Source organism: Bubalus bubalis, chromosome 3, assembly GCF_019923935.1.
Source record: "Bubalus bubalis isolate 160015118507 breed Murrah chromosome 3, NDDB_SH_1, whole genome shotgun sequence".
Classification (NCBI taxonomy): Eukaryota; Metazoa; Chordata; class Mammalia; order Artiodactyla; family Bovidae; genus Bubalus; species Bubalus bubalis.
Window position 1 is genome coordinate 8622773 of NC_059159.1, and position 282739 is coordinate 8905511.

Sequence of the window (282739 nt, forward strand, 5' to 3'; positions counted from 1 at the left end):
GATGTTTATGTATCCTGTGCTGAATTTTGTGTTCGAACAATTTTGGTGGGAATTTCTGGCAGTCCAGTGGTTAGGAGTCAGTACTTTCATTGCCGGGGCCCAGGTTCCATCCCTGGTCAGGAAATTAAGATCCCGAAAACTGTGGGATTTCCAGCTGATTCTTTTTCATGATCACCTATATTTGTTTCATTTAAGCCCGTTTGGGTTTCATAATTTTAAAACTTTGATAGTCCTACATATCATTTTCAGATTCTTCTATTATTTGCATTTCTTATGGAAATCATAATTTTCACGTTCCTGCATTGGAGAAGGAAATGGCAACCCACTCCAGTGTTCTTGCCTGGAGAATCCCAGGGACGGGGGAGCCCGGTGGGCTGCCGTCTATGGGGTCGCACAGAGTCGGACACGACTGAAGTGACTTAGCATAGCATAGCATAGCATAGCTTGGAAATCATGGTGTGGTTTCACATCTCCATGGTTCATTTTTCTTGAGTGTCTCTATTAGCATTAGCTGTGCCTGCGTTTTGGGGCTCAGGTTTTCAGACGTCTTACTTATATTATGTATTTTATTTGGCTGCACGGGTCTCAGTTGTGTCACGTGGGATCTTTTGTCATGGCACAGAGGCTCTAGAGTGTACAGGCTCCATAGTCGTGGCTCATGGGCTGAGTTACTCTGCAACATGTGGAATCTTAGTTCCCTGACTGGGGATTGAACCCATATCTCCTGCATTGCAAGGTGGATTCTTTTTTTTGTGTGTGTGGAAAATTCACTTTTTATTTTTAACTGCAGTAGATTTACAATATTATACTAGTTTCAGGTGTACAGCACAGTGATTCAGTATTTTACAGATTATACTCTACCAAATGTTATTATACAACGATGGCTATGTCTTTATCTGATACAATATAAATTTGTTGCTGTTTTATAAATAGGAGTTTTTAATTTCTTAATCCCATACACATAATTTGTCCCATCACACTTCTGTCTCTCCTTTGATAACTATTAGTTTGTTTTCTGTATCTGTGTAGTTGCTAAGTCATGTCCAGCTCTTTGGGACCCCATGGACTGTAGCCTGCCAGGCTCCCCTGTCCATGGGATTCTCCAGGCAAGAATACTGGAGAGGGTTGCCATTTCCTCCTCCAATGCAAGGTGGATTCTTAACCACTAGACCACTGGGTAAGTCCCTAAACTCATCTTGAGTAGATGTTTCTTTCTCTTCAATCCTCCCCCATTCCACCACCTTCCCCGGTTTTCCAGCTGTTTCCACTTGGCCTCCTGGTGGTCCCACTCCAGAACAATGAAGGCGTTTCCTGTTGGCTCAGAGAACCCATCTCCTGGAGGGATGTTGGGCATATTGGGGACCCAGTTGCTCAGTCCCTGGGTGTCATGGCTTGGAAGCGATGGTTGCTTCCTACTACTTGCCCACATGCAGAGCTGAGAGCCCTGCCTGAGTGTGGCTCCAGACCGTCCCTCACTTACTGTTACATGGGGATGGGCATTTTGGTTTTTTTTATGGTTATGTCTTTTAAGTTTCTCTTTACATGGTTTATGTGTCTTTCTCTGCCTTTTATGTCTATTTGGGATGACTTGAAAAATGAACTTAAAGTGCCATCTATTTTATTTCGAGCTGTAAATATTTCCTTTTATTGTAAGCCCATTAAAAATGGAAAACTAGTGTAAATTTTTAGTTTCCTGGAATGTAATGGGTTTGAAGGTTAATTTTGAAGAATAAGACCTCATTAAACTGCCCTAAGTGTGAGCTTAGCTGAAGATCTTTTTATTCCTTAGTGGTGGGTTCTGCCAGCTGCATGCAGGCAACAAATAATAAATTACTGTTCCCTTTTAAAAGTTGGAGGTAATGACAACAACAAATAACAACGTTTCCAAGCAAGATAAAGCGTGTCAGCTTTTCTTGATTGGGAAGCCTCTTTGCTAATGGGGCCTTAACTTAGCTGTTAATTTTTAATAAACGGTTTTATTGAATTGTAGCATTGCCACTTGGAGAAGGAAATGGCAACCCACTCCAGTGTTCTTGCCTGGAGAATCCCAGGGACAGGGGAGCCTGGTGGGCTGCCGTCTATGGGGTTGCTCTGAGTCGGACACGACTGAAGCGACTTAGCAGCAGCAGCAGCAGCATTGACACTAGAAAACTGCACAGATTCTAAGTGTGTAACAAGAAGAACATGGCACGTGAACACACCCGTGAAGCCTCCTGAGCACTGGGGTCATGGTCTCCATCCCAAGGGCATGAAAACACAAGAGCAGAGAGGTTAGGGCTTTTCCTGAGGATCCCAGCTAGGAAGAAGCACAGCAGGGAGGTCACAGCCAGGCCACAAGGTCCCTCGGTTGGAGAGCAGCTCTGAGAGGCAGGTGTGGGGCAGCGAACAGGTGTTGCCAGAAGGCTGGCTGGGAACAGGGAAAGGAGGGGCTGGACAGGGACTCACGGAGGGGCGCAGAGTGGGAGGTTGTAAGGCTGGAGCCTGGGGCCCTGGCACATACCCCCTTGAATCTGGTGTGCGGACAATCATTTTACCTCCCCTGGCTTTGAGATTTCACAATCCAGTTTTGTTTGCTTTTCAAATTGGACATTAAAAAAATGTTTACTTATTTATTTACATGGCTGTGCTGGGTCTTAGTTGCATCATGTGGGATGTTTTCTAGTTGAGGCATGCGGGATCTTTAGTTGCAGAGTGAGAACTCTTCATTACAGCATTCGGAATCTACTTCCCTGACCAGGGATCGAACCCGGGCCCCTGCATTTGGGAGCACGAGGTCTTAGCCACTGGACCACCAGGGAAGTCCTGTTAATTGGAGATTTTAAGATGGAGTGACTACGTTTTAATTTTGACAAAAAGACATATCTAAAAAAAGACACATGCTACTTCTTATTACCATCGTTTATTTTTTTAAAGGACTTTTTCTCATGTAGGACATCTGTACACATAGGAAGGGAAATTTTCAGGATAAAGAACAGCCCTCTGCGACTTCCCTGGCACTCCAGTGGTGGGGAGTCCACCTGCCAATGCAAGGGACACGGTTTCGATCCCTGGTCCGGGCACTAAGATCCCACGTGCCGTGGGACAACTGAGCCCATGTGTCACAACTACAGAGCCCGAGTGCCTAGAGCCCATCCTCTGCCACGAAGAACAACTCCCGAGAGCCACAACCAGAGGAAGCCTGTGTGCAAGAACGAAGACCCAGCGCGGCCAAAAATAAATGAATAAATAAAAAATAAATCTTAAAAAAAAAAAAGAGACCACTCCTTTGAACATCTCAGCTTTGCTTAAAAAAAAAAAAAAAAAGCTCCAAACAAACCCCCAGAACCTCACCTCTTTGCGTTGTGCTCACTGGTTTCATTTCGCCTCTGACGGGTGAGGGCTTGTCACAGGCTGGCCCCAGGCCCCAGCCTGGTGTTTGGGAACCCCAAGTGGGGGATGGTCAAACCTTCCTTCCAGGACTACAAATCTAGGTCTGGGGACCGAGAACACGGGGTTTCCAGATTTAGCAAGTAAAATGACAGGATGTGCAGTTAAATCCTAATTTCAGACAAATAATCATTTTTTAGCACTAGTATATCCCAAATACTACATGAGACATACTTATACTACAAAAAAATTATATTTTGCTTATTTGAAGCTCAAACCTAACTGAGCAGCTTGTATTTTATCTGGCAACTTCTCAAAAGACACTTTTAATTTTTTGGCCACACCATGTGGCTTGCAGGATTTTAGTTCCCTGCTAGGCTCGAACCCACACCCCCTGCAGAGGAAGCGCAGAGTCTTAACTAGTGCACGGCCAGTGAAGTCCCCGTGAGGGGTACTTTTATAACATGAGGACTCCCCAAGGCGATCCAGAGCATGGGGTGGGGAGCCGTGTGTCTCCCGGACTCCCCTCTGTGACCTCGCCCACCTGCAGCCCCTGAGGGCTGCCAGCCCTTTGCCAACACTCCCACTGGCCCTGTCTGGCAGGCCCTGTATTTATTTATGTTTTAAATGAAAGCCAATGAACACTCACTTACTCTGGAGAACTGTACCGAGAACTGTACACTGGAGACTCTTATGATAAGTGGAGACACCTGGCCTTCCTCTCTGGCTGGGTCCCGGTTCCCACCGGCTGCCCTTCTTCCCTTCTGCACGTAGCACCGAGGAAGCTGTGGCTCCTGCCCTCTGGCTCACCATCCACTTGGGGATGCAGGGGCACCACCCAACCCCAGGCCAGCCCAGGACAGGCATCTTTATCCCCTCGAAGCCGACAAGGAAGCTGAGGCACACAAGTTTGGGCTCGCGCAGGAAGGCATCGTGCTGAGAGCCTGTGGCACAGGGACCTCAGCCCGGACCTCTGGCTTCCCGCCAGCAGACAGGCGGGCTCAGCCCAGGGAGCCCGTAGAAAGCTCCGCCCCACAGATTCCGAGTGAATGGGCCGGGGGCGGAGCCTGAGTGGGGGTGGCTGTTCGCTCCCTGTGAGATTCCAACGGACCCAGACAACTCCAGCTTCACCCGGCTACGGAGATAAGGGCAGAGGAAACAGCTCAGTGGGAGGAGAAGCCCCACCGAGAAGGAGGAGGGGGAGGGGTGGGGAAGGGGAGGAGGGGCGGGGTGGGGGAGGGGAGGAGGGGCGGGGTGGGGGAGGGAAGGAGGGGCGGGGTGGGGGAGGGGAGGAGGGGGAGGGGTGAGGGAGGGGAGGACGGGGAGGAGAAACTCCGTCCGGTTCCAAAGACCCAATTTGAGTGCCTGGAAAAGGTGTTCCAAGGGGAGCAGGCAGCAGGAGCAAAGACAGCGGGGTGGGCTGGGGGAGGCGGCGGGGGGAGGGGCGTTGAGGGGTGGGGGTCGGGGGCCGGTTGTAAATGGGCTTGCAGTGGAGTGAACAAGAAAGGCCATGATGAAGACAAGACCCAAGACACAAGGTGGCCTGCGATTTCCTACGGATGCTTCCCAGAGATTCCCAGTTTCCCCTTGAGCTGAAGTCACTGGTGAAATGTCACCGAGGATGCCAGCCCCTCCCGTCCCTCATTCCTGGGCTGCAGTTTTCCCATCAGAAAACTCACCCTGGCTCCTCCTCCCGCAGGGCAGCAGAGGGATAGAGGAGAAGGAGGAGGCAAGGCGAGCTTGAGGGGACAAGGGCCAAAGTTCAGAGGCGCCTTCTAAGGTGTGTCCTTCAAAGGTGCAGCCCTGGCTGATGAATGCCCTCCCTGGCCCCATCTGATGACTGCCGTGTTGCTGTTCAGTCGCTAAGTCCTTTTTGCAGTCCTGTGGACTGCAGCACGCCAGGCTCCAGTCAGCTACGATCTCCCAGAGTTTGCCCAAATTTATGTCCATTGAGTCAGTGATGCCATTCAACCGTCTCATCCTCTGTTGCCCCCTTCTCCTTCTGCCTTCAGTCTTTCCCAGCATCAGTGTCTTTTCCAATGAGTTGGTCCTTTGCATCAGGTGGCCAAAGTATTGGAGTTTTCAGCTTCATCACTGCTTCCAATGAACATTCAGGACTGATTTCCTTGAGAAGTGACTGGTTTGATCTCCTTGTAGTCCAGGGGACTCTCAAGAGTCTTCTCTGGCACCATAAATCCAACGCACCAATTCTTCAATTCTCAGCTTTCTTTATGGTTCAACTCTCACATCTGTACATGACTACTGAAAAAAGCATAGCTTTGATTATATGGACCTTTGTCGGTAAAGGTCTCTGCTTTTTAATAAGCTGTCTAGGTTTGTCATAGCTCTCCTTTGAAGGAGCAAGTGTCTTTTAATTTCATGGCTGCAGTCACCATTCGCAGTGATTCTGGAGCCCAAGAAAATAAAAGATGTCACTGCTTCTGCTTTTTCCCCTTCTATTTGCCATGAAGTCATGGGACTAGATGCCATGATCTTAGTTTTTTGAATATTCAGTTTTAAGCCAGCTTTTTCACTCTGCCCTTTCACCCTCATCAAGAGGCTCTTTAGTTCCTCTTCTCTTTCTGCTATTAGAGTGGTTATCATCTTCATATCTGAGTTCCTTATATGGACCATATTTCTTCCCACCACAAGCCTTTGCAAGGCTGTTCTCTGCCTGCAGACTCTTTCCCCTTTGTTTTTCCTGGTTAACGCTTGTTCATCTTTCTGATCTCAGCCCAATCTCCCCTTCTACAAAGAAGCTCCCCCAGACCCTTAGACCCCAGATGTGAACCTTTTAGTGTACACCCTCACTGTACCTTCTTCTTTTTCATAAAACTTAAGCTGCATACAACATATTTTATTTATATTTTTATTTTTTGGCTGAGCTGTGGCATGTGGTATCATAGTTCCCTGACCAGGGATCGAACCCGTATGCCCTGCCTCAGAGGTAATGGGGTCTTATCCACTGGATCACCAGGGAAGTCCTCGCTGTACCTTCTTATTTGGTTCCTTGGTTAATGTTTGTTTCCCCTACTAAAGTATAAGCTTCAGAGGGCAGGGACCATCATGAGTCATCAAGAAATATATATTGAATCAACCAACGAGAAAAAACAGTATAATCACTGGGATAAAGCACCTGGGCGCTTTTTAAAGTCATTTAAATTTCATTGCCAAGCGCTTTCTGGAAAGCTGGGGGCAGATTCACTCCCACATTGCACAGGAGAATGTTGTTAGAGCCACACCTTTACCGTAAATCATACATACACAGTAAGGCCCCAGTCATCTGACAAGTTCAAGCTCGGGGACAGCCACAAGTCAGAGAAGAGTCTGACTCAGCAAAGACGCTGAGCCAAGCAGAGGACAGAGCTGCTGGGCTGAACTGAGGCCAGGCAAAGGTGGCCATACCGCCCAGCGTGAGCCAGCCCCTCTGGGGTCGGGAGACAAAAGCAATGACCGCCAGGTGGCCTGCCAAAGCCAAGTCTGACCATTCGGGCCTGGAATCCTGAGGGGATTGGTCAGGGAAAGGACCAGAAAGAAATTGACAGGAGAGAGAAGAAAAAAGTGAGCAGAAGCCACAGAGCTCAGAAATGGAGGCAGACAGCAGAGGTCGTGGTTGGGGCAGGAAGATGGGAGAAGGTACAGTAAGGGGACCCCAGGAAGGCCCTGTGCTCACGTTTCTGCACCTGGGCTGGGAAGACTTAAAGTCCAGGACTGCCCACCTGAGCGGCTGCTGTGACCGTCCCAGATGGCTTCTGAGATGGTTCCAGGGAACTCTACCTCCTGGTATTCACGAGCGGCTGCTTTCACGAACAGATCACGAGATTGTAATGCCCATTTTGCCAGCCGACCATCTTTCTTGCGAAGAGGAGACTCCTTGGAAGAGACCCCGATGCTGGGAAAGATTGAGGGCAGAAGGAGGGCAGAAGGAGAAGGGGGCGGCAGAGGATGAGACAGTTGGATGGCATCACCGATTCCACGGACATGAGTTTGAACAAACTCAGGGAGATGGTGAAGGACAGGGAACCCTGGTGTGCTGCAGTCCATGGGGTCGAAAAGCATTGGACACGACTGAGCGACCCATCTTTCTTACTGGCTTTGATGGACAAGTTGCTAAGTTGGGAGTCCCCTGTGGCAAGAAACTCAGATTTAGTCAGCTAAAACCTGAGGTTTTCCATCTAAGAGGCTTTGAGGAGCTGAGTCTGCCCACAGCTGTGTGAGCTTGGACGTGGACACATCCCCGGCTGAGCCTTCAGATGAGACTCAGCCTCTGCCAATAACCCCGGCTGCAGTCCGGGAGGTGCTCTGAAGCTGATAACCCAGCTAAGTGGTGGCCGGGTTCCTGACCACAGAAACTGGGCCATGATGAGCGTGTGTCATTTTAGCCACTAAGTTTGTGCTAACTTGTTATGTGGCAACAGGTATCTCATACACCCCCAGTGCTCTGGGCTTCCTTGCATACAGAGGTCTCTGTATGCAACAGACCCTTACTGAGTGGCTCACGGCTCCAAGGTCAAGGGTTACAATCAAACAACAAGCCTTCCCAGCTGCAAAGGGAGGGGACACAGGGGGACACAATGCCAAGCTCACAGGTGAGGGAGCAGGAAGGGCTGGGAGATGCCGTTGTGATGGTTTTGGGAAAACACAGTCTGATACAGCTGCCCATGGCCACAGCTCACATCCCTCCCACATGGAAAATATCCTCACCCGACCCCAAGATCCTGAAAGTCTCAGCCATCGTGGTGTGGGCTCAGACTCCGGGTGCAGGCTCTAACCCTGTAAATCAGTGCAGACGGGTCCTCACAAGTGTTCTTCAAGGACTTCGCCCTGGGGGGTTGTTCTTCCAGCCTTGGCGCAGTCCTCTGAGTCAGACTTCCTTTTTCTTTGGAAAACTGAGTTTGCAACTAAATAACTTTCTCAGCCTGGGTCCTCCTTCTAAAAGACTGAGTCCAAAAGCCTCTTTTTCATTTTGTCCTGCTTTTATCCCTCTGAGTCCAAGAACCTAATTTAATTCCTTAAAAGCTTACATGTTAATTTAAAATCCACTCCATGAGATAAAAACCTTACCCACAAACTTTTTTATTTTTTTAAAATAGACTTTTTTTTTCCCCCCCAAAAAGCAGTTTTAGGGAACTCCATGATGGTCCAAAGGTTAGGACTCATCACTTTCACTGCAGGGCGCAGGTTCCCCTGCTTGGGGAACTAAAATTCTGTGTATATCACAGTGCAGCCAAAAAAAAAAAAACCAAAACAGTTTTAGATTACGGAAAAATTTAATGAGTCAGAGAGTTCCCATATGCACCACCCCCTCGGGGGTCTCCCTGCTTATGATACACATTGCATTAGAGTGGTACATTTGTTACAACTGATAAGCCAATATTGATATTTGATTATCAATTATTCAGTCGTGTCCAACTCTTTGTGACCCCATGGACTATACAGTCCATGGAATTCTCCAGGCCAGAACACTGGAGTGGGTAGCCTTTCCCTTCTCCAGCGGATCTTCCTCATCCAGGAAGCGAACTGGGGCCTCTTGCATTGCAAGAGGATTCTTTACCAACTGAGCTATCAGGGAAGCCCAATTATTATTAATGAATTATTATTAAGTCCATAGTTTGCATCAGAGTTACATAGGTGTCACACATCGTATGGGTTTGGATCAATGTTTCCTGCCACATATCCACCCCTACAGTGTCGGACAGCCTTAAAAATTCCTGTGGTCCACCTCTTCACCCTCCCTACCTCTTGGCAACCACTGATTACTGTCTCTGTAGTTTTGCCTCTTCCAGCATGTCGTATAGTTGGAGTCATACATTCTGCAGCCTTTTCAGATTGGCTTCTTTCATTCAGCACCACAAAGCTTCTTGAGTTAAGCCCTCTCTACCCTCATGTGAGGACGCAGTGGGCAGATTCCCCTTGAGAAGTATAATACCTACTGCAAGGCATCCTCTGAAGATCCTCAAAAAGTGTCTGAAAGCATTTATGTTGAAGGAGCAAGATGTGAGTCTGTAACAGTTAAATATGTCATTTATGATGACCTTGAGCCACGAGAAAATGATTAAGGTTTGCTATACTCTACTCATGAATTTGAACAAACTCCGGGAGATAGTGGAGGACAGAGGAGCCTGACATCCTGCATTCATGGGGTCGCAAAGAGTTGGACTTGGCTTTAGTGACTGAAAAACAAGTCATGAAGGCAAGTGATTACATCATACATTTTAAAGAGAATTGTCCATAAAATTAGAATTTCATGCTTAAACTATTAACCTTCATGCATCCTGAAAATGCTTTCATTCCTCCTCCTCCTCTCTCTTCATTCCTCCTCCTGTCTTTCCTTCAGATTTTTGGTATTTTTTTGTATGTGCAGTATCACTAATTCCCCATCCGTGGCTCAGTGGTAAAGAATACGCCTGCCAATGCAGGAGATGCCAGAGATGTGGGTTTGATCCCTGAGTTGGGAAGATCTGCTGGAGTAGGAAATGGCAACCCACACCAGTATTCTTGCCTGGAGAATCCAACAGACAGAGGAGACTGGTGGGCTACAGTCCATAGGGTCACACAGAATCGGACATGACTGAGTGACTGAGTGCTCACACAGAAACACATATGCACACAGACACACACACACACACACACACACACACACACACACGGTATCAGTACAGCACATGGGTCTTCATTCCTAGGTGCCCAGGTGTCTGTGAATTATAACCCAGGCAGAAATGCTAGCATGAAGGGGCCAACCGCACACAGAGAACACCCAAGGGTCCTCCACGACTCCAGGATCTATCTGCTCAGAGGATGCATGTGCACCAGAGCACCTCTGACTTGAGCTAAGTGAAGCGACCAACCCCTAATGTGCCCATTAGACAAATTCCTGATAGGCAGTTTGGCCTTGGGAAGGTCAGGCATCAGGATAGGGGTGCAATCATCATGACTGCTGGCCAGAATCAGGACAGAGCTCAGCCTTCTGCCTTGGCTGGAGCAAAATTTGCAGGAACCTGTCCAAGTGACCCTTGGGGGAATATGTGTGGCTATCCCAGAACCCAAAGACAGATGTTAACAATTCATCTCCAGTTTCCAGGCCTGTGGCTTCTTCCCTCCCTTGCCTCCTCCCCAGGTCCCCAGATAAGGAGACGGAGGTTGACCCAGGTGGAGTCCAACGTCCACTCTGGTTCAATCAGTCTAGCCAGAGGGTGTGGGACGGTCATGTGGCCAGACTTGCAGGCCTGTGGCTGGACAGATTTCTTAAGAAGGGGAGCAGGTGGAACAATCTGGTGGAATCAAGTGTGCCTCAAATCTTACTTAGGCAGGTTTTCTACTCTCTAGCAGGCAATGGAATTGCTTTTGGATCTTTGAGAAGAGGGAAAAGGGAAGAGGGTGTTTTGGTGATGTTAATTTTCCGAACAGGCTTTGGATTGTCGGGCAGAAGGCAGCGTTGCGCCCCAGCTGAGAGCTTGGGGGCGCTTCCGGGATCGCTTCCTCCGCTCCCTTTTTCATCCCTGGACCGCGCGGCCCTTGCGTTATCAGTTTCCGCAGGTTCTGGGATGCCGAGCGCCTCCCCCTCCGCCACGCCCTTCCCTCTTCCAGGAACACCTTGGCTGCCTGGCAAATTCCTGCTCATTCTTTAAAACCTTGTTTTGGAATTACCTCAGTAAAATTCTGACAACACCCGCTTGACAAAATTCATCACTTTTCCCTCTGTATTAAAAAATCATTTTCTTATGGAAACTTCTTTAGGGATACAAAAGCAGAGAGAATTCTGCACAATTTTTGCTCAGTAGCTCACATTCTCCTTACTGCGTTACCCAGGTTATAAAGATGCGTGCCCTCGTATTTGCGCTCCGACGTCGAGGCCCTGACCGCGCGCAGTACCTGATGCCGGGAAGGTGTTCGATATTTCTCCGATGCAACATAAGTTATCATCTGGTCCAACGTACCCATTGTACAGATGAGGTAACTGAGGCCCCAGTTCATAAAGCAGTCAAGGCAGTCTGCCCTCTGGATTACCAAGAAAGTAGAGGGGCACATACGGTAGGGACTTCGCCTGCCGGGTCCTGCCCGGTCCGCTTAGCCGGCTTGCGGACTCCGATCCCCGCAGGGCGGTGCATAAGGACCACCACCCGGCCCCAGGCCGCTCCCTGCGCCGCTCCTCCCGCTGCCACCTGGCAAGGCCACGCCCCGCCCAGACTCTGGACGGGAAAAGTGCCGGCGACGCCCCGGAAGGAACCGTTCATGCCTGGGGCGGGGGGGGGGGGGGCTGCTGGGGACGGTCGCCACCTTGGCGACCCCCACCCTCGGACAGCTTGCATCGGGGCTGCAGTGCAGGGGCCGCGCCCGGGCCGAACCGGGGCGAGCTCAGGACCCGGCGCGGGGCTGGCGCTCCAGGCCGGGGGTCGGGATGCGCGGGGCGCGCGGCTCCGCCAGGTGTGAGTGCGCGGGGCGGGGCTCGGCGCACACCTCCGCTGGGCGGGCCGGGCCGGGGCGGGGCCGGGCCCGACCCCTCCTCCCGGCCCTCACCCCTCCCACTCCCGGCCCGGGATTAGCGACCTGGGAGCCCGAGCCCCGCGGCCTCCCCGCCACACTCTGCTGGGAGCGGCGGCCGCGACGGCACCATGAAGAAGTCCTACACAGGTGGGCGCCGCGCCCGGAGTGGGGAGGGGGAGGTCGGGGTCCCGGGGCAAGCTCTGAGGTGTGGGGCGTCCCACCGGCCAGCTGACGCAGCTGCACCCCGGATCGGGATCGCTGACCAGACGCTGGGCCCCCCCCACCACACTTTTCTCCTCTGCTTCTACGTCGCCGCTCCAGGGTCTCGGCCCGCGCGCTAGTTCGAGACCACTGGTGCCCTGGGGAGTCCGGGTGCTCGAACTCTCTGACCCCCAAGACGGTTGGGCCCCGATTCTGACCTTGGCGGAGAGTCTCCTGCCCCCGTCTGTCGGCCACTACTCGCTCAGGCGTCTGGAGGGGCCACTGTGGGAGCCGCTGCCCTGGGCTGGCCATCCTTCCTGCTCCCCCTCCTTCCCCCTTGTACCTTCTCCAGAATCGCTGACTTGACAGGGGCCGAGAGTCCGGGCGTTCTGGGTCCCCCTCCGTGCGTATGAGTGCGTGGGAGGGGGCTGTGTGGACGATTTCCTTGGGGTCAGCTTCTAGGACTGGTGGTCCAAGTCTTAGCATCCTTTCTTCAGGTGAATTCCTGTTATTCCTCTACCCAGTGGAGCACCGGAAATTCCCAAATGGGACTATCCAGCTACACCTGCAGCCCACTCGGGTTCACCTTTAGGGTGTCAGGATGCCTTTTGGTTTGCTGGCATCCCAGCTTCACTAGCAGGCTTGACAGGTGAAGGGGCCTGGCCAGTTCCCACCATGCACTCAGGATCCTTCATAAGCATTTTCCCCTTGGGTACTCTGAAGTTCCATTTTGAGGATGGGTAAACTGAGGTCACAAGCCTTGAAGGTCTTGTTAAGGGAAATCTAGATCTGTTCTTTTTTCCCTTCCTTTTTTTAATTTGTGATTTTCCCCAAAGGATCCAGGCCGGATCCTTTGTCTTCCTTAGTGGTCAAGTTATAAATGGCATCTCTTCTTCTGCTAACCCTGCAAAATTTCTCCTCATGTTCTTCCCCTTAATCTACTTGGACATGAAGTTTTCTGCCAAGGACTCATGAATTAATTTTTCTTGATAAGAGGACAGAGTCACGGTACTTAGTTGGAGCTGAAGAGGTCTTTTGGGCCATCCCTCCGCCTTTGGGACATTTTCCCAGTCTTCTCCTGCTTTCCATGTTTTTCAGAAACAAAACAAGTAATAAAGAATAACTCGTCTCAAAGAGATTTACTCAGAACTTCCCCTAAAATGGCCTTCCGGGTCAGTGGCTTAGAATTTCAACTTTCACCTCCAGTTGCAAACAGCATGGCCCTCACCCATCCTGAACACAGCTCCCTCCCTGGAGTGTGGGGGCGTTGATGTAATGGTGGGGGCGTTGATGTAAATTGTGGGGGAGGAGGGGGCTTCCAGGTGGCATAGGCGAGGGTTTGGCGCTCGGCCTTTCTCCCCAACGAGTTCCACATACTTGAGATGGTTGTGGGCATCGCCCTTCCACTGAGTTCGACAGCCCGGTGTGGCCCAGGGACACCAGCTGGCTCTTGCCCTTGGCTCCTCACACTTTGCCTTTTGCTGATCAGTCTGGCCACCAGAGTCCCCCTGGTGAGCTGGCCTTTTCCTAGGGGGACTTTGAGACCCTCCTACACAGATGCCAGAGGGCCTCTGAGGCAGGCTGGATGTGTCTTCTCCATGCCTGCTCCCTCCTGCCCTGGCAAATTAAAAAAAAGAAAAAAAAAAAAGAGGAAGGTTTCAAAGTAGTGTTCACAGGTGGGTAGGAACCAGCTCTTGTAAAGGCGGCCTCCCTGTCTCTGGTGTTTACCTGAAGGGGCAGGGCCCTCGAGGACGGGCCTGGGAGAGCTTGGACCTCTTCCAGCTTCTCCTCCTGGCGGTGGTCCAAGGCGAGCTGGGTCACTCTGTTGCATGGGGTTGGGCTGGAGGGGGCTGGCCCAGGGGCAGGGTGGCTGCTTGATCCCCTCCTGAGGGGGGTCCAGTTCTGTTGGTGCCCTCTCTCTCATTGCAAAGTCAGACTGACTCCTATGTAGCATTAGTGCCCTGAAATTAGGAAAAGCATCAAACTGTGAGGGATCCCCAGTGTCAAAAAATTCAAGGACAGCCAACCAGGAGCGCTTTTATTTTTCACCTGGATTGAGTGGGATTATTCCTTTGGGACCTATTTGTGGGCTCAGAAATAAATTGAGAGACTTCCCTGGTGGTCCAGTGGCTAAGACTCTGTGTTCCCAGAGCAGGGGATCTGCCTGGGTTCGATCCCTGGTCGGGGAACTAGATCTCACATGCTGCAGCTAAGACCCATCAAAGCCAAGTAAATAATAAATGTTGTTGTTTAAACGCTAAAAAAGAAAGAAAAAAATCAAATATGTTCTCAGTAGAGCTGGCTTGAGCGCTCACGAGTCTCTGAAAAGGGAGGAGTTTTAAAAATATGTTTGAAGGGATCCTGAGTACCTTAGATAAACACTCACTGGACCCACATTATGCACGGGGCCTGTGCAGCCAGGGCCTTGAGGGTACAAAGATGATGGAAAGACGGTGGCATTGTTTGCAAGCAAGCTGCATTCTCATGGGAGGCAGGATGCGGAGTGTTAACCTGGCTAGTTAACACCCCCCCACCCCAAGCGGTACAGTCTCCAAAAGCTACCGGATTGCCCTGGGTAGGGGAGGTTTCTGGGGGAGCCGGGATTGAGTGGGCCTTGGAGAATGAGCAGCTTTGAGAAGGTGGAGACTAAAGAGGGTCCTTCTAGGTGGGGAATAGAGTGAGTGCCCACTGAGGCTGCAGGATGCCAGGGGCTTGCGTGGGAACAGCTCTGTATCTGGCAGTTCCAGTTCTGCTCCAGGCACTTCCTGGATGCACCTCGCTCGGTGTTCCAGCCAGGCAGAGCTGCAGGCAGTGTGGCTCAGTGGTTCACAGCACGGGCTCCCGGAATTAAATCCTAGGCTGCCACCTCCTCCACCTTGTCATGTGTCTCGTTTGTCTCATCTGGTAGACAGGGGCAATGCTGATTTGTTGTAACGATGAAGTGAGCTCATGCGTGAAAGGCTTGAATGCCTGCGCCATTCGTAACTTGCTTCATTATCCTTACCACTCGCAGGGAGCACACACGAGGAGGCTGTGTGTCTCTGGCTTTGCCAGGATGCCCGAGGGGGCTGCTGGCACCCTCCCTGGGCCTCTGTTGGTTTGGAGACCAGAATTGTGGCCCAGGCCTCCCCCTCAGCCCCTTGGCATCAGAGCGGGCTGCTGTCGAAACCTTTCCAGTGTCCTGAATTTGGGACTTCTGGTTGCATACTGTGCCACTGTGCCTTCAGTGGCCCCGGATCCCCTGGGAATTCTCAGTGCTGAGAGTGCTTAGCTGAGGTCCGCGAGCCACAGAAATGCGGAATAAAATCCAGCCGGTGTGCACTTGGGGAGTCATTCAGAGATGCTTCGTGACTTTCAGGAGATCTCCGAAGTAGTACCTGGCCTACCAAAGGTTGAAAAGCTCTTGCACTTGCTACGCAGAGCCCTGGGCAGGGCGGGAGGCTGCAGTTGGAGAGATTAGCCGGTAGAGCAGTCTTCCCCACGCCCAGCGCTTGGGGAGCTGAGTTCTGGGAAGCGGAGAGGAGAGGAGCAAGTCCTGGAGCGGGAGCCAGGGGTGAGGGCGCCAGGGGTGAGGGCGAGGAGCGCGGGTGGAAGGCCGGTTCCTTCCTCTTTTGGCCCTGCCCCTCCGCCCCACTCGCTGCCGCACCTCTGTCTCCTCAGGTCCCAGCCTGCTCACTCCCTCGGGCTCCTGCAGGGACCTGGGCGGAGAGAAATAGCCACCTCAGGCAGTCTGTCCATGCCTCCCTTGGACTGGTGCCCAGGGTCCCAGACGCTTATGGACCCAGAGGCCCTCCCAGTCCTTGGGGAGCTGGCGGAGCCTGATCCTGCAGCCCGTCCCCTCCCCAGCCTGTTGGCAGTTATCTGCTCACCCCTTGGGCTCACCCCTTCCCCCACTGTCCCCCCCCACCCCCCGCCAAAGCCACCTGCCTGTCAGCATCTCCCCAGCCTGCCCAGAGGGGTTCCAAACGCGGAGTGCCACGCATCTGGCAATGCACCTGAGTTTGAGACAACCCACCCTCCTCCTGAAAACCCCTGGGTGAGCCCCGGTGCAGAAAGGGCACGAGATGGCCCCTCAAGGGCAGCGGTCTGGAGTGTACGTCCAGGTGGAAGGATGGGCCGGCCATGTGCCCGGAGCTCCTGTGTGTGTGTCAACAGAGGGCATCTCACCAGGGACCCCCAACAGCCGGAAAAGTCACCCCCCATCATCCTCCGCCCAGCTTCTTGGGCCACCGTCCTCTGAGACTCCCTGCCCATCCCAGGCCCCACGGGATGGGACCTGGGGGTGGGACCTTGTTTCTGCACGCACTGCTGTTTGTCCATGAGCAGCATTGTGTGGGCTCTGCAGTTTGCTTAAGATGTACTTGATAAGAAGGGTTCAGCACACTGCGGCACAGGGCCCGGCCCCCGGGGCCTTGAGCGCCAGTTCCTGGGCGGATCCCGCTGGTGGCCTTGCCCGGGGTGGAGAGAGAGGTCCCAGGCCTTGGGGGGCAGAGGGGCAGGTGGGGGCGGTAAGTGGTGGGTGGGGAGGGAGGTGACATGCTGGGTTTCTGCACCCCTACAGGAGCTATTGCTTTGTTTTTTTATAATTTTTTTTTTTTTTTTTTTGACTGTGCTGGGTCTTCTGTGTGGCATGCGGGCTTTCTCTAGTTGTGGCTTGCCGGCTTACTTGCTCTGCGGCACGCGGGATCTTAGCTCCCCCACCACGGCTCAGACCTGCATACCCTGATTGCAAGGTGAATTCTTAACCACTAGATCACCGGGGAAGTCCCTGGAGCTGTAACTTTGGAACACTCCAGCCATAGGCACCGTCAGGGGACTTATGGGGGATCGGTGGGTATGAGTGGCTGGGGATGCCCCCTGGGGTCCCGAAGAGGAGCACGCAAGGTTACAGCCCCCACAGTGCTCCAGCAGAGATCTTGGCCAGTGAGTCCCCGTGGCAGCTACAAGAGATTGCCTGTCCAGAAGCACTGATGGAAGGGAGCCTGTCCTGCTGGTCACAGGCCTCTGGGGCTGGGGTTCCTGAGGTCAGGCCTGGGGCCATAGGTCCCTGAGTTTGACAGGAGAACTGAAGGATCCCTGAGGCCGGTAGCTGGTCAGCCTGCCCCTTCCCTGTTGGGCAGCTGTAACTGGGCCCAGAAACTTTGTCGAGAGGCGAAGTACCCATGGTTTTGCTGGAGCAGCTGGGCTGAGCTGGGGGTGCCCATTTTGCAAGTTCTTGGCCTGTTTCGAGCCTCCCTGTAGGTTCAGTTATTCTTTCTAGAAGAGTCTGCTGGGCGTCGCTGAGGGCTGGCTCCTTCCTGCAGGCTGGTGGCTTTCAGCAACGCTCTGGAAGGGTGTCCTGGCCTCGGGTCTCCTGGGTTGACTGTGGCCTTCTGCTCCCAGCCCAGTTTCTCCCTGCCTTATCTCCCTGTCCCCACCCTGGGGGCCGGGTCCATTTGCAGCCCACGTGAAGGTGGGGCATTGAGGCGCTGCCCGGGGGAGGGGGAGGCGGCTCCGGGTGCCCTGCCGTCCGTGGCCTCTTGGAAGCCTTGCAACAACCGAGCTTTGTTCCGGGCCTAATCTGACCTGGTTCTGCGAAGCGTGACTGCTGGCAGCCTGCAAGCCTCTGGGATAGGAAGGGGGAGAGGAAGATGATCCTAGCGCACAGGGCAGCCGGCTGCCTGCCCTCTCTGGACGGAGCTCGAGTCCTAGTCATCCTCTGAGCAATGCTGGCTTTGTGACGGGGGAGAGGAACCCTGGATGGCCGCTCCGGCCTGCATGTGTGGCCCCCAGCTTCCCAAGGGCCCCTGGAAGTGCTGGGTGGGGTGAGAAGGGCCAGATCACCCCCTCCCCAGGAAGGAGTGCCCTCCCTGGCCCAGGGTTTCAGAGGCCGGACCGAGGCAAGAGGGATCCCTATGAGAGATGCGGGTGACCTTGCCTTCTTTCTGGTTCCTGGGGAGGCCTTGCTCCCTCCAGAACTCTTAAAGGGTAGGTGTACTGTGAAGCCTGGGCTGTGGCTGGGCCCTGCGGGGTCTCTCAAGGCTGTACCTGGGAACCAGGGGCTGGCCGCGTCCACCCTAGACCTCCCTGAGAGTGTGCCTGGGCCCCTTGTCTCGGCTGGGCCAGGCGTGTTGGGGCAGCCTGGCCGGGGATCACTCCCACAAACATGGTTACCAGGAGGGGCTGGGCAGACCTGGGCAGAGGCGAGCTGGCAGGCCGCCTTGGGCTTGTCCTGCCGATCAATCTGATCCACATCCTGGGGCTTTCACAGCCCTCCCTTGGACTGTGCCTCCTGTTTCCACCAGGATCGGGGCTCAGCCGGAGAGTAAGGCTCTGTAACCCAAAGCCACTTGGAAGTGGGTTATTAAATACAACCCCTGTCGTCTTCCAGCCGAAGGACTGGGCTAATTAACCCAGAGGGCTGTTGGGGGGTGGTCTGCAAACCTCACTAATGAACAGGTGACTTGGACTCTAGATGCAGGGCCTAGATGCAGGGCCCAGGCGCAGGTGTTGGGTTTTCGTGCAGAGGTTACCCAGTGTAGACGTCGTGGGGACAACGCCAGGTGGTGGAATGACAGCCGCGTACACATAGGTGGCCAGAGCGGGGTAGGTAGACTTCCGGTCCATGTCAGGGGCCCCGAGGGGTGGTGAACAAACTCTGAGCCGTGGGGAGCGGATCTTCCTGGCGGCAGCGTTTTCCTGGTCCCTGGGGCCTGACGCTCTAGCTGCCAAGCCTGTGCCTTACTGTACTTTTAAAAAGGAAAACTTTATAAAAGACACTGTTTATCTCTTTTTTCAATCTTGCCTTTTTTCCTTTAGTTGTTCGTTTTGTTCATGGTGGTGAAGCTCAGTCACTCAGTCTTGTCCAAGTCTTTGCGACCCCATGGTCTGTAGCCCGCCAGGCTCCTCTGTCCACAGGATTTTCCAGGCAAGAACACTGGAGTGGGTTGCCATTTCCTACTCCGGGGGAATCTGCCAGACCCAGGGATGGAACCCACGTCTCTGACATCTCTTGCATTGGTAGGCGGATTCTTTACCACTGAGCCACCTGGGAAGCCCCAGGTAATCTTGTTCGTTACTTGTTACCAAACAATGAACAGGAAATTAAAAGGACAGATTCTCCAAGCCTGTTGGTCACAACGTTGTTTTTTGGGTTTCTTCTGGACTTGTTTCCACATGCACTGGTCGTATTGTTTGATTTAATTATCAAAGGGATATAATGTTTTTTCAGAGAGTTGCATATTCTCTGTACAGATCATCTTTAATTCTGCTCTTTTCACATGAAAATCAGATCCCATGCATGGATCCCCTAATTACAGTTTGAATGGCTCTTCAGAGTGGGTGTTGCCGAATTTACTTAGCCATCCTCTCGCCATAGCGCTTGAACGGTCTGCGGATGCTGGTGCTCTTCCTTGGTGGTGGGCGTCTGTGACCCTCAACGGAGAATGCTGTGCTGAGCTGGAGATGTTAACAGTAGCCGTGCTTACAGCTGTGAGACACGGACTGGCTGGATACTGGAAATTTTTGGAGGCAATTAATTTAATAAAATACTGCCCAAGATGATTCCCAGCATTCCTGGGATGGCTCCAGAAACCAAACAAGTGTTCTTTTCTTTATACAATGTTATTTATTTATTTTTGGCTGTGCTGGATTTTCGTTGCTGCCCGGGCTTTTCTCTAGTTGTGGGGAGCGTGGTGTGCAGGCTTCTCAATGCGGTGGCTTCTCTTGTTGCGAAGCACGGGCTCTAGGGCGCTGGGGCTTCAGTGGTTGGGGCACGTGGGCTCAGTAGTCGCAACTCCCCGGCTCTAAGAGCACAGGCTCAGTAGCTGTGGTGCACGAGCTTAGTTGCTCTGAGGCATGTGGGATCTTCCCAGTTCAGGGATCGCGCCTGCATTGGCAGGTGAATTCTTTACCATTGAGCTGCCAGAGAAGTTCCAAGCAAGTGTTCTCAACCCAGCAGTTATTAAGAGTTTTAATGAACAGAAAATGCCATTTGCGCCAACTATCAGCCTGCTTATAGCCGCTGAGAAGTCCCAGGGTTTACTTGTCCTTTAAAAGATCTGCCTAGTTGCCTACAGTCTGCGGTTCCTCTCTCTGGCTGGCATATGATGCCAGCTGCTCCCCCCGGCCCCCACCTCTCCTCTCCCTCTCTTCTTTGGCCCCTACAAGATGCAGGAGGGGGTTTCCTTGCTTCCTTGGGCATGCCCTAGTCTTAGAGATGGGCCACCTGCCCCCAGGTAAGCAGCCACATCTCCTGGAGATCCTTCATTCTGCTGCCGGGTTACTTGGGCCGCAGTTTCTTCTGGAACCTTCAGGCTCCCCAGGCCAGGCCACAGTGCTGCCTGTCCGGCCGACCTTCCGTGGCTGCTCTTTGGTTTCTCTCCCCTCCCAGCTCCCCTCCCAGGGCGTCTGCCCCTCAGTCCCCGATCACACCTCCCTGTGAGTATCCTTGGATTTAATCTCATGAGCATTGACAGGTTGAGTGAGACACATCCGCCTCTTTGGTGACCTGCTGCCCATTAAGCAGGAGGACTCAAAGGATGGTTCAGCCTTTCTCATATTCCGGGGTGTCCCCTTGCTGCCCCTTTTGTTGTTGTCATTGGTTTCTGATCGCTAACCATCCTCCACCTTATCCACGATTTCCCCCTTGGTCCGTTGGCCCTACTGTGTTAGTCTACTCATCTTTCTCACATGAACAGTTTGCTCATGGCATGCGAACTGGGGTCTAAACAGGAAACAAAAACCACTCCAGGATTTAGAACAGAAGGACTTACATGTACAGAAGATGGAGAAGCCATAGGGCACAAAGAGGCAGCCAGGTTTGTGTGTGGGGTTTATAACAGCTCTCTAACAATACACATGGAATTATTTGTTGAGGTAATTGGGGCTTCCCAGGTGGCTCAGAGGTTAAAGCATCTGCCTGCAATGCGGGAGACCTGGGTTCGATCCTTGGGTCAGGAAGATCCCCTGGAGAAGGAAATGGCAACCCACTCCAGTATTCTTGCCTGGAGAATCCCATGGACGGAGGAGCATGGTGGGCTACAGTCCATGGGGTCGCAAAGAGTCGGACACGACTGAGCAACTTCACTTTCACTTATTTGTTGAGAATGAGAAAAGACATTTGAGATTATAAATTTTAAACAGTGGGCAAATTTCATAAGCATCCCCCCAATTCAGAAAGCTAACATTATTTTTTTTTATTAATCAACTACTTGTCCTGTCTCCAAAGTAATTTATTTCCCTATATTTTTTGGCTGAATACTGCTTGATCACTTCTTTATATGATGACTGTGTAATATGGTTTTTTATTGAGAGAATAGAAAGATAATTCATCTCTTAGTTAATCAAAATTTAGGAACTTCCCTGGTTGAGTGGGGAGGGTCCAGTAATTAAGACTCTGCCCTGCCATTACAGGGGACACAGGTTTGATCCCTGGTTGGGGAACTAAGATCCTGCATACTGTGCAGCATGGCCAAATAATTTTTTTTTTGTTTAATTTTTACTTTTGGTTCTTGGGATGTGTGAAAAAGGGTACCTTAACTCAGAGCTTCTGGCACCTGCTGCAATTTTTCATCCTATAAACACAAGAATTCTGATAAATTCCATTTTCATGTGATTCCCATCCAGAAAGAAAGAGACAAGTACGGGGCATTTGTAACCGTACGTGGTTTGCACGCGTGCTAAGTTGCTTCAGTCGTCTCTGTTTACGACCCCACGGACTGTAGCCCACCAGGCTCCTCTGTCCATGGGGATACTCCATGCAAGAATACTAGAGTGGGTTGCCATGCCCTCCTCCAGGGGATCTTCCCTACCCAGGGATCGAACCTGAGTCTCTTATGTCTCCCACATTGGCAGGCAGGTTCTTCCCACTTGGGAAGCCACGACTTTATGTGGTACATTATTGCATTTTTTTCTAACCAGAGATACTTTCTGTTTTGAGTTGAAGAGAATTGGATTCTCTGCTTACAACGTTATATTTGGTGACTGGAATAATTTCCCACAGATCAGCCTCTGGCTAGGTCTTCCCTGGTGGCGCCATCATTAAGAATCTGCCTGCAATGCAGGAGACCAGGGTTCAATCCCTGGATCGGAAAGATCCTCTAGAGAAGGAAATGGCAACCCACTCCAGTATTCTTGTCTGGGAAATCCCAAGGACAGGGGAGCCTGGCGAACGATAGTTCATGAGGTCACAAGAGTCAAACACGACTTAGCGACCAAACCACCTCTGGCTCCATATGCTTCAAGTCTTGCTCTCCTACACTGCCCACATTTTTCTGGCAACAGGTACTGCAGAACACAATCATATCTTTTTTTCCATTTATTTTATTATAATTTTTTTAACTTTTAATTTTGTATTGGGGTATAGCCGATTAACAATGTTGTAACAGTTTTAGATGAACAGTGAAGGGACTCAGCCATATACCTGTATCCATTCTTCCCCAAACTCCCCTCCCATCCAGACTGCCACATAACACTGAGGAGAGTTCTACGTGCTCTACAGTAGGTCCCTGTTAGTTATCCATTTTAAATACAGCAGACACATTCCTATCTTATTCCTTCAGATTTTGCACAGTAGATTTGGGAAACTAAGTAGGAGTATTCCTGGCCTTAACATGGGGGTGACGAGCAGTCAGGTAACTATGCATGGAAATAACTGTAAACCTTGTAAATAAAGCCCACTGAACGCCAAACTGTTCTCCCAATTCAGCTTTTCATTAGCATGAGCCCCCAAAGGCCAGCCACCCCTCCACTGGAGAAAGGACAGTGGGCAGGAACTCAGAGCAGAAGGAGAAAGCAATCGTAACTGACTGGGGTTAAAATTTATTCCATTTTGCAAATTTTGCAAAAACACTTGACTATGTGAACGTATTTCTATGGCCCTTGTCAAGTACCTTGAAATGGGATGTACCTGAACTAAGGACCCTGGTGTTTGATGTTTCTTAGCTTCTTGGAGACAATCAGAGATCAGCAGGGGAGAAGTCATTACTCCCCGTCCACCCCCCATCAAAGGATCAGAGGGAGGAAGGCGTGTTATCAGAGTCCAGGGATCAGGGTTACCTGATGGAAGGCTGGACGAAGGTGAACCTGCCCGAAGGTGAACCTGCCCGGCTGGAGCTGCAGCTGCAGAGCAGACAAAATCTGCTGTTGGAGAAACCTTCCAAGGGAAAGATCTACCCTGGTTCTCCCTGACTCTCACCTTCCAGTCTCCTCCTATAGGTGGAATCCTGCCGAAAGGCTGTAGACCTGGGGACCTAGAGACCTCAGCCTGCAGAGGTCAACTCCTCTGCCACTGAAGAGAGCCTGGGAAGGGAGAAGGATGAGGGGTACATTTCTGCTTTAAATTATCTGTTGTTTAGCTGAAATTCAGACTTAGCTGTCATGCTTTTGTGTTGTTTTGTTTTGGCCGTGCCCCTCAGCTTGCGGGATCTTAGTTTCTGACCAGGGATTGAACCCATATCCTTGGCAGCAAAAGCATGGAGTTCTAACTACTGGACCACCAGGAAGTCCCAAGTATCGTGTGTTTTGGATGGCAGGGTCTTTTATGTGAATGGGACCCAGAGTGCAGACACCCAGGGCTGGTGAACCCTCAGGGGAAGGGCCCTGTGCGTGCTTGGTCAGCACTGACGTCACGTGATGAACTTGGCCTCTAGTGGTGATGACCCAGGCCCTCCGCGGGCACTTCTCGGCCTGTGGTATTGGTGTCGCCTCCCCGCTGGGCCGGGAGCGCCACCAAGAGAGTGGCCAGCTCACTGTTGGTCACTGCTGTGTCCCCATCTCCTCACGCAGTGCCCGGTACAGAGGAGATGCTCACTAATATTTTCATGAGTCTACATTTTGTAGGTGTGGAAACTGAGGCTTAGAAAGACTAAAAGCTTACCTGAAGACGCAGTGAGAGCTGGAGGCGGATTTGCACCCTGGTGTCGCTTACTCTGCCCTGGGTGTGGCTCTGCCTGGCCCCACCCTAGCTGTCAGCATCAAGGGCTAGGCCCCCTTTGGGCTGGGGCTTTGCAGCTGGGTGGGCTGTGGGCCAGGAGCACTCCCTCCACTTGAAAAGGGGAATGGCAGGGCAGGGCAGAAGTCAGAGAAGGGACTAGAACCTGTGGCTTTGAGACCCCAAGCTTTGCTGAAAACGGAACTTTCTGCAGTTTTTTAGTCTTATGCCAGAGTAGGTCAGCAAGGCAGAAGGATTCCTCACCTTGTGGATGAATCCTTGAGGTTCCTTTTAATCCGCAGCCCCAGCTGCCAGCCTGGAGGGAGGAGGAAGGCTGCCCTGCTCACCTGTTGAGTGCACACCTCAGTGGGCAGCAAAGGCGAAGGGCAGAAGAGGGAGAAGAGGAAGGAGGCTTATCTCCTTATCTCAGGTTCCTCTGAAGATAAGCCTGGAATGGGACTCTTCACTGCCAGCTGAAGCCCTTGGCTTTGATCCAGACAGCTCTTCACAGCCTCTGTGAGCACAGGAACCTCAGGGGGAGGGGAAGATGGTGGTGCTGGGGGCAGCCGGAGTGGCAGGAGGCTCCTGGCCAAGGTCCAAATTTGTCCTTTCCGGAGGGACTTGTGTGATTCTTAAGAAAAAATTGAGTATTGATTCCTTTCTGCAGATAATCTCCTGTCGTTATTGAAAATGGGTGTTTGTGCTCGAGTTTGCACAGTGCTCCTTGCTGCAAAGCTCCCTTTGGAGAAAATGGTGACTTTCTGGCTGGGAAGGGCTGCCCGGTCCCATGCGTTGTTGGCAGTAGAGCAAAGGATATGTGTGTTCGTGTGTGCATGTGGCCGCGTCACCCTCCCCTGGGGACAGCCTGATTCCTGCTCTGCCCCTCCTTGGCTTAAGATGTCTGGGGTGTGTGAGACCCCAGAGGGGTTGAGGACGGCCACCCCGATCATGGGTGGGACGGTGACTCTGCGACCCCAATAGGAGATGATGGTGCATGAAGTCCCCTGTCACTAATATAATAATAATGCACTGGGCTTCCCTGATGGCTCAGTGGGTAAAGAACCCATCTGCCAATGCAGAAGACGTGAGTTCGATCCCTGGGTCAGCAGGATCCCCTGGAGGAGGAAATGACAACCCACTCCAGTATTCTTGCCTGGAAAATTCCGTGGACAGAAGAGCCTGGTGGGCTACAGTCCATGGGGTTGCAAAAGACTCAGATACGACTCAGCAACTAAACAATAATACACTAGCTCCAGAGTCTGTTTAGATTCTCAGTGCCCATTTAATCTAGTATTTTGCCAGATTCTATCATAAAAATTTGGCTGAAAGGAAAAAATATAAGAGGTCTTCACAGTAACTGTGTCCTTCTCTCTCTTTTCCAGACTCCCCAAATTATATGCACAGGGAACACCCATGAGATAGGCATCCAGGCCCCTAGACTCGGGGGCCAGCACTGGTCTGCCCAGTTGAGGGGCACCTGGCTGATCTATGGTGAAGGGTCAGGGAGAACGCAGGGCTGTTTACCTGGGCGTGGGCTCTGCCATCAGGCTGCAGTAATGGGTCTCCACCCCATGGTAGTTTTACAAGGCAAGGCTCCCCAGAGCACCCCAGCTATCCTCCCCCTGCCCCTGGCCACCTCGATCATGGGTGGGACAGTGGCTCACCCCCTTTCTCTCGAGGACCAAGGAGCCCCATCTCCGTGTCTGGCCACCTTTCCTGATTGAAATGCTGCGTTTTCATTCACTCTGGGACATGGACCAGCAGTGAGTCCTGTCCCTACTCACTGCTTCCTCCTATCTTTTGCTTCATCTGATCTGAAGTGTTTCTTTTTTTTAAAATTGATTTATTTTTTGTCTGTGCTGTGTGGCATGTGGGATCCTAGGTTCCCTGTCAGCAACTGAACCCACACTCCCTGCAATGGAAGCACAGATTCTTAACCAGTAGACCACCAGGAAGTCCCAGAAGTGTATTTTAATCTTGTGGCCTCCACGTGTGAAACCTGACTAGTGTTCGTCACTGGCCTATAGCTCGTGAACACTTGGGAAATGGCCTTGGCCCTGCCTAGGTGAGCACAGATGCCAGATGGGGAGTTTCTGGGGGCGGAGGGGCAAGTATGGGATCTCACTGGGATTCACAGCCCCCAAATCATCACTGTTTTCTCTGGATCACAGACCCTGTCCTGGCTTCCTCTAATGAGCGGTCCATCCCAGAGGCTGGGAGGGCTGTCAGCTTCCCTTAGTTGGCAGGGAATCAAATAGGACTCCTGGTAGCTCTTCTTGGGGTAGCAGCACCCTGGCTGCAACGTGCAAGGTGCGTGGGTTATAACTTGAAAGTGAAAGTCGCTCAGTCGTGTTCGACTCTTTTTGACCCGATGGACTATACAGTCCGTGCAATTCTCCAGGCCAGAATACTGGAGTGGGTAGCCGTTCCCTTCTCCATGGTTATAACTTACATTTTGTTTAAATGCATAAGCACAGGGCAGCCAGCGGTTGTGAATGTCCGACTGTAAATCCCTGGGTCCAGGCTGGTGTATGTATGTGGCTGTCGTATAATATGGTGGTTTAGTCCCTAAGTTGTGTCTGACTCTTTGTGACCCTGTGGACCATAGCCCTCTAGGCTGCTCTGTGCATGGGATTCTCCAGGCAAGAATACTGGAGTGGGTTGCCATTTCCTTCTCTAGTCATATTATATATATATATATATATTTAAACAGGGCTGCAGCCAAGCCTTTTTTCTTTTTTAAAAAATATTTGTTTGGCTGCTTTGTGTCTTAGTTGCAGCACGCGAGATCTTCGGTCTTTGTTGAGACGAATGGGATCTAGCTCCTTGACCAGGGATCGAACTTGTGTCCCCTGTATTGGGAGGTGGATTTTTAACCACTGGACCACCAGAAGGGTCCCAATAATTATTATAATAATAATTTATATTAATATATCATTGATATCCTAAAAATGATATTATCTGTTGAGTGTTTATTTTGTGGCAGGCACTGTGCTAAGTGCCTGCAACGTGTGGCCTCATTTAATCTTAGTCGCCTGTGAGTAATCCCCATTTCTGTCCCCATTCTGCAGATGGGAAAGCTGAGGCTTGGAAAGGGGAGGTCATTTCTGGGATCCGCAGTGAGTGCCTGGCGAGGTCTGGATTCAAGCCCTGTTCGTCTGGCTGCAGGCTTTCCTGCCTCCCTGGCCTCTGAGAACTCAAATAATTTGGTTTGGGATGATGCCAGAGAGCTGAACTTCAAATGATCTCCCCTCTTTCCGAGTATGTTTTATTTTAAAATCGCATAAAAAGCACCCTGTTCTCCCCTGGAGGGAGCCATTTGATGTCTTGGAGGCTTCTCCGGCTACCTGTTCGCTGGTCTCGGACACAGACCTGAGGAGTTAGGTCCGAGGAACTGAATTTCAGCTGCTGTAGGTTTGGGGTTTCTTCCAGGGCTCTGGTGGAGGTGACCCCGGGCTCGGGAACCTTGGGTGGCTGCCTCCCCTTCTTTTTTAAGGGAGCAGGCCTGGCATCTTCTCTGTGCCAGGGGCTGCCTGGCACCAGCCGTACATTTCGGGAAATCTGAAAAATAAACTGTAAATAAAACCATAACTCCACCCAAGAAATCTGAGACATGGGCTGTCTTCCTTATTAACATGGCTGTATCCCCACCGTGGGTTTGGTTCTTGGGGGTCAGATGCCTGGGGTTGGGGTTTAACCTGAATGGACCCTTTTGTCTCTCTCTCTTTTTTTTAAATCTTTGTCTGGGAGAGTGGGCATCCAGCTGGCATAGGGGGAGGTGCAACCGGAAGTGACTCGATCCACAGGAATGTGGGGTCTGGTCTTTCTCCATTCCGCACCACGCTGTCTCCATATCGAGGATTCACTGGGTTCGTGGGCTCAGCTGTCGCTCACTGGTGCCACTTTCAGCCCAGACAGCTGACTTCTAAGCAGCTCATTGTATGTGTGTGTGTATGTTGGGGGTGGTGGTGGGACAGATGTTGAGAATTCTCCTGTGTCACTGAATGCAGCGCAGCTCCCCGTTAGGGTGTGGGGGGAGGTCGCCGCCATCACGGAGACGAGGCTGGAGCTGGCACCAGGGGTGCCCATGCTCACTCTTCTGTCCTCTCAGCAGCCTTGGGGGCAGCGCCTGCCTCCACCTCCCTCTCCCCCCAGCTCTTAAATCAGAGCCACTCCAGGTTTGCCCTCTCCTCCCTGCATTCTGGGAGCCGGATGCCGACACCTCATGCCCCCACAGGTCAGAGCCTGTGCTCCATCCAGCCTGTGTGGCGGGGCCAGCCTGGAATCACCATTCGCCTTTATCACTCAGCAGGGTGATTCGCCTTTATCACTTTTCATCAGTGTCACATGGGTGCCCATGGAAGGATGCTCCCATCTCTGCTGTGTGAGGCCAGCGATAGTCAAAGTTCCTCAGAACAACAGTTCTAGTAGGAGAGAGGGAGGGAGTGATGAGGAATTGGCTCATGCAGTTACCATCTGCCTTCTGCAAGTTGGACACCCAGGGAGGCCACTGGTGGATTCAGTCCAAGTCTGAGGACTGAGAACCCAGGGGAGGCGATGCTAGTCCTGGGGCAGGAGGAGACCAGGGCTGCAGCTCAGGCAGTCGGGCAAAGAGAGAATTCTCCTTCCCTCTGCCTTTTGTTCTGTTCAGGCTCTCTCGGGACTGGAGGATGCCCGCCTGCACTGGGAGATGATCTGCTTCTCCCAGACCACCAGGCACATGTTCATCTCATCCAGAAACACCCTCACAGACAAGGCCAGAAATAGTGTTTAGCCAAGTATCTGGGCACCCTGGGATCCGGTTAAAAATGACACATACAACCAACCATCGTGGTCTCTGCATGGCTGGGGTGGGGCCAGGGGCTTTGTAGGAGTTTTGACAGCTTCAGGGCTTCTGACCCTCACTTCCCTCATCTATGAAATGGGGTGATGGCACCTGCCTCATGGGCCTGTCACACTGAGTAGGAGAATGGACCTAAAGCCCGTGGTTGTCATGGAGCCTTGGCGCTGGAAGTGGCTGTGGGAGCCCAGTGTCCACCTGGCCCTCCTTCAAGGACCCTCCAGTCCTCGTCTCCTCAAAGCCTTACCAGTCACCCCAGCTCCCAGTGCTCACCGCTCTCGGGAACTGCAAGTCAAGTGCGTCTCTTGCAGTGTTGTTTACATGGGGAGTGTGTGTGTGTGTGTGTGTGTGTGTGTGTCTGTCTTAGTCATTCAGTTGTGTCTGACTCTTCGCGATCTCATGGACTGCCTGCCAGGCTCCTCCGTCCATGGGATTCTTCAGACAAGAATACTGGAGTGGGTTGCCATTCCTTTCTCCAGGGGATCTTCCCAACCCAGGGATTAAACCCAGGTCTCCCACATTGCGGGCAGATTCTTTACCATTTGAGCCACCAGGGAAGCCCATTTACATGGTAGGTGAGTTCAGCTCAACCTGGGGCCGTCTTGGGGTCTTCCCCAGCCTGGAAAGAGGCCAGGGCTTAGTGGCAGGTATTTGCCAACACCAGGCCCTGAAGGACAGCCCTCTTCCCATCTTGTTGTCAGCTGTTGAGTCATCCTGCAGACGTGACGACTGTCTGCGTCCCTGGGGCTGGACAGGAAGACCAAGCCTGCAGGCTGCCCTGCTCAGGGCTCTGGAAACTTTCAAAACAAAGCTGACTGCATTCACTCCTGGTCGGTCATAGTTTAGAAGTGGGCTTGTGGAGTAAGTGATGAATGAATGAATGAGTCTCTCTGGCGAACTGCAGGGGAGGAGCTGGCATGTCTGACTCTAGCAATCTGGGTGCGTGTCAGACGGTGGAGGCTGCAGGCAGGTGTCCGGGTCCAGCCTGGGCCCGTCCTGGGCTTCTCCAGCGTGTGTTGTTGTCCGCGGGGAAGGCTTCTGCTGGGCTTGCCCTGGTCGCCCAGACAGCAGACCCCAGAGCACCATGACCTTGGCAGAAGTGGGACAGCCACCTGCCTCCCCCTCTTAGAGACCTCTCGAGTTTGGTCGGCTTAGCACCTCAGCAAATCTGCTCGAGTTGGGACTTGCCTGCCTTGAGCCTCCCCAGGGATCAAGCGCTGGGCTGAGGGGCATGTGCAGGGAGGCAGGAGGCCGACTTCCTCCGGAGCTCTGTTCTGGCTCCCTCCTGGGGGGCAGGGAGGGAGGAGAACAGCTCGCCCCCGACTCTGCCCAGTCCAGCCCGGCTTACCTCGTGTTGCAGACCCAGGACAGGGAAACCCCACTTCCCAACAAGGTAGACGCGGGTTGTACTGGAGCCGGCCTGTGCCTGACCCGTGCCAGCACCTGTCCATCCTGCAGACAGTCCTGGCAGCCGGCACCCTGGAGCCCAGCCCAGGTTTTGGAGTTCGATGGACTTCACTTTGTTCTGGGCTCAATTCCTCATAGCTGTGTAGCCTCAGACAAGTGACGCAACCCCACTGAGACTTGGTTATCTCATCTGCAAAATGGAGTAATAAGGGTCGGGTGGGAAAATGTGCATAAAGGGTTTGACCCAGTGCCTGGTCCGCATCCAGACGGTGGTAGCTGTTCCTGCAGGTGGCCGCTGGGGCCAGGTGTTACCTGCGAGGACCTCTGGCCCCACAAGGAGTGGGTTTCTGGTTCTGAAACCCCTGACAGGAGCCAAGGTGAGGATATGCCCAGTGTTAACCTTCCTCTGGTGGCCTTGGGTGACCTTTGCCCTCTGCCCCTGTCTTTAGGAGTCACACGGACCTCCAGCGGCCGTCTCCGGAAGCTTGGTGACCCAACTGGCCCAGGTAAGTGGCTAGTTCAGCCTTGGCCCACTTGGTTAATCTGGGGTCAGGGGTTACTGCTCACGGGCTCTGAAGAGACTCTGCCAACCATGACCTGGCCTGGGCCAAGGAGTGGGGATGGAGGGGGTGGAGGGGGTACGGGGCTCCACCTCTCAACCTTGGTGCCCCCGCTGGGTCTGTGTGACTTCTCCCCTCTGGGTGTCTCCGGCCTCCCAGACCTGAGCCCTGGTGTGGTCATCACAGGAACTGACCATGCATCTTTGTGGTCACATCCAGTGGCCGGGCCCAGGGGCTGAGCTCCATTCATGGCCTCTTGTCAGAGGACACTGGGGCCCAGGGGTGAAGGGACTTGCCCCCCTTGGAGATGACAGGGGTGTGCTGGGAACCTGCTGGGTGCCAGATCCAGGTTGGACGGGCAGAGGGACATCATGGTGACATAGCAGTTGTTTTAGAAGGAGGGGTTGTCCCACCGAAGCCCACGCCCCCCGAGCCCACGCCCCCGCCTTCTTGATCACAGAATTTTCTGTGTTGGTGGAAATATTCTATATCTGCATCGTCCAGGACCGTGGCCACTGGCCACACGTGACCGTGGAGCACCTGAACTGTACGTTGTCTGTTTTATTTATTCATCTGCATAGAATTTAACTAATTTTATTTTGTATTAATTCCCACTTCGTATCGTCATGTGGCTGGTGGCTATGAAATTAGACAATTCCAGACCAGGCCGGCTCTCTGGGACCCCAGAATTCTGAACCCAGATGTTCCTGGGCCCACTTCAGGGGCTAGCCCAACCTCTCCCCAAGTCCGCCCTCTGGAGGTGACCCCTGCCAGTCGGCTGGGTACCGCTAGGCTTGAGCGGTGCCGAGGATGGAGTGGGGTCAGGGGTGGGACTTGAGGTGCCAAGGGACGTGCAGGCTGGACGTCCACACGAGTGTGTGGGAGGGACAGGAAGGGTGACGCAGGCAGGAGGCCTCTGGTCGGGGAATGAATCACGTCCGCAGTTAAGGGGAAGCTCCGCCCCTCTGCAGACATGGGCCGCTAACCCATGGGCTGCCCAGCTGCTGCTCTGTTCCTGGGAGCCTTTCTCAGAGCTCTTCGCCTCTGCCTCCGTCTGCCTCTCCATCTCCCTTCGTCTCAGTGCTGGGGGAGGCCCATGCGCTCCAGGAGTGAGGTCTCCGCAGGCTGGCTCCCTGGGCTGCGTGGACACAGTCTGCTCCTGGCTCTTACTTCCCTGTGCCCAAGGCGGCCAATTCTGTGCCATCAGCACTTGGCAGCCATGACCGCAGCTCCACTTGGAAGCCTAAGGCATAATTTGCCCAAGCCCGAAGCTGCAAGCCGTGATCTGGGTTTCACACGGAGCCGCCTGCTGACACGCGGAATCCTGTCTCTGGGGGCCTCTGCGGGCTCCGGCCCAGACACCCTTCCCTCATCTTCCCGGCTCTCGGCTCCAGTCCCAGCCTCCCTGCGGCTAAGACCTGGGTCCAGGCAGGGTTCTCTCTCGGACCCCCAGCCTCTCAACACCCCAGTCCAGCTGACCTCACAAGAACCCCCATTTGGAGCTTGCCACCCCCTCCTCTCCTCTGTCCCTCCCTCTGCCTGATCCCCTGTGTCTGGACCCCACACCCATCTCCTCCCCAGAAGGCCAAGGGCCTTCTTTGTGATGCCCCTTTATTTCAGGTTTTCACCAGACGGGTAGGGATGGCTGTTTCTGGCAAGAGCCACATAGCCCATCAGCTTAGACTACCCATGGGTAACTGTATGGCCAGCTCACTCACTTTATGTCCTTTTGGTAAAAAAAAAAAAAAAAAAAAAAAATAGAATAGTTGGACATATTAAAAAATGTGAAGGGGACTTCCTTCATGGTCCAGTGTTTAAGACTCCATACTTCCTACGCGGGGGGCCTGGGTTTGATCCCTGGTCAGGGAACTAGACCCCACATGCCATAGTATGTGCCAGAGACACAGACCTGGCACAGCCAAATAAATAAATATGTGATAAATATGGTTTTTAAAATGTGAAGAATATAATGACACCTGTACACCCAGCATCCCGCTTAAGAAATAAGTTGTTACAGGTGCAGCCCCAGCGCTTGGGTGACCCTCGTCCCCACTGAGGTGAGCACCCATCTGAATTCAGAATGGCTTGCTGCCGGGTGTGTCTGTACCGTGTGCTGCGTCTGCAGCCAACGCACCGTCTGCTCCTGACACTGGCAGCGTCGAATCATGTGTGCGAGGGGAGCTGGCTGCTGCCTTTTGCTTTTTCACGAGATGGGACGACCTTGAGATTTACCCACTTACCCATATAGCTCTCTGTAGCTCTTGTGCTGTGCTGTGCTTAGTTGCTCAGTCGTGTCCGACTCTTTGTGACCCCACGGACTATAGCCCGCCAGGCTCCTCTGTCCATGGCGATTGTCCAGGCAAGAATACTGGAGTCGGCTGCCATGTCCTCCTTCAGGGAATCTTCCCAACCCAGGGATCGGACCCAGGTCTCCCGCATTGCGGGCAGATTCTTTACTGTTTGAACCACCATGGAAGCCCAAGAACACTGGAGCTGGTGGCCTATCCCTTCTCCAGGGGATCTTCCCGACCTAGGAATCAAACCGGGGTCTCCTGCATTACAGGTGGGTTCTTTACCAGCTGAGCTACCAGTGTATCTCTTAAGTTTGTTTATTTGACTGTGGGTGGGTAGGGTGCCCCCGAGTGGGGAGGGCGAGTTTTCTACCCCTTGGCCAGATAATAGGGGTCCATGGAAGGTTTCTTCTGTTGCAGACACCGCTGGACACATTCTCCTGGGTCCCACGCATGTGTGTGTTCCCCTGGGCAAGTCACCTGGGCTCTGGGGATGCTTGCCCTAGGCCCTTGCAAGTGGCTTCCACTCTGCTCTTCCTTTCTGTGCCCTGAGTAGCCACCCTGAGCGGCCACCTCCCAGACCTGCTGAACTTTGCCCCGATTCCCACGGTACCCACGGCATTTCCCCTCTGTCTGTTTCCTCACCTCCATTGCCCTGCCCACGCTGGTCTGTCCCCTGACTGGGATCCCTGGGGCCTTCTCCTTCTGCCCTGACATCTGGTGTGTGGCTGGGTCCTGCTTTTCCTCCTTCAAGTGCTGCTGGGGGTGGTGGCCTCGTCCCCTGACCCACCCTCGTCCCTTCTGTCGTGGGTTCAACAGTGCCAGCCACTCCCGATTCATATTCACTTAGAACCTCAGAAAGTGACTTTATTTGGACATAGGGCTTTTAGAGGTTCAGGGCTTAGAGATGGGGTCATAGAGGAGTAGGGTGGCCCTAAATCCAATGACTGGGCTCCTTATAAGAAGAGAGACACAGACACACAGGAAGGAGCCCACGTGAAGACGGAGGCAGAGATGGGAGTCACATGCCACGGGATGCCTGGGGCCACGGGAAGACGGAAGAGGGAAGAATTTTTTCCCAGCGCCCCTGGAGGGATCACGGCCCTGCTGACACCTTGTTTGGCTGTCTGTCTCTAGAATTGTGAGAGAATTAATTTCTGCTATTTTTAAGCCACCCAGTTTGTGGTGATTTGTTAAAGCGGCTGCAGGAAGCTAGCGCCCCTTCCCTCCGAGATCGAAAGTGGTCTCCACCCACCCACGCAAGGCACTCTCTAAAATGCCACTGTCTGGGCTGTGTCTCTGTCCTTACAGGGGGTGCCCAGCGTGAGCCCCTGGCTGGTGTCCCTGCGGCCCCCTCCTCGCCCCGGCTCACACACCCCTTCCTGCGGGGAAGGGCCCCGCCCCTGTCACTCAGCTGCACTGACTGCCTGCCATCGCCCCCACTCCACCCCCACCGTGGACAGCATGGGGGCGTATGGCTCGTTGCCCACCCTTTCTCCGGGGCAGTACAGAAGGCCCCCCTCCCCGTCACCAAGGGAGGGGGGCATGTCCTTTGTAGGCGGCGGGGGGAGGTGGGGGGGCTGGTCCAGGAAGAGACCTGGCCAGAGTCTTGGCCACTTTTCACCTGACACCTGGGCCCCCACAGGGATCCCCAGCTGCTATCCCCCACCCCCTTCGCTGACACCCTCTCCTTCATTTCTCATGTCTCAGCCTCACCATCCACCTGGGCACTCGAGCAAAAGTCTCAGTGTCGTCCTTGACCTCCGTGTCTCAGTTAGGCCTCCATGTCTCCCCTTATCCCCACCCTTTCTCCCCACCAGAGGCTCCTCCCTGTCTGGTCCGCATCCGGGGGGGCTTTACTAAGTCCCACCTGTGTGCCTGGGCTTGCGCAATGGGCTCCACACATGGGATTCTTTAAAACAGATCTGGGCCTGGTCCTCTGACTGAGAGAACCCTCGCTTCCCTTCTCCCCACAGAGTAAAGGTGCGTGTGTGCTAAGTCGCTTCAGTCGTATCTGATTCTTTGTGACCCCATGGACTGTAGCCCGACAGGTTCCTCTGTCCATGGGATTCTTCAGGCACGAATCCTGGAGTGGGTTGCCATGCCCTCCTGCAGGGGATCTTTCCGACCCAGGGATCGAACCCGCGTCTCTCACATCTCCAGGGTTGGCAAGGAGGTTCTCTACCACTAGCACCGCCTGGTAAACCCAGCCTAATGCCCCCAGTCCTGCTGGCCTCCCCTCTGTCCAGCCTCCCCCTCCCTACCCCGAGGGGTCACAGCTCTGGAAGCTATCTCTTTCTAGGGTGATTTGGTCATTTGACCCAGCCTGTCGATCCTGTTAGCAGGTGGGCAGTGGGCATTGCTCTGTCCTCCCATCCCCTAGGGCTGGGTGCTCTTACGGCACTTGGCAGGCAGGCAGTAAATGTTGCTGAATTGAACTTGATAGGAGAAGCTGGGTGGGGGGTGGGGGAGTGTGATTGGCCAAAAAAACATATTTAAAATAGAAACATCAGGCTTCTTTTACCTTGGCTGAGAAGTAGCTTTTCTCTTTGTTTGCTTATGGGGGAGAGGCTTATGGAAAATGCCAGGTCTCCAGAGAGGCGACGGAGGAGAGGCAGACCCTGCCCGACAGGGCAGCCTGTAGGCACAGTAGCTATTTTCATTTAAAGCATTTATTTAACACAAATTAAAAACTCAGTTCCTCAGTAGCATGGGCCACGCTGTAGGCCCTCGTCAGCCACACGTGGCTGCCATATTGAACACAACAGAGACCGTGGCATCTACATCAGCACAGAAAGTTCTCTGGGGTAGGGCTGGTCTGGATTAATCTACACACCCGATCCTCAAATCCCTTGTTCCTCCTGGAGGCCTTTATTGGGTGCCATGAGCAGGCAGAATGTTGGGATTTCCAGCGGGAAGTGAAAGACACCAGGCCTTTGGCAGAGTTTTGGTGTGTTCTGGAGACGTAGGGGCCTTGGGACAGACCCTCCCGAGGACTCTAGTCCCCACGCTCCTGGATTCCCCCTTGCTCTGCACAGGGAGCTGGGGGCCTTGAGGAACACAGCGCCAGCTCCCGGCTCCAGCAGGATGGGATGGATGGCTGAGCGCGAGGGCTGTTAGTGGTGGAATTTGGCCCCGTCTGCGCCGTCTCTCTCCCTTGTCTAGATTTCCTTCCACGCTGACCTGGAAGAACTCCCAAAGCAACAGGCCGGCCCAGGCTGTTTGCACCAGTAAACCCTGCAGCAGTCCCCAGGGCAGAGAGTAGCTGGATCGTATTTATTTAGGAACGGCCGAAACTTGAGGCACCATAAAAAGTGGAGAGAAGATTCCGGAGAGGAATGCGGCCGGCCCCAGGCCCGGAATTCATCGTTTTGCTCTGGGAGGCTGCAGGCGGCCAGACTGGGGCCGGCCCTGGAGGGTCTCGGCCGGCTGCCCACTCTGCTGGCAGGTACAGTAGCCATGACTGCAGGACGGTCAGTGGGAGGGGGTCGGAGGGATGGAGCTTCTTTATTTTTAACTAAGGAAAGCGCACTTCAGTGGTTTAGTCGGAGGATGAGCAGGAAATGAAGGGAAAAGTCTGTTTTTAAAGTGAGCGGTTGGTATCCCCCACATTGTTGTTGTTTAATCGCTCAGTCGTGTCCAACCCTTTTGCAACCCCATGGATTGCAGCCCACCAGGATCCTCTGTCCCTGGGATCTCCCAGGTAAGAATACTAGAGTGGGTTGCCATTTCCTTCTCTAGGGCACTTCCCGACCCAGGGATCGAACCCGCGTCTCCTGCACTGGCAGGCCGTTTCTTTGCCACTGAGCCAGCAGGGAAGCCCTGCGTCTCCCATAGGTAGGAGGCAACTATGGAGGATTCTCGAAGAAGGTACCTGCTTGAGGGGTGGGGGAGGTGAGAGGTGGCAGGAAATCTGAGCCCAGAGCCTCAGAGAATGTCCTTTCAGCTAGAATCCTCTCCTCCCACCTCCTCACAGGCCCCTCCCCAGAATGGGCCCCAGGAACAAGAATGTGCCCCTCTTGTGGACCCCCTTCCTGAGGCCCCTGCTGCCCGTGTCAGAGTTACCTGGAGCGCCTGCCCCCTTTTCACGGCTGGGTCAGCCCAGGCCTCCTGGACTGTGTTGGGAGTTCAGGGCTCGTTGGGATCGCCTCTTACTCCTGTGTCCCCTCCAGCTGGGTGCGGGGGCTTCGTGGAAGGGGACTTAGTGCTGTCTTCACAGATAAAGCAGGTCTCACTCTTCCTCTTTACCTGCCCTGGGCCCCTCTCTGATGATGGTGACATCAAAAAGAAGGTTGCAGGGAGTATGCAGGTCACAGGGACAGGTCTGCGGAGGTCAAGGGTAGAGATACTGCCTTTAGAACTGTCTGGAAGGGGCTGCTGGGCAACCCCATCTGAGCAGGCTCAGGTGGCTGGGAGCAGGGACTCGTTGATTGGCATAAGGGGACGTCCCCAAAGTTGTGGCCTGGGGTTGGGGGGGAGCGCCCTCCCTCCCCGGGACAGCAGGCGTCGGTTGATTTGGAGAAGTGCTGGTTTCAAACGCTGACCCCCTCACTGGGACTGCTCACTGGTTTACTGCGCTCATGTGCTTGGTGAATCTAAGACCAGGACAAAGTTTTTCAGAACCACCGAGCTCCCTCCGTGTTCTGCTGGAGGGAGGAGTCATTTGGGGAGCCCTGACCTGGCCAGTTGCTCTGAGTGGCCGATACTGGGGACGAGGCCAGGAATCAGTAAACAGTGGGGGTCGGCTGCCCCTTCTCCCCTGCCTGGCCTCACCCTGCCTCTGCACCCGGCCTCTGCACGGCTCGTAACTAACACAGCCCTGTCGGAGCCAATCAGTGCGGCCAGGTTTTCGGTTTCAAATTATCCCCTGCTTGGGCCAGCATGCTTGGAGTTTTAGGCATGACTGGGGACTGGACGTTGAGCCAGACTATGCCGGGGCGGGGAGTGGGGCGGGAAGCGAGGGTCAAAGCTGTGCTCAGCAGCTGCACCGACCGCAGCAGCAAAATCTACGGCGTGTGCAACTGACGCCTGCAGGAAGTGGCCAGGTTACCCGACGCCATGCCTGCGCTCCTCGTCCTGGCCCAGCCATCTGCCCGCCACCCCCGCCAGCTGGCAAACTCGGGGAGATAGTGAAGGACAGAGGAGACCCCATGGACTGGTCTGCCGCCTCGTGGGGGCTTCCTGGCCCTGCTCGCTGCAGTGGGGATTGGAGTCACACAGCTCCCTGTCCTAAAGGGGTTTCTTTTTAAATCCATTTTCTGTAGTTCCTAAGTGTAATGAGCATATAGTACATGTATAATCAGAAAAAAACAAAAACAGTTTTTTTCAAAATCGGAAAAGAGGTGAAGTAAGCGCATCAAAAAACCGTGCATGATTCCCATTGTTCTAGCTCGGTTGTCGGTGGTTGGTTTATTGTAATGCGTTAGAATGAAATACACTCACCAGAGAGCATTGCCCAGGGAGCTGTGGCTCTTTTGTCCGTCTGTGGTACTTGTTTGAGTCTCCTGTGGCTGCTGTAAATAACAAATTACCAGTGACTTGGGGGGCTGAAACTGGCAGAAATGTCTTCTCTCACAGTTCTGGAAGCCGGAAGCCTGAAACCCAGGTCTCAGCAAGGCCCAGGTCCCTCCAAAGACTCCAGGGGAGAAGCTGTTTTTGTCTCTTCCAGCTTCTGGGGCTGCCGGCCTTTCTTGGCTTGTGGCTGCATCCCTCTGGTTTTCAAGGCCACCATCTTTGCATCTCTGATTGCTCTGTTTGAGCATCCCCTTCTGTATGTGTGTGAGATCTCCCTCTGTCCCCTTCTTGAATACACATGATGGCATTTAGTGGCCCTTCCCTCCCCATCAGTGATTCAGAATAGTCTCCCATCTCAAGTTTAGTTCAGTTCAGTCGCTCAGTCATGTCTGACTCTTTGCAACCCCATGAATCGCAGCACACCAGACCTCCCTGTCCATCACCAACTCCCGGAGTTCACTCAGACTCACGTCCATCAAGTCAGTGATGCCATCCAGCCATCTCATCCTCTGTCGTTCCCTTCTCCTCCTGCCCCCAATCCCTCCCAGCATCAGAGTCTTTTCCAATGAGTCAACTCTTCACATGAGGTGGCCAAAGTACTGGAGTTACCTCATTCCTTCCAAAGAAATTCCAGGGCTGATCTCCTTCAGAATGGACTGATTGGATCTCCTTGCAGTCCAAGAGACTCTCAATAGTCTTCTCCAACACCACAGTTCAAAAGCATCAATTCTTCGGCGCTCAGCTTTCTTCACAGTCCATACATGACCACTCTCACATCCATACATGACCACTGGAAAAAACCATAGCCTTGACTAGACGGACCTTTGTTGGCAAAGTAATGTCTCCGCCCATCTCAAGATCCTTCACTTAACTGGACCTGCAGTGACTCTCTGCTAACAAGTTCCCATGTACAGGTTCAGGGGATTAGGTTATGAGATCTTGGGGGGGCGCATTATTCAGCCTACAGGGTGCCCCAAAGCTGCCCGAAACACCTCTCCTCACTGTGCAGGTGGCCGGCTTTGGAGCTGTCCTCCAGACTCTGCTGGAGTTGCGATTTGGTGTCTCCCAGAAGGTGTCAGCCCCCACTCCCACCCCCAAGAAAACGCCCTCGTCACTTTGTTGTTCTTGCTGTTAGACTCTTTGTGACCCCGTGGACTGCAGCACACCAGGCTCCTCTGTTCTTCACTGTCTCCCCGAGTTTGCTCAAATTCATGTCCATTGAGTCGGTGATGCCATCGTACTGTCTTCATCTTCTGTTGCCCTCTTCTCCTTCCCTCTATACTTTGGAAACTGCATTTGGAGTCCTGCCCTGGGCAGAGGGAGCCATCTGACAGAGAATGGTGTGTGGCCCTCTTCCGGTGACACGTTGCCCAAGTGGCCGTGGGGCAGAGACCTCAAGCTGAGAGACCACCTGGGGAGGCGCCGGCAGATAATCAGACTGAGTGTATCTTTTTGCTGTGGGGACCACAGCAAGCCAAAAAAAGGCAGTTTCATCTAAAGAGGGAAGCACTCTTCAAACCCGCCCCATGAGGGCTCATTCCGTGTGGCTGTATGCCCTCCCTTTTCCAAGAGAAGAGGAAAATCTGCAGTTCTTGGTGAAATTGCCCAAGTGTTCAACATTGGCACAGATACAACAATTTCTTTAGGCAGAGTCAGGCAGGCAAACAGAGCCTGTTTCTGTGTTCCTTGAGCCGAGGGCTGCTAGTTTGAACCCTTGAAGTGAATGAAACTTAAAGAGCAGAGGAGATGCCACCAGCCCCAGCGCCCCCACCCCACCAACCCCCAGCCCTCACTCTGACCGCGTGCTGCCCTTCCCCCCACTGCCCCTGAGTTGCCAGGTGAGCAGCCCCCCGAGAGGAGACCCGAGCAACAGCTGAGCCCCCAGCCAGGCCAGGCCCCTGTCCCCTCCTCCCAGAGAGGCGCTGAGTCTGGGGAATCTGTGGTGAGGAACTGCGCGCCCTCCCAGGGGACGGCTGGAGACTCACTGACTCACGAGCGAGGGGTAGGAATCTTCCAGGAAGTCTCCTTCCCGCGCTCCCCTCTCCGCCGGGGCGGGCCGGCCAGCTCCTCTGTCGCCTCCTCTGTCCCAGCAAGCTGACAGGACACCCGGGCATCTGCAGGGGGGCACTTCTCCGGCTCATCCCTGGCAGGTGTTCCTGAACCTTCCCCGTGGCAGCCGGCCTGGGACGCGACCACCCCTCCTTCCGGCCAGGCCGGGGTGGGGGCGCAGGGCCGGCGGAGGTGGAGGGGAGCCCAGGCGGGCAGGCAGGCAGGAACCAGGCTTTGCAAAGGCTCAAACCAGAGGAAATCGCAGCATCGCGGGCCGGGGGGCGGAATGAAAGACTCTGCGAGTCGCCAGGAATTTGACTCTGTGAGCTGGTTTCCAAGAGGCTAAGTTAAGCTTCTCCAAGTGGATATTAAAAAGGAGCAGCCAGACGAGAAGCCCCGGGCGGAGGGGCTGGAGGGGGTGGAGAGAAGGCGCCGGAAGCCACTCGCCGCCGCACCTCGGGGAGCCACCGCACAAAGCCCCCGCCGGCCGGTCCTCGGCCGCAGGACCCCGGGGACCGCGGGAGCCTTTCAAGGCCCACGTCCGGCCCGCGCTCCCGCCTCTTCTTTTTATTTCTCTCCTTCGCTCCCTTTCCCCTCCCGGTTCCAAGAGACAATGCTACTTCAGTTTGGAGCACAAACATATGATCAGCACATGGAAATGTGGTAATTTGGAGGCATTCGTGATTGCAACAGATTGAAGAAATTAGACCAGACAAAGAGTGTTTTTGGAGGAGGAGGAGGAGGAGGAGGAGGCAGAAAGAGGGAGGGCGACGGGGTGAGAAAGGGGAGGACGTCTCTGGAAAGGGGGACGCTGGGACTCCCGCCTGCTGCTAAATATATCCGTAATGATGGAGAGAGACCGGATCACAGGTAGGCAAGGGGCCCTCCTCCCTGCCCCGTGCTGCCCCTTCCCCTTAACTCGAAACTTTCTTTATGCTTCGGGACATAAGCACCCAGGGGTCACCTCGGCTCATTTTTCCGGGCATATTTCTTTTCCTCTCTACTGTTCTGAGGTCCTGGGACATAATGTTCCATAATGTTCCAAAAGCGGAGCTTCGCTAAGTCTGGCTTTTATTTAAACTCGCCGCTCCCTTCCCTCACTATTTCTCTTTCATTTCCCAGCGTGCCACTTTTGCATCTGAAGGCGGTTGTGAATGCTGAGACAGTGGGCGCTGAAGTCCAGGAAACAGTCTGGTGGGGGGGGGGACCCAATTCTGGCGCTGGGGTCCGGTCCGGCGGCACCGGGGCGCCGCTTTGGTTTGTCTGTCCACCGTGTGGTTTGTTTGTCCGCTGCTCGCCAAAGTCTTCAAGGCCGCCTTGGTCTCCTCCCTGAAATAGCATTTTGGTGCCTTCCTGGGAGTTGATTACAGGGCTGGGAGCTCCCAGTGCCCAGACAAGATGTGCCGATGCGTGTGTGTGTGTGTGTATGCACACACACAGTGGACAGAACTCCTCCTATTCTGCCGGAAGCTTGGGGGAGTTGACCAAGGTGACCCCCACTTGCGGGGTTGGCGTCGTCCGGGTCCTGTCCTCACCTGGGCACAGAGAACAGGGAGGAGGGTAGCGATGAGCATCCCTGTCTGGATGGGACGTTTCAGGACAGAGAGAACAGATCTGTGGGCTCTGTTCAGATTCAGGGGTAGAATCACTGATTAGAACATCTGAATGTCACGGCGGGGCAAGGCGTGAGGGCAGATGCCTGGTCCTTGGGTTGGAGAGGGCTTCCAGGTCCCTGGATTGGTATCCACACCGCACACAGCATGCGTTTTGAGTTACGTTTGGAGTTAAGGTAGCCCCGCACCGAGTGGGCTCAGCCCCATCAGGACTGGGCAAGAACCGACAAGCGGAGAGAAAAGAGGCTGCCCCTCCTAAGTCACCCCGGTTAGAAGCCCCCTGTTTCCCAGGTGGACCTCCTGAGATCCTTCTCCCAGGCGTGTGTCCTGGGTCAGCATCTGATGTCATCAGGAGTAGTTCCCATTCATTCCCCAGCCTGCTGCTTGCGTCGCACCCCTCGAGCCAGGTGCTGGGGTACACGGTGCAGGCTGAGACATCTTGGGCATCAGCGTCCAGGCTTCAGGTGCTCTGACCTGGCCCCTGGGTGTCTTCACAGGTGTCATCACGCTGGTCTGTGGTTGGTCACTGCATGTGTTGTGGGGGGGATGGTGGACTCCCCAAGAAGCCATAGGGGAGGAAGGCACGTCTCCATGGCTCCTCTGAAGGTGGCCCCTTGCCTGCTGCTCCAGGGGCTGATCAGATCCCAGTGTGGTGTCAGGGCGGATGGGGCACCCACAGGCAGGGGAGCTGCTGATGGGCGGTGGGTGTACGTGCATATCCATGCCACTGGGCCCGCACCAATGGGCACCACGACCAACCACGGGAGCTGGGGCGGCCCCAGAGACCGCCAGAAAGCACGACTGGTGAAACCGCACCTCACGTGTGTTTGAGCTCAGTGACGTGGGCTGGCCGGGGTGGACTGGGCGGGAGCTGGGTTCCCTGCTCTCAGCCTCGGCCGGGGCTGCCGGGTGCAGGACTTGGGAAGATGATCACTCTGCTGGCCTGGTGGTCAAGGGCTTCCCACCCAGCCTTCAGTTTCATGGATGACCAAGCCAAGGCCCAGCTGGGTGACAGACAGGCGACCAGAGAGCCAGAGCACAAGGGCTGGGAAGGGGTCTCTGGGGAGTCAGAAGTGGTGGCAACGTCCTGGAACCTCCCAGGCTGAGCAAACTCCAGGAGCTTTTTCAGGAACTGAATAAACAGTCAGCTCTGTGCCTTTATAGCCTCGCCGAGCACCACGCCCTCGTGATGAGAAGTGGAGCGGGTGCCTTCCCCCGGGCTACGCCTGAGGAAAAGTTGGGATTTCCTATGAAATCCTCATTTAAATGCATTTTCATCCAAAGATACTTATTTCTTTCAAAGCTTGGGTTAGAAACCTGGTTCCAGAAAATGCAGGTCCTCAAGCTGTCCCTCCACGTTCCTCAAACCTGGTCGATCGAACCTTGACCTTGGTCTTTAATTGTAACTCAGAGTTTCAGCGGCCCCTGGGGAAGCTATCTCTACCCTGTTCCTGCTGGGACCTCGAGCAAGTTGCTCTGCGGCCCTAGGCTCCATTTCCTAATCTGTAAAGTGGGGGAGACGGAGCAGCAGGGCCCCCCAGGCCTTGCCCCCCCCCGCCACCAGTGGGCTCTGAGTTGATTCTGGGGGTCCCTGTCTCCTGCGGGGCTGCCGCTCACAGTCCCTGCCCCTCTGGGACCCCATTAGGCAGTTGAGGTAGCTGCCTCCCTCCCCAGCGGGCACACCGAGTAGGGGTGAGGCTGGAGTCACGGTGCCCAGCGTGTGTGGATGGTGGCCTGTCTGGCCAGACGCCCCACCCGCCAATTTCCAGAATCGGCTGTTCCTGCTCATGGCCCGCTGGGCTGGCATTTAAGGAGGGTCTGGCTGGCTCTTGGCCACTGCCCAGCAGCTGTCCAGGAGGGGTTGGTGGGGAAGGGGCTTGGGACAGTTGGGGGCTATCTCAGGAGACCTCAGGTGTCCCTGCTCCATCTCCCGGGAGCACCAACTCCTGCCTGGTTTGGGCCCCGGGTCCTCTGCGGCAGCCACGCCGCCTCCAGCTCCCTTGAGGCTGAGGCTGTGCCCTGGGAAGATGCCGGAGGGCTTGTCAGCAGGCCGGGATGAGTCACCGAGCAGTGACTGGCCGCTGAGACACCGGCCGCTCCTTCCAGCCAAGGGTCGGCATTTTTTTCCTTGTTCTGGACTGGCTTTGTGGCTTTTACAAATCAAGCAGTTTTATCTCGTTCCAAGGGCTTGTGTTTCAGCAGGGAGAATCTCCAGGAAGGGAACTTTCCACTGGGGCGGGGTGAGGGTGGGGGGGCAGTGACTTAGCTCAGCTGGGCCTCGGGGAGGCTGGGAATGGCCGCGTGGTGAGCTGTCGGCCGAGAATGTAGATGTTTCTCTGCTTGGTCATGGAGGCTGGTCTGGGGGGTGGGGAGGGCCAGGTCACGTTGTCATTGGATGTCTGTCCCAGGCTCACCAGGGAGGAGAGAGCTGGTTCTCTGACTTGCTCAGGGGGTCCTGTGTCGTGGCCGTGGGGCGGGCTGGGGGCTGGACAGCCCCCCATCATGGGAAGCATGCTTTGGGCCTCACTCTGATGGCCCCTCTTCACTCTGGGTCCCTGGGCAGTTCATACCCTTGACTCGCTGTGGTCATCAGTGTCCTGGACCCGCGTTGCCAGAGCTTGATTTTCCTGTCTCCAGGATGAGAAGCTTGGCCCGAGGCCCACCTGGTCCTCTTCCTCTTGCAGCTCTGATTGACCCGGGCCTTGGTTTCCTAGGGCTTCCCTGATAGCTCAGTTGGTAAAGAATCCACCTGCAATGCAGGATACCCCAGTTCAATTCCTAGATCGGAAAGATCTGCTGGAGAAGGGATAAGCTACCCACTCCAGTATTCTTGGGCTTCACTGGTGGCTCAGCTGGTAAAGAATCTGCCTGCAATGCGGGAGACCTGGGTTCAATCCCTGGGTTGGGAAGATGCCCCGGAGAAGGGAAAGGCTACCCATTCCAATATCCAGTAGCGGTATCCAGTACCACTTAGGTTCCTAGGGCTGATGTAACCACGTACCACTGTCTGGGGAGCTTACAGCAACAGCAATGGATCCTCTCCCAGCCCTGGAGGCCGGAAGTCTGAAGTCGATGTGTTGGAGGGTTGGCTCCTTCAGGATGCCCTGCGACAGCATCCTCTCCGTGAGTCTCCTGGCCTCTGGCGGTGGATGGTGCACCTTGGCATCCTTGGCTGCTGGATGCTCACTCCAGTCTTTGCCTCTGTTGTCACAGGACCTTCTTCTGTGTCTCAGGTCTCCCTCTGCTTCTCTCTTATAGGGACACACATTCCTGGATTTAGGGCCCACTCCAGTAATCCACTGGGACTTCCAGTGGCTTCCAGATGGCTCAGTGGTAAAGAATCTGGCTGCCAGTGCAGGAGATGAAAGAGATGCGGGGTTGATCCCTGGGAAAAGGTCATTTCCTTTCTGGAGGAGGAAATGACAACCCATTCCAGCGTTCTTGCTGGGAAATCCTGTGAGCAGAGGAGCCTGGCGGACTATACTCCGTGGGGTCGCAAAGAGTCTGACAGGACTGAGGCACTGAGCACACATATAACCCAGCATGACCAAAACTCCAGATCCTTATCCTAATGACATTAGCAAGACCCTTTTCTCCAAATAGGACCATGTCCACAGATTCCAGGTGAAGATGAGTTTTGAGGAGGCCGCCATTCAACCCACTCCAGTTCTCATGAGTCCTCGATGCACAGGATAATTCCATATCCTAAGATGCCTCGAAGTCCCCGAGTCTGGCTGCAAGCCTTTGCCATTGGGTCCCCTACTCCTGGTATGGTGTGGGAAGCCCAGCCCCATGAGAATTCCAGAAGCCTGCCTGCCCCGCTTCCAGGCATCTTCCTGCTGGGAGCTGCTTGTGTCCCCTGCCAGTGGGGTGACGCCTGGGACAGGCTCTGGGGACAGAAGGGACCTAGGACAGAGTGGATCCCTGGGTCAGCCTGCCTGATAAGGTCACCTTCGCCTGGTGCTTTGTAATTTTTTGTATTTGTGCCCCAAATAGGTCTGTCCAAAACCCTTCCTGATTAGAGGATTTATTTCAATGTAAAGTCCTACTAAGGAATGGCATGACCATCACATTGTTATACAATAAAGAACGGCCTTCAATAACAGTATAGCATGAGATTGGGACTAACCCCTTGTGTGTTCTCTGTAAGGACCTCGGGTGCCCAGGGCTCTGGACTCATTTAAAACAAATTGTGGTAAAATATACATAACATAAAATGTACCTTTTTAAAAAAGATTTATTATAGTTGGTTTACAATGTTGTATTAGTTTCTGGTGTACAGCAAGGTGAATCAGTTATACACATAATCTACTCTTTTTTAGATTCTTTTCCCAAGTAGGTCATTACAGAGTAATTTTTAAAATAATATTTATTTTAGTTAACTTGGCTGCTCTAAGTCTTAGTTGCAGCATGTGGGATCTTTTGTCTTCATTGCGACATGCGGGATTTTTCGTTACATCGTGTGGAATCTAGCTCCATGACCAGAGATTGAACCTGGGCCCCTGCATTGGAAGCATGGAGCCTTAGCCACTGGACCACCAGGGAAATCCCATTACAGAGTATCGAGTAGAGGTCTGGGTGCTAAGTTCCCGGTCCTTATTAGTTATCTATTACATGTATATGTGTATACTCAACCCAATCTCCCAGTTTATACGTCCCCACCTTTATTCCCCAGTAACCATAGTTTGTTTTCTACATCTGTGACTCTACTTATGTTTTGTATGTAAGTGCATTTGCACCCTTTTTTAGGACTTCCCTGGTGGCTCAGCATCTGGTGGCAAAGAATCTGCTTGCCAATGCAGGAGATGCGAGTTTGACCCTTGGGTTGGGAAGATGCCCTGGAAGAGGAAATGACAACCCACTCCAGTATTCTTGCCTGGGGAATGCCATGGACAGAGGAGCCTGGCAGGCTACAGTCCATGGGGTCACGAAGAGTCAGACATGATTTAGTGACTAAACAACAACCCTTTTTAAAGATTGCACATGTAAGAGATTTCGTATGATATGAAGTGTGCCTTTTCAGTGATTTTTAGGTGTATAATTCAGGGGCATTAAGTGCTCTCGCATAGTTGTGCAATCGTCCATCTCCAGAGCTTTTTCCATCTTCTCAAAGTGAAGTGAAAGTGAAAGTTGCTCAGTCGTGTCCGACTGTTTGCAACCCCACGAACTATACAGTCCATGGAATTCTCCAGGCCAAAATACTGGAGTGGGTAGCCATTCCCTTCTGCAGGGGATCTTCCCGACCCAGGAATTGAACCGGGGTTTCCTGCATTGCAGGTGGATTCTTTACCAACTGAGCTATCAGGGAAGCCCCTATCTTCTCAAAGTGAAGCCCTGTTAAACACTACTTCCTCATTCCCCCGTCCTCCCTGACCCTGCCCAACACCCTTCTGCTTTCTGTCTATGTGAATTTGACTATTTCAGGTTCCTTATGTAAATGGAATCATTCAGTATTTGTCTTTTTGTGACTGGCTTATTTCATTTAATAATTTCAAAGTTCCTGTATGTTGTAGCCGGTGTCAGAGTCCCCTCCTGTTTAAGGCAGAATAGTATTCCATTGTAGACTGTATTTTGTTTATCCATGGTCTATCAGGAATCACCTTTTGGCTCTTATGAAAAGTGCTGCCATAAATCTGGGTGTGTAGGTATTTGCTTAAGTCCTTGCTTTCAGATTTTTCTGGGTACACTCCCAGAAGGAGAATTACTGGATTGCATGGAGAAAGTGAAAGTGTTAGTCGCTCAGTCATGTCTTTGCATTTCCATGGACTGCGGTGCACAAGGCTCCTCTGTCCATGGGATTCTCCAGGTGTGAATACTGGAGTGGGTTGCCATGCCTTCCTCCAGGGGATCTTCCCAACCCAGGGAGCAAACCCATGTCTTCTGCATTACAGGTGGATTCTTTACTATCTGAGCCACCAATCACATGGTAATTCTATGTTTAATTTTGGGAGGAACTGCCATACTGCTTTTTACCACAGCTGTACCATTCTGCATTCCCACAGACAGGGTACATGGGTTCCAGTGTCTCCACATTCTCCCCAGCACATGTTATTTTCTGTTATGTTTCTAAACAACAGCCAGTCTATTAAGTGGGAGAGGTGCCTCATTGCAGTTTTGATTTGCCTTTCTCTAATGATTAGTGATGTGGAGCATCTTCCCATGTACCTGTTGGCATCCGTATGTCTTCTTCAGAGAAATGCCTATTGAGGCCCTTTGTCAATTTTTTAATTGGGTGGTTTTTTGTGTGTGTGTGATTGAGTTCTAGAAGTGTTTTTTTTTTTTTTTTTTTTTTCCCCTGGCCTCACTGTGTGTCATGTGGGATCCCAGTTCCTTCCTCCCCACCAGGGATCGAACCTGAGCCCCCTGCAGTGTAAACCCAGAGTTTTAACCACTGGACCGATAAGAAAGTCCTAGTGTTTTTTTTTTTAATATTCTGGATATGAATTCCTCATCAGACATAAGATTCTGTGTGTTGCCTTTTCATTCTGTTGATCAGCTCCTTTGGAGCTTAAAAAGTTTTACATTTTGTGTGTTTGTTTTTGGCTGCACTGGGTCTTGGCTGCTGCCCACAGGCTCTCTCTGGTTCCGGCCAGTGGGGGCTACTCTCTGTAGTGGTGTGGGGCTTCTCATTGCAGTGACTTCTCCTGTTGTGGATGGAGCATGGGCTTAGGTGTTCCGAGGCGTGGGGAATCTTAGTTTCCAGACCAGGGATGGAACCTGTGTCTCCTGCATTGGCAGGTGGATTCTTAATCACTGGACCACCAGGGAAGTCCCCCCAGATTTTTAATTTTGATGCAGCTCAATTTATTAACTTTTTCCTTTTAATGTCCAGGCTTTTGGTGTCATACTCAATGTCACAAAGCTTTCCCCCTGTGTTTCTTTCTGAGAGTTTTATAGTTTTAGCGCTTGTATTTAGGCCTTTGCTCTATTTTGAGTTCATTTTTGTACATGTTGTGAGGTAAGGCTCCAAGTTCACATCCTGGGTTCTTGATTCACTACTTTTGTTTTTTTTCCCCTCTCAGACCCAAATTGACTGCATTGGGTGGCAAGAAGTGGGGGAGATTCTGGGTTGGGTCTGGCCTTGACCATCCCCTCTCAGGCCAGCCAGGGGACCTCCGCTGTGGTGCAGAGCGTGGCTGCACAGGGGCTCTGCCCCACTGTCAGGCGGGCCTCTGTTCTCGGCAGTCTCACGGCTCAGCTTGCATGTGAGACTGGCTGTGGCTGTGTCTGTTCTGTCCCCATGCTTGGTCTCAGAAGCCTCCTCCAGCCCTGTTCCTCTTTGCTTCTGCCATCCTGGCCTCACGTCTCTGATGACCATCTGCTCAGAGCTGGTCATCCCTTGTCTCCCTTCCCATCTGGGCACAAATCTCTGAATAGAAGCCACCACCTAAAGCGCTTTGCCCAAAGTCCCTCGGACCACAGTCCTGCCTCCACCGCTCTCATGTGGATTCTGCAGTGTGGATCCCGCTCCCCTTGGGCTGGGCGTGGGGTGGGGGTGGGACACAATGGAGAAACTAGGGAGGTTTCCTCTAACCAGTGGCCTTGCTGGAACTCAGGACAGTTAGCAATGCAGGTCTCAGCTCCTGGAGACCCCTCACTGCCTTCGGGCTTGGGACCTGCCTTAGGCCTTCCGATGTGCCCTCCTTTTTTTCTTTCTTTCTTCTCTCTCTTTTTTTAACAAACGAGGAAACTCTGACTTCAGCAAGCTGAATAAACAAAGCAACACACCCCTTGGAAATAGCAAAGAAGCGCCGGCTCTGAAAGTTTACTATGAAAACTTGAAAATGCTTTTGGAGGGCTTCACTGGTGGCTCAGACAGTAAAGAAAATGCTTTGGGGCTGGGCTGTCTGCCGGTGTGAAGAGCCGCCCGGCTCCGGATGGCAGCAACCTGCACCCCAGCACCTGTTCCTCCCCACGGTCCTGGTTCTCTCTCCTACCAGCACGAGTGACCAATCAGTGACCTCTGTCTGTTCATTTCAGGTCATGACCTTTGAGTTCATCTCAGGTCATGACATCTCCAAATTCCTGTTTGCAGGATAACTATTGACAGCAGTCGTCCCAGTTAGCCAGCAAATCTTTCTGGAGGTCCTGCTAGATTCAGGCATCCCCTAGGTACTTGGCCTAAAGTAAGAGGTAAGGGACAGCCAGTCCCTTGCTCCTTTGGGACTGGTCATCTGAAATCGCTGTCAGGCAGCTAACCAATAAACATACCAATTTCTGACTTGAGATGGAAAAGCAAAGAACAGGCTATGTGATGTGATTGTTGCCAGGTGATGTGATTGTTGTCGGGTGTGTGTGTGTGTATGTGTGTATTTATGTGTATTAACGGACACCTTCCTTGAGAGGGTGACACTGAGCTGAAATATACGTGTCCAGAAGGACCTGACCAGGCCAGGATCCTGAGGAAGGACATTCAAGCAAAGGAAATAGCAGATGCAAAGGCCCTGAGGTCAGAACATCGTGGAGGTGCCAGTGGCTGGGCTGTGTTTTTGGAAGAGACAGGCAAGTCTGAGTCCAGCAAAACAGACTCAGGTCAGGCCCGGCCTCGGAGGCCCTGGTGATGGTGTGTTTTTTTTCTGTGGTGTGATTGGTGCCACGTGGAGGAAGCGACAGGACCCGAGTGCCCTGTGCCTGCCAGGCAGGGAGGAGAAGCCGGGGAGCTCCGAGGGGTGGCCGTGACCGTTGCTCTAGCAGTTGCAGAGGGGGGCCTCTGATTGCTGGGTGGACCCTGGTGGTTGGAGAGGCCACTGGACGCGCTGACGTGGTAGCCAGCCCTGCCCCGCCCTGCCCCGCCACTGCCTGTCTTTAGGATGGAGTGCTTTCGGTCTCTGAGCGCAGAGGCTGTGGTTTGCTGGATGCTTGGCTGGGGGGCAGGGGTGGCCTGAGGCCTGAGTTCTGAGCCTCCGTGCCTGCCCATGCCCCCCGTGTGGGGTGGTGGCCCTGTGTGCCCAGAGTGTCTGAGGACACCATCCCGTCTCACCGGCCCCCTTGAACCTCTGAGCTTTCTCCCAGCTCTGGGCTCCTAACTCCAGGGGAGGCACAGGAATACAGAATGTTCTCCACTGGCCCTCAGAGCTGGGGTGAGTCAGAGCCTCCTTCTGTGATGGAGCAGTAGCCAAGGCCCCGGGGATCTGGCTTGGTCCCTGGGGGAGGAGGGCAGGAGAGCAGAGGTGGCCTGGCAGGTGGAGTTGGGCGGGCACCGAGGAGCCGGTGTGACCTTGGGCTGCGGCCTGGCCCCCTCCTACTCTGTCCCAGCCACTGGTCCTGCCGGGAACCCCTCGTGTCACCTCCCTTCACCGCCTCTGCATCCCTTCTCTCCCCTCTGAGGCTGACCCTCTTCTCTGGTCCAGAGTGGGTCTCCCAGCTACTCTCCCAGCCCCCTGCTTCTTCTCCTTCAGACCCTCCACCGCTCCCCCAGGGTCCACTGTGTCCCCTCTGTGTCCCGTGTCACCCAGAGAGGCAGGTGCTGGGAACCTGGGGTTGCTGGCACTGTATATGCACCGAGCACCTTCCTCTCCTGCTCCGGGCGCCCCTCGAGCCAGCACAGAGCTCCTCCGCACAGAGCTGGCTGCGTCCTGCACCCAGAGCTAGTGTGGCAGGAAGGAGCCACCCGGGGAGCCCAGGCACCCAGCCTGCTCTGCTGGCCACGGCCCCCAGGGCTTGTGTGTCAGGGAGGAGGTGGTTCCGGGGAGGTGTGACCGTGATGCGGCTCATGGGTCAGGGCACCAACCCCCCCTCCTGCTGGTGTGGCCTGAGTTGCTGCTCCCCCAGCTTCTGTTTCCGGGGCATCTTGGAGTTGACCTTCCTGCAGCCTGTCCTGGGTTTTCCCTCTGTCCTTTCCTGACACTGTTGCTGCTTACTTGGAGAGAGCCAGGTGGGGACAAAGGAGATCAAAGAGCCCCTCTGATAGGATACCCTGCTCCCCTCGAGAGCTAGCAAGACTCCTGACCACCCCCAGGCACCTATGGGGGGTGGCATGGTGTGACCATCGAGCACAGGGCTCAGTGCACGACCCGTGGCCTCCCTTCCCGTGGCTTTGCTCAGGCTCATGTCTCTCTCTGGTCCTCTTGCCCCTGATGCACCTCAGTCTGGACTTTGCCCGCCTCCCATCCACCCAGCCCGGCCCTAGCTGGCTTGTCCCTCCACCGGGCTCAGGTGCCTTCTCCAGGTGGCTTATTCCATCCAAGGATGCAGGGCACTCAGGCATGTCCACCGTGGGAGATGTCAATGTATTGTTATATGATAATAACTAAAGAACTACATCTTTAAAAATAGTGTTCGTTGCTCAGTCGTGTCCTGCTCCTTGCAACCCCATGGACTGTAGCCTGCCAGGCTCCTCTGTGCATGGGATTCTCCAGGCAAGAAAACTGGAGTGGGTTGCCATGCCCTTCTCCAGGGGATCTTCCCAATCCAGGGATCGAACACGCATCTCTTGCATCTCCTGCATTGGCAGAGTCTTAGCCACTGGACCACCAGGCAAGTCCCAAGAACTATATCTTTAGAATGACTGTTTTCAGTGTTTTTCCAACGTCAACGGTCTTTAGAGTGTCCTAATCCTGAGCCTGGTGGGTTACAGTCCACGGGGTCCCAAAGAGTCAGCAGGACCGAGTACGCATGCACGCATCTTTGACTTAATGGGGCTGCAGTGTGTTATTGTGCAAAAAGCATAAGGTCTGGCTGAGACGAAGAGTCCTCTCACATTACACCTTACTTGTGTGATCTTTGAAAATGACTCCACTCTCAGTGCCTCAGGTTCTTTTTTGGAAACTGCCTGCAATACAGGAGACCACCTGCAATGGAGGAGACCCAGGCTTGATCCCTGGGTTAGGAGGAACTCCTGGAGAAGGAAATGGCAACCTACTCCAGTTTTCTTCCCTGGGAAATCCTATGAACAGAGGAGCCTTGTGGGCTATAGTCCATGGGGTCACAAGAGTTGGACCCAATGCAGCAACTAAACCACCATCGATCCTGATGTGGCCTGTGTCCAAGGCAGAGGGAAGGGGTTGGGGTTGATAGCAGGCTGGGAACTTGTTCATCACCTTGAGAGGGTGGTCTTGGCCTGTGCCTTTGTGACGTGTGTTTGGGGGGGCATGCCTCCGGGACCTCCCTGTAGCACCCGCCTCCCCCCAGCCTGTAGAGAGCAGCTAGGAGGGGAAGGGGAACGCACACCTCCTCAGGAGCTGTGGACCAAGGGGCCCAGGTTCTGGAGGAATGCATCGTCCATGCATCTCACCCCCAGATTTACCGCAGTGAGGGCCTGGCCGAGCCCTGGGAGGAAGCGAGGGGACCGCTGTGAAGCCAGCCCCAAAAAGGGGCAGGAATTCAGGTGCAGGCAGCCTTTCCTCCAGGAGGTGGCGATGCAGGCTCTCAAGAGCCCAGCTCCTGCTGGGTTTTCATTTTCATGAAATTAGTGGGAAAAGGCTGCCCTAGTGGGGCTTCCCAGGTGGCGCTAGTGCCAAGGTAGGAGACCTAAGAGATGCGGGTTCCATCCCTGGGTCGGGAAGATCCCTTGGAGGAAGGCATGGCAACCCACTCCAGAATTCTTACCTGGAGAATCCCATGGACAGAGGAGCCTGTAGTCCAAGGGGTTGCAGAGTCGGACACGACTGAAGCGACTTGACACGTACAGACGCACGCACACTGCCTTGGTGTTATTTCCACTCACTTGGGAAGTACTGTGAGGCTGGCACTTACCCTGGCACCGGGGCTGGAGCACTGCAGATCTCGCAGAAGGTGGTCCTAACCCTCACCAGACAAGGGATGTCTGAGAGCTCAGGGCTTCAGGGAGGAGTCTCCTACTATGTCTTCTTGCTTTTCTATTTTTGGCTGATATATCTCAGTCTCTTTAAAAATTTTCCAACTTTTTACTATGAAAAATTTCAGACACGCAGGAAAGATCAAAGAATTACAGTGCAAACACCTCCACGCCCACCACCTAGATTCCTCAGGGCTCATTCTGCTCCTGGCTTCATCACACACCCATCCCTCCCTCCATCAACAGCCCGTGTGGTTTTTTGGATGCGTTTCAAAATCACTTGTTGATAACGGTTCACGTGACCCTGCAAAAACTCCAGTTTGCCTCTCACTAATCAGAGTCCCTGTCTGCCGTTGGAAAGATTGAGGGCAGAAAGAAAAGAGGGTGTCAGAGGATGAGATGGCTGGACGGCATCGCTGATGCAATGGACATGAACTTACGCAAACTTCAGGAGATGGTGAGAGACAGGGAGGCCTGGCGTGCTGCATTCCATGGGGTCGCAAAGAGATAGGACTGGGCGACTGAACAATAATAACAACAACAGCAACCAGAGTCCAGTATTTGTTTGTGGTTCCTTTTCTTTCTTTGAGGTAAAACTGATGTACCATGAAATGCACAGGTCATAACAGCACTCTGTATCCCAGCTCCTATCAGCACATAGAGCATCACCATCACCCCTGCATGAATCCCTCTCCTGGCTAATTTCTGCCTCCACCTCCCTAACTTCTGATTTTTTTTTTCCCACGGTAGATTAATTTTGCCAGTTTGCATATGTGTGTGTTTTTCAGGCACACCCATGTTGCTGCAGGTAACACTAGTTGTTCTAGGATTGCTGCGTGGCGTTCATTGTGTGAACATTTAGCCGTTCTGTTCATGGGCCCCTTGCCGTTTCCATTTTGGAGGGCTCACGAATAAAGATGCTTGGGTAGGTTTCTTGTGGACATACGCTTCCATGTCTCTTGTGTAAATACCAGGGAGTAGAATTGTGCTGGGCTGGAGGAGAGGAATGTGGTTAGATTTATAAGAAACTGCCACATTCTGTACCCCAAGCGGCTGCTGTGTTTTCACACGCCCACCAGCACCGTTTGAGCATTCCGGAGGCTCCACATCCTTGCCGGCGTTCGTTGCTCTCTGGTTCACAGTGTAGTCCTTCTGGTGGGTGTGTGGTGGTATCTCATTCTGGCTTCAATTTGCATTTGTCTGATGACTCAGGCTGTGGTGCACATTTCCATGTGCTTATTGGCTTTTTGTATATTTTCCTCTGTGAAACGTCTTTTCAAATCTGTTGCCCATTTTAAAATTGGGTTATTACATTCTTTCTGGATACTGGTCTTTTGTTAGATACATGAGTTGCAAATATTTTTTTTTCTCACTCCGTGGCTTGCCTACTCCTTTGTTCTTAAAAAATATTTATTTAATTGGCTACACAGGAGTCTTACTTGTGGCGTGCAGGAGCTTTTGTTGCAGCGTGTGGAATCTAGTCCTTGACCAGGGATTTGGACCCTGGTCCCCTGTATTGGGAGCACGGAGTCTTTAGCCACTTGACCACCGGGAAAGTCCCTACTCATTTGTTTATGATATAACTTTTGGTGAGCTGCTGCTGCTACTGCTGCTAAGTCGCTTCAGTCGTGTCCGACTCTGTGCGACCCCATAGACGGCAGCCCACCAGGCTTCCCCGTCCCTGGGATTCTCCAGGCAAGAACACTGGAGTGGGTTGCCATTTCCTTCTCCAATGCATGAAAGTGAAAAGGGAAAGTGAAGTCGCTCAGTCGTGTCCGACTGCAGTGAGCCCATGGACTGCAGCCTACCAGGCTCCTCCGTCCATGGGATTTCCTAGGCAAAAGTACTGGAGTGGGGTGCCATTCCAGACGTTTTTAATTTTAATTTTGCTGAAGTTTAATTTCAGTTCAGTTCAGTTCAGTTGCTCAGTCATGTCCGACTCTTTGTGACCCCATGGAATGCAGCATGCCAGACTTCCCTGTCCAGCACTAACTCCCAGAGATTGCTCAAACTCATGTCCATCGAGTCGGTGATGCCATCCAACCATCTCATCCTCTGTCGTCCCCTTCTCTTCCTGCCTCAATCTTTCCCAGCATCAGGGTCTTTTCCAGTGAGTCAGTTCTTCACATCAGGTGGCCAAAGTACTGGAGTTTCAACTTTAGCATCAGTCCTTCCAATGAATATTCAGGACTGATTTCCTTGAGGATTGACTGGTTTGATCTCTTGCTGTCCAAGGGACTCTCAAGAGTCTTCTCCAACACTACAGTTCAAAAGCATCAATTCTTCAGCACTTAGCTTTCTTTATAGCTCAAATCTCACATCTGTACCTGACTACTGGAAAAACCAAAGCTTTGACTAGACAGACCTCTGTTGGCAAAGTAATGGCTCTGCTTTTAAATACGCTATCTAGCTTGGTCATAGTTTTTCTTCCCAGGAGCAAGGGTCTTTTAATTTCATGGCTGCAGTCACCATCTGCAGTGATTTTGGAGCCCCCAAAAATAAAGTCTCTCACTGTTTCCATTGTTTCCCTATCTATTTGCCATGAAGAGATGGGACTAGATGCCATGATCTTAGTTTTCTGAATGTTGAGTTTTAAGCCAACTTTTTTACTCTCCTCTTTCACTTTCATCAAGAGGCTCTTTAGTTCCTCTTCACTTTCTGCCATAAGGGTGGTGTCATCTGCATATCTGAGGTTATTGATATTTCTCCTGACAATCTTGATTCCAGCTTGTACTTCTTCCAGCCCAGCGTTTCTCATGATGTACTCTGCATATAATTTAAATAAGCAGGGTGACAATATACAGCCTTGACGTACTCCTTTTCCTATTTGGAACCAGTCTGTTGCTACATGTCAGGATCTAACTGTTGCTTCTTGACCTGCATTCAGATTTCTCAGGAGGCAGATCAGGTGGTCTGGTATTCCCATCTCTTTAAGAATTTCCCACATTTTGTTGTGATCCACACAGTCAAAGGCTTTGGCATAGTCAGTAAAACAGAAGTAGATGTTTTTTCTGGAACTCTCTTGCTTTTTCTGTAATCCAACGGATGTTGACAATTTGATCTCTGGTTCCTCTGCCTTTTCTAAATCCAGCTTGAACATCTGGAAGTTCATGGTTCATGCACTGTTGAAGCCTGGCTTGGAGGATTTTGAGCATTGCTTTGCTAGCATGTGCAATGAGTGCAATTGTGGGGTAGTTTGAACATTCTTTGGCATTGCCCTTCTTTGGGATTGGAATGAAAACTGACCTTTTCCGGTCCTGTGGCCACTGCTAGATTTAATTTAACAGAGTTACTTCTCTGTGGTTACTACTCCATGTTCTTTCTAAGAAAGCTTTGCTGACCCCCAAGTGGTGAAGGTATTTTCAGTGTTTTCTTCTAGAAGCTTTATAGTTAGAACTTTTATGTGGTTCAGCAACCATCTTGAATTAATTTTTCTGTATGGTAAGACAGAGGGAGTTAAGGTCCATTTTGTTATCTTTTCTGTGTGGACATTCAGTTGTTCTAGAACCATTTGTTGAAAAGACATTCTTACCCCATTAAATTTCCTGGCACTCTTGCTGAAAATCAATTAATTTTATATATGTGGCTCTATTTCATTTTTCCTGTTTTATTGGTATTTTGTCCTTTTTTTTTTTCTTTGCCAGTACTGCACTATCTTGATTAATGTGACTGAAAAATAAGCCTTGAAATAAGATCTCACAATTTATTCAAAACATTGTTTTGGGCCAAGAATACTTGGTTCTTTGAGTTTCCTTATGAATTTTAGAAATAAAATGTCAGCTTCTACAAAACACTGTGCAAATTTCGGCTGAGATTGCATTGAATCTGTAGTTCAACTTAGGGAGAACTGATGTTTTAATAACATTGAGTCTTCTAATTTTAAAAAAATTTTGATTATTTACATCTCCATTTTTAAAGGGCTTTTTATATATATCTCTAATCTCTACAGAATTATGTTGTTCTGTCATTTTCAATGAAAAGTTCTTCATGTCAAAAGTTTAATTTATTCTAACTTCTTTTTCGTGCTATTATAACTTGAATATATACATTTTAAATTTCATTTTCTAGCAGCAGTTGTTTGCTGCTAATATATAAAGATTATATAAAGTTCAGTGGATTTTTATATATAAATCTTATATCCTGTGAGCTTATCAAAGTCATTTATTATTCTAATACTTGTTTTATTGATGTTTCATGATTTTCTAAGTAAACAATGATGTTATTAGAAAATAGTCAGTTTTACTTCTTTCTTTCTGATCTTGATGACTTTATTTTTCATGCCTTATTGCAGTAGCTGAAACTGCAAGTACAGTGTTGAATAGAAGTGGTACATGGACATCCTGGCTTTGTGTCAGAACATATCATATTAAATATAGATTTTCCATATATGCTTTTTGTCAGACTGGGGAGATTTCTTTCTATCCCTAATTTTCCAGAGTTTTGAACAAGAATGGGTGTTGACTTTAGTAAATACTTTTCCTGTATCTGTTGAAATGATTCTCCTTTATTCTTATTGAAGATATGTTACAGTGATTGACTTGGTGTTTTTGGCTGCATCCTGCAGTATAAGGGATCCTAGTTCCCCCACCAGAGATGGAATCCACCCCCCTGAAGTGGAAGCATCGGGTCTTAACTGCCAGACAGCCAAGGAAGTCCCACAGTGATTGAGTTTTGAATAGTAAACCAAGTTTGCCTTCCTGGAGTAAGTCTAGGATGCTCAACTGATAAATTAGTTATTTATGTATTGCTGGGTTTGATTTGCTTCGTTTTTTGTTTTTTTTAAGGATGTGTGTGTGTGTGTGTGTGTGTGTGTGTGTGTTTGTAGATTCATGAAGGATACTGATGTGGTATTTTCTGTTAGTTTGTTTTGGTGATGTTTTGGTTAGGATTATTTTGGCCTCATAAAATGAGTTCAGAGTGTTCCCTCTTCTCTATTTTCTGTAAAAATTTGTATAAGATTGGTGTTGTTTCCTTCCTTAAATGTTTGATAGAGGTCACCAAGGAAGCCATCTTTCACTATAGAGTTCTTTTTGGAAAGTTTTTTTTTTTTTTTTAATTACAACATTAATTTAAAAATGTATATTAGGGACTTCCCTGGTGGTCCAGTGGTTAGGACTCCACTGCCGAGGGCCTGTGTTCCATCCCTGGTACTAAGGGAACTAAGATCCTGCAGGCAACATCGTGAAGCTAAAAAAAGTATTAAATATATTAAATAAAGATTTAATTATATATTAAATATTATTTAAATATGCATTTGATATATAAAGAGAACTATTCAGGTTTTTTACTTCCTCATATAAGTTTTGGTAAGTTTTATTTTGAAGGAATTTGTTTCATGAAAACTATTGAATTTATTCATATAAAGTTGTTCATAGTATTCCTTTATTGTAATTTGTATACCTATAGGATCTTAGGGATAACTCTTCATTCCTAATATTGAAAATTTATGGTCTTCATTTCTTTCTCTCACTCTTATCAGTCCAGCTCTGAGTTTATTGATCTGTAGATCTTTTAAAGAATCAACTTTTGGCTGTATTTTGTTTCTATTTTCCATTTCCTTGATTTCTGCTCTTATCTTCATTACTTCCTTCCTTCTACTTACTTGGTGTATCAGTTGGGGCCCAGGCAGGAAACAGAAACCACACCAGTTAATTTGAACAGCAAAGTGAAAAGTAAAGAATTATTAACTGGTAAAAGGTGGTTAACTATTGCAAGGTTGAAAGAGGACTCTGAAGAACGTAGAAACAGCAAAGACAAGAAATAACTACTGTAGAAGAAAATGTAGGGGAAAAAATGATTTCTTGTATTTGATACTGAAAGGCACAGGCAACAAAAGAAAGAATAGGTAAACTGAGCTTCATCAAGATTAAAAACTTCTGTGAATCAAAGATGGTTATCAACCGAATGCAAAGGCAATCCATAGAATGTTTTTTTTTTTCAAATCATATAGCGGATAAGGATTTCATATCCAGACTATATTAAAAACTTCTACAACTCAATCACACACACACACAAAAAACAACCCAATTAAAAAATTGTCCAAGGGCCTCAATAGACGCTTATCTAATGGAGACATGCAGATGCCAACAGGCACATGGGAAGATGCTCAAAATCTCTAATCATGAAAGTGAAAGAAAGAAAGTGAAGTCGCTCAGTCGTGTCTGACTCTTTGCAACACCATGGACTGTAGCCTACCAGGCTCCTCCATCCATGGGATTTTCCAGGCAAGAATACTGGAGTGGGTTGCCATTTCCTTCTCCAGGAGATCTTTCCAACCCAGAGATTGAACCCAGGTCTACCCGCATTATAGGCAGACGCTTTACTGTCTGAGCCACCAGGGAAGTCTTATCATAAGGGTAACGCAAATCAATTCTGCAATGAGATACCACCTCACATTCATTAGAAAGGCCATTATAATAAAACAAAAAACAGAAAATAACACATATTGGGAAGGATGAGAGGAAATAGGAATCCATGGGCGCTGCTGATGGGAATGTCAAGTGGTGCAGCTTCGAGGGAAAACAGTTTGGGAGTTCCTCAGAAAACTAAACAAAGAATGACCCCTGTGCTTCGTGCTTATTCACTCAGTCGTGCCCGACTCTTTGCGACCCTTTGGACTGCAGTCCTACAAGCTCCTCTGTCCATGGGATTTTTGAGGCAAAAATACTGGAGTGGGTTGCCATTTTCCTCCTCCGGGGGTCTTCCCAACACAGGGATTGAACCCACAGTCTCCTGTGTCTCCTGCATTGCAGGCAAGTTCTTTACCCGCTGAGCCATAGAATGACCACGCGCATGTGCAGTTGCTTCAGTCATGCCCGACTCCTTGTGACCTGGTGGGTAGCCCTGTAGCCCGCCAGGCTCCTCTGTCCATGGGATTCTCCAGGCAAGAACACTGGAGTGGGTTGCCATTTGCTTCTCCAGGGGATCTTCCTGACCCAGGGATTGAACCCACGTCTGTTGCATCTCCCGCACTGGCAGACAGATTCTTTACCAGTGCGCCACCTGGGAAGCCGGAGCTGGTCTGTAGCAGCAGCTTATTGGGTGGCTGAGAAACTTCCGGGGGGTGTGAGCAGGTTGGATGGAGCTGGTGCAGAGGACGTGCATTCCAGTGTCCTAGTGTTGGCTGGGGGGCTGGGGGGCTGGGGGGCGGGGCTAGAGCTGGTCCACGGGAAGGGGCCTGCTGGCTGCTGACTTAGTACAGCCGTGCCAGAGGGGGGCCAAGGCCCAGGCGACCAGGAAGAGCAGCCCATTCTGCTCTGCAGAAGGACGCCTCTCCCTGCCTCCGCTCCCCACCCGCCCTGTACCTCCGCACCGTGTGTGTGTGCACGTGCCCGCAGAGGAAATGGTTCACACCCAAGTGCAAAGGTGGGGGTTGGAGCATGCAGCTGAGGGATTAAAGGAGCCCGGAGGAGGAAATGAGATGGGGGTGAGACTAGGAGCGCAGCGGACACTGGTAGAAATGCCTTCCACGCCTGACAGGGGCTGATGGATGGACGGCGGAGACACTCAAGGCAGACCGTCCCCTGCATGTCCTGTGGCACTGAGCGAATAGGCACGAAGAACAATGGTCATGCTCCATTTGATTTTCTGCTTTCAATTTTCTGAGGCACCCCCAAACTGTTTTCGGTCGAAGTGGCACCATTTGACATTCCCACCAGCAGCGCCCACTAGTTCCAATTTCTCCACATCCTCTGCAACTCGTATTATTTTCTATTTTATCCAGTCTTGTTTCCCAAGCCCAGAGATCCTTCCAGGTGAAGGAAAGTAAGACCTTCCCTCTGGGCTGTGTGCGTGTGTGCGCGCGCGCGCGCATGCGCACAGTCTCATTTCCCATTTTTCTATCTTCCTGACACCAGAAAGAATTTCCATGAGCTTCTCCACCCTTCCCCAGGCTGCATGTGGCGGGACACTCTCACACACATACACACACATGCACGCGTGTGCACTCAGACACACACACACACATACACACAAAGCACTCTTGTGGGTTATACGTAGGCCTGACAGGAAACTGGACTCTGGGAAACTTCCGGCCCCACCTTTGGCACAAAGTCATGTTTTTTCATTGCTGTTCATTCAGTGGAGGTGGGTGGGAACAGTTCACGTTCAGAAGAGCAGATTTTGCCAGAAGTGTCCAGCGCAGTTGAGGACCTGTCCTGGCGTTGCATGTCCCAGCTCTGAAGGGCTCAGGAGACCCGCCTGTGCCCTAGGGAGTCTCTCGAGGTCGGGAGGGGTCACACTTCAGGTTGGCCCTTGTCCTGGAGTCTTGGGCTAAGGTTATCTGGCCCAGAGCCCCTCAACTTGGCTGATGAAGTCACCTGGGAAACCTGCTAAAATGCAGGTTCTGGGCTGGTTCTGAGACCACAGGATCAGATGGGGTGCAGGAAGGTTACTGGGGCCCCCAGAGTGAGTCAGATTTGGGGGAGCCAGGACGGCGGGGGACCCTGGACAGCAGGTGCTCGAGTGGTGGGGCTGCCCTTACCGGAGATGTGGAAAGATCCACAGATGCTTGCTGACCGGGACTCAGGGTGACCCACCCCTTCATCTTGCCAATGAGACAAGATAACAGATGGAGACTGGCTGCAGTGTTGGAGGAGTGGGGCAGGGAAACACCGTGCCAGCTGGGCCACCCTTGCTTAGGCCCTGGGTTGATACTATGGCTGCCATAACAGTGACCACAGTCCAGGGGGTCTGAAAGCAGAAATCAGCATTGATTCCTCCTGGAGGCTCAAGAATCGTTTCCATACCTCTCCCCAGCTCCTGGTGGCTGTCAGTACTCCTGGACCCAGGACCGCGTCACTGCAGGCCCTCCCTCTGTCCCCACCGGGCTGTGTCCCCGGGGTGTGTCTGGGTCCAATCACCTGCTCCTTTCTTAGAACGAGAGCAGTGACTGGGTGTAGGGCCCCACTCTAAGTCAGGATGCCCTCATCTTGATTATATCTGCGTAAACCTCATTTCTAAATGAGGTCATGTTGACAGGTTCTGGGCAGGATGGTTTCAGCATGTTTTGGGGGGGCACAGTTCAATTTGCAGTGGGGTCTGGCTACAGAGGGGCCTCTCCAGGACTCAGTGCTGAAGGAGGCTGTGGATGGACAGTGAGGACCGTAGGAGACCGTTTGAGATGGGTCAGAGAAGGTCAGGGTGATTATCTGGACAGGAAATGCAGAGAGGAGGAGAGCTATGGTCACTGTCTCCAACTATTTGAAGAGCTATCATGTAGAAGAAGCAGAGCGTTTGTTTTCCTTGATATTTATTTATTTGGCTGCACCAGTCCTTGGTTGCATCATGTGCGCTCTCACTGGTGGCACACAGGATCTTGTTCCCTGACCAGGGATTGAATCCCAGGCCCCCTGCATTGGGAGCCTGGAGTGTCAGCCACTAGACCCCCAGGGAAGTCCCGCAGAGGGCTTATTTTGAGTTCCTCTAAAATAGAAAACCAGAACCAGATACTTGGAAGATAACAGAAAGTGGCATTTTTCTCACAGTTTTCACTTTTTAACAGTGGAGTGAGCTCTTTTGCAAAGTAGTGAGTCCCCCACGCCGAGAAGTATTCAATCAGGGACTGTGCGAAGATTGTTCAGGATTGCTGTAGAAGGGACCTCAGGGTCTTGCCAATATTGGGCATCTATTATTTTAAGAGAACTTGAACTTCAACGTGTAATATTGTTGGAAATATCCGCACACTCTGCTTTGTCTTTAGGGCAGGGCGTCAGGCTGGGCTTGATCCTACCACCTGCCCTTTCTCTTTGGCTGTCTGTTCTGACCAAAAGCTTGCTTCGCCTGGTTCCTAGGGAATCGGAGCCTCAGCCCCATGGCCCACTCACTAGGCTCTGACACCATAATTCAGAGCTGTGTCAGATGGGTTCTGGGTAAGCACGTGCAGAGGGTCCTGTCTATATATGAACACATGCCTGTGCCTTGCACATGTTCATGCACACGCATGCATACATGCACGCACATGCACCCGAGGGCTTGTTAGAGCTGCTTCAAGCAGCTCTAATCATAGAGACAGATCCCTCTAGTCAGAGACCCTCTTGCTCCAGGGTCCCTAGAACAAGGCTCAGCACTCGAGGCTGTGTTGGTTCTAATGGGAGGATTCAAGACCACTAGCTATCAATGCCATGATATGCAAGCTCTGTTGTTAAGCACATGATAACGTGCCTTTGTTTTTTTTGGCATTTTGGCCATGCCTCTCGGCATGCAGGATCTTAGTCCCCCGACCAGGGATTGAACTGGTGTCCCACTCGAACCCGTGTGCTCTGCAGTGGAAGCGTGGAGCCTTAACCAGTGCACCATCAGGGAAGTCCCCCATGTGTCTTATTTTTACTTATTTAGCAAACCTAGAGTGGTGGTTTTGTGCCAGGCCCTGTTTTAAGCCTGTAATAAATATTAATAATTTTTGTGTCATGACAGCTCTTGGAAGGTAGATAGTGTTTTTCCACTTTATAGATGGGGAAACAGAGGCATAGAAGCGTCAGGGACTTACTCCTGTCTCCCTTACCCACACCCTCGCCCTGTTCATACACACTCACGCACTCCTACGCTCTCCCCTTGTTGCTCTTTCTTCTCTGATGTGAAGCAGTGTCCCACCAGCCAGGGCCCCTGTCAGGGAGACCTTTTGGCCCCATCTTGCTTCAGGCACTGAGGGACCTCCTTGTAGCCTGGTCCCTCCAGTGTGGCCCCGCTCCCAGGAAGTAGATTTCTCCAGTGTCCCAGCCCAGCCTGGACCCTCCTTCCCAGCTGGAGGGGAGGGCCGAATGACCCCCTCCTCCCTGGAGGTCACTGGTCAAGTTCAAACCCACCCTCACAAGCCCCTCCTGCCATCGTGGAGCCGGCCACCTGGCCAGCGGGCTTGCTCAGGGATCCAGGCAGCTGTCCGGGGAGGAAAAGGCGCTTGAGGTGTTAATTTCCCCTCTCTGGGCAAACTTCAGGAGAAGCAGCTGGAGGGGCCTGGCCTGCCTCCTGCTGCGACCTCCCCACGCCTTCAGATGAGCCCGGATGGATCATCACTTGAGTATTTCCCACAGGGAGCAGAGCGCAGTGCAAAGCCTGCCGCCTGCTTGCCACACTTTCTTCAACGAGGGATCCATCTAGTCTTGGGACTCAGCCCAGTGCTGGGTGCCTGCTGGCATCATCTTGCTGAGACTGGGTGCAGCAGGCACAGGTACCGTGTTACGAGGAAACAGGCTCAGAGAGGTTGAGTAACTTGTCTGGACTCCTCCAGCAGTTTAGCCGAGCTAAGAGTTCTTTTTAGGTCCGTGTGATACCCAAAGCCCAGTTCTTTCTAGGACATCAGGCCCAGGAAAGGATCAAGATGTTTCCCAGGAGCTGGGTTACCCGGATGCTCTAAGCTGCTAGGCCCTTGGTAGTTGCTCAATAAAAGTGCTGAACGAATGGGTCTGTGCTTGCCCATTGACCCACATGACCGAGAGCTGATGGCTTTGGCCCAAATGCCTGTCTCTGTCCTCTGGTTCCATGTCCCCCTCTGGGTGTGTGACCTTGAAAACAGTCACTCTCTCCTTTCCGCCTTGGACAGCGTCTCTGAGTGGCGTCAGGGAAGCAGCTGGGGATTACCAGCACCCTGTTGCCTGCAGGCTCTGGGCCAGATTCCTGGGCCTGGGTGTGGGGGTGATTGTCAGCTACACGTGTGCGAGAGCTTGTGCAAACGCACGCCCCCCGCCCCGTAGATGGCTGCCAGGATTCCCCCGCCCTCCCCCCAGCCCCGTAGATGGCTGCCAGGATTCCGCTCTGCAGCAGTGGCCACTGAGGGGTCTTGTCCTGTGTCCTGGCTGCTGTGCCCGTTCGTGTGTGTCACACAGCTGTGTGTAGAGAGCCTGACAGTGGCTCCGGGGTCACGTGCCCATCCCATGCTCCTGCCTGGTGGGTGGAGACCCGCATCCCACCCATGGTGGCCGCAGCATTTGAAAAGACTCCACAACAAGGGACGTGATGGGATCCGTGCAAAATCTGTGGAGGCTTTAGAAGCACGTGTTGAGGTTTGGCGTTTCCATCCTCAGGAGAAAACCAGCATCTGAATCTTTGAATAATGCACGGTGTGGTCGTCGCTGCTTGCTGGGAGGGTCTTCCCAGACCCAGAGGTACTGCTGCCAACAAGGACTCCCATCCCCCAGGACCGGGTGCAGGCTGCCCGCCTAGCTTCGTTTGGGGGAAGCTATGCTGCCTCTTGTCACCCTGCTTATTTAACTTCTATGCAGAGTATATCATGCGAAATGCGGGCTGGGTGAAGCACAAGATGGAATTAAGATTGCCTAGAGATGGCACCCCACTCCAGTACTCTTGCCTGGAAAATCCCATGGATGGAGGAGCCTGGTAGGCTGCAGTCCATGGGGTCGCTCAGAGTCAGACAGGACTGAGTGACTTCACTTTCACTTTTCACCTTCATGCATTGGAGAAGGAAATGGCAACCCACTCCAGTGTTCTTGCCTGGAGAATCCCAGGGACAGGGGAGCCTGGTGGGCTGCCGTCTATGGGGTTGCACAGAGTCGGACACGACTAAAGCGACTTAGCAGCAGCAGAGAAATATTAATAACCTCAGATATGCAGATGACACCACCCCTGTGGCGGAAAGTGAAGAGGAACTAAAGAGCCTCTTGATAAAAGTGAAAGAGGAGAGTGAAAAAATTGGCTTAAAACTCAACATTCAAAAAACCAAGATCATGGCATCCTATCACTTCATGGCAAATAGATGGGGAAACAGTGAGAAACTTTATTTTTTTGGGCTTCAGAATCACTGCAGCTGGTGACTGCAGCCATGCAATGAAAAGACGCCTGCTCCTTGGAAGAAAAACTATGACCAACCTGGACAGCATGTTAAAAACCAGAGACATTACTTTGCCAACAAAGGTCTAGTCAGAGCTGTGGTTTTTCCATTAGTCATGTATGGATATGAGAGTTGGACTATGAAGAAATCTGAGCCCCGAAGAATTGATGATTTTGAACTGTGGTGTTGGAGAAGACTCTTGAGAGTCCCTTGGACTGCAAGAAGATCAAACCAGTCAGTCCTCAATGAATTCAGTCCTGAATATTCATTGGAAGGACTGATGTTGAAGCTGAAACTCCAATATTTTGGCCACCTGATGTGAAGAACTGACTCACTGGAGAAGACCCTGATGCTGGGAAAGATTGAAGGCAGGAGAAGAAGGGGCTGACAGAGGATGAGATGGTTGGATGGCATCACCGACTTGATGGACATGAGTTTGAGTAAACTCTGCGAGTTGGTGATGGACAGGGAAGCCTGGCGTGCTGCAGTCCATGGGGTCGAAAAGAGTCAGACACGACTGAGCAACTGAACTGAACTGATGCTGCCTCTGGCTCTGTTAACCCTCCGCTGCATGGATACTGTGAGCACCCTCCATGATCCGCCCCCTCCGCAGCTTCTCCCAAGCATCATTGCAGGGACCGCACCTGGCCTGGCCTCTAGTCCAGTCTCCCTGTCCTTTAGACCCTCTTGTGGAGACTCAAAGCCGAGTCCCCTGCTGCCCTGGAGGCTTTTAAGGTTCAGGCCAGTGGATGCAGGGGTTGGACAGGTGGAGCCCACGTCCCAGCAGCGCCTCTGGCACCTGGCCACCTGGGCAGGCCCCCTGTCCTTCTCGCACCTCCACTCCTGTGCAGAAATGGGGGTATGGAGAGCTTGCATCCTGGGGGTTCATGAGAATAAAGAAGGTGATTTATAATGAATCTATAATGAATGATTTCTAATGAATTTATAATGAAAGGAGATAATGAATGTAGAAGAGAGTGGCTTTCTGGAAAGCGCCTCCTCTTGTCTTTCCTCTGGTTCTTACTCCTCCTCCATCTTTTTCTCCCCCTCCTCCCTCTCCCTGCACAACCTCCAGCCCTAGAGCTGATGCCCCCCCAGTGGTGCCCTCCACTCCTCTCCTCTCTTGGGTTCTCTAAGTGGGAACTCCAGCACAGGGTGGGGCTCTGGCAGCCAGAGCTTGAGCGGGTCTGCTGGCAGTGCTTGCTGCGGGAGGGGGCCAGCCTCAGGGGCCATATCCCCAGGGTCAGCACTGAATGCCGTGGGAGAGGAGGCTAGGACACCTTCACTCGTGGCTTTATGCATTTAGGATGTTTGCGGGGCCAGAGCATAGCTGAAGAAGCTGCTGGCCAGACGTACACAAGGGTCGGTTGGGTGCCCAGACCGGGCTGCTGGGGGCATCTCTTCAGGCAGGCAGATGGGCATCAGGGGAGGAGCTGACAGTCCCTCAGAATCTGTCATATGCCCAGAAAGGGCAGGAGGGAGAGTGGGCGCCTGGGCTGGCCCACACTCGCTGTCGGATCCTCCAGGTCCTGGCACAAAGAGGGCGGGCCGGAGGAAGAAGCAGGGCGGCCTTTGACCTTTAGAGCACATGTGCTCAATAAGCACCTTCTTGCAATCTTATTTTTTAATTTAAAAAGTTGTGATTGTCCTGATTCCATACTCAATCACTGCCAAATATTCCAGTCTCACTTTCAAGAGCTCTCCGTGATTACCTAGTCCTTATACTCATCCAGGACAAGTTCTTACACTCCAGGGCACTGCAGGAGGAGTAGGGACCCAGTGTTCTAATCCTGGTTCTGTCAGTAACAGCCGTGTGACCCTCGGCAAACCATTCTGCCTCTCTAGGTCTAGTATTTTTTTTTTGGAAATGTATTTATTTATTTGTTTGGCTGTGCTGGGTCTTAGCTGCTGCGCGCAGGATGTTTGACCTTCATTGCAGCATGTGAGCTCTCTTAGTTGTGGCATAAAGGATCTAATTCTTGGACCAGGGGTTGAACCTGGGGTCCCTGCATTGGGAGCGCAGAGTCTTACCCACTGGACCACCAGGGAAGTCCCTAGGTCCAGTTTTCATACCCGTAAAACAAAGGGATTAAACTGTATATTATAGATAATAAAAGCTACCATTTAGCAAGCTCTTGTTTTATGCCAGACACTTTCCACTTACTAATCCTTACAACCTAGGTATTGTTCTTAACATAGTCACCGAGAGCTTGGAGAGGTGCAGTAACTTGCCCTCAATCTCAGCCTGGTGAATGACTGCCCTGGGTCTGCACCCACCGTCTGACCAGAGGCTCAGCACCTCCTCATGTTCTGGGCATGTGCTTTGTTCCTGATGTTCCTGCCAGTTCCATTGTTTCTGACATAGCACACATCTGACTGTGTTTGTGACTTTCACAATCTATCCCAACACGTCACTCTCCAGAGCAGTCCCAGCCTATGCTGGGCGTGTATTTATTTGCTGCCTTCTCTGTTTTACGTTTGTTAGCATATATCCTCTATCAATAGGGTTGCAAAGAGCCGGACGTGATTGAGCGACTGAACTGAACGGATCCTCTATCAGGCGCAGGTCTTTCTGTTCCAGTTTCAAACATCAAAACAAACAAAACAAACCTTGGGCGAACTCGTCTGCTCATTTTGCTTTAACCACACCTATGGTATCAGACAGACTCTGCCAGGGGCTCAGTGCATAAAGCTGGGAGCCCTGCCCTGCCCTCTCCTGCCCAGACTAGCAGGATGATGGGCACGCGTGATATCAGTCGGAGTGCCATCTGGCTGCATAACAAAGACTAACACAATAGAGGCTTAAGCAGGAGAGAAGTTCCTTTTTCTTCTGCTTCCTAGTCTAAGTATAAGCAGTCATGGTGGCCCCCGAGCAGCCAGGACTCAGTTCCTCCTTTGTGACTCTGCCATCTTCAATATGCAGCCTCCACCTCATGAAATAAGATGGCTGCTTCAGCTCCTGCCATCCATCATGTCCACATTCCAGCCATGGCGGGGAGGAAGGGGAAGAGTGTCCTAGAAGTTAGACATTTCAAATTCCCTCCTGATAGCCAGACCCTAATTACATGACCACTCCTAGCAGCAGAGGTGGCTGGGAAATGTATTCTTTATCTGGGCAGACATATGCCCAACTGAAACCTTTGTTACCATAGAAGAAAGGGAGGTCAGATATTGGGGGAGCAATTAGGGTCTGTGCCACACACACTGATAACTCTCTTGGTATGTACAGAATGGTAGTAAATTCTGTGGCAGGAATTACTCAGGGGAAAGGTGAGATTGGGAAAGAATTCACCAAGGAGGTGACCTTTGCACTGAACTTCAGGGGCAAGAGAAATGTCTTAGGTCGAGAAAGGCAAATGGCAAATCCGTGCAATAATCTCCCATCCTGAGGTTAGGGCAGACATCACTAGTCGATTATCACCACTGTCTTTCTCCCTGATCTCTGAGGCAGCCTCAGAAATCTGCCCCACATCATGATGGTGGGCCATTGATTGGATTAGCCTGCTGATTGAACCCTATTTGGGTTTGCTGTTTTGCCCAGCAAAGAACTTCATAGACTTGCCACTCTCTGAAGATGAAAGAATCAGCTGTAGTGATCTGAGAGTTTCAGCCAGTGGTTTGCACATCTTTTGCCAAATCTGTGTACAGTTAGGTCACGTTGGAAGGTTGAACTCGGCCATGGTGGGAGTACTGACATCACGGCAATTGATAAACATCATAAATCACTCTTTCCCTTGTCCACTGGAGCACTTTGTTAAACATTTACCAGCATGCCACTGTTTCAGCCTGGCCGTTCAGCCTTTCTTTTATATATATATATATATATATATATATATTTATTTTTATTTATTTACTTAGCTGCATCTGGTCTTAGGTGTGTCATGTGGGATCTAGTTCTCCAACCAGGGATTGAACCCAGACCCCCTGCATTGGGAGCGGGCAGTCTTAGCCATTGGACCGCCAAGGAGGTCCTGTTCATCCTTTCTTAACAAAAATCTTGCTGAAAGTTTGAGGACTGATTTCTGTTTCTATGGGGGGTTCCGACAGAATAGAGCTCACCCTCCTTGGAAGACCTTGCTCTGTTTTGAACTGAATGTCAGCTCCTGCTGAGAACCAGCGGTGCAGTCATGAATGAGGGAGATTTGGGAGACCCGTAGGATTAACGGTGGTGGTGGTTGTGTTGTGTTCTGGACAACTGAGGCTTGCAGACGGGGTGAGAGGGCGGAGCTAGGAAAGTGACATGGTTCTGCAGAAAGGGGATGTGTGTTGAGATTTGGACAATGCTGGACCTTTTCCTGGATAAACATTCTAGATTATTCATTAGCAAGTGGTCAAACCTCTCAGCCTCTGGGTTGCATACCCTGTTGGCCCAGAAGGCCCTACGCACCATATGTAAGCTGTGTTAAATTCCTTCTCTCCAGTGGTGGGGGGATGGGCCTGTGGCCTGTCTAGATGTGTGAGCACTTGGTGATTCACTGACCTAGAATGTCCTCGTTCACCTCCTTGGAAGTGACTCCCCCAAAGCCTCGGCGTGCATCTGTGTGCAGGTCTGCTCTCCATTTGTGTAGCAGCTTCAGCTAAAGGCAGGCTCCCTGCCCCGCCCTGCCCTTCGTACCACCAAGCTCCAGATGTATGCTCACTCGGCCAGAGATGGCAGGCTCATGTCTGTGGCCACGTGGATGAAAGAGCCGTGGAGATCCAGACTCCACGGGCCCTGTGACCAGGCTAGATGAGGCCCCATCTGGAATGTCCCCACCCTGTTCTCGAAGGTGAGAAATTTCTCTCTGCTGAAGCACAGCTGTGCTGAGAAGGTGGCCCATCTGGTTGGCAGGATTACTGGGGCATGGGAGGGGGAGGGATGACACTCATAACTTCCTTTCTCCTCAGACTTGGGGTGCCCTGTCTCACTTTCTAACCTGCAGCAGGAGAACACGGTCACGCCTCTGTGCTGATTCTCTGCTCCGAGAAGCCCACCTACGGATTCCCCGCTGCCTGGTGTCCCCCTCCAGTGAATGGTCTGGGTTAGAGGCTGCCCCGGCCACTGGGAAAACCCATGGGGGTGCCCAGAAGAGAGCTGCCCCACCCAGGGGCTCAGGGAGGCACCTGCAGAAGGATTGAGAGTGACCTAGGCCAAGGAGGGTGGGAAGGGCTTGCCGGGTGGAGGGAATAGAGTAGGACAGGCATGGAGCTGTGACACCCGGCTTGTGCAGGAGCCCAGGAGTGGCCAGGGAGCGGCCAGGCTTGAGCAGAGGGCGAGGAGAAGCACCGGGAGAGGGGAAGGAGTGGCTGGCAGCAGACTGAGGCCTGGTTGTCAGCCCTGCTGGGCTCCCATTGCATCTGGAGAGTGACCGGTCACATTTGCCTTTATTTATTCTTTCTTATCTATTCATCTGGCTGCCTTGGGTCTCAGCTGCGGTATGTAGACTCTCTAGTTGTGGAGCGTGGACCCAGTGCTTGTTGCACACGCGCTTAGTTGCCACGTGGCACGTGGGATCTTCGTTCCCAGACCAGAGATCGAACCCATGTCCCCTGCGTTGCACGGTGGATTCTTAACCACTGGACCACCACGGAAGTCCACATTTGCCTTTAGAAAGGATTCAGTTTGGGGGCAGCCAAGACCCCAGGCAGGGAAGCCAGCTTGGAGCTCCCCTCCCCAGAGCCTAGGGCTGAGTGGCTGAGAAAACCTGAGCATTTAGTATTAATGAAAAGGAAGCCAACAAACCCCCCAATCCTCCTACTCCGAGATGGGAAGGCTGGTAATTGGTCCTTAGCAGCCTTGGGGCCAGTTTCCATGAAGAGTTCACCCTCTTGGCTCCCTGCCTATGAGGGTCTGCTGGAGGACTGTTGGTACCCAGATGGGTAAAGGCATGGCTGCCCAGAGCCCCAGGAACCAGGGAGACACAGAGGGACCTACCCCTGCCTCGGGGGCTGGGGGTATAGACAGTCCCAGGGAAGCCGTGTGGGCCCTAGGCTGGTGGCCTCCAGCTGGATTGCCTCTGCCCTCTGTGTTGGTCTCTCCCCTCACACAGGCCCAACCGGAGCTGGCAACCCCCTGGCAAGGGCCCTGCCGGGCAGAGTCATCTGGGCGAATGACTCACGCTGGGGGGAGGGGAAGAGCGGGGGACGGGGTGAGTTAATAGCAAACCCATTACGTCCCGAAGTCACTTCACACGGGGGACAAATGGTCTATTGAGGTTGATTTGGCTGCTGGCTGGCTCCAGCAGCACCCGGGGTGGGGAGATTTCATGATCCAGGAAAGCAGCACCAGATTGCTGGGAGGCCCCCCCACCTCCTCCCTGCCCCACCAACACGCCGGCTCTTCCTGTCTCTCTCCCTCCCACGTGGGGCTTTCTGTTCCCAGGGCTGCGGCCCAGCATCGGGAGCCTGCATCTCAGGTACCCTCTCCTCCCGTGGGGGTCATGGAGGGCGAAGGGGCACGTCCAGGGGCACACAACATCCTCTCACATTCATGGTGGACTGGGAACGGGGTGGAAAAAAAAAGATACCGCCCAACAGGAAGCCCCCCCCCCACACACACACATTTTGGCTGTGGAGAGGGCGGAAACCCCTAATCGCAGGCCCCCAGAAAGATCTGGTAGTGAAACTATAGTCCACATCTCTGCATCACCTTTCACTTTTGTATTCTGGATGAGGGTACAGTGCTGTCTCTTCCATGGGCAAAAGCTACTGTTAGGCAGGCTTTAATTCATCCCCTTTTCCCACCCCCACACCCCGTGCCATCTCTTTTATTTTTAAACTTTTATTTATTTATTTGTAAAATACTTATTTTGCTGCACCAGGTCTTAGTTTTGGCATGCGGGGTCTTTAGCTGCGGTATGCGAACTCTTGGTTGCGGCATGTGAGATCTTGTTCCCTGACCAGGGATTGAACCCCAGGGCCCCCTGCGTTGGGAGCATAGAGTCTTAACCACTGGACCACCAGGGAAGTCCCCCCATCTCTTTAAAATAGCCCAAACTGGCTAAAGATAGAGTGAACAGCGCAATAAGTACTGATCTCCCCATCACTGGAGGTGTGCAAAGGTAGGGCGGATAAGATTATTAGGGAGCAGGCATTGAAGGAGATTCCAGCAGGGTTTGTGGATGCAGGGTAAGCTTGAAGAACCTTCCGAGAGGGTGCAGAAGACAGGGGAGGGAGCTTGCTTCCCTGCCCTTCCTGTGCTGACTGGCCACCACTCTGGGCATTGGGCTGGGGTATTGTCAGGGCAGGTGGCCACCGTCCAAGGAGCCAGGCTGGCTGGCAGCTCCCCAGGGACAGTGTTGCCTTGATCACTGCGGTGACTTCAAAATAAGTGTGGCCGCAGAGGCCCCGTTGCCCCTTCTTCTCTGCTCGGATCCCGTTGTTCTTGCTGTTCCTGCTGACGTGGAACTAGGGTGACTCAGCCTGTCCCCACACTGCAGCAGTGGCAAGCCGATTCCAAGCCTCCGAGCCCTCAGCGCAGGGCGCCTACTAGAGAAAAGTGGCAAGGAGGCCAGGACAACGCTGGCCCCTGTGGACAGCCTGTCCCCTCCTGGGATGTGGCCTGGCCAAGTCTCCTGGCTGCCCTGGTGGGGGTGGGGAGTCTGCAGGCTGACACAGTGACTGGCTGTTTCAAGGCTGGGTTGGTCCCAGGCCAGCCACTCCTCTGAGGCCCCTTGTGTGACTTTGCTGAGCTATCAGAAGGGCCCAAGGGAGTTTCCCATCAGCTGGGGGATGTGGGATGCTGTGTCCCCCAGTTCATCTCTGTATGTCCAGCCTCAATTGGTGGCTAGAAAGCTGGGGACTCGAATCCATTCCAAAGCCCGATCCAAGGGGCTTGGGGTAGGAGCAGAGGTTCGTGGGGCTGTGCAGAGAGGGAAGAATCAAGAATAAAATGTGAGTCCTCAAAAGAAGAGACTTCCTCCTCCCCATCATATCTGGGTGATAGCTCACCACGCCAGCATCCCAGACAGCTGAATGTGCCCATCCAAAGCCCGTTGGACGCATGGATAAACAAATGACTCTCCAGAGCCACAGTCTGGGTTCAGCTGGTGGGGAGTCATCTTGCAGGGTCATAACTTCCCCCTGGTCCTTCTGCCCCCTGTGTTAGCAGCCGCCTCCCTCTGCCCTGGCTCCCAGCGTCCCACGGGGTTTAATATCACTGCAGGGAAATGTGCCGTGAATCTGAAAGATGGGAGGGGCGGGCCATGCTGCCGTCTCGGTCACATTGTCAGAGCCGGGAGGCAGGGGGAACCTCAGCTGATTCAGCCCTGAGTTGGGGGGGCTGTCAACTGGAGTTGGAGGGCTCTGGGCTCACAGAGGGATGGGGAGCCCTGTGTGCCTGGAGCCCAAAGGCCAGGAGCTTCCTTCGGTGGCTTGACAGCATGATTTAGAAGAGTAAGATTTTTGTTTAAAAAGTCCCCCTGCCTCCAAGATAAGGTCCAGGCTGCAGTGGTCAGGGTTTGCTCTAAGCGTTCCAAGCAAAGGAGGCCGGAGTGAGAACTGGGAAGTTTGGGGAACAGATTGATCATGTGCTAAGGGAACGGCATTCCCCTTTGAAGTGAAACCTTCTGGTTGCATTTAAGCCGCCAGGCAGAATGGCGTAAGGGGGTTTTGGAGCCTACACACCGGTTAAATGTCAGCTATACCCTCAGACGGGCTTCACGGGAAGATTCAGAATCGGGCTGCCTGAGAGACTTTGTGGTCAGAAGCATGGCTGCTGCTGATGTCTCGGGGTGATAAAGGGCCACGGGGCCTGGGGGCCTGGCCCAGGGCACACGGCATCCTCCCTGTCACCCTGAACGCGGGGGCTGGTCTGTGTGGTGCTGGCAGGGACGCACAGAGTCTGGGCAGTGTCCCCAAGGGCCCTTCTGCCCCGATAGGGCAGTTCCCTGTCAGGGGTCCCCGTGACCCTGCCCCCCCACAAAGGGAACTGAACACTGTCATTCCACAGGGTCTAACAGGGTCTCTGGGGAGTCTCAGGGGGTCTCTGTTGCAGGCCTGGAGGCGAAGGAGCAACTGGCTCAAGGTGTCTCCTGGGGGACCCTGGGGTGGTCGCTCTCATGTTTGAAAGGAAATGACAGACAGGGAGCCAGCAGGGGAAGACCTGGGGGAGGCCGTCCAGGTGGAGAGGACAGCTAAGGCGGGTGTCCGGCAGTGGGAGGCAGAGGGGAGACGGAGGCGGGTTGGGGGGCCGGTGAGTGAATAGGTGAGGCTGCAGCGGTGGGTAGAGGCCAGGGCACCCGGGACCTCGGCAGCCTCGGCGAGGACTCTGCAGCCCGTTCACTCTAAGTATGGACCGGGCTGTGGGGGGTCACATCGTCTGACCTCACTTTGAAAGCCCCGCCATGAGTTCTGGGGCAAAGGGAAGAGAGAGGCAGAGCAAGCAGCTCCATCGGGAGGCTTTGCCGGAAGCTGGGGAGAGGGAACAGCTGTAGGACAAGAGCCAGCTGTTGACTTTTGAGACATTTTGTGAGCCGGTTGTTAAACACAGTTGTCATTAAAATTCTATGTTATAAAATATGGGATTTCCATTTCATACAACGTACGTTTTGGGAAATGTTCAGTTGCTAAGTTATGCCCGACTCTTTGCGACTCCATGGAGTGCAGCATGCCAGGCTTCCCCGTCCTTCACTATCTCCTGGAGTTATCTCAAGCTCTTGTCCATTGAGTCAGTGATGCTATTTAACCAACTCATCCATCCTCTGTATATAAATTATTATTTTAAATTAAATTCTGTGGAATTGTCATACAATCTGCTTCCCAGGTGGTGCAGAAGCCCTTCCCTTCTCCAGGGGATCTTCCTGACCCAGGGATGGAATCCGCCTGCTAATGCAGGGCACGCAAGAGGCGTGGATTTGATCCTTGGGAAGATCCCCTGGAGGAGGAAATGGTAACTCCCCAGTATTCTTGCCTGGAAAAATTCCGGGGACAGAGGAGCCAGGTGGGGCTTCAGTCCATGGGGTCACAAAGAGCTGGACATAACTAAGCACACAAACACACACACACGCACACGCACATGCACACATATCACACAATCCAGTCATTCTACTCCTGAGTTTATACCCAAAAGAATTAAATGCAGAAACTCAAAGAAATGTTTGTACACCCATGTCTGTAGCAGTGTTATTCACAATAGCCAAAAGGTGGATGTATCCAAGTGTCCTTCAGTTGATGAATGGATAAACAAAATTTGGTATATATGTACAGTGGAATATGATTCAGCCGGTAAAAATAAGGAAATTGACACATGGTAAAACATGCACACCTTGAATAATGAATCTTGAAGACATTATGCTAAATGAAATAAGCCAGACATGGAAGGGCAAGTATTACAATTGCATTTTACCTGAAGTAGTCAGATTCGTAGAGGACAGCAAGAAGTGTGGTGGTTGCCAGAGCTTGGGATGAGGAAGGGGGGAAAGTGGGGAGTTATTGTGTAATGAGAATAGAGGATCAGTTTGGGATTGTGAACAGTTTTGGAAATGGATGGTTGTACAGCAGTGTGAATGTACTTAGTGCCAGTGAGCTGTGCACTTACAGATGGTGAAAATGGTAAATTTTATATTATGTATATTCTACCACAATAAAAATGCATCGATTAGAGAAAATTATAAAATTAAATCAGAGATGTATATGGTATGAATTAAATTACTTACAGGTAATTATATTAAGAATGAAGATAATAAATATACATAAATATAAATTCTCTGCTTTCTAAGGATCTTATTACATTTAACCATCATCTTTGTTTTTGAATACTGGAATTCTCCAGGGAAGAATACTGGAGTGGGTAGCCATTCTCTTCTCTAGGGGATCTTCCTGACCCAGGGATCAAACCCAGGTCTCCTGCATTGCAGGCGGATTCTTTACCTTCTGAGCCACCAGGGAAGCCCTTGGCAGCCTCCAAATTGTCCAAGATGGGACTGTTTATAACACAGAAACAGGCAAATGCTATATATCGGGTACAGTTGTATTTGCTGGTTGTTAAACCGTAAACAACCTATCTCTGGTGGAGGGGGAGGGCTGGAGGAGGGACGCTCGAGTAGAGCAGATACAAACTGATATTTCTGAGGTAGACACTTTCGATGGCTTGGATGTGACAGGGGCAGGGGAGGGAAAGGGAGACTTCGAGGGCGATGCCCCATGTCTGGCTTGAGCGGTTAGGTGGATGGTGGCGCTGTTTACTGATGATGGCCTGAAGGGGCTTGGGGACTGGGGAAGGCCCAGCAACTGATGGACTGGAGGCTCCAGGGCTCAGGGAGGCCATATGGGGCTCCAGGTGCACGCAGAGCTGAGACCATATGGCCCCTGCCCCAGAGGAGACAGATGGTCCACTCATAGGGTCCAAAGGCCCGGTTTGCCGGGCACACAGCCACCGTCCTCCCGCCGGTCCCCACGCCCCCTCCAGAGCCGGGTGAGCCAGAGTGCTGTTTCCGCCCATCCATTTCCTCCTCCCGCTCTTCCCGTGCTTTGCAAGGGCCACTCCACCTGGGCTGGACCTGTGGGTTTTCCCTTCAGGCTTGCTCCTTCCATCTCCAGAAGGGCTTCACACTACACCTTTCTCACCAGCCCTGGCCTCCAGCTTTCCTTATGAAAACTTGCTGTCTGAGTGCCCCGTGCCCCCAGTTTCCTCTGGCTGCCACCTGCCGGCCAGCGTTCATTACCAGCTGTGGATTTTGTGGCTCCTGAGACGTCCTTGGGGAGAGGCAGCTTTGGCCTAAAGGGATGATTCGGATGGGGATTTAAGATCCATAGGAGTGTCCTGGGGCTGCCGTAACAAAGAACCACAAATCAGGGAGCTTAAAACAACAAAAAAAATAAAATAAAATAAAAAAAAAAAAAAACAAAAATTTATTCTCTCACAATTGGAGATGAGAAGTCTGAAATCAAGGTGTCAGCATAGCAAGCGTTCTTTTTTTTTAAAATATATATATTTATTTATTAGCTCACTGGATGTTTGTTGCTGACACTGGCTCTCTCTAGCTGCGGTGAGTGGGGGCTGCTCTCTAGTTGCCGTGCGCAGGCTTCTCATTGCAGTGGCTTCTAGGCACAGGCTCTAGGGCATGTGGGCTTCAGTGGCTGCAGCTCTCAGCTCTAGGGCGAGGGCTCAGTAGTTACGGTACAGGGGCTTAGCTGGCCCGTGTTAGGTGGGATCTTCCCGGACCAGGAATTGAACTGGTGTCCCCTGCATTGGCAGGCAGATTCTTAGCTGCTGGACCAGCAAGGAGGCCCCAGAGCAAGCTCTCTCTGAAGGCTCTGGGGAAGTCTTACCTTGTGGCTTCCAGCTTCCAGGGTCCCAACTGTTACTTGCTTTGTGGCTGCATCACTCCCATCCCTGCCTCTGACTTCATGTGGGCCTTTTCTCTGGGCCTCCGCATCTTCTTTTTGGACACTGGCTGTTGCGTTCAGGGCCCACTCTAACTCAGGGTGATTTTATCTCAAGGCCCTTGTGTGTGTGCATGCTAAGTTGCTTCAGGTATATCTGACTCTTTGTGACCCATGGATTGTATGTAGTCCATCAGGCTCCTCTGTCCATGGGATCTCCCAGGCAAGAATACTGGAGTGGGTTGCCATGTCTTCCTCCAGGGGATCTTCCCCACCCAGGGATCAAACCCGCACCTCTTCTGTCTCCTGTATTGGCACGAGGGTTCTTTACCATGAAGCTGAAGACCTTCAGCTTCATTACATCTGCAGAGATCCTTACACCAAGCCAGTTCTCATTCCAAGGTTTGGAATGGACTTATCTTTTGAGGGCTCACCATTCACTCCATTACATGTCTCATGGTGGACCTGCGAGGTAGGTGGCCCCTCTGATGTTCCCCAAATTATACCTTCCCCTTAGGCCAGGCCTACAAACGGTCTCGCCCTCGCCCATGGCCTTGGGAGAGCGTTACCATCACAGAATTTGGAGGCTTCGCGGTTCTTTTTCTCTCACCAAATTTAAGCTCATTTTCTTCTCTATGCTGCTGCTGCTGTTTTATCTGCCCAGAGCCCCAGCCAGGATTGTCTGTCCAGACCCCACCCCTGACTGCTCATGCCCTGGGAAAGGGGGTTGGGGGGGAGACCTCCCCCATCCAATTGGGATCAGGCCTTGTTAAAGTCCCGGGGCCCCAATCTGGACACAGTCATCAGAAGTGATCAAAGGATCAGGGATGATTAAAGGGCTGGGATGGATGATTTAAGCCGAGAAAGAGAAGGCCAAGGAGCAACTGGATTGTCTTCGAGTTCCGAGAAGGTAATTATTACTTGAAGGGTGGTGCCCAGCTGTTTCCCATCTCCTCTGAGGACAGGAAAAAAAGAGGAAATAAATGATGTACAATTAGAGCGGTTGGTTAGATACAAGGGTGAACTTCCTGGCTGGGAGTGTGGCCAAGTGCCGCATTGGGTTTCCTGAGGGAACGTGGGGGTATCTCCTTACCTGGAGGTGTCTAGGCCTGGCATCGGCGGCCAGAGGCAGAGGGATGCACTCATTGGACTCTGAAGCACAGTCGTGCCAACATTCTGGCCTTGGAGATCTGCTCCCTCCTGCCATTGTCCTTTGGGTTCCCATAGGCGAGCATTTTGGTGAGGTGTGGACCCTGGCAGGCCTCCCTGAGGAGATAAGCATAAGTATGTTTAGCTCCACTGTGAATGGAAATGAATAATACACTATAAGCTGACCCTGTGCGAATCTGGTAGAACTCCAAGCCAGCTCCCTGGGAGAACAATCACATGGGTGTGTCTACACTCACCAGTGCTTTTTATAAAAACACTGAAGAATAATGCTATGGCCCAGGCTGGACGCTGCCCTATCTCTGGGACCCAGCATCTTCCCAGGGGGTTATGGCGTAAAGCTGTTTCTTAGAGGGAGTGGACCACCACACTCCCAAATACGGGGCGGTCAGGTGGCCAGAGCACTGGACAACCAAGCAGGCCCAGGTGCTGGTTTCAGACAAGTAGTGCCGTGGGCTGGTGTGGAAGCCGTCAGGGTGGTTTTAATGACAGAGGCGACTCCATTTCTGAAACCCCTGCTCCCAGGCAGAGGGTGTGCACGCATCTGAAATGTCTGTGGTTTTGCAGTTCCCTGTCCACAAACTCACTTGGTTGAAAATAGTTCAAAATATCCAAGGCATGAGGGAGGGAGAGACTGCTTTTCTTAAAAAGGAAGGACTCGATTTTGTCAACTTAAAAAAAGCTCCTCAAACCTAGCGCATTCTCCGTGAGAGGGCCCGAATAACCAGGATGGCACTCAGGGCTCAGCAGCACTAGAGCATTTGGGATCTTTTAGAACTAGCGGGGTGGGGGGCTGGGAGGGGGGTAGCGCTGACCAGCCTGAGACCCAGGACAAGCCCTCGGGCACTCACAGGCCACACTGAGGGCACCATATTGCCCCAGTTGCCCATCAGCTCAGGGAGCATCTTTCCCTGCTATAAATTATCACACTGGCCCCTGACTCAGGGCAGAGGCCCTGGGTTTAAGGAAATGGAGTGGGGCGGGAGAAAGGCAGGAGTGCCTAACTGGCTGGGGGGATTGGAAGAGACCCCTTCCCCCACTGTTGGTGCCAGACCTCGGGGCCCTCCCCGGTTGCTTCTCAAGTTCCAGCCCATCCTTTTGTCCCCAGTCCCGGGGACCTGCCTGCCTTGTAGGTAATAGGGTTTAATCAGAGTTTGTCGAACGGATGGAGAAGGGTAGAAATTAACTTACCCTGGAGGGCAAGGCCAGATGGGGCGGAGCCTCACCCGCAGGCTTCTGGCTCCCCGTCCCCTCCCCCAACTCCTGCCTTCAGATACTTTGAAATAATCTGCTTCTTACTAGGGGAGAACCCGGGGTCTACGCGCAGCCTTCGGAAAGCCCCTTGTGCAGCGTGGGGGTGGCACGTGTCCCTGGCCGCTCTGATCAGGGTGTTCCGTCCTCGCTGGGCCAGCGCCTTTTTTGACACCAACCTCCGAGGGTACAGCAGGGATCTCGGGGATGGAGGGTTGGGGGAGGGTAGGGAGCAGCTGGAGGGGTGCCCCGAGCGGGTGGGATTCGGCGCCCCCTTCCCACCGCCCCCCCCCCCCGAGTCATGTGACTCGCGATTCCCCCCCACCCCCCTCGGCTCTAGGCCTACAGGCCGAGATCCTGCAGGCCGCCGGCCCGAACGCTTAACCCTTGCGGGCGCTGAGCGCGCGAAGGCGGCGGCGAACTTTGTTTGGCTTCGTAAATAAAACCTCCCGCAGAAGGATCCCTGCACCCCAGGGAAGGGGAGGAATCTCTTCCCCCCCAACCCCGGCGCCGCCCCCGCGCCGCCGCCCGGCCTCCACATCCGCCCACATCTGGCCACCGCGGGGCCTCCGAGGGGGTGGAGAGGGCGCCGGGGCCGCGTCCGTCGCCGTCCCCTGGGCGCGGGCCAGGCGGCGAGAAGAGGGGGGCTCTCGGGTCGGGCGCCCAGGACTCGGCCGATCCCCGCGGCCGCTGCTCGGGCCCCAACTCCCCCGCCACCTCCACCCCGCCACCCCATCCCCCGCCCAGGCCCGGCCTTGACAGGCGGGCGGAGCAGCCAGTGCGAGACGGGGAGGCCGGGCCCCGGGTGCGGGGAACCTGATCCGCCCGGGAGGCGGGGGCGGGGCGGGGCGGGGGCGCGGGGAGCCGGGAGCGACGGCGCTCGCCTGCCTCCCCCATTCATTCAGCGGAGCCCGGGGGCCGAGGGGCTCCGGCGGCCAACTCTGCACGGCGGGAGCGCGGGCGGCCCGCCCCCCCAGCCAACGCGCAGGGCCGGGGCCGGCCCGGGGCGCCTTCTCGCTGCCGCCCTCAGCGCGCCGCGCCGCGCCAGAGCCACCATGTCCGACCCCGCGGTCAATGCGCAGCTGGACGGGATTATTTCGGACTTCGAAGGTGGGTGCTGGCCGCCCACCGCACGCCAGGGGGCTCCTCGGGGAGGACCCCTGCGCGAGACGGGGGCACGGACGGGGAGGCAGGACCCCGATGGGGCGCCCTCTCGCCGCGGCTCCCCCCACCCCGCCCCGCGCCCGCGTCGCCTTCAAGGTGGACCCCGTTAGGGGGACGCGGGGACCGCGCGCCCTTGCTGGCCTCCGCGCTCGCCCTGCGCGCTGCCGCCGGGTTTCCTTCCTTTTATTGTTGTTTGTGTTTGTCGAGCGACGAGTCTCCTCGAGGGCTCGTCCTCGAAGGACCCGGGCGCGCAGTTTCCCTCCCGGCTTGTCCTTCAATCCTCTCCGTTGCGCTCTCCCCGTCGGCCTCGGGGGCCTGGTCCTTGGGGCGGGTTGGGGGAGTTAGTTACCCGTCCCCCGCGTCCCGCCCGCAGGACAGCCGCCTCCCACCCCTTCGCCTACATCAGTTTCGGGGCCGGGGCTGAGCAGAGAATCCGGGCTGGGGAGGCACCCGAGGGGACACGGTCCAGGCCGCGGCGAGTCTAGAAGGCGGGGGCGGAGGCGCGTCCCATTGCCCCCATCCGGGCCTGGGGACGTCGTCAGCTGCCTCCCAGATTCCGGCGGTAGCGGGGAGGGGGCCCTGCTTGCCGGTAGGGAGCGCGTGTTGATCTCCTCCTCCCTCCGGGGTTTAGAAAAGTGTGAGGGGACGTGGAGAGCTTCTCCCGCCGGATGCGGTAGGACGTCCAGCTCCTGGGCTCGTGTATGTGCGTAGCTTTCGTGCGCCCTCCTGCCTGCCGGTGGCTCTGCGTCCTGCCTCCCGGGGAGTGAATAAAGCAGTCGGAAGGGAAGCTCACACAATAGTCTCCAGCACTTCGGGGCCAGATTTCGGAGGGGCGGGTCTGTCTCTGCTGAGATCTGGAGCCCCCGCCCCTCAGAGGGGCTCCCAGGCAGCCTTTGGGCAGACCCTTCTGGTGGGCCCCGACCTGGGAAGGCTGGGTTGAAAGGAGTGAACAAAAGTCCAGGTGCCAGGCTGGTCCTCAGGGCAGAGTCAAGGCTGGGGTCTGGGGCCCCAGAGCCCAGCTGGGCACTTGGCCCACTTGGGGTCAGCTCCGTTTGCAGGGGCACTTCTGGGGACCAGAGCCTGGCTGGACCCCAGGCAGAGCCCCAACAGCTATAATTCTGGGCCGGGCCTGGACTGGCTTAGCAGGGGGTGGAGAGACAGGAGGGGGTGGGGTCCAGCTCTGGCTTGCCTTGTGCAAGGGACGTGCCTGCTGGGGGCTGGCTCTCTGGTTGGAGCACTTTTCTGACTGTGACGCTGAGCACTAAGAGGAGTTCTGGTCTACAGAGCTGTGATGGCTTGTCCCGACCTTTTGGGATGTGTGCTCATAATCGAGGTCTCCCTGAGTCTGTTTTGCCTTCAGCTTGTCCCCAGCCACTGCTGGAGGAGGAAAGCACTTCTAGATGTTTCATGCCCAAGAGTCTGAGTGGGAGAACTGGTCGACCTGGACATGGCTGCCTGCTTCAGGTCCTGTGCTGTGTACTTTTCTCCTGAGGCCTGTGCGAGTTAGGTTGGCTTGCGGTCCCGGACATGAAAGCAGGAGGTCAGGAGCCCCGAGGCAGCCGGAGGAGGAGGAGGTTTAGGGGTCCGCGCTCTGTCACAGTACATGCCCCGGAGGTTGTTGGCGCCTCTGACTTGGGGCCCGCGTGCAACTCCATCCTCTCCCGAAGTGCCCCATCTGGAGATGCCAGCAGCCTCGGCAGCTGCTTCTCAGGCAGCTTCTCAACCCTCTCATCTGGTGGAGACAATGGCCTCATTGAGACCATCCTGGTGTGGTGGTTGGCAGCCCCGTGCTTGCGCTTTCAGGGGGGAATTTCTCACTGAGGGAGCGGAGCCTGGACCCTCTGGTTCCTGGTGTGTGGCAGCCTCCCCACTGTGTACCCCGCAGACTCATGCACTGAAGGCAGGCGAGTTAGAGCCTCTCGCGTGCACGTTGGTTGTGTGTATGTGTACGTGTGTGCGCTCTGTACACATGGCCAGCTTGGAGACCAGAAAGGCAGCCTCCCCAGGAGCCCCTGAAACTTGGAGTGGAGTTGGGTGTTGAGAGTGACAGCCTTGGACAGACAGACGTGGGAAGGAGAGATCAGGGCAGGAGGAGGGTATCTGACCCGGAGCAACTGTGGGTGATACTGGCTGGCAGAGCCAGGACAGAGAAACGTCGTGGTGGTGGAGGAGGCGGAAATCTGGTTGCAGGCAGGAGGAGGAGCCCGCTCGGGCCAGGGACAGTGAGCTGAGTAGGGGAGGCCGGAATGAGCTGGCCTATTAGGGCTGGGGCATGAGAGAGGCCAGCTCGTGACAGTCAGACGAGCAAGGTCACGGAGGACCAGGTGTGCCTGCCCACCGGGAGCCCAGACCATCCTGGGGAGGCGGCTGGAGTGGCCGAGACTGGAGCCGGAGGAGCGCTGGTCTGTTTCCGTGGGGCTGGTGGGGGGCCTCTGCCTGGGCTGCCCGCTTGATATCTCAGTTTCTGCAAGGTAGGGTCAGAGGGGTGGGAGGAAATCCTGGCTCCTCGACAGCTGCATATGTTGGTGGCTAAAGATTGAGGCCCCAGGGGCCACCACCAAAGGCTGGAGAGTTCTGAGCCACGGCGGTTGCTGGGGGTGACTTTCAACCAGAGCAGACTGGAGTCCTACAACTGGGTCCCATTGGCTCTGTTGGGGTGTTCCCTGGAGGTTTGGGGCAATGGCAGTATCCAGGCCAAAGTAGCAGGCCCTGAAGGGCAGTCAGAAAGCTGTCCCAGTGGAGGTGTGTGTGTGTTGGGGGGGTTGTGGAGTGGATACCCCTAGTTAAATTCTGCTGACACCCTATATCCTGGGCACATGCCTCTCCCTTCCCTGGGGAACACTCTTCTCTTTTCACCCTCCTGTTTCTGCTCATCCCCTTACCTACCCTGGAGGACTGAGGGTGAGGTTGTTAAGCTTCACAGCCATCACCGAGGTGGCGTGGAGATGCAGCCTGTCTCCTATTTTGGAAGTGTCTGTGGATTCAGGTCTCCCCTGGGGACTGCTGGGTGGGGGGGCAGTGTCCTCCGTGGGTGTGAACCTCTCACATGATGGCCCCTGCCCTCCCTCTGAGGAGGATCTCAGGGTTCCGTGGAGACCCCATGAAGGGGCAGGAAGAACATCTTGTGTTTTACTGGATTGACTTTTTTTTAAGTTTCATTTCCCCTGTTGGAAGATGGGCTGCAGGTGGCTTCAGCACCCGTCACTCCCCGTGTGATGGGGTGGCTGGAAGGGCGACCCCATCTGCTATCTGGCTCCTGGCTGGTGGAGTTCAGGGCAGTCGGACGGCGTGTTCTCTAATGAAGGCAGGCCAAATCTGTTATCGCAAACGCTATTACAACTCGGGTCTTTGTGTAACAAAAGCCCTTCCAAGTGCCAGCTGTTGGCCTACTTTCCCAGCAGGGTTGGCTGTAACCGGATTTGCATGGGCTGAAAAAATCCTGAAAGTCCTTGATGTTGGTTGAGATGCAATCTGGCCCAGGACCCAGGAGTTCCTGTCCCAGAGCCGTCTCTCCCACCTGGAGGAGGTGTCTGCCCTTCTGAACCTCTGACGTCTGTCCTCTGACGTCTCATTATGGGACCCTGCCAGCTGGGTCCTGGAGCCTGAGCAGGCCCTGGTCCCAGAGCATGGAGCAGGCAGCGGGCAGGGAGAGGGTCTCCTGGGGAGACGAGACCCTGCAGTTGCACCTGCTCGTCTGGGAGCCCAGACGCCTCCTGGACGAGGGCTCCCTCGACGGCTGCGTCCAGGTGCCCCTCTCCTCCCAGGAGGACAAGGCCTAGCTTGCTGATGGGTGTGAATCTGCCCCTAATTAATACCGCTGGGCTTCTTGAGTGATGAGTCCTGCTTTTCAGCGAGACTTGAGGCCTCTTGAGAATACAGCGTCCCCACAGTTCTCCCCTGGTGGCAAGAGACAGGCGCCGTGGTGGTGTGAGATCACTCGCTGGATGGAAGGAACCAGCCTTCCTGGGACTCCACTGATACCTGCTCGTGGCTACGAGGGGTGGCTCTCTGATGGGTCTGACCACCACCAGCTGCATTGGCCTGGTGCTGTTGGGTCCAGGGTCCAGGGCTAGACTCACCCTCTGTCTTGATTTCGAGGAAGTGCCAGGTGGTAGAAGGGTCCCCATCATCAGTGGGGCTGAGGTTTAGATGTGGGCCAGAGAGGTGGGTTGGGCAGGGACATCCCGTGCTGTGGGGTGTCCATCTGGAAAGGCTTCCTGGAGGACACAGATCCTTCCAGGAAGTCTTTTTTTTTGGTGGGGGTGGGGGGGGTGCTGTACCGCATAGCCTGTGGGCTGTTAGTTTCTGAGCAGGGATTGAACCCGGGCCTTTGGCAGTGGACGCATGGAATCCTACCCACTGTAGGAAGGTTTGAAAGGGACAAGTGGGTGGAGTTTGTATGCCGAAGGAGAGGGAGGGCCTTTGGAGGGAAGTGATGGGTAGGGCAGCTGGGTGGTGAAGGAGTCTTGGCCTGTGAGCCTCGGTTTCCCCTTCTGTTGAGTGGGGTTATAAACAGCCTCTGTCCAAGGATCATCTTGGGGAGATAGCCAACAGCCTGAGCCTGGTTCCTGTTCCTGGGAGTATGGTGGGTGCTGCTGCTGTTGGGGCTTGAGGTGGGAGTCAGGTATTTGCCGAATCAGGTGGGTGTGGATACCTAAATGCAGGAATCTGGGTGATGGAAGGGAAGGGGTGCAAGGGTCTGTTGGGTCCCCGAGTGGTTTGGGGGAGTGGTGGTGAGTGAGGCTGTATACCATGGTCAGCACAGAAGATGCAGAGCAGATACTTGTGCTACTGGCCAGCACAGGAGCCCTTGCCCGGGCCTGGGAGGTGTCACGCTGTCTCCCAGGCAGAACTTGGAGACTCGGGTCAGGTGGGCTTCTGCAGGGTTCCTTCACTGGGGAGGTCATCCCAGTCTCCCCCCACCCCGGAGCATCCCAGATGGGTGGACTATGGGCCCCCCTGCAGACGACGACACAGGCATATGCTGTACGACCTGGCTTTGAAGACAGTGGGGTCGGGCTGCTTGCCCATGCCTCTGCTGGCTGCCAGCCTTCCTGAAAGAGAGTCGGAACCGGGAGCTGGTGTCAGGGATGGGGGTTGCTGACCGCGACATCCTCCTTGACCAGCAGCCCTATGCTACTCCCGATTGTGTTGCAAATCTGGAACTTGGTGCATCGTCCCCTCTGGGCCCAGTGTGGAGAAGCCGGGGCTTGGAGGCCAGAGCTGGGTGCCTCGAGCTCACCCCCTGGGGCTGGTTAGCCCTGCACCCTTGGGCCAATGTGGGAAGCAGATGGGCATGGGCTGGAGCCTCCATGTCTGGAGAAAGGAGCCCCCTGGAGCTCGAGCCCCCAGGCTCAGTGGCAGCCATGGACATCCCTGGGCCCGAAACATGGTGGGTGGACACACAGTGGGTGTACTTGCTCAGGCCATGTTTGTGAGCGAGACTGTCCAGCCGGTGGAAGCAGGTGGCCTTGTGGCCTGTTTGTGACGTGACGTTGCCAAAGGCAGATGGCACGCTCACCCTGCAGGGCTGGAGACCTCTCAGCCTGGTGACCGTGGCCTTGGCATGGCCTTGGCAGGTCCCTAAGGGAGTGCTACAGCCCTCATCCTGGTGCTGGCCGAGCAGAATGGGGCCTTGCCTTCTTTTTCTCCTTGAATGTCCGGCAGTCAGGGTAATGTCACATTCAGAGATGGAGTCCCCTACCACAGTTCAGTTCAGGCGTCACCATTATCCTCCCCCCGCCACTGCCTGTTTACCAGCTGAATGCCCCTCACTCATTGTGCTGGGGGTGGGCTGGGTGCTAATAGAAGGCTCCTTGGGGTACAGACAGGACCATAGGTCAACAACAAGGACCTGGGGGCCAGGCTCAAGGGATCCGTGGTGGCCCCCAAACCCAGGAGTCCCACCTTCCTGCCAGGCCAGACCAGGTGCTTCTGATGGACTTGGAGTCCCCAAGGGCAGGTAGCAGTGGGTCATGGTGTAGACCTTCAAAGGTCTGGTGGTGTGTTTAGAATGGAGGGCTAGGGTAGAGGGTAAGGGGTGCTGGACAAGCTAGGGGGCTCTCGGGAGAGATTTATCAGAAGTCAAGGCCCCCCGGAGGATGTCATTTCCTGGGTTCATCCCAGAAGCCCAGCCGGGAAGCAAGTTCCTTTGCTTTCTCTTGGCGGCACCACCGAGGAAACGTGGTCAAACAGCAGCTGTCTTTCCAACCTCCTCTTGGTTTTTCCCAAATTTGGAGGCTGAGTTGCTTATGAGATGAAACGGGCTGGAAGTCTGTGGAACCCGGTCCCAGAAGACTGAGGATTTGTAATTTTTCTGGCCAAACAGACTCAGCGGTTGGTCCCTAGACACCCCCCGGTTCTGGGGGCATCTCTGGGCTCCGGCTGTTTAATTTGGTCTGGACAGAGCCCGAAGGCTCCGTTCAGCCTAGACCAGGAGACGGTCTGGACACTTCAAGTTTGTTGTCAGTTTTTAAAGTGCTGCCAATGCCCTGAAATTTAGGCAGAGGGACAAGAGAATGGCCTCCATGCGATTGGAGAATATACACAGCGAGTGCCTCCCCCCCGTAGCACAGAGTGGGGTTGCAGGGGAGGTGAGGAGCCCGGGAATGAGGCGCAACCTGCCTCTTTCTTTTTTAAAAAAGTTATTTTTAATTGGAAGACAGTTGCTCTACAGTGTTGTGTTGGCTTCTGCCTTACATCAGCGTGAATCAGCCGTAGGCAAGCGCATGTCCCCTTCCCCTTGAACCTCCCCTCCGCCTCCCAGCCCAGCCCAGCCCACCCCTCGAGGTTGTCACGGCACCAGGTTGAGCTCCCTGTGTTGTACAGCAAGTTCCATTAGCTACCCATGGTAATGTACATGTTTCAATGCTCTTCTCTCAATCCATCCCCCCCTTTCCTTCCCCCCTCTGTGGCCACAAGTCTGCTCTCTCTGTTTGCATTTCTATTATTGCCATACTAATAGGCTCATCAGTACTATTTTTCTAGATCCCATCATCTATGTGTTAATAGACAATATTTGTTTTTCTCTTCCTGACTTATTTCACTCTGTATAACAGGCTCTAGTTTCATCCACCTCACTAGAACTGACTCAAATTCATCCCTTTTATGGCTATGTAATATTCCACTGTATATCTCAAATATATAGACAACTTCTTTATCCATTCACCTGTCGATGGACATCTAGGTTGCTTCTGGGTCCTGGCTATTGTAAACAGTGCTACAGTGAACACTGGGATACATGTGTCTTTTCGTGTTGTGGTTTTCTAAGGGTATATGCCCAGTAGTGGGATTGCAGGGTCATATGATAGTTCATTTGAAAAGACCCTGATACTGGGAAGGATTGAGGACATGCAGAGAGGGGGACGACAGAGGATGAGATGGCTGGATGGCATCACTGACTCGATGGACATGGGTTTGGGTGGATTCCGGGAGTTGGTGATGGACAGGGAGGCCTGGCGTGCTGCGGTTCATGGGGTCGCAGAGAGTCGGACACGACTGAGCGACTAAACTGAATGATGGTAGTTCTTGTCCTGGTTTTTAAAGAAACCTCTTTACTATTCTCCATAGTGGCTGTATCAGTTTACATTCCCATCTATAGTGCAACAGGGTTCCCTTTTCTCCACATCCTCTCCAGTATTTATTGTTTGTAGGTTTTTTTGTTGTTGTTGATAATGTCCATTCTGACTAGAATAAGGTGATACTTCATTGTGTTAATAATTTTGATGTGCATTTCTCTAACAATAATGACATTGAGCATTTTTTCACATGTTTATTAGACATCTGTATGTCTTCTTTGGAGAAATGTCTGTTCAGATCTTCTGCCCATTTTATTGATTGGGTTGTTTATTTTTCTGATATTGAGCTGCTGAGTTGCTTGTGTGTTTTGGAAATTAATCCTTTGTCAGTTGTTTCATTTGCAGTTATTTCTCCCATTCTGGGCAACCTGCCTCTTTCTTTTTTGTGTCGTGTGCTTTTTCTCTGTTGACCCTCTCTCTCAGATTTCTGAGTCTGACAGTCCCTCCTGGAATACTGAGCCCCGCAGTCTCCAGCCTTTTCTGCTCCCAGTCTCCGGGCCATCTGGGGAACCCATCTCTACCCCGAGATGCAAAATTAAGAAAATCGAGGGACCTGGCCTTGTACACATTAGCGTGCCCTCCCCATGCATGGCTTAGAGCTTGCCGTGTCTCTGTCCCCAAGACCAGGAGCCCTGCCTTCAAACACCTCCAGGGGGGTCCAGGTGGGATGGGGGAAGGGAGGCAGGAGAGGTGACTGGCTCCTTACCCCCAGCCCCCCACACGTCTGCTGGTTACTGCAGCCTCTGAGGGACTATATGGCTAGGGGTTTGATGGAGGTCCCCCTGGGTACAAATAGGGGAAGCAGGGGCACCCCCTGGGGGGCCCTTACGTGGCTATTTCTGGGGATGGGGCAGGGATAGGGAGTTGAGTTTGTCTTGCCACCTGGGTCTTAGCAAGTCTGAGTTGGGAGTTTCTGGGGCTGGTTTTTCCCTCACTTGTACAAGGAGGGGTTGGAACTGTGAGCTCTTTGCAGCCGGTGTCTGGTCTTTTATGACCAGTCAAAGGACTTCCTCTGAGTTTCTAGTACAGCTTTCTAGTTGTCAAACCCACAGCCCTCCCCTGCCTTTTGAGAAGTGCAGGCTGATGGCTCCTCTGGCCGTGGGCTTTGACTGTCCCCTGGGGCAAGGCCTGGGGGTCCCAGGCACCTCCGTGTGGGAGGCTGTGGCTGAGGATCCCGTGGGAATGGGAAGGGAGACACTGGAACACCGACCACCCCCTCTCTGCCTGCGGGAAGTTCACCTATGGAATGTTCTCTCTTTTATTTTTTTTTTTTTAATTTTGGCGGGAAGAAGGAGTGGTGTCCCAGGCAGAGTGGCCCAGATTCTGGCCACCTCACCTTCTTCCCTCCCCCGTCTTCGGTGAGATGGAGAAGTTTCTGGTTCTGACCGTCGGTGGCCAGCAGCCTGACGGTTCTCCAGACTCTCCTAGGCAGGACCTCAGCCTGGAGCCTGGCTGGCCCCTCCCTGGGTGCAGAAAGCCAGCCCCCAGCAGGGCTCTCGGGCCCTCCTTTCCACGTGGGTGGGCAGTTTCCCTCTGAGGGGCAGGCCAGGCCCCTGCCCTGAGTCCCTGGAGGCCGATATCATCTACAGTAAAAGCATACAAGTTTTCCTGGCTCCATCCCAGGCCCGGAGGGGCGGCCTTTTCCGCTGTCCCCTGCCTTCTGTCCCCCATCACAAGTCAGGGGAGGAGTGCTCTGTAAAGAAACTGTGTTTGGGGTTTTTTTTTTTTTTTTTTTTAGCCTTCAGTTCAAAAATGAAGTAAGTGCTAGAATCTTTCTGTGTCTGGTGGGCTGGGAGGAGGATGGCCGGGATGGGAGAGGCAGCCAGCTCATTCGTTTGTTTACTCAACAGTAAACTGTGGGCGCCAGCTAAGTACTAGTTCTGTTCTCCATTCTGGGGCTCCAGGCATGAGCCCAGGAGAGGGGTAGGTTCAGGAAGGCTTCCTGGAGGAAGGGACACCAAGCAGAGTCCTGGGTAGGAGTTTACCAGGCAGGGTCTCCAGACAGATGGTGCTGGCTGCCTCCTGTTGCAATTTCTGCCTGCGTGTAGTTGGTTTGGAAGACCGTGTTATGCCCACATCTGGCACAAGTACCCTTGGCATTCAGGCGGAGGGTATGGGAGGGGGCTGTTCCTGCAGACATAGGTCGGGGTGTGGAGGAGCTCCAGGCTCCAGCTTTTCTCCTGGTCAGATTGCGGGGAAAGACTTGGGTGGTGCATATAGTCCATGTGGAAGAGGGGCACGTGATGTGTTTCTGTAGTGAGGGTGGTGGGTCTGGAGTGGCGAGCTTTTCCCTCCGGGATTCCATCAGAAAGACCTCTGGAGGGGCTGCTCTACTTTCCTGCTAAACTACAAAAGAAGCAATGAGGAGGGGGAGAGATGGGGAAGGCACTCATTCATTCACCCCTTTCCAGGCCCTGTGCAGAGGAGAGGTGGCAGATGGGGCTGTGTCCCCTCCCTCCTGGTGGCTGTCCCCACCCCAGCTCCTGCCCAGGTAGAGGAGTTTGGGGGCAGCTGGGGGAGGGGTGGGGACACTGGTGAGGGGGGAAACCTTGCCCCTGCCCTGGCTGCAGCCTCCCCATGAAGCTGGGCTGGAAGGGGTGCTCAGATATTTGCATCTCTCTGAATATTTACGTGATGGAGCCAGGCTCCTGCAAGCAGCTGCCCCGGAGTCAGCTGTTGGACTCCAGCCTCCCTCCTGAATTTTTTGTTCTCTGATCCAAGTCCTGGCTCTTCTAGCTGTTCCCCTTTCACTCACAGGCACTTCCTCTGATAGCGTTGGTTCTTGTTCTTCGTAACCATCTCTGTCTTGAGCACCTTCGACACGCCAGGCCCCAGGCTGGGCACTCTGTATTCAAGGGCTCTTGGTCCTCCTGGAACCCAGCAAGGTGGGCAAGTCATGAAGGTCACAGGTAGCCCGAGGCCACACTGGAAGGGAGATTCTGGTGCACTACACCCCGGTTCTCGCCTGGGCCGCCTCCCTGGGCTGACCCTGCCGGGCCGGAATGGAAATCGCAGTCTACCTAGCAGTGGGGGGCCAGAGCTTGGGGTCTGGCAGAGGCTGCCTGTGTTCATATCCTGGCCTCATCTCTTTCCAGCTTGGTGACCACGTTAGTGACGCTGGAATCACAGGGTTCATCCTGCAGGTGTGAGTCTGAGGCTTAGCACAATACAGGTGCCATGCTGATGTGGCATGTAGCGGGTGCTGTACTGTTACTGAGAGTCTGGCTTTTAGGGGGCGGGGTGGGGTGTGGAGGTAGCATGGTGTGATGGTTTAGCATGCTGGCTCAGTCTGACTTCACTTCACGTGTGCTGGGATGTTGGGCTGGTTGTTCGCCTCTCTGTGCCTCGGTTTCCCATCTGTAAAATGGGGATGAGAGGGAAATAGCTCATCTGAAGGTCTTGGGAGGTGAATGAGCCCTTAGGGTTGTGCCTGGTGTGTGGTGAGCACCAGTAAACGATGAGTTAAAGATTTAAGGCAACAAGCATTTCTTAGAGGCTCATAAGTCACACGAGGCTTGTTCCCAGGCCCTCGTCTTAGTAACAAAAAGACCACAGACCGGGGGGCTTGCATAGCATACATTTAGTTCTCTCAGTTCTGGAGGCTGGACATCCAAGGTCAAGACACCGGCAGATTCATTATCTGGCGGTGGCTTCCTGGTTCACAGACAGCATATTCTCACCGTGCTGATACAGGGCAAAAGGGGAGAGAGAGCTCTCTGGGGTCTCTTTTAGAAGAGTGCTAATCCCATCACAAGGGCTCCACCCTCAAGACCTCATCACCCCCAAAAGCTCTACCTCTAAGGCCCCATCACCTTGAGGGATAGCATTCAACCTGTGAATTTAGGGGAATACACTCTGCAGCAGGGCCCAATGTGGACGGATGAGCTTGGCTCCTGCCTGCAGGATGGTGACGGTCTTTTGGGAGGAACATGATGGCTGTTCTGGGAGTCGAGGGGAAGGGAGGCTGGCTGGGACCCTGGACGCCAGCACTGGGCCTCTCTCTGCCTGGTTCCTGGAGCAGATGAGTTAGTATGGAGGCCCTGGGCGGCTTCGACCTTCTCTCTCTCTTTGTTTTTTTTTTTGATCTGGACCATTTTTAAAGTCTTTATTGAGTTTGTTACAATATTGCTTCTGTTTTATGGTTTTATTTTTTGGCCGGGAGGTATGTGGGATCTTAGCCCCCTGACCAGGGGTTGAACTTGCACCTCCTGTATTGGAAGGCAAAGTCTTAACCACTGGACCGCCAGGGAGGTCCCTCTTAATCTTCTCTAAGGGGATACTGCTAGGGGCCCTGGGCAGATCTGGGGGCCTTGACTGACACGCTCCCTCATCCCATGGGGCTCTGCCTTAGCAGTGCCCAAGTGTTTCCTTTGGTTTGTGACCGGCTTAGGGGCTGAGTGGTGGCTACTGAAGCTGAACAGAGATCTTGGGTGCCTTCGGGGGACAGTGGGGCGGGCGGAGCCGCGGGCTGGGGCTGCCTCCGGGAGGGTTGGATGCCGGGAGGGTTGGATGCCGAGATGTCATTCTTGTAGGATTCCCAGGAGGGGGATGGAGAGGAGGCTTGTGAGCCCACCGGAGGGCAGAGGTCTTTGCTCACTTTCTCCTCAGACAGTCTCGGGGTGCCAGGCCCACCCAGCCCTCCTGACAGGAGCTGTAGGAAGCGAGGACCAGTAATCTGTCTTCTAACAAGCTCTGGAAATGATTCTGATTGTCAGCTAGAGCTGAGAGTGATCTGGAACCAGAACTTTAGAACCACAAAGGAATTGGAGAACGAATGCAAGAATATACGGCGATGCAGGCTACCTGATGCTGCAGGAGAAAGACCCAAGGCTGTGTCTCTCCGTGAGCCTGCTTTACAAATATGCGTGCAGTGAAAAGATTGGAAAGATGTTTGCCAGAATATTGATAGTGCTTATGTTTTGCAGATTTTCTGCATTGCACATACACTTTCTGTATTGCTTTTAGAGTAAGGAAAAGAGCAATAGATATTATTTTTTTAAGGTTCATTGTCAAAAAGAAAACTCACCCAATGCAACTTCCCACCCCAGTTTGAGAGACTCAAAGTGCCCATTCCTTTGGCTGATGGTGGCCGAGCCAGGACCCCTGGGTCCCGCTGATTCTTTCCGGCTGTAGGTTGGAGTGCTGAGTGGAATGAAGCCCAAACACGCAGGCTATGGGCCAGTTCTACAGACAGCACCGGCAGCTGCATGTTCGGCTGCAGAGGACTGTGGCCGCAGCCTCAGTCCTCGACCTTAGACTAGGAGGGGAGGTGGCCTCTCCCGGCCTCTCCAGCTCTGCTAAGTGTTCGGAATCACTGAGCCTGTGGTTGCAGGAGTGATGAGAGAAACTTGGAGCTGGTGGCAGCCCCCAAGGTCGCCCTTATGGGGTCATTGGGTGTCCCAGCTGGAAGAGACCAGCGTGCTGAGGCTAGAGGGGTCAGCTGCCTAGCTCAGTTGGTGTGTAGAGGTGACTTGTGACAACTCCATGCATCGTCCGGCAGCCCCCAGCTCTGGGTCATCTGCACAGATCCCCCTACCCTCCCAGACTCTCCTACACCCAGCAGTTCTGCTGAGGACAACTTGGCTGAAATTCTCCATTTTTAGTTAAGAAAGGAATTACTCCTGCCTGCAGCTCTGTTTCCTGGAGGTGCTTTCTCTCTGCTGCTCTGGACCTCCCCCAACCGAGGGGCTTTCAGGCTGGGTAGGTTGTGTCTCTGGTGATGTAGGGGACCTGGGAAGTTTCTTGGTGTGTGTATGAGAGGGCCCTCTCCCTCTCCTTGCCGCTTGGTCCCCGCCGCTGGTGGCTGGAAGGGCCTGGCTTTCTGGGGGCTTCTTAGGGTGGGAATCAGGGAGGTACGATTGGCAGCCTGGGCCCTGCATGGCCGGCAGGCAGGTCAGAGGTTATCAGGCTGAGCCAGTGGAGGTGGTGGTGCTGGGTGGTGGGGGTGGGGTAGGTCTCCCAGAGCGGTCTCTGGCACGGAGGGTTTGGAGTTCACTGTACAGCTCTCATTTTTTACCTCTCCCGCAGGCCAGAAGCAGACTTGAGAAGTTGTCTATTTTGAGGGTGCGGCTTTGTGAAGGGCTGAGGGTACTTGATCTGCCCACCTGCAACTGTGGGCTGGCTCTTTTGAGAAGAAAGTGCAGGGGACAGGAGGATGCCTTAGGGGTCACATTTAAGGCTGGTCACCTCCAAGGATGCCCAGGGTACAGTGTCCACCCTGCTCAGAAGACAGGTCCGTTCGGTCCTTAGGGAGGCTTTTCCCTAAGCGTGTATCGGCCAGAAAACACTTAGAGGCTCAAAGAACAAATGTAAAGAGAAAAGAATAAGCAGGTGCTTGCCTGATAACCTGGGCTGGGCGGCCCCCGGACAGAGCCACAGAAGAACAGAACAGCTGCATGGTTAGCTCAGGGAGGCGGGGTGCAAAGACCAGCAAGAGACTGGGAGTCAGAGGGAACGTGTAGGTGTCCCGTGGCCACAGTAGAGACCGCAGGCTGGGGGCTTAACACAGGGTTCTGAGCCCAGAAAGTCCAAATTCATGGTGTGGGCCGGGCTGGTTCCTTCTGCTCAGCCTTTCCTCCAGATTCTGTGGGGTCCCGCCGACCTTGGTGCCCTGGCTGGTGGAAGCATCCGTCCAGTCTGCTCCCTGTCTCTCTGTCTCTGCTCTTAGGCGGGACCCTCACTCAGATTTTGCGCGCTCAATCATATCCAACTCTTGGAGACCTTATGGACTGTAGCCTGCCAGGCTCCTCTATCCATGGGATTCTCCAGGCAAGGATACTGGAGTGGGTTACCATTTCCTCTTCCAGGGGATCTTCCTGATCCACGGCTCGAACCCACATCTCTTGCGTCTCCTGCATTGGCAGGCAGATTCCTCCCTAAATCCAGGGTGATCTCATCTCGAGGCTCTTATTTATATATATATATATTTATTTATTTAATACTTATTTATTTATTTAGTTGCAGCTCATAGGATATTTAGCTGTGACATGTGGGATCTAGTTCCCTGCCAGGGATTGAATTTGGGCCCCTTGGCATTGGGACCATGGAGTCTTAGCCACTGGGCCACCAGGGAAGTCCCTCTCAAGGCTCTTAATTACATCTTCAAAGACCCTCTTTCCAAACAAGGGAACGTGCACAGCTTCTGGGAGTTAGAACACCCACCGATCTTGCCCCATGCAGTGGCCGACCTTAGGGGCAGCAGAGTGTCTGGGTGTGGATCTAGAGACCAGGCTTAGATGGGCTTAATGGCATGACTTTGAGTGATCGAAGGCCTCCCTGGGTCTCAGACTCCTCATCTGTGTCCCCAGAGGGTGATGGCATCCCATTCCTGATCCTCTGCCCAACAGTGTAGCCCAGCCTGGAGGCTGTGCCCGGCTTGCTTTAGGTCTTCAGTGAAAGTGAAAAGTGTTAGTTGCGCAGTCGTGTCTGACTCTTTGCAGCCCCACCAGGCTCCTCTGTCCATGGATTTTTCCAGGCAAGAATACTGGAGTGGGTTGTCATTTCCTCCTCCAGGGGATATTCCCGACTCAGGGGTCGAATCTGGGCCTCCCAGAACTGCACACAGATTCTTTACCACTGAGCCACAAGGTTCTCTCCAAGTTCCAGATTATTGTGTGGCATTAGCCAGGAGCTTGCTGTCTCTGGTGAGTGCCCAGTAAGGCCTTCAGAGGGGAGTCCTGGAGGCGGCCTCACTCAGCCCCCACCAGGGCTCTTTGGAACAGCTGGGCAGCCCCTGGGAGCCCCTTCCAGAATCTTCTCCGGGTCCAGCTGTGTCCTGTCTCACTCTACAAACCCACTTCCTCCTTCTGGTTTTCCGGACTCCTCCTTCTCTGCCAACCGTACCCCCGGCCTGCTCACCCCGTCCTTGAGTGTAGAGACCAGGTTGTCCTGAACCCGCGAATCAGCGTTGGAGCCTGTAGGGCTTTGCGATCACTGAGACACTTTCCTCTTGCCCAGCCCAGCTCAGCCAGTCTGGGGTCATGTGCTGTGACCCACTCCATTCCTTGGGAGGCCTGGGGGAGCAGCTGGACTCCTGGGTGCTGCCCTGACCGGGGCCTGAACTCTGCTCCTCAGGTCACTGTCCCCTGTAATTAGGCCGGAGCTCATATGGGCCTGGGCAGCACCCAGCTGCCGCCCCCAGGCCACAGCCCAGAGACGTGCAGAGCTCCATCTGTCCCTCTGGTGTGATTAATGGAGGCTCCACCTGGGCCCAGCAGACCCTGGTATTAGGATTTTGTTGTTGTTGTTGCATTTTTTAAGCGTTTCTACCATTTCCTGCTGTAGTCAGCGGGTGATTCCTCTGCCCGCTGGTTGGGGAACAGCTGACCCCCTCTGGGCTGAGAACAGAGAAGGGAACTTGGAGCTTCGCCAGGAGGAGCCATCACAGCGACCACCGCCTTGACAGCCCGGTGCCACGGAGCTGAGACTGACCAGGGGTCTCCGGGTCCTGCTCTGCCCCCCGCCCAGTCGCGGGGAAGAATCGGCGCGGTCACAGACGGCTGTGAGCAAGCCAGCTTGTTCGCGGGCTCTTTGTGGACGGGGTGATTCTTGCTCCATGGTCAGGGGTGGGGCTGGGGGAGCACCCAGGGAACAGCCCTGCATGGGACCCTCTGGTGGGCGGAGGGGCGGTGCTCCAACCTGGAAGCAGCTCCTCAGTCCTCTGTGCAGGACAGGACCCCCTTGGGGCATCTGGGGCAGCGGGGGAGGGGTGTGTGCATTAAAGGGCCCTCGGAGCTGCAGCCTGGTGATTCAGGTTTTGAACTCAGTTTCCTCTCAGGGGCTGCCTCCTGCCCTCCTCGGCTGCCATTCGTCAGGGAACCTTTGACCCACGGAGGCCAGAAAGGTCCTCTGTCCCCTCTGGTCCCCTGCAGGCAGGGCTGCACCTTGGCCCTCTTCTTCGGCCTTTCGGGAAGCCTGGGTTCACCGCCCCCCTCCCAAGTCGCCACCCCAGTCAGGCTGTTCTTCGCCTGTCTGCCCACATCTCCGTGCGTGTAGCTTCGGCCGCGTTCTGTCTCTCCTCTTTCTGCAGAGTAGAGCTCACAGTTGGTCTCAGAGGGGGAGGACAGATGGGTCTGAATGCACTCACGTTCCCCTAACTTTTAATTTTACTATGGAAAGAAGGAAGTGCAGTGTCTTAGGGTGATTGTTAGAGTTGGCCTGGAATGACCCCAGTGTCGCCAGAGCCGGGGGAACCAACTGGGAGATGGCCGGAGTGGGAAGAGGCCCCAAGTTAAGAAGTGGCTCCTTGTAACATTTGCTGTGGTTTTGCTCTGTAGAGAGGAGTTTCTTGAAGCAGAAGTTGCTACGTGGCTGTCCCACGATGCCTACCAGGGTCTCTTCTCTCAGGCAGCTCCTTGACCCTGAGAGCCGTCACCCAGGACCCTTCTCTGTTGGCAGGGGGGTGGGGGGGAACACGGGTAATGAACCCACCTTAGCCAATTGAACTCATTGACTTGATGGGAACTCTGTTGGGAGTGAACAGGGTGCCCTGACTGAGGACAGTGAAGCAACAGGTGCGAGTGGGGAAGTCCCGGGATGCTGGACGTCCCAGGTGGCCCTGCCCCAGGAAGATGGGGTGGGGAGGCTCAGCGGCTGGGTGGGGGTGGCAGCCAGCAGCAGGAACCGGTCACTGGGCCAAGGCATTGGCAGCTGTGAAGGGCCGGAGTTGAGCTGGCGGCTGGCGCAGGCCGAGAGGGGAAAGGGCCTTCCCGCCAGCCTGTCCAATTCCAGGGCGCCCGTGTGCCCTGCCAGAGCTGGTGAGCCCCTGCGGGATGTGGCTTCCGCATCAACAGAGGCTGAGGAGGCTGAATGGAGAGGCCGTGGGAGCTGAAAGACCTGTTCTGGGTCCTCCTTCTGCGGCTGCCAAGTGCCCCGGACCAGGGGGCGCTTCAGGCGATAGAAATGTGCTCTCTTCCGGGTCTAGAGGCCGGAAGTCAGGTGTGGGCGGCACTGGTTCCTTCTGGAGACTCCGAGGAAAGGTCTCATCCAGGCCCCTCTCCCAGCTCCAGCGACGAGAATCCTCGGCGTCCTTGGCTCGTGGGTGCACCCTTCCATCTTCACATGGCTTCTCTGTCATCTCCTTTTTTGTGTCTTATGAGGACACATGTCTGGGTTCAGGGCCCGCCCTCATCGAGGATGGTGTCACCTTGAGAGTCTACTCTGAGTCCATCTGTGTGCTAAGCATGCATGCTAAGTCACTTCAGTCATGTCCACCAGGCTCCTCTGTCCATGGGATTCTCCAGGCAAGAATACTAGAGTGGGTTGCCATGCCCTCCTCCAGGGGATCTTTCCAGGGATCAAACCCTCGTGTCTTATGTCTCCTGCATTGGCAGATGGGTTCTTTACCACTAGTGCCGCCTGGGAAGCCCAGGGACCCTTTTTCCACATCGCTTTCACAGGTACCAGAGTTAAGACTCAGACATACCATCTTGGGGCCATTGTGGGACCAATGTCCTCTGTAGACAGCTTAAGATTTGGATGCCCTTGTACAGGCATCAGGCAGGATCCATTCTAGGTGGATTAGACTGTGTAGCTGGGCTGGGGAGGGCAGCTTCTGCCTGTGTCCTCGCTTGCCAGCATGCTGGAGAGAGCCTTTTCCAGGGAGAAATGAATGTGATGAATTGGGGATTAAGAAAGGGTCTGGAGTCCGAGGGCTGGCTGTTGACCACAGCTACCACTGGGCTCCCTGCCCGTCGTGGGTGGGTTCCTGTTCATGTCTTGAGTTGAGGGGCCAGGGTCACCTTTGCACTCTTTTCGGTGCCTGGAGGCATCATGGGTGGGAAGGGCTTTGTGGAGGGTGTCCCTGTGGTGAGTGGCAGCCTGGCAGCGGAGGAGGAGGGGGCCTGCTGTTTCTCTTGGCCCAACTAGGCAACCCAGCTGGCGGGCACAGCCGACCTCCTTCACACGTCGCTGTTCCAGGGCAGGCGGTGGGCCAGGCCTCCCCAGGGGGAGACCGTGAGGAGCAAGAACGCACCCCAGAGTGCCCATGTCCTAACAGCAGAAGGAAAAGACAGTCCTCAGATTGTTGGGGGAGGATCCTCCAGGCGGTCCAGTGGTTAAGACTTCACATTCCAGTGCAGGGTATGTGGGTTCAATCCCTGGTTGGGGAGCTAAGACCCCACATACCTCTAGACCAAATGCCAAAATATAAGACAGAAACAATATTGTAACAAATTCAATACAGACTTTAAAAATAGTCCACATTAAAAAAAAAAGTCTTAATTGAGAGGAGTGGAGAGGTTGGGGGCTTTCCAGGTGGCCCTCCTGGTGGTAAAAAAAAAAACTCTCCTGCCGATGCAGGAGACATAGAAGACACAAGTTTGATCCCTGGGTCAGGAAGATCCCCTGGAGGAGGGCATGGCAACCCCTCCAGTTTTCTTGCCTAGAGAATCCAATGGACAGAGGAGCCTGGCGGGCTACAGTTCATGGGGTCACAAAGAGCTGGACATGACTTAGCACGCACACACTGAGAAGCTGACCTCACACTCTTTTGCCTGGGTTGCTAGAGTGCCTGGTGAACCCACAGTCCTCAGGGGCACTGGACTCGCCCCACATGGCCCCTCAGGGCTCAGTGGAAGTGGCTCAGCTGGGTCCTCCAGCCCAGAGGGTGCAGGCCACCAGTGTGGAACAGTGCGGGGTGTGGAGGTGCAGGCCCGTGTGTGGTCAGGGCTGGGAGCAGGGGCCGTGTGCTGCCCTCAGCCACGTGTGCGGCTAAGCCCAGGGTGGCCAGCGTCCTCAGCCACCACGCCGGGCCCCCAGGACCCTGAGCTGGAGTGGGAGGCAGGATGGGGCTGGCGCCAGACGAGGTTCTTAGGCCACGTCTGGACCCACAGCCCGGCCAGGCCTGCTCAGGGAGGGGAGGGGAGAGGCCTCAAGGGAGGATCCAGAGCTGTGGGTGCCAGTGGTGGGCCTCCTCTCTTCCTTTATTTGGACTTTGTCTTTGGCTGGGTCGTTGTTAAACAAACGTGTTTCTCAGTGGGAAACCCAGGGCCACCCGCTGCCATTGCTGTTTACTGATGTCCCTGTCCCGGGCTCTGCTGGGCCACAGGGTCTATTTTAAGCGCTTCCTTTTGAACTGTTTCACTTCCAGAGGACACCCCCTCCCACTGAGACTCCACTGGGGGTGCTGGGGGACCCCAGAGTGCTTACCCATCAGTTACTGCCCCAAGGCTGTTTCCTGGGGAAGAGTGCTAACCCCTTCCTGCTTTCCCCGTGTGGGATTCTAGGTGGGCACCAGGGGCAGATACTGGCCGTGGGTGTGATGGACTCAGGGGAAGGAAGGCTCATGCAGCCTTGTCCACCCCCGAGGTGCACAGACAGATGGTAATTATACCAACAGCTGTGATTGCTGCCCGGGCATCACCATGTCCGCCTGCAGCTGACACGGCTCATGGAGAAGCGGAGGCCCAGAGGTGACAGTGGTCACGTCACCTTGTTCGAGCCTCTGCGTTTATTTGGTCCCGAGGCAGGAGCCCACTGTGTGTCCAGGCTGCAAGGCCCCCACACCCGGCCAGCTCTCAGCTCATCCGAGGCACGCAGGGCCACTGTCCTGCCCTGTCCTCTGCCTGGAACCGTCCCCCCGGCCCCGCCCAGCCCCCCTTTCCCCAGTGAATTTGTTCTTTCGCCGATCATATCTTGCTTTTGTGGCCTTGGGTTCCTTTCCTTTGCAGGCGTGTTATTTCAGGGACCGGTCCATTGGCCTGTTGATTCTTCTTCCGTCTTCTCTGCAGCCCTGGAGGGAGCTTGTCCACCCAGCTGCAGTGCCAGCTTCTGGTCCCCATGGGAGACTGGAACCAGGGGAACTGAGTTCACCCCAGGGGTCACACATGCCCCAGACTCGCTCTGATGGGTTTTTCTGTGCTCTTTCTCTGCAGCCTCAGGCCAGGGAGCAGGGAGGTGCCCTCCACCTGGCACCCTGGGTTCCCTGGGTGTCTGACCCTGGCTCCCACATGGCCACTGGACCTCAGGACAGAACTTGCTTTGCTGTCTCCCGGAAGAGACTCACATTGACCAGGGCCGCTGCTTCTGGAGCCTGAGCCTGGGATCAGAACCTCCCTGAGCTGTGGCAGTGGCCATGATGCTCCTCCCACGGGAGCTGACCTTGGTTTTGACCTTGTTCTTTGCATGACGTTGGTCCCAGCCTGGAGCAGGGCTGTAGGGATCGCCCCACGTCCCCTACCCAGACTGAGGTGTGCTCCAGGAAGTGCTCCCGAGCGAGGAGAGGTTTGCTCACAGCTGCGCCCTCACAATGGCCTCTTGTCTGCAGCGCATTCCTCCTTAAACAGGCCCAGATCCAGGCTGCTCTCGCCCCGACCCCCACGGGCACGATGCCGGGAGGTTTGCATTTGGACAGGCGGCCGGGCCTGTGTGGCAGGCAGCCGAGACTGTAGGTGTTTGATGGACCAGGAGAGACTGGGCCGGAGGCACGGTGATCCACACCCTCCCCTTCTTCTTAGCAGGGTTTGTTTTTTAAGAGCAGTGTTGATGGTTTTATCCCCTGAAAATATGAAGTGACCTGCGTTAGCGTAGGCACCTTGGGAAAAGGCAGGAAAGTGTAATGAATTAAACAGCCACCTTAATTCCATCCAGAGATGGCTGTTTTCCTCGAGTGTGCGGGCACATGTGTGTGTGTGCACGCGTGCGTGCGTGTGTGAGAGATGACGTCAGGCCCGTGCATGCATCTTGGGTTGTTCTGCTATTTTTACTCAGTATACTCAGCATTTCTCATCTTCAGAACCATGATTTTGATGACTTTGCAGGACTCCGGCACATGGATTCAGAAAATCTCCGTAAACTCGAATTGTTTCCAGCGTTTGCTGTTTTAATGCTGATGCAAACGTCTCATACATAAATCTTTCTGCAGATCCGATCATTTCCTGGGGGGTGAATTCCCAGCAGTGGGCCAAAGGTCTTCAGGCTCTTGTGCACCTGGGGTGGGCATGTGGGGGCCAAGGACAGCTTTTGAGAGCAAGGGAGGTTCAAACCTGGTTTTGTGGGCGGGGGTCTTACATTCACCAGAGGAAGGAAGGGGGCGTACTCACTTGGGAATGGTGTGAGCAGGGGTGGGCCCCTGTGCTCTGTGGGCGATGGCAGTCCTTTCCCCTCCCAGTGGCAGTGTGGGGACCCTCCCAGTACAGCCTGGCCCCATATTTGTCAGGTGCCCTGCAACGGTGCATTCATCCTGTCCAGCTGGGCACCTCTAGCCTGCCTACTGGGGGCATTAACATCCTGCAGGCAAGAGAGGAAGCAGCCTCATGTCCTTCCCCACTGGCCTGGTCCATTGGAAGGCCACTTTCTGCCCATCAGTCCCTCAGCCAGCCGGTCATCAGATGTGGTCACCTGGGGGCGTCCATTCTGCAAAATGACCAGCTCCTGAACACTCTTGTCGGCTTTCACGGCCACATGTGGACACCCTGGGCTGCCTGCCTCTCCACCGGGAGCAGGGAGAAGAGTAAAGTGAAAAAAATACTCGCTGCCATGGTGGGTTATACCCATTCTCCAAGGAGGAAATGGAGGGTGTTGGCAGGGAGAGTTTGACCCTGGGAAGGGAGAGGTGGCTGTGTGTGTGTGGGCAGGACTGGAGCATGTTTCTAGGAGGCCCACGGGGGACGGGATACTAGAGGACCCTGTCCTGCCAGCTTCGTGACAAGCCGCCTCCTAATTTTTCCCAGCTGGGTGCTCATCGTGTCACGACATCCTCTGTGTAGAGACAGCTGCTCCCGGGGCGTCCCTTGCAGAGTCTGCCTTAAAAAAAAATGATCTTTGGTTTCATCACCGAATATTTTGGGGCAAATCTAGAGCGATGTTATTCCGTGATGACTTCTACCGGCTGGGGTTTCGTGTGATTCTGGGAAAGGAAGAAGGAGGCTGCTTTTCCTCTCCTGGGTCCCTGATGCAGCAGTTTTCTGGAGCTCGGCCATGCTTCCATCCATCTGGCTGTCGGGCGTTTGTTGAGTGTGGTTGGGGCTGGATTGGGGCTGGGTGCAGAGTTGGGTGACAGCACCCGCAGGAAGGGCCCCAGACAACCTTGTAGCCCAGAGGTTTCATCCATCTGATGGTCCCTGTGTTAACTTCCTGTGACTGCTGTAACAAATGACAGCAAACCGCGTGGCTGACGCAGAAATTGACTCTCATGGTTCTGGAGACCGGAAGTTCGAAATCAAGGTGTCAGCAGGGCTAGCTTTAGGAAAGAATCCTTCCTGGCCTCTTCCAGCTTCTGGTGGCTCAGGCATCGTTGGCTTTGGACTGTGCCACTTCAGTCTCTGCCTCTGGGATCACATTACCTTCTCCTCTGTGTGTCTCAGCTCCCCCTCTTCTTTCTCTGATAAAGACACTTTTAGGACTTAGCGTGTGTGCATGCTAAGTCGCTCAGTTGTATCCGACTCTCTGTGACTCCATGGACTGTAGCCTGCCAGGCTCCTCTATCCATAGAATTTCCTAGGCAAAAATGCTGGAGTGGGTTGCCATTTCCCCCTCCAGGGGTATCTTCCTGACCCAGGGATTGAACTCGCGTCTCCTGAAGCTCCTGCATTGCGGGTGAATTCTTTACCACTGAACCATCCGGGAATTATGCAACTTACAGCCCATCCTAAATCCAGGACAATCTCATCTTGAGTCCTTACCTTAGTGACATCTGCAAAGACTTTTTTTTTTCAAAGGAGGTCACTCTCTCAGTTCTAGGGTAGGGACTGGGACATAATCTTTGGGGGGACGCTGTTCAAAGTGCAACTTCTCAGTGTGAGATGGGGGTTGAAGTCCTGGTGCCTGCCTTCCCTGGGCCCACAGTTACAAACCTGTGGTCCAGTCTGGCCTCTGAGTTGTGAAGAGAACGCACTTGAGGCCTAGGAAGGGATGGAGAGCTGGCTCATGTAACGGAGGAGAGGACCCCGGCTCTCTTCCCAGTCCTAGCGGATTGGGGTGACCAGGATGACACAGGAGAGAGTGCTGTGAACTGCATGGGGCCTGGGCAGACTCTGGGAGGAGGCAAGAGTGAGCCTGGCTTTGGGGTGACTTGGAATCCTCGAAGGAGGGGGGAAGAGGAGTGCTCGTCTGTGGGCATGGTATAAGCCATCAAGGATACCCCATCAGCCCTGGAGGTTTGCTGAGCAGTGACCGTCTTGATGGTGGAAACAGCCCGTCTTCTCAGAGAGAACTAGACTAACCAGGGTGGCTGGCGGTGCCGGGCAGTGAATGTCTGGCTGGATAATATAGCCGAATGCTAAGCATGCTGATAGCGTGGGGCCAGGGAGTGGCGTGAGCGAGGAAGAAACACCAAAGCCAGGAAGAGCAGCTGAGAAAGGAGAGGATGGTGGTGGGGCTAGGCGTGTGCTTTTGGTGGAGATTTTGTGTTCTGGAGAGCAGTGATCTGTGCACATGCTGGTTTGGTTCCAACTCATTGCCAAAGTGGGACTGTGGATGGTTGGGGCAGAGAGGTTTTTGATTTGGTGCAGGGTCTTAATTTTTGTGAGTCACAGTGGAGGGGCTTTCAGATGGGCTCTGCAGGGAAGGGGCTCTTTCAAACAGGGGCAAAGGCCTCGCTGGGACTCACAGGTCGTTTCATTCCTGCGGGCAAACCTGGCAAAGAGCCCTCACCCCACCTAGTTCCTGTTCTTCCCAACTCAGGCCCAAGGAGTTAACACCAAGGAGTCCTGGACATGCATGTGCTGAGGTGGGTGGGGCATGGATCCCTCCTTCAGGGAGCTCACAGACAGACAGGAGCCACTATCGAGGAGAATTTGGACAGTGCTCTCGGGGTGGGGGTAGACCAGATGTCACGGGAGGCCCTGGGAACCACTAGAGATCACAGTTCCAGGCACTCGGCCCTGGACTTTCTGGCCAGTTTAGCAACTACTTGACCTCTTTCTCCGGCACTTCAGGCTTCTTTGGATGCGCGGTTTGCACCCGGCAGTATCTTGCTGGACAGCCCCTGGTGAGAGGCGGAGCTGTGCGGAGGTTGGGGTCCCTGCACGGGCTTTCCCTGCCGCCCTTGGCCATGAAACTGATCAATCCGGAAGTGAAGTCAAGTCACAGTGGGGCCCACTAACTGATTGCAGCCCACGGACATGATTTTGTTCAGCTGCACAGCTTTTTTAAAGAGGTTGTTTTGCTTCGTTTGTGCCAGCATTTAAAAATCAAGAGATTACATATTAAAAAATAAAAGATCCAGATTTCTCCCCGAATCTGCACCGTTCCCTCTCCAGTCGTCCCTACAGGGCCTCAGGGAGGGTTGAGCTTTGCAAGCCAGGATTTTGTGCCCTCTGTCCACCGAGAAGGAGGTGTGCCCAGGGCTTAGAGAGGGTCCCCCGAGGGGTGCTGCGTTTGAGGAACTGATAGTACTGGTGGTCGGGTGTCAGAGTCTGGGGTCCCCTTGGCTTCCTCTTACATCCAGCGCTTCAGAACACACACTCCCCTGGCCACCCACCCACTTAGCCACCCATCACACCCTGGTCTTCTGAAGGAGGTTCTATCTATAGAGAAGAGGTGAGGGCTCTTTGGGAATTTGGAGGAACAAAGACTGACAGGAGGGGATGCTCAGATGCCCTGAGAATTAGGGGAGGAAATGGGGGCGGGGCTGGTCCCTGTGACCCTGGGCTACTGGTGCTGCGAGGTGGGGAGGTGGTGGGAGAGACCCTGTGCGTCGCTGAGGGCCCAGGCTGGAAGGAGCTGGTGAGTGTTCCTGCCACGTGGGCCCCTTCCTGCTCTGGTCTTTATAACCGGGAGCAGCTGGTTCTCGTTTGCAGTGAGGCTGCAGGGACCATGGGGCTGGCCGCTTCTCAGGCACTGTCCCCAGTACGTTGGAGAGAGCAGACGGACCCTGGTGGAGATGGCGGGGGGCCAGGCAGAAGCGCCAGGCTGTGCGTGGGGTGGGAGTTGGGTGGTCAGCGTCCCACATGGGCCTGGGTCCGGCTGGGGCAAGTAGTACAGGATGGAGGCAGATGCCGCCGGGGCCGAGGACTGAGAAATCCACAGTGGTGTGGACTTCGCCAGGATCTCTGTGGACAGCCATGTGGTTAGAACCCTGGGCCTCGGAGGTAGATGAATCTTCCGGCTCTGCTGCTCACTCCACGCTGCCGGGCACGTTACTTAAGTGCCCAGGCCTCAGTTTTCCCATCCGTATCAGGGGATTGTAGTGTTATTTACACTATGGGGTTAGGGTAGGGAGCAAATGTGGCTGTGCATGGTAAGCCCAGTGCCTTGCCTGTTGTTAAACGACCCAGTGTTGGCTGTTCCTGCTGACATTGATATGATGGCGTCATTCCCATCGCGATTCTTACTGGCTGTTGTTATTCGGGGCATCTCCCATCTGATGGGCTTCCTTGGTGGCTCAGACAGTAAAGAATTTGCATGCAATGCGGGAGACCTGTGTTCGATCCTGCGGTTGGGAAGACCCTCTGAAGTAGGAAGTGGCAAGCCACTCCAGTATCCTTGCCTGGAGAATTCCACGGACAAATCTTTGGTGGGCTGTGGTCCATGGGGTCACAAAGAGTCAGACATGACTAGGCAAGCAACACTTTCACTTTCCCACCTGTTGGTGGTGGTGGTGTTTGCTGATGCTGTCTGTGTCGGGTGGAGGTGATGAAGGGTAATTGTGGCCATGACAGGAAAGAAATCAAAATCCGCTCTTGAGCTGGAGCATCCTTATAGAAAATGTAGCTGGTGGGGCCACTGCCACATCAGGACAGAGAAGTCCTCCAAGCTTCAGTCTTTTCTGTCTCTCTCAGAACATATGGCTGCTCGTGCCTCAGCCCCTAGTAGAATGGGACTGTCACCTTTTCTTCCTGAGAGGTGAAAGGGCACAGGAGTCTTCCCTCTTGCACCCTTGTCCCATCTTCTTCTGTGAAACAGAGCCCTCGCTGTAGCCTCCCCGCCGGCTGCCTTCTGATGCTCACCGCTAGCAGGATGTTTCCAGATGTTCCCCAGCCATCTGCTCATCACCTTCTCCTCGCTTTATCTTCCAGCCTTGAAAAGATCTTTTGAGGTCGAGGAGGTCGAGACGCCCAACTCCACCCCACCCCGGAGGGTCCAGACACCCCTGCTCCGGTCCTCTGTGGCCAGCTCCACACAGAAATTCCAGGACCTGGGTGTGAAGAACTCAGAGCCTGCAGCCCGCCATGTAGACTCCCTGAGCCAGCGATCCCCCAAGGCCGCCCTGCGGAGGGTCGAGCTCTCCGGGCCCAAGGCTGAGCCCGTGTCTCGGCGCACCGAGATCTCCATCGACATCTCGTCCAAGCAGGTAGAGAACGCCGGCACCACCGGGCCGTCCCGGTTCGGGCTAAAGCGGGCCGAGGCGCTGGGCCACAAGACGCCGGAGCCTGCCCCCCGGAGGACGGAGATCACCATAGTCAAGCCCCAGGAGTCAGCCCACCGGAGGATGGAGACCCCCGCCTCTAAGATGCCCGAGGTGCCCGCTGCCCCTGCCGCTGACGCAGCCCCCAAGAGGGTCGAGATCCAGGTGCCCAAGCCAGCCGAGGGGCCCGCCTCCCCCATCCCACCCCAGACCCTGGAGAATTCAGAACTCGCCCCGATGTCTCAGCTGCAGAGCAGGCTGGAGCCCAAGCCCCAGCCCCCCGTGGCCGAGATCCCACCCAAGAGCCAGGAGGGTGAGTAGCAAGGTGCCAGTCACCTGTGCTGTGATGACTTGGGGAGTGGGGAGCTGTCTTTGCGTTGGAATGTTGGAGAAAGAAGCTGAATATTGAGTTGAGGGGTGGCTTATACTTCTGAAATCTCAGGGGCAGGGACTGGGGGGCTCTTTCTGTCCCATAGTGGGCCACAGTGCAGCAAGTTGGATTTCAGTTAGACTCTGCAAAGAATCTCTGGGTTGTGAGGGTCCCCTTTTAATTGGTCAACAGGGTCGTGGTGTAACCATGGCTGTGACCCCAGGATGTGGGGGCAGGAACCAGGACAGGCTCGTGTTGGGGTGGGATGGCTGTGAGACCCCAGGACAGGCTCTCACGGTCCTGGTGGTCGGTGGTCCCTGGGCCTTGGAGAGGCAGGCTCGGTTTCTAGAAGGGTGAAAAGTGCCCTGCAGGTGCCCCCAGGGCAGAGGCTGCGGGAGGTGGGAGGGGGCGGTTTCTGCACTGGAGGATCTTTCTCCCAAAGGAGGGAGGGTTGTGCCCAGACGGGAGGGGAAGACGACAGCACCTCATCTCTGCACGCTAGGGTTTTCAGGGCTGCCAGGAGGGGTCCCAGGCCAGGGAGCCCAGTGATTCCTGCCCACGACTCTCTTCAGGGCTCTTCTGCTGGCTGGGGGGCGATTGAGGGCGTGGCTACTGTCCTTGGAGGGTCCAGACCCAGACTTGTGCTCACGGGGAGCTCACAGGGGACATGATGCTGTCCCGTGAAACACCATTGCTGCCCCCTGCCCCACAACGAGGGTCTTGGCCCCACAGGCTGTGTTAAGGTGCCGGCTGAGCTGTGAGCCTGATGAAAGCTGGGTCCAGTTGTAATTCTGGGACTCGGAGCTCAGGAAATGTTCAGTAAGTGTCCCTTGGGTTGGACAGGCAGAACATTCTGGGTTTTTGATTAACCTTTTAAAAATTATTTTTCATGGTGGTAAAACACACATAATGTTGACCATTGTAGCCGTTTTTAAGTGTACCGTTCATGCCTATTAAACACACTGTGTGCTGTGCAACCGTCACCATCCATCTCCACAACTTTCCATCTTCCAACCGAATCTCTGGCCCCATTACCTTCCCCCAGTCCCCGGCACTTGGCGCCCACCTTCCCACTTTCTGTCTCTATGAGTTTGACTACTCTGGGTCCTTCCTGTAGGTGGAATCCTGAATATTTGTCCTTTTGTGTCTGGTTTATTTCACTTTGCACGTCTTCAGAGTTCATCCATGTTGCAGCAGGTATCAGAATTTCCTTCCCTTTCCAAGGCTGGATAATATTCCATTGTATGCATAGACCACACTGTGTATCCACCCATTTTTTTTTTTTTGGTAGGTACTCAATACATATTTATTGTTTTGAAAATTCCTCTGAAAGCCGATTTCTTATTTTTTCCTTTTTAAATTCTTTTAATTGAAGTATAATTGCTTTACAGAATTTTGTTGTTTTCTGTCAAACCTCAACATGAATCAGCCATAGGTATACATATATCCCCTCCCTTTTGAACCTCCCTCCCAGCTTCCTCCCCATCCCACCCCTCTAGGTTGATACAGAGCCCCTGTTTGAGTTTCCTGAGCCATACAGCAAATTCCCGTTGGCTATCTATTTTACATATGGGAATGCAAGTTTCCATGTTACTCTTTCCATACATCTCACCCTCCCCTCCCCTCTCCCCATGTCCATTCTCTATGTCTGTTTCTCCATTGCTGCCCTGTAAATAAATTCTTCAGTACCATTGTTCTAGATTCTGTGTATGTGCGTTAGAATACGATATTTATCTTTCTCTTTCTGACTCACTTCACTCTGTATAGTAGGTTCTAGCTTCATCCACCTCATCAGAACTGACTCAAATGAGTTCCTTTTTGTTGCTAAATAATATTCCATTGTGTATATGTACCAAACTTCTTGATCCATTCATCTGTCTGTGGGCATCTAGGTTGCCTCCGTGTTCTAGCTATTTTAAACACTGTTGCAGTGAACAGTGGGATACATGTGTCTTTTTCAGCTTTGGTTTCCTCAGGGTTTACGCCTAGGAGTGGGATTGCTGGGTCACATGGTGGTTTTATTCCTAGTTTTTTAAGGAATCTCCATAATACCATCTTCCATATTGCCTATATCAGTTTACATTCCCACCAACAGTGCAAGAGCATTCCCTTTTCTCCACACCCTCTCCAGCATTTATTGTTTGTAGACTTTTTGATGATGGCCATTCTGATCAGTATGAGGTGATATCTCATTGTGGTTTTGATTTGCATTTCTCTGATAATGAGCGATGTTGAGCATCTTTTCGTGTGTTTGTTAGCCATCTGTATGTCTTCTTTGGAGAAATATCTGTTTAGGTCTTTTTCCCACTTTTTGATTGAGTTGTTTGTTTTTCTGGCATTGAGTTGTATGGGCTGCTTGTGTATTTTGGAAATTAATCCTCTGTTAGTTGTTTCATTCGCTATTATTTTCTCGCTTTCTGAGGGTTGTCTTTTCACCTTGCTTAGTTTTCTTTGCTGTGCAAAAGCTTTTAAGTTTAATCAGGTCCTATTTATTTACTTTTGTTTTTATTTCCGTTACTCTAGGAGGTGAGTCATAGAGGATCTTGCTTTGATTTATGTCATTGAGTGTTCTGCCTATATTTTTCTCTAAGAGTTTTACAGTTTCTGGCCTTACATTTAGATCTTTAATCCATTTTGAGTTTATCTGTGTGTATGGTATTAGGAAGTGGTCTGATTTCATTCTTTTACACATAACTGTCCAGTTTTCCTAGCACCATTTATTGAAGAGGCTGTCTTTGCCCCATTGTATATTCTTGCCTCTTTTGTCAAAAATAAGGTGCCCATAGGTGCAGGGGTTTATTTCTGGGCTCTCTCTCTTGCTCCATTGGTCTGTATTTCTGTCTTTGTGCCAGTACTGCACTGTCTTGATGACGGTAGCTTTGTAGTGTAATCTGAAGTCAGGAAGGTTGATTCCTCCAGCTCCATTCTTCTTTCTCAAGACTGCTTTGGCTATTCTGGGTCTTTTGTGTTTCCATATGAGTTGTGAAATTTTTTGTTCTAGTTCTGTGGAAAATGCCATTGGTCTTTGATGATCCATCCATTGTTGATGGACAGCTGTGTCCTTCTACTGCTTGGCTGTCGTGAGTAAAGCTGCTGTGAACTTGGGTGTACAGATATCTCTAGTTCCTGCTCTAAGTTCTTTCTTTAAAAAAAAAAAAAAAATTATATATTTATTTGGCCGCCCCAGGTGTTAGTTGCAGCATGTGGGATCTAGTTCCTTGACCAGGGATCGAACCCAGGCCCCTGCATTGGGAGCAGGGAGTATTAGCCACTGGACCACCAGGGAAGTCCCTAACTTTCCTTTTTAAATGAGAATTTTCACATGGTGATGGGGGCTCGTGATAGGGTGAGGGTAGGGGTGTTGGTGGAGCAGCCGCCTTCTTCTCAAGGCGCGCATTTGACCGAGCGGGTCGGGTGGGGCGAAGGGCCGACTGTGAATTTCCCGTGACGCTGGGCGACAGTCTGGCGGCAGGGACCAGAGGTCCCTTCCAGCCCTGCTGTGTGAGTCTGTGTCTCCCCAGACGTGACCCTGCAGAGCCACCCCACCCCCCAGGCACCGTGTCAGGACACATGGCCTGTGTTTGGGGAGTGGCCGGGAGGCCGTTTCCTCCTGCTCTTCTGTTGGTCTAGGGCCTTTGCTGCCGGATGCGGCTCACTCCTGGGGGTGAGGTGTTCACGCTCAGTTGAGTCAAACAGGATGTGACTATGGAGACGGTCGTCAACCATCCAGCTGTTGATGAGACTTGGCCCTGGATACCTGAGGAGATGGTCCACTCTGGGCGGGGGGGGAACAGGCAGGGGGTGTCCCCTCAGGGTTGCACTGGCCTGGGTCGTCAGGGTGGGCAGGGTAGGGCCTCAGACACATCCAGGAACGTCTTCCTCCAGCAGCAGACACTGCTGGGATTTAACCAGGAAAAGAGGGGTGGGGAGGAGCCTTCCTGGCTGAGGCCCCAGTCCAGAGGTGCTGGGGAGCCTAGTGTCGGGGCCGGGGCTGTGTGGCTTTTCCAGGGGAAAGAATTTCAGTGTCTGAGCGGGGTACTGGAGCCCTGGACCCACAGCTTCTCTGTGCAGATGGGCGTCAGGCTCTGCATGGAGAGGTCCATGGGCCAGGGCGGCTGTCCCCTGCCCTGGGGGGTCGGTGTACGTGCCCGTTGAGTGTGTACCTGTGTGTGAATTCACATGTGTGCTGAGCCCGCTCCTCCACATCTTACAGGCTGGGTGGGGAGGCAGCTCCCTGAGGGCAGTGCTCACAGGCTGAGAACTCTTAGATGTATTTGAAGCAGGCGGGGGTTGGACAGATGCTATTGAGGAACGATGCTTGGGTTTGGAGGAGGTGAGGGCTTGGATGAGTCTGTTTGGGAGAATGCTTTCCATTTAAAACAGCACTTCAGAAGTCACTGTGTGGTGAGCCTGGAGGTAACACAGGGTGAGACGTGGACTGGGAGGAGGGAGCAAGGCCTGCCGGGGGCTGGGGGATTCGACCTTCACCTGCTCGGCCTTGTACGTCCAGTCCTGAGGTCCTGGACAAGTGCGGGTGAAGGTCAGGGCCTGATGGAGGGGTATTCCCGGCATTTATTGTTGGGGCTTCTGGGGGACCCCGGGTCTGAACCCCCCCACTCCTAGTCCCTGTTCTTAGGCTTCATCAGTTTTTCCTTCCTTCCCCTCCCCTGGTTTTGGTCTGTCCAGCCTCTCCAGGCACCTTAGCTTCACTTCCTGTCCATCTGTCCTGCAGACCTGGCACTCCCATCTCCTTCCACCCTTCCATGGGTGGGGGGTGGGGAATTGGGTTGGCAGCTCCCAGAAGCCCCCCACCCAGCAGGCCCTGCTCTGACTGCTCTCCATGTGCTCACTACCTACCCCCCCGGGGCGGGGGAGCAGCTGGTGCTGCAGGGGCAAAGGATCAGGGAGACTGGGAGCTCTGTGCCCTCTGATCAGACAGCCCTCTGCCTCCACCTCCAGGAAGCCTTCCAGACTGTGACATGGTTGCAGGACAGGGTCTCCTGGGACCTCAGCTGAGTTGCTGTTAGATTGACCTCCCTAAAGTACGGCACTAGTAAAATCTTTGTCCACTCTGAGTCTTCACTGTTCATTTGTTGGGGTGGCCCCAAGTGGATTCACCGTCTTGTGTAGCTCACACCTCTCTGCTTCCCAGCTCTTCCTGCTCTCGTCCTTTCATGGTCTCCCATGCAGGGACTTTCAGGGACCCCATGGGACCTCCCCAAGGACCAAGCAGATACTTTTTGGGTCAACCAAGAACCCACAGGTCTGATCCACTCTGGCGTGCTGAGTTCTTGGTTTCTGAGATTGATGATGCCTGTCCGTGGGCTTGGTATCTCCATTCTTGCTTCTCTCTTGGGCTCTGGGTGGGAGTGGCCTTGCCTCCTCTCCCAGGTCCCTGCTCTGCCCCCCTGCCCCTGCCTGGGTGGCTCTGGGTGGGGCTGGGCCCCAGGACCCAGACCCATGTCTGCCTGGCGGGCTCCTGGCTCTGCCTCCCCTGGGAGCCACCCCCCTGGCTCCACCAGCCAAGTTTCCCCAAGGCTGCCTTATAAGGCGGGCACTGGCCGCTCACTCGTGGGTCTGGTTCTTTGCCGTCTCTGGATGCTCACTGGGGGCTGTGGGAGAGGCCGGGGTGACTGGACAGAGTGACGAGTGGAGTGTCCCCAGACTGGCGCCCTGCTGAGTACTTGGGTGTGTCCTGGCTCCAGTCCACGGGCCTACTGGTTCTGAGCCACCGCTTCGCGTCACCCCTACCCCACTACTTCCCAGTCTCAATTTCTTGATCTGTCAAATGAGAGAGGAGTGGGCCCTGCTGGCCCAAGTAGCAGGGACAGGGGTGGTCATGGTCTGAGCGCTCCGGGTGCAGCTGCACCTGCCCAGCCCCCAACGGCCAAGCCAGGTGTGGTGCCAGGGGTCCCTTGTGATGTGGCCATGACCTTGGGGTGGGGCAGATGCAGCAAGAGTCTTGGTAGGGTCTTCCTCCGACTTAAAACCTCTGGAATATCCTTGGTCATGCGTAGAGCCTTGAGGAAGGTGGACATCAGACCCCTCCCATGCCTCTGGTGGTGGGTATGGCTTTTTGGCAGACCAGGTGAGTCTGCCGCTTTCCAGGTGTACCTGGGTGCCTGTGTTGGGAACTGGGGCAGAGCAGGGAAGAACCTGTTTGCTCCACACGGGGAACCAAGGGGGCTACAAGCACAGGACCCAGGAGAAAGCAACCCACCTCCCTTGCTGGCCTTCCCAGCTGTCTGCCAAGCCCAGCCCGGTGGTGAGGGGTAGGAGCGAGGGTGCATCCAGGGAATGCAGCCGAGCAGCTGCGGAATGCCTTAAATAGAGCCGGGCACAGCTGCGGGCGCGGGCTGGGCAGGCAGGCAGGCAGGCGCTGGCTGCAGGCGGGCCCCCGTTCTGCCTCCCTGCAGCTTGCAGGCTATGGCCCTGACCACCCAGCCTGGGATGGGCCCCGGGATGGAGCTGGGCGAGGCCTCCCGGGTGCCCGTCCTGAGAAGCTGAGCAGCTGCCAGGAGAGGGGCTGAGTCCGTAGCCGCGGCCTCTCAGGCCCAACAGCTGCTGGGAGCCAGTGTCTGCACAATGGGGCTGCTGTCCGGGGGACGCGCTCGCTCCAGACAGCCACGCTCTGTGGACAGAGGACGCATTCAGCGTCCTGGGGGCGGGGGCAGCTGGGACCCCTGCCCGGCGCCCCTCAGGGTGGGCGGCCCTGCCCCGACCCCAGGTTCTGACAGGAGGCCTGAAGGATGGTGCCACGTGGTTCCCAGTGACCCAACGTGGTCAAGTGTGGACCCAGGGCTGCGGGTCCGAGAGCTGATGGGGGGTGGGGGGGGGGACCCTTCTCTGGTCTAGGCGTGACTTCCTTTCCGTGTTTTATCCGATTTGGCTTTCCCTGCCCCAGGCCTTTCTGTCGTGTCACAGGAGCCCCCTGGGATTCCAGGGGTTCCCAGACTACTGGTTGTAGTTAATGAGCAGAGACAGCTCGTGCCCAGGACTGAGCATCCAGTTCTCTGAGCAGGGGGACCTCCCCTCCCTGTTCCCAGGCTGCCACTGGGCACACCCCCTCTGGAACCCCGGGGTTTTAGGGAACCTGATTTGAGAACCCCTGGTCTGTCCAGTGCAATTCAGAGAAACCCGCGCTGGCCCCAGCAAGGAGTTGGGAAGCAGAAGTGGCCTTGGATATCACCTATTCCATCTTCCTTCTTCTAAAACAAAATGTTCGAGCAGGAAGCCATCCGGGAGGCCTTGTCCACTTGTCCGTGGGAGAAATGGCCCTCAGGCTGCCTGTCCTGCCCTGGTCTGATGACCTGTGCTCTCTGAGTCCTTTTCCTTGTTGCAATGGGCCTAATTCCTCCTGCACAGTGTCGTTAGAACAAAAGTGCTAACATGTGAGGACCGCCAGTGTGGCCCCAGCCCCCCGGGAGGTTTGGTTAAACAAGCTCACAAACGAAAACCAAATGCAGCCTTATTTAACGAACGGGTGCGGTTTGGCCTTGCACGCTGCCCCTTTATCCCTGAGCTTGTGGTTCACGTGCCGCTCTGTATTCCTGGTCCCCTTTGCCCTCTCTGCCCCGTTGCCTTTTCCTCTTCCAATTCTTAAAAGCAGTGCATGGCTGTTGGTAAAAGAGAAGACAGGGTCACATGAAATGTGAAAACGAACCCTTTCCCCAGGAGAGCCCGTGTGGTCAGCGGGGCATGCTCTATGTCCTGGATTTTGCTCGTGTGTGTTTTTCCCATTTAATGACACTGTGGGTTTGGTGCATTCCTTTTAATAGCTGTGTCCTCGGCCCTTACGCAGTCCTGCCCTTCTTGTCCGGCTTCATCTGTGATCAACAAGGCTTTATGAACATTCTCATGCTTATATGTGTGTGCATGTGACTTTCGGATAGATCTCTAGGGGTGGAATTTCTGCACCAAAGAATGTATGTATTGAAAATGTTGATCTTGTTGCCACGTTGGCATCTAAAGTAGCTCCATCAGTGTTTCATGGTGACAGTAGAGAGGTTGACCCTTACTGTGGGTGGGGAGGCAGAAGGCTGTCTGATGGGTGTTTTATTCTGTGCATCTCTTATTAGGTGAGGGGCCTAGTAGCTTTCCTCTCTTTACAGGTCAAGGGCCCATAGTTCCCTGTGAACTGCTTGTTCCTGTCCTTGGTTTATTTTTTCCCCAGCTGGGTGGTTAGTCCTTTTCTTGTTGACTTTTCTTTTAAAGAGTTCCTAGACACCTTTGTTGTAGCTGTTACCCGTGTTTTTCCCAGTTGTTGACTTTTAATTCTAGTGTGCTTTTCTAAACAGAGATTTTTGATCCCTTAGGTTGTCAAGTTTTTTCTTTTTCTTTTCTCTTGCAAGGGTTTATGTCCTGCTTAGAGGCCGCCTGCATTCCCAAATCATAGGGAAAAAATTCACTCAGGTTTTCTTCTGGTACTTGTATGGTTTCACTTTTATGTACTGAAATCGTTAATCCATTGGAATGTATTTGGGTTTGAGGTGAGAGGTAGGGACACACGGTTCTTCCACAGATGATACACGCGTGAGCTTGGTCCACAGCGGGCGGGCATGTGCGCGCCTGCTCTTTTTATCAGTTTTCGTGTCAGTGTCTTGCTGGCTTAGCAAAAATAATTTGGATGCGTTTCTTTCCCCCTCCCTCTGTATTCTGGAACGTTTTAAGCAGCTACAAAATCATCTCTGTGTTAAAACTTTTAAAGAATTCACCAGTGAAACCATCTGAGCCGGATACTTTTGTGGGAGACTTGTCCTTTAAAAATTCTTTTTTTCCATAGGTTCGCTTGAATTTGGCGGGGCGGGGGTTCTTCTCCTATTTTGTATCTTTTTTTCTTTCTAGAAAGTCATTCTTTAAGCTGTGTAAAATCCCTCAGGGGCTTCCCTGGTGGCTCAGTGGTAAGGAATCCGCCTTCCAGTGCAAGACTCGCAGGTGTGATCCCTGATCTGGGAAGATGGCACATGCCGAGGAGCAACTGAGCCCGCGCACCACAACTACTGAGCCCGTGCTCTTGAGCCTGCGAGCCGCAATGACTGAGGCCCACGCACCCTAGAGCCTGTGCTCTGCAACAAGAGAAGCCACCGCAGTGAACAGCCCCTGCACCACACCTAGAGAGTAGCCCCCCGCCCCCGCTGCAACTCAAGAAAAGAGCTCTTGCAGCAACGAAGACAGTGCAGCCATGAATAAATAAATAAACCAGAAATTTAAAAAAAACCCTCAGATTGTTCAGGGGCAGTGACGTGGAGGTGGGGACTGGGGTCAGGCCCCCATAATTGCTGCCATCAATCTGTGCCCCTGAGCTGCTGCCCCAGGCCTGGCATTGTCTGCAGAGGAAAGTGTGCATAGGTGCCCAGGACATGGCCCATGGCCTGGGGACACTCCCCCTGAAATACACGGACAGTGCAATGTGACATGTGTTCTGAGAAGGACGAGTCCAGAGGCTTGTGGCACCCTGAGCAGGAAGCCCCCCAATCCCGCCAACAGAGACTCTTGAAGGCAGTGAGTGGGGCAGGTTAGGGAACCTTGGTCTTGAAGAGGGCAGAGTGGTCCAGGCAGGTGAAGGGCCATTGGCATGCTGGAATCCCAAGTTTGATGTTGCCCGGAGAGTGGCTTTCAAACTTATTTTGAACTGTAGCCCCCAGTAAGAAGTACGTTTTACACCACAGACCAGGACACACATGTGTGTAGATGTGTGTGTGTGTGTGGTATGTATACAAATGAAACAGTATTTCCATGGAGTAATTCTTCAGGGGTGCGCCTGCTGTGTCCCGATACTTGCTGTGCTTCTTGGGTTAGGTGGGGGAGCTTTACTTATTTTCTAAAAACAGCTCTATTGAGATCCAGTTCACATACCATTCGGTTCTTCCATTTAAAGCATACAATCCGATGGTTTTTAGTTATTTACGGGATTGTGCAACCGTTGCCACATCCAATTTTAGGCCGTTTTCATCACCTCAAAAAGAATCTCTGTACCATCAAGCTGTCACCTCCTCTTCCCCACCCCGTTTTTCCCAGGTCTAATCAGTGGCCACCTTTCTGTCTGCAGGTTTAAACATTTCTTAGAGATGGGGTCATACGACCTGTGGTCCTCTGTGACTTACCTCCTTCCCTTTGCGGAGCGTTGCAAAGTTCCTGCATGCTGAACTCCCAACCGCATCCCTTTTCCTAGCTGAGTAATATTCCATTTATGGACGGAACACATTGTGTTCATCTGTTTGTCAGTTGAGGGACATTTGGGTTGTTTCTACCTTTTGCCTGTTATGAATGTGTTATTTTTAAACATTAAAAAAAATGGCTGGTTATGACCCACTAAATAGTTTTCAGGACCCAGAGTTTGGGCTAACGCACGTTAGCCGTGGTGAGGGCTAAAGAAGCCAGTGACGCAGGCGAGGGTGCTCCGGAATTACTCATGGCACCAGGAGGCTGTGACTCTATGCTGGCTTAGATGGTGGGCTGAAGGAGGGCCAGCTCAGAGATGGGGCCAGATGCTGTGTTGTGGGGCCCATCCATCAGAAGTGTTTCGCCAGGGCCTGGTCAGATTTCCTAGAGATTATCATGCCAGGAGTGTTTGTTTATTCAAGAAAGGCTGAGAGATGACATGTGCCAGGCGCTGTTTGCAGCACTAAGGAATGTGCGGATGCTGTACGTACACATGAAAATCCCGTCCTCCTGGGGTGATGTGCTCGGGGGGGAAGCAGAGGATGAACAGAGCAAACAGTGACATAACGCACGTTAGCCGTGGCGAGGGCCAAAGAGGCCAGTGACGCAGGCGAGGCTGCTCCGGAATTACTCGTGGCACCAGGAGGCTGTGACTATAACCAGGGTGGTCCTGGGTTGGAGGTCATGGGTGTGGAGACCTGGGGGTCGGTGGGGGAAAGCAAAAAGAGCAGGGTGGAGATTGGGGCAAGTGACGCACTCACCCGGGGCCACAGAGTTTATGGGGGAGGGGGCACCCAAAAAACTTAGGAATCAAGAAAAATGGTATTTTCATGCAATGCTTTTCAGAATCACAATCATGCAAGAAAATCCTAGATGAATAAATGTCAATATTTTCTTGTTTATTTATTTGTGGTTGCGCTGGGCCTTTGTTTCTTCATGGGTGAGTGGGGGCTCCTCTCGTTGCGGTGCACGGGCTTCTCATCTCGGGGGCTTCTCTTGTTGCAGAGCGCAGGCTCAGTGCCGTGGGCTTTGTAGTTGTGGCACCGGGGCTCATTGGTGTGAGCCTAGGGTGTGCGGGCTTCCGTAGTTGTGGCCTCGGGCTGGTCGCCTCTCTGTGCCTCAGTTTCCCCACTCACGGAGCAATCCCATGGAGTTGTAGGGAGAATGGATGTGAGGGCCTGGAGCGTCATGACTATGCCCTGAAGGCTGCTGTTTTTATTTTTTAAATTATTATTATTTTTGAGCTGGGTGTGCAGGAAGTGCTTATTAATAAATGCTATGTGGTTATTACTGCCTTCTGTGTCCCTGGCTGTCGCCCGGTGCAGCCACGCTCCGGGTGGTGGGGTGGGGCGGTGATGGGGGGAAGGCCCTTGATGATTTGCAGAAGGTAAATAGAGGCTGCTTGAGCCTTGAGGAGCGGGGAGGAGGCAGGTGTGTGTGGGGCTGCGGATGCGGCTGCAGGACAGAGAGGAGATCGAGGGGGCCCAGGTAGGCTCTCGGAACTGGGCCCTGGGGTGGGGCAGTGATTCTGACAGCCGGATCAGTTTCCCCCACGTTCGCTGTGCTCTGGGACAGAGGCGGCGGGAATAGAGTCCAAGTCATGAAATCAGAAAGGGGCTGAACCTTGGTGTGGAGTCAGCTATGGAAACAGTGTATCCTAGCGTATCTAGAATTTCCCATGGAGTGGGAGGAAGGTGGGGATTTCTAATTGAAACTGTTAGGGAACTCCTGATGACTTTAGACCAGACAGGGGATGTCAAATGGAAATTAATTATACAGAAGCCATTAATGTTATACACAAATGGTTACTATCTTAAAAGTAACATATACATACGCATGTATATATTCTTGTTCCTTTGGGGGTTTTCTTAGGTATACCCCCATACTTTATTCCCTAACTGCAAGTATCTGAATATTCCTCAGCCCCAAATCTTGGGGTTCCAGGAACCAGCCTTCCTGGTGGGTTTGGGGTGATTCCACCCCACCAGCAGAGTGCCTCCTGCAGGGGGCTTCGAGTGTTGGCCGGGAAGGTTGAAGAAGATAGTCCGCTGTGACCGCTGTGGTTTGGCCAGCTGGGTTTGTCCTGTGTCACAAGGCACCAGGTGGGCGCTCAGGTGACCTCCCATCGGTGGGACCCGGTGGGTAGGGGCTGCTCTTTGGTCCTCTGTTTCCTGGTGGGGAGGTGGCACCTGAGATCACCCATGTTGGAGCCCCCAGCTCTGAGGTCGGGCCGCCCCCACGACGCCTTTGTGGCCTCTTGTCTGCCGTGGGTGGCCTTGCCCTGGTGTGGACGTGGGTGGTGACGGAGCAGCCCTGCCTCACTGGGAGTCCCGCTGCAGGGCACCCTCTCGTGGATCCTGGGCTACTGATTGTGGGAAGGCAGTCCTGGCAGGCTTCGGTTGCCCCCCTGGTCTCCAGGTCTGCTTGTTCTGCCTTCTGAGACCCTGAGGATGCAACAGGGTCTCCTCCCTTCCTGCCTGTCCCTTGAGGTTTTCATATGCTCCCCCCAAAGCTCCCTCCTCCTGGGGGCTCCCCGAGCCGGCAGAACAGCAGGTTCAGTTCCAGATGGCCTCTGCATGGTCAGGCACTGGCGGGGGAGCCCTGCCCTTCATCTGAGCCCTGTGGATCCTGCCTTCCATGCAGGGCCGTGGGACTGGCTGCGAGGGGCGTGTCTGGTCTGAGATGAGGCCCTTGTGGGTCAGGAGGAGCTGGAAATCATTAAATGTGGTGTCCACAGCCCAGAGTTGGGGAAGGCTACCTGTCACGTTCCAGGGAGCCGCCTGCCTGCCTCTGAGCTCCCCACCCTCCCACCCCCCAGTCTCCTGGTCCCTGGACTGCAAAGTCCGGCCCGAGAAAGTCCGCTCTCCTCAGTGTCTCCAGGCCCACTTCCTCTCATCTGGCCCTGTCCAGACTTCACGCCTCGCCTTACTTTAGGCAGAGCAGAATCCAGAGACCCTGGGAGATCCCCGAATTGGGCAGGGAGGCTGCTGTGTGAACAGCGGGGCTCTGGCCCCTCCCTGGGCAGGTCACCCTTGCAGACGCAGCCTCAGGCACAACTCAGCGAGTCCTTTCTCTCCTCTGCCTGGGGACAAGGAGCCCAGCTGGGGCGGGGGGTAACACCCACGGTCATCATTGTCATTGGTGACCCCAGGGCTCGCCTGAGTCATGACGTAACCGCTGTGTGCTCCCTCGGAGTCAGCTTCTCTGCACAGTCTAGTAGCCCAGCCCGGAAGGGGGCTGTGTTTTCACCCCCAGGCTGAGCCTCGCTCCTTAGTTCTGGCCTGCGGCCGGCTTTCCTGAGGTCTGTGGCTCCCTGCCCATTTATTTACCTGCTGAGTAATGCCTGTCTAGTGCCTGATGGGTGAGGCACCCAGGGCTCAAGTTACAGAGAGTTGGGGCACCTCCCGAAACATGGCCCTGCAGCCACGGCCTTCCACCGCCTGCCTGGGTTTCAGGCACCCCCACCTCCTACCAGGTAAGTTCAGACTGGCGCCCCAGGACGTGGGGGCCCTGGTTTTCTGGTGTGGGGCAGGGCTGGGAGGCCGCGATGGAGGACGGTGAGTGGGTAGGCACGTCCCCACTTCTTTCTGTGGCTGTTGGGGGCGGGTGGGGGCAGACCTGGCCACTCTTGTGTCTATATGGAGGGTGACAGGCGGTGGGCAGGCTGCAGGGCCGCTGTGTGGAAGAGCTGGTGCAGGAATGGGGCAGACCTTGAACCCCCATCCCAGCTTTTAGGGAGGTGGGTGATTTATTTAGTGGCTCTATCAATGGACTTTCTGTTCAGCCGAGAAAACCTCGGTCAGTGAATTGGAAGTGGCATTTCTTGATACTGAATTTAGCAGCAAGGCTGCCTCCGCCCATGTCCTTGCTTATTATGCATGCTTGCTCAGGGCAGATATTTATGCTCTGTGGCTGGCGTGGGTCCTCAGGCCTCAGTGCCTGTCCCCATGACACCTGGGCCGTCCCACCTGTACTGGCCCCACCTGGGCCTTCAAGCCAGCGAGACTTCTGGCTCCAGGGGTGGGTGATTCTGTTATAGGACCCAGAAGGTCCAGTGTGCTGATGAGGCTTGGTTGGGGCTGGGGGACTGTTCTGAGCCACCTTTCTGCTGCGTGGGTGGTGGGGCCCTGGGTGGGTCCTCCCTGTCGCCTGTTCCTTCCTCACGCACGCTCGGCTCCTCCCTTGGCTTTCTCCTTCTCCCCTTGTGGCAGGCCAGCTGGCAGAGGCACCTTCCGGATGGGGCTTGACACTAAAAGACTTTGCAGGTCCAGATCCCGGTAGCGACAGTTAGGGATATCCTGATCTCAGCCAGGGAAGCAGACCAAGCAGTTGATAATAACGACTGGCCTGACCACTCCGGCAACATAAGGCTAGCATCTGGGTGCCCCGTTGCTCCCATTTTCCAGATTAGGAAACCAAGGCACAGGGAGCTCCGGCCACTTGCCTAAGGCCCCACAGTTGTTAATAATCTGAATGTGAACCTTGGGAGAGGCTCTCTGCCAGCCCTGGCCACCCCAGGGCTGGGGATCAGGGCTGACCCATGAAGCTGGGTCCCTGCCCCAGAGCTTGGGCTGAGATGTGGAAGAACCCAGACTGGGACCCTCCTCTGGCCTCCTTCTTTCAGAAGGCAGAACGAGATGATGGAGTGAAAGAAAACTCCAGTTAGAAGAAATGAAGGATTCTGGGACTCCCCCGTTTCCTCTAGCCCCCTACCTGTCCTGGAGTTTAAAATAATTTGTCGGGGAAAGCGGGAACAGATCAGAAGTCCCGTTTCTCCCCGCTGATCACAGCTGCAGGGAGCTTGCTGTGGCTTGCAGCCCAGCCCAGCCCAGCTCCGCCCAGCCTTGCCTTCCTCATCTTCCCTCCTCCTCGTCCTCCCTGTAAGACCAGCTTGAGTTCTGCTGAAGAGCCGACGGGAGACGTTCAGGCTGGGCTGGGGGAGGGGGAGGAGGGGAGCTGGCGTGGTGTGCCTCCTTGTTGGAGAGGGGCTGACGTGAGACCCCCGGTTGTAGTCTCCTGGTGGGCCCTGGAAGAGGACGAAGACTCTAGTCCCTGCCTGCCGGGTTTGCTCCCTGGCTCTGGGGGGTCCCTGTGGGTCCCAGAGCAGCTGTTTTTGTATACAGCAGGGCCTCTACAGGCACTCCAGGGCCATTGATCTTTCTGGAGCTCGGAGTGGTTCCGCCTGCTTGAGCTGAGCAAGGCGCTGAGATGGGTGGAGGAGGGATGCGTGAATGCGGGCGCCTCTCCCTGGGGGCTTCTAACTGCACTAGGGCCCGGGAATGAAGTGGACGAGTCTTATTCCCGGGGTTGGCTCGGGTCTTGATGGCCATTACCTTGGACAGCCCAGGGTAATGTCCCTTTTTGCTGGACACCGTGGGTGGAGCCCTCAGGACAGAAGAGAGTCAAGTGGAGAAGCAGCGAGAAACACAGCATCTCCACTCTTGTCAACACTGCCTCGGGGCTGGGCAGGGCGGCCAGGACAGTAGCGGCCACAGCGTGGCTTTCTGGGAGGTCAGCCCATCAGCATGGCCCAGGGGACTGGGAGGGGTGCTTCTGTCTCCTCTTCCCCTCATTTCTTGTCTGGGCCTCGGGAGCAGGCCCCCACATTTCTGCCTGGGAGCTCAAGGTGGGAGCAACCAGAGAGAAAGCAGGGGCTTAGAGGAGCCAGGGGACCCTGGAAAGGCATCTCCCCAACCCCTGCATACCCCTGCAGCCCTCCCTTCCCCAGGATTGTTTGGGGCTGGTCCGAGGAAGCGAGCCTCCTGGCTTCATGGACCTGGGGACCCTGATACCCATGGGCTGAGACCCCGTGGCAGAGCTCTTACTACCTGTTGGGTCTGAGTTTTACTCTCCAGGTCTGTGTTTCCAAAGCGGGGCGGTTACCTCTGAATCTGAATGCAGCTTCCTGGGCCCAAATCCAGTCTTCAGGGACCAGCGTCTGTGTGGGAGGCATGGAGGCAGCAACTCTGCAAAGAAAGTTACTAACCCGGCTCTGACCCCTCCTCTATGCCTTTTAACGCTTTCCCCTCCTCCCACTGGGACCCTTGTCAGGGCTCAGCTCCACGGCAGGCACTAGGGAGACTCGTGGGCTCTGAGGTCACATCTGCCTCCTGGCCATGCCGTGGGTAGAAGATGAGAAACTTCAGTCCCCTTGAAAGTTTTGTGTACAGGTTGCTTGGGAACCCATCAGGTCAACCCTCATCCCACCCCCAAAGATGGTGAACTTGATGACCATATGACCGTGTGTGTACGTGCGTGGATGCACGCAGTCTGCCCAGGAGGCTTTAGCCACATGGCCCTAGGCCAGGTCTTGATGGGCGGGTGGGGGTCCTGGTGACCCCCCTCACTGTGCCCTTCCACCCCGAGATCGAGGCTTTGCAGTGAGGACCCCTCCCAGCACCACGTCCCCCACCGCGTAACTGCCACCTGGTCATGCTGCAGGGAAGCTTTTCCAGGGAGCCAGCTGTCACATTTGGCCTCTGTTTTTTGTTTTTGAACAGGAATGAAAGGAGAGAGTGACTAAGAAAGTGTGTGGGGGTGAGAGAGTCGGGGAAGGTCAGAGAGAGGGGAGGAAAGATCTGGAAAGTCCGGCCATGTGCTTGGGAAGCAGGTGCCAGCTATGAGATCATCTGGAGGTGGCGTCCTGCCCCGGGCCCAGCTTGCAACCAGGAGCCAGCGTTCTGCAGGGGAATCGCCCGGCGGGGCTGGAAGCAAGGCCTGGGAGCCTGCCCTTGGCTCGAGCTCTGCGGCTCTTGAGAGCTGCGCAGATTTGTTTCCATTTTAGGGACACTGTGGGGAGGCTGTCACTCCCTTCCTAGCCTTTATTAATATTTCACTAATCACAGTGACCGCTCACTGCGTGCTTACACGCTCCAGTGCGGCCTGGAGGCAGCTTATGCGCTTCAGGGGATGTATCTGCCCAGCAGCCTTAGAAACTGTCCCTGTTGTGATTTGTAAAGAAGGTACCAAGGCCCAGAGAGGCTAAGTCGCTTGCCCCCGGCCGCACAGCTGGGAGTGGCTGACCCAGCTCTGGATGTGAATGTGGGGGCTGTTTGACTTCAGAGCCAGGGCTGGTTTGGAACTAGGTGTGTGGTTTCTGTGCAACTCTGGTAGCCTCTGGTCGGCCACCTCGACTGAGGCCCCTTCTGTGTGCAGGCAATTCCAGGACAGTGTCCCCACGGCTGAAACGGACCAGGAGAGGTGGTGACTGTAGGCAGAGTCACTGTCTGGGGGGGTGGCCACCCCGGGGACACAGCCACATCCCGTCTCCTGGATCTATGGAGCCCGCAGGTGTGGGTCAAGGGCTCCCCGGCCGCAGGAGAGGGCCCCACAGCAACAGACCCTGGGAGTCTAGCCTGTAAAACCCAGAGGCTTCCGGAGGCCTGTGGCCCAGCTTCCTGTGCAGCTGGGTCCTCCTGCACACTCAGTCCTCAGGCGGCACGACCTCCCACAGCCGGGTCCATCTTCCCAGGCCCGGCGCACATGGTGCGGGGTCAGCGCTGCTTTGGGAGAGGGAGGGCAGGGCGCCAGGAACAGCCCGGGCGGGGGTGGGGTTGGGGTCACACTTCCCGGGAATGGAGGGAGAAGTCACTCCAGGCAGAGCATCCACTCTGCACACTGGACGTCCATAGGCCGGCAAGCCACCTACCTCCCCAGCTCTGCACACGGTCTGCCAATTACTCGGCCATCCACCGGTCCTCCCGGCCAGCAGACGCAGGCACCGTGCTCAGGGTCTGTGCGTGGAGCACAGCCCTCTGTCTAGCTTGGAGCTGTAAAATTGTAGGGTTTGCCCAGCTCTGCCGGGCTCCAGCCTGTGTGTCCTAAGGTATGAGGTGTAATGCGAGGGGAGGTGTTCCCTCTGAGAAGTTAAGGTCTGTGAGCGCCCGCGGGCGGGCGTGGCAGAGAACCACGTATCCGGATGAGCCAGGGTTCTGGGGGGACAGGGGAGGGAGGGGAGGTCCTCAGTCACCTCCTCAGCCCCAGCCCTCTCTAAGCTGCCCTGGGTGCCTTCCACCCCTCTAAGCACAGCCGTTTCCTCCTGAGTCCACACCCCAGGCCTCCTGATCGGGGAAACAGCACCCTATCTGCCCACTACATTGCTTGGGCCTCAGAAATTTGGGACTCATCTGCCAGGCACAGCCCCCTCCAAAACAGACCCAAATCTGTATGCTCCTTGTCCCCCGCCTGCTGCAGCCCCAGGCCTTGCCTGGACAGATGGTCCCCCCCAAACTTCCCCTTGTAGCTTGCTCCCCACAGTGGCCCACAAGGCCCTCCCACCTTCCCCACAAGCACCCACACCTGTAATGTCTGCGAAGGGCACCTCCTGGACGTGTGCAGCGGCTGGACGCAGTGGGTCTGGCATTGGTTCAAACCACTCCTCAGCTTAAACCTCCCAGTGGGTGCCTACTCCCTGCTCGTGGGTTTGCAGCCCCCTGGCCTGGCTGCTCCTGGAGACACAGAGGTTTGTCCCCCGTGAGCCTGTTCCTTCCTGGGATGTCATTCCCCAGATCTTTTCCTGGGTCCCTGCTTAAATGCTTGTATGCCTGCTTATGTGCTATCCCTAGACTCTTAGTGCTGATTTGTTCCCATGGAGTGTGAGCTCCACGAGGTCAGGGGAAGCTGGCTCTGTCCCCAGGCCCTGGCATGTTGGTGGTGCCCAGGTCATGCCTGTTGAACACTTAGCGGGAGAGGACTCTAAGGGTAGGGTCTGTCCAGCTGGAACAATCAGGGCAGACTTCCTGGAAGAAGTGGCATCTGGTGAGCCCTGGAAAGTGATGAGTTTTTCTGGTGCCAAATTAAGACAGAGGGTGGAGGGGCATTGTCATAACTCGGCGGACAGGCTTGAGCAGCGATGGCTGCTGGTACACGGCTTGCTGGTGGCCGACAGAAGCAGGAGGCAGAGAGAGAAGTACTGTGAGCCGGAGGCCCCAGGGAGGCTGAGTTCCCGGGTGAGCAAAGGCTGGAGGTGGGAAGGACACCCGTGGGTGCAGCCCAGTGTGGGGTGGGCCTGGAGCCTGATCAGATGAAGGACAGCCCTCAGACCAACCAGCTGAGGCTCCTCAGGGGTGATGAGTGGCTGTGTTCCTGAGGAACTAACCCAGCATGGGTGGAACAGTCAAACAGAACGGCAGGGACAGGAGTGGCCCCAAAGCCGGTCCCGCCCAAGGCTCTGGGAGACTGAGTGAGGGTCGAACCCCGGGAACCGAAGGGGCAGGGTGCGTTCTGGAAGCCCCTGGAGGGAAGAGGAGGACCGGGCTTTCCACTCCCCCAGCCGGCCCAGCTCAGTGGATGCGTTTCAAGTGCGGGGCTGGCTGCCATCCCTGGTTGTGGCTGCCTGCCGCACTGTGCTAAGAAGGATTCTGAAACCAGGAGGAAAACCTGCTCTGTTTGGCAGTGTCCACCTCGGGTGAAGAGGGGACCGTGGGTGCCCCGAGGGATTCCCATGTGTAGAATATGAGGAGACCAGTGGGTGGGGGTGGGGAGAGGGGCCCCTGGACAGCACCCAGGCCTCGCCACCCCGGGCCCTGTCTCGGTTGCTCTGCTTGACATGTCGGAGAGTCCCTGTCAGCTCTGCTTTGTTTCATCGGCCTCACTCCCCGGGCTCAGCTGCCTTTTCGGTTTGACCCATCTGATCACTGCCATCCCTACCCCGCAGCTGCCACGTGTCCAGACTTTCCAGGGTGTGGCCACGGGGCTCAGCGTTCTCCCTAAGTCTCTTGTAGCTCTCACAGCTACTCAGGAGGCCCAGAGAGGCTGAGTCACTGGCCCGTAGTCACACAGCAGGCACCGGGACTCAAGCGGGACCTCTGGCCTCAGGACCTTTTCGGGGCCCCAGGGGGACCCTGGTGAGGAAGCGAGGTATGAGGACTGGCCCCCCGCTGAGCATAGGCAAGGTGGCCAGCAGGTTCAGCTGATACCCTGACTGCAGCAGGCTGGTCCACCCACAGACAGGATCGTGGGCTCTGGGCTCTGTGTACCCACTTGCAAACTGGCTGACCCTGGGAGCCTTCCAGAAGCTTTCAGCTTTCTTATCTAGGGAAAGAAGAACTAAGGGTCTCTATCCCCCAGGGTGGGGCAGGGGGGGAACACACTGGGTTTGGAGAAAGCTGGGCTCCCCCAGTGACCTTTTGAAGTAGTCTGGTGTGGCTGTGTCCTCATTTTCAAGAGGCCCAGAGAGGTTGGGGCCCTGACCCCGGTCACAGAGCGAGAGCCTGGGCTGCAGATGGCAGTGCTGGAAGGGAAAATGCTGGAAGCCTGGGGGTGAGGGCGGGGTGTCAGTGGAGGGAGGGAGTGCTTCCTAGCTGGGGAGTGTTCAGCAGTTCACGAATATTTAAGAAGCACGGACTTTAGCCTGCGGCCCCCTGGTAGTCTCGAGGAAAGCAGAGGGAGGGAGGCTGGAGCCGGGCCCGTGTTCAGATTCTGGTTCCACCACTTACTCTTCCAGATTGGCTGTTTAACTACTCTGAACTCATCTCATTGTAGATGGGGAACAAACGCGAGGATTTAATGGGGCAGTGTAAGGGACGGACATGGCGCAGCCCTGGGATTCAGTCAGTGTATAATAAATGCTAAGGCTGCTACTATTGACAACATCAGCCCTGTTTCACGGGGGTGTCAGGCAGGCTCCTGCTCTAAGCACCTGCTTCCCCAGGCTGAGCATGTGGGTTGGTGGCTGTTAGCTGTGTCCACCCGGGGCCTGGACAGGCCAGTGGGCACATGTGCCTCACTGTCTTTGCCGCTGTTGCCGGCACCCATGGGCCTCCTGCCCGGGCTGCCCGCTGGCTCCTGCAGCCGCCTGGCGGAGTCCTGGGCTGGCACCGGTGCAGACTGTGTGATGGGAAGTTACCGGAAGCCTCGGCTGCGGTTGCTCCATTGCTGGAGGGGCTGCAGGAGGATGGAGCCGTGGGGGTGGTCAGAGAACCAGAGGGGACCTCAGAGAAGGCTGTGGCTTCTTGGTGTGGATGCTGAGCTCTAAACATCGGGCGTCCAGGTGATGTCCGTCCTCCCGAAGGGGTCAGGAAGGCCAGAAGCTGCGTTCCAGTTTTCTGTGATCGGAAAGGGATGGCCCTTCTAAGGATATGTCTGGGGACCATCTCCTTCCTGGAGGAGGAAGGGTTGGAGGAATAAAAGGCTGGGGATGGAGCTGGTGAGGAAGGCATCATCAAGGTTTGCTTTCAAGCTGACTTTCTAAGCAGTAAGGCCAGAAGCCAGGCAGAGACCTGAGACCTGATGGGACTCAAGTCCAGAGAGGGGAAAGGGGTGCGATTCCCACATAGCAGGCAAGGGCAGACCTGGGGGCAGGCTTCTGGTACCCACTCTATGCTGTCATTTCGGCATTCACGTCTGCAACTGTGGGTGCTCTCGGTGTGTGGGCAGCTGGTGGTGCCAGGACCACTCACCTGTGAGCTGGGTTCGTCCGTGACATGAATACTGTTCATGCTTTCATTCTGCAGGAGACAGTGAGGCTGAGATATCATGCCTGCCCAGGGCTCTCTCTGCAGCTGACCGCCCTGTGCAGGGGAAATAGAGGGTCTGAATGTGCGAATAGAGGTTCTGAAGGAGGGCCAAGCAGCCTGCCCTCTTTCCCATGGAGGCTCATGGCTTGTACGTACCTCGCAGCGGGCTGGCCCATCAGGGGTGGTCCCAGACCAGCCTGGAGCTGTGAGGGTCACTAGGGGACCGTGGACGAGAGCTCTCTTTGCCTGCTTTCTCTCCTGCTGCAGAACTGTGAGCACCACCCCCTGCCCACCACTCTCAGTTGTCAGAGCCTTTCCCGGGGAGTGGGCTTGAGCCTGGGCATGTCCAGGTTCTGTCGGTGCCCTCCAGCCTCTTCCTTGTGGCAACAGCGGACCCCGGGAGCCTGCTCCTGGGGGATTGACCGTGGGGTGCACGGCCCAGGCAGAGCCTGGCTTTCTCACCTGGGAAGTTTGTGCACGGCCCTTGGCACTGCCCCATTCTGTGGCCGGAGAAAGAGGGACATGACTTTTTTTTGGAGACAAGAGATGGCTTAGGGAAGAGGCTGCTGTTTCAGTGCCACGGGCCCCCAGCTCCCCACCTTGCCCCCATGGTGCCCACTGTCCCCTCAGCTGTGGCCTCACGGGCCACTCCACCCCCGGCTTCCTCTCTGAGCCTCGGCTGGTCAATAGGGGGCAGTGGAGGCCTCAAGTCCCCCAAGACAACTGGGCACAGTGTTGAGTGTTTACAGATCTGGTCTGGGGAAGTCTCTCCCATCACACCCTGCTAACATTTTCCCTGGGATCGTCACGCTGGGTGGGGCGGGGGGCCTCCCAGGATGTGGACGAAGCAGAGCTCTGTTGACACAGTCTCCGATTGAACCCACATCCTCCCTGCAGCCCAGCGGGAAGTGGCCTCGTGGCAGAGCCGGTGGAGCCGGGACCCAGGTCCACAAGTGGAGGAGAAGGGTCCTGGCCCCCAGAGCCGCCCGGGGAAGACCCCAGCCCAGTGCCTGGCTGACAGCTCCTTGGAATGCTTCATCCACTTGGCCAGATGAGGCAGTGGGCAGGTGTTAGGAGAGCTGACGGGCTAAGAAGCATCTATCTTCCTGGCTGAAAAACAATCTTACTGCAATTTTAAAAATTATGCCTACTTACGACAAAAATAATTTACTTAGAGAGCTATAAAGAAGATGATCGATGTTAATTACGTACTGTAGAAATCAGCGCTGTTCACATTTTGGTGTTTTCTTCCAGTCTTTTCTCTACATGCATACTTAACACAAAGAATTAAAAAACCAAAACTGGGATCTGACACCTCCCTGCCACTAACAAGGGTGCCCCTCCACCCCCAGTAGAGTTTCCCTACTCGTGACCCGAGCCGAGCCTCGAAAGGTGATCGGGATAATTTGCTCTAGGAGGGGACTGGCAGTTAGAGAACCATCTCATGGCTGGTGGAACTTGGAAAGTGGCTGGAGAGCTTCAGCAAAGGGTAGATCCCGGCCAGGAGTGGTGGGCAGGGAGGGGGCCCTTGGACGCTTTCTCATGTTATTCTGTGGGGTTATCTCTGAGACGGTGTGAATGAGAGCACGGTCACAGTGCCCTGACCCCGACCCTGGGCCACGGCCCTTCCTGTGGCAGCATGACCTTGGCTGAGGTGCTTTGTTCCCCTCTGTAGAATGGGGTCATAGAGAGGCCCACGTGAGAAGCTAGCCCACTCATCCACGCAGAGGGCCCAGGGCCGGCCTGGCGTGACCACTGCCATCACGGGACATGGTTCTTCTCCCTGTGTCCTCTCCTCGTCCCCGTGGCCCTCGTCTGTGGCCAGGCCGTCATTCACTTGTTCATTCATTCATTCACCTATTGAGGCCTTCTCTGTGCCAGGACTGGAGCTGAGGATGATGCCCTGCTCCCGGGCCCCCGGGGGTTTCTGAGAGGAGTGTGAGGACCTTGGAGACTGGCCCGCCAGGCTGCCCCATCGCCCCCTCCTCACGGGGGCCACTGGAAAGCTAGCAGGGAGGGAGCCTGCTCTATCGCTTCTTGCTGTGTGACCTGGGGCAAGTTGCCTAACTCCTCTACGCGACTTCCCAAATCTGCTGAAAGAGGGGCGCCAGAGGGACGCCAGAGGGGGGCCCGGACGGGGCTGTTGTGAGGACCTCACTCAGCGTGCGCTTTGCTTGTGGTGGCCATTCTGAGAATATCCTTGGATCCCAGGATACCGAGGCCTGTGGGTGGCATGCTGTCCCTGGCAGCCATCAAAGGGGGGACTCAGCGGCTGCAGGAACAGTTACTGACTTGGGAGCCACGGCCCAGAGCAGTCAACCGTTCTTAGGAGGGAGGCCGGCTCCCTTGAAGTCCCCTGTCCCAGGACCTCTGTCCTTCTCGGCTTGAAGAGGGAGCAGTGGGGGCCGGAGGGGGTGTGTCTGGACAGCCCTCGGCAGGAGTCTGGTCAGCTCTTGCTCTGCTGTGCAGCACCTTCCCTCCCTGCCTGCCTGGGCCTGCTGTGCTCTTGGATGCTCTGACAGGAGGCTTTGGCTTCGAGTAATAGAAAACCCGGGGCTTCCCCGGTGGCACTGCGGTAAAGAATCTGCCTGCAGCTCAGGAGCCGCTGGAGATGCAGATTTGATATCCTGGGTTGGGAAGATCCCCTGGGTGGGGGGCATGGCAACCCACTCCAGGATTCATGCTTGGTGAATCCCCATGGACAGAGGAGCCCTGGTGGGCTACATCCACAGGGTTGCAAAGAGTCGAACACGACAAAAGCGACTTAGCACGCAGGCGAGCAGTAGAAACCTCAGCTCAGAATGGCCTGAGCTCCACGGAGGATTTGCTGCTGCACACAGTGAGAAGTCTGGAGCCTGGGCAGCTCAAGGGTGCCGTGGAGGAGCCTGGGTTCGGCCATCCTCCGTGTGGCTTCGTTTCCAGCTGTCCGCAGGGTCAGAGATGCTGCAGCATTTGCTGACACAGCAGCATTCAGAGGGAGGGAAGCCCCCTCCCCTTGGGCCTCGTCCATGAACCAGGAAACCTTTCCCCCAAGCTCCTGGGGGGTGCTCACCCTCCCTCAGCCCCCTACTGTCAGCTGACCCCCCTCCCCAACCTGGGGGTTCCTGTCCTGAAGTACGTGGCATTTCCCAGCAGCACAGGGAGGAGAATGAAGCCCTGAACCAAAAGGCTTGGCTGGGCAAGGTGGGGCAGCCTGGGGGTCCACTTTGGCCACCCTCCCTTGGCAGAGAGAGCAGGGAGGGATGAGGGGGCCCCTTGATTCAGCTGGGGTCCAAGGAAAGACGGTGCCCACACGGCCAATCCTTTCTGACCAGGCCTGCAGCAGCCACCTCGAGCCAATGAGCCGGGCGCCATCTGCACCCCCAGATGAAATGTGGGCGGCCGTCCACACCGGAGGTAGTGCTGTGCCCATGGCACCGGCTGGGGGGGTGGTGAGGGTTGATGCGGGCTGCAGCCTGACCTCTGAGGGGAATCCAGCTGTTCCAGGGACAACCGGTAGCTATTGAAACGCTGGAGGAGGAAATGGGTGGGCTGTCCCTCCACACCCTCTTTCCTGCGAGGTGGCCGGGTGGGCACCCTGCTCTTTCCTGGCCCCTGCCCTGCCTTCGCGGGCTGCTTCGTGCGCCTGTGGGCTTCCTTCCCCACCCCCTCTCTCCTCTCCCCCCAATTAGTGCCTTCTGCCCCCTGCTCCTAGGACAGCCAGAGCGAGCTGGTGTTGGGCCTCCCCTACCAGCGGGGTGGGGTTCCCCAGCACAGAGCCCTCACCTCCTGGGTTTAAAAAGCAGATTGCACATGTGTGTGCGTGCATGTGTGTGTTACAGGAGGAATACCAAGCTGCAGCCCTCCTGTGTGTGTGTTTCTCTCCCTTCTCCCACAAGGGGAAGGGCCCTTGGCTTGGTGTTTGCAAGCCTAGCTCCCTGTGCTCATGGGAGAGGCATGGGGCCCGTCCCCCTCGATCTAGGCTGTTCCTCTCCAGCCCCCGCTTTCTACAGAAGCTTCCCTAGAACAGAGCTGCTCAGAGTGGGGGCAGGGCCAGCTCGGGCTCTGGGCCCCTGACCCTGTTACTCGTTGGCCATGTGGCTGGGCCCTGGCGTCCTTCACCCACCGGGGCCACATTCTCCCTGTCCTCCTTGCAGGGCTGTAGGGAGCATCCCTGAGGGTGGGGCAGAAGAGGGCAGAGGACACGGCACTGAAGGGAGCGGCGTGGCGGGCCTGGCCGGCAGGGCCCCCTCTGCCTGCCAAGAGGCCCTCCCCAGCTGCAGGCAACTCCTTGCATCCTGGCTTACTCCCACAGCCTCAAGTCCGAGGCCTCACTGGGTCTCTGCCTGCCTCCCCTCACCCCACATGTCCGCTGCACATAAAGACTCATGGGAGAATGGCATATAAGGCGTGGGTTTGATGAAGACGAGGAGGGATGGTTTGATCCTCTCACATCTGGACTTGGAGCCTCTGTGACTGCTGATGCAGGAGGGTGCTGGGTCACTGGGAACCACGGCTAGACTCCAGCTGTGGCCGCCATCGGCAGAGGGACCGGAGGATGGGGGGCGGCAGAGGACCAAGGATGCGCCCCCTCCATTCTCCCAGGCCTCAGGCTGCTGGGGCCAGACAGGGTCCCCGATGACTCTGGCAGTGGTGGCGGCGTCCCCAGCCACCAGGGCTTCCTGGGGTAACTTGCATGGTCCCAGGGCTCTTGACCTCATTGAGTCCTCCTGACAGACCTGTGAATTCGATTCTGTCACTGTCCCCATTTAACAGATGAGGGACTCGGCACAGACAGGTTAAACAACCAGCCCGAGGCCATGCAGCTAGATGGTTTGGATTCAGGAAGCCTGACTCCAGAGCCCCTAAACCTCCTCCGATTTCTGGTTTTGCTCCCTCTTGTCTCTGAGGCTCAGAGAAGGTTTCTGACTCTGCCAGGGACACACAGCGGTTTAGTGGCAGAGGTGGAGTCACGTCTCCCAGGCTTTGGTGCTGATGTCTTTCCTTGAGCCAGTGCCTGTTTGGAGGCGGAATGGCCCACTCATCCTTGGGGTGGGGCCGGAAGTGCCAGGGGTGGCTGGTCTGCACTGCCCAGGATGGGGCAGCTGGGGGAGACAGGACGCCTCTGGGCTAATGAACCGTTACTGTTCCGCGGGTACCTTTGCGTCTCCCAGCTCCTCACCGCCTGCATTTGTCTGAGGAGCACAAATTTTTGTGAGCAGCACAAATTTGAAAGCAGCGCTGTGGGTGTCTGAGCCCTGCCTTTGTGTAATCCGTGAGATGCTGACCTCTCGGGGCTTCCCTGCTTCCACCTGCAAAATCCGTGCCCTGTGGACCTCCTTCAAGGCGAGAGCTGGGAACTGGTGCAGAAAAGCCTTTTCCCAGCAGAGCGTGTGTTCTCTGGGCCTTGACCTTGTGCGCTTTCGTGCCTGGGAGTGGGGGTGGGGGCTCTGGGAAGGGCGGGGGCCTCTGCTGTCCACGCTCAGGAAGCCGTGGAGTCCATCCTTGCCAGGAGGATGGATGCCGGCAGGAAGTGAAAGAGTTAACGGTGGATCCAGCGTCCCTGGCTCCCTCCCCAGCTTTCCCAGGGAAAGGGCAGGAACTAGCAGCCTCCTCTTCAGAGGAAGGGGTGGGCGGGGACGCAAAGGGAGCTGTTCCTCTGCAGTCACCTCCTGCACATTCAGTTCCACCGACTTCTGCAGACCAGCTGTTCAGAGCGAACCCAGAAGGCAGAGGGAGGCTTTCCAATAGGCGCAGAGGACGGAATGAATGTGGGATTCATTACAGGAATCTGGCAACACACAGAGCCTCACTTTCTCCCCTGAGATAGGAGGGGGGCAGGGTCCGAGGAGGAGGCCCTGGGCTGGAGCCAGAGGGTGGGGGTGTGAGGCCAGAGTCCCTTCCCTTCCCCCACAGCTGAGCCCCTGGGTGGGGCGGGGTGGGGGGGCCCTGCTTCCCTTTGCCTGGGGCTCGCCCTTCCCCTGAGAACCGCAGGCTGGAATCACGTGCCTGCTTCCCTCCACTTCCCTCCCGCCGCCCCTGCCCTGCCTGGAGAGAATGGTTTGGCCCCTTTGGCCCCTGCCACCTACGGCCTCCTGTTTGGTTGCACTGGCCTCTCTCCATGGAGTCTGGGCCAGGCGTGGGCAAAAGCCACTTCCTGGCAGCCGGGCTGGGTCCTGGGGAGCCCCTGAAGGCCACCGGCACCCCTGTCCTGGCGTTGGGAGGACACTGGGGGAAAGGCCAGGGGCCACTATGTGGGACACGGCATAAAGAATGCTCCCGAGTGTTTCTCAGGCTGGGGGTGCCCCTGGGCTCCGGAAGCTTTGTCTGGGGTTGGTGAGCTGTTTACCGGGGATGCAGAAGTCGGGGTGTCCACTTAGGATTAGCCTGACCCTGATCCTGCAGTTTCTGGAGGAGCAAACGAGAGGCAGAGTGACGTCCCCAAAGCCACACAGCCCGCATTCCCTCTGTGCCTCCCCATGTGGCAGCTGCTGCCATTCTGTGATTTAGACGCCTGATGCTGAAGTGTTTGGAAAGCAAGACGCCTGGGAGAGAAGTGAGGCCTGTGGTTTGGGGTGTCAGGAACCAGGCCTGGTTCCCGGGGGGTAGAACACTGACCCCTCACCCACATCCTCCACCCCAAACGCCTGGGACCTCTCTGCCACGAAGCTGGAGTGACCTGGGCTCGGGGATCCTAAATTGGTCTCTCTGCACACAAGACTGCCTTCATGTGACCAGCTCTTCCCTGTGAGGAGAGGGGGCTCTCTGTGCTCGCGAGGGTCCCACAGTGAGGTGGGAGGAGGCTGGCACGCTGGGAGCTGGCGGCCGACTGCACTGGCCTCCTCTGCCCTGGTAAGGGAGGGGGCCATGGCGAGCCGGCTGCGCTGTCACCGTGGCCCCGGCCTGTCACCCTTCCGGGGCAGCCTAGTGCCGTGCTGGGAGAGCCCAGATGAGCCCCAGTGTTGTCCTGGAAGAATCACTGTTCAAGAGCTGAGGATGGAATTTCTGGGGAGGGCCTTCTGTTGCCTGCCCCACCCCCAACCCCCGGTCCCTCTTAGGCAGCCATCTCCAACCTTTTTGGCACCACGAACCAGTTTCGTGGAAGACAGTCTTCCCATGGTCTCGGGTTGGGGGATGGTTTGGGTCTCACCCACCACTCAGCTCCTGCTGGGCTGCCCGGTTCCTGACAGGCCATGGGCTGGCACCCAGGGGTTGGGGACACATTATCCCATTTTACAGATGTGGATAACTGATTCCCTCAGCTACCAAGTAGTAGGACCAGGATTTGAACCCAAGGAGGCAGTCTCCTGGGCCTGTGATTCCACCCTATGTCTCCCTCCAGGACCTGGGTTAGTTGAGTTGGCAGAAAGATGACTCCCAAAGATGGCCATGTCCTAATCCCCAGACCGTGTGACTACGTCAGCCCACAAGGCAAAGGGGAATCGAGGTTGCTGGTCAGCTGGCCCTAAAGTAGCAAGATTATCCTGGATAATCTGGAGGGATGATCCTGGATAATCCACACAGATCCAGTGTAATCACAAGGGTCCTTAGAAGTAGCGGAAGGAGGCAGGCGAGTCAGCATCAGTGATGGGATGTGGGGAGATTCCACAGGCCACGCTGGCTGTAACGATGCCGGGGGGTGGGGAGGCCAGGAGCCCAGCAATGCAGTGGCCTCTGGAAGTTGGGACAGGTGGTCAAAGGGATTCTCCCCCGAGCCTCTGGAGGGCACCAGCCTTTGGTTTTAGCTCAGCAACTTTGTGTTGGACTTCTGACTCCAGAACTGTAAGAGGACGCCCTGCGCGGTTCCGAGTTCCCGTGCTGTGTGACTTGTTAGGGCAGCAATGGGAAGCGAAGACAGGAAGTGGTGGTCCTCTTCTGGAAGAATTCAGGAGGAATTCCATCTGTATCCTGAACCCTGGGGGTTCTGGGCTCCCCTAGACACTCCCAGCCCTAGAGTCCACAGGACACTCCCCACCCCGGGCCGGGCAGGAAAGAAAACAGTTGTGAAACTCTTTCCCACTTTCACAAGTGAAGGCAAGGCTGTGGGACGATGTTCCTGTCTCCTTTTTGTGACCTTTTCCCCCCCTAGACTTAGAATTCTGTAGCTGAAAGAGACTGTGGGTTCATCAGCTTGTTTGCAATGAAGAAGAAAGCTGAGGCCCAGAGAAGTGAGCCTGCATGGCTAGGGCATGCCTGGTGGTGGTGGTGGGTGGAAGGCTAGTGGGTGGGGACTGCCAGGGAGCAAAGCAGATTGGTTCTGTGTGTTTGGGGTGGGAGGTGGGCTCTGGGGAGCTGGAGGAGCAGCTGCCTTACAGCCCTAGAACCTGGGGACCACAGGATGCCCCGGCTTGGGGACTGTGGCCTGAGATGAGGTAGGGAAGTGCCAGGTGCGCTGCCTTAGGTGGAGACCTCCTTTGCAGATGCTGCCAGCCTGCCCAGGGCTCTCGGAGACCTTGGTGGGTCAGATTGCAAACTGCTTTCCGTCATCAGCACCCAGAGCCAGCAGCTCGCAAGAGTTAGGCTCCTGCCTCTGGCCGTGAAATGTCATTTTCTGAGCTGCGTGGGGACCAAATGAATGAATCTCTACCTCCTGACCACTGTGATCGTTCTATCCTGGGGTCTGGAGAAACAGCCCGGATGACACGAAGTGATAGTCTTCCAGCCTCATCAGCTTGCCCCTCCGTAGCTCACACCTCTCGTGGCATCCCGAATGGTTTCGCTGAGGCTCACCCGAGGCTTGCTGCCAGCCCCATTGCCTGCCAGGCCCTTGGCCTGGAAGGTCTGCTTTTCCACAGGGGTGGGACCCCTTCTAGGTTTCTCTAAGAACAGCCTCAGTGGCGTGTTCGCTGGCCCTTGCTACACGGTGCCGGATCCCTTAGCTTTGTCCTGAGGCCAGGACCTGGGCAGGCAGGGCCTCTGTCGGTAAGGCTTAGCCCCTTCCCCGTACCTGACAAGGTGCCTGCATGCCCCACGTGCCTACAGGAGATGAAGGAATGAGCAGACACGTCGTGAAATCATCCAGTTCCCATTTCTAACTGGTACATCATGTGTAGCATTTCACATTTTGAATATACCTTTTTTGGTGTGTGAAAGATTAAATTGGTTTTGTTACACAGTTCACGAATAGGCAACACCTCCTTTAGCAACTAGAAGGGAGCTCCCTTGAATGTACTTAAAATATTTTCTCTATTTTGAAATAATCTTCGACTCGCCAGAGATCACAAAAATCATAGTAGAGAGTGCCAGTGTACGCTTTGCCAGCTTCTCCTCAATGACCTATCACAGTACGTATCAAAACCAGGAAGCTGACAGGCGTACAAGGATGTTAACTCAGCTACAGACTTGACTCCGCTCTCGCCAGTTTTACAGGTGAAATGTCCTTTTTGGGGGCATTGTGGTTCTTTGAAGTGAGACTTATCACGTACATAGGTTCATGCAGTCACCACCAGAACCAGGAAACAGAAATGCTGTATCAGCAGTGAGGGTTTCGCCTGGTTTTGAACTGTATCTGAATTGTTGTTCAGTCGCTAAGTTGCATCTGACTCTGCAACCCCAAGGACTGCAACCCGCTAGGCTCTTCTGTCCACAGTCTCCCGGAGTTTGCTCAAATTCATGTCCATTGAGTCATTACCATGTTACCATGTAGCATACTTTCATTTTTGGCTTCCTTCACTGAATATTATGTTTGCAGGATTTATTCTTTTTTTTTTTAATGTGCTTTTAAAAGCGAAATTTCCCAGAAGACTTTTTGGATCCACCATCAAGGTTTTAAAAGCACAGATACATGAAAGTCATCGGTAATCCAGACTCTTCATATCCATCAACAGTTTCTGCTGATCTTCTCTGTGCTTCCGCTGGGGAGCTGGCAGATGCTGCCTGCCTGTGGGCTGTCTTCCCCACTCCCATGCCCGAGAGGAGGCGGGGGGCAGCGCTATGGAGCGTCTGCCTGGGTGCCAGGCTCAGCGCCAGTCTGTACACATGCCATCTTTTTCCTTTTCATTCTCCTTGAATTCCAGTGAACCCGTTCCCCCTTTTGACAGATGAGAAAAATCACTCTCAAGAGATAAAGAAATTTACACACACACACACACACACACACCTCCCCCATCGCTCAGCTGATAGGTGGTGGTGTCAGATTTGGACACCCATCCTTCTGACCTCAAAGCCTGAGTTTCCTGGATGAAATGAAAACTTGGGTGGCTTGGACCACTGGCCCCTGGGCCAGGACGGTCAGGCACAGGGGTTCCCCAGGTTTGTGGGGCAAGCTGGGAAGGATCAGTGTCCCCGCTCCCCAACCCCAGTCTGTGTAAATAGCCGGAGGTCATGTGCCCACTGCTTCACAGCCTTGAATTTCCTGAGCTTCCAGGTCTGGGAGGAGAGAAAGGAGGAGAGGAAAGAGCTGGGCTGGGCTGGTTTGGGCCCAATTCCCAATTAAACAAGCCGCTTAGTTTCCCATGAGTGGCAGTGTTACCTGCCCCCGGTCTTTGCTAAAGGGGAGAGGGGTCTCAGGCATCCCCATCTAAAGCGGGCCTGGGGCTGACAAAACCTCACATCAGACATCTTAAGGAGCTGCAAAAGCCTTCAACCCTCACACCTAAGACTGAGGGCTCCTCCCCAGAGGGGAAAACAAGGCTTCTTGGGCTGGGGCGTTTTCTGCCAGGTCATGAAAATAGACCCGGAGTCGCCAGCTCCTCTTGGTTAGAGGCTTTCTGTGGTTTTCAGAGCACTTTGACATGGTTAGTTCAAAGCACCTTCCCCAAAATGCCGCAGGGAGGGCAGGAAGTTTGAGGCACCTCCTCTCGAGCAGCCAAACAGCAGGTGGGTTCGCCACCCTCGGGCTCAGGTGGGTGAGCGGAGGCTCAGGAGGTGATGCCTCGTCTCGGACGCCACCTGGCCAGTGAGCCACACACAGACTCGGGGCTTTGCTTCCCCAGGGCCTGCGAAGACTGCTTGCATTTAGCAACAGCAACAAAAACACTCACCCTGGGACTTTCCTAGCAGTCCAGTGGTTAAGACTCTGAGCTTCCAACGCAGGGGGAACAGGTTTGATCCCTGGTTGGCCGCTAAGATCCCACACACTGAGTGGTGAAACCAAAAGTTTAAAAAACAGAAAAAGGAAATAAATTGTAAAATAAATGAATAAATAAAAATTAAACATTATTAAAAAGAAAACAAAAACCATGCACCATCTCTGTGAACACAGCACCTGAGCGCCTCCGTCCAGCCTGAGAAGCAAGGTTTGCCAGTCTTCTTTCCTTCCTCTCATCAGACTCAACCTGCGTTCGTATCTATTTATCATTCCCGTGTTTACTTAGAACTTTTGCTGGGCAGCTCTGTTTCTCTCATGTTTTACATGTTGCAGAACAGCATACCCAGCTTGTTCTGTGTAAGCAGCCTCTGTTTGTAATGAGGTGACCTGTACCAATGCCTGGGGCTTCCCAGGTGGCTCAGCGGTAAAGAATCTGCAGGTTTGGTCCCTGGGTTGGGAAGATCCCCTGGAGGAGGGCATGGTGACCCCCTCCAGTATTCTTGCCTGGAGAACGCCAGAAAAGCCTGGTAGGCTACAGTCCATAGGGTCACAAAGAGTCCGACATGACTGAAGCGACTTCACACACACACAAGTATTGGGGAGGGAAAACTTTTCCTCTGCCTTCTTAGCTTCTGTCTTTTGAGGGTCTGCAGAATAACCCAGGAGCCACATTAGTAAGAGAAAAGACAGACGTAAGCACATAAGTAAGGGATTTCACAGAAAAAATGTGACTCAAAGGGGCTTTAGGATTTAGGGCTTATATACACACCTTCATAGTAGGGGAGGAGGAGAAAGGCCCTTACTGGAAAACAAAGGACTCTGGAAAGATAAATGGACCCTTAGGAGGAGAGATGAGAACTAGGGTGGTTTTGTGGCAGTATCTGTAGGTGTGGTTTGCAGATGCAGGAGAGGTGGACTCCATCCCTGGGTCAGGAAGATCCCCTGGAGGAGGGCATGGCAACCTGCTCCAGGATTCTTGCCTGGAGAATCCCCATGGACAGAGGAGCTTGGCAGGCTACAGTCCATGGGGTCGCAAAGAGTCGGATACGACTGAAGGGACTTAACACACACACAGGGCACAGGGAGGGAAGACTTTTCCTCTACCCTCTTAGCTTCAGTCTTTCTGTTGTTCAGTTGCCCAGCTGTGAGAACTCTTTACAACCCCTTGATCCGTAGCACACCAGGCTTCCCTGTCTTTCACCATTTCCTGGAGCTTGCCCAAACTCATGTCCATTGAGTCAGTGAGGCCATCCAACCATCTCGTCCTCTTTTGTCCCTTTCTCCTCCTGCCTTCGATCTTTTCCAGCATCAGATCAGATCAGTCACTCAGTCGTGTCCGACTCTTTGCGACCCCATGAATCGCAGCACGCCAGGCCTCCCTGTCCATCACCAACTCCTGGAGTTCACTGAGACTCACGTCCTTTGAGTTAGTGATGCCATCCAGCCATCTCATCCTCAGTCATCCCCTTCTCCTCTTGCCCCCAGTCCCTCCCAGCATCAGAGTCTTTTCCAATGAGTCAACTGTTCGCATGAGGTGGCCAAAGAGTTTCAGCTTTAGCATCATTCCTTCCAAAGCAATCCCAGGGCTGATCTCCTTCAGAATGGACTGGTTGGATCTCCTTGCAGTCCAAGGGACTCTCAAGAGTCTTCTCCAACACCACACAGTTCAAAAGCATCAATTCTTCGGCGCTCAGCCTTCTTCACAGTCCAACTCTCACATCCAGACATGACCACAGGAAAAACCATAGCCTTGACTAGATGGACCTTTGTTGGCAAAGTAATGTCTCTGCTTCTGAATATGCTATCTAGGTTGGTCATAACTTTCCTTCTAAGGAGTAAGCGTCTTTTAATTTCATGGCTGCAGTCACCACCTGCAGTGATTTTGGAGCCCCCAAAAATAAAGTCTGATACTGTTTCCACTGTTTCCCCATCTATTTCCCATGAAGTGATGGGACCGGATGCCATGATCTTCGTTTTCTGAATGTTGAGCTTTAAGCCAATTTTTTCACTCTCCACTTTCACTTTCATCAAAGGCTCTTTAGTTCCTCTTCACTTTCTGCCATAAGGGTGGTGTCATCTGCATATCTGAGGTTATTGATATTTCTCCCAGCAATCTTGATTCCAGCTTGTGTTTCTTCCAGTCCAGCGTTTCTCATGATGTACTCTGCATATAAGTTAAATAAGCAGGGTGACAATATACAGCCTGACATACTCCTTTTCGTATTTGGAACCAGCATCAGGTTCTTTATAATGAATCGGCTTTTTGCATCAGGTGGCCAAAGTATTGGGACTTCAGCTTCATTATCAGTTGTTCCAATGAATATTCAGGACTGATCTCCTTTAGAATGGACTGGTTGGATCTCCTTGCAGTCCAAGAGACTCTCAAGAGTCTTCTCCAACACCACAGTTCAAAAGCATCAATTCTTCGGCACTCAGCCTTCTTTATGGTCCAGCTCTTAGACCCATACATGACTACTGGAACAACCATAGCTTTGACTATATGGACCTTTGTTGGCAAAATAATGTCTCTCCTTCAGTCTTTTGGGGGTCTGCAAACTAAACCAAGAGCCATACCAGTAAGAGAAAAGATAGACGTAAGCACATAAGTAAGGGATTTCACAGGAAAATGTTACTCAAAGGGTCTTTAGGATTTAGGGCTTATATATACACCTTCTTAATAGGAAAAGGGAAGGCAGAGAAGGACACTTACTGGAGAACAAAGGACTGTGGAAAGATAAATGGACCCTTAAGAGGGGATATGAGAACTAGGATGGTTTTGTGGCACAGTATCTGGAGGTGTGGTGTGCAGACTTCTTGTCTGCGATAGTCAGTCTTCCGGGCTTGCTCAGAGGAGCAGACTGCTGACAACTGAGTTCTTCCAGAAGGTTCTGTTCTTAGGCAGATGAGACTTAAGGGACTCAAATGCCGTCTGTCCCAAGTCCTGTGCCACAGTAGTGTATCCTGGACAGCTTTCCAAGTATCCTTCTCTGGTTCTCTTCCAAGTCCCAGCCAGACAGTGGGCAATGTGGAGGCCCTTTATAAAAAGGCCCCGTGTTGCCCATGGAATGGCCAAAGGCCCCTCTGGCCCTCCTGGAAAAGGAAATGGCAACCCACTCCAGTATTCTTACCTGGAAAATTCCATAGACAGAGGATCCTGGCGGGCTACAGTCCATGGGGTCTCAAAGAGTTGGCCATGACAACACTTTAGCACCTCTGGCCCTGCACCCACTGTGGGAACTGCTGACACTCCCACCCCACCCCTGGCTTTCCTGGTGACCCGGATGGTAAAGAATCTGCTTGCAATGCAGGAGAACTGGGTTTGACCCCTGGGTTGGAAAGATCTGGAGAAGGGAATGGCTACGCACCCCAGTGTTCTTGCCTGGAGAATTCTGTGAACTGAGGAGCCTGGCGGGCTACAGTCCCTGGGGCCACAAAGAGTCGACTGAGCAACTCACACTTCACCCCCACCCCACTCACCCCCTGTGTGCCTCTTGGACACACCTAGCTTAAGTTTAAATGTTATCAGCATCGTGCCAAATCTCAAGGGTATTGTATGTGTCTGTCAGTGCTAACCAGCTACTCTCAACCCAGGCTGTCTGTTGGAATCTCCTGAGAAATGTTTAACCAATGCCTAGATTAGTTAAATCAGAATCGCTGGGGACGGGGCCTGGGAATCTGTATTTCCCCGAAGCTCCCCTTAGGTTTGAGAACCTCTGAGCAGAAGCCAAACAAACATCCTGCTCTTTCTACTTGCTTGTCCCCTTACTTCCCAGTTCTAGACCCTCAGTCCGGCCTCTAAATACCAAATTGTGTATTGCTGGACTGAAACAATTTACCATCTTAGCTGCTTAAGCTTTTGTTTTGCTCCTAATTTCAGTGGAGGATTAGGAAGTCTAGAGTGTCGCTCTAACGCCAGCCTGGAGCGCCCCCACCTGGAGGTCTTCCCTCTTGACACCACCCCTCAACCCCACCCCACCCCCGAGAGAGAGCTCTCCAGTACCGGCAGGCTGGGTTTCTGTTTGAAATCGGTGCGGGATTGGCTCGTTTTGTTGCTGGGAGTTCGGGATTTTGGAAGGAGGATGGAGTAGTGGGGTTGGAAGTGTGCCTGGGGCTACTGCTCAGCTACAAAGTATCCATCCCAACCAGAATAATAGAGTTGGCTGCGAGTGAGAGTTAAGATTATCATCAAATAATTTCTGACACATTGTTGATGTAATGATAGCTTTTCAAGAGGAAAAAGGAATGTGTATTAAAGGTGCCTGCCAGGGGAAGAGGCATCCTGACAGTGAGGCTGGGAGGAGTGCTTCTTAGAAAGGAGGAAATGGGGCCTTCCGGCTGCGGAATTCCACAAACATTTACAGGGGCCGCTACCCAGGAGCTGGGGAAAAAGGTGAGTGAGTCATCCAGACAAGTGCTCTGGGTCAGGATGTGAGGTGGGAAACACGAAAGCGGGCAGGGGTGGTCCTAGCTGATGGAACACCTGGAGGGCTTCCTGGAAGTGGTGACTTTTACCAGGGGATTTTAGGTATGGTTTGGGAGACTATGGGGCCCAGGTGAAGAGTGTAGGGGCCCTTAGAACACAAGCATGCCTAGAAGTGTGGCTGAGTCGAACGGAGGTCAGGACCAGAGGTGGCAGCCTGGGGGGTGTGGCTGAAGCTGGTGACAAAAGTAAGGCCAGCCTCTCCTGAGATGCGGGGAGAGGAGACTCCTGTGTCTTGGGGGACGAGGTGAGGAAGGTAGCTGGGAGAAGTGTCCTGCTAGGAGGGGTGGTTAATGCATGCCACGTGCTGCCCCCCGAGGTCAGTCGGCCTTGAGGTTCGTTTCAAGAGGTCGTTTCTAATGGTGAAATGGGCAGAAGCCAGAGAGCAAAGGTTAAGAAGTGAGTGGGCGGTGAGAAGGTGGAAGCCGCAAGTGTAGACCAACTGTTATGAGGTGAGGTGGGGTTGTTGAGAGAGGAAGCAAGCCTACAGTTGGAGGAGGGGGCGGGGCCAAAGGAAGTGGGGGTGGCCTTGTTTTTGAGATGAGGGGCAGCCTGAATGTTCTCCTAGGTAAAGTTGAAAGGGACCTGGGAAAAAGACAGATGTCAACCCAAGGTGAAAAACCAGCCCCTGCAAGCATTGCTTTACTGCAGAGAGAGCAGAAACTGAGCTAGGGTCCCCTCCCACCCCCCGTGCATGCCGGGGCCTTTGCCCTAGGGCTGTGGGGTCCTCCCCCACCCCAGGAATGAAGGGGGGGGCTTGCGCGTGGGGCAGCACCTCCTGAGGTCGGCCTGCCTCTGGGCACCTGGGCCCCCCATCCCTGGGGGCATGTGGCTGCTTATGCTCCTGGCTCACTTCAGCCCCCAGCCCCACACTTCTAACCCGCCCAGCCCTTCCCCTGTCCTCCTGGGTGTGTGTGGGGGTGTGGAGCCCAGCAGACCTGCCCACAGAAGAGGGGGAGGGATATTTTTCTTGGCCTTTGATGGAAAGCATCTGCTGCATCCCATGGGGGTTTGCCCAGGGTGGGTTAGAAGGGAGTTGGCAGGAGGGCTGAGCTGTGTGCTCGCCACTAGGCTTTTGGGCTTGGCAGGAGGACCGTTTGGGACCTGGGAACTGGGGTGGGGGTGGTGCATGTGTGCATGAGTGCGTGAGAGAGGGAGGGAGGGAGGGCACTGTGTAACTGCTTCCTTCTCTCCCGCTGCTGCTGCACGCTGGCTCCACATGAGTGGCCCCACTCTGCAGGGCGGGTGCCTCCCCTACAGGATGCTGTGCTCTTCACCTAGTTGGCCCGGCTGGAGGTGGAAGCCTCGACATGTCCCTTTGTGGCTTCCAGAGTGGGACCCTCCTGCTGGACAGCCGATCAGTGCAGCTGCCCCCGGTGACCTTCCCCACTGCGTTCCTGATGGTGGGGTCTGCTCATGGACATGTGGAAACAGCCCACAGCACCCTTGTCAACTTGTCAAGGACACCATGGAGCAGCCCACGCCCCCTCCGCCCGACTGCACATCAGCTGGAACCTGGCGAGGGGGGTTTCTTTAGCTTTCTGTGGATGAGTCCAACTCTCTCTCCCAAACCCCGACTAATATCCTATAGGTCTGGGAAGGGTCTGGCTCACGGGTGCGTGGCCTGGAACAAGTTCCTGTCCCACTCTGAGAGTTTGTGTCTTCATCTCTCCAGAAAGCTCCTAAACTTAACACAGGTCGAGTTGCAGACTGTGGGGCTGCTGTCCCGACTTACCGCACACTCAATGGCTTCAAACAACAGAAATGTATTCTTACAGTTCTGGCAGTCAGAAGTCTGAAATCAGGGGCACTGGGCGGGGCTGGCTCTGTCTGGAGGCTCCAGGGGGAGAAGCCGTCCTTCCTTCACCTTCTGGTGGCTGCCTGCGCCCTTGGCTTGTGGCCACATCACTCCACTCTCTGCCTCTGTCATCACACAGTCATCTTCCCTATATTCTTCAAGTTCCCCTCTGCAAACCTCTCTTAAGGATCCTCGTGATTACGTTCGGGGCCCAGCCACAGAATCGGGAGAGCCTCTGCATCTCACAGACCCTCATCTCTGCAGTCGGCCCTGCCGTGTAAGATCACATTCAGAGGTTCCGGGAAGATGGGGCATGATACAGTCTCCCGCAGGGCTCCCGATTTGTCTTGGGGCCCCTCTGGTTTTAAGGTATAAAACAAGAAAACAAACTGGCTCCAGTGAAAGGAGGACACGTTAAATTCTTTTTTATTGACCATCCGCACATACAGCATGTTGTGCAGCCGTCGCCGCTGTCTACTTCCAGCATATTTCCTCACCTCAGTGGAAACCCAAGATCCATGAAGCATCGCTGCCCAGCCACGGCTGCTCCCGCCTTGGCGACCGCTGCTTTCTTTGTAGATTGTTTTTTAATCAGTGCAGTTCTGGGTGACTTTGAAGTTAGTAACCAGAAGTGTGTTGAGGTACTTACTGGATGCAAGGGAGGCCAGTGCCTGGGTGTCTTGAGTGGGAGGAGCAGTTGAGGGAGCTTGGGTGTCCAGAAGGGTTCCTGGCTCCAGGCTGCCAAGGAAGCTTAAACAGCCCAACTCATTCTTTTTTTTTTTTTTTAATTATTTACTTATTTTTGGCTGTGATGGGTCTTCATCGCTGCATGCAGGCTTTCTCTAGTCGCGGCAAGTGGGGACTACTCCTCGTTGCGGTGCTTGGGCTTCTCATTGCAGTGCTTCTCTTGTTGCAGGGCACACGGGCTCTCGGGCACGTGGGCTCAGTTGCAGCTCCCAGGCTCTAGAGCACTGGCTTAGTAGCTGAGGCGCACGGGCTTAGTTGCTCTGTGGCATGTGGGATCTTCCCGGACCACGGATCGAACCCATGTCTCATGCAATTGGCAGGTGAACTCTTTACCACCCAGCCACCAGGGAAGCCCCATTGCCTTTGAGTCAGGGGTTCATCCTGGCCTGAGCAACCGTGAGCCAGGTAGGCAAGGGAAGCCCAGAAAGGGATGTGTGGGCAGTCACAGAAAACTGTCTGACCGATACTTAGCGCACATTTGGCAAAGCGATTTCTTAGGAGAAGCTCTGCTGTGTCTGATGGTGGAAGCTGAGAATCATGTCCCCCTGTGCTGTGCTTAGTCACTCAGTCGTGTCTGACTCTCTGTGACCCCCTGGACTGTAGCCCACCAGGCTCCTCTGTCCATGGGATTCTCTAGGCAAGAATACTGGAGTGGGTTGCCATGCCCTCCTCCAGGGGATCTTCCCAACCCAGGGATTGAACCCAGGCCCTCCTCATTGCAGGTGCATTCTTTACCGTCTGAGCCACCAGGGAAGCCCGCATGTCCCTTTATGTCCCCAGAAAGGGGACACTGTCACGTAGGGATCAGTGGCCTCAATAGAGGCCTCGGCATCTCACAGTAGATGCTGTGGTGTGTCTTGTATCACCCCCAGGGTGGCTCCATATGTGGTGTGAAAAATGATCCAGATAAACCTCTCCAAGGGTCTCTTGTCACCTCAGGGTGAAACTGAGAATATAGAGAACTGTGCTGTCCAGGACAGTAGCCCCGGTCACTTGTGGCTACTGACCACCTGAAATGTGAACAGTCCAAATCGAGAGGTTCCATAGTTATAGAACACACACTGGAGACCTCCCTGGTGGTCCAGTGGTTGAGACTTCACGCTTCCAGTGCAGGGGGCGTGGGTTTGATCCCTGGTCTGGGAACTAGATCCCACATGCCTTGTGGCCAAAAAACAAAATAAAACATGTAACAATCTCAAAAGTGTTTATACTGGTCACATGTTGGGTGGATAATGTCTTGGCTCTGTTAGGTTACATAAAATGCATTAACATTAATATTACCTGTTTCTTCTTATATTTTTTACTGTGGCTACTAGAAATGTTAAAATCACATCTGTGGCTGGGCTGTCTGCGGCCGGCCTTCGGTTTCCACTGGAGGATTGGACGGGCAGCTACCCAGGTGTCAGGCCGCTCTCCCTGGATGCCGAGTGTGTCCTGAGTGGCGGTGGACTGTGAGCAGTGCTGGGTGGCAGATGTTCTGTGTTGGAGAAGTCCCTGGACTGGGGGGCTTGGTGGGCACAAGAATACCCTCTTCTGTGCTCTGGGGGCCCTGGTCAGTGACAAGTGAGGAAAAGTTGTAAGAGGAGCCTGGCATGTGTACAAAGTACCCAGGCTGCCTCCTGGACCCGTGATCTGGGGGTCGGGGGTAGACGGCGGGCAGGGTGAGGGATGAGCTTGGAGAGCAGTGGTGGGCGCCCAGGAGGGGTAGTGGGCCCTGGGAGTGGACTCTGGGGCCAGAAAACTGGGGGACACAGCGAGACCAGAGGCTGGAAGGAGGCTTCGAGGGGAGTGCTGCGGGACCAGGAGGCTGCCAGGGCAGGCGTGGAGTGCAGGCTTCATGTTAACCCTGACGCCTGGCCTGGCCTCCCTTGTTACTGGTTCCTGGACCTGCTTTTTAGGTCCCAGCCAAGTAGGCAGAAGAGTCAACTCATTGGAAAAGACCCAGATGCTGGGAAAGATTGAAGGCAGGAGGAGAAGGGGGCGGCAGAGGATGAGATGGTTGGATGGCATCACCGACTCAATGAACATGAGTTTGAGCAAGCTCCAGGAGATAGTGAGGGACAGGAAAGCCTGGTGTGCTGCAGTACATCGGGTCGCAGGGAGTTGGACACTGAGCAACTGAACAAGTGGGCAGGGGTGTCAGGAGGGGCTGGGCCCTTGCAACTGTCTGGAAATCACCTTCTTGGAGGAAAAGGATTTGTATTTGGGGAGCGGCTGCCTTTCCTGTTTCTGGACACACACGTGTCTCACTTTAATTCTTGCAGCTAAAGTTGATCCTGCCCATTTTACAGATGGGGAAGATCCAGGCCAGCAGATGTTGAGTAATAAGTCAAAGATGGTTCGAGGGAAGGGGCCTCCATCTGATGTTGACTCTGAGGCCCGTGCCTGGGATCCACTACGGCCTCCCTCCCAGTGAGATGCGAAGAAGGGCTCCGGACATGCATTTCCTCCCACTGGGCACTCCCCTAGCTCGGGCCAAGTGCCTGGAGACTGGGGTCAGCAGCTCTGCATGGCCACTCCATGTCAGAGTTGGAAGGGGTTTGCAACACAGGCCCCTGAAGACTTTGTGGCAAACCCCCAGACCTCAGAGGCCACTGGGGGGCAAGTTGGCCGTCAGGGGTAGGAGTGGCTGCTGCTGGGAAGGGCTGGCTGCTGAGGGACGTGGTGGTGGACTTGGTCAGCCTACCCCTGTGGCCGGTGGGGTGGGTGCCCCTGGGTCCTTGGCCACTAACCATGCGGGGGATCTGGGAAACCTTGGGTGTGGCCTGGCCCCTGAAGGCTGAGGTGGGGATCTTCCTTCTGGAGGCAGGAGGATGGACTGCCATTTTGCACTTGAACTAACCACTCTTTGCCCTAGGAAGACCCCACACCAGCCCCCGGGAGCTGTCTCCTCCTGTGGGAGTGGGCCTGAGCCAAGTTGGCCCCGCCCATGCCTGGGAGTGACTCACTCCCTCGGGGGTCAGAGGTCAGAGGTCGAGGCACAGGATGGATCTGGCTGATCCCAGCGGGCAGGCCCAGCCCCGGACAGGGACGCTCCCAAGCTCCCTCCTCTGGGGACCACCTAGCCCATCCCCTGAGGGGGTCTCAGCTCTTCCCAGGGGCCCGCAGGGAGGGGAGAGAGAGGAGGAGACTCCGTGAGTCATCCCCAGGCCCTGAGGGGCTGGAGAAGCCGGAGCGGGATCCGATAGTAATCTTCCGAGGCTCCAGGAAGAAGAACGAGCTCAGGGTGAGCTGGCCACCACCGCCGCCTCCCCAGCCCCTGCCGGTTCCTCTCCGCTCCCTTCCCGGGTCATTTCCACCAGGGCACACACATCGGGGCTGGCTCTGCTCCCACCCCCAGCTGCCAGGAAACCTGGACCTCCTGGGGAGGGTGGCCTGTCATCTGAGCTGCTGGGGTAGGGGAGGGGGGGTTCAGAACCAGATGGGGGGGGGAGGTACACCTGGCAGAGAGGGAGCCAGGGCGGGGCAGCAGGGAGAGGGTGCCTGTGGGCAGCAGCAGGTTCTTGGCATCACCCGTCCCTCCACCCCAGCAGGACTGGGCGGAAGGGCAGCCTGGTCGTCTGTCCAGGTGAGCCTCTCGCCTTCTTTCTCTCCCTCTGGGGAACCATGTCACTTTTCCTTTTGGGGTGACTCAGGCTGGCTTGGGGAGTGGGCTTCTTGGCGTTCCTCGGGCACAGCTAACGCACCCGGGGTGGGGGTGGCTGCCGGGATTGCCCCTTCTCTCCGCCTGCTCCCACCCCCACCCACTCCCTCCGCACCCCTCGCCCTGCCCCTTCGGAGCCGCTGCCCCGCCGAGCCTCCCTCTGCAGGGAGGCCGTCGCGGTCCCTCCCTACCTCTGCCCGCGCTCTGGGAGGCTCCTTGTTCCTCGGCCACAAAGCCCCTTTGATCCTCTGCTCGGCTCCGAGCCATGTGACCCGGTGGGCGGGCCGCGCGCGCAGGCGGCCGGCGCAGCCCGACTCAGCTGCTGGGTGAGTCCGCGCTCCCTTTGTTCCCTCCAGCCTCGCTCGGCTCGCAGGGGGCTCTCAGGTGGTCTGGCCGCCGGGAAGCCCCCTCCCCCGCGCCCCAGGGCTGAGCAGGAACGGCGCCTCCCCGGAGCCCCCCCAGGCCTGGCCACCCCCCGCCCCCCACAGCCGGCGGGACAGCCCCCCTGGCCCCAGGAGCGGGGCGGTGGGAAGTCGGTCCTCCACGCGGGGCCCAGATTTTCGGCCGCGGAGCAGAAGAGTACGGCTTTGTGTGTCACAGCCGAGGCTTTGTAAATATTTGGCCGGCTACCCGAGTGGTTAAGTCCGCCTCGGCCAGCAGTTTCTTGGAGCCCATTTCCCTTTCGCAAGGGGGCTTCCCTGATATTCCTGGAGGGCCGGGAGGAGATGCTGGTGGGCCACCGCTGCCTCTTCAAACCGTCCCATCCAGATTGTCAACCGTTAGGGGTCGGCGGGTTAGAGGAGGACCGGCTGGAGATTAGTTTCAACAGACGCTTAGACAATGCCGGAATTGGAGATCTCGCAGACAGAATTGTGTTCCGGGGGAGTTTATGCTGCAGCTTGTCTGGATTCCTGGGAGGTGTTTGGGACGTTCTCGATGTTCCTGGGAGCGGACTGGGGAGGGGGCAGTAGGGGGTAGTGGGATGGGGTGCTGGCATGCATGTGCTTTGCTAGAGGATGGGAAGGTGTCTGCCTCGCCATGCCCTGCCAGGGAGCAGCATCTCCAGGATGTGTCTTCCAAAGGGCTTTTCTAGCTGCGAGAAGTTGGGACCCTGGTCCCGTAGCTCCCCCGGACTCCAGTCCCGTAGCCGGGCCAGCATGTCCTCTCAGGCACCCAGACGAGGGGCAGGGGTGTGAGGTGCTGCGCAGGCAGGGCCATCTGCTTGGAAACTTCATCCCCCACGTCCCCTGGGGGTCGACTCGGCGCCCAGGCTGCTGCTCTTCATTCTCGTCTCCCTCTCTTTCCTCCGCCATGAACTCTGCTGCATTTTTGTCCGAGGTTTCGGGAAGCATCTCTGCTCACCAAAGAGAAGTTTGAGATTCCTTTTCTGGAGAAAAATGTGCCACCCAGAAGCAGTCTATACGGCGGGTTTCTGGTCCATGCAGTGGGTTTCTGCCTGTGGGGACAGCATCCTGGTTGGGATTCTGTTTGGGTCGTGCTTTGGAAAGTCCTGCTGGGGAGAAGCGAGAAGAAGGCCCCTTTTTTCATAATGGTATGCTTCCAACCCATCGTTCATTGTTGTTTTGCCTTCAGACTTAGGGCCTGCATGGGTGTTTACATAAATGTCATTTCTCTTTGGCAACGGATAGGCTCCTTTTCAGGAACTAGAAAGAAGAACAAGTTTGACCATTTGGGAGCGGGAAGCTGGTATCCACGTGAGGTCTCTTTGGAAAGGGGTCATGCCCGCCTGACTCTTCTCGGGTCTTCTCTGTGTTAGAACATGGCTGGGAAAGGAGGCCTCTTCTGTGGCCAACCTCTTTTTACGCCCATCTCAGGGGACCTGTGTGGTCCCTGACCCTTGCCCACCCCTCCTGGGCATCCCTGCCGCCCGCCTCCCATCATTTCCGGGCCGTGACGCCTGCAGTACTGTTGGGTCTACTGGTCTGTGTCTATTTCCGTCCGGCTCTGCTCCTCGAGGCCGGCACTGTGACAGGGAAGACTGGCACATGGGGAGGACCTGCGGTGTGTGTGTGGGGGGGCACCGGGCATTCTGTCCTGGAGGAGACAGAGCCCTGTTCTCCTGGGAAGGGGGCTGCCATGAGGCAGAACAGCAACCCATGCTGTCATTGGCCCCCACCAACACCAAGCCTTGAGGGGGCCCTTGGGGTTGTTCCCTGAGTGCCAGGTCCATCGCCCCAGGCCTCCAGGCTGGGGTTCACCAGGGCTTTCACCCCAGAAGCCCTGAACCCCTTAAGACAGCCAGGATCCTGGGGCTGACTTACTTCCCCACCCCTGCCTGCTTCCACGGCCACCCTGTGCTCTCCCCACTTCCTGCTGTGTCACCACCAGCCTGAACGGCTCTTGTCAGATAGGGCAGCTTTGCAGGAGGGAGGCGTCCTAGGGCTGAGATGCATTCGGCAGAAGGAGAGCACCCGCCTCCCCCAGCAGCATGGAGCGGCGCTGGCTTCCTGTGGTGTCAGAGGTCTCTTAGGACGCCGGTCACCCCTGCACAGTCACCCCCCCGCACGGCTCACTCCTGGCCGCCTTTCCCAGACTGCTGATGGCTCTGGGCTCCCTCCCTCTCCCATTGGCCGGGTGTGTAAGAAGCAGGACTTTATTTCACCCTGTGAGGGTGAGGACAGATGCTTGCTGGCCCCCGAGGCCCTGGCCGGGGCCCTCTGCCGTGGTGGTCAGCCTTCCACACCTGCTGTGCCAGCCCCATCCCTCTTCTCGCCCGCCCCCAACCTTGGCTTAGGCCACAGATGCTTCAGGGATTGGAGCTGGGGTCCCAGCTCCCCTCAGCCGGGGTCTTGAGGAAGATGCTTCCAGCAGGCGTCATAGCTCTTGGCCGGGACTCCCCTCCCAGACTTCTGCCTGCCAGCACCAGGCTTGGGTTTGTTTGTTGAGTACCAGCCTGGTTCCTGGGACAGGTAGGGACCTGTTCTCAGCAGCTCAGTGAAGCCTCCTGACGCCTTCCCAGGAGTGCGCCCGAGGTGGTGGCCAGGCAGCCAGCTCCGCAGGCCAGCCTGTTGGCTGTGCAGCCTGGGGGGGTGGCCAGCAAAGGTGCGGGTCTGATCCACAGCCAGGAGGGCGCCTTGCCCCACCTGGTGGGCCCTCCAACCTGCCCACCTCCCAACGGGCTCCCTGCAGGCTCTGTACTGGGGCTCGCAGAGCGGTAGGTGGAACATCTGGCCCTGGGGTGTGGGTGGGTGGGTGGGGTTCTAACTTGCCACTCTCTTCTCTTTTATCACTACTAAGATCTGGCGGAGAAGGGCTTACTGCTGAGAGGCCTTGGGAGCTCTGATTCCACCTCTGCAGGGGCCTGAGTGGCCACTTGGCCTCACCTGGGCTCACCTGTCCCCCACAGGAGCTGAGCTGCATCACCCCACCCACCCATCTGGGCTGCGGGGCTGGCCCTTGGTGGCAGGGGAAGGGCAGCTCAAAGCAAAGGGCCTGAAAGAGGGAAGATGAACCAATTTGCTTCCTCTCCCTTCATGGCCATTTCAGCGTAAATAAATCCTTTAGCCTGGGTTTAGTAGCCAGATCATAGCAGAAGCACCCCGTTTCTTGTTGCCCTGCTGAAGCTGGCGGGGAGTGGGAGGGGTGGGCCAGCACCCACCCCATGAGATGTCAACTCCTGAGCATCCTGGCTGTTCTCAGAAGCTACAGGTTGAGGTTCAGTCGCCCATACTGAGCCCCACGGAGCCTTCGTGGAGGAGGGATGCTCCACCCTCTGTTTCTTTGCTTCTGCCGTGCGTGCCGCAGGGCCCTCCGCAGCCATGTGCCCTGGAGGGGAACCCCTGGTCCTGTCCTGCCCTGCGAGTGCCAGGCACCGAGCGCCCAGTGAGGCCGTCGCTCCGACGAGCGTCCTTGCTGGTGTCCCCAGTGGAATGCGCGCGCACCTCCTCCCGCCTCCCACACCCTTATCTCTTATCTTATCTCCCAGGCCTGTTGACAAGGCCTCTGACAACGACAGATAAGGTTTTCCCTTTCCCGGGGCAAGAAAGTGAGTCTCCCTCCTTCGAGACGGACACAGCAGGTGAGGACATCTGCGTCCTGCCTGTGTGTCTTGCCCCAGCCATGCCCCTGCGTTGGGTTGAGCCTTCTCAGTCTTCCTGGAGGCCTGGACACTCCTGTTGTTTCTCAGTGGAGGCGCGAGCAATACCGCGTGATCGTGGTGTTTCATCTTTTATTCACATGCTCTGTGGTTCCTGTGAGGCGAGACAAGCTTCAGAGAGCCTTGTAAGAACAGACATTTGTTTTGCTCTTTTCACGAGCGCTTCTTGGAGCCCTTCTTTTTTTTTTTTTTTTTTAAAGAGAAAGGACCGAAGAGCAGTGTTTCTTTGGTGATTTGAATACATTTTCTTGGGGCAGGGGACTGGATCAGATGACCCCGGGCCTGCCTCCATGCTCTGGTGCCGTGGGAGCCATTGGGAAGTGAGGACAGGATCCCAGTCTTTTGTTTCTCGGCTGCCCAGGACCAAGGAAGAGCTGCCAGTTGCTGGGGTCAGTTGTGGGCCCCGGAGATGAGCGACAGGTGGACAGTGGCCCCGTTGAGTTGGAGTGAGAATCCTTGTTGATTGTCATTTGGGGGCTGTGGAGGAGGGCTGGTGGAGGGGGCAGGGAGTGCAGAGAGCGGTGGAGGGTGTCACCGCACAGCCTCCCACAGGGGAGCCCTCCCTCGGCCCTGCAGTGACAGAGGACACAGAGCAGAGGTCCCGGGGCCACTCTGCAAACCGCACGCTCTGCTGACGTCCCTTCAGTCACCCCAGTGGCTTTTCAGTCGGCCCACCAGGCCAGGAGCCCCACAACCGGCGCCGGCTCCCAACCGCGGGCTCCTCGGGGCCAGGTGCCTGGGGTCCCCAGTCTCCACGTCCAGGAGTGTCATTTACGGGACCCTCGTCACCAGCTGGGGGCGCTGCCTGCCTCCCTCCCCACATGACCGAGGTGGGCACCAAAGCGAGGGGAACGCTGGGTTGGGACAGGTCCGTGACGAAACGCCATCCTCCCAGACTGTTCCTCAGGGGAAGGAGAACACGTTTTAAGGGGCATCTGTTTTCCATTGGTTTAAGTGCAGTTGTTGAAAAAGTGGGAAAACAGAAGGTCCTCCGCGTGTCACCCAATGCCCAGGAGGTGCTGAGGGCAGGTAGGAAGGCGCCTTGGTGTCCCCTTGGCCTCCATGGCCACCCTCCGGGGCTGGAGTGCGATGGTGAGGAGCACAGTCAGGCAGAGGAGGGGGCTCAGGAGGTGAGGGGGGCGCCCCGTGTCTATGTGGCAGCTGCTTCTCACATGGCTCACCTCCGTGAGGGCCACCCCCACAGAGCACCCCCTCCACAGATGCCTACTTCCTGCTTCCTGCCTGCCTGGCGCAAAGCTGCTCAGCTGTCCTTTTCCATCTTTCCAAACTCCTGGCTGCCTCCCCAGCTTCCTCCGGGGCCCACCGTGGAACCGGACGGCCCGGTCCCGTCTCCCCGAGGCTCCTGGGACCCCGTCTATGTGCCAGCAGCCGGCTCTGTCCCCCTCACTCTCACTCCTTCGTGTGTTCATCCAGCAACGCTTTGCGGGGGGGAGCCATCTGCTCTCCGTCTGCTGAAGAGGAGCCACTGTGCCTGGGGGCCAGGCCCCTCGTGGGCCACGGAGAGATGGCCGGGTGACCCCGTGCACCTCAGTTTCTGCATTCAGCCTGCTCCAGTTCACCGGCTTGTGGGGAGACGTGTGAGTCAGGGGTGGGGGAGCTGCTCCTCGGGTGTTGTGGGGTGGGTACAGTTGAGGCCAGAGGCCTCTCTGTGGGCTCCCCCCCAGCTCACCGTGGGGCTCCCCGAGGATGGCTTGAAGTAGAGAGCTTATTCACACCACGGGGCACCCTAAAACCCAAGTGCTAAAGTTATAATTAAACCTTGAGAAATCTGGGGGCCCCTCCACCCCTGAGGCCTGCACCACCTCATAAAAGTCGGGCTTCACTGAATTCTCTCTCGTTGTGGCTTGTTTGGCATTCTGGAGGTTTGGGACAGGGAGTGGAGAGAGGACTTAGGCCTCTAACGGATTTGGGGTGGGCCCAGGAAATCCGGCGGTGGCCCCCCAGCAGCTCTGCAATCATTTCCTCCGGACTAGCTAGTGCTCAGGGCTCCGACCAGCCTTGGCACCTGGCTGGTCAGGCGGGTGGTGGCAGGGTGCAGGTGGGTGCTGACCCACGTCGGCTGCACCCCGCTGGTTCAGGCACATGGAAGGGGTCTGAGTGGGTGTCCTGGGTAGCAAAGGTTTTCACCCCTTGTCCCTCCTGTGCAGAGATCCAGGATGAGCCACGTTCAGCCTTTCTGATTGCTGACTGGCTGCTTTTGCTGCCACATCCTCCTCCTTTCAGGGTGAGGCTTCCTTCTGTAAACAGGGCTTGCTCCTGGGTCCTTCTATGACTTGACAGGTTCTAGCCCATGACGCTGAAGCCCCTTCTTAAAAGTTCATGTTGAGTCCTTATGAGCAGTGGTGGTGTGAGGAGCGGGCCGCACAGGTGGAGAAGTCACCGGAGTCACCCCCCAACACACACAGACACATACAGGCTGCTGAATGGAAAGGGGGCAGGGGCGTGCAGGCTGGATTGGTGTGGGGGGTGGAGGGGGCAGCCGTGGGCCAGAGGACACCGTTGTTCTGGTTCACTCCCTGGGGACCACAGTCATCGGCCTTGTTGATAATAGCTTTATGGAGATATAATCCACATTCCAGAAAATGCACCCTTTTATTGTGTACAATTCAGCGGTTTCCCATATACTTACAAAGTTACCATCATCACCAATTCCAGAATATTTTTGTCACCATCCCTCAGAGATCTTAAGTCCATTACTGGTCATTTTCAGCACTTGGCAGCCACGAATCTGCCTGCTGTCTGTGAATTTGCCTATCCTAGTAACTTCTATCGGTAGAATCATGTCGTGAATGGCTTTCTTCTCTTTTTTAGTGGGTGGCCTTTTGTATCTGGCGTCTTTCACCCGGTGTAATGTTTTCAGGGTTCATCCATATATAATGTGTCCACGCTCCATCCCTGTTTATGGCTGCACAGTATTCCACTTTAACAGTTGCATCACGTTGTGTTTATCCATTCATGGGTTGATGGGCATTTATTTGGGCTGTGTCCACTTTGTAGCTCATGTGAATCGTGCTGCAGTGAACACTGGGGCCCAGGTTTGGGTGGGCACCTGTGTTTTTGTTTCTCTTGGGGACCTGCACAGTCAGCTGGGAGCACTTGGCTCGCCAGCACCCAGTTAGGGGTACACTGTGGTCTCTTGGGCCCCCTCCCAGAGGCTGTGAGCACTGTGTGTCAAGTCTTGAATCTGTGTCTCTGTGCAGTTGGCTGGGGGTTCTTTGGTTTCACTGTGAGTCCACGGCCAAGCTTTGCAGAACAGGGTGAATCAATGAGGAATTAATGCAGGGAGGAGTTGGGGGTGGGATCAAGGAGCAGAGGAGCCTGTTGGGTCCTGCCACTAACTTCTGGTTTCCTTGGCCTGCACAGGGCCCAGGACAAGGCAGGAAGGGGAGAAGGAAGGCTTGTGTGTCCTCTCCAGGGGAGATGGGGGCATGTGACAGTGAGGTAGTGGCAGCGAAAGAGGAAGTGGGTGGAAGGAGTGGGCGGGGTTGGAGTACCCTCCCCCAGTGGGAAGGTGGGGGTGAGGATGCACCCCCGTGTCCATTCCTGGCCGGAGGGGGAGGTGTTTCCTTCCTGGGAGGGTGAAATGCAGGACTTAGGGCAGGTCGGCCTCTGGGGTCCAGGGAGGGTGTGAGGGTGACTGCTGTTCCCCCCAGAATCTGCAGGAGCAACAAGATACACCCTTTCTGGACGGTGGTGTGCATCACAGGCAGGAAAGTTAAGCTGCGGAACGAATGCGTGTTGCTTGTCTTTTTAAGCCACCGCACAAGTGCATCCAGCAAAGGCTCACCCGTGCGCACGTCTGGGCGCCTGCTGGGTCCACTCTGAGCATCGCGCCCGGGAGCGCGCTGGGGAGGGCCCACTGGCGCGGTCCCGGGAAGGCGGCGGCGGGGCGGTCCGGCTTCCTCCCTCCTCCTGGTCCTCCCCGCCCTCCCGGCAGCTGGAGGGGGCCTCTGCTCCTCGGCAGTTCACAGGCAGAAATTACCATATGAATGTGGCTCCTTCCCGCAGCCGCGGGTTGGGGAGACCTGGGAGGGGACAGGCTCCCACCCTCGGGGGCTGGAGGCGCCTCCAGGTCCTGTGCTGACTGAGGCGAAGCTCCTTCAGAGGCGCAAATCCATCGGTTGGAGGACGCAGGACAGTCTCGGTCCACAGTAGGTCTCCACCGCGTGCGGAGGGTGTAGGGGATGGGTTGGGGGGTCTGCTGGGTCCCAGGAAGTGGGGGAGGCCCTGGGGACCAGCGAGCCCCTTCCTTTATCTTTCATCTCAACTTGTAGGAGAATGTGTTGTTACTATAGCTCTTGTTATTTTGGTCTGATTTCAAAAGTGTCAGCTAATTACGGCAGGAAATGTCGAGTCTAAGGAAGGATGTGAAGGCGAGGATCGGATACGACAAAGCGAGTCTGAGTGCTCTGTAAGCTGTAAAGTGCTGTGCGCAGGCCAGCCCGGATGGCGGTCAGCCCTCCTCCGATGGCCCGGCCCGGCTTCTTGTGTTCTTGGCCAAGCTCCTGGGGGCCAGGACCGAGCGCTCTAGGGGCCTTCTGCAGAGGCCCTGCTGGTGTCGCGATTAATACTTTGCCAGCTGACTCAATCACTCTTAAGTTTAGGCTGCTGCTATGTCACCTTTAACTGCTGGACAGCAAATTAATGGATGCCTAGTGCCTGGTGGCCCGGCCACTGCACGTAGGGGACCCACTCCTCGCCGTGGCACTGGCCAGGTCAGCTGCAGTGTGGAGAGCGGCGTGGGTGAGGTTTCAGGGTTCAGACAGAGCCCCGGGTGGGCCCAGGTGTTCAGACCTGAGGGCCCCCCTCCCCGTGCCCGCCCCCTCCAGCACCCCTGCCTGCTCTGCCCAAGCTTCAGGGAGAGGAGACCTCACATGCCCTGAGGCCCCAGTTAGGGGTAGGTGGGGAAGCGTGTGGGCTTCCCGGGTGGCGCTAGTGGTAAAGAGCCCACCTGCTAAGGCAGGAGACGTAAGAGACACGGGTTTGATCCCTGGGTCAGGAAGATCCCCTGGAGGAGGGCATGGCAACCCACTCCAGTATTCTTGCCTGGAGAATCCCATGGACAGAGGAGGCTGGCAGGCCCCAGGTCCATAGGGTGGCAAAGAGTTGAACACGACTGAAGCAGCTTAGGGTGCACGCACGAGGAAGGGGGTAGGGATTAGGGGCCGCCCAGTCTCCTCTCCCCTGTGGGCATCCCCATGCCCTCACTGACGGTTTCCTGAACAGAATTTCCTGAAGGGGCAGGAGCTGTCCCAGGAAGTGCATCCATCCTTTCGCAAGATGCTTTGTGGTTCCAGAAGGGGGATGGAAACCGGAAATCGTTCACGTCTCATTCACATGCTGGCACACGCGGAAGGCTGAGCGGAGGGAAGCCCGGGAAGCCCGTGGGAAAGGATGCAGGCCAGCACCGCGGGAGCCTCGCGGAGGGGCCGCTTGCACCGACCCGGGAGCAGCGGCCCCGCGATGCTCTGGGAAGAGAGGAGGGCGGGAGGCAGCGAGCTGGCCTTTCATTCACTCATTCGACATCTTACGTACCAGGCTGTGGGATGTGTGAGCAGAGGAGACAGACCTTGCAATTGCAGGCTGTGAGCAGGGGCACTCGGGAGGAGAACCATGGGACACCGGGAGTCCCCCGGAGCAGAGCCAAGGGAGGACCTCCCTGGGGAGCCTTGTTTGAGGAGAGGAAAGGAGCCAGGGAGATGGTGCACATGTCGAAACGGGAGAGCCGGGCATGGGCTTCTATTTTACTGACACATGCTCTGTGCCTTGGCCGTGCCAGGCTCTAGTCTGTGCTTTGTAAATATGTCGTTTGGTCCTCACAGAACTCTTACAAGGCAGGTATTATCTCATATTACCCATCAGAAACCTGAGGCATTGAGAGGTTAAGTTACTTGCTCAGGGTCACACACGGAGTCTGGGATGGAACAGGGTCCCAGCTGCAGGATTCTGGGGCCTCAGGGATCTTGTGTTATCCCAGGTACAGGGGGACCCAGTCAGGCTTTCAAGCCAGGGGAGCAATGCGATTAATTTGTTTTAAACAGGCCTTCCTGGTGCCTTGAGAAGGATGGACCCTGCGGTGGGGTGGTGGGTGGGGGACTTAATGGGGACTTAATGGGGATGGCTTGGCTTGTGGGAGCCATGGAGGTGGGAGGCCAGGCGACTGCCTTCAGATGTGTTGAATTCAAATTAATAGGATTTGGGGTGGATGACTGGATGTGGGCCAATGGAAGGAGGGACCAAGGCTGGCCCCTGGGTTTCCTGCTGTAGTAACTGGATGGGTGGAGATGCTGTTACTCATGGGGGTGGGTGGCACGGATGGGTCCAGAGCTCAGTTGGTGGCATGTTTAGTGGGAGGCATCCAGGCTTCACTAGGGCAGGGGCCGAGGATACCCAGCTCTGGGCAGGGGGCCTGGCATAGTGGGCCATCTCTGCTGAGTCATGATTGGCACTGGTGTATGATTCTGAACAGAGGTTGGCATCCGATGCTCAGAGGATGGGCAGGATCACTGGGAAGAGTGTCCAGTTGGAACCAGACTGGTTCTACAGACGGAGGAGGAGCCAGCGAGGCAGTGGAGACCCCGGAGACAGAGGAGGAGCAGCAGAGGAGACGTTGGGGTGGGGGGTGACCCCTTCAAATGGCTCCATCTGGTCAGAGCTCCCAATCCAGTGGTGCACCCAAGCTTCGTATCATGCACAGCGCCAGCGTGCAGGAGGCGCAGGAAGCGGGACTCTGCCTAGTGTCTGACCCACACGGGGCTCGGGGGTGTCTGTGCACCCTGCCCATGGCCAGCATCTCCTGTGGGCAGTGTTTCATGGGTGTTGCACATGTGTTCCGAGGGGGTGAGGCATGCTGTCCACACACACTGCTTTTTTCTGGGGTGAGCCTGTGGTTGACCAGTGCGTGTATATACCTGAGCTCACCATCCCCATCTCACTTCAGGGAGCATTTGACCTTGTGGCTCATGGTGTGGCCCAAGATGTCACAGACATGCCCCGGCATATCCCCTCTGCCCAGGGGCTCCCTTGGGAGAGCAGAGGCTAAGCACTGCGTGGGCTGGGGAGCAGGAGGGCCTTTCCAGCAGGCAGGGCTCCAGGCAGCCCCGTGGGCAGGTGGGCACAGTCTAGGCGGGCTCTCTGCTGAGTGGACATGGAGCGAGCCGTGTGAAGGGCCGCGTGGGTTCCCAGGCTCTGCGCACACTGCTTCCTGACCCCCAACCTCCCGAGCAGGAAGAAGCTGGAGGTGGGGAGGGGGGACGTGATGCCAGCTGCCTCGACTCACATCAGCCCGGAGCTGGAGCTGCCGGCGGACGGTGACATGGTTCAAGGCGGTCCAGAGCTGCTGGCCCTCCCGCCTTCCCCACAACCTTCCTGGCCCCTCCAACTAGTGGTATGAGAGGGCCTCCCTCCTTATGGGGTCATTGGTCAGGCTTCCGCTCCTGGCCTAGGAACTTGCCCCTCCCTGCTTGGCCCCCTCCCTGGCTGTGCCTTCAGCTCCCGCCTCTCTGAAGGGATCAGGGTGGGTAGGGGGTCCTTTGGGGGGTGGGGGAGGAGACCTCATTAGGCAGCATCTCGGAGCCTGAGCAGATGATCTGACGGGAGAATTGCTTGGTATCTCTGGGGCGGGCGAGCTCTTTTCCTACTTAGCTCCTGGCAGGGGGCCGCTCTCTTGCACCCTAGAGGACCCTGTCTAGTTTTTGTTATTTTACATGATCTCATCAGTTATGGGAGTGGGCGCCCCCAGCCTCCCCAGCATGGAGCTCTGGTGTGCGTCTGCTGACAGTCCTGCTGATACGAGAGGGGGGCCGGGGGACTCCACCCCGTGACAAATGGCCACTTTCCACCCATCAGTGGGGGAAGGTCTTCTCTTTCTCTCTTTAACTTTGCGAGCACTTGCCAAGAACTAACGGAATCTCTCTGTGGCTGACCACTTGGACGCGGTGGGCGGGCTGGATTCCGGGTTTGCCTTGGGGCAGGGTCTATCCTGCTGGAAGGTTCCCTGGGGTGGGAGGCAGCTCGGGGGCACATTCTCTGAGCCTTCGAGGCTAGTGTGGGCGGCGGAACACTGAATGAAAGATAAATCCCTTGACACAGGAAGTTGGAGGCCTCATCCCTGGCCTCCTCCGCCTCGCGGATTCGGCGGCACTCAGTTCTGCAGACCGCGTTTTAGGAAAGCGCCTAGGACGCGGTGCAGGTTGGAGCCTGCTCTGACCAAAGATTGATGTCTCAATAGGCTGCTGAACCCGGGTGAGGAACTCTGCTGGAGGAGTGGGGCGGGAGGCGGGCTGGAAATGAAAGAACAGAGGGGGCCTCTTCCAGAAGGGGGTGGGGGGGTGCGGGCTGAGTGTTGGATGCCGTCCAAATCTGGCTCCACCGACCGACGCCAATTGAAACCGTGTTGGCAGAAGCGAAGAGGTTCTTGAGATTCTTTCCTGGACAAAAGGGAAGACGTTTGCTTTAAAGGGTTTGGCAAGAGACAAGGGCGGGCAGTAGAAGTGGGGAATCACCCCCCGCTGGACTTTGGGGCGCCCTGGGACCCTGAATGAATAGAGTCGGGTGGGAGCAGGGGCTGTTCCTACCCTGTCCCCTCCCAGGTCTTGCAAAGGGCGCGGGGTCGTGGGAAGTCTTTCCACCCAATCTGTCCCTGCACAGAAACCCTAAAGCTGCGACTTTGTTTTGAGTCTCCTCTTGGGAAAGATCCAATGGGGAGAGAGATGCAACTCCTGGCGTTTGCAAACTCCCGTCTTTCTTCGGAGAGGCCTTCGCCTTTGTGCTGGATCTCTAAGCCGGCTTTCAGGCCAGAGGGCAGGCTCTCAGATTTCTGGCCCCCTGGTTCCTCATCAGGCTTTGGGGAGACGCTTCCTGCCCTGTACAAAGTGTGAAGTGTAATTCGATTTGGAACTACTTATTGAATTAGATGAGCCGTGTACACTTTAAAAATGCATGCCTTGATTCCCTGCCTGCACAAATTTGCAAAATTCAGTCATTTGTATTCAGTGTTTCCATCTTTAGAAGGGAACAGGAAGTTCCCCTGTGACATTTATGGGGAGTTTGTAGTGGCTGGGGTAGGTTCACGGGGACACGAGGAAAAACGGAATCTGGTAAATGGGAAAAGATTCTGTTTCAAAGCCCCGCAGGGAATGACAGCCCTTATCTCCCTGCCCATCCCTCACAGCTTCTCCTTGGGCTTAGGGATGGAGACCAGCTTCATAACCTCTGCCCTTTTCCTCTTTTCCTGCCTTTGATCATCAAAAAAAAAATTTTTTTTTAATTTATTTATTTCTTTTGGGCTTCCCTGGTAGCTCAGCTGGTAAAGAATCCGCCTGCAATGCAGAAGACCCCGGTTCGACCCCTGGGTTGGGGAAGATCCCCTGGAGAAGAGATAGGCTACCCACTCCAGTGTTCTTGCCTGGAGAATCCCCATGGACAGAGGAGCCTGGCAGGCTGCAGCCCATGGGGTTGCAGTTTTGGTTGCTGCACTCGGGCTTTCTTTAGTTGTGGCAAGCAGGGGCTATTCTCTAGTTGCGGTGGGTGCAAGGGCTTCTCTTTGCAATAGTTTCTCTTGTTGTGGAGCACAGGCTCAGTAGCTGCAAGCATGCAGACTTAGTTGCTCTGCAGCATGTGAAATCTTCCTGGACCAGGGATCGAACTCGCGTCCTCTGCATTGGCAGGTGAATTCTTACCCACTGTACCACCAGGGAAGTCCCACCACCCTGATTTTCTTTATTGTTATTTTTCATCTTTTTTTTTTCCTCATTTTTTGGCTGTGCCTCGTAGCTTTTGGGATCTAGTTCCCCAACCAGGGATCAAATCCGGGGTCCCTGCAGTGGAAGCTCTTGAGTCCTAACCACTGGACCACCATGGGATTCCCTGATCATTTTTTAGAAACTCTTCCTCACCCTTTTCTGACCATGGAACCCACAATATCTTTGTATGTTGAGAAGTTCAATTCAGAAATAAAGTGATTAAATTCCAAGTTCTCGTTAGACCAAGTTAGTTTCATCAAGAAAGCTACACGGTTCTTTGGTGAACCCCACAAATTGTCCAAATTTATTCACAATTGATTGCCTGTCTTCATGTCTACTTATTTTAGGGAGAGACTCCTTATCTTTTAACAGCTCCTAAAAGAGGTTTGTGATGCGCAACACGAGAATCCTGTGCCAGATTGGGTTCCTTACTTGTAAGGGATTACTATGAATCTGCCTGGAAGTTTTGGCTGATGAACATTTGAATAAATGAACTTCTTGTTCCTGTGTGGCACCATAGTTTTCATTCAGACTGACCTCAAGCCTATATAGTGTCTTCTTTTTGTTACTATGTAATACGTGCTCAGTAAATGTTGGTTGAATGTATCATTGTTATGGTCTTGGTCCACTGGGACCCCAGGATCTTTTTCTATTGTTAATTGTTTATAACCATGTTTTATCACTGAAGTATAGGTGATGGACAATATTATGTGTTGTAAGTGTATAATATAGTGATTCACACTTTTTAAAGATTATACTCCATTTATAGTTATTATAAAATATTGGCTATATTACCTATATTGTGCCATATATTCTTCTGGCTTATTTTATACATAACAGTTTGTACCTGTTAATCCCCCACCCCTTTACTGCCCCTGCACACTTCCCTCTACCCACTGGTAACTACTGGTTTGTTTCCTGTATCTGTGACTCTGCTTCTTTTTTGTCATATTCACTAGTTTGCTGTATTTTTTAGATTCCGCTTATTAGTGATCTCATACAGTGTGTGTCTTTCTCTATCTGACTTATTTCACTTAGCAAAATGCCCTCCAAGTCCACCTATGTTGCTGCAAATGGCAAAATTTCTATTTTTTTTTTTTATGGTTGAGCAATATTCCTGTGTGTGTGTGTATGGGTACCACATCTTCTTTATTCATTCATCTGTTGATGGATACTTAGGTTGCTTCCACAGCTCAACAATTGCAAATAATGCTGCCGTGAACATTAGGGTATATGTGTCTTTTCAAGTTAGTGTTTTTGGCTTTTTCAGATATATCCAGAAGTAGAGTTGCTGGGTCATAGGATAGTTCTATTTTTAATTTTTCAAGCAACCTCCATACCGTTTTCTACACTGGCTACCCCAGTTTACATTCCCATGAACAGTGTGTAAGGATTCCCTTTTCTGCACGCCCTCGCCAGCATTTGTGGTGTTCCTTTTGATGATAGCCATTCTGACACGTGTGAGGTGCTATATCCGTGTGATTTTGACTTGCATTTCCCCGATAATCAGTGATGTTGAGCTTCCTCTGCCTGTTGGCCATCTGCATCTCCTCTTTGGAAAAATTTCTGTTCAGTTCTTCTGCCCATTTTGTAATCAGGTTGTTGAACGGTATGAGCTGTTTATATATGTTGGATATTAATCCCTTATACATCACTTGTTGTTCAGTCGCTCAGTCATGTCTGACTCTTTGCAGCCCCATGGACTGCGGCACGCTAGGTCGCCCTGTCCTTGTATGTCATATCATTTGCAAATATTTTCTCCCACACAATGCATTATCTTTTCATTTTATTGATGATTTCCTTTACTGTGAAACAGTTTTAAAGTTTAATTAGGTCTCATTTGTTTACCTTTGCTTTATTTCCTTTAGGAGTCAAATCCAAAAAATATTGCTATTTATATCAAATATTGCTAATTATATCCAAGAGTGTTCTGCCCATGTTTTCCTCTAGGAGTTTTATGGTTTCTGGTCTTTGAGGCCTTTAATCTATTTTGAGTTATTTTTGTATATGGCATAAGAAAATGTTCTAATTTCATTCTTTTATACGTAGCTGTCCAGTGTTCCCAGCACCACTTACTGAACAGACTGTCTTTACCCTGTTGTATATTCTTGCCTTCTTTGTCGTAGATTAATTGACCATAAGTGTGTGGATTTATATCTGGGCTTTATGATCTGTTCCATTCATCTGCGTGTCTGTTTTTATGCCAGTACCATACTGTTCTGATGACTGTGGCTTTGTATCAATAATACTGTCTAAAGTCAGAGAGTGTGATTCTTCCAGCTCTTTGGCATCTTCCATTCCTTTGGCATCTTTTCTAGGACAGTTACATCTCCAAGGTGCACATGTGTGCATAGAGAAGGCAGGAGGCTATGACTGTGAGAAGCACCTGGACGAGGCTGGGATAGGGGAAGGAAGGCTTCATCAAGGGCGGGTGGTGGGGCGCATTTACTGCAGGAAGAATATGTGGTGGACAGTTCCCTATGACCCCAACATCAAGCTTCTGCGTGGGTCTGCCTGGATCTGCCTGGTGACGCTGGCTCCTGTTGGGTGGTCTCGTGGGTTTCCATAGATGGGTCAGCCTTGCTTTCTGCTCAGCCACTGTGGGCGGTGATTGAGCAAGGCCGGTGGGGATGATGGTGCCAATGTCCCTGGGGAGGATCGGGGGAGATAAGGGACATTGAGTCTGCTTTACCCCGAGAGCTCGGTCCTGGGCTCTGTCCCTGGCTGTGACATGGGTGCCCCTCTGGCTGGGAGCAATGTCACGCAGCAGAGGTTGATGCTTGGAGAGTGTGGAATCTTCAGGGATGTTTCTGAGCTGCAGGAAGGGCAGCAGGACAGACAGGGAGGGGCGGCAGCGAAGAGTGACCCTTGGGTGTTGCAAGCCTGCTGGGCCCCGCCCATGATCGCCCAGGGCTGCAATGAAGTATAAACCCTCTGCGGGCTCCTCTCTGGTGGCTGCATCCCAGCCAGATGTGCGTCCCACTGTCCCAGTTCCAGCCAGCCACAGACCGCGATACACAGACCCCAGGGTAAGGGGGAAGAATTTGTCCCTTGGAGCAGAAGCCTGAAGTTGGCGCTGGCTCAGGGCTGCGACCTAGAGCCCCCTGTGAAGGCATGTGGATGGAAGAGGATGGAACCCCTTCCTCCCCAATTTAAGAGCAACCCCCTCCCCATCAGTTCCTGAGAAAAGGCGGACCTACAGGCCCCTCTGGTGAAGGAGGGGGCAGGGGCTCGCCCACCAGGGTTGCAGGCCTGGGCTCAAATTGTAGGCCTGCAGAGAGACACTGCCAGGTTTCCTCCTGCTGGTCTGAATGTCCTCGCTGGGAGATGACGGGGCTGCTTGTGCAGCTGGACAGCCTGGGGGGTGGGGTGGGGGCACAGGAACCTTAGGCCTGAGTAGGGGCATCCTGGCCTCAGCTGTCCACAAGCTGTACAGCTGGCTGGTGGGCACTCCTGGGCACAGTGGGTTCTTTTCAATCCATCTCTACCAGCAGCGATTTTTCTCTCTTTGTATAGCAGCTCATTGAGATAGAATCCCCACCCTGTACAATTCACCCATTTAGCGTGTGCATCAGTGCGCTTATTCTCAATGTTGTATCTAGTTTCAGAAAATGTTGTTGTTCAGTCGCTAATTCGTGTCCTCTCTGACCCCATGGACAGCAGCATGCCAGGCTCCTCTGTCCTCCCCTCTCTCCCAGAGTTTGCTCACAGTCATGCCCATTGAGTTGGTGATGCTGTCTAACCATTTCATTCTCTGCCACCCCCTTCTCCTTTTGCCATCAGTCTTTCCCAGCATCAGGGTCTTATTTATCCCCCAAAAGGAACCCCATAGGCGTGATGGCCCAGCCCCGGCTGCCCCCGTCTGCTCTCTGTCCTAATGGATTTGCCTCTTCTGGACATTTCATTTCAATGGACCCGTACCACGTGTGGCCTTTCACGTCTGGCTTCTTCACTGAGCATGCTGTTTTCAAGGTTCATCTGTTACAGCGTGTCGGGACATCAGTACTTTTAAAAAATTTTTAAAATTGGAGTATGGTTGATTAACAATATTGTGTTGGTTTCTGCTGTACAACAAGGGGAATCAGCCATATGGATACATATATCCCCTCCCTCTTGAGCCTCCCTCCCCTACCCCCATCCCACCCGTCTAGGTCATCACAGAGCTCTGAGCTGAGCTCCCTGGGCTTTATAGCAGCTTCCCACTAGCTCTTTTCCTCATGGTACTATGTATGTCAATGCTAATTTTTTTTTTTTTTTTTTTTTTTTTTTGAGTACTGTTGATTTATGGGTCCTCCCCAGTGGCTCTGGGATAAAGAATTCACCAGCAATGCAGGACACCCAGGTTCTATTCCCAAGTCAGGAAGATTCCCCTGGAGAAGGGCATGGCAACCCACTCCAGTACTCTTGACTGGAGAATCCCATGGACAGAGTAACCTGGTGGGCTTTAGTCTGTAGGTTCGCAAAGAGTCAGACATGATTGAAAGCAGCTTAGCGTGCATATACACATGATTGATTTACAATGTCAGGTTAGTTTCTGGTGTACAACAAAGTGATTCAGTTCCACATATATATATATACACACACACATATTCTTTACATTTATACATTATTTTTCAGATTGTTTTCCATTTTAGTTTATTCTAATATATTGGATATATTTTCTTGTGCTGTACAGTAAGACCTTGTTATCTGTTTTATTTAAAGTAATTTTTATCTGCCAATCCCAAATTCCTAATTTGCTTCCCCCTCTTCTTCCTTTGGTATTTTTTTCTTTGTCTGTGAGTCTGTTTCTGTTTTGTAAATAAGGTCAATGTATTATTTTTTAGATTCCACATGTAAGTGATATCCTGTGATATTTGTCTTTCTCTGCTGACTGACTTTACTGCGTTTGATAATCTCTGGGTCCATCCGTGGAGGTGCACATGGTGTTATTCCGTTCGTTTTTTATGGCTGGGTAATATTCCACCATCTGCATACACCACATCTCCATATCCATTCATCTAGGACATAAGTGCTTTTAATGACTCGTCGTCCGTTGCATAGATTTACCGCAGTGTCTTGGCTTTTCATCCCTGGGTGGATGGCCTTTCAGATGTTTCTTGAGTCGCTGCTTTGTGCCACCCCCTGGCCTAGGAGGTGGGGGTGCCACTGATTGAGCTACAACCCTGGGTTTGAAGATCTTGCAAAGTCAGATCAGGGAGTGAAGAGCAGGGTGGAGAGACTCTCAGAGGGCCACGTGGAGCCAGAGTGAGAATCCGAGGCCCTGGTTCCCAGCCGCAAAGTCTGCAGGGGGCACTGCCCCTCGCTTTGACTGTAGGGTGACCATGTTACCTACTTGTCCAAACCGTGGCCTTTCTGAGCACCAACTGGGTTCTATTAATATTAATAATTAGGCTGGATACTAGAAAACTTGAAAGCAAGGACTGTAACAGACACGTGTCCACCCGTGTTCGTAGCAGCATTATTCATCATAATCAAAAGGTGGAAACCTCGTAAGTGTCCATTGACGGATGAATGGATAAACAATGAAGTATTATTCAGACATAAAAAGGAATGAAATGTGACACATGCTGGAGCAGGGGGGAGCCTCGAGGACATGATGCTTGTGAAAGAAGCCCGACACAAAAGGACAAATACTTATGAATGTTCCCACTTATATGAGGTTCCTAGTGGAGCCAGATTCAGAGACAGAACAGAGCCTACAGGGTTGGGGGAAGGGCAGTTAGTGTTTAATGGGCTCAGAGCTTCCGACCAGGATGATAAAAGCGTTTGGAGGTGGGTAGTGGTGATGGTTGCATGCCATCGTAAATGTAATTAAGGACGCTAACGTGAACACTTAACATGGGCAAAGGGGTCGAGGTTGTAACTTGCGTCTGTTTTACTGCAGTAAAGAAAGTGATCAGGCTGGAGGGAGGGTGTAAACCAGCATGTAAGGTCACCCCCGCCCCGTTGGTCACTTGGGCTGTCTTTTCCCAGAGGAGGGTGGCACTGTGGTGGGCAGGAATGTCGCCCTGGGCCTGAGAGAGAGTGGCTGACCCAGTGGAGCAAAAGCGAGGCTGTCCCAGGGGTCACCCCCCAACACACACACCCCAGCAAACCTGGCATCCCTCAGAGCGTGACTCCAGGAAGGAGAGGCTATGGCAGTCTGTGCCGCCCCCTCCATCCCCTTTTCCAAGGATTCCCAAGTAGGAGCAGTGGAGAGCAGCAGCTGGTGGTGCGGTGTGACCTTGGATAAGTTACTTAACTTCTCTGAACATGTGTCTCCCGCTTTTAAAGAGGGCAGCTCCCTCTTCCTCTGTTTGCGTGCAGAGGCTATAGTGAAAGTCATCTTGGATGTAAATGTGAAACTTCTTGTTTTTCTGTTAAGAGCTTCCTTTTTCCTATTAATAGTATTTGATAAAGTTTGGGTATGAAACAAAAACCGAGCTAATAGGGAAGAGAGGGAGCCATAGGCAGAAGTCACTGGAGGAGGTGGTTTGGACAGAAGTCTTGGGGGTGGGGATGGGCCAGGAGAAGGCAGGTGTGGAGGTGGGTCTGACTGTTGTCGTGGAGGGTCTGTGGGCAGCTCGGGCAGTAGAGCGCCTCCTCCCTGTCCCCCACCTCGAGGGTCTCCCCCAAGACCCCATTCACTCAGTTTGGTTGAGTGTCCCCTCCCTGTAGGGCTCTGGAGGCTCGCTGGGGATCCACACACGTCACTGCCATCCTCACTGGAGCTCATGGCCTGCTGGGGACACGTGTGTTAATCAGCTATCACGAGAGTGAATGTGAAGTCACAGGACTAGATTCATTGACGGTCTCCAGTTGGCCAGACCGCTTCCAGTGCATTTCAGAAAAAAAAAAATCACACCCCATTTGTAAAATGAGTAGGTTAGACAAGAGTTCTGTGCTGTGCAGGATAGTTGCCACTTGCCGTGTATCATTCTTTTTTTTTTTTTAATTAAAAAAATTTTTTTTAATTTCTTGTCCATGCTTTGTGGGATATGGGATCTTAGTTCCCTGACCAGGGATCAGACCCTCACTCCCTGCATTTGAAGGGCAGAATCTTAACTATTGGGCTGCCAGGGAAGTCCCCATGGCATGTATCATTCTTTAAATTGAAATGAATTAAAATTAAATAAAAAACTGAGTTCCTCCATTAGACTAGCTGCATTTTAAGTGCTCAAATGTCATGTTTGTGAAAACAGTTGGTGGTTCTGAAGAAAATTAAAAATATGACTACCATTTGACTCAGCATTCCCACTGGGTCAAAAATGTTTCACAAAGCTTTGAAAGCAGGGTCTTGAGAGAGTTGTGTACCCATGTTCCCAGCAGCTCTGTTCACTAGCTAAAATACAGAAGCAATCCAAGTGTCCGTTGATGAATGAATTAAAAACGTGCTCCATCCACACACTGGAGTATCACTCAGCCTTCAAAAGGAGGGACATCCTGACACCTGCTAGAGCGTGGACTGACCTTGAGGGCATTCTCCTTGGTGAAACAAGCCTGTCACGAAAGGATGAATACTGCGTGACTCTGTTGACCTGGGGTGCACAGTAGCTAAATTCATGGAGACAGAAAACAGAATGGGGGAGTGGGGGTTCATGCTTAACGGGGACGGTTTCAGTTTTGCAAGATGAGTTAGGAGCTTGGGTGCAGAACAACGTGAATGGACTTAACACTCCCAAGCTGCATGCTTAAAATTGGTTAAGATGGTACATTTTGTGTTCTGTAAATTCCACCACAGTTTCTAGGAAGCGGCACACATGGCTGCCTCACTGGACGGTAATGGAGTCGCCCGTCTCCACTGTCCCGTCTATAGCTGGCTAGAGTCCTCGAGGCTGCAAGAGTCACAGAAACCCCAAGTTTCACAGAGAGCATCTCTGGGCTGGTTGGCTGCTGGGCGCCTCTACACTCCCCCGTGGGGTCCTGAAGGCAGACCCCAAAGCCTCCTATCAGGGTGGGCATAGCAGGAGGGTCCCATGTCTGCTGGCCATCCAGGCAGACAGTGGGGATTGCCCACCATGGAGCCTCCCAGAGGAGGGGCCTTGGGGAGATGGACCCTCACCTGTGCAGAAGGCCAGGCCCTTCTCTCAGCGGGAAGGATGGCGCTTGTCGCATTTCTCTGATTATTTCTCTAACAGGGCTCTGGTGGGCAGGGGGTTTCGCTTTGGTTTCTGCAGATGTTGGTGCCTGTGGAGGGGCCGGCTGGAGCCTCTCTCTGCTGCTTCTGGAGCCCTTGGAGAGGAGTAGGGGGCGGTTCAGGGGGTGCTCCCCAACCCCGCCCCCACCCTGTGCTGCTCGGGAAGGGGTGAGGGATGGAGGGAGATGTGGGGGTGGGGCGGGGGGCTGGCCGGGTCCAGGGCAGAATGGCTCCCAGACCCGCAGACAGATGGAAGCAATTTTCGGTCACGTGGGGCAGGGCTGAACTGCTGTCCCGAAAGACAGGGCCCCATGTCTGTCTCCAGGAAGCAGCCCCAGAGCCACACGTTCGGGCCAGATGCAGCTCTGGTCTTTGTTTATTTAACGATGCCGGAGCCTGGGGCAGAGTGTTTCTGAGCAGAGGCAATTCCTTCCGGGCCGTGCAGGGAGGAGGCCCCCGCAATGGCGGTCGAATAGCGGGGATCCCTGCCTCCTGGACCCTTTGCCTTTCCCCAGCCCAGGGATGGGGTGAGGTGGAACGTGGAAGCAAAACCTCTATCATCAGCCTGTTGTTAGGAGAGATCTGTGGACCCCCAGGCGGCCCCTGGCCTTGTTATGTGTGTTACGTTACATGCTTAGCGCCCCTGTTCTCTGAAGCAGGAATGTCTCTGCCTGTTCCTGGCAAAGGATAGGGGGACGTTAGTGACTGACGTGGGGATAAACCAGCGACACCCCAGTCTCTGGGATTTGTAAGCTAACGGTGCCAGTCGTCTTTCCTCTCTTACTGGCCTGGGCATGCGGGGTGGAGAGCGCGTTGGCCCCCATCTCAGCTCCCTTGGAGGCTCCTGAAGACGGAGGTGGCTGCAGAGGTGCAACCTGGTGGGTGGGGTGGAGTCCGGTTATTTCCCCAGGAAACCAAAATGCAGTTTATCTGAAAGCTCGGCAGTGACCTTCCTGGCAGGGGCAGGAGGGGATGGGTGGGAGGCCGTGTTTGGGAAGGCTGCTTGCCCACCTTGGCAGTGGGATATGCCCCCTGGAGAGGTGGGCACCTGGGGGGGTGGGGCGCTGTTGCGCTGGAAACCACCACCACTCCCTCCCTGAGGGCTGTGAGAGGGGCTCACAGGCAGAGGGGGAGTGTTTGGACTCTCTGGGTGGTCGCTTCCCATGAGCTCAGGGTGCCCCGGGAGAAGAGACTGATCCTTTCTGGGAGGCAGGATGAAGCTGAAAATCCTTCTTAGCTGGCAGAGGTGGTGGGAAGAGCTTGGACCCATGGGGGCAGGGGAGGAGGTGGGGAGGGCTGTTGGGGAAGGGTGTGGTCTGGATGTGCTTGTCGTGGTAGGGGGCCTCACTGGGATACAGCCGACCCTGGTGGGGAACTCATACGGTTCTGAGCGCCCTGACCAGCCCCGCAGACCGGGTGTCCCTCGGGTCCCCACTGGGAGCTTTCTGGGCATCTCCCCCACCCTCCCCCAGGCCTCCAGCTGGGTCACGCAGACTCTTAGGGCAGCCCAGGAGGAGAGGAGGAAGGCTCTGACCTGTAGACCGAAGCAGCCTGAGTTATTTTGAGCAGCTCAGTCCCATCTGCCCGTCTGCAGACCTGAAAACAAAACCGCCTCCCAGGCTGTGGGCGTGGGGCCCCGCAGGTGCTGGGCGGCCTGAGAGAAGACTCTTGAATCCAGTCCAGGGTAGGAGGCAGGGGCAGTACCCGCAGGTGCTGCCCATGGGCCCTCCCCTTCCTGACATCGCCCAGGGACCAGTGGAGACACTGTGCCCGGAGGAGCTAGCTCTGCGTCCTGGCCCTCCTTCCACACTCCCGCTGGCCCAGGGCCACCGGCAGGTGCTTGGGACTGGCCACGGCTGGTTCCCTCTGTCCTCCCTTCAGAGGGTCATCCTCTCCTTTGTCCTGGCTCAGGACTTGAGTTGTGGGGTGAGGCTTTGTGGGCCAGGCAGACGGCAGCAGGACAGCCCGGGCCGAGGGGTCTGGCTCTGGGGCGTTCCTCCGGGTCTCTTGGGGAGCTGAGCCTCATTTTCCCCCACTTACGTGTCCCCCTTCCCCTACCGTCACCCCCTAATGCACCCGCTCCTCTTCCTGCAGCCACCGAGGCAGCTCCCAGCAGCGCTGGCAACATGGCCGACACCCCCAGAGATGCCGTGCTCAAGCAGCCGCCCGCACCACGGAACGAGAAGGCCCCCGTGGACTTCGGCTACGTGGGGATCGACTCCATCCTGGAGCAGATGCGCAGGAAGGCCATGAAGCAGGGCTTCGAGTTCAACATCATGGTGGTGGGTGAGTTCCCCGCTCTCATCAGGCCGGAGAGCCGCCCAGAGCCACGCAAGGAAGCCCCCCTGCCCCTCCCCGGCCGGCCATACAGGCTCTTATAAAACGGGGTGACGGGCCTGGCCTGCAGGACAGACGAGCATGCGGACTCTTCTACCGAGGTGATCCTCAGCGGTGGGGAGCCCGGCCCCCAGGGCTTTGGACCGGAACCCTGCAGTGTGGGTGGTCTAGCAGTGAGGGATACAGACCCTCCCTGCCGGGGTCCCAAGGTGGGGGGCTCTGTAGGGCTTTTCCATCAAACCTTACGCGGATCCTGGTATGTCCCACAGCTAAGGGTGGATCGCACTGGAGGGGCCAGCCCCCACTTTCCCTCCCCAACGCTGTCTGTATCTCAGCTCCTCCTGGGAGCCCCAGGACCTTGCATGGAGCAGTTTGACCACCCTGTGGTCAAAAGGCAAGGGGCCCATGTTCTGCTCTGCCACAAAGTACAGCGAGAGCTTGGCCAGTGACCAGGCACCCAGCCCTTCCTGCCTCCTGACCGCCCCCTGACCCAGAGCCCCACCAAGGAGAGCTGGGGGATGGTGCCCAGGCCTCGCCACCTCCCAGGCGCTTGAGCCGCCGTCTCCAGAGCACCCTGCCGACCAGCCCCATTCTCTCCCCAGGGCAGAGCGGCTTGGGAAAGTCCACCTTGATCAACACCCTCTTCAAATCCAAGATCAGCCGGAAGTCAGTGCAGCCCACCTCGGAGGAGCGCATCCCTAAGACCATAGAGATCAAGTCCATCACACACGGTGGGAGCCAGGCGGGGTCTGGGGGCAGGGTACCGAGTCAGGTCCCTCGGGGCAGCACCTCTGGGCATGTTGAGACTCGGAGTGGGGTGGGAGGAGGGCGAGGGGTCAGGGATGCTCTCCAGGATCCCTGCAGGCCCTGGTCAGAGCCCCCTGGAGACAGCTGAGTTTTCCACCAAAAAGCATGGGCAGGGGGCTTCACTGCTGTACACTGGCATCTCCCTGGCATCACCCTGGGGGCGCTGCAGGAGGGCCTCTTTGGGGCAGGGTGGGTCAGGCAGCCTGGCCGGTGGGGGGCGGTTATGTGCACAGGTCCCGAGTCTCCCCCCTGAACTCGGTGGGGGCTGTGATTGTGTACAGATATTGAGGAGAAGGGCGTCCGCATGAAGCTGACAGTCATTGACACGCCGGGCTTCGGGGACCACATCAACAATGAGAACTGGTGAGGGGACCATTGCCCCGGGCGGAAGAGCCCTCGCGGGGCTGCTGGGAATCTTGCCCCTCCCCCCACCCCTGGGGTCACAGGTCAGCCTGGGAGGCTGTTTCAGGTCTCTGTTGCACTCAGGATTTCAGGTGGTACCCACCCCACCCCCCGCTTCCCAGTGTTGGGTGGAGAGTTGGGGGATTGGGAACCTGCAGGTGAAGATGGGGGGGCAGGGGCTGCTTCCCCAGCTGGGGCGGTGGGGGTTCCATGCCCGCTGGCTGGGTCCCTCCGTGCAGCTGGGGCAGTGGGGGTTCCATGCCCACTGACTGGGTCCCTCCGTGCAGCTGGCAGCCCATCATGCAGTTCATCAACGACCAGTACGAGAAGTACCTGCAAGAGGAGGTCAACATCAACCGGAAGAAGCGCATCCCGGACACCCGCGTCCACTGCTGCCTGTACTTCATCCCCGCCACCGGCCACTCGTACGTGCCCCCGGCGCGCTCTGGGGCCGCAGCCCGAGTGCCCCCGCCCTCCCTCTGGCCCCCACACTGCGTCCCGCCCACCTGTCATCATCCAGCTTGCCCGGGAGGGCGGAGGAGCGGCTGGGCCCGGGGTGGTCCGGAGCCTGGGCTGTGCCTTCTCAGGGCAGGCATTCTGGCGGGCCTGGCAGGTGGGCAGAGACTCTCCAGCTGTGTATCTTTAGCACTTACCTGCCCCTCTGTGTGGGTCGCTAGTCCATAAGGGGAGTGCTGACGATGCGATAACAGACCCCGGCAGGGACCCCCACACACACACCCAGGAGGGTTTAGAGCACAGAGAACAGCGGGCTTGGCCCCGGGCAGGGCTGGATAAGGGCTGTTAGTCGAGGCCACCTTGGAGAGAGCTGCTTTCTCCTGCCGGTGCCATCTGCAGCTGCAGATGTACGTACCAGTCAGTGAGGCTGGCATGGGGGGTGCCCTCCTCGCCTCCTTTGAGCAAGGGTGGTCTCCCTCATGAGGGCAGATGGGCTCTTTGATTTTTTAGAATGTTAATTGTGCATGTGAGTAAGGCCAGTGTTATTTATTTTTTTCTTTAAACATGTGTGTGTGTGTATGCGTGCTCAGTTGCTTCAGTCATGTCTGACTCTTTGCAACCCCATGGACTGTCGCCCGCCAGGCTCCTCTGTCCATGGCATTTCCCAGGCAAGAATACTGGAGTGGCTCGCCACGCCCTCCTCCAGGGCATTTTCCCGACCCAGGGATTGAAGCTGCGTCTCTTGCATTGCAGGCGGAGTCTTTTACCCGCTGAGCCACCTGGGAAGCCCCTTTTTAAAACATACCCATATTTTAAATTTATGTATTTATTTTTGGCTCTGCTGGGTCTTTGTTGCTGCTCGGGCTTTCTCTAGTTGCGGCAGGCGGGGGCTGCTCTATTGTGGTGCACGCCTTCCCACTGCGGTGGCTTCTCATGGTGGAACTCAGGCCCCGGGGCACGAGGGCTTCCGTAGTTGCAGCCGGCGGGCTCAGTGGTTGTGGCACCTGGGCTTCGTTGCTCCGCAGCATGTGGAATCTTCATGGACCAGGGGTTGAACCCGCATCCTCTGCATCGGCAGGCGGATTCTCATCCACTGCGCCACCAGGGAAGCCCCAGATGGGCCCTGGATGGCCTCACAGACCCCTTGTCCTTGGCTCCCTGTGGCTCCATCTGCACCTGACACCTGTAGGTGTCTTCCCACCGCCTGGTGGACACCCTCGGGCTCGTCCTGAATCAGGACGTGGGAAGGAGGGGAGCCCAGTGGACGTCGGGAGCGGGTGGGGAGGGGGCGCGAGGGCGGACAGAGGTGGGTTGCTGGGGCCCGGGGTCTGACTGGTCACCGCGGCCTGAGGCTCTGGCTCTGACTGTTCTGCACTCAGTTCTACTACAAGCAGGAAGCCCAGGGTTGGGGCCCAGCCTCGCAGGCACTGGTTACAGGAAGGAAGCCGGCAGGAGCCGCAGGCCTCACTTGGGTGCCTTTGTGGGAAACCAAGCGAGTCCCCGAGCCACCCTTGGTGAGGGTCTGCGCAGGGGCGGGGGGCTCAGCCATGAGTCCCACAGCAGCCGGTCCAGGCTTTGACCCATTGAGGCGCTGCTGAAAGCAGGGAGCTGAGGGTGGGCCCTGCTGCTGCTGAGGTGACCCCGTGGGGTGCCACGCCACCCCTTCCCCAGACCCCAGCCCAGGGGATCCAGCGGCTCCTCCCCATCACCGTTCAGACCTCCTCCTGGGGCCCGCCTCACCCTCACACCGAGTCTGTGACCGACTGTGCGGGGACAGCAGGGAGAGCTCTGGTCCTGGTGGGAAGGCGGTGCCTGCTATCCAGGAGCCCTGCAGCCCTGCCCCTGCAGCTGCTGAGAACTGTTTCAGGTCGGGGTGGGGGGGGTGTGAGGATCGCCTGAGGGGTAGCCTTTCCCCACATCAGACCTTGGACACCTGGAGCCAGTGGGCAAGGGGCTGGGGACGCCCCAGACAGCAGCCCCCAGCTCATCCTGGGAAATGGGGCTGAGTGAGCGCCCATCTCCCCCCAGACGGTGATGCCCCACAATCTGATGGCCCTCTGAGCCGGTGGCAGCCCTTCTCCCAGTGGACACACTGGGGACTTTGGGAGTTCATCCCCAGGCTGCTCAGAGCTGGTCTGGCCGCCCCCTTCCTCCCCCAGTTCACGTGGCCCAGGATTCTTTTCCTTTCTCTGTCCCTCGCCGGTGCCTTGGCTGGCGCTCAGTCCACAGCCTTGACCTTGGCGTACACCCACCTGGGAGCTCCGCAGGCACCCTGGGGGCCTCCCCTCAGCTCCCTCCAGGCAGGAGTGGGCCCCCTTTCCGCGTTTCTTTCCCCGCTCCATGTCCCTCCCCCCACACCCTCATCCGTGTCCCTCTACTCCAGCCTCAGGCCCCTGGACATCGAGTTCATGAAGCGCCTGAGCAAAGTGGTCAACATCGTCCCAGTCATCGCCAAGGCCGACACGCTGACCCTGGAGGAGAGGGTCTACTTCAAACAGCGGGTAGGGCTCTGCCTCTGCCCGCCATCCCTCTTGGTGGGAGCAAGGCCATCAGACAAAATCCCCAGTTTTTATTGGATGGAAGAGACAGTTTCCATCAGGGGACAGATGGTCACTTCCTTCCCAGTCACTGTCCCACTTGGACTGCTGTCCGAACAGGAGGGTGAACCCTGGGCCCCTGTAGAGCCTCTGCCTTTGAGTGGGGAGACTCCTCACTCTTATTCCCAAAGCTCCACCCACAATCCCTTAGGTCCAGGGATTTTCCCAGCATGCTTAGAGGAGGACAGCGCCCTGGCAATGGATGTGTCTGGAGGGAAAAGAACAAGGAAGCCCCCAAAGCTGCCCCCGGGCATTTGTGCTCAGGGCAGAAACGACAGCTGTTCACGGGACGTTATCGCCGAGCACCGTCCGTACAGGCAGCTGTCACTGCGACGGTGGTTGGTGACAGTTTGCCACAGCAGGTGCCCCCGTGCAGCGTGGGCCACTGCAGCGAGAGGGTGTCCAGGTGGAGTTCAGGACGGGGAGATGCCCTGTGCCTGGGATGGTGAACCTGGGTCCCTGGGGCTGCTGCGGTCTCCCGGCGGGCAGGTCTGTAGCTGCCCCTCCTCCACTCCAGAGGCACAAGAGCTGGACAGCATCAGGGTTACCAGCCCCCCAGAGCCCACCCCTGACTCTGAGCCTGGGGCCACTTGCTTTGTGGAGGTCACAGCACGGGCAGATCCCAGTGGGTTGGTCCAGTTTGCTGCATAGACAGTGCCCACCTGTCTCCCCTCTGGACCCCCAGATCACTGCGGACCTGCTGTCCAATGGCATTGACGTGTACCCCCAGAAGGAGTTTGACGAGGACTCTGAGGACCGGCTGGTGAATGAGAAATTCCGGGTGAGTGCACCGACCAGACTGCTGTTTCCAGAGGCCCCTCACTTCCCGCTAGAGGACGTGGGTGGGGGTCTTTCCAGGGGTCCAGGAAAACAGGTGGGATGGTCTTGAGCCATAAGGAAGTGGTATCTGGTCTAGGAGGGGTCGGAGCCAGAGGGTCCACGTGCAGCCCTCTCAGGCCAAGGGGGTCTCAGTGCTGGGGGCCCGACTCAGGGCAGCTCCTGCCAGGGGCCCAGGGAGTGGACCGGCCTTTGCATGCACAAGTGACCAGTGCGTCCTGCCCCTCCCCCAGGAGATGATCCCGTTCGCTGTGGTGGGCAGTGACCACGAGTACCAAGTGAACGGGAAGAGGATCCTTGGAAGGAAAACCAAGTGGGGCACCATCGAAGGTAATGGTTGAGCTGACGCCAGGGCCTCCAGTCAGGCCAGAAGGAAAGCTGCCTCTGCTACCCGGGAGCTGTGCACCTGGGCCTGACCGGGTGCTCTTGGGACCTGGTCTAGTGCCCATTCGGCCACAGGAAGGGCTCCCATGGTTCCTGCTTGGTGGAGGAAATAAGGGGCTAGGTGTCTTGTCGGGGCCCACAGCCATTAGCTGACTGAGCCGTGCCTCCGTCCCAGTCCCCCACCAGGCAGGAAGGAGGTATGACGGGCTTTGCCAGGGTCCTGGTGCTTTCCAGGCATGCTGTGTGACCCTGGACAAGTCACCCTGCCTCTCTGGGCCTGCGGAAAGGGCTGGGCTGGAGCTCTGTCCAGCTGAGAACCAGATGCCCTCCCCACTCCCTGCCCCCTCCGAGTTCCAGGACCCCCACATCTTCATGTCCTGGGGCTTCTGCAACAGACCAGCACAGACTGGGTGCCTTAAAACAGAAGTTCATCCTCAGTGTTCTGGAGGCCTTGAGGGAAGCTCTGTTCCTTGCCCCCTTCCTAGTGGCTGCCAGCTGACCTTGGCTTGTAGGTTCAGCCCTGCGGTCTCTGCTCTGCCTTCCTCTGTGCTCCTGTGTCTTTCTTCTAAGAACACTTGTCACTGACCTTAGGGCCCCCTAAATCCAGGATGATCCCCTCTTGAGGTAGATATATTTATTTATTGCTGCATCAGGTCTTAGCTGTGCCGCTCAGGGGGCCCCTGGCATGTGGGATCTCAGTTCCCCAACCAGGGATCAAACCTGCATCCCCTGCATCTGAAGGTGGTTTCTTAACCACTGGACCACTGGGGAAGTCTCTGAAATCTTTACTTTAATTATACCTTCACAGACTCTTTTTCCAAATAGGGTCCCATTCACTGATGCCCAGGGTTGGGAGCTGGACGTCTGGGGGACACCATCCAACCCACTGCAGGTGGCCATGACCCTAGGTGGGGTGGACCTGGGCGTTTCTTCCCTCTCTGTCTGTTCTGTCCTCCTCTAGAGCAGATTAAAATGGACCACTTTGCTCCTTGTTCACTTGGCTGAAAGGCCCAGCATAGAGAAGGAAGCAGAAAATTCAGCAGTTGCTTTCAACTCCTGCTGCTACCACCCCATCCCACACCCAGCTCATGACCTTGGGCATGTCCCTGTGACCTTGGGCATGTCCCATCATCCCTTGGGTCCCGTTTTTGCCGTCCAGAAAGTGAGCACCTTGTGCCGAGAGTTTAGTGAAATCAGAGAATGTCTCAAAGACCATCGGAGCTTTCAGGACAGCAGATACTTTCATTTTTCATATACTTTCATTGCATTAGCAGTAAATGATATAATGAAAACTGATCTAGTGGAGCACTCCCAGGCTCATTTTACCTGGATTATTGTTAAATTCCCTCACCTCCCTGTCCCGCCTAGATGTCTCAATTAGGCTTCATCCTGTGCTCATCCTGCCTTGGCCCCGCCTCTTCCATTTCTCTTCTTCCTGAAATCTTGCTGTTTAGAAACCTTTTTGTCAAGTGTGTTGGAGGATTTGGGATAAGGGGCCAGTAGGGGGACTTCCCTGGCAGTCCAGTAGTTAAGACTCCACACTTCCACTGCAGGGGGGCACAGATTTGAACTCTGGTCAAGAACCAAGATACCACACGCCACGTGGCGCAGCCCAAGTACTTTTGAAAAAAGGAAAAAAAAAAAAAGAAAGGGCCGTTGGGGAGGGGCAGGGAAGGGCAGCTCCGCCTCCGATAGCCTCTGCTGCCATCTGGTGGCCGACTTGGGCCCCGCCGGCATCCGGCAAAGGAAATTGTTGGGAAATTAGGGAGGTTGATTTTCTGTCTCGGTGCTCCCCTGCTCTGGCCTGGATCCTGCGCTTTGAATGAACTGTGCGTTGCTGTGGTGCTGCCAGCCCACGCTGAGGGTGGTGATGAGAAACAGCCCCACGGAGCCTGTAAAGATGGTGGTGGGGGGGTAGCTTTGACTTCCCAGCAGCCTTCGTGAGGTCCCAGAAGGAGTTTCTGCCATTAGAGTAGTTGAACTTCCCCAAGACATTGGTGACCTTTTTTTTTTTTTTAACCTCTGGGACCTTGTGAATTGAGAGCTGACCGGAGAGCAGGCTGCTCTGTGCCTCTCCTCATCCCCACCCTCTCCAGGCCCAGTTCCCTCTTCCTCCTCCTGGGTTGCGCACCACTGTCCTGAGGTACTTTACTCATCCTTGGAAGCTGCCCGAATGTTGTCAGAGGAGGGTGGGTGTGATAAAGTGCACAGTTAACTCATTTCATCCTCTCCCATCCCTGAGAGGTGGGAGGCATTATTATGCCCATTTTACAGATGAGGAAATGGAGGCTCAGAGAGGCCAGAATAACTTGCCCAACCTGGGATGCAGTGGTCAGACAGTCACTTTAGGTTCAGAGCCCCGTCCTTCCCTGAACTCTCAGTGCTTCTCCACGTTAGATGGAAAGGCTGCGTGAGAGCCAGCCAGCAGAGGATTCTACTATGGGCGCAGCCCTGCAGGGTAGGGGATGGGAGAGGAAGGAGGGCAGAGCCCAGGCACAAAGCAAGGAAAGGCCAATCAGAGCACTGGAGGCTTGGCATGGGGGTGGGGGGTGTGCATGCACGCTCAGTCACTCAGTCGTGTCCGACCCTGTGTGACCCTATGGGCTGCAGCCCGCCGGGCTCCTCTGTCCATGGGATTCTCCAGGCAAGAATACTGGACTGGGCTGTCATGCTCTCCTCAAGGGGATCTTCCTGATTCCAAGGATCAAACCCACATCTCATGTCTACCTGCACTGGCAGGCGGGTTCTTTACCCCTAGTGCCACCTGGGAAGCCTGAGTGGGGGGTGGGGCACTCGGCCTTTTACCACCCTGGCCCCCCTGCCGGCTGGCAGTCAGTCAGTCAGTTCAGTCGCTCAGTTGTGTCTGACTCCTTGAGACCCCATGGACTGCAGCACGCCAGGCTTCCCTGTCCATCACCAACTCCCAGAGCTTACTCAAACTCATGTCCATTGAGTCGGTGATGCCATCCAACCATTTCATCCTCTGTCGTCCCCTTCTCCTCCTGCCTTCAATCTTTCCTAGCATTAGGGTCTTTTCCAGTGAGTCAGTTCATCGCTTTGGGTGGCTAACATACTGGAGTTTCAGCTTCAGCATTGGTCCTTCCAATGAATATTCAGGACTGATTTCCTTTAGGATGGACCGGTTGGATCTCCTTGCAGTCCAAGAGACTCTCAAGAGTCTTCTCTAACACCACGGTTCAAAAGCATCACTTCTTCAGCGCTCAGCTTTCTTTATAGTCCAACTCTCACATCCATACATGACTACTGAAAAAACCATAGCTTTGACTCGACAGACCTTTGTTGGTAAAGTAATGTCTCTGCTTTTTAATATGCTGTCTAGGTTGGTCATAGCTTTTCTTCCAAGGAACAAGCGTCTTTTAATTTCGTGGCTGCACTCACCACCTGCAGCGATTTTGGAGTCCAGAAAAATAGTCTCTCACAGTTTCCATTGTTTCCCCATCTATCTGCTGGCTGTATCGACCCTTTAACTTTGAGAAAGGCCCTGCTGTCCTGGGATGAGGAAGCCTGGACCTGGGAGCCAGGCCTCACAGGCCGTGGAAGCTGGGCAGAGTGCTTTTTTTTTCACTCTCTGAGCCCCACCTCCCTACGACCACAAATGCGAAGTCTTAGTCGCTCTCCTGTAGGGTGTGTGGAGATTGGGGATTCCTTCCCATAGGCCAGACACCCCCACAGAACCGCAGAGGAGAGCCTCCCTGAGTCCAGGTGATGCCACTCAGCACCCTTTAAAGGGTGACTGGCAGCTGACGACCACACAGCAGGCAGTTTCCATGCAGCACTGGGCGTCACTGGCCCACTCCTGGGTGCTATGGGGCCCCTCCCTGCCCGTCTTCCCGCATGCCCAGAGCCAGCTGCTGTCCTCCGCTTGTGCTCAGCTCTCCGAGGGGCTTTAGTGTGTCCCCGTGTGCACCCTCCCAGGCAGCCCAGGACTCAGCTTTCCTGGCTCTTGAGCTCAGTGCGAGCGGTCATCCCCAGTGTGCGACCTCTGTACACGTGTGTCCTGAGCACGTGGGGGAGAAACGCCAGCCCCGGTTCCTGCCTCTTTCTGTTCCCAGCACCCCTCTCATCTTCAGGTCTCCCCTGGGACACCCCCGGGCCCCACGGAGGAGCAGCGGGCCCCCTCCTGCTTAGCGCAGCGCTCTCTCCCCCGTAGTTGTCTTGCGGGGCGACAGTGCCATCTCCCCGGAGGGCAGGAGCTGAGGTGCCCGGTGCGCCCCTGTGGCCCCCCTGCCCCGCCCATCTACCCACCCAGCATTGCCGGAAGGGGCTTTCCTGATCTTAAAGCTCCCTCTATCTCCTCTGCAGTCGAGAACACCACTCACTGTGAGTTTGCTTACCTGCGGGACCTCCTTATCAGGTGAGAGCCGGGCTGGTCCGGTGCTTGGGTGGGGAGGGGCTGACAGCCCAGAAGGGGCCTCCATCAGGGCTGCGGGTGGTGGGCGAGGGTGATGGGCCAGCTGGCAGAGGTCTTGAGCAGCAGCCAGCGCACCCCACCCATCTGCCTTCCTCCTTGGGGCCCCATTGTCTTAAAACGCCTTGTTGGAAATGAAGCAAGCAGTGAAAATCTTTTTTAGTTCCACTTGGGGAAGGGTTGAGTTTGCATCACTGCAGCCTGAGCCCCAGGAGGTCTCGGGTGCTGGGCATGTGTCAGGGGCTCCACCTTTTGTCCTCTGACCTGGTGGAGGCCGCACCTCAGTTTTTTTGAGCCCAGGCAAGGAGGAGCCCGTCCTCAGCCCAGGTGGTAAGGCCTGGGCCTGGGCAGGTGAACAGAGATGATGAGGGCTCCCTCTGGGGTGCCAGGGGCTCCCAGCTCCTCAGCCAACAGGATGGATGCTAGGGATGAAGTCACTAGGAGGGATGGGACCATCTCTCGTGGCCTTCAAGTTGGGGGAGGATATGGCTTCCAGGAGCTAACTGCCCTGTGCTGGAGAGCCTGGCTGCGGAAGGACGCCTTTCTGACCTCGGGCCCTTCTGACACCTCCTTTGCAAACCTGCCCTGATGGTCAGTGGAGAAGGGACGCTTGAACACATGACTAGCAAGGGTATCAGTACCCGCCACCCCCAGGCTCCTCACCTGCCTGCTGCAGGCCGCTGCCCCTCGCCTGCCAGCACACCTGGCCGCTGCCCTGGCTCTTCTGAACCAGGGCAAGGGCACTCCTGCCCTGCCCACCACCGGGGGCCTCTGCGCTCAGCATGTCCCTGAACTGGTGATTGAGTTGTCACAGAAAGGGGGCTGTGTTGGAACTCGTGGTCCTGAGAGTGGCAGGGGTTGCCATGGAGATCCACCTCCTCACCCCCACATGCTCCTGTCCAGGCTTGGTCTGTCTTGGTGGGGCTAAAGCGCCGTGCTGGGGAACCGCCCCCCTGGGGAACCGTGTAGTGGGGATTGGGAGTGGGGAGGGCAGGCTGAGTGAGCAGGACGCCCGCCCTGACCCCTGGCCCCCCTTGTGACCCCTCCCGCGTGCCCCTCCTAGGACACACATGCAGAACATCAAAGACATCACCAGCACCATCCACTTCGAAGCCTACCGCGTGAAACGTCTGCACGAGGGCAGCAGCACCGTGGCCAACGGCGTCGAGGAGAAGGCGCCCGAAGCCCAGGAGATGTAGACACCGCCCGCCCCAGGACCCTACCCCGAGTCTTTACCGTCTCCCGCCACCCGCCCCATTTTTATTTTATATAATTTTCTCCTTGTGTCCTCGATCTCCGCCCCCTCACGCCTGCCGAGTAACAAGATGACGAGTGCCCTCTGAGTATGTTTGTTATTAGCCCACTGACTACGGGGACCAGGACTGGGGCTGGGGGGGGGCTTGGAGTCGGGGGCGGCTCTCTGGCCGTCCCTGAGGTCCAGAGGGGGCGGGAGGACCACTGACTCAGTTCCCGACCCTGCCCCCACTTCAGGCCCAGCTCCCCGGGGCCAGGAGTGGCCCCCAGCTCCCAGAGCCCCTGGAGCATGGTGGGGTGGTGCCCGCGGGAGGATGGGACCCTGCCAGTGGACCTGGGGCCCCTTCCTGCCCCCGCCTCCCTGCACGCCACTGGGGAGCCCCTGAGCCCACCCCTAGGGGAGAGCAGTTCATTCCACGAGACCCAAGTTGCCCATTGGCTGCTGCCCACCCGCCCGCGAGCCTGTCCTGGAGCAGAAAGTGCCTTTATCTCAGCCGTCCGCGCGAGCCACCAGCTCTCCCCAGCTGTCCCCTCGGGCGGGGAACTGGGACAAGGTGGAGAGAGGGAAATGTGTCTTCATCTCCCCTTATGTCCCGCTCCCTTCCCCACCCCCACCCCCACTGGAATTTGAGGATTCAAAGGAAGCAAAAGATGCCCCCTACCCCGCCCTGATTTTTGGGAAGGTCCAAGCGAGTGAATCTGGTAGAGGAGCTAAGGAGGAAGTGAAGTGCTAGGAGGAAGTGGGGGGCCAGGGGTTGTGTGAACCACGGCTGGGGGTGCTCTGAGTGGCTCTTGTGGGCTTGGTGCCGGCCTTGCCCCCACCCCATGTGACCGGGGAAGCGTGTCTGTCTGTCTGTTTAGACATCCATCCGGCCCGAGATGCTCTGGTTAAGTGAATGCTCAGTTGGCCGCCCCAGACACACAGCCCTCCTGACGGAGGCCTAGCTGACACCGCAACCAGGGGGTGGGAGGCCAGGCAAGCCTGACTGTGCTGCCCCGAGGTGCCTGGGGCCCTGCACCTCCCCTGCCCCCAGAGCCCATCATAAAGTCCCCCAGAGAGGGACTGATCAGGGCTCAGGCGTCCACGGCCCACGGTCGGGCTCCACATGCTCACGGCCCCGGGCCGGGGAGCTCAGACGCGGGACAACGATCCGTGACTGTCTGCAGGCCCCAGGCTGGCTTCTTGTGGCCCATGAGAAGGTGGGAGGGGTGGGTGCAGACCGACCGGTGTGTGTGTGTGTGTGTGCGCGCGTGAGTGTGTGAAGGTCATTGCTTCGTGTGTGTACTCCCTCCCCACCTGAGAGGAAGAACCCCTTAGCAGAAACAGTTTACTTGCCGACTTGCCATTTTTGCCAAAACCAAGATGTTGAAGGATGCGTCCGTCGCCAGCATCGGGGTCCCGGCCGTGGACCAGTCCAGCCGGCCCGTCTTGGGACACCTTCGCTTCCTTCTCTGTAGCCAGATTTTGAAAACTTGTTAGTTTCACTGGGATCTGTTCCACAGTGGCCTTTCGCTATGTGCCTCCTGAGAAATTCGTCTCTTTTTGTATAAATAACAAAGTGTTGAAAATGTATTTCCTGAAATAAATGTTCCAAGTGCAAACCCGGAAGACTCTGGAGTGGGGATTTTTTTTTTTTTCCCCTCTTTTCTGACCCCGAAAGCGCGGCGCTCCTTTGATGAGTATGAAGATAGCGTGGAAGTGATTGCTGGGAAATTGTTTCATCTCCTTTCGGGAGGAAGAAAGGTTTCAGGGACTTAGAAGCACTGATTTAAGGGGATGATTGAAAAGCGAACAGAGTCTTAATTTATTCATTAAAAGGAGGCTTTGAAGGCATTCCACCGGGCCGTGCTGTGCGCTGCTTCTATGACTGTATCCTGGAAATAATGTTTTTCTTCTTAAAATCGAAGTCTGTTGCAGTGAACCCTATGAGCTGGTCAGTGTTTGACAGTCATTTCATACCAGTTTATTCCAAGAGAACTCAGTCACCAAAAGACTGGAATAAAAGAGGCTGCCCTGCGAGGTTTTTTCCTGCATCCCAAGTGGGGCATCTAGACCAGGGATCTGGGTATTTCTTAGCTGTGTGTAGGCCTGCAGAAATGGATTTTCTTGCAGTCTGGGGGTCAGACATCCCAGATCGTGTGTCGGCAGGACGAGGCTCCCTCTGAAGGCCCAGGGAGGAGCCTTCCCGCCTCTTCCAGCTTTGGTGGCTGTGTAGTTCCAGTCTGTGCCTCAGTCCTCTTCCGGTGTTTCTCATTGGATCTCAGGCCCAGCCTAATCCGGGTGACCTCGTCTCTGTTCTTACCTTAACACTGCCAAGACTGTGTCCACGTAAGGCCACATAAGGTTCCAAGTGGATGTTGATTTGGGGGATTGGGAGCGGTCACTCTTCAACCCATGACACCCCCATTCCTGCCCCGATCCAGTCTCAGGGGGAGTAGAAAAGCCCTGAACTGGGACTTGGGTGACTTGGGCTCGAGCCTCTGCCACCAACAGGCCGGGTGGGGTGGCCTCAGAACCATCTCCGCCCCTCGGGGCCTCCCTACCCCTTAGGTTGGGCAGGTTGGCTCGTTCGGGAGAAGGCAAGTGGGCTTCGTCTCCAGATGAACGGATGGACCGTGACCACACGGAGCCTCTACTTCAGGATCCGAGGTGTGTCACTGACACCCGTGTGTGCCGTGGGCCCAGGCCGGGGGTGTGGGGTTGGCCCACCAGCAGGGTTGCAGCCCTGGTGGCTGGCATCTCAAGGCCATCCTGGCTCTGCCCGGCCCTCAATCCCTGTAATTCTCAGCAGTCCCTGAACCTGAAACCCCCCTCGCTCCTCCATACTAAAACAGTCCCCGCTGTCACCCCTGCCGGCTACCCCTGTCCAGCACTGTCTCTCTCTGGCCCTGACCCTCTGGGGCCGACACCCTCTCCAAGCCCTGCTCTTGGCTCAGAAATCCTGCTCGTCCCCCCAGGAGCCCACTGACCATGTCCAGCCTGCTCCCTGACCCTTAACGCTGCTGTCCTGTCCAATGACAGCCAGCCTCGCTCTGGGACCAAGAGGGGCCCAGGCCATCCTCTCCACCTAGCTCACCTGCCCCTCCCATCCAAGGAGGAACGGCCTGGTGATGGGGCCTGCCCAACCGAGCAAATCCCCTGCTGTAGATCCAGCTGAGTGTCCCAGCTTATCTGGGAATGACGGGTTTCCAGGGACTCTGGACTTCAGTGCTAAACCCAGGGAGAACCTGGGAAGCCCGGACAAGTTGATCCCCACGTAGACCCCACATGGCCTTCTCCTGCCCCTCGGAACCCTGGCTTCAGACTCACCAACCCCGGGAGCTCCTCAAAGACCTTTAAGATTCACTCTGGGCTGTCACCAAGTCATCCCAGATGGTGAGCAGGAAGCCCCAAGGATGGGCCACAGCCTCCTGCTGGGGGTGGGGAGGAGGGTGTCCCAATAGGGCTGGGAGGACCAGGTGTCCTGGGTCGGCCCCTCCCTTGCTCTGGGCTGCAGGATGTGGACAAGCCAGAGAATATAATCAACTGGCAGCCTACGGGCTTGCCCAGACCTGCCGTGCCTCGTGTGCATCCTTTGAGGACCCAGGGCAGGAGGGCCCCACCTGGGTTAGGCTTCCTGCTGGAAATCAGCTGACTCAGAGCTCTCCTTTTGGGTGTGTTTATGGGTGTGCCTCTCCTGTTTGTAAACACCACTTCAGACTATAAAAGTAGCACATACAACATACACCAGGTGGAAAATGCCAGGGGGGAGGCCCCGAGAGCCGAGCCGTGGTGTGCTGTCCATGGGGGCAAGTGCTAGACGGGGAACTTGGCTGCTGCAGGGTCACATAATGGGGACCCAACACTTTCCGGGGTGGTGTCGGGAAGGGCCTCCTTTGTGCGAAGCTCTGAGCCAGGAGGGAACTCGGAGCTGGAGGAGCCAGGAGGCTGGAGAGGGAAGGAGACCGGCAGAGATGGGGCAGGGGGCAGGCCAGGCTGCGATGCAGGCCGGTAAGCACCCGTGTACCAGCTCTCCTCCCTGCACCCCGGAGGCCGCACCCCGGAGGCCTAAGGGCACCTCCCTGCACTCCGTCCCCTCACGGGTCTGTGTGAGCCCCACCACCTCCAGAGCCTCTGCCTCGGGGTTCCCAGGACGCCCCGGGGGGCCACACCGGCTGCGGGCCGCCCTCCATGCTCAGGGCCCCACCCGACCCTGCAGGTCCTGCAGGCATCCCTGCCCAGCTGTGTGGCCACCACTTCCCGGGTATACAGGGGGTTCCTCTGGGCCTTGGGGAAGCTACAGCTGCAGGAAGGCCGAGCCCCCCAGCAGAGAAAGCATCTTCCTTTCAGTTCAGAGAGGACGGCTGTGAATAATGAGAATGAAAAGGGAGTGGAAATGATCAAAGCTGCCCAGAGTGAGTGGGGCTTGAACCATCTGGCTGATTCAAAAACTAATTACTGGGAGAGTCGGCCCTGCCAGGGAGATGCTGCCCGTCGTGGCCCACATCACTGCATTCTCCTCCTCCCCTCCCCCCATTCCTTCTTTCCCCCCTTCTCCGCCCCGCCTCCCTCCCTTGGGTACCAGGTGCATCAGCATCAGGCAGTCCCAACATGTGGAGAACAGCCATGGCCTCTCCATCTCCCTGATTAATGACAGCATCAGAGCCCGTTCCATGAAGCAGTATTAAGTCCCCTGTAGGAAACCACCATGTGGAGTGACCCCGTGGGAGGAAGACTGAGGACACCGCCCAGGTGGAGTTGAGTCTAGGGCCGTGACACTCAGGAAGCAAGCCCCAGGGGCATCCTTGCTGGCCCAGCCAGGGTGGGTACCGCTAGAATCAGGATTCTGCCCAGCTCCTGCATCCCCTCAGGGGCCCCACGGTGGGGGAGTTGGGGATGCGTACCATATGGCAGCTTTCACAGCCTGATGCTGGCCGCCATCTGTAGAACGTCTTACCCTCAGCCAAAGAATTGATGCTTTCAAATTGCGATGCTGGAGAAGACTCTTGAGAGTCCCTTGGACTGCAAGGATATCCAACCAGTCCATCCTAAAGGAAATCAACCCTGAATATTCGTTGGAGGGACTGATGGTGAAGATGGAGCTCCAATACTCCAGCCACCTGATGTGAAGAGCAGATTCATTGGAAAAGACCCTGATGCTGGGAAAGACTGAAGGGAGGAGAAGGGGACGACAGAGGATGAGATGGTTGGATGGATGGCATCACTGACTCAATAGACATGAGTTTGAACGAGCTCTGGGAGATGGTAAAGGACAGGGAAGGCTGGCGTACTGCCGTCCATGGGGTCGCAAAGAGTCAGATAGGACTGAGCAACTGAAAGACAACAACCCTTACAACATCCTTGGCTAGAGAGGTGGGTGCCCGGGGCTGGGGGCGCGGACAAGGGGTAAGTGTGTTTCCTGCCAACAGAACTTCAGTCTGGGGAGAAAAATAGTTCGGGAGGAGGATGGTGGTAATGGTTTCACAACAACGCGTATGTACTTAATGCCCCTGAGCTGTATATATATTTTTTGGCCATGCCACGTGGCTTGTGGGATCTTATATAGCTCCCCAACTAGGGATTGAACCCACACCCCCTACGTTGGAAGTGCGGAATTTTAACTGCTGGACCACCAGGGAAGTCCTGTCCATTTAAAAATAGCGAAAATGGTAAAGTTCATTATGTATTTGTTGTTGTTTAGTTGCTCAGTCACATCCGACTCTTTTGCGACCCCGTGTAGCCCACCAGGTTCCTCTGTCCGGGCATGAATGCTGGAGTGGGTTGCCATTTCCTTCCCCGGGGATATTTTGGACCTGGGGATTGGACACGTGTCTCCTGCATGTGTGTCCTGCGTTGCAGGTGGATTCTCTACCCCTGACCCACCAGGGAAGCCCATGTACATTTTAAAGCAATCTTAAAAGTAAGTGTTAAAACCATGTCTGTGTCTCAGCCCTTCTGGGCCTGGCCTGTCTCACAGCAGCGGATGTGGCTCCAGGTGTGTGCCTCGGAGTGACGGGGGGCAGACAGGGGGCCCCTGCACCTCGGCAGGATGTGGTGAGAGCGGAACGGGGCCTATCCCAGAGTAAAAAGAAGCCCAAACCCACGGGGGCCATAGAAGAGGCTGCTGAGAACAGGGCTGGCAAAGCCACAGGGTCCCTGCAAGGCACAGAGATTGAGGGAGCAGAGGGGTGACCAGGGTGGGGTGGGGGAATGAGTCCTTCCCAACTGCATTCCTAGGGCTCCCAGAGTCTGGAAACAGAATCACAGGTTGCTCGGTTAAATCTGAATTTCAGGTAAGTCACAGATGATTTTTTTTAAATGTAAGTATGACCCAAATAGTGCATGGAACTTTTTTCACCACAATATTATTCATCATGCATGTGAGAAGTGAAACTCTTAGTCACTCAATTGAGTTCAGCTCTTTTCGACCCCATGGATGGTAGCCCACCGGGCTCCTTTGTCCATGGAATTGTCTAGGCAGGAACACTGGAGTGGGTTGCCTTTCCCTTCTCCAGGGGATCTTCCCAACCCAGGGATCGAACCCAGTTCTCCTGCATTGCAGGCAGATTCTTTACTGTCTGAACCACCAGGGAAGCCCTTATGTATGTGAAGTTCAACTTTAACTGGGTGGCCTGTGTCTTGTCTGGCAATGTAAGTTTTGGGTGTAATTTCTGGGGAAGCTGAGAGCGCTGGTAAGAGAGGTGAGGAGATCTGGGATCTGCTGGCCCACCCACCCTGAAGCCTCAAGGGGAGGATCCTTCCTCCCTTCTTCCAGCTTCCAGTGGCTCCCGGCGTCGTGTGGCTTGTGGCTGCTTCAGTCTCTTCTGTGTGTCTCTTCATAAGAACACCTGTCACTAGATTTAGGGCCCCCTATTCCAGTGGGACCTGCTCTTGATTTAACTAAGTACATCTGCAATGACTCTTTCCAAATAAGGTCGCATTCTGAGATTCCAGCAGACGTGAATTTTGGGGACATTGGCTGACCACACTCACCGGAGGCCCCAAGGCCCCTGCACTAGAACAGAAGCCTCATGAGGGCAGAAACCTGCGGGACCCATGGAAATGTCATATGAGTTACTTGGTTCGTTTTTTTAAATATTTATTTATTTGGCTGCACTGGGTCTTAGTTGCAGCACATGGAATCTAGTTCCCTGACCAGGGATCGACCCTGAGCCCTCTGCATCGGGAACACAGAGTCTTAGCCGTTGGACCACAGGGAAGTCCAGAAATTAACTGAATTGGTCAAGAAGGCCACTTCCTTAGGTCCTAGGGTGGTCTGTCCTTTTGACTGCCTCGGGTCTCAATTGCGGTGCTTGGGCATCGTTCCCCATGGCACTTGGGATCGTAGTTCCCCAACCAGGGATCTCTTGCATTGGAAGGTGGATTCTTACCCAGTGGACTGCCAGGGGAGTCCCTGCTAGGATGGTTTAGAGGAGGCTGGCCTGCTGGCATGGGTCTTGAGAAGCAGGCAGGGACCCAGTGGGTGGGGCCAGGTTCCACAGGGCAGCCCCTCAGGGGAAGCTGTGACCTGAACCTCTCCCCCACCCTCCTGCGTGTGACCTGCTTCCTTGTATGCCATTTTTTATTTTCTCCAAATATTGTGTGTAAAAAGAAGAAAAAAAAAAACAGTCGTATGTAAAATAGATACATTTCCCCCGGAAAAGAACTTGCCCCTTCCTCCTTCAGGCCATGACTATGAAGGGCTATCAGTCTGATATGCATCTGATCTGTCTCTGGGCTCTGACGAAGCTGTAGATTCATCTCCTGGCTCACTTCAGAAATTTTGAAGGTGGGACTCAGGTCTTTGCCTTAAGTACTTGGAGGCAATGTGAAAAGCATAAGGTGTGTCTATATGAAAGATGTGGGCGGGCTTCTCTGGTGGTTCAGTGGTTAAGAAGCGGTCTGCCAATGCAGGGGACACAGGTTCGATCCCCGGTGGGGCAAGATCCCATATGCTGTGCTGGAACTCATCCTGTGCATCACAACTGCTGAGCCTGGGCTCCGCAGCAGAAGAAGCCACCACAGTGAGAAACCCGAGCACCACTACTAGAGAAAGCCTGTGCCACCCAACGAGGACCCAGCCCGGTCTCAAATTCATTCACTCATTAAAAAAGAGAAAGATGTAAGTGGAACACATCTGTATGTAGCTGGTGTGTCTGAGGTGCCAGGGATATAAACATGGAAGAGGATGCTATTCAAAGGAGACCATGTTTGTGCAGAGATGGGTGATAATCCTCAGAGGAGGAGAGAATTTATCCTTGAAACTTTAGATGTCACAGCTAGGAATGGTGAAAATGATGCTGGAGACCGGCCTGAATCCAGGGTCTTTGAAGGCAAATTCTCGGGGCTTCCAAATCAGTTGGCCACAGATCATTGCTGTTTCCACAGAATTAAAAAAAAAAAACCCTGCTAACCTCCCAGTTCTGCCTGCCGCCCCCTGCGCAAGCTGTATTGTCCCCCCACAGGAGTTCAGGATTAAAGAACAGAAACTTACTAGTTCTGGCCCATCTCTGCATTCCAGCCTCACCCAGGATGGGGCCCCCGTGAGCCCCACTCAACTCCCTGCCAGACTTCCCACCGAGCTTTTTGGCGCTTGTCAGCTCGAGACAGCCCTGGAAAACCGTGCAAGCTGAGAGGGTGTGTGTCTAATGAAGTTGGAGCTCTGCAATTTAGCAATTACTGTAACCCACACTTGTAATTTCGGGGGTTTCTCGTAATTCTTCTTTGTACTCTCTCTTAAAAAAAGGAAAAAATGCCGCTCTAATAGTTTTCTCTTTAACGCTCCAAATGGAGGCTGGTATTTTTCCGCCCTCACCCCTCAGTCGGCCGCAGAGCACACAAAAGTGTGCGGATGGGGGTCTCTGCTGCTTTTCGGGGATTAAAAAGGTTAATTGAAAGTTCGGCAGCTCCCAAAGGAAACCGAACTTGCTCTTTGCAACCGTGCCTGCCTCTGAAGCTCTGAATTCAGCTAATTTGATCATCCGTGTGGACAGAAGCCTGCTGACAGGCGTGATCTACCCACCTCCCCAGGTGCTATTATCAGCCGGTCTCTTTACTGCTCCCTGACGCACGAATGCCCCACTTTTGCTCCTCTGTCCCTCTCTCTCTCTCTCTTTTTTTGGGGGCCATGCTGGCAAGATTTTAGTTCTTAGTTCCCCCCAGTCAGGGATCCAATCTGAGTCCTTGGCAGCTAAAGGGAGGAATCCTAACCACTGGACCTCCAGGGAAGTCCTGCTCCTCTCTCTTCACTCATGTGATTGGCTGTACATTTAAGAAATATTTTGACATTTACAGTGATGTGGATAAAACTAGAGTCTGTCATACAGACTGAAGTCAGTCAGAAAGGAAAAATAAATATTGTATATTAATGCACAATATGGAGTCTAGAAAAATGGTACAGATGAACCTATTTGCGGGCCAGGACTAGAGATGCAGACGTGGAGAATGGACTTGTGGGCACAAGGGGGGAAGGAGAGGGCAGGACGGATTGAGATTGGGATTGGCGTGTATATACTAGTATATGTAAAAGAAGTGGGAAGTGGGAAGTGACTGTGTAGCAGAGGGAGCTCAGCTCACTGCTCTGTGTTGACCTCGAGGGGCAGGATGCGGGGTGGGTGGGAGGGAGGTCCAAGAAGGAGAGAATATATTCACATTGTTGTACAGCAGAAACTAATACAACATTGTAAAAAAATTATACTCTGATAAAAAAATTTTTTTAAATAATTATTCAAGAATTTTTAAAATGCAAGTCAAAAAAAAGGAAATTTTTTTCAGGGGGAAGTGAAACTCCATGTGCCAGACACTATGCTCCCTATGGGGAACCTAAGTCATAAAAGGTGAGGAAGACAGATGACTGTATCATAACTAAAGTTCCGGATGGAGTTGGCACGCACAGAGGGCTGGGGAGCCGAGGGCATGGCACCCAGATCAGTTGGAGCTGTGCTGTGCCAGGCAGCGATGCGGGATGGAAGGATGGAAGAGGAGGGTAGAGAGATGAAGCAGAGGAGCGGGCAGTGCTTGGCAGAAGGGGACGGGACCCTTCCCCTTAGGACCCGAAGGCGGGAAGCAGCACAAGTTGGTCAGCTGAGGGAGTCCATGGAGCTGGAGGGCACAGTTGGAAATTGGCAGGTGAGAGGGTAGCACGTGGAGCTTCCCAGGGGGCGCTAGTGGTAAAGAACCCGCCTGCCAATGAAGGAGACATAAGAGATGCGGGTTTGATCCCTGGGTTGGGAAGATCCCCTGGAGGAGGGCATGGCAACTCACTCCAGTATTCTTGCCTGGAGAATCCCATGGACAGAGGAGCCTGGCGGGCTATAGTCCATGGAGTCATGAAGAATTGGGCACGACTCAAGTCACTTATCACGCACACACAAGAGTAATACACAGGCAGGATCACATTGTGAAATGCCTGGAGGGTTTCTAAAAAATGAGAAGGAACATTTGTTGTGGGCGGTATACTTGTGATTCTACTGTGAACAACTCATAAAACGTTTTAAAAAAGAGTTAATCCAGTCTCAGAGAGTAGAGCTGCCCTAACCCTGGAGGCAGACATAAGGAAATGTCAGGGAGCTCACCAGGAGAGGTCCAAAGACGGATGAGAGATGAATAGCTCAGAACCAAATTGCATGGCATTGCCACACCTAATGTCACCTGCAAAAGCATGCTTGAACCACATATATTTGCACAGGTGTGCAAATGTTTCAGGAGCGTAGGTTCTAGATGCTGGAGTACCTGGGCCAAAGGGTGTGCATTTGTAATTGCATATTGTATATTGTAATTCTATATTGCCAAGTTCTTCTCCAAAGGCTTGGACCAATTTTTATGCCAAAAATGGATAGGACAGTTCATCTTTCTGTATTCTTATTGCCCTGGATACTCTCATTTAAAGAATAATTTGCCAAACTGGGCATAAAATGGTATTTTGATGTTGAGATTTACTCTGTAGCCGAGTATAAATAGCCTTTAGGTCCTGGATGACTGGGCAGCCTCTGCATAGAGTGAGAATACGCGAAGCCTATCAGAGTGGCTGCCCTGGGACCATCACGTTGGTTACAGCTGCTATTGGAATTCTCTATGGAGTTATTTATTCTTGGTTTGTTTGATCTGCCAATTCCTGAGATACATGTTGAAGTCTCCCACTGTGATGATGACTTTGTCAATTTTGAAAATGTCTAATTACATTAGCTTTACACAGTCCGTGTTGTATCACTGAGACAACGAAACTGCAAACTGCTGGCTGTGAGAGAATATCCGCAAAACACACATCTGACAAAAGGCTTGAACCCAGAATCCACAGAGAAATGTTGGTGTTTAGTCGCTCAGTCGTGTCGACTCTGCAACCCCATGGACTGCAGCCCGTCAGGCTCCTCTGTCCATGGGATTTCCCAGGCAAGAATACTGGAGTGGGTTGCCATTTCCTGCTCCAGGGGATCTCCCCAGCCCAGGGATCGAGCCTGCATCTCCTGCATTGGCAGGAGTCTTTACCACTAAGCCAGCAGGGAAGCCCCATAAAGAATTACTAAAATTAAATTAAAAAGCATTCAAAAGTGGATAAAACAACTGAAACAACTATTACACAAAAAAAGATGCAGGAATGGTCAGGTGACTCATCAACACCTGCTCAACCTCTTTCGTCATCAGGGAAGTGAAAGTGAAATTTCACTTTCATATCCATGAATATTCATGGATTCATATTCAATACAGCTAAAGTTCTGATAGTCACAATTATTGGCAAAGATGAGGAACAAGCAGAGCTCTGCTAAATTTCCTGAAAATTTCTTATGGATTTAATCTTACACCGACTCTGTGAATCAGCAATTCCATTTCTAAGTGGTTATTGGATTCCTCTGTGATCTTAAGTCTGCTGTTGAGCCTGTCTTGTGAATTTCTCATTTCAGTTATTTTACCTTTAATCTCTAGAATGATCATTCCTGTTTCTCTACTGAAACTATTTGTTGAGTGGTCATCGTGTTTTCCCTAATTCTGTGGACATACTTTCCTTTAGTTCTTTTTTCCCCCCTCTCGTATTCAGTTTAAAAATAGCGGCAACATGTACATAACACACAATTTATCATTTTGACAGTGTCTGCATCCTTCCGTTCTTTGAACAGATTTCTAATAGGGGCCTGGAAACTAACTCCAGCATCAGGGCAGAGTCAGTCTCTTTCAACTGCTGTATTTTCCTGGGTGTGGCTCATGATCCCCTGTTTATTTGAATGTCTCATAATTTTTGGTCGAAAGTGGACATTTAAAATAATATATTACAGTATCTCCATGTTCTCTTTGTTTCTTCTTTTCTTTCTCTCTTTAAAAAAAGGTTTATTTATTTATTCTGTTTTTTGGCTGTGGTGGGTCTGTGTGGCTGCACGTGGGCTTTCCCAAGTTGCAGCAAGCAGGGGTCACTCTGCGGCGGTGTGCAGGTCTCTGATTGCAGTGGGTTCTCTTGTTGAGGAGCACAGGCTCTAGGCACTGGAGCTTCAGTAGCTGCAGTGAGCAGACTCAGGAGTTGCAACCCTGAGCTCTAGAGTGCTGTCTCAGTGGTTGTAACACACTGGCTTATTTGCTTCGAAGCATGTGGGATCTTCCAGGACCAGGGATCAAACTGGCGTCTCTTGCATTGCAGAGTGGATTCTTAACCACTGGGCCACCAGGGAAGCACCTCCTTTTTTTTTCCCCCCATACTTCTTGGCTTGAGAGATCCTAGTTCCCTGACCAGGAATTGAACCCTGGCCACACCAGAGCATGTGTGGAGTCCTAACCATGGGACCACCAAGGAATTCCAAGAAATATTCATTTGTGTGTGTATTACTTTTTTTTGGCTACACTGCAGGGCTTGCAGTATCTTAGTTTTATAACCAGAGATTGAACATGGGTCCATGGCAGTGAAACTGCAGAATCCTAAACATTGGATGTCTTGAGTTTTGTTTTTTGTTGGTGTCTTGTCTGGAGGATCTATCCCCACTGTGGTGTGTGGCTGCTTATATCTGGGCTCGAATATTTGACTCTTCAGCCTGCCTTCCTCAGGGTCGCCCCCGCGTCTGCGTGGCTCAGTGGATGCAATGATGTTGACAGTTTGTGCTCGAGCACCTGGAGCCCTAATCTTCCTCCCTGTGGTGCAGACTCAAAGCCCAGCCTCCCCTGGCTTGTCCTTTATGCCGGCCTTCTTCCAGCTTCCCTCTGATGTCCCGCGTGCATGTAGGTCCCCAGGCAGCCAGGTATTTTTGAAAACTGATTTCAGGTCTTCTACACACTCTTTCCTTCCCAGGCTCTCCCTCGTAAATTTCTGACTGGTTTGCTGCTTGTCTCAGCAAACAGCCTTGAGCTTGCAAAACTCTGGGTTTCCCCCCTTGTCCCTAATCAATCCCCACCCCTGATCCACCTGTACTGCTGACCTCATATGGGGAGGCTGGGGGCAGCCCCAGGTAAGAAGAAGACCGCAGCCCTTTCTGTTCTTACCTGAAGCTACGGCAGTTTTCTAAGAGCAAGAACTTCTCAGCTTATTGTCTGCCTTTGGTTGATTCCCAGTGCCTCTCAAAAGGTTGATTATTTATTTATTTATATTTAAAAATACTTGTGTGTTTGTTTATTTGCCTGTGCCAAGTCTTAGTTGCAGTATGTGGAATCTAGTTCCCTGACCGGGGATTGAACCCAGGCCCCCAGCATTAGGAATGAGGACTCTTAGCCACTGGACCACTACGGAAGTCCCTGTGGATTTTTTGACAATTTTGTTCAGTTTAATATTTAAAGCCCTGAACCCCACGCTAGCCCAGAAGTACCTCCACCAGATTAAGGGTCAAACACCATAGGGCTGGAAAATCTCAACAGATATGAAAAAGATACCTGATACAATTCAATGGCCACTCTTGGAAAATAATTTTAAAAGCCTTAATCTAAGAGTAATGGGTGTCTACCAAGAGCTGACAGCAAGCGTTGTACTTACTGATGAAATGTTAGAAGCTGTGTCTTTAAAGTCGGAAACCACTCTGTTTTAAGCCAAAAGAAATTGAATGTGGGAAAACAGGCTCTCATAGGGTCAACGGAAGGCTAACACAATGGAAATGAGGGGGCCATCGCTAATTACAAGGTCGTGCACTACAGATCCAGAGGTCAAGGCATCGCCACTGCTTCATGCGTGTGGAGCTGGAGACAAGGCAGTGAAAGGCGGGGTCAGGAGCCTGGAAACTCACTCGTGAACCTCCACCCCTGCAAGGAAGAGTCAGGACATCCCTGTCCAGATATTACACAGGTGCGTCTGTTGGCAGACCCTAAATCACATCTGATGCCTTGTAAAAGGCAGGCCTCTGGGAGATGTGGCTTTTAGCGTTCTAGCTCCCCTGATGCAAAGTGATGGGAGTGGATGCTGAATGAGAATACCCTGCACAAACGCACAAAAAAACTCTCCTCTGGTCTGTGGAGAGAATAATAGGATCTGCTTTAGCTCCAAATCTGTGTTGAATTTCCCCAGGCCCCCAGCCCAGGTGGATAAGGGAAATGGCTTGTAACATCCACTCCGTGTCTGACATTTTACGGATGCTGCTTCAGAATGTTTAAGCCTGGTTCAATCTGGCAGAAAGCATCTCTCTTAGGCTGTTTGGGCTGCTTTAATAAAAATACCATAGACTAGGCGGCTTATAGACAGCAGACACTTACTTCTCACAGTTCTGGGCGTCCAAGGTCAAGATGCCGACAGATTTGGTGCCTGGCAAGAGCCTGTTTACTGGTTCCTGGAAGGTGCCTTCTCGCTGCGTCCCCACAGGGCTGGAGGGGCAAGGACGCAGGGGTCCTTTTTATAATTTCATCATCTTGTGACCTGGTTTCCTGCCCCTCCCCGACCCCCGTGCTCCGCAAGGCCCCATCTTCTAATACTATCACCCTGCGCACTGGAATTTAACTGATGAATTTGAGGGGAGCACAGATACTCCACCTGTGCTCACATGCCAGGTTGCTTTGTCTTCCCTGACAGCTTGGTTGGTAAAGAATCCACCTCCAATGCAAGAGACCCTGGTTTGATTCCTGAGTCGGGAAGATCGCTGGTGAAGGGATAGGCTACCCACTCTGGTAAGTTGCTTCAGTTGTGTCTCTTTTTGACCCTATGGACCATAGCTCACCAGGCTCCTCTATCCATGGGATTCTCCAGGCAAGAATACTGGAGTGGGCTGCCATGCCCTCTTCCAGGGGATTCCCGATCCAGGGATCGAACCCGCCTCTCCTGCATCTCCTTGCATTGGCAGACAGATTCTTTACCACTGCACCACCTGGGAAGCCCCACTCTCTATAGCAGAATATCTAATAAATGAAGGGGAGACCTTGATGTTAGACTCGAGTCCGGCCTGTCCCTGAAGCGATGGTTGTGAAAGGACTAGGGAGAGAGCTCAGCGGCACTTGCTGTGGGCTTTCCCCTCCGCTGGACTCAAGTGTGACGGCCTCCTGGTTCCCTCACCTTCCAGGGGGAGGACCTAATTCAGATGGGCCTAATCCGCAGCTCATGCCTCTGGGTGTCTCTGGACCGACTCCTGGCTCCCTTCTCTGCAGCTTCCTCATCTCTCCCCAGCTGACCCAGATCCTTCTGGTGGACCCCTTACCCTGAGGGTCTGCTCAGTTCCCCAGGGAGCTTGTCAGATCTGACTCTTTGCAACCCCATGGACTGCAGCACGCCAGGCTCCCCAGTCCTACACTGTCTCCCGGAGTGTGCTCAAATTCATGTGATGCTATGTAACCATCTCATCCTCTGCTGCCCCCTTCTCCTTTTGCCTTCAATCTTTCCCAGCATCAGGGTCTTTTCCAGTGAAGGTAGGGGTGCTGGAAATCCCTGACTTGTCCCACTTCAAGGGTATGGGGGTGAGGTGCTGGTATCTAAGAGCCACCTGGGAAGTGACCACTGACATCCAAGCTGCTTAAAGCTCAGGCTGCAGGGTCCCCCTCCTGATTGTCAAGTTCAATCTTACATTTCTCCTTAGAAGGGTGTTTTTTTGGGGAAGGGGGCGGGCTTCTGTGGCAGTGGCCCCCACTTCTGGGACTCAGAGTTGGAGAAGGAGGTTAAAGAGTCCCCTGCAAAATATTTTGGAGACCAATCTGCCTGTAGCCAGATTGTTCTTAAAGACTCTAAAAAGAGCAGTGAAGGCTCTTCTTGCTTGAGCTTTGCAGGGCTTGGGGCTGGGAGCAGCCGGTTTAGAACATATGAAATGGATTTTGTCCCATGCTTGTGGTGCAAGGAGATGGTAGCCTGTGCTAGGGTGCCCCCACCCCTCTGCCCTCGTGGATGCCACCACCCAGGGCCCCTGCTTTCCTCCTCTGTCTCAGAGCCACAGCTTAAAGCCTTCGGAGCCGCATCTGCAGCTGGAAAGAGGCAGAAACAATGAGAAGTGCGTTTACACGGCAACCTTTCCTCCCTAGGATCTTCGGAGCAGACTTCCCCCACCATACCCCCTCCCGTCTCCCACGTGGATCTTCATGTAATTAATTAATATCGCCTTCATCAGAGCTTAATTCATGTTCTTGTAATATGCTAGGATTAAAAAAAAAATCCTACGAAGAGAACAGTAACAGGCCCTGGCTTTCTGTCTGGGAGCCAGGTTAATGAGCCCCGTGATAATAGTGTTTTATGTCCCAAAGCCTCCCCATCTCAGGGGGCAGGACTGTTTACCACCGAAAGTGCCCTCCCTGCCGCTCCCATGCCCAGAAGCACCACAGCCTCCCTCCTGAAGCCAAGACCACTGCTGGCGCCCTTCCTGGGGATGCAGTTGGCAGTCGCCGCCAGCTGAGGGCCCCGGGATGCTACCGTGCCCGGCGTGACAGGAGCGTGGCCGTTTATGGTGGAGTCCATCTGGGCTGCCCTGCGTCCTGCTCCTCCCCTCCCCCCGGGCCAGGTATTTTTCTACTGCAGCCTGGGGGTTCCTCTGTGCTGATCACCCTGCAGGATAACGGGAAGAGGAGAAGCCTCCCCTTCAGGGTGTAGATTTTGCTTTTTAATTGGAGACAAAAGAACTCAGAAGACCAGTTTGGTGGGGGCTGGGCTATGGAGGGCGTTAGGACAGTGAGTCCCATCTGTGTGCCCAGGGGCACCATCCGGGCACTGGAGCATCAGTGCGCTTGCTCCTTGCTTGGCTGGGAGCCTGAGCCATGCTTGTGCGTTTATGCTCGGTCTTGGGCGGTGGAGGGGGGCGGGGGGGAACCAAGGGGCCAGTCAAGGGCTTTTGCTTCAACCAAGCCTCTCCCTGACATCCTCCAAGCAGAAACCCCTCTGTCCCTTGTATGGTCTCTGGGGCCCTTGCCCCTACTTTAGAACAAAGCATGGCTGTTTTGGGAAGAGAAGAACAAAAATCGGGATGGGGGGCACTCTGAGTGGCAGTGGTCAGGAAGCGTGTCCCAGAGTCACCCAAGACAGGTGTGCCTGGCAGCGGCAAAGCACCTTGCAGGTGGGGGAGGTCGTGCCAGGGCCCTGCCTTTGCTTGCCCCTCTGCTCCTCTCTGGGGTTCAGGTGTTACCATAGAGGATTTCTTCTTTCCCTGCTTCCCACCCTCCCAAACCTTTCCCTCCCTTCTGCTCTAAAAATAAATTATTTATTTATAACTGTGTTGGGTCTTACTTGTGGTGTGCAGGCTTCTCTCTGGTTGAGGGGCACGGACTCAGTTGCTCCGAGCCATGTGGGAGCCTAGTTCTCTGACCGGGGGAGCGAACCCACATCCTCTGCATCATGAGGTGGATTCTTAACCCTTGGACCACCAGGAAAGTCCCGCCCCTCTGCTTTATAACGTCTTTCTTTCTGCAAAGCTGTTTGCGGTAGTGCCTTGGCCTCTGAGTCACCTGCCAGTTGAGGCTTCCCTGGTGGCTCAGATGGTAAAGAATCCGCCTGCCATGCAGGAGACCTGGGTTCAATCCCTGGGTTGGGAAGATACCTTGGAGAAGGGAATGGCTACCCACTCCAGTATTCTGGCCTGGAGAATTCCATGGACAGTCTGTGGGGTCACAAAGAGTTGGACACGACTGAGCGACTTTCACTTTCAAGGCGCTCAGGCCAGCCACGGCCACCGCCCGCAGGTGCCATCTTTTGTGTGTGTCCTTCTATCCGGTCCCATCACTTCACGGCAAATAGACGGGGAAACGATGGAAACAGTGACAGACTTTATTTTGGGGGGCTCCAAAATCACTGCAGATGGTGACTGTAGCCATGAAATTAAAAGACGCTTGCTTCTTGGAAGAAAAGCTATGACCAACCTAGAGAGCATATTAAAAAGCAGAAACATTACTTTGCCAACAAAGGTTTATCAAGTCAAAGCTATGGTTTTTCCAGTAGTCATGTATGGATGTGAGAGTTGGAGCATAAAGAAAGCTGAGCACCAAAGAATTGATGCTTTTAAACTATGGTGTTGGAGAAGACCCTTGAGAGTCCCTTGGACTGCAAGGAGATCTAACCAGTCCATTCTGAAGGAAATCAGTCCTGCATACTCAGTGGAAGGACTGATACTGAAGCTGAAAATACTTTGGCCACCTGATGCGAAGAACTGACTCATTGGAAAAGACCCTGATGCTGGGAAAGATTGAAAGCAGAAGGAGAAGGGGATGACAGAGGATGAGATGGTTGGATGGCATCACTGACTCAATGGACATGAGTTTGAGTAAGCTCCGGGAGTTGGTGATGGACAGGGAAGCCTGGTGTGTGGCAGTTCATGGGGTCGCAGAGGGTCAGATACGACTGAGAGACTGAACTGAACTGAACTGAACTGAACTTCCAGGCAGTGGGGGAGGAACCCAAAACCATCCCGGGTGTTCAAGGCTAGTGCCCCTCTTTCCTCCATCCACTGTGCACGGAGCCTCATTCGATGCCCAGGAGCTGTCATTTCTTCCCTTTCTCTATCATTTCATCTCACCAGCCTCCTTTCCTACAATTCCCCATGAGTATGGACCCCGAGGGAGGGAGAGGGTGGGGGTGGAGCGGCCTTTGTTGGGAAGGAGGCCCACCCACCGGCCCAGCAGTAGCAGTTGCCAGGGTACAGAGCACCTGGACGCCCCTCCAGCTGCCAGTGGGAGGGCCAGGGCCAGTGTGGCCGGCTGAGGAGTCTTCTGGAAGGCTTCATACAACAGCAGAGAGCACTCAGGATTGGGCAGGGGGCATGGGCTAGAGCATACATCTCTGTCTTGGTGCAGAGCTTGAAATGCCAAAGTGGCAGCAATGAGAGTAACAAATGAAATAAATTCAGTGACAATGATACAGAAAACAGGGCCACGGGCTGCACACACAGGGGAGGCCATCGTGGACCAGGGGTTCAGAGAGGCTGCAAGGATATATTCCCCAGAGGAGACGGGTCCCCCCTTTTCTTTCTGCAGCCTGGAAGGGACGGGCCGGCAGGAAAGTGCGAATCCTCCCCATTCCCAGCCACGCCACCCTGGGTTCCTGGCTTTCGGCGGTGCTTTGTTCTAAAGCGGGGGGGTGGCCCCTAGGGCCCATGCCCTTCATGGTGAGTGTTCCACTGGCCTTTGGAGAGCCGGGAGGACAGCGCTGTGGGGGCTGCCTGCCTGCCTGGCATCATTAGGGGGGCTGTCTGTCTCTCTGTCCACTGCTGGCCTGGGGTGGCTGCAGGCAAGGATGACAGATGAGGAAGATGTTTTCAGGAAAGCTGCTGATTTGACCTGACACATGTCAGACAGGCACTGGCCTCCTGCTTGCGTCCCCCCAGGGAAGAGCCGCCGAGGCTCCCAGAGCAGGAGAGCCGCCCCCCAGGATCGGGGACGCCTGCTAATGAGGCCACGGAGGGACAGCCCACGGGGGCACAGGAGAGAGGGTCAGAGTGGCACCCCTGTGCCCTGTGGCCAGGCTGCCCCCTCCACCTGCCCTCCTGGCCACCTCCTGGGGCGTCTAGGGTTGTCCCTGGAAACTATCTGCTTCCTCTCTTATCAGGACAATCCTTCAAGTCTGGGACTTTCTGGAATGTTCCTTCTGCCTTTGAGGCATTTATTTCATATATTATTATTTTAAAATCACCCTCTGGTCTATTTCTCCTTAAAAATAAATAAAGCCAGTGGTTAGAACCAGGAGAGCTCTCGGAAATATGTCTGACATCGATTTCAGGAAACCCTCCCCAGCCTGGGTAATGTGTGTTTGCAGGACTCCGTTACAGTCTGGGTGATGTTGCCCCAAATTCACACATTCACATAGTAATCCCCAGGGTTGTCTGTATGTGATATGACTGTACTTGGAGAGGGGGTCTTTAAAGAGGTGATTAGGTTAAATAAGGCCATTAGGGTGGGCAGTAAGGCAACAGGACTGCTGTCCTGATGAAAAGGGACAGTCAGGACACAGGCACTCAGAGGGATGGCCACGTACAAGGAGGAGGTGGCCGACAACAAGCCAAGGGGAGGGGTCTCGCGGGCACCGACGCTGAGGACACCTAGGTCCAGCCTCCAGACTGTGGGACAATAGATTTCTGTCATCTGAACCGCCCCATTGTGGAGCTTTGTCAGGACAGCTGAGCCAGCTCATGTAGGATCTGTTGGAGAAAATGAATCCAAAATGTATTTCTGTTTTAGTTAAAGATTTATTTATTTTTTGGCCAAGGTGGGTCTTTGTTGTGGCACCGGGCGTCCTCTAGTTTCAGTGAGTAGGGCCTGCTTCCGGGGGCAGGGTGTGGCTTCTCATGGCAGTGGCTTTTCTTGTTGCGGAGCGCCGGCTCCAGGCGCGCGGGCTTCAGCAGCTGCGGCTCGCGGTTCAGCTGTCGCGGAGCACCAGGTTAGTTACTCCTTGGCATGTGGGATCTTCCCGGACCAGGGCTCAAACCCGTGTCCCCTGCATTGCAAGGCAAATTCTTAACCACTGGACCACCAGGGAAGCCCCAAATGTATTTCTAAAGACACATTCCAGGTCCCTAAAAACCTTTTCTCTGATCACAGGGGAAACCTTTTGTGAATGTGTGGTTGAGAGGCAAAATAGGCTCTTAGGAATGGTTTTCATGCTCCACGCCCCAACCAACATGCCCCTAGCTAATGACGGCTCCTTAAAAGGTGCTCTTTTAAAAAGGTATTGACCCAAGTATGTTAGTTGCTCAGTTGTACCCGACTCTTTGTGACCCCATGGACTGTAACCCACCAGGCTCCTCTGTCCATGGGATTCTCCAGGCAAGAATACTGGACTGGGTTGCCATTTGCTTCTCCAGGGGATCTTCCTGACCCAGGGATCGAACCCAGGTCTCCTGCAATGCAGGCAGCTTCTTTACTGCCTGAGCCACCAACCCAACAGATCAACATTTAAGTACACACTGACAACGCAATTCTGACTCTGCCCACCTGTCAGAGAAGGATGGTTTCGCTCACAAGTTTCCGGTTGGTTGGATAAATAATCAGCTTTGAAACCTGCCCCTGCTGTGGTTATGTATTTACCTTTATGATAATGTCACATTGCTCTCAGTTTTAGCTGCTAATGAGAATGAAGTTATTCCAGCAAAAGACAGGGGAATGAGTTGATAGAGAAATGACCCACTTCCCACCCACCCATTCTGAAGTTTGATTTCCCCCAAACCTGGGGAGTGGTTGTGAAAGTTAGAAGTTGTAGGCGCCCTTCCTCCTGCAGCTTGTCGGGTCTGGGACCCACTTCCTGATGGGGCCTCCTGGTGGGGACCAGAGGCTGTGGCCCTGCCACCTGTGTGTTCACTGGAGAGGGAACAGGGGCTGTGAGCCACAGCTGAGCGTGTCAGCACCAGGGGCCCGGGGCAGCCGGCAGAGTCTTGCCTCCAAGCCATGGCCCAATCTTACGGTCTCAGCTGGTCCTCACAGCCTCCCTCCTTTCCTCACAGAGGATTCCACATCCAGAGGTGCCCTTTGTGCTGTCCTCAGTGGCTCAGTCCTGTCCAACTCTTTGTGACCCCATGGACTGTAGCCCACCCGTCTCCTCTGTCCATGGGATTCTCCAGGCAAGGATACTGGAGTGGCTTGCCATTTCCTCCTCCAGGGGATTTTCCTGACCCAGGGATTGAACCTATGTCTCCTGCGTTGCTGGCGGATGCTTTACCTGCTGAGCCCTTTGACTTCCTTCAAACTTCTAAACCTCTCAGGATCTTGGGCCCTTTCGGCTTACTCTAGATGCCAGAGCTCCCGAGACCTGGGGGTAAGGAGGATCAATTGAGACCGTGTGATTCTGAAAGGCTTGGGGTCCCCTTATCTCCGCAGCCCTGGCCATTCAGCATACCTGTCCTTCATTCACACTTATCATAGGAAACAAAAGGTCCTGTCATACCCATTTTGCAGATGGGGAGAGAGAGAGACGCAGAGAAGTTCGGTGACATGGCCCTTGGTAGGCATTTGTGACTTTCGTGCTGTCTGGCGCTCGTCCAAAAGATTCCACATTGGAAATTTTGGGACAGGGACTTCCCCGGTGGTCCAGGGGTGAAGCCTTCACCTTCCAATGCGGGGGGTGAGGGTTCAATCCCTGTTCAGGAAGCTAAGATCCCTCATACCTCACAGTGAAAAACCCAGACATAAAACAGAAATAATATTGTAACAAAATTCAACAAAGACGTCAAAAATGGTCCACATTAAGAAAAATCTTTTAAAGAAAAAGGGAAATTTGGGGAGGCCCTTTGATGATGGGGTCATATGTCTGGGAGGTACTAGTGCTGTGGGTGTCTAGCCTTATCTAGCCTTAAGAAAATGTCCAGTCCGAATCTACTTACCAAGTAGGTCAGGGATGGCTGCTTTCATTAAGAAAGCATGTGTCTAAGATGCCTTGAGAGGATGAATTCCTTCAGGGGACTTCGATGGCTGAGGTCACACCCAGCCTGCTGGAGGCAATGCCCTCCTACCTGGCTAGCTGAGCGTGTGTGTGTATGGGTGTGTGTTGGGGGGGGTGGGGGCAGGGGAGAAGAATACAGGTGAGGTGCTGTTAGTTCTTGTTATCTGGGCTTTCTCAGGCAAATTGATTATGATATGAACCAGAAACCCTAACGTCAAAGGAAATGGAGGGGAAATTTTCCTTATGGCAAAAGCAGGCAGGAAAAAAACCCTCCAGTTTTTCTGCTTAATTAGACTTTTTCAGGTAAAGGAGGAAAATGCTCCAGTTGGAATGTAAGTTCAAGCCAGTTTGGAGGCTGAGGGAATCTCACTGAAGGCTTCCTGAGAGGGTTCGGGAAGTGTAATGAGATGAACGTGTCTAAGTGTCTGGCCCCGTCCCAACCAGGACGGGAGAGGTGGCCAGGCAGCAGGCTGGGCTGGAGGTGGCCGGCCCAGCAACCACAGGTGGGCCCCACCGACAGCATCTCGGAGGCTGGGGGGCAAGTCCTTCCCCACCCATCACATCAGCCAGGTGCTCCCGAGGACCTCTGGGGGCTTTCTCAGATATTCCCAAAGTCCGACTCATCACAGAGAAAGCCGGGTCACTCAGCACCATTGGTCACGGCTGCTGCTGCTTGGTCGAGTCAGTCATGTCTGACTCCGTGGGGCCCCGCGGATGGCAGCCCCATTGGTCGTTAGGGAAGTCCACAGCAAAATGAAAAATTGATGTCTTTTCACACTTACTAAGGTGGCTTGTTATTTACAGAACGGAAAATGACACGTGTGGGAAAGGATGTGGAGAAATTGGAACCCTTGTGCTTTGGAGGTTGGGAATGTAAAATGATGCAGCTGCCATGGAAAACAGTTTGCTGGTTTCTCAAAAATATAGAATTACTGTGAGATCCAGCAATTCCACTCCTAGGTATACACCCCAAGGAACTGAAAGCAGGAACTGGAGCAGATATTTGTACACCCATGTTCACAGTGAATAGTGCAGTGAATAGCATCAATCACTGCAGCCAAAAGGTGGAAACAACCCAAGTGTCTATCAACAGATGAATGGATGAATGGATAAACATACAATGGACCATTCGAATATAAGAGGATATGAAATTTTGGCATATTTACAATATGGATGGACCTTGAAAACATCACGCTAAGTGAAATAAGCCAGACACAGAAGGACAAATATCATATGATTTCACTCATATGAGGAAACTGCATTGCTAACTTCATAGGGACGAAAAGAATAGAGGTTCCCAGGGGCTGGCTGGCATGGAGGGTGGGGAGTTAGTGTTTCACAGGGACAGTTTCAGGTGAGATAATGAGAAAACCTCAGGTAATGGTGAAGGTGACACGACGTCATGAATGTAGTTAATGCCGATGAATCGCACTTTTTACATTTTTGGCTGCACCTTGTGGGATCTTAGTTCCCCAACCAGGGATGGAACCTGTGCCCCCTGCATTGCAGGCAGAGAGTCCTAACCCCTGGATCCCCCGGGAATTCCCTGAATTGCACTCTTGTGTGTGGGCTTAGTTGCTCAGTCATGTCTGACTCTTTGCAACCCCGTGGACCATAGCCCGCCAGGCTCCTCTGTCCATGGGGACTCTCCAGGCAAGAATACTGGCGTGGGTTGCCACGCCCTCCTTCAGGGGATCTTCCCCGCCCAGGGGTCAAACCCAGGTCTCCCGTGTTGCAGGTGGATTCTTTACCATCCAAGCCACCAGGGAAGCCCAAAAATACTGGAGTGGGTAGCGTAACGCTTCTCCAAGGGAACTTCTCGATCCAGGAATCAAACTGGGGTTGCCTGCGTTGCAGGCGGATTTTTTACCAGCTGAGCTACCAGGGAAGCCCCGAATTGCACTCTTATGAGTGGCTAAATGATGAATATTATGTTATGTATATTTTATCATAACTTTAAAAAATAGGAATAAAAAACCCTAGGTCAGTTATCTCGTGAGATGTCTGGGAGGGATGGCTGGACCGGTGGATGGGAGAGAGTGAGGTCAGGGGCCTTGATGTTTGGAAAGGCTGAACCCGACAGCTGGAATCCTCTGTGCTTAGGTACCGGGTTTGCAGTACCTCCCTGTTGCCTGGTTAGAGCCTGGGCGAGAGCCACCCCTGCAGCAGAGCCCTGCAGCTCTGCCTCAAAAGACCCATGGCTTGCGGAAGGAAGTGACCTTGATGTTTCGGAAGCACAGGAGTCCCTGACACCCTGATGTCTGCTCCACACCCCTCTGCCTGTTTCCAGATGTGTCAGAGTTCATGGTTCCTTATGGTCAAAGCTGATTTATTCAGGGCTCAAAGTGGATCATTTCAACTGGCCCTGGGGGTGCATGTGGAAGCGGTCCTGAGAGCCTTTTCCAGGGAAGGGATTCACATAGAGGCTCCTCATCAGAACCAGAAGCGCTTTAACATGCAGATCCCTAGGCCCCATGCCCCCTGCCCAATAAGAGCACCAAGGCGCGGCAGGGGTGCTGCCTCTCAACGCTGCTCTGCTGACCGGAGCACAGCTGCGGTCAGCAAGGAGGCTGGAGTGTGAGCTGGACAGACAGAGGAGGGGGCACAGACCCCAAACCTTGCCTGGGATCGTCCCAGGAAACCTGTGGCTTGGTTGTCTCAGATGGAGGGTAGGAAAGTCTGCCCCACCTGAGGACCTCAGGGTCTCCATAGTTGCCCTACCTGACGACGGTTAGTCTGAAAAGGCAGGGAGTTTGCGGGTAGAGAGTGAACCAAAAATTATGCTCTGAAGGCAGAATTCCTCGGGCCAAAAATTGGAGCCTGAGGAACCATACCACTCACTTCTCCAACTCTGCATTGCTGTTCCCCTTCCAGGCTGTCAACCAGGCAGCCAGGGGTCTGCATGGTGCCCTGGTCTCATCGGGAAGCTTAGAGGATGCTACTCGCATCCCCCTGGAACGAGAGGTGCTGAGCTGGGTGGGAGGCATTTGCCATTCGGGGAGTGCGGTCTGCGGGTGGGGGTGGCTGCCCCTCTAACATTCACCCTTGGTTTCCAGTCTAGCCCGAGGGGGCTCTGGCCAAGGAGTCCTTTCTGCTTTGTCTTTATGTTAACCACTTAAGGGGAAAATGTAATTTGTAATAAATCTGTATTGCAGTGGAAATTCCACTGCTCCAGTGGCTATAAAAATTAATTCCTTATCCTAAACATTATTATATGGCTTTAAAAATGAATTGACTTGTGGTCGGGTTCCTGGTTTGGGCCGTTATTAGTAATTAGTGTAATCAAACCGCACCCCCGTTACGCGTCCCTCCCACCCCCACCTCCATCCCTCCGCTGGCCTCGCCCCTATGTCTTGTTCCGAACTGGATTCTGTGAAGTAATCAGACCCGGAAATGGGATGTGATGGGTCGAAGCTGCCCGCTGCCTCGGATGGCTGAGAAAAATGTCTTCTTTCTGAATGGTCAGTTCTGTGTTTGCGTGTGCGTAGTCGCTTAGCAGGCAAGGGGGCTTGGCTGGGCAAATGCAGGCTGAGGGAGCAGTGTAAAGGCAGAGAGGAATGAAATAGAAAACATGGGATGTTTCAAAATTTGGGAGCTTCGAGTCGGGGTGTATCAGAAGACAAGTCAGGGACAGCTTAGACTGTCTGGAGCCGCCAGTGGATCGGCGCATTGTGGTAGGCACACACAGTGGAATGCCACTCAGCCTTAAAAAGAAATAAAATACCGACACAGGCTACAACATGGACCTTGAAAACACTATGCAAAGTGAAAGAAGAAAATAAAGTGTTAATCACTCAGTTGTGTCTGACACCTTGCGACTCCATGGACTGCAGCTCGCCAGGCTTCTCTTTCCATGGGATTCTCCAGGGAAGAACGCTGGAGAGCGTTGCCATTTCCTCCTCCAGGGGATCTTCCTGACCCAGGGATCAAATCCGTGTCACCTGCATCTCCTGCATTGGCAGGCGGATTCTTTACCACTCCACCACCTGGAAAGCCCGTGGTCAGTTTTCCTCATTGCTTTGTCCTTTTTTTTTTTTTTCCAAAGGACTGTGCATGTTTGGGGATTGCATGATCATTTTCCTCTTGAAGGAAACTGCTGAATGGATAAGGACTCTGACGTCTGTTTAGGAAGGAAGGTTCTTTATTCTGGGATCCGAAGGGGACTTGTGAGCGTCTGGAGACCACCTGCAATTGTCTGGCCATCGTTATGTCTGCATACATAGATCTGTGTTCCCTGAGGAAGTGAGTCATCAGTCTTCACAGATGTACAAGAAGAATTCATGTCCCAAAGAACAGTAGCTGGCATTTCCTGAGAAGTGATAGAGACCTGAGGTCATGACCCGTTAGGGTCTGCGGAGTGAATTCAGGAAGTCCAGGAGCTTGAGTGAGGCAAATTCACAGCTTTTAGTTTCAGGAAACTTCTATTGAAATTGAGCGTTTCCTCCAATAATAAATGGAATCAACACAGCTCTGTGGTGTTCACAGCTATTTCTCCACTACATTAAAATTGTTGTAGATACCTCAAAATACTTTTAACACTTATCATGACTTAGAAATTATGGTGGGTTTAAATCAGCAACTTTGCTTTATTTAGTGCATGAATAAAGAAGCACATATTATTATCTCTTGCTCTTGAAAAATGTATCTTAAGCACTGGTGTTCAGTATCGTTGGTTACCATTATAATCCTATGTTTTTGTCTATTTAATTTTTTTACTACACCACATGACATGTAGGATCTTAATTTCCAGACCAGAGATTGGAACCTGCTCCCCTTGCAGTGGAAGCTTGGAGTCCTAACCACAGACTTCCAGGGAAGTCTCTAATTCTGTGTATTTAATTATATACTTTTAAATGGGTCCATAGGCTTCATGAGTCTTCCCTGGTAGCTCAGGTGGTAAAGAATCCACTTGCAACACAGGAGACCCTGGTTTGATTCCTGGGTCAAGAAGATTCCCATGGAGAAGGGATAGTCTGCCCACTCCAGTATTCTTGGGCTCCCGTGGTGGCTCAGCCATAGAGAATTCGTCTGCAATGCAGGAGTCATAGGAGATGCAGTTTCGAACCATGGTTCGAGAATCTCCCCTGGAGGAGGGCATGGCAACCCACTCCAGTATTCTTGCTTGGAGAATCCCATGGATAGAGGAACCTGGCAGGCTACAGTCTATGGGGTTGCAAAGAGTCAGACACGACTGAAGCGACTTAGCCTGCACACACCCATAGACTTCATGAGTGCTGAAGAACTGATGCTTTTGAATTGTGGTGATGGAAAAGACTCCTGGACTGCAAGTAGATCAAATCAGCCGGTCCTAAAGGAAAACAACCTTGAATATTCATCGGAAGGACTGATGCTGAAACTGAAGCTCCAGTACTTTGGCCACCTGGTGCAAGGAGGTGACACATTGGAAAAGTGTCCCTGGTGCTGGGAAAGATTGAGGGCAAAATGAGAAGGGGGAAGCAGAGGATGAGATGGTTGGATAGCATCACTGACTCCATGGGCATGAGTTTGAACAAACTCCTGGAGATAGTGAAGGACGGGGAAGCTTGGCGTGCTGCAGTCCACGGGGTATCGACGAGTCCGACATGACTTAGCAACTGAACAACAATAGGCTTCACCAGAAGTCAAAGGGATCCATAGCAGAACTACAATTAAGAACCACTGGTGTGCACTACAGCAAGTGGGCACTCTGAGGTTGTGTTATGTCTGGGTTTGGAGAAAGTTCATAGCTGCACTGCATAGCTGCCTGATCTGTGCTCAGATTGCTCACCTCGAAACGGGAATGACAGCCACCCCACAAGATGGCTGGTGTGATGAAAAGAGCTAGTACCAGTACTAGGCGCTACATGATACTCTACGTGGGTTATCTCTTTTAATCCTCCTGCAACCCTATACATTTACTCCTCAAATTATTCCCATTTTATAGATGGGAAAACTGAGGTCTATTTTAAGTGTATGCCCAAGGTAACATAGCTGGGAAGTGGTAGAACCGGAATTGAAGCCCAACCCCTTGGACAACTGGTCCCTTGTGCCACACTGTACTGCCTTCCAAAAAAGTCAAGCACCCCAGGTCAGTGGACATTATCATCTGGGCCACACAGAGCCTAGACAAGGTCAGCTAGAGTTTCTAGACTCCTGGAGCCCGTATTTGACCTGAGCGGTAACTGGGTGCTTACAAACAAGTGCAGCCGTGTGGACCCAAAGCCCACACCCTCCCTGATGCCCGGCCTTGCTGCATCCACCGCTGTGTGCTCTCTGTCCACTCCCAGTCCTGGCTTCTCAGTGGTTCTTGGCCAAGCCATGGGAGTTAAAGCCTTGTCACTTTCTCCAAGGACTTGCCTGCCAAGGGGAATTCGTTTGTGAGGAAAGGGAAATAAGGGCTAGATGTGAATGTAAAAGTCCCCCGGATCTGAAGAGGGCGGGTGTGACAGCGTGCTCTGGCCTCGGGGACCCTGAAGGAGGTACTCACACAGGCGCCGAGCTGTTGTGTTGGCCCGACCAGGGAGGCACCTGCTGGGACCAATTAGAATTCTTCCTTCTGGACTGGGTTCATTTGCATAAACTCTGGGCCCCCAGGAAAAAATTTCCAGAAGATATCCTATTCTTTGCTAAATGAAAAAGGCTCTTTTTCTCTCCCCAGCTGTCAGCTCACATGTGGCATCCCTAGGAAGCTTTTGTTGGCTTCTCAGACTGGGTCACCTCATTTAATTGCACTCCTGTGGCCTCCCCCCAACAACATCTCAATCACTCATAATAATTCATGTTCACTCCCTGACTCCAGCACCAAGGACAGGGACTTGGCATTGAGTTGTCACACAATGTCACTCATTATACGCCAACACCCAGTGCATAGTAGGCATCATTTGCTCAATGAACACACCAGTTTCTTTACATGACACCCATCCGCCCCCTCATGAGCTAGACATTCTGCAAAGGCCACCCTTGGGCCATTCGGCGGAAGGCCAGTGGGTACTTTCACTCTTACGGTGATTTTGTCTCTCTGCTAGTTTCTGGGTCCGCCCCTTAAGGCGCTTACAGCTGAGCTGGGGAGATAAGATGTAAGTCCTTGGAAAGATTATTTTTATTTTTGGAAGGTTGAACGTTTTAAGCCAGCATCCCATGAGACTGTGGGGTTAGGCTAGAGGTAGACCATGCTTACTTATCCAATTTGGAATCACTGAAGAGTTCCAGAAAGGGCTTAATTCTCCATCCATTAATATATATATATATATACACACACACACACACACACACATATGCTGCAGAGGTTCTGAGATGCTGAAGTTAGGCTTGGGAGAAAAGTAAATGTCAAAGTGTCAAATGCTGTGTTGGAGGGAGCTGATGGGAACCTCGGAGATAATGCCATGGGGTGCTGGGCCGTATTGGGGTCTGGGTAAGGGTTTGGTAGAACCTTGCTAGTGATGAGCACATCCTGGCCCCTGTCTCTTAGCTGCCAGTATATCTGGCTGCTGGAATTTGAGGTATAAAGGGCACACAATCGACACGTTGTCTGGTGTTGCCTTTGTCCCTGGAACTCGGCAGAAGATGCTGGAATGTCTAACGAGGAGCAGAAGGCCCTCAAAGCTGGCGGAGCATGAAGACAGCGCTCCCATGGTGAGGAGAATGCAGGTTGCCCTTGTGAGAGCTCGAAGACACTGGCTAAGGTGTGTATGCCCAGTGGTTATCTTTCACCTCCTTCCGGGGACTCGAAGCATCTGAAGGAGATGGGGCAATTGCGCTGAGTGGCCATGGGGTGGCAGTGTGGAACAAAATCCCTGATTATGTTCAGGAAACAACCTGCGGTCTTGAGTTGGATGCTCCTGAAGGCAGGCAGGCTGGGAGCCGGGGCAGAAGCGGGCAGGGTTGTCCTTTAATTTAATCGACCCGTGCACTGAGCTGAGACCAAGACCGCCATCCTCTCACTCTGGGTGGCTGCCCTTGTACTGAGGCTCTGGGGCGCTTATTCTGGGCTGGGAACACACTGATAAAAAGTTAATTTCTGTTTGCTATTGCTTGATAATTGGATGAACATGAAAGCAATTAAATATTAAAACATACAAACAAATAACTAAGTCACTGTAATTAGCCAAAGTTTGATCACTGTCATATTTATTTAAGAAGAGGTGATATGTCTCAGCAGGTGACATTTTAAATACCCCCGGCCTCTCTGGTGTTGTCTTTGGAGAATGCTGAATAATGTACTGAGAATTTAATTAAACCCTGTTGTAAATCAGCTATGATGACAGGGAAATGACAGCCACATGTTGAAACGAGAATTAGTCCACAGCAAGGGATATTAATTAACTCCTTTTCTGAAGGCCTTTGGCACAGAGTGGAGTGAGAAAAAAAAAAAAAAGGAACAGCCAGTGCTTTGACACAGGGAGGGGATTGCGCCTGTTATTTCCATCATCATCATTATTATTTATGGCTGGAATCTCTTCTATGGCCAAAGTGTAGCTAATAATCACCATGCTATACAATGAGGTTAAACCGTTCTTCCTCCAGCGGGAGCCAGGAGATACAAGTAGGAAATAGCAGCAAAAAGGATGCCATGGATGGAGAGAGAGTCCCTTTGGAAAACACGAGTGTGCGTACTGTACTCTCCCAGGTGTGGACTCGGGGAGAATGTACAGAGAGATATTAAGACATGGATGCACGGAGAGCTGGAAGACAGCATGGAAACCATCTAGCCTGACCCCACTCCCCTCACGGAAAAGGCTCAGGGAGATGCGAGGATTTGCCCAAGGCCACGGGCTTACTGGGGCTGAGTTAGAGTGCCCACAGGGCCCAGATCGGTGGGGTTTCCATGAATGCCTCCCCTGGGTTTTGAAAGGCAGACTGCAGAGGATGTCAATGCGACAGGAATGGAAAGATGCTGCTATGAAGCGTGGGGCAACAGAAATGCTGTGTTTGTTCCTGGTGCTGAGGCTGCTTGTGCAAATAGAAGCAGATGTCTCTACACCCATGAGGGCAGCTTGAGGGCTCTCCCGCTTGGACTCCCTTGGCCTTGGCCCCCAGAAAGGAGGCTGTGTTGGAGGAGCTGGTTCAGTCCCTCTTTGCCCAACTGTGAATGCAAACACTTGGCAAAGAGGAGGTGTCTCGCCCAGTCCCTCTGTTTGGAGGGAGACCTCATCCATGAGGGAAGTGGATCCTTCCCTGAGGGTTGGGGCCAGTGAGACCACCTGTGCATCCCAAGACCTTACAGGAATCACATCGCTCACTCCGTTGGTGAATGGGAACACGGTCAGGGAATGTGCACTTTCCTTCCACCAGGAATCAAAGTCACAACAACGAGTGTGGACACTACATTGTACACGGTCCTGTGAACAGAGTCCTGGGCATTTGTTCCAGGAGCCAAAGCACTCACACCTGGACCACAGACTGCCACCCTATTGGCTCCCTGGGTTGGTGACAGACAACTGTATCAGCCAATCAAGAGCCCAAAAGGATGGGCCATTGTTGCAGTAGAGACACTTATAGGTGCTTCCCAACCTCATATATAGGTGGATTACAGCTTCCTGAATGTTCCAGAGCATCCCCCCACCCCGCCCCCGAGGGTCCCACAGAGATGAGAATCTGCCCATAAAGAAGTTAGCAGGACCCTGTCTTTACAACCCTCCCTGGAGTCAGAAGTGGTTGGTTAAGACAAAAGCCTGTTGTTCCAGAAAAGTGTGTGCCCTGGCTCCAGTGTTTCAGGTGTGTGCTGCTAAGTGTGTCCCCAGATGCTGGGACCCCGCATGAAAGCTTTTAATAAAAGCAAGACGCCTGTGTTTGGAGATGGTGAGCCCACAGTGCTGACTGAGAGAGATCTGGGCTTTCTCCTGCCTGCTCTGCCAGCGCCTGCACCCCGTCTGGGCACTGGGGCGGGAGGGGAATCTGTTCCTCTAGGTAGGAGGAGGGACGTCTCTTCCAGGGCTCCGGGCTTTGCAGACTTTTCCCTAAACAAACAGAAGAGTTTATTTGTCTTTGATCAAGCTACATGGAGGTCAAAGGGCCTAGTGACCCCCTCTTAGTTGGAGTGACAGGGTCACGAGATTATTTGCTCCTGGGCCAGGCTGCTCCCTGGTGGGGCTGGGGGAAGGGAACCAGCTCCTCGTAGATAGATCTCAACTCTTTACCAGCTCTGCTCACAGAATACCAAGGAGGGAATAGACAGCCTGGGGCGGGCTGCTGAATGGCATCCCTCTGGTGGTCTCCATCAATCCCCCCAACATGCCTCAGCCGTGTTCTCTCCTCTTTAAGGCTCCCTGTCCCTTCTGCTTGCTCCCTCTGCTCCCACCTTCGCACCTGACACCCCCGGCCCCAGGGGCTGTCACCAATCCTGGGACTTCGGTGAGTCTCTCTTGGCCCCGTGGACGACCTTCAGGATGTTGGCAGGTGAAGACTCCCCCTTCTCCCCTGCTCGCCCCGTCTCAGATAAACCACGGCAGGAACCACACGGAAGGAGATGCTATGGGCCATCCCACCCTTCCCCTGACCCCTGCCCACCATCTCCCAGTGCAAAACCCACCTGCCTTCAACATTTGCTCCTGTTAGAAGGAAGAAAACTCTGAGGCTGTGCAGATCACACAGTACAACTCCAGGATAAACTGTTTTGAACATAACTCTAGTACTGCTAACATTTGACTTGGCATCAGCACCCTGATCTGACCACATGCCACCTTTATTGATAAAACATTGGTTATATTTTTGCTGCAAATGTATATTTTAATGCAGTCACTCTGATGGACTGTTTCCTTTTTTTTTAAATCTGACTGTATCCTTTTTAAAAAATTGAGGGTAGAATTTGCATACAATAAAATTTACCCCTGTTAGTAGAGGGTCCTGTGATCTTCAGTAACTGTGTACAGGGTTGCAGCCAGCACCCCAATTTAGATTTGTGGCCATGAATTCCCTTAGCCCCGAACATTCCCTTATGCTCCTTTGTGGTCAAGCGCTCCCCTCCCCTTGGTCTCTGGACACTAATAATCTGTTACCTTTCCCTATAATTTTGCCTTTCAGAATGTTCTATGAATGAAATTAGATGGGATGTAGCCCCTTGAGCCTGGCTTCCCTGAGTTACCGTAATATATATGAAAGTCAGTCATCTATGTTGTACGCATTTATGGGCTGTTCCTTTTTATTGCTGAATAGCGTTCCATCATGTGGACGCACCACAATTTCTTCTCTTTGTTCTCAGTGAAAGGACATTTGAGATGTTTCCAGTTTTGGATAATGATGAATAAAGCTATGGTGAAGACTCACATACAGGTTTTTGTGGGAACACACGTAGCCGGTATGGATTGTGTAATAAATACATATGCTCAGCTTCCACACTGTGTTTCAGCATGGCTGTACCATTTTGCATCTCCACCAGCCTGTGTGAGAGTTCCACATTCTCACCAACATTTTGCTATTGTCAGACTAAAAAAAATTCTAGCCCTTCTAACATCTGTGTTGTGATATCCTGTTGTGGTCTTAATTTACATTTCCCTAATAATTAATAACATTGATCATCTTTTTCTGTGTGTTTACTTGCCGTTGTATATCTTTTTCAGTGAAGTGTCTTTCAAATCTTTCGCCTTTCTTTTTGAATTGGGTTCTTTTTGTATTATTAAGGTCTGAGAGTTTTTGAGTACTCCAGATATGAGTCCTTATGCAGATATGTGTTTTGTGAATATTTGCTCCCAGTCTGAGGTTTGTCTTCTTGTTTTCTTAACAGTGTCTCTCAAAGAGTGGAAGTTTTTAGTTTTGAAGAAGTCCAGTTCACCATTTTTTTCCTTAGTGAATTGTGCATTTCATTTGCATCTCAGCGATCTTCCCTGATCCAAGATTTTCTCCTGTGTTTTCTTTTAGAAGTTTCAGTCTCTGGTCCACTCTCCGTTTTTTTTTTTTAATATGGTGTGAGTCAGGAATCGAGAGTCATCTTTTTTTGCATATAGATATCCAGTTTTTATAGCAGCATTTCTATCTTTCTTTTTACAGCACCATTTCTTGAAAAGACTCTTTTCTCTACTGGAATACCTTTGTACCTTTGTGGACAATAAGTAGACCATACTGTTTTTTGAAATTTTTGGCTTCATGCATAATGTGACTTGAAGGTCTACTTCTAAATTGTTCATTTGAATGCTTTTTTCATGGTGATCATAGGTGAAAATGACACCTCATAAAGACCTGTAGATCCAGCTAGAGGAAGTGAGTTGATGGCTGCTGCTAATGAACAAAGAAACTTGATTTTCAACCCCATCTGACAATTGTGTAAAGTTTTTTAAAATTGAAATTTGGTGGCTTAATTTCTGTCTTTCCTTATGCCAATCAGTCATTCTTACAGTCTTGGAAAGTGTTATACATTTCATATCTTTAATAAGAGAGTTCAAAATCCACAAAACTCTTCACAGGAAATATTTTTTTAAAATGTGTTAGGATATTACTTCCGGGTCATATATAAAGGTATGAAAGATCTTTTACACAGATGATGAATTGCTTTAGTAATAATGATGTCAGTCTGGCTCAGGTAGACTGAGGACTGTCTACCTTTCCTGAATAAGGCAAGGTGCTAATACCCAAGCACTGATCAGTAACAGGGGTACCTATGTTCTTTATAAGTGTGACTTGTTCCACACTTGGACCATTTGAATTTTCCATTCAACACATAGCCTTTTTATTTTTCTAACCCATCAAATACTGACGGCAGGTTGAGTCTCCGAATATGGAGACTGGGGGTCTGATGTTCTCGATAGAGATTCCCAGGTTCTCTCCTGGTCCTTCCTTGGGAGATTGTGTGTTCCTGAGGCTCTTGCTTCTTGGAATCCTGCTCTGTTCCTCCTTGCTTGACCCCAGAGCCTTCCATGAAACATGAGTGGGGCTGTCTTTGATGGCCAAGTGAAATGCATCAGGCAACAGAAGTCTGTTCTCTCACCTGGCAAGCACTGGAGAGCTACCAGTCCTGCAGGAGGAGCTCTGGGGACTCCAGTTGGTGCCCCTGGGGGCAGCTTCGCTGAGAGCCACACTCTCTGCACCTGGGTGTCTGGGGCGCAGAAACAGAGGGCATGGCAACCGACCTGGAAGAGGGCATGGCAACCGACTCCAGTATTCTTGCCTGGAAAATCCCCATGGACAGAGGAGCCTGGCAGGCTATGATCCATAGGGTCACAAATAGCTGGACACGACTGAAGTGACTTTGCGAACTTTTGCAGCATCTTCTCACTGCCCTTGGGTGGGAGCCACTAGACTTCACAACGCCAAATGCAAACTTGCTTTTCTCCAGATCCTTCCCTCTCTTGGACAGAACCTCAGTTCTTGGAAAGGTGCCCTGGGGATCTCGCTGTCCTCTGGCTCCCATGAGTTCCACAAATGCCTGTGAACTTGTCAGTGCCCAGCAAGCACTTGAGTGTGGACTTTTATGAGCTCTGCAGGCTTAAGGGCTCGGTCACCCTGGAGAGGGGTGCTCTGCAAAAATTTCCACGCCCCTCCTCTCTCCTGGGTGGGATGTGACCAGAGGACTCAGAAATGAAGCAGGGAATGAAGACGTCTTGGCTCTCTACCTCTGGAGAGGGCTGGGATTTGCCTTGGAGCCCTTGGCCTCTCCTTGCCAGGGTACTGGTAGCCTGGCTTCCTAAGAGCTTGGCTGCAATAGCAGACCTGTCCGCTCTGGCCTCTCTAGATGTCTCCTGTTGTCTTTGAACAGAGAGAATGGATCTAGGAGCTGCCCAGCTTTGGAGGAGCAGGCTGAGTTGGAGCCATCTGCTGGCCACTTTTCCTGGAGAGAGCCTGCGTATTCTGCAACCAGAACCTTCCAATGCAAAAAAAACCATGGTCGCAAACATGCGTGTGTGCATGCAAGTATGTTTCCATCTCTCAGTTCTGCCTCCAGCAGGTCCCAGATGGCTTCTCCCCAGGGCTCCATACTTCCTTGGTCGCACCCATTGAGGAAGAAACAGAGGCTCTTGTTCCAACATTCCAAGCAAAGCTTCTGAGTTTGCATTAATTAGGCTGGATTGGTTAATGAGCCCACCCTGGGACCATTCACTTGGCAAAGTGATGGGAAACACACTCATTGGCTTAGCTTACATCATGTGCATTCTCCCTGGACCCAGGAATGGAGTTGGGTTCCTGGGACCTGCATAGACCCCCCACTTGAGAGGTGAAGTCTGTTGGGTTAGCGGGTATACGAATGCTAGGGAAGCAACCAACAGGTGTCTGTCTTACTAAGGTTAGGAAGACCAAAGGTGGCTAGTTCTGTGATCACAGGAGTTGGGGTAGTTTCAGAAGAGTGGATATTGGTGAGTTTGTGGGATGCGAGGGGAGTGGTACCCTATAGCCCATGGGCTGTCGGAGCGTCATCCATTCAATACCGTCATAAAGATGACCTTGGTCCAGTGACCTTGTGCAGGTCGGGTAAGGAAGAGCACATAGAGGGAAACTGTGTTTGCCTCAAGAGAGCTCATCCAAGGTGCCCCGGGGAAGATGAGATGTCCTTTTCCCGGGCCACTCAGATCCACAGTTCTGTCCACCAACAACACGACTTCTAGCAGCCCTGTCCCTCCCTGCTGAGAGAGTGTCTCTTAGTCAAAGCAATACTTGTGCATAGGAACAAATCCCAGTGCAGGGGGAGCCCGCGATGAGAACACAGCCCCCTCCCCCTTCCCTCACCCTCATCAAGATTTCCTTCTGCAGTGTTTCCCTCCCTGATTCCAAATTGGATGCTGAGCTTCAAACATCTGAGGCTTGGCTGCGGATGGCGATGTTTCATCTGTCTGCCCGCCCACCTCTGCTCACGCTCATTTAGATGCTTGACAGTTACCGTCTCATCCTTCCATGGTCTGTCTTTGCAGTGAAAATACGCTACCTACCGACATTCCTCTGCTTCTTATTTCATCATCTTCAGGTCATGCGAGTGGGGCAGATAATGCAGACATCTGCTTGGCGGGAGGTCAGATTCTCTGATTTCAAATCTTAGGGCCTCAGCGTTCTCCTTGTGAAATGGAAGTATTGGTCCAAACTTCCTCCTGGGGACGTTTGGAGGACTCAGCGGGCACATTGTCTCTGTGTTTTGGCTGCTGGAACAGAACAGCATGCTGTTGTTTGGTCGCTGTTGTGTCCGACCCTTCTCAACCCCATGGACTGCAGCATGCCAGGGCTCCCTGTCCCTCACCATCTCCCGGAGTTCCCCCATGTTCATGTCCGCTGAGTCAGTGATGCCGTCCAACCATCTCATCCTTTGCCGGCCTCCTCCTTTGCCTTCTATCTTTCCCAGCAGCAGGGTCTTTTCCAATGAACAGAATGCCATAGACCATGGACATTTATTTTTCACACTTCCAGAGGACTGGGAAGTCCAAGACAAAGGTGCAGGCAGATTCAGTATCTGATGAGGTCCCACTTTTGGTTTCATAGGCATCTTCTTGCTGTGTCCTTGGATGGTGGGAGGGACAAGGAAGCTCTCCGGGGTCTTGTTTATGAGGGCACTAATCCCATTCATGAGGACTCCACCTTCATGACCTAGTCACCTCTCAAAGGCTCCACTTCCTGATACTATCACACTGGGGGTTATCATTCAACCTATGAATTTGGGGGTGGGACCCAAATTGCATTCTATAGCACACATCAAGGGCTTAGTGGAGCTGAAGGGACCCATGTATTGAGCAGAGGAAGTGGAGCCACTTCACTGGCCACTGCCAGTCCATGGGGCCGAAGCCCAGAGGAGCAGGGCAAGCTGGACAGAGAAAGAGAGAGAGAGCGCGCACACCTGGGAGCTGGCAGCCTGAGCACACTCTTCCTGTCCTCTTGTGTACCCGGTGTAGCCGCTGTTAAAAATAGAATTGTACTTTGCAGAGAGATTCTCAAATGATACCCACCAAGTGCCCATTAACTCATCAGAGTGGTGATTCCAAATTGATTATTTCGAGTGAAAGACATAATAACATGTTCATCATGGAAAATAATTAGCAGTGCAGTGGGGCCCAGGATGGCCTGCTGCCTGCCTGCCTGGCTCCCCCAGCCCTGCAGAGAGGGTGGGGACACACTGCTGGCTTTCACTGGGGGGCATTGGTGGCTGAGGATTCATCCTTATCCTGCGACCCAGCCTTCCTTCGGCCCCACTGACCCAACCAGGCCCTCTCTGGGGGTGGTTTGATGCTCCGGGGCCCAGGGCCCCTCTCCAGTTCCACGGCAGCCCAGCCCCTCCAGGTTCTGCTCCACCAAGTGGGCAGTAACTGGCCGGGCTCCAGCTGGGAGCCGGGGCTACGATGACACGTCTTTCTCACTCGCTGAGCACGGGTAGCAGCCTGTGCACCTTCACACCGTTGCCTTGGAAACCAAACTGCTCTGGCAGCATTCCGCAGTGGCACACGCGTGCACACGCACACATACACACACGCACATGCATGCACACTCCCCACTGGAACATCGAGTGCCACAGGGAGCTGTCATTGTCCCCCCACCGCTGCTGTCCCCACAGCCCCTGTGCACCCCCAGGCTCAGACGCCCCCCACAAAGGGAGGGTCAGAGATGCCCCCCCACCCCCACCCCGGGGGAAGGGAGATGAGCAGGGCTGGTGTCTGCCGAGGTAGCAGATTGAGGAGGTTGTTTACGGGCTCTTGGATGCAAAGATGCTCCTGCTGGTGTGCAGATGAAATGGCGCAGAGTCTGGGAGCATCTCTGCTCCTCTGGGGGCTTTGGTCCAGAGCTGTGCCTGCTGGGGGTGGGGCAGGCAGTGAGACCTACATGGCAGGGGGCTCCACACCTATCCTGCCCCCTCCTCACGTCCTCCCCAGACTCCTGCAGCCCCTCACTGCACTGCACGTGTCGGGCAGAAGGTGTCCATGGCAGGAAATATTTGGGAAGAGGCTGTCTTCTCCTCGATGGGGGGTGAACACTGCAAGGAAGCTGGGTTTGTATGGTAGATGCTGTGGACAGAGGAGCCTCGCGGGCTACAGTCCATAGGGTTGCAAAGAGTTGGACATGACTGAAGAGACTTAGCATGCACGGACTGTAGTCCAGCCCACCAGACTCTGTCCATGCAATTTTCCAGGCAAGATATCTTCCCGACCCAGGGATCAAAGCTGGGTCTCCTGCATTGCAGACAGATTCTTTCCCATCTGAGCTACCAGGGAAGCCCTTATAGCTTATTACAAATACTGAATACAGTTCCCTGTGCTATACAGTAAATCCTGGTGTGTATCTGTTAATCTCATATTTCTAACTTATCCCTCCCCCAACAGAAGAACTCGCCTACCAGTGCAGGAGACTTAAGAGACACAGGTTCAATCCTTGGGTTGGGAAGATTCCCTGGAAAAGGGCATGGCAACCCATTCCAGTATTCCTGCCTGAATAATCTCATGGACAGAAGAGCCTGGTGGGCTGCGATCCATGGGATCACAAGGAGTCAGACAGGACTGAAGTGACTTGGCACGACATTTCCCCTTTGGTAACCATAAGTTTGTTTTCTATGTCTGTGAGTCCATTTCTGTTTTGTAAAGAAGTTCATTTGTATCATTTTTTAGATTCCACATATAATGATATCATATGGCATTTGTCTTTTTCTTATTTCACTTAGTATGATCATCTCTAGGTCTATCCAAGTTGTTGCAAGCGACAACTTTTCATTCTTTTTTACAACTAATAGTCCATTGTATGAATATATACCACATCTTCTTTGTCCATTCATCTTTTAATGGACACTTGGGTTGCTTCCATGTTTTGACTATTGTAAATAATGCTGCAATGAACACTGGGGTGTATGAGTCTTTTTGAATTAGAGTTTTCATCTTTTCTGGATAAATGCCCAGGAGTGGGATTGCTGATAGTTCCGTTTTTAGTTTCTTAAGGAACCTCCATACCATTCTCCCTGGTGGCTGCACCAGGTGACATTCTCACCAACAACGTACAAGAGTTTCCTGTTCTCCACATCTTCTCCAGCGTTTGTTACTTACAGGCTTTTTGATGATGGCCATTCTGACTGTTGGGACATGATACCCTATTGTAGTTTTGATTAGTCTAATAATTAGCGATATTGAGCATCTTTTCATGTGCCTGTAGACAGTCTGCAGGTCTTCTTTGGAGAAAGGTCTGATTAGGTCTTCTGCCCATTTTTGCCTGTCTTGTACTGCCATTGAATCACAGTCTATATCAACATGGAGATGGGAGTGAAATTGGATGGCGGGGGGCAGGGGGACTGTGTCTTTTGACCTCCTTTTACAGAAAGCAGAACTGGACCACTGTGTCAAGCAGCAGTGACTTGACCAGCCTTCCAAGGGCCCCACCGAGTTTCCAGGGTCCGCTGTGGGTGCTGTGTCTGCAGAGGACCCTGGCTGGTGGAGATAACACTTGATAAACAGGGAGAGTGGGCTGGCCCCTCCGCCCCTCTTTTAGATATCCAGCGTTCTTTATAGCTTTGCTCAGGTAGATCATTCATTGCCATAAATTTTCTTATCTCCAGTGCTTTTCCAATTATGGATAACAACAGAAAAGCAGTCATTGGTTTCTAAAAGGTCATCAAGATATAGAGCCCGTTGGGGAAGGGAATGACTTATGCAGTTGGCTGTATAAATCTGGAGAAGTTTTATGCACAAGTCGGACAAGAAATGTAAGTGAGATTCATAAAACATATGAAGATTTATGGTGTCTCGGCTGATGAAAATTGCCTCTCCTTTTGCTGTTTGCGTGGGAATTATTTGTTCCTTCCAAGTGTTTTACATATGGTGCACGGGCCAGCAGGTCTTCATGCAGCCCCCACGAGGGGCCAGTGCATCCTAGGGGCATGGTGATGATTAGTCGTGGCATCTTTGAGCAGCGGGCTGACGGGGATCTTAGAAGCCGTGGCTCCTCTGAACGCCAAAGATGCTCAAGTCCCTCCAGGCAGCTGTTGTACTTTTAGCGTCTGTGGGCGGAGAAAACAAACTCTCACATGGATATCTGACTAGCAGGTTGTCGTCACTGCCCTGGAATCTGGGGGGTGTCATGGGCCTGACTGCATGGTGTTCCTCAAAGTGGCTTTGTTTTTTTTAAAAAAGCTTGTTTGTTTGTTGGGTCTTCCTTGCTGCAAGCAAGCAGGGTTTCTTTGGTTGCACAGTGCGTGCATACGCGCTCAGTCTCTTAATCACGTCCGACTCTTTGCCACCCCATGGACGGTAGCCTGCCAGGCTCCTCTGGCCATAGGATTCTCTAGGCAAGAATACTAGAGTGGGTTGCCATTTCCGTACTCCAGGAGATCTTCCTGACCCAGAGATCAAACCTGCGTCTCTGATGTCTCCTCTTTTAGCCAGAGGATTCTTTACCACTGGCGCCACCTGGGAAGCTCCCCGAAGTGGTTCTGAGAGCCCCTGCACCAGATTCAGGGCTGATTCCCAGGCTTGCCTCTCAATAGTTGGATTTTATTAGTTGAGTCTGGTCTGGGAATCTGCATTTTTATTTAGTAAGTTGCCCAGGTGTTTCACACGCACAGGTTTGTGAAGGACTCATGTAGCAGCTGGTCTTCCCTTTTTTGGACAAGGGGGTGAAGGTCCAGGGAAGTGAAGCGGCACAGTTGGGACCTTCTGCCTTCCAGGGACTCAGACTACTGTAGAACATGCAAATATTGTCAGAACCTGCAAAGCTCTTTCATGAAGAAGATCTAGGTTGATACGACATTTCTCTGGGAAGACCCTCTGATCCAGCCCAAGGGTCTTTCCCTTGCCCTACCAGATCAGTTGCCCTGCTCATCCTGAGCCCAGCAGGGTAAGAAGCTTGCTAACATCTGTGGATTCAGTGGCATGCTGTTAAGTCTGTAACAACCAGCTCTCGGGGGTAGGGGGGGGACCTTGATGTTTGCCAATTCTTCTGGTGTAGATACCCCCACCAAAGCCCATTTCAAGCTTAGCTACAGGCCTTCACTGAAGCTGGAGTTGGGAAGACATGCACAGACTCCACTCACTGTGGTCTGACTCTCCTCTAGCATACACTGCATCTTCATGTCCCAGGAGACAAAACTGGAGGCAGGCAGAAACAGATCAGGCCAGAGAAGGAGACCAAGCAGATACAGCGTCATATCTGGGAGGTCGGGTTACCCATATGCCCAGGGAGGTAGCCCAGCATCCCAGGGTCCCAGGGAAACCGAGGGCACCCCACATGGCACTGGGACTCAGAGCTCAGTGCTCCCCAGGGCACAGAAGGGTGACAGCCCTGCCAGCTGACCTCAGCCACGGGACTGCTTGGCACCAGGTCATAGCTGGGGGGCCTCTCACACTTCCTTTTTGATCAGGCTGACACCTTCACGGCTGTGAGACAGAGATCAGAACCAGCTGCTAGCCTCTAGCCTTACATGTGGGTCCGTATAGTCAAAGCTATGGTTTTTCCAATAGTCATGTATGGATGTGAGAGTTGGACCAGGAAGAAGGCTGAGCACCGGAGAACTAATTCTTTCAATTGTGGTGCTGGAGAAGACTCTTGAGAGTCCCTTAGACGGCAAGGAGCTCAAACCAGTCAATCCTAAAGGAAATCAGCTCTGAATATTCACTGGAAGGACTCACACTGAAGCTGAAGCTCCAATACTTTGGTCACCTGATGCAGAGAGGTGGCTCATTGGAAAAGTCCCCGGTGCTGGGAAAGATTGAAGGCAAAGGGAGAAGTGGGTAGTAGAGGATGAGATGGTTAGATAGCATCACCAACTCAAATGGACTTGAATTTGAGCAAACTCCTAGAGAGTGAAGGACAGGGGAGCCTGGCGTGCTGCAGTCCATGGGGTCACAAAGAGTCGGGCATGACTTAGGAGCTGAACAACAACGACTTTCATGAACCGTCAAGAACCTCCATCGGGTACCCCACACCTGCCCCACACCCTGGTGAGGAGCCAGTGCCCAGCGAGACCCCCCACCTCCGCACCTCCTGGGCCTTGCTTAGACTTTAGCTTCCACTCATAATATCCCCTTGCCCCCTGCCTCTTGGTCTCTGGAGGTCCTATGCTTACCCCACAACCTTCTGCAAATATTATTGCTCCTGGAGACCTTGCCGTCCCTTTCCGCCAAGGAGATCTCCTCCCTTCTCTGCCCTCAAGATACTGTGTGCCCTTCCAACAGCGTCACATCTGCCCTGCGTGATTGTGTGGTCTCCCTAGGGACATCCAAGGCAGCTATTTATTTGGCTGAAGCCTCTGGGCCAGGCAGCTGGCCCATCTCTGTGGCCGTCACACACTCACCCCTCAGCCTGGGACCTTGCTAAGGTTTAGTTTTACCCCGTAAAGACCCAAAACAGTTTTCTGTCACTAGCAGTGCCTGCTAAGGTGCTGGATGGCTGGTTGGGCCAGGCATGCCCCGTGTGAATCCTCATGACCCCCACGTGTAGCTGCTCCAGGAAGGTCGTCCTGCTGACCAGCTTCCGGGCCTCCCAGGGATGACGGAGGGGCGCGGCAGTCCGAGGCTCTGGCCCGTGTCCAGCTTTCTCCAGAGGCCTCTGGCTCACCTCCTCCCCCAGCTCTGCTTTCCTGAGATGCTCCACAGGGCAGGTTCAAAACCAGCTGCTGCTCCACTTGATAAAGGCTTGAGAAAGAACATTTTAAAAAGAGAAGAGATGGAGAAATTGGAAAAGCTTTTGTATACATACATACGCATAATATGTATAATATATATTTTAGAAAACTTATGAATATTTACCTAACCAAAAATCTTATGACATTTTGATTTTGCTTGTTTGACTTAGTATGAATAGAATGCTAGGTTTCTAATTTAAAAAAAGCTGATATGCAAAGCAACAAAGGTTTATTGTATAGCACAGGGAACTGTACCTTGTAATGACCTCTAATGGAAAATAATTTCAAATATAATACATGTGCCTATGCTTAAATCACCTTGCTGTGGACCTGAAACATTGTAAGTTAACTATACCTTAATAAAATACATATATTAAGAAAAAAACCCAGCTGTTGGGGCCAGGCTAAGGGTGGGTTGTTTCGGGAGCAGCTGTGGCCACGTAGAGGTGACCACTGCCCCTGTCAGCAGCCAGTCTGTCTTTGCAGATCAGGAACATTCCTCCCACTCCAGCTGCTGGAAAGGACCCCACAGCTGGCAGCACCTGTCCATGCCCATCCTCTGAGGTCACCCTGGAGACGGTTGGTCCTTGGGCTGCGAGCTCTTTTCCCTTTTCCCTCCCTACTCCCCATCCTCCATCCATCAGAAGGACGGTAATTTAATAGATAAAACCACAGGCTCTAGAACTCAAGTCCCAGCTCACTCCCTTGTGATCTCCATGAGCTTAGACAAATTCTCAAAATCATGCTCAGTGACATCACCTTTACAGTTGGTGTAACTGTGTTTTCCGATTCATCAGTTTCTGTGGGCCAAAAGTGAGCCAACACAGATGAAACACCCAGAGCCACGCCTGGCACTCTGCAAGTGCATGGTGTGTGTTACCCGTGAGTCTTGTCCTTATAACGGCTGTCATGATGGGCAGCCCAGCCTCTGAGGTGGCGCTTTCGCCCACCCATGTCTGCTCCACCTCATCTTCCTCTAGGATTGTGACATGTGTGTCTTATTAGGCTTGGGGAAGTGCCTAACCCTGCCCAGCACATAGTAGACACCTTATAAATCACTGCTGCCTTCCAGGAGTCTGGTGCCTAGCAGAATGCTGGGCACACAGTCGATCCTCTGTGATGGAGCCGAGGGCTCAGCCTGGCCACCCTCTCTTCCTCCTGTGCCTCCTCCTTGGTACCCTGACCCTTCCCCTCATCAAAGCAGCATCGTACGTGAGCTCCATGTCCTGGGGGCCTGGGGTAGCAGAGAAGAGAGGCGTCAGGAAAAATGTGCCCTCAGTGGTGGGGGTGAAGGGGCTCATTGGTGATTGACTAGGTCTCAGATTGCCCACCTGGTTCAAGGTCAGGAGGCAATCGTGTGGCCCACCCACCCAATTTAACCCTTTCATCCTTGTCCAACACCCCGGGCTTCTCCTCGGGGGCATCAGAGCCCGTGCCCCCGTCTGACACTGGAGTGGAGTGAACCTCAGTCTGATGCACCTTCATAGGACACAGGATACAGAGCCAGGCTGTGCCCCACCAGGCTCTGTCTTCCCCCAGACAAAGCCCAGTGTCCAGGCTGTACTGGCCGGCAGACAGCAAGACACCCCGAGTCAGTGTCCAGGGGCATTTGTCACATTGGAGAATGATGAAGAGGAGGTAGGTGTCTGACCTTGGATGACAAAAACGCAGAGCAGTGAAGCCTCCCCCCACCCCCCGCCAAGGTGGGGAGGGGACAGAGACCTAGTGTCATTTTTCAGCATGATTTTCCTCCATTTAATGTTCCCATAGATTACAGGGCCTGATCATCCAATGGCCCATAGAGATGCTTTATGGTGTTAGGGTGTAAGGTTTTAGGAGACGAAAGAATTAACTGCAAACTTTCTGTCCTACAAAGACCCCTGTTGTCTGTAGAATACCAAGTTGATTTTGTTTTGCTTTTTTTAAGATATGTACTCAAGGTGAGAAAGATAAATAGGATTTACAAACCTCCTTCTGTGTGTAAAAAAGATGGAGAGGAACTTCCTCTCTAGAAACTTCCTTTTGGCTTGGAAGAAAGCAGGGAATGCATCTTCTCACACCCCTCAGGCAGAGGTTTGTGGCTTCCCTGGTCACTCAGACAGTAAAGAATCTGCCTGCAGTGCAGGAGACCTGGGTTCAGTTCCTGGGTCAGGAAGATCCCCTGGAGAAGCAAACGGCTACCCACTCCAGTTTTCTGTTTTTTAACTTTACACTTTTTATTTTGCACTGGGGTGGCGATGATTAACCAGGCTGTGGTAGTTTCCAGTGAGCAGCGCGGGGACTCGGCCACACATACACATGTATCCATTCTCCTCCAAATCCCCTCTCATCCAGGCTCCCACTCCAGTGTTCTTGCCTGGAGAATTCCACGGACAGAGGAGCCTGGTGGGCGACACTCCATGGGGTCACAAAGAGTCGGGCATGACTGAGCAACTGTTTCGCTTTCACTTTTCACTGGAACAACCAAGAATTTGATGCTACATATTGTATTTACAACCTTTGGCTCTTCTGCCGCAGTTCCCTGTCCTGGCTCAGTGATCAGGACAGTCTGAGGAAAGAGACAGAAAGTGGTCTCTCTTGGACAGATCCTGTTCTGGGCCACAAGTGCCCCCAGAGTCCTGTTTGTAGTTCTTGACGCTATGAGTAAAAATCATTGACAACCCACTCTTCTTTGGGAACGAGGGTAAAAAAGAGAAACCAATATCACACCTACGGAGGGGCCGGGGAGCACATGAAAAGATGGTCAACACCATTGATCAGCAGGGAAATGTACGTCAAAACCACCTCACACCCGTTAGGATGGCCAGAGTCAAGACAGATGATAACAAGTGTTGATCAGAATGTGAGAAACTGAAGCCCTTGCCTGTTGCTGTCGGGGATGTAAAATGGTGTAGCTGCTTTGGAAAACAGTTTGGTGGTTTCTCAGAAAGTTAAAGGCAGAATTACCAGAGAACCCAGCAGTTCCACTCCTAGATACAAACCCAAGAGAACTGAAGAAATGTATTCAAACAGATGCATATACATGCGTGTTCATAGCAGCGCTATTCACAAAAGCCAAAAGGTGGAAACAATCCAAGTGTCTGTCAGCAGATGAATGGATAAGCAAAATGTGACCTGTGCGCGCAATGGAATAGTGTTGCTGTTGCTGTTCAGTCTCTAAGTCCTGTCTGACTCTTGGCTATCCCATGGGCTGCAGCAGGCCAGGCTCCCCTGTCCTCCACTATCTCCCGGAGTTTGCTCAAATTCATGTCCATTGAGTCTACGATGTTATCTCACCATCTCACCCTCTGCTTCCCTCATCCCCTTCTGCCTCCAACCTTTTCTGCATCAGGATCTTTTCCAATGAATTGGATTTTTGCATCAGGTGGCCAAAGTATTGGAGCTTCAGCATCAGTCTTTTCAATGAATATTCAGGGTTAATTTCCTTTAGGATTGGCTGGTTTGATATCCTTACAGTTCAAAGGACTCTCAAGAGTCTTCTCCAGCAGCACAACTCAAAAGCATCAATTCTTCGGTGCTCAGCCCTCTTTATGGTCCTGTGGAATAGTATCTAGCCATGAAAAAGGAATGAAGTTCTGCTACATGACAAACCTCAAAAACGTTGCTGCTGCTGCTACTGCTGCTAAGTCGCTTCAGTCGTGTCCGACTCTGTGAGACCCCATAGACGGCAGCCCACCAGGCTCCTCTGTCCATGGGATTTTCCAGGCAAGAGTACTGGAGTGGGGTGCCATTGCCTTCTTAGGATAAGATGTCACCTATCCTAAAAGTCAAAGAAATCAGTGTGATCACATTTATATGAAATATCCAGAACAGGAACTCTGTAGAGACAGCTTGGTGATTTTCAGTGATTGGGGGGAGGCAGAATGGGGAGGAGGTTTCCTTTCAGGTGATAGAATGTTCTGGAACTACTTAGAGTGGTTGCACAACATGGTGAATGTACTAGAAACCTCTGATTTACTTATTTACTTTGAAACAGTTAACTTTATGTTACATAATTCATCTCGTAGCTCAGTTGGTAAAGACTCTCCCTGCAGTGCAGGAGACCCGGGTTTGATCCCTGGATCAGGAAGATCCCCTGGAGAAGGAAGTGACAACCCACTTCAGTATTCTTGCCCAGAGAATCCCATGGACAGAGGAACCTGGCAGGCTATAGTCCATGGGGTTGCAAGAGTTGGACACGACTTAGCGACTAAACCACCACCACCACCAATTCATCCCAGTTAAAAGGTGTGTCTAAAACAGTGCGGCGGGGCCTAAGAAGCAGCCTCAGTGTCAGGCTGACTCAAGAGGAGCTGCGGTGTCAGGTGAAGAGACCTCCTCTAGAATTTCTTGTTTCTTGCATCTCAGTCTGATGATTCGGGGAGGGTGTCAGATAATTGGTAAACTCTCCCTTGGGAGAATCCTGGGATCCGGTCTGGACAGAGCCAAGTACCTGGGGAGGGACACAGAGTGGCAACCCCCGAACACTGCTCATTCCGCCTGCAGCGAAGTCCCCACCCAACCACAACCCCCAGGCGCACACCTGCCGGCACTGCCAAAGCCTTCCGCCAATCCCATCAGCCGGCGCCGGTACAGGTGAGGGAGCCGGCAGCTGGCAGGGGCACCACCCCAGGAAGCTGAGCATATGCAATGCCTGTTCAGCCCCGCCAGGGACTGCAGGCCGTCTCCTCCCATCTGTGGGCTCCAGGAGGGTCTCCTGCTTTACCCGGCTCCCTCCCTGGAGCTGGTTCGTGGCCGGCCGGCAGGCTGGCTCCATAAATGGTGTCTTGAGGGTACTTGGGTCCGGGGCAGCCCCTAAGCTCTCCTGGAGGAATGGTGAATGTTTTCCCCCCAGCTCATCCCCCACGGGGACCATTCCTTAGCGCTCTCCTTCTAGCCAGGTCCCAGGATGGCCTGGAGTTCTGGGCCAGCGCCGCCTGAGGGCCCAGGGGAACCACAGGTCCCCAGTGGGGGCTGGGCGAGAACAGAAGGCAGAGGTCACCGAACTGCTGGCGTATGCAGGCCCTGACCCACCCTGGATGCCTGCCTTCCCTCACCCTCCAGCCCTGCTCCCATCGTCACCCCCATCTCGGCTGCCTGTCCCCTATTATAGTCTTCTGGAGTGGCTCCTTGTACCCTGGGGACTCCTTCCTTCTTTCATTACATCCCTGCCTGGGGGAGGGGGAGCAGGGAGAGAGGCAGGTCCCTAACTCCCAGGCCTCAAAGAAGCCTCTCAGAACAGAAGTGGCTCTTGAGGGCCGTGCTGAGAGCCCACTCTCCCTGCATTAACTAGCGCAGAGAGAGATGCTACAATGGACGACGCTGTTACCCCGTGAGCTGGAGGACCCAGGTTCGGACACACAGGAAAATCATACTCCATCTTCATCTGCTGTAGTCTCCGCCCCTCCCCCTCTGCCCCTGGCATCAGAGCCCGAGTAATCCATGGAAAGAGAGGATAATTAATTCAAGAAAGACCCACATCCCAGGGCCTTGGCCCTTTGACAGAGAGAGGAGGGGAAGCCAGGGAAGAGGGGCTGAGAGTCTGCTGAAATAATCTCTTGTCTTGGGGCAAGATCGTTCTAGTCCTAATGAGACCCCCGGGCATTATCCCTACGTGTATTGTCTATCATGGCCAGGAAAAGGGCGAGACCAACTTTATTTCTGTATTTAGACTGACTTAAAGAAGTGGCATCACATTTGAAGGGCACACAATCAATCTGTTACCCTCGCTGCATGAAATTGTATTTGCTTGCCACTTCCTATCTCGCCGGGCGCAGCTGGGCTGTAAGTCATCGGTGATAACATTCTTTATTATGCCGTCCTGTTTATGAACTGTGCCTGGAAAGAATGATAGAAATATGCAGCAATATGCAAAGGGATGGGGTGGGGGGGGTGGGGGGTGGAGGAGAAGGGGGAGCGAACGCTAGTTGCCAGGGCAACAATGGGGCTATTTTGGGCATTGGATTTTGCGGATGATGAAAACCATTTTCCTGCGATGCTTGGACTCTCCCTTCCCCCACTCCTGGAGGCAATTAACGCAGAACCCAATATTTTAGGAAAAGGATGGCTTAATTTCTTAATTAACATTTTTCCATATTTTTTTTCTACCTCCTTTAAAAATGGATGAAAAAAAAAATCTAAGGGTGTTGATAATGTTTGAGCATTCTTGAGTGGAAGGCGAGCTTTCGTCCTGGTAGAAAGAGATGTGTGAATAATTTACTAATCTTCACTGCTCCCCCGCCGCCGCCTCGTCCACCCCACACCCCGCCCCTCCCTTTTTACCTACACCGACTTAACTCTGATAAACTCCCCAAGCAAAATCCCCAGGCTCTGAACCTCAGCAAAATCTCAAAATCTGCAAGTGTTTTCCAGCCGCCTGAATTCCAATGAGTCTCAGGCAACCTGGCTGCCACGGAGATGGCTGGGGCTGGGCAGAATCTCCATCTCAGGGCACAGACGCCCCCGAGAAACAAAGGCTGGAGAGCAAGCCTTGCTCCTGTCCTCTCGATCCAAGATGGAGACTTCCTGGCGGAGGGACTCACCCTCTGGGCGCTGAGGCCCTCACATAGCCTGGGCAGCCCCACACCCAGAAGGCAGTGAGGCTGGTCCCCTCCGGATCTGAGCCCGAGTGGACAGTCCCCCGTGCTGTGTCCACTTTCACAGAACTGATGGGTTTCAAGCTTGCTGCCTCCCTGCTGTTTCCTCAGTGGTTCTCCAAATGGGGTCCCCTGACCCCCACCAGCAGCAGCACATTGTCTAGGGACTCGTTGTTACAGATGCAAATTTGGGGGTCCTCCCTCCAGACTTGCTATGTGGGAAACTGGAGGTGGGCTCAGCACCCTGTTTTAGTGAGTCCCCCTGGGTGATGCTGAGCCTGTCCAGTGTGAGAAGTGCTATGTGAAAGAAAGACAGGGACCAGGTATTTCATAGACATATTTCAGATATGTCATCTCTAGCACGTATCTACCACATAACTGTAGGTGCCCAATAAAAAGGAGCTGTGATTGGAGCTGGGGCAACAGTCTTGGAATCCCCTTCACCTGCCTCTCCCCAGCGTCTGTGCAAAGCGACAGGGGTGGTGAGAAAACAGCAGGTGGATTTCTGGTGCTCACGGTCCAAGATCTAGGACTGGAGGGAGGTGGCTCCCAGAGCCTCTTTCTTTCTGATCTGGGCAGTCTTGCTTGTCCAGCTCTCTGTGGCTAGACGCCACCCCCCAATCCCTCCCTGGGGTAAGGGACTTATCTCCCAAGGGAACCCCCTGAACTGGACTACCTGGTTCCTCTTTCTCATTGACCTCTGGTATCGGGTCTAAGACTTGTTCATGAATCTAGGGAGCATCTTGCTGGGTCTGGAAGATTCTACAGGTGTCAAAGTTGGTGGGACGGGGCTCTTATTCTGTGATTGAAAAGTGTTCATGCTGGTAAAGTACTTTTGTGCCTCTGGCGTGGCAGCAATGAGCCATGTGTGTTTTTCCAAGTGGCCCCTTCTACTCACTCCTGCTAGCAGAAAAAAGCCTCCTGAAGATGCCCTTTGTGGGCTAATTTGGGAGAGGTTCTTTGTAATAAATGAGGGGAGAAGGTAACTGGGCTCTTCTTGTGGGGATGTAACTTATAAATGGGGAAACAGTGGAAACAGTGTCAGACTTTATTTTTTGGGGCTCCAAAATCACTGCAGATGGTGACTGCAGCCATGAAATTAAAAGATGCTTATTCCTTAGAAGAAAAGTTATGACCAACCTAGATAGCATATTGAAAAGCAGAGACATTACTTTGCCAACAAAGGCCCGTCTAGTCAAGGCTGTGGTTTTTCCAGTGGTCATATATGGATGCAAGAGTTGGACTGTGAAGAAAGCTGAACGCCAAAGAGTTGATGCTTTTGAACTGTGGTGTTGGAGAAGACTCTTGAGAGTCCCTTGGACTGCAAGGAGATCCAACCAGTCCATTCCGAAGGAGATCAGCCCTGGGATTTCTTTGGAAGGAATGATGCTAAAGCTGAAACTCCAATACTTTGGCCACCTCATGAGAAGATTTGACTAGTTAGAAAAGACTGTGATGCTGGGAAGGATTGGGGGCAGGAAGAAAAGGGGACGACAGAGGATGAGATGGCTGGATGGCATCACCGACTCGATGGACATGAGTTTGAGTGAACTCCGGGAGATGGTGATGGACAGGGAGGCCTGGCTTGCTGCGATTTGTGGGGTCTCAAAGAATCAGAGACGACTGAGCGACTGAACTGAGCTGAACTGAACTTATGAAAGGGCTTCCCAGGTGGCGCTAGAGATAAAGAACCCGCCTGAAAAAGCAGGAGATGTAAGAGATGCAGGTTTGATCCCTGCGTCGGGAAGATCCCCTAGAGGAGGGCATGGCAATACTCTTGCCTGGAGAATCCAATGGACAGAGGAGCCTGGCGGGCTACAGTCCACAGGGTCGTGAAGAGTCAGACACAACTGAAGCGACTTGTCACAGCGCGCACTACTTTTATGAAAGCATCATCACCCTGAGCCTGAAGAGAGCAATAAGATGCACACTTTCTTTTTTTAAAATCATCCTTTAATTACCTATTATCAAAGTAATACATACTCGTGTGGAAAATTTGAAAAATTATAGAATAGTACAAAAAAGTGAATAAATTATACTTTTTCTGTCTGGAGATAGGAGGGAATATTTTTCTGCTTTTTCACTATACTCTTTTTCTCTCTCTCCCTGTTTATTTTTACAAACTTGAGGTTATATGGCATTCTGCTTTTTTTTTTTTCAGCTAACATCATAATGTGAGCATTTTTCCATTTCCTTAAATAGTCTCAATGCTTTTTTTTTTTTTTTTAGTGGCTGCACACTATTTTATAATGTGGATGTATCATCGTTAAGCTTTTCCTGTGAATAAATTATTTTCCACATCTCTTTCAGGATGTGGAAGTGGCAGCTTGTGATTTTAATACTAAAGGAAGCCAAGAGCGCAGAGAGAAAGAGGTGAGTCCCTTTGTCTCTGACGCCTGGCATCCGAGTCGGCGCTGAAGCAGGAGAAACCAATCAGTCAGTGGGGTTTGAAGTGAATTTCTGCGGTGACATTCGGGGTAAGAGATGAAATTACTTCCCCCAGGGCAAGTGGCAGCGTTTGGCATTTTGAAGGTTGGCAATGAGATAAATGTAGTAAAATCCAGGTTCACGCGAAGCTTCCTTTTAATGCACTGGAACGGGGCTGTCACAGGATGGAAGTGGGAGAGGGGCTGGACCGGCAGGCTGGTGCTCCGTGGGCTCGTGGACTGCCCACTCCCCAGGGATGGCGAGGGTCCTCAGCTGGGTCTCCACAAGGGCTCTACTCTCCCGGCTCCTGTGGAGAGAGCAGAGATCAGCCTGGAGCCCCCTGTAGTCATACCTCTGTTCCATAGTTTCCCTCTGCTATCGCATGTTGGGTTCACACACCTGTGAATAGAATCTGGGGACACGCCATCTCTAATTAACAAAATAATGGGCATCAGCCTGCACCATCAAGTCTCCTGCCCACTGACTCTCCCTCTGCCCCTCAATCATGGCTCCAACTTTTTACAACCCTTTGCAGCTCTCCTTTGCAAGAGTTTGGCAAGAGTTTCCAAAACCTTATCTGGCCAACTTTCTTTCCATTGTGCCCATCATAGCCACCTCTGCTAAAAGGGCCCCTCCAAAGTCGATTGGCGTGGCTAGATAACCTCTGAACCGTGGGAACTCTTCTTTATTCATGTATTCATTTATTTTGGCTGCACTGGGTCTTTGGTGCTGTGCACGGGCTTTCTTGAGTTGCAGCGAGTGCGGGCCACTCTCCACTGTGGTTAACAGGCTTCTCCTTGCAGTGGCTTCTCTTGTTGCGGAGCACAGGCTCTAGGCACATGCGTTTCAGTAGGTGCAGCACGCAGGCTCAGGAGTTGTGGTGTGTGGGCTTAGTTGCTCTGCTGTAAAGTGTTGGCAACATCCTGGTCTCCTGCCACTTTGTGTGACATGGCACCCCGCCTGCCAGGACATGACAACCAAAAAGGTCTTCAGGGATTGCCAGAAGCCCCTTGGGAGACAGAATCACCCTTGGTTGAGAATTACTGGTTTAGGACAGCATTTCCCAAGATGGACCCAGGAAAATCAAAGCTAGATGGACTCCCAATAGGTATTTTCTGAAAAACAGGGTTCTAAGATGAGCTAACTGTGGACAACAACCAATCTTTTTACTGCCTCCAAACAGAGAAATCTGCCTTTCCCAGAATGAATCATGCAGGATGTAGGTTTCTCAGATTGGCTTCTTTCACTTAGTAACATGCATGTGAGTTTTGATATGGCTTGTCTTTGATATGGCTTGATAGCTCCTTTCTTTTTTTGTGTACTAAATAATATTCCAGTGTCTGGATGTACCACAGTTTAGTCACTCACCAAGGACATCTCGATTGCTCCCAAGTTTTGGCAATTACAAATAGAGCTGTTAAAAAAAAAAAATCTGTGGGCAGGTTTTCATGTTGACATGTCTTCAGTTCCTTTGGGTAAATATCAAAATGCATGATTGGTAGATAGTAACAGAATGCTTAGTTTTGTAAGAAATTGCTTGTCTTCCAAAACGGCTGTACCATTTTGCATTCCCACCAGCAATGAATGCGAGTTTCTTTTGTTCCACATCCTTGCCAGCATTTGGCATTGTCACTCTCTTGGATTTTGGCCACTCTAATAGGTGTGTGGATGTGAGAGCTGGACCACAAAGAAGGCTGAGCGCTGAAGAATTGATGCTTTCGAATTGTGGTGCTGCAGAAGATTCTTGAGACTCCCTTGGACAGCCAGTCCAAGGAGATCAAGCCAATCAATCCTAAAAGAAATCAACCTTGAATATTCACAGAAGGACTGATGCTGAAGCTGAAGCTCCAATACTTTGGCCATCTGATGTAAGGAACTGACTCATTGGAAAAGACCCTGATTCTGGGAATGATTGAGGCCAGGAGGAGAAGGGGGCAACAAAAGATGAGAAAGTTGGATGACATCACCAACTCAGTGGACATGAGGATGAGCAGACTCCAGGAGACGGTGAAGGACAGGGAGGCTAGCGTACTCCAGTTTGTGGAGGTGACAAGAGTCGGGCACGACTTAGCAACTGAACAACAATAGATCTGTAGACATCATTGTTATTTTTGCATTTCTCTGATGAAATATTTTATGGAGAATCTTTTCATATGTTTATTTGCCATCTGTATATCTCCTTTGATGAAATGTCTTTCTGTTAGGGTTTCCCCCCATTTTTAAAATTGGATTGCTTATTTTCTTATTGTTGAATTATGTGTTCTTTTTATACTTTGGGTCACAGTCCTTTATCAGACGTGTCTTTTGCAAATATTTTCCTCCCGATCTGTAGCATGTCTTCTCCTTCTGTTGATGTTGCCTTTCATAGAGCAGAAGTTTTAAGTTGTAATGAAATCCAGCTTATCCGTGGTTTCTTTCATGGTTCATGTTTTTGGTTTTATGATATAAGCTTTTTATTTTGAAATAATTTTAGATTATAAAATTAAAGATAATACAGAGAGTTTCTGTTGACCAGTGATTCTTCCCAGGGGACACTCAGCAGGGTAAGGAGACATTCATAGTTGTTACATCTTGGGGGTTGGCGCGTGCTTCTGAGATCCAGTGTGTACAAGCCAGGGATGCTGCTAAGCACACTTCATTGCACAGGGCAGCCCCCACAGCAAAGGATGATCTAGTTCAAAACGCCAATGGTGCCAAGGCTGAGAAGCCCTGCCAGGTACCTTTCACCAGTATCGTTCCTGTTCACATCTTACAATAACCAGGGCAGTCACTAAAACTAGGCAGCCGATATAGGTGCAATGCCATTATCGGTTGGTTTTTTCTTTTACCCTCTTAACAAAATTTAAGTGTACTACGTATAATTGGTACCGATAAGCACAATAGCTATAGGTCGAATGCCTAGAACGCTTCTATCTTACACAACTGCAACGTGATACTATTTGATCAGCAGCTCTCCATTTCTTCTCTCTTCTCAGCCCCGGCAACCACCATTTGACCTTCTGCTTCTGTGAGCTTGATTGCTTCAGAGCCCTCCTGTAAGTGGAATCACATGGTATATCTTCTGCAGCTGGCTTATTTCTGCCAATGTTCTCACGGTTCATCCGTGTGGTGGCATATATCATAATTCCCTTTCTTCCTAAAGAAGAATACGTAATCTTTCTAGTACGAATAGATTGCATCTTCTTTATCCATTCATCCACTGATGGACATTTAGGTTGCTTCCATGTCCTGGCTATTGTGAATAATAATGCTGCAATGAACACAGGCATGCAACTATCTCTTCAAGATACTGATTTCAATTCTTTGAGGTAAATTCCCATAAGCAGGATTGCTGGTAGTTTATTTTTAGTTGTGTTTTTTTAAAAATATTTATTTCTTTGTCTGTGTCTGGCCTTAGTGTCGGCACTTGGGATCCACATTGCCTCATTCGAGACCTTTCATTTTGGCACAGTGTCCGGAGCTCGTGGGCTCAGTAGTGGCAGCAAGCAGGCTTAGTTGCTCCATGACATGTGGGATCTTAATTCCCTGAATGGGGATTGAACCCGAATCCCCTACATTGCAAGGTGATTCTTAACCATTGGGCCATCAAGGGAGTCCCGAATCTTTACTTTTTTGAGGGACCTCCACACTGCTCTCTGTGGCAGGTGGAACGGTGCACAGGGGTTCCAGTTTCCCCACATCCTCACCGATATCTGTTATTTATTTTAATGGCGGCCATCCTGACAGACGTGAGGAGGCATCTCTTTGTGGTTTTGATCTGTGTTTCCCTGATGATTAGTGACACAGTGATGAGCATCCTTCACGTCCCCATTGGCTGGTTGTGTGCCTTCACTGAAGAAAGGTCTCTTCAGGTCATTTGCCCATTTTTTAAACCGGGCTATTTGGGTTGTGTTGAGGCAGTCTGAGCTCGGGCTGGAAAAGAATTTCCAAACACAGAGAATTTCAGAAGGGAGTGAGTTTACTAAGAACAAAGAGTGGAGATGGTGAAGGCACTGTAAGCCCAGCGGGCCCACCTCATGATGGATCAGGAAGAGTGCTTATGGATTTGTGGATTTTGTGGCTTAGTAGCCAATTTCCATAACCTCAAGACAAAGAAAATTCCTGCTGGAAGGTTGACCTTAGGTGATTGATTAGGGTGCTTTAGGGTGAGCACTGGGGTGGGCATTTTTGCCAAATATGGGGTCAGGAAGCCTGCTAGGATGATCGGGGGGCTTTTGGCAACGGTCACAAAGGGGCTCAGTCAGCTTCAGAGGTGACCTTGGTTCTGGGCTCCACTTCTGTGGCCTTGGGGCAGGACAGGCTGTGTGGGTTTTTTATTTTTGCTTTGCTATTGAGTTGAGGAGTTCCTTGTTTATTGTGGATGTTAACCCCCTATCAGGTCCGTGGTACCCTCTCCTGTCCTTAGGTTGCTTTCTCTCTGTTGATTGTTTTCTTTGTTGTCAGTTGGCTTTTTATCACTTTTGTTTTATTTCTTTATGACCTGTATCCTTCTGATCTTGGTTCAGCCAGCGGCGGCCTGAAACAAAATGTAGGCACGTGAAGTCCGCTTCCTCCGGGGGGCAGTGAATGATTTTGTCAAACAAAGCCTCTGTCACCCGGACCATATTTACATCATGGTTTATTTGGTAAAGATCACCTTAGGCCGGGCTTTACAAAATCAGAATCCAGGTGTACTTTCCATGAAAATATTCACAAACCTGCATTAGGGAGGTGAGAGATCTGGGTGGCAGGACTTGGAGTGGCGGGGACTTTCTTGGGGACACAAGTCCCTGACCTTGAGGACAGGCCATCATGTTGAACTGGTGCACACTGGGCTGTTGGTCAGCATGTGGATGTAAAGAATCGTCCCACAGTAATGATAGCTTGTTTACCCCAGCAGATATTTGCTGAGTATCCCCCAAGCCCTGGGCTTGGAGGGAGTCATGGTAGAGGCAGGTGCTGTCTGACCTTGGCTGGTTGGGTCTCTGTGGTGCCCAGTGCAATAGAGTGGGCTCTCAGGACTCCCCACCAGGCCATGTTGAAGAGAGATTTGGGGAGAAATCACCAATCGCTTCAGCCGTTTTCGATGGCTCTCCGTGGTCCCCGGTGGCGCTGCAGATCCAGGAGAAGTAGAGACCTGAGCCCTGGTCCCCAGGAGCTGATACCAGGAGGACCAGAGAGAAGAAAAGCTCATTCAACAGGATGGCACAGACCCTCACGGAAAGAGTGCTGTGGATCAAGGGTCTCAACTAGGATGTGCACGTAGTCCCCTGGGGTTCATGTTAAAGGCAGATTCTGATTCAGTGGGACAAGGCGGGCCCAAGAACCCTCATTCCCAAGATGCCCGGTGACCCGCGCTGCTGGTCCTGAATCGAACTTGGAGAAACAGAGGGAAAGGGCAGAGTGAGCCGAGCGATCTTGAGATGCTGCCCTCGACCGTGAAGGATGGACAGGGTGGAGGGCGTACTGGTTGCTGGGGCAACCTTCCAATTTCCTGGAAACAGAGGTCTGCCTTGTGTTGATCCAGAAGGTGAAAACTGGAGCAAGAAGGGCTGGGCAAGCTCTTCCTCACTTGAGTCATTTGGATTCACGAGAGACACTCAAGAGTCGGACAGCAAAGCAGAGGGAAAGTGGTGGCTCTTTAGGGCCTTTGCAGGGTGGAGGAAGGCCTTTTCATCCAGGCAGCTTCCTGACCGCATGAGGGTGAGAATCCAGCAGTGTGCAGCCCAGATCTGTCCATGTCATCGCCTTTGGGCCACCAATGAGGCCACCTGCCACCCAAGGGCCAAGTTTATGCTTTCAGAAATTTCTTTCCAGGGAAGCGATTAGCCAGACAGACCTGTTGTCCTTTTGCAAGCAGCAAATTACCCAGGAAAATGTAATTACCCATTCGCTTTGTTATTAGTGCTCAGCTAAGAAGATTGAAGCAATCGCCCCTTTCATGGTATTTCAAAGCTTACTCACATGATGCATCCGTGATATTAAACACAATGAGACTTTTTTGAATTCAATTAAGCATTTGCCTACTGTGACTCTTTATTCATTGCAAATTGTCTCAGTAAATAATCTTCATCAAAAGTCAGAACCAATCCCCATTAGTTGTTTAGATCAATTAATGGGTCCCCCCGGAGCCACCCAAATGAATTCAATTTGAACGTCAACAACTTGACTATGGAGTTTCCCAGGTTGGCATTAAGACAATATTAAACCTGCAATAAGTCACATTTAAAATGTTAATTCAGAGAAGCTCTCCATTTAGAGCATTTAATTAAATCCTTAAATAAACTGCACGGGCTCAGTACCAGATGGTTCTGCGTTTTCATTGTAGCACCGAGCAGGCTCGGTGAAGATAACCAGGATATATAGAGTAATAAAATCTAATCTCGTTTCCAGCGGGGAGATTCAGTGTATGTACACAACCCGGGCTCAAATTGTAAGTTAATTACATTAACCCCGGTGTACTCCAGGATCTGAGCAGTCAGAGATGAAATTAGTCTTTTTCCTATCGTAAGATTCTTTTCAACTTCACTATATTAATTTTTAGCCAAATACTAACTCATAAGGAAAATTGAAGTTAATGTAACCAAAGATAAAGTAATGTGGCCTTAATATTCTGAAGGGATTACGGAAACCCGTGAAAATACACTCCGCAAATGTCATCGCCTTGGAATGGATTTATGGAGGACGGGAGAGAAGAAATGAAGATGCCAGGCAGACTCTAGTCTCCACCCGTCTCCCCCTCCCAACCTGGGGTTAATAAAGGGCCTAATCTAGAAAATCCAGTCATTGCAGTCAGACAGTCTCACAAGGGGAGTGGGGAGTCTCTGCTGGGGGTGGGGGAAAGGGACACACGATCCACACCACCCCCCGGAAAAATGGCTCCTTCATCTGAAATGCGGGCAGTGGGCTCACTTGTCCCCCAATTGCAGGAGTCCCTCTGCCTGCCTCTGCAAGCTCTGTAGATGTCCATGGCTCAGCCTCTTTGTCTCTCTGTCCTGAGGGCATCAGTCCTCAGTGAGGAGGGACTAGGCACGTGGTTCTTCCTAACTTCCTCCTCGGGATGCCCAAAGGGACCACTGGTTCCCCATTTGTCCACCTGGAGACCCTCGGGCAGCACCCCAAGTTACCAGTGGAAGCTGGTCACGTGGTGACTGCACTTCTGCAGCCAACCCATTTCAGAAGGAATTTCCCCCGGAGTCGACCAATTCTCAGACAACTCAGAAGATCCTCCACCTCATCCACTCCAGCCCTGGGAGCCTGGCATTCTTGAGCAGCTACATCTCAAAGGACACTTTGCCCCCTGCAGGACGAGGGAAACAAGGAAAACCCCAGACCTTTTCAATTTGTTGTCTCAAAAGCACAACTTTCTGTTCCTGGGGTTCCCAAGCGACACAGCAGGAAATGTATTGAATTTCCAATAGTCTCATCCCCATCCCAGCCCGTCTCTGGTCCCCGATGGGCTATGATAACCCTGTAAATGCCCTCACTTGACCTGTGAATTGAGCTCTGAATCTCCACTTAGCTGCCTTTTTCATCCTGACCTTGTCTGTCATCCTTATTGCTGAAGGATCTCATACTGAGATGGTAGTAGACTTCATGTGAATGCCAACTGTAATTGATAGCAACCGTTCAGAGAGCTGTGTTGAGAAGGATGCTGAGTCTGAATGCAACCTCCAAGAGGAGAAGAAGGCTGTGTACCATTAGCAACTTCTGTCATATATGTGGGTATGTGTGTGTTTATAGCATGAATACTTTCCAGTGTTTTAAAATACCATTGAAGACATTTTCACGGCTGTGCCAATATATTTATTTATTTTGCTTATTTGGCGGAACCACTCAGGTGAGGCACTTGGGAGCTTCAATCTTAGCTGTGGCATACAGACTCTTCTAGCTACAGTGTGTGAACTCTTAGTTGCAGTATCTGGGATCTACTTCCCTGACCAGGGATCGAACCTGGGCCCCCTGGATTAGGAGCACAGAGTCCTAGTCACAGGACCACCAGGGAAGTCCTGATGTCAATTGATTTTGGTTATATCCATTTGGGGAGTTATTTTTATCTTTTTATCTTTGCTAGTAAGGATAAGTGGCTTGTCTTTGTCTCACTATCTCGACTTTTATTCAGACTCCTTGAAGTGGAATTACTAGATCAAAGATAGTAAAAAGAGAAGACATTGTTTGAAAGTTGAGCTCTTTACCATGACCAGCAAAATAACTTAAACGAGTATCTCTAATTATTCGAATCAAGAGATCGCACAGGTGAGCAGGATTTAAAGAAACAAGCAGGTAGGCTCATGTGTTCTTTTGAACGATCCTTGTTTTCCATCTATTCCTAGTCATTGAATCAGATCTTCAAGCTGGAAAGAAAATAGGAGGTTGGGTCCTGCTGCCTCATTGCACAGAGGAAAATGAAGCCCACAGAAGTCAAGTGGCTTAAGCAAGCCACACAGCCAGGCTGTGGCAGGCTGAGTCCTGCTTTGGTGTCTTGGCCCCGCAGTTTGCCTCCAGCCACATCCATTGGTTCTACTGCATGCTGCTCAGGGTCCCAAACACCCACTTTTCTTTGCACCTCCAGCTGTGGACACCCCATCGCCTATTCCGAACCTTAGTTAAGTATTCTCGTGACTTTCTTCTCTGGTGCTTGGCTAACACAATTGTCTCCGCAGTCCTCTTGCTCTGTCCCCCTGCCCAGTTCTACATGGGAAAATGGGAAGAGAGAGAGTCTGGTCACGTTGTCTCCAATTGGTAGTACGTGCCTGCTGAACTTTTTAAGGTAAAAAAAAAAAAGTCGGCTTGGCTTATGTTTGGCTTGGATTGGTTTTGCAGGGTGCCATTGCTCCACTGGCCTCCACAGGGGCCACCGTGAAAGGAGATGGCAGCCACTTTGCAACACAGAGCTGCAGTAACAAAGATGCCCTCTTCTGGGCTTCCCTGGTGGCTCAGTGGTAAAGAATTCTCCTGCCAATGCAGGAGACACGGTTTGATCCCTGATCCGGGAAGATCCTAAATGCCGAGCAGCTAAGCCCCTGCACCCAGAAACACTGAGCCTGGCTCTAGAGCCTGGTAGCCACGACTACTGAAGCCCCCACCCCTGAGAGCCGTCCTTGGCAACAAGAGAAGCTAACGTGATGAGAAGCCTGAGCATCGCAACTAGAGTGTAACCAAGGCTCGCCGCAACTAGAGAAAAGCCCTCAGCAATAAAGACCCAGCATAGCCAAAAATTAATTAATTAATTAAACTGGGGGGGATAAAGGTGTCCTCTTTTGCCAGAAGCACTTCTCTGAGCAGTTGGGGCAGTAAAGGGGCTGAGCAAGAAAGGGGGCTGGCAATGCAGCTTCAAGTGTCGGGGGCTGTTCAGGGTGGGGAGAACAGGGGGAGCTGGACAGTTAATGCAGAATCTGCATCAAGCCGCAGTGTCCTTTGTCGTGGGGGAGACTCTTCCTGGGGGAACTGAACACAGGCATCGCGCTTGCTCCACCCACTCCAGGGCAGCTCTAGAAGCTGCTCGTGCCTGCAGGGCCTCTCCTCCCAGTCCCGCACAGGTCTGTGCCATGGGAGGTGAGGTACAGCAAGAGCTACAGCTGCCATGTCATCACTGATAAAGATGCTGGCAGTTGGTACTTTGAGCAGTGAGAGATGAAAAGCAATATCCACACCCCCAAGGCAAGGAGCTGGTTATTCTATTTCCGGTCAAAGTGAATCCAGCCACCAACCTTGGACCCCAGAAGGGGATCAGCAAGCAAGGCCACCCCTGCTATTTCACCCCCAAACATTCCTCTGACCCCACTGAGCTGAGGTCTCACAAGGCACCTGGCGGGGGAAGCCAGGAGTGACCGCGAGGGCAGCTCATCTATCGTTTGTAGTCTGGGCTCTGACGATTTTCCCCTGAAATGGGCAGCTTGCCACACTGCGTCCAGCTTTCCATGATGCTGGAACAGTTATTTCGGAAGCAGCTGCCCTGGCTCTGTCTCTGATTAAAGATGACAAGTGTTATCTTGTCACCTTTGCTTCTCTAGGGAGACTCATTTCCTCCGTGAATATTGCCGCCCTCGGCAGCTGGCACCTGTATCTCTCGCTGGAGGAGGTGCAGGAGACCCTCCTTGGTCACATCAACGCCTCAGCCTGCAGCCCTGGCCGCGTCTGCCTGACCATTTTTTGTTCCTGCAGCCAGCCTGCGTGGGGCCAAGGAAGCTGGTACCTGCTAATCAGACACTTCCCAAGGGGCCATGCAGGCGACCACGATGGAGAGGAAAAGGGAGGGGCAGCCCTGGGGCTGCAGCGGTGACCACAGGGAGCTCAGGTGACCACGGTGAGTGGTGACCACAGGCTGATGGCCCTCCTTTTCTCACTGTCCAGAGTGGTCCCTGTGACTTCACTCTCTGTCTACTAAGCCAGCTGGAGCTAGATTAGCTGGGATGACAGAGCACAAATCATAGGTGGGTTTTTTTTTTTTTAAATATAAAACTGGCATGAGACTCAAAACTTTTTTTTCTTCTCCTCTTCCTCCAAAGAGGACACACAATAAGTGTCCATCTGGGGCTGGTGCAGGCCTGAGCTTGACAGATCGTGAGGCTCCCTGGCCTTGGCCCTCTTCAGCTGCCTCTCCCCAGGACACATGTCAGGTCCAAGTGGTGGGGGGAGGTGAGGAGGGCTGTTAGATGAGCCCTCTGTCCCCCAGCATTGTCCTGACTGCTCCTCCCTGAGCTGGGCAACGCCTGTAACCCTCAGGCCTGGCCTCCTGGTAACAGGTGGAAGAGAGATGAGCAGTTGGTGTATGAGCGTGTACTCAGTTGTATCTGACTCGGTCCCCATGGACTATAGCCTGCCAGGCTCCTCTGTCCATGAAATTTTCCCGCCAAGAAGACTGGAGCAGGTTGTCATTTCCTACTCCAGGGGATCTTCCCAACCCAGGGATCAAACCCCAAATCTCTCCTGTGTCTCCTGCATTGGCAGGCGGATTCTCTACCACTGTGCCACTGAGTGAGCAGCTGGTAGATACCATAAAATAAACTGCTGCATAATTTTTATGAATTTAGCCTAGATGTAGGCTTCCCAGGAGAGTAGGGCTAGTGGTCTACTCTGGATGAGAAACAGGGGTAATGGGAAAGCAGACAGCCCCGGGATGAGCTGATTTCCAGGAAGCCCCGATGGAGGCTACCCAGCAGGATTTTGCGCTGGGATAATTTTTTGCTTTGGGGCAGAGTGAGCTGTGATTCCCTCTCAGACTCCATCCTCTGGGAGCACACTTTCCCAGAGTCTCAAGAGCGTCCAGCATCCCCATGGCTTGGCCACGCCCTCTGCTCCTGGGTCAGGTGAGCCTTGTAGTCTTGTTGTATGTGTGTATTAACCGCTCAGTTGTGTACGACACTTTGCAACCCCATGGACTACAGCCTGCCAGGCTCCTCTGTCCATGGAATTCTCTAGGCAAGAATAACGGAGTAGGTTGTTAGTCCCTTCTCCCGGCGATACTTCTGACCCAGGGATCGAACCCAGGTCTCCCACCTTGCAGGTGGATTCTTTCATGATTGAGCTACCAGGGAAGCCCCAGGTGAGTCTCAATCCTGGGCAATCCCACGTGGCTCTCATTCCCCAGCAGAGAGCGGCTCTCATTCCCCCGCAGAGAGCGATACGCTCGGTGGTGGGACCATCGCTCTGTCAGGATGCACCATCAGGACCTGTCTCTTTCTGTATCCTTGAGTTGGAGGGAGGCTGCTCCATCCTCCAGGGCGGGTGCTGCAGTTAGGATCCCCAAGCTGAAGCAGCCTCGAGAGCCAAGCCTGTCCACAAGTGTTAACTGAGCCCCTCTGGGATCCCCTCCTAGTGACAGAGTAAACAAACGATCTGGCTGCTAACCCCCAGGGACGAGTTTGGTGCCTAGAGTCAGAATCCAGTCTTGACCCATCGCCATGGCCATCAGGAGGCCTCTCTGCACAGCTGTGGCCCCAGCATCATCAGGTCAGACAAGCCAGTCTTGTCATCTGGGGCTTTGCGACCAGAAGGGGTTGCAGAGACGGTGCCATCCAGGGACAGGCTGGGCTGAGGCAGATTCTGGACACAGGAGAGAGTCATGTTGAGGAAAGATGTTACCAAAGATGTGTGTCCTCCTCCTGGGGGCCTGGGAGCCCGGGGAGGTGTGTAACAAGACAGAGCAGGGGCTGGAGCCAGGCTGGGCACTGAGCTCACTTGCTTCATCCTTCCAGGGGCCTCCTGCAGCGTCCACCTTTGCTGGTCTGGGTGGTTGTGGAGGATTCGCCCTGGGACGTTTTAAAGGACTGTGTCTCTGACTTTGCTTCCCCTCTTGGCCTGTACCTGCTGGGGGCAAACTTTCCTCTTCTCTCCCCGGCAGGGTGCATCCACACTGTCTACCAAGCAAGGCATGTGTGTGGGCTCAGTTGTGCCTGACTATGTGACCACAGGGACCGTAGCCCGCCAGGCTCCTCTGTCCGTGGGATTCTCCTGGCAAGAATACCGAGGAGGGGTTTCCATTTCCTCCTCCAGGGGATTTTCCTGACCCAGGGATCGAACATGTATCTCCTACACTGGCAGGCAGATTCTTTACTGCTGAGCCATCAGGGGATTAAGATATGGACACATCTTGGGGCTGGGCAGGGGGACATTTTTCAACATACCAACCCTTTTAGAGCATACTTCCCAAAGTGGCTTATAACTTGGGGCCACATTTCCAGTCCATTTCTGTCTCCCATTTTCTTTGTGGATCACCTTTCTGGAACTTTCAAATATAACTTTAATTCTAACTGAAGTTGCCCCCCAACACACACACAGATAGGCAAATGAGTTGGGCTCACCCAGCATTTATGGGGCATCTGCTCTGTGCCAGGTTCCCTCACTCCTCACAATGAACCCATTTTCCAGATGCTAAAACTGAGGCCTGGAGGGTAAGGGGGTCACCCCACTGGTAAATGACAGCATGGGGACCCGGGCCTTCTTCTAGCTGGAGGCCCAGGCCCTTGTTCAGGATCCGCTGGGCCTGTCTGAGCTCCCTCCCTGCCCTGGACTCATGGGGAGGGTCCCCTGGTCTCCCCCAGCCCAGACTGGACTTTCAGTCCGGCACTGGTTACTTCCCTTTCTCTGGACTTTACAGCATCATTCTGGGCTAGTCTGTCTCTGTGATCCACAAGCAGGAGAGGCCTTCCTGGGCACAGACCTCCCTCTCCTCAAGCCCCTGCTGGCATGGGGCTCCCTCAGTGTCAGTGGGGTTCACAGCTCTCCCCCCGCCCATTCCCTGTCCCTGCCATCCCCTGTGTGAAGCATCCTCTCAAGGCCACCAGCCCTCCCACAACTCCATCCCCATGTCATCACTCTAAATTGGGGTCCCCAGCCCTTTTGGCACCAGGGACTGGTTTCGTGGAAGACAATTATTCCTTGGACTGGAGTGTGGGGGGTGATTTCAGGGTGACTCGAGCACACTGTTTACTCTGCACTTTGTTATTATCATATCAGATCATCAAGCATCAGATCCCGGAGGTCGTGGGCCCCTGCTCTGCATGACAGCTCTAACCCCTCCATTCCCCTCTAAAAACCAAGCATCGCCTTCCAGGGCTGCCCCTGCCCACCCAGGTCACGCCCCCTGCCGAGAACACGGAAGCACCAAATTCTCCATCCGCATCAAATCTGAGGAGCCAGGAGCATGCTACCGTGTCCATTTTCTTTTCCTTCTGGTTTTGGCTTCACACAGGGCCTGGGGAGCCATCCGGGAGGTCGGGTTCCTGCTTGGAGGATCCCTCAGGCCTGTGCCTCATTGCCTTTTCCTCCTGGCTGCCTCATGATGCCCACAATATGATGCTCTGTGCAGGCCCAGGGCCAGAAAACAAGGCCGGCCCTGTGCTCCCGAGGAGGAGAGGGTGGGAGGTGGGGTGGAGGGGCAGCCAGGCTGCACATGCGCACTCTCCTCCCGCTGGGCCCTTCCCCGAGATGCTGAGACGTGTCTCTTATTCTTGTTAAGTCCTTTTCCTAGAAGTCACCCGCAACATACATTTTCTCCAGGATCTTTTAGGCCACTGACAAACCTATCAAGCCAAGTGTCCTCGGGGCGTTTTAAATTCTCCTTTGGTCCAGCTCAGCAGTAAAGAACCCACTTGCCAATGCAGGAGACTCAAGAGATGCATGTTTGATCCCTGAGTCGGGACGATTTCCCTGGAGGAGGGCACGGCAACCCACTCTGGTATTCTTGTCTGGAGAATCCCATGGACAGAGGAGCTTGGCGGGCTACAGTCCATAGGGTCACAAAGAGTCAGACACGACTGAAACGACTTAGCACGCACCCTCTGGTCCTTGTGCCAGAGATGACGGGCCTTAAATTTGACTCTCAGAAATGCAGCCCTGTGTGGTCTCCAGCCTGGACAACACCAGCTTTCTGAGAGGTCTGAGGTGTGGCCCTGCTCTGAACCTCATCCTGGAGAATGGGTGCCCGCACGCCTGCTCTGAGCCCTTAGCTACGCTGGCCAGAGGCAAGTTAAACAGAATCCACTCCTCCACATGGCCAGGCAGTTGGCCCTGGGTTTCGGAGCCTACCTGCCAAGTAAACTCTTGGTCCAGCGGTCACATGCTCCCTGTTCTGATTCTGAGGTGGTTCCAAGGAGACCTGTGGGAGGGCCCCAGGCTGTTCCAAACCACCCCTGTACATAGCCAGCTTCAGGCATTAACCAGGAGTGTGGGCTGTTTTCACAGGTTGGTGTCTTTGTCTTTCCAGTAACCCAGCTGAGCGCTCCTGGACCATGGCTGGGGTGGGGCCAACCCCACATCTGCTGCAAGCAGAGAACAAGGGGGTGGGGAGCAGGCGAAGCTCTGTCCCTGCCATTTAGGAGGGACGACTCAGTGTCCAGGCTGCCAGGCCACTTGGCTCATGAGCCCTGGAGTGAGTTCGGCGCTGGGGGCAGCTCGTGACCGCAGTTATGTGGGACAAGGTTTGGTCCCCAAGTCCACATGTATTCTCCCTTATGCCTGTCCCTCACCAACACATCTGGTAAGCATCAAAAAGAGATAGAGAACACTGTGTAACAGGAACCGACTCTGGGCCATTCCAGGCGTCCCTTTTAAGAAAACCCTTCCTACCAAGTCAGAATTCCACTCTTAAATAAGCTCCATGTATTTCTTCTAAGCAGCTGGTTACGAGCCAGAAGTGGGATGTGGGCAAAACCGGTGACCCACCGGGCTTCATGTCCTCCCCAGTGAAACAGAGATGCAGCCCTGGAGGTCTCCAGCCCCACTTGGATTCAGTTCAACAGCCTGGCTTGAGCGCTGGCACTCCAGCACCCAGTCAGCCAGGAGCGGGGACCAGGAGAGAGTGCTCTGGGCCCTGCAGACAAGAGGTCAAGGGTGGAGAGCGGCCACAGAGGTCAGAGCAGGGCTGTGCGTCTCACAGGAGAAGGAGGCCTGCTCTCTTGTGAGCACAGCTGGCTAACCCTGGAGAGGAAGACTCTGAGGGAAGCGAGACTGTGCTCAGGGGCCTGAGAAGAGGAGATGGAGTCCCAGCCTGAGTGGAGGGTCAGCGCAGCCCAGTTTTGCATCCAAGACATGTGCGAAGGTCAGACAAGGACAAAGGCCTTCTCCCTGGAGCCCCCGGGCCATGATTTGATAGGAAAGGCCGGCACACCCCTATGGACTCCTGACTCTGAACCTTTGGCCCTGACTCTTGCTCTCTGCCTTGACTTAAACCTGACTTCCCAGTTTCTATTCCCTGATTTCATTCGTCCACTCATTCATTCATTCATCCACTCATTCATTCACCTACTCATTCATTCATTCACCTACTCATTCATGGATTCATCCACTTACTCATTCATCCACTCATTTGTTCATCCACTCAGGAAGGATCTATCCAGTGCCTCCCACTCCCTGTTCATCTCAGGCCCCTATACACCCCCAGCAGTGTGGACCCTAGAGTTTCCTCCCCCAGCTCTGCTCGCCTTTGCTCTTTTGATGCAGCCACTTCCAGCTTTCCTAGGGAGACTCCTTCTTGGTCCAGTCCAGTCCCTTGGGGTGGTGTTGGGGGTTAGGGAACCCCAAACACAGAGCAGGCACACCAGTTGTGAACACAGGTTGCCAACCAGACAGGAATCTTCCCTACCCCTCCCTCCAGGGCCTGAGGAACGAATGGTTTGGGGGCTGATTTGGGTTCCATTACAGAACAGCAAGTGATGTTAAAGGGAGAGAAGAAATAAATTCAGACAGAGACGTCTAGAGGCAGAGGTTAAGCATGTTTTTATTCTAAAGAAAGACGAGGCGGTGAGACGGTCTCTCCCCTTGTTGGTGACCTGGCCCCAATTCCCCAGGTGATGGCTCTGTGGGGCCTCTGCTAGGCTCCGGGAGAGGCTCTGGCTCACCTAGCTTGATGCTTGGCCGTGGTACGTGGTTTGTGACGGTTATTGATCTCATGGTTAAGTCCTGCAAAATGGGACCGTACCCCCGATCACATTCACTCACCTTGGCACTGTAGCATCCTTCAAAGGGAGGACTCCAGTGTCTGTTGGTAGAGGAAGTATCTAGAAAGTGACTAAATGTGTCCCCTTTGGGGGCTGACTGCCAGTTCTGACACCTGCCATCTGTATGACCTTAGCCCCTCATCTGATTAATGGCATCAGTTGCTCAGTCTTGTCCAACCCATTGCAACCCTACAGACCGTAGCCCACCAGGCTCCTCCGTCCATGGGATGTCCCAGGCAAGAATACTGGAGTGGGTTGCTGTTTCCTTCTCCAGGGGAATCTTCCCAACCCAGGGATTGAACCCTCGTCTCCTCTGTCTCCTGCATTGGGAGTTGGATTCCTTACCACTGGAAAGCCTGTGCATGGATTAAATGAGATAAGATGAAAACTGTCCAGCACAGGCTGGGCAGGTACAAGCGTCCAGCAGGTGACACTGGCCAATTTAGTGTAATCCCTGTCATGGAATCGGGGCTCTCAAGCGCCCACAGACAAAAGGCAGGGACCCTGGTGGGGCAGGGGCAGAGGATGCCGGCCCAGCGGATGCCTGGCAGGTCCCTAGAGTCACAGGTGACCCACAGAGGGTGATAGAGAGCAGGTGTGCATCAAGGCTCTGTGGGTGCCTGTACCCCAGCCAGCCCAGAGGTGGGGTGTCTCCCGCTTTTCAGAGTGACATCTGTGAGGACAGGCCTCCCGGACACGTGGACAGCCCTCACTTCTGGTCGCCTCTCCAGCCTTTGACTAATGGCTGACCTGACATCTTTCAGCGAGTGACCTTGTTGCAGCTGGTAATTCAAATATCTTTCAGTGTCAGAAATAATAAGCGCCACCACGAGATGAACAAGCAGAGCTTAAGTTGAGCGCAGATTAATGGGGTTTTAATATTCCTAATTTAATCACTCCTTTCTGTCGCACTGTGGGCAGTATGATGTAGCAGCTAATTATTTTTTTTTAACCATGATGGGGATCTTTCCTAATCAATTTTATATTTAACATGAATGAAGGGAGGGCAGTGATTAATGAGAGAATAAATCTCACCAAACAGGCACATGCAAGCAATCAGTTAAAAATATGGTGCGGTGATTTTTTTTCTTTCTTCGCATGTAGCAGATTCTTTAGGGATGGGATGCGGTACAATTCTGAGTCCATTTCATTGCGAAAAGGTGAAATACATCCTAGTTTTTTAAAAATGTGTTAGGTTGGATGGGACTTTGCTGATGATTCAGTGGTTAAGACTCTGCATTTCCACTGCAGGGGTTGAGGGTTTGATCCCTGGTCGGGGACCTAAGATCCCACATGTCAGGCAGCGTGACCAGAAAAAAAATGTGTGGGTTGGAAAGGAATGCACACAGCTGTGTTCATAATCTGAGCCAATGCCTTCTGGTAAGTAGGGTGGCCTTTCAAGGCTGCCAATCCTTTGTAGGGGGTAAAAGGCAAGGACGTTCACGTCAGGAAAGTACATATATTCAAGTGCTGGTGATGCCCTTTATCATGAGACCATGGGCCTCAGTTCTCTTATCTTTTAAACGGGTGTCATGCTGTCTCTTCATTGGAACGCTGGGAGGAGACCATGGGCGAAGGCGCACAGCAGAGTGTCTGGTGTGTACATGCCCCCAGGCTCACTTGAATTCTCACGACCCTGGAAGATGTGTCCTCGACTGGGATTTCCATGAGCAGGTCCTGGGATGAGGATTCACGTGAAACGCGTTTGTTAGGAGGTGTTTCCAGAAAGTGGAGCCATGGAGTGGGAAGTGAGACCACGGAGGAAGGGGCTGCTCTACGGCATGGGATTAGGCTGGGCTCATGGTTTGGAGGTGATGGTCACGACCAAGAGTAGTCCTGATCAGGGGCTCGGTCTACGGCATGGAATTAGGCTAGGCTCATGGTTTGGAGGTGATGGTCATGGCCAAGAGCGGTCCTGATCAGGGGCTCGGGAGCTGAGGAGGTAGAGCTCCCCCATCAGTCAGGGTCTGAGGGGGGCAAGTTCCCCGTCCTCCTGCGATCCGGCCCCCAACAGCTGGAGGACAACCCTCTCAGCAAGAGGCCAAGTGCACAGAAATGGTGAAGGGACTCCTGGCACTGAGGATGCAGGTGGGCAGTCACTGCATGGGAGGCTGGGCTCCAGGTCACTCTGTGGGTTGTGAACAGGCACGACCCCCGACCAGGGGAGGAGATGGCTGCGTCAAGGGGGAGCTTGCACCAGGTGAGGTCTGTGCCCTTGTCGCATCCCCACGAGAGGCAGACACAGGACCCCATAGGGCACGGGGCCCTAACTGAGCACTCTTCACAGCTGGCAGAGTAGGAGATCTTTGCCAGTGTGGTCTTCATTCATTTGTTCACTCATTCATTCACACAGTCTTTATTCAGCAGTGCTAGGCCATTGTCAGTTGTGTCCGACTCTTTCTGACCCTATGGACACGTCCCCAGGTCCAGGTGGTGGAGGGAGGCAAGAAGGGCTGTCGGATAAGCCCTCTCTCCCCTGGCATTGTCCTGCCTGCTCCTCCCTGAGCTGGGGAATGCCTGCAGCCATCGGACCTGGCCTCCCGGTAACAGGTGGAGGTTAGTGCATTCACGTGTGCTCAGTTGTGCCCGACTCTGCGACCCCAGGCACTGCAGCCCGCCAGGCTCTTCTGTCCATGGGATTCTCCAGGCAAGAATACTGGAGTGGATTGCCATGCCTGCCTACAGGGGATCTTCCCGACTGTGGGATCGAACCCTGGTCTCTTATGTCTCCTGCATTGGCAGGTGGGTTTTTTTTTACCACTAGTGCCACCTGGGAAGCCCTGATTCAACAGATGCTTGTGCTCACCAGTGGCTGTTCTACACATGAATGAGGTGCAATCGTGAATAAGGATTAAAAAAAAAAAAAAAAACCCGTTCCCGTGGAGTGAGAAGCAACTCTCTAAATACAGTATATCTCCGAGGGTGAGCATCTCCATGCAGAAAAGTCAGCCACAGCAGAGGGGGCTGCAGTGGGGGAAGGAATGCAGGGTTGAGATGGGCATCTAGGGAACCCTACTGAGGAGGTCTGAGAGATGGGGTGGGTTTGGGGGAGTTGCTGTGGGGTGTTTTGGGGAAGAGCATTCAAGGCAATGGGAACAGCAAGCACAATGGCTCAGAGGAAGGAAACTGCCTGGCCTGGGGAGACGGGGGTGGGGGTGAGGGCTTGGGTCACCACTGGAGATTAAGTTATGTGGTCTGATGTACTGGCTGTGAGGTTGGAGAAGAGCCTATGGTCGGGGAGGGTGGGCAAGGAGACCCACAGGAGGCATGTGGGAGAATCCAGGCAGGAGATACTGGTGGCTGCACCAGGGCGGGGAAGGTAGGAAGGACTGGATCCCAGGTGTGAAAGTGAAAGTCGCTCAGTTGTATCCAACTTTTGTCCATGGAATTCTCCAGGCGAGAATACTGGAGTGGGTAGCCTGTTTCTTCTCCAGGAGATCTTCACAACCCAAGGATTGAACCCGGGTCTCCCACTTTGCATTGACCCAGGAATTGAACTGGGGTCTCGTGCATTGCAAGCGGATTCTCTACCAACTGAGCTATGAAGGAAGCCCCTGAATTCCAGAGGGAGCTGTCATATTGCCTGTGGGGTGTGAGTGACAGATAGCAGTCAAGGAGAAGGCTAAAAAGCAAGTGGGCGGGGGGTGTGGGTGGGGGGCTGGAGAGGCTGTTAATTCAGATGGAAAGACCCAGATGGAGCAGGCTGGAGTATGGGCGTGGACTGGCGGCAGGGTAGGAGTGTGGACGCGTTAAGTCTACAACAGCTCTCGGCATCCAAGTGAAAATGATGAGGACAGAGTTGGATGGGGGAGTCTGGAGTTCCAGGGGGCAGAGGACAAGTGACTGATGCACAGCTTGGAGTCGTTGCTGGTGGGGTCAGTTCTGTGGACAGCGGGGCCGTAGCCTTGGAGTCAGACCTGCCTTGGGCCCTGAGTCCCGTTCCTCGCAGCTGTGAAAGTGGAGTATCTCACGGAAACACTCTGAGCTTGTTTTCTCCAAGGGAGGGAAAGAAGCTTGAGCGGGATGAGGAAGGAATGGATGAAAAATAAATAAATCATGGGCTGTCATCACCGGGGGCGGTCAGAGCGCATGGGCCCCTCACCCTCAGCAGGTAAAAATCACGAACATCTGTCCGATGTTTCATCATTTAAAAGAAAAAACAGAAACATAATCTTTCATATACATTTAGCTTTCTAAACTCAAAATTACTTTACCTTCTCTTCCCCAGCCTTTCAGATGGAAACGGAGTGACATGATTTGTCTGAGAACTGGCTTGTGGGTGGCGGAGCCCGGCAGGCACCCCAGCCCACCTCCCTCTTTCTCACCAGAACGTATGACCCCGCGGAGGGCAGCCCTGAACTCCTCGCTTCTTTTTGCACTTGGAGTGGATGGCTTGATTCCCGCTGGACCTTAGAAGTTTTATACAAACATCATCTTGTGTTTAATTTCCTTTGTTTGGGGAGGTCAATTAAAGGTCTCGACGTAATTCTATTAAAACACTTGTCTCCCAAGTGAATTGTGGAGGCCAAGTCATAAAACTTTGCAAGGGGAAAACAGACAAGGCTTTGAAATCCCTTCCTTTGCCTCAAGGAAAATCAGAAGGAAGAAAGCCTTCTGCAGAGAAAGAGCCCCAGGATCCAGGGGGCTTGTTTGTTTCATTTCCTTGTTCCTATCCTTTTTGCCCAAAGACAGTCCACATGAAAGTAGGGGGCTTGGGTCCCTGCCCATCCCCCCAGGAAGTGAGCTCTTTCCCTTCTCCACCCCCGGCATGGGGCAGCGGGTTAGCACGAGATTACTCCAGAGCCCCTCTCCCTCTGCCAAGACCAGGTGTGGGGAGGGCTCTGGTGTCATGGGGAGCAGGGTAATAGCTTGGCCATCCTTCCCGCAAGCTTGGGGATCACAAAACTCAGAGGCAATTTGTCCCTGGGCATTTTTCTTTCTTGCTTTTGAAGCCATTTCTGTTTCAAGGAAATTGAGCCCATGTGTGTTTGGATTAATTGCTTAACTCCTAAAAACATTGTTTTGTAAGAGCAACTTGAGATCCAGAAAGCTTTTAATTTGCTCTCCACGTGGCCCCAATCATAGGCTCTGAGCAGCCCTCTTGGGTCAGCACTGTACTTACAGCTGGATCGGGTGAACGAAGAATTAGCAGCCCCAGATGGTATTCAGTTCACCCCTCAATCAGGTGGGCTCACCAGTCCCACCCTGAGATCCAGGAAGCATCCTGGGTCCTGCTGAGTTTGGGGCTTTGGGAAATGTGGAGACCTTCTGTGGTCTCTTGTGTAATTTGAAGTTTCCCTTTCCCCAGGTCTGATTTCCAGAACTTGGCTGCTTCTCTGACAGTTTACATTGCCCTGGAGGAGCTTTCAAGGACCTTCTTAACCCTGGAGGTGCCGCTAAGGAGAGTCATGCCCTCTGCTCTAGAAATTGTTTTGAAGTTCAGGCCTCGAGACTGATGGGATGGCCCTCTGTCGTGGATGGAGGAGGAAGATGTCATCTTACTGAGTTTCAAGTCCACCAGGAGCCTCGCGTGAACCCCGGTTGAGGAGACTTCCTCCAACGCCCCTGGGCCTCTGTTTTCCGGGAATAATGCTGGACCCCAGGGTTGCTCTGAGAGCCAGTGTAAGAATCCAGATTCCTGGTGCTCCAGCTCTCAGGCCAGCAGGTGTTTACCGCCTCCCAGGGGTGCCTAGATCAAGCCGATCCCTCCCTCCGGGGCTGTCCCCAGTCCCTCCTTCTGTCTGACGTCCTCTTCCATCTGCGGCCTCACCTGGCCTCCAACACCTTTCCTGGTGACTTTACTGGGCAGCCTCTCTTCCAAGCTACCACTGCAAACTGCAAAGATCGGCGCAGGAGTGTTTCCTATTAGCTTTTGCACGCCCCGTCATCTTTCCGGCACGCATTCTCTCTCACACCATCCCCCACACTCGCCCAAGAGAGGACCAGGACGTGAGCTCATTAAATTCCCCTCATTAATAAACTGCTTGGAGGGAGGTCAATAGTGGGATAGTGACACTGGGTCACCCGCCCTCGGGTTCTGCTTTCTGACCTAAGGAGGTGAATGACCCAGCCCAACTTCAGAGGCTTCAGCGTCCACGTTTTTCTGGATTTCCTCTTCAATCCTAACCAGCAGTTTGCTTTTTAGCAAACGAGGAAGGATTTCTCAAAGTGGCCAATAGGCAAAAAACACGAGTGTCTTCCCCCACGTCCCCCTGTTCTCCACCCCCACCCCGTCCATTCTGTGCAGCTTTATGTTAACAGCCTCAGGGAGGTGGACCTGGGGGTGATACCCAGAGTGCGATGGTCACCCTGACTACCCACAGTCAACACCAACTTCACAGGTAAGAGGTGAGTCCTACAAGACTGCCCCCCTCAGACACCAGTCACAAGTCTCCGGGATCTCAGGCCGCCTAGCCCCCCAAATCTGAGATGTACCCCTCAGGTTCAATAATTCACTAAAGCAGCTAGCAGAACTTAGGAAAGCCCTGCCCGGATGACTACAATTTTATTACCAAGCATTCAAATCAAAGCCAGCCACAAGGAGAGACACTCAGCGTGAGGTCTTCTCAGAGAGTTCCAGATGCAAAGCTTCTGGGCCCTCCGGGCACGAGGATGTGTGATCATTGACCGGGAAACTCGCCTGATGTCCAGAGCTTCTCCCAGGGCTTTATTATGGAGGCAGGACAGATGGAAGTCAAGCTCCCTCTAATCGTAAGGCTGGTCTTTCTGGCTCGGTCTGTGCTTACCAATGGTCAGCTCTGTGGCACAAACATCAGGACCCATTATGAATAATGAAGGCATGCCCACCACTCAGGAGATGCCAAGAATTCAAAGGTTGCCTCCCAGGAACAAAGGCCAGCCAATTCTTTATTATAGAGCAAGACACCTGCATGAGCAGGTGACACGTTCTTACCACCCCTTGTCACTACCCGTCCTGACTCTTGTTAGGGTGTGTCCCTGAGCCTGCTGGCAGCTGGTGAAGACAGCGTCCCAAACGCCACGCAGAGACGATACCGGAGATGCTGCAGTGAAACCACTTCAACAGACCAGTGCTGTGTTCTGAAAGAAGTCAGAGCCCAAGATCACACACATGTGCGTGCTCAGTCGCTCAGTCGTGTCCGGCTCTGTGCGACCCCATGGACTGTAGCCTGCTCGGCTCCTCTGACCATGGGATACTCCAGGCAAGAATACTGGAGTGGGTTGCCATGCCCCCTCCAGAGGATTTTCCTGACCCAGAGACTGAACCCAGGTCTCCTGCGTTGTAGGCAGATTAAGCCAGACACAAAAGGCCACATATTGTAAGGTCCCCTTCATGTGAAATGTTCAGAATAGGCAAATCTGTAGAAACAGAAAGCAAATGGGGGTTGCCTGAGGTCTGGGAGAGTAGAAAATGGAGAAGCGACGGCTAATGGTGCAGGGTTTCCGTTTGGGTGGCGAAGTGTTTTGGAACTAGCCGGTGGTGATGCACGCACAGCACCGTGAATGCAGTAATGCCTGCACAGTGCTCGCTGGGCTGCACAGGCTAATGGGTTAATGCCATTTATATGCATTTCATCTCAATTGAAAAGAGAAGCTGGGGTGAAGCCGCAGGAGAGTTTTCAGAAGAGGAGGGAGGGCCACCGTTGACTTTTGAGCAAGTTCGCACAAATGGTGGTGCAGATGACAAGCGGAGAGGGCAGGGAAGCAGGAGGGGCATCAGACAGCTCACCTGAAACACCGAGGCTGGAACCAGGCGAAGGTCACCGGGAAAGGATGGTGTTAAGAATATTTAGGGGAATTATGCCAGATTGGTTGGTAATGTGTTTCGGGTCTACTGTAGTCTTCTACTTCGTTATACATTCATTCTATTAATTTCTGAGAGTTTGACATTGAGAGAAGTCGCTCAGTCGTGTCCAACTCTTTGCAACCCCATGGACTGTAGCTGACCAGGCTCCTCCATCCGTGGGATTTTCCAGACAGGAGTACTGGAGTGGGGTGCCATTTCCTTCTCCAGGGGATCTTCCCGATCCAGGGATCGAACCCAGGTCTCCCACACTGCAGGCAGATGCTTTACCATCTGAGTCACCAGGGAAGCCCTTGATATTGAAACTCCAACTAAAAATCTTAATTTATCTACTTCAAACAAACAACCGTAATATATAGTGGAACCATATGTAACTTTGTTTTGTATTTTCCAAGTCTCCTATAAATGTGTTGTCATATTTTCATAATTTAAAAAATAAAAAGAAAGATACAAACAAAACAAAAGAATGCCTATGGGGTCTCCCCTGGAAGTCCAGTGGTTAAGACTATGAATTTTCAATTCGGCCTCCAGAGTCAGAGCTGGAATCATTCCTGCTCAGAGTCAAGCAACTGTGGTACATTATGAACCCTCCCTCCACCTTCCTCTGAAACGTCACCTGTCATATAGTCTGAAACCTTTGTCTAGCTCTGCCCTGCCTGAAACCTCAAGACTCTTCTGAAGTGTATTTTGTGCTTGTTCTGTGTGCCAGGAATTTTGGAATGGCCTTGAACCCAAAGCAAGAAAGTTCTGGCCTCATCTTAGCAAAACTGTTTTTAAAATGGGGAGGGGCAGTAATTTAAATAGGCACAAGAGACTCTAACTCATCTGAAGATCAAGTCTGGTAAGAATGTGAACAAGGACGACAGAAAATCTGGTACTGTGCTTCTAAGTCAACTAACCTCTTGAGAGTCCTTTGGACAGCAAGGATATCAAACCAGTCCATCCTAAAATAAACCAACCCTGAATATTCACTGGAAGGACTGATGCTGAAGCTGAAGCTCCAATATTTTGGCCACTTGATGCAAAGAACCAACTCATTGGAAAAGACCCTGATGTTGGGAAAGATTGAAGGCAGAAGGAGAAGCGGATGACAGAGGAAGAGATGGTAGGATGGCATCACTGACTTGGATGGACATGAGTTTGAACAAACGCTGGGAGATAGTGAATGACAGGGGAGCCTGGCTTGCTGCAGTCCATGGGGTCACAAACAGTCAGACAGGACTGAGCGACTGAACCACCACCACCCATGATTTGCTCAGGTCTTGCTGTACGCTTGGCTCTTCTTTGGGTCTTGGAACACTCGAGAGGTACAGAGTCCTCCACTCAGAGGTGGAAACTTGTCCTGTGCCATCCAGTCAAGCCCCAGGTGTAGGGGGCTGCCCTCACACTCACACCTGCTCCAGAGATGATCTGGTCCAGGACTGGCCAATCAGTGAGCCCCTGGCCCAGGACTGGCCAATCAGTGAGCCCCATCCTCCTGATGTATTTGAGGTGGAGGCATCAGTATAATGTGGGTTGGTCTTGGGACCTTGGGAGAAGCAAAGAAGAAAACCTTGGCCCCTCACGTGGGCTTGCTGGGTCAGTGAGATGGGGGCCAGAGGCTGCTGTTTCTGCTAGCACCTGGGCAGGGTCTGCCCGGAAGGAAGGCTGGACAGAGGAAAGCAGAGTTGAGAGACAGACAGCAGTCCTTGAAGGTATGTTCTGCACATCTGGTCCAGTGGTGGGGGACATTCTGAACTTCCAGTTATGGGAGGCAACACTCCCCACCTCATTATTATTATTTATTTTAAATCTTCAGCCAATTGAACTGGTCTTTGGTCCTTCATCACCAATAATTTCCTCCTGGGACTTCCCTGGTGGTCCAGTGGTTAAGGCTCCTCCTTCCAGGGCAGGGGGTGTGGGTTTGATCCCAGGTCAGGGAACTAAGATCCCACACGCCTTGTGCCCAAAGTGTCGAGACGTGAAGCAGAAGCAATGTTGTGGCAAATTCAATAAAGGCTTTAAAAAATGGTCCACAGTAAAAAAAAAATCTTCAGAAACGAACAAAAAGGACCCCTCCAGCACTCACGTGAGGTGGCTGCCGTCTTCTTCTGAAACTTCACGAGGATGTACAGCTGCCCGAGGGGGGTCCATCGTCAGATCCCTGCGCCTGGTGTCAGAAGGCTCTCCCCGCTCTGCCCTCCTCCTGCTCCCTACTTCTCTCTAGGGAGCAGCACCAAACTCGGGTCAAACCTCTTTGTTTGCTGAACTTTGGAAAAACTTGCCTCACACTCCCTCCGGCATGTGGTGGCACCCCACCTCCCGCTGGAACCTCCTGGGGACGCCCTACCTTCGCTGGCTGGGGCCTGGGAACCGATCACCTCAACTTCCCCCTCACTGTCCTCACACAGCCTCCGAGATTCAGAAACTCAGGTCGTTTTCTCCAAACATTATCACAGGAGCATCCGTACGGCAGCAAGGAAGGAGGGCGGTTCACACCAGAGCACCACCTAGATTCAGGCTTACAGAGCCCCTGTGGCTGGCCCCCCTCCCAACAGAGATCCCCTCCCACCCCATTGCCCTCCCCCTCCAGCTGCCCAAGCACCCACGTCCCTCTTCCTGTGTTCCAGCCCTGCCTCCAGTGGGATTTATTTTCCCACCGACGGGATTTACACCACCCTCCCTGGGAGGCAGGTCTAGCCACAGTCACTTTGACTTTTTGATAACCATTTGTTTTTTTCTCTGTAGCCTTGATATACTCGCAGCCTGTGATGAGGTCCCCCCACCCCACTCCCTGCCGCGGTCATCTCTCCTCCAGGTCCAGCTGACATCGTCTCTTCATCATCCCTCCTGCTTCCTTCACCTTCCAGGTTCTCTCCCCAGCATGCACTCTAGCTAGCTCCTGCCCTTAAACGAGGCAGTCCAGATCTGAAAGCCCACTTGCAGCTGTAATCTGCTCTGTGCAGGGAGTTTCTAGGAGTGTTAGCAATGTAACCCATGCTGTGTGGGCTTCACTTCCCATCAATGTCTCCAGTGACCACTGTGAAGGCGGCCCCCTCTGTACATCATCAGCAACTTCCTTCTGCCAGGCCAAGCCTCCCTGGTTTGTAATAATGCAATAGGAAATGCGAATGATCTTGGCAATGTTTGACCCACTGGATTTGGGATTTCATCGTCATTCATTTTAAGCGTCCCTCCCAGGTTCATGCCGTTTGCAGATTTGAAGAGCACAGACCTGCTTCTATCCAAGGCGCTGTAGAAGTGCTGACTGGCTCCAGGACAGAACAGAGCCCTGTGGCCCTCCACTCTGGCCCTCCTTCCAGGCCGATTCATTCTGCACAGTGTTCAACAAGCTGTGAATTTCCCTACAATTCCATCCTCTAGTCCTTGTCCGACCACCTAATTTACACATTTATGCAAATCAGTGTATTGCCTGAGACATTCTTTGCATCCATCAATCTGATAACTCATTGAAAATGGAAATGAGATTCATGCGGCTGTTTTAGCTCTAGCGCGTTTCCAGTTTAGTGTCATGCCTCCTTTTGCATTCATGAACCAGCACTGTAATGGTCTTATCCTTTTCTAAAGATTTGCACCACATTCACTGGCCTATTATTTCTAGAATTTTTTTTTATTCCTTTCTTTTTGACGATCAGGTCAGGAGTGGTTCATGGTCAGTTTTCCCGCACCTCCCTCACCTTCCATAATTTCTTGAAATTACCAGTAACAGCCTGAGATGAAGGCTGTGCACGCGTGCTAAGTTGCTTCAGTCGTGTCCAATTGTGCTCGACCCTATGGACTGTAGCCTGCCAGGCTCTTCTGTCCATGGGATTCTCCAGGCAAGAGTACTGGAGTGGGTTGTCATGCCCTCCTCCAGGGGATCTTCCCAACCCAGGGATCGAACCCATGTCTCTTACATCTGCTGCATTGGCAGGCGGGTTCTTTACCACGAGCAACACCTGGGAAGCCCCGAGATGAAGGCTGCTGCTGCTGCTGCTAAGTCGAGTCAGTCGTGTCTGACTCTGTGCGACCGCAGAGACGGCAGCCCACCAGGCTCCCCCGTCCCTGAGATTCTCCAGGCAAGAACACTGGAGTGGGGTGCCATTTCCTTCTCTGATGCATGAAAGTGAAAGTGAAAGGGAAGGCTACTGGCTGGTTAAACACACCGGGATGCAATTCATCAGGCTCTGGGGAAAAGAATCGTTTCCAGCAGCTCAGGTGGCTGTTTTTCTCTCTTCACTGTGTCTGTTGAAATCCCTTCTTTGCATTTGATTCAATAAGCAGCTCCTAGCTCCTATAAGATGCCAGGCATCACCCTTTGTTTTCCCCTTTCCAGTTTGAAGATCGTGCTCTTTACTGGGATAGGCAGAAACAAGATGAGAATTGAGCTTTTCTGCGCTCTCTTCTCAGAGAAGGCAATGGCACCCCACTCCAGTACTCTTGCCTGGAGAATCCCATGGGCAGAGGAGCCTGGTGGGCTGCAGTCCGTAGGGTCGCGAAGAGTCAGACACGACTGGGCGTTTTGACTTTCACTTTTCACTTTCATGCATTGGAGAAGGAAATGGCAACCCACTCCAGTGTTCTTGCCTGGAGAATCCCAGGGATGGGGGAGCCTGGTGGGCTGCCATCTGTGGGGTCACATAGAATTGGACATGACTGAAGCGACTTAGCAGCAGCAGCAGCCCTCTCTTCTTGAGGGGGGCCGTGGCTGTCCTTGTTCACCTTGATCTGCTTTAGAAGGTGTGTATTGTGTATTTGTGTGTGTGTATTTGTACTTTGAAGGTTCTAATTTGTTCCCAGCTCTCTGATGCTTGCCATCAAGTACATACCCTCTTCTCTTCCCTCCAGCTCTTCTGGTTTATTTAAAAAAAAAAAAAAAACACTTTATTGCAGTATGATTGACATACAAAAAGCTGTACATTTTAAATATATACAACTTAAGCTTGGAATAAGTTGTGAAACCATCACCACAATCTATGCCATAAATACACCCATCTTCTCCGTAAGGCTCCTTCTACCTTCTTTATTATTGTTGTTATTATTATCAGAACACTTGAGATCTACCATCTCAAAAAATGTTTAAGTCTACAATAGTATTATGAATTCTATGCTGTACAGTGGGCTTCCCTGGTGGCTCAGATGGTAAAAAAATCCACCTGCTATACCAGAAACCTGGGTTCAATTCCTGGGTTGGGAAAATCCCCTGGAGAAAAGAATGGCAACCCACTCCAGTATTTTTGCCTGGAGAATTCCGTGGACAGAGGAGCCTGGTGGGCTACAGTCCATGGATTCACAAAGAGTTGGACACGACTGAGTGACTGACACACCCAGCACACATGCTGTACGGAAGATCTTAGGACTTACTCATCTTGCACACCCAAAAGTCGTGCCTTTTGACTAATGTCTTCCTGTTTCCCTCCCTACGCCCAGTCCCTGACCTTCTATGTTCTATGAGTTTGATTATTTTAGATTCCTTGATGAGTGGTTTTATGCAGTATTTGTATTTCTATGTCTGGCTTATTTCACTTAGCATCATGTCCTCCAGATTCATACATGTTGTTATTATACAAATGTCAGAATTTTCTTCTTTTTTAAGGATAAATAATATTCCACCGTGTGTACTCAGTATACAACCACATTTTCTTTATGGATTTGTCCGGGCTCATCTCTTAAAGGTAGGCAGGCACCTCACGCAGCCCCATCCACTTCTGTAACTGCCACTCCCATCTCTCCCAAAAGAGGGTTCTCCGTTGCAAGGCCAGATATCATTTACAGAAATGTTCCATGAGTCATGCGTCCTGGGACAGCCTCAGACGACGGGCTTCTGTCTCTCTTTAGAATCTGTTTTCCTTCAATTGAGGGAACTGGGCGGTCCACACTAGTTCTTTTCCTTGCCATTTTGAATGAAGAGGTTAGAGTCATTTTCTCAGGGCTTCTGTCACTTCGTTGTCAACTAGCTCTTATTACACAAGTCATGGGACCATCCATTGATTCCATTTGTGAAACACTCAACTAAGTTAGTGCATATGTGTATAAATACATACAGAGAAAAATCAGGGAGAAGTTACACAGAAGATGTTAATATAAGTGGCCTTTGGTGAGAGGTGGGGTTGGGGTTCAGAAGATAAGGAGAAGGTGGTTCCCTTTACCATGTGTGTGTGTTTTTTTTAATGAACTCGATTATCCATTTTACTTCTTTTTTAAAGATTTTTTTTGATGTGGACCATTTTAAAAGTCTTTATTGAATTTGTTACAGTATCGCTTCTGTTTTATGTTTTGGTTTTTTGGCACGTGGGATCCTAGCTCCCCAACCAGGGATTGAACCCGTACCCCCTGCATTGGAAGGTAAAGTCTTAATTACTGCACAACCAGGGAAGTCTCTGCCATATTTTTTTTAATTAAAATTAATTTTGAAATAATTGTAGACTCACAGTTGTGAAACACAATGCAGAGGGACCCTGTGTACCTGGCAGCCAGGTTTTCTGGACAGTAACACCTTGCAAAACTATAGCACTGTGTCACAATTGATACACTCAAGATACAGAACATCTCCTTCAACAGGAGGACCTCTCTCCCACTTTTTACAGCCACACCCACTTCCCTCCAGCCTGACCCTCACCTTAACATGACAACCACCATTCTGTTCCCATTTCTATAATTTTGTCATTTCATGAATGTTAGATACATGGACTCATACAGTATGTAACTGTATGAATGAATTAAATTTTTAATTAATTTATTTTTGGCTGCACTATAAAGCTTGTAGGATCTTAGCGCCCTGACCAGTGATTGAACCTGGACCCACAGCAGTGAAAGCTCTGAGACCTAACCACTAGACTGCCAGGGAATTTCCTATAATTTTTCTATATTTTCTGATGCTTTGATCTCTCTGGGCTTTGGGACCCTGGGTGGGACTGTCTCTCCCTGGGTTACTAATCTAGAGAAAGGGAGTGTACCTTCTATATGCAAACCAACCAGTCCTGAGTCAAAGCTCTCCTCTGCCTCCTCTTATCAGAATCCTGCAATCTGGGATGCTATCTGCTTGCCCTCAACCACCCAGGAGCACGTACCAGATGACTAAGGACCACCTCTAAAGCCCAGGGCCCACTAAATAATTCAAACTAGCCAATCCCTAGGTTGCTTCTATGCCTGCCTTTCATCTCCCATGAAAACTACACTAAAATTTCAGGCTCATACTTGCCCCTTGCTCCTTCAGCCTCCTGGTCAGCCCTGGGGCTTCCTGGTATAGCCCTGCACAGCACCTCCTATACACTTCTTCCTATGTGACAATCTTTTTCATATCTGTATGTCTTGCCATACCTGATTAAAACAAATTCTGGGTGCAATACTTTAGCCACCTGATGCGAAGAGCTGACTCATTGGAAAAGACCCTGATGCTGGGAAAGATTGAAGGCAGGAGGAGAAGGGGACAACAGAGGATGAAATAGTTGGATGATGTCACTGACTCAATGGACATGAGTTTGAGTAAGCTCCGGGAGTTGGTGATGGACAAGGAAACCTGGCGTGCTGCAGTGCATGGGGTTGCAAAGAGTCGGACAGGACTGAGTGACTAAACTGAACTGAATTGGGTATATTTTAAAATGGTAAACATTTGGGATTGGCTTTTTTTTTTTTTTAACTCAGTATAACTTCTTGGAGATTCACCCAGCTTGCTATGTGTATTAACAGTATGTTTCACTTTATTATGAGTATCTCCCATGGTATGGATGTCCCAATTTATTTAGCTATTGACTCATTGACATAATCTGAGTTGTTTCCAGTTTTCATTATTTTTAAAATTAATTAACTTATTTTAATTTTTGAATATTTATATAGTTAACCATTCTGGTACAAGTTGCCATGTGAAATTAAAGTCTTCATTTTTGTGGGGACAAATTCCCAGGAATGCAATTGTGGTTATGTATGGTAGCTACTCATTTAGTTTTTAAAGAAACTACCAACTGTTTTCCAGAATATTTGTACCATTTTCCATTCCCACAAGCAATGTATGAGTGATCTAGATTCTCTGTATCCTTATCTGCATTGGGGGCTATATTTTAGCCATTCTTATAGGTACATAGTGATACCTGATGTGGTTTTAATTGGTAGTTCCTTAATGCCTGATGTTGCTGCGTATATTTTATGATGCCTCACTTTGCAAGTGTCTGGTCAAGGACTGATCCTGGTGGCCTAGGAACTCAGCAAACATGTGAGATGGGCTTGTCTCTGAAGAGACACCATGTCCTACCAGCACTCCAGTTGGAAGGTGAGACCTGGCTGTCTGAGGTGGGAAAGTTCTCCAGGCAGGAGGGGCTGCCCCAGGGGCAGCTCCCTCTGAGGGACAGGGACAGAGAAATGGGAGCCTCCCTCATCAGGTGCAAAGGGTGCTCAGCTGGGGCCTGGGAAGGCCCAGGGGAGACTGCAGTCATTCAGGGGTTCATCCGGGAGGGCTATGAGCCGTGGGTTTGGGTGACTGGACTGTTTTCCCAAATCAAGGTATTTTAAACTAAGACTCAAGTTCTGAGCTGGACACCAAGAAAGACTCTATCTCCTGGCCATCTGTAATTGCTTGCAACCTTAAAAACCCCTTCATCTCCCTGGGGTCAGATTTATCTTTCCTGTTAGCTGGCTCAGCATTGTCATCCACCATCCATGGCTATCTAGTCTCTGTTTTGCAGTTGACAGAGATAAACTGCAGTCCCTGTCTACCAAAAGTCCTTACCCTGGGGAAGAGAAATGAAAGAAGCAACATTAAAAGGCAGCTTGCTACATGCTGTAATGGAGGCTGCATACAGATGGCTGCTGGGGGCTAGGTGCCTTCTGCATGTTGACTCACTCCCATTTTACAGATGAGGAAACTGAGGCTCCCAGAGGCAAGGCCCCTGTTATAGGCACACAGCTGCTGAGGGATGGGACTGGAATTCCACGTACGATCTTCCTGACCCCTGAGTCTTGCCCTTTCGTGACGCTCATGAGTGCGAGAGGGGTGATATCATTGGGGGTGACGCCTGTCAGTGGAAAAGCAGGGAGCAGGATGGGGCAGGATGCCATCTCCCTCAACTTGTGATGCTTTCTGACAAAGCCTGGGGTTACCCGACAGGGAGCTCCAGGGTAAAGATGGTGCTAGGAGGGCCACGTGAGCGGTGCACCTACTGGCCACCTCTGTGGTACATGTGTGCCCAGTGGTATTGTGCTCTTATCAGGGGTCCCTGTGTAAATGTCCTGGGGCTGCTTGATAAAGCACCCACCCAATGGGGAGCTTGAGACAACATGAGTATATGGTCCTACAGTTCTGGAGGCCAGAGGTCCAAAATCAAGGTGCATGCAGGGTCAGGCTTCTTGCAAAAACTCTGGGGGTGGAGATGGGGAATCCTTCCTCGTCTCTTCCAGCTTCTGGGGGCTCCAGGCACTTCTTGACATTCCTTGGCTTGTAGCTGCCGCACTCCAGTCTCTGCTTCATGTCTCATGGCCTTCTTCCCCGTGTGTTTCCAAATCTCTTTCTTATAAGGACGCTGGTCACTGGATTTAGGGCCCACTGTGACCTGGTTCTGCTCAATTTTGCAAATTACATTTGCAAAGATCCTATTTCAAAACATGGTCACATTCTGAGTTTTCTGGTAAACGTGAATTTTGAGGGAGACATTTTTCAACCTGGCCTAGTCCTTATTCATAACCAAAGAGTTTTCCAGAACACGTGAGCGCTAAAGGAAACCTGGAGTAGGGAGGGAGAAGATTCAGCATTTGCAAAGGCCAAGAGGCTGGAAAGCATGATGCTGTTGCAGTTTCATTAGAACATTCTAGAAATGGGGCAGGATGGGAGTTGCTTGACAGGCAGGGCCAGGTTAGGAAGGGGACTCCAGAGCCACGTTCTGGAGTCTGCCTTCATTCTGAGTTGTGGAAGGGCCCTAACCTGGAGTGAGAGGGGATATGCCTCCTCCATCTACCCAGGGGGCTGGGGTCTCCCTGGGGCAGGGCAGGGGAGCAGTCTCTGCCCCTGGTTAACTGCCTACCTGGCCTCCCTCCGGAGGACCCTGAATCCTGCCTCCCACCGGCATCTTCCACCTCCCCACTTCCAGTGCCCAGGCCCGCGGTGACCCACACTCCTAACTAGAGCACAGGCAGGAATTGGGGACAAGAGACCAAAGCCAGAGGATCAGTGTAGTAGTGCAGGGTTGCGGGGTGGTGGCTGGAAATGATATGACACTCATCCTGCCCCAGACAGCAGGCCCCTGCCACGCAGGTGACAGTCAGGCTGGACAGCGGCGCAGGTAAGGAAGTGGAGGCGTGCGGACTCGGCTGCAGGAGGCAGAAACCATCCCAGTCCTGCTGGCCCTCCTCTCTGAACTGGGAGGCAGCCGAGGAGTGGCTGGGAAATGACAGGGTGGGGCCCTTCTTCCCAGAGGTTGGGTGTTGGATCGAGCAGCCTGTCTCTGGCCTCTGTGCCCCTCTTGCATCCTTGGGGACTGAGCTGTTCCAGAGCCTGGAATGGGAATCCCTGTTCCTCTTGGGAGATGAGAATTGTTTTAGAGACTGAATTTCCTCCAGCTGGTTGATCTCAATCTTGAGAGGTCATGGTATTCATACCCTGCCTGGGGGTAGGACCAGACCCAAGCTGAGTCAGGTTGGCAAGGCAGCCCCTTCTTGGGGACTTTCCCTGCCACTTCCCCCGCAAGAGAAGTTCATGAGTAATCAGCAGCAGCAATCCACCGCACAGCATGGAGAATACAGACCCCCAGCCTGCTCTGCCTCCCTGCTCAGCCAAGCAGGTTGCCATGGTGACAAGCCCATGTGAGCATCTCCATCATGGTACCAAAGTCTCCCCAGGCTCTACCCAGCCTGGCCTCAAACACAGGTCAGGGGTTGGAAAGAAATCATGGAGTCCCCAGGCAGAGGTGATTAAATAGCGAGAAGAGGAAGTGGAAGTGGGCGAGGGCAGGGAAAGGGTCAACGATGATCACATTAGATGGCTGTCTTTGCCAGTCAGATCCTGACACCACCTTGAGTTATTTCCTTGGTAGGAAGCAGCCAAAGATGTTCTGGGGCCCAGACTGTGGTGCTCCCCAGACTGTTATTTGGGGAGTGGGAGGTGGGGGTAGAGGCTGTGAGTTTTGTCTTTGAACTTGTAAGTGTCTCGTTTGAAGCCTTATCGACTGCACAGGGGCTCCCGTGGAGGTAAGGGGAGGTGGCTACCTGTGGACACGAATCGCTCATGTCTGCAGCCCTGGAGGGAGGAAAGGAGCCAGGAAGGGAAGCTTTCAATCCTGATCTGATATCTGCAGAGAACTGAGCCCAGCCTGGGTCTGGTACTCAGACCTTCCAAACTTAACAGCCTATGCAGACTCAGGTTTAGGACAGTACAGAAGAAGAAGGCTTTTCCTTTGGCTCTCCTGTCTTTCCAGGCATGAGCTAGTCCCCACTGGAAGCCTACCCTCCAGCTGTGGGCTACCCCTGAGCAGGTGCGGGGAATGTAGGGGGTTGAGGTGCCAAGAGAGGGCGGCAGCAAAGCTGGACCACCCACTCAGCCCTCATCCCACGAGGGCAGGTCTCTGAACAGAAGCCAGGGCCCCGGGACCCAGTCTCCAGACACTCAGAGAGTTTGGATCTGACAGCCAAGAGGGATAACGGGGGATCCATTTCCCAAACCCTCACCACACTTTACAGATCCTCCAGTCCTCCTGTATGCAGTCTCTAACTCACAGTGGGGTGTTTAGCTGTGCGTGGCCAGGCTGCAATACTCGGTTTACATAATCAAACATGAATCAAGGTATTGCTGTGAAGGCATTTGGTAGATGCGGTGAGCGTGTGCAGTCAGCTGACTTCAAGAAGAAGAGACCACCCGCCACGACGCGGGTGGGCCTCATCCAATCAGTAGAAGGTCTCAAGAGCAAAAACCGAGGATTCTTGGGGAGGGCGGAGTCCCGCTCCAGACTGCAGCAGCCCCTCCCGCCAGAGGGCCTGGCAGGCCTGCCCTGTGGAGTTTAGACTTGCCAGCCCCACAGTTGCCTGAGCCAGTTCCTTAAAATAAGTCTCTCTCTGGAAAACCCTGGCTGATATCCGACGGCCTGCATGCTTGTCCCAGCAGCTGTCTGTTCCCTCTTTCTGCTTTCACTGTGCCCGGACCTCTGCGTCAACATGGGGGGCAGGAGAAAAGACCAGGAGGGCTTTTCGGGATGCATATGGATGGCCTTGCAGTTTGGGTGGATGAGTCAGGGCTCAGTTTGGTAGGCAGCGGGGAGTTGGGGGTTTTGAGCATGAGACTGGCAGCCCTGGAGTAGGACAGATGGGGACAGCTGTTGGGAGGAGGAGAGAGGAGCCAAGGGCAGATGTGACTTCCAACCAGAGCTGTTCAGCCGGGGGGAAACCAGGGGGAGAAATACAACTGGGGAGTCACTCCCCAGGACGTGAAACTGTATCAGGAGTAAGAGATTCTAGCAATAGACACAAATCAATTGATATGGGAAAAGAGGTTTTCCATTTAGAAGAGGCTGGTTGTAAAGCAAAGTATTATCTCATAATTAGACCAACCATGACCAACCCATCTTCTTATACATTTGGATTCCATGTTGAGAATGGAAAAAGATCAGAGCCTGTCTGCATTTGTCCTCAAGGTCACTGGCTCTCTACTCCCCTGGGGCCAACCCCAAGTGATGGAATGGGGATCCCTCCTCCACTGCACCCCCACCCTCCCTCCCACCAGATTGAGTGGTGAGCCTCCCCAAGAGCAGGTGTTGAATGTTTTTGCAGAGGAAGGTGACCAGCGGGGTCTGGCATAACCGGGGTGGAGGCAGACCCTGCCTGCAGCCTCCTTCCATGACCTTGTCAGTAAGAGGGGACAGGTGACTTCCTTGGTGCTATGCTAGTTTCCTGTGGCTGCTACAACAAATTACCATGAACTAGGTGGCTTAAGTGGAGAAGACAATGGCACCGCACTCCAGCACTCTTGCCTGGAAAATCCCATGGACGAAGGAGCCTGGTAGGCTGCAGTCCATGGGGTCGCTAGGAGTCAGACACGACTGAGTGACTTCACTTTCACTCTTCACTTTCATGCATTGGAGAAGGAAATGGCAACCCACTCCAGTGTTCTTGCCTGGAGAATCCCAGGGACGGGGAAGCCTGGTGGGCTGCCGTCTATGGGGTCGCACAGGGTCGGACATGACTGAAGTGACTTAGCAGCAGCAGCAGCAGGTGGCTTAAGACGACAGAAGTGTCTTTGCTCACAGTCAAGGTGCCTGCAGGGCCGGCCTCCCTCCAGAGGCTCTTAGAAGATTCTGTCTCTGGCCTCTTCCAGCTTCTGGTGGCCTCTGGCTTTGCTGGGCTTGTGGCTGCAACACTCCAGTCTCTGTCTTTGCATCACCTTCATCTTTACATTTCTCTCTTCCTCTGTTTCTTATTAGGACACTTGTCATTGGCTTAGGGACCACTCAGATAATCCATGATGCTCTCATCTGAGATCCTTAACTTGATTACACCCGCAAAGACCTTTCTCTCCAAATAAAGTGACATTCTCAGGTTCCAGGAATTGGATAAGGATCAGAGTGGGGGAACTACTATCTCAGGTTCCTGTGGGCTTGGAGAGGGGTGGGCTTGTGGCACGTGCCAGCCTCCTGGGGAGTTTGCAGCAGCCCGTCTCTCCCTGCCCCTCCACCCCACCCCTTCCTTGGCTGTTCAGTGACCCCCTTCTTGGGCATCTTGGGTAGATGCCCCCAGTTGAGTATCCCCTTCTTAGCATCGCCCGTTTCCTCACATCCTTCTCTCCGATAAAATTAATATATTTAGCATCCCATCCTTTCTCTAGCCCGAGAAGTCATTCCGTTCTCATGTCAGGAAAGGGAAACATGTTTTGTCCGTTCCAAACAGTGGGCTGGATCTAGCAAATAAACAGATGTGGGCTTGAGTCCCAGCTCAGAAATGTTATCAGCTGTGTGTTCTGGGGCGGGGAGTCAAATCCTTTAACTTCCTGCATCTCTATCTCCCCACCTACAAAACAGACATAATAAAATGCTCTGCCTTTTTGACAGGAAAAAAAAATAGTTTCTGTAACGCATGTCCCCCCACCCCTGTCCTGGCAGTCTCTCTCCACCAATAATGGACTTAATTATTTAAATTTAATTTGTTAGAGGCTTGATGTTTAATTTGAAAATTCTCATGAATTATTAATATTTAATAAATAATAAAATTTAATATTTATTAACGGGGGCTTAAATATACAAACTATTTAATTTCTTAATTCAATGTCTATTTAAAAACATAGAACAGGTAAGAATTACTCCTCAGAGCCATGAGACCCTGAAGATGTCCTCATGGAAACCCCAGCCTCTGTTCTCTGCCAGCACAGGGATGGGTCTCTGTGTCCTCAAGCCACTGATCGTAAAGGAGGAGAAACCAAGAGACTGGGAGGTCACCGCCTCACCTACCCCAGACCCCAACCCATTCCAAGTGGCCCCGTTGCCCCTGGGGCCCCTCTCTCACAATTTCCCCTGGTAGCTGCCTGCAAAGTGGATAACCTCCTGGGAGTGGAAGTAGCCTGTCTCAAGAAGGAGGCTTTTTTTTTTAATGTGGACCATTTTAAGTCTTTATTGAGTTTGTTATAATGTGGCTTCTGTCTTACATTTTGGGTTTTTGGCCATGAGGCATGTGAGATCTTAGCTTCCTGACCAGGGATGGAACCCACAACTCTTACTTTGGAAGGCAAAGTCTTAACCACTGGACCCCCAAGGAAGTCCTAAGAAGGGGGTTTTCTGTAGGGATATGGAACTGCACACACATAGACTCTCTCCCCTTTTTATTTGAACATTAATTAGCACTGATACACGGCTTGTGTCTGGTTATACAGGCAACTAGTTCCCATCGGGGTTCTGGGACGGCTGCTCCCCCTCTGAGTCTGACATGGAAGTTCCTGTAAAGCGGGCTGACTCTGTCCCCCATCACTGTCCTCGGGCGAACAGGGTCTTGAGTGTCTCTTCAGAGACATTTGCTTTTAGGAGCCAAGTGACCACCCATGGGACTGCTCTAACTGTGTCTCACCCTTAGGAGGGAACCACCTGAGGTGGACTAGCCCTGTGGGCACCCGGGGCTCCTCGCCATTCCTTGGTTCAGGGGGTTTCCTGCCCTTGAAGGATGCACAGGGCTTTCCCTGGTCATTCCATCCTCAGAGGAAGAGCGAGGCAGCAGGACATGGGTGCCCGGAGTCCCGGGCAGGGCAGGGTCCTGGCCAGGGCACACCCACAGTGCCGGGTCAGTGGCGGCCGAGCAGGGGCAGAACTGCCCCAGGAGCTCCTGGCATCTGACGGCGCAGCTGGCGTGGGGTGCACTGCCTTCTGATCCCACAACCTGCCTGCCTGTTGGCCTCCTGCTCTTACAGGAAGTCCCCTGAAGGCACCTGCCTGACCTGGCCCGCTTGCGCCATGCCCAACCCTTAGCACATGCCTGGCACACAGTCAGTGCTCAGGAATTCATCAGCAGTGGAGCTTAAAGGATAGCGGTGTGGGGGTGAGGGCGGGCAGCTGGCATTCTTTATCACAGCATCCCTGGGAGGCAGTGCCATCAGCCCCCCCTACAGCATCCTCCCCCGTCCCGGGATGCAGGTTCCCACCCTCCCTCCCGGGACCCGCCCCCCACGGGCTGGGGCAGGAAGGGCTGAGGACGCGGGAGCCGGCCGCCCAGCGTCCTGCTGCAGGGGAGGACGTGGGGGAGAAGCCGATTAAAAGCCGCCTCGCAGGGCACTAATTCTCTCACCTCCACGCTTCCTGTGGCTGCTTCACTGCAGCGTCCCGGGGCTGAAGGATTGCGTGGAGCTTTAAACGGGAGAGAAGGAGCGTTTCTGATCTCATTTTCCAGTATTTCAGCCGTGCCATAATCTATTTACCACACAATTTGTGTCACTTTGATAAGCGGCTGCTTCAAGACCGCATTTATTAAAATCAAGAGCGGGGACAGCTTTCGAGTCTCTCAAGAATTGTAATAAATGTTTGAAATTAGTCCTTACGGTGTTTGCCATGGTTCACGTCATACACTCCATCGCGGGGACAATCACACCCAGGACACATTCTCTTTGGTGACGACGGTAGAGGCCTTGTTTGATGCTACCATGCCCAGGGGTCAGGGCAGGAGGGGCTGGAGGGTGCAGGGGTCCCCACACCAGCAGCTCAGCCCTGTGGAATGCTCTTTAAGCCTAAACTTTCTTTAAAAAAAAAAAAAAAAGTTACGTGTTTATTTGGCTGTGTCGGGTCTTAGTTGCAGCGCACAGGGCTCCTCTCTAGTTGTAGCACGTGGGTTCCAGAGCACGCGGCCTGGTAGTCGTGACACACGGGCTTAATTGCTCCGTGGCCTGTGTGATCTTAGTTTCCCCAACCAGGGATCAAACTGCAGTGTCCTTGGCATTGGAAGGCAGATTCTTAACCACCCTGGGCCACCAGGAACGTCCCTAGCCTGAGCTTTCATACTTGAAAGGGAGTGAAAATGCTCAGAGCAACTTTGCAGCCTATTTCTCCAAAACCTTGTCTCTTCTTTCCCTCCAGGCCTCTGGGTGCCAAGGCCTCCCGTCCACCCGCCACCCCTGCCAAATGGTGCTATCTGAGGACATTGTAACTCCGTGGCTGGTTGACCATTTCCTTTGGGGTTTTTATAGCTTTGGGAAGTAACACTGACCTCTAACACGTCACCTTCCCACAAGTTCAAGTTCTGCAGGCCTTTGAGCCCCA

General features: G+C 53.4%; 1 protein-coding gene and 4 long non-coding RNA genes across 12 annotated transcripts; 2 read left to right on the plus strand and 3 right to left on the minus strand.

Moving 5' to 3' along the window:
• Positions 1-11888: 11888 nt before the first annotated feature.
• On the plus strand, positions 11889-190294 carry SEPTIN9 (septin 9). Of its 7 annotated transcripts, XM_006064083.4 has the most exons (12): positions 11889-11997; positions 30659-30715; positions 109191-109832; positions 177277-177468; positions 178122-178250; positions 178608-178689; positions 179016-179153; positions 181568-181685; positions 182467-182562; positions 182852-182948; positions 187326-187377; positions 188495-190294. In XM_006064083.4, exons 1-12 carry the CDS (start codon positions 11979-11981, stop codon positions 188628-188630), a joined length of 1758 nt encoding a protein of 585 aa, XP_006064145.1. In that variant the 5' UTR covers positions 11889-11978; the 3' UTR covers positions 188631-190294. The 7 variants fall into 7 exon arrangements, with proteins under 7 accessions (XP_006064145.1, XP_025135368.1, XP_044794548.1 ...); XM_025279583.3 differs by lacking the exons at positions 11889-11997; positions 30659-30715 and adding an exon at positions 41327-41493; XM_044938613.2 differs by lacking the exons at positions 11889-11997; positions 30659-30715 and adding an exon at positions 71487-71541.
• Positions 35500-40695, minus strand: LOC102390451. The gene is made up of 3 exons (XR_328047.4): positions 40560-40695; positions 38503-38573; positions 35500-37384 (listed from the first exon to the last, which is right to left on the minus strand). It is a non-coding gene; the product is annotated as an uncharacterized LOC102390451 (long non-coding RNA).
• LOC112583619 lies at positions 78600-81726 on the minus strand. 2 transcript variants are annotated; one of them, XR_006549306.2, is made up of 3 exons: positions 81542-81726; positions 80169-80341; positions 78600-80030 (listed from the first exon to the last, which is right to left on the minus strand). It is a non-coding gene; the product is annotated as an uncharacterized LOC112583619 (long non-coding RNA). The 2 variants fall into 2 exon arrangements; XR_003107694.3 differs by having other exon boundaries at positions 81434-81719.
• On the minus strand, positions 150820-153499 carry LOC123332518. The gene is made up of 2 exons (XR_006549307.2): positions 153374-153499; positions 150820-151088 (listed from the first exon to the last, which is right to left on the minus strand). It is a non-coding gene; the product is annotated as an uncharacterized LOC123332518 (long non-coding RNA).
• Positions 190295-262245: 71951 nt separating the features above from the next.
• On the plus strand, positions 262246-264597 carry LOC123332519. The gene is made up of 3 exons (XR_006549308.2): positions 262246-262388; positions 262506-263462; positions 263586-264597. It is a non-coding gene; the product is annotated as an uncharacterized LOC123332519 (long non-coding RNA).
• Positions 264598-282739: the final 18142 nt, after the last annotated feature.

What these genes read in the sequence shown, in the direction of transcription:
- SEPTIN9 (XM_006064083.4), top strand. An exon ending in GATCAAGTCCATCACACACG is followed by an intron (nt 178,251 to 178,607) that starts GTGGGAGCCAGG and finishes GATTGTGTACAG; the next exon opens with ATATTGAGGAGAAGGGCGTC. An exon ending in CACATCAACAATGAGAACTG is followed by an intron (nt 178,690 to 179,015) that starts GTGAGGGGACCA and finishes CCCTCCGTGCAG; the next exon opens with CTGGCAGCCCATCATGCAGT.